Below are 256,420 nucleotides of genomic sequence, written 5' to 3' on the forward strand. Positions count from 1 at the left end.
AGGCTGGTCTTAAATTCCTGACCTCGTGATCCACCTGTCTCAGCCTTCCAAAGTGCTGGGATTACAGGCTTAAGCCACTGCGTCAGGCGTGTGTGTGTGTGTGTGTGTGTGTGTGTGTGTGTGTGTGTGTGTGATGGAGTTTTGCTCTTGTTGCCCAAGCTGGAGTGCCATGGCACAATCTCAGCTCACCCGCTGCCGCCTCCACCTCCCAATTTCAAGCGATTCTCCTGCCTCAGCCTCCCGAGTAGCTGGGATTACAGGCATGCGCCACCATGCCCAGCTAATTTTTATATTTTTAGGAGAGACTGGGTTTCACCATGTTGGCCAAGATGGCCTTGACTTCCTGACCTCGTGATCTGCCCACCTTGGCCTCCCAAAGTGCTGAGCCACTTTTACAGGTGTGAGCCACTGCGCCAGGCATATTTTTACACTTTTTTTTAAAGTCCTTTTTTCCCTCTTTTTTGTAGAGAACAGGGTCTTGCTATATTGCCCATGCAGATCTCAAACTCCTGGGCTCAAGCTATCCTCCCACCTCTGCCTCCCTAAGCTGGGATTACAGGTGTGAGCCACTGCGCCTGGCCAGACATTTTTTTTCTTCCACTTTATTTCATATTCCCACCACAATAATGACTCCTTTAATTAATTAATTAATTAATTTTATTTATTTATTTTTTGAGACGGCGTTTTGCTCTTGTTACCCAGGCTGGAGTGCAATGGTGCGATCTCGGCTCACCGCAACCTCCGCCTCTTGGGTTCAGGCAATTCTCCTGCCTCAGCCTCCTGAGTAGCTGGGATTACAGGCATGTGCTACCATGCCCAGCTAATTTTTTGTATTTTTAGTAGAGACGGGGTTTCACCGTGTTGACCAGGATGGTCTTGATCTCTCGACCTCGTGATCCACCTGCCTCGGCCTCCCAGAGTGCTGGGATTACAGGCGTGAGCCACCGCACCCGGCCGACTCCTTTAATTTAAACTAAAAACCATACAGCGTTCCTGAAACGGTGGTAAAAAGGAAAGGAAGTGTCAAACAAAGACTGCAGGACAGGTGGGGTGGGGAATCGGCGAATTGTCTTGACTGGGCTCTTGAAGTTGCAGGCAGCTTGGAGGTGCAGCTGGTAGGCCATTGGATGGATCTTGAAACCGTAGAGCCTGGGCACAAACCGGCTGGCAGGTCGTTTGGGCCGGTACTCGGGATGCACCATGAAGAGCATGTGAGGGAAACCAGTGCCAAAATAGGCGCCATCCGTGTGATGGTGCCGCAATGACTCGGGTGTGTATACATCCATGCACTTGGGACAGTACAGCTTCACCATGGCTTCACCTGGAATGTCTGAAAGGCCAACGGGAAGCATTGGCTGGTTCTCACAGTACACATGGGGACAGTAGCCAAAGTCTGCCTGCTGGTACTTTTCCAACATCTGGGCGATGCCACGGTTGGGAAGGATGTAGCGGGCTTGGATCAATCCATAAAGCATCTCGGCTGCCTGCTCAATCAAGTCACTCTGGTTGGGGTTGTCTTCCCGTTCTTCATCAGGCTCCACATCCAAGATCATATCTAGAGTTTGTCAATAGTGAGGGACCTGCACATTGAGCCCAGTAAGATTAAATTTGACCTGGATGTAGTCTTCATCCACTTCACAGAAAAATTCATAGCCACGGAGCCCACAGAACCAGGAAATCCAGGACACCTCCTCTGAGCTGCTCATCTTCATGTGAGCTGAGGTGGCGCCAGCCATTCTGCTAGGCCCTTTGCACTTCTCCATTTTCTGTTACGCTCTAAGTGTGACCTTAGAACCCTGGTCAGAGTAATGGTGAGGGGCAGGCGTGATGTTACTTCATTTCACAGCTTCTTGGCATTCCATAGGTTTCCCTCCACCTCCTGAGGGCCTTTCCTAACCCGGAGAGTGGATTCTCAGCTCCAAAAAATGGGATTGGAGAGGGGGACCACGTTGAGGAAGGCAAAGGGCATTGTGGGGACATTAGATAAAAGTAGGACCCCAACCGACAGATCCTGGTGCTCCCGCCACCTGGGCCCAGGCATTTTTTTTTAAGGCATATTCTCAGTCTGTTGGAGTGCAGAGGACTGATGTAGGCTCTCTGCAACCTCTGGCTCCCGGCCTCAAGTGATTCTCCTGTCCCAGCCTTCAGAGTAGCTGGGATTACAGGTGCACACCTCCACACCTGACTAATTCTTTGTATTTTTTGTAGAGATTAGGGGGTCTCACCATGTTGCCCAGGCTGGTCTCAAAGCCCTGAGCTCAAGATATCCTCCTGCCTCAGCCTCCCAAAGTGCTGGGATTATAGGAAGAGCCACTGCACCTGGCTTTGCTTATTTATTTTTCGTTTTTTTTTGGGGGGGACAAAGTTTTGCTCTCTCACCCAAGCCTCCTGGGTTCAAGCAATTCTCCTGCTTCAGCGTCCTGAGTAGCTGGGATTATAGGCGCCTGTCACTACATCCGACTAATTTTTGTATTTTTAGTAGAGATGGGGTTTTGCCATGCTGGCCAGGTTGGTCTCAAACTCCTAACCTCGTGATCTGCCAGCCTTGGCCTCTCACAGTGCGGGGATTACATGCATGAGTCACCGCAACTGGCTGGCCTTGCTTATTTTTAAATAAGCAACCACTGGTGATTTTCTCAAGCTGTTGGCAAAAATGCAGAACACAATTTGCCCATTCCTTAGTTTGGAGATTTTGTCTTAGCAACTTTCCTAGTTTCCCAGTTTCTTCCTGTTCGGAGTTCTTCCCTTATGCCTGACCTGTCTTCACTCCTGCTGCAGACAAACCAGTCCTAAGTCCTAGCAAAAGTCACTTTTTTTTTTGAAATGGAGTCTCACTCTGTTGCCCAGGCTGGAGTGCAGTGGCAGGATCTTAGCTCACTGCAACTTCTGCTTCCTGGGTTCAAGTGATTCTCCTGCCTGAGCTTCCTGAGTAGCTGAGATTACAGGTATGTGCCATCGTGCTTGGCTTAATTTTGTTTTTTTTTTTTTGAGAGAGAGTCTTGCTCTGTCTCCCGGGCTGGGGTACAGTGGCACCATCTCGGCTCATTGAAACCTCTGCCTCCCAGGTTGAAACGATTCTCCTGCCTCAGCCTCCTGAGTAGCTGAGACTATAGGTGCACGTCACCACGCCTGGCTAATTTTTGTATATATTTTTTTAAATTTGAGATGGAGTCTCACTCTGTTGTCCAAGTTGGAGTGCAGTGGCGCCATCTCGGCTCACTGAACCTCTGCCTCCCCGGTTCAAGCGATTCTCCTGCCTCAACCTCCTGAGTAGCTGGGATTACAGGCGCCCACCATCACAGCCGGCTAATTTTTTGTATTTTTAGTAGAGACGGAGTTTCATCATGTTGGATCAGGCTGGTCTTGAACTCCGGACCTCAGGTGATCCTCTCACCTCGGACTCCCAAAGTGCTGAGATTACAGACGTGAGCCAGAGATTACACCTCGCCTGGCCAGGTAATTTTTGTATTTTCAGTAGGAACAGGGTTTCACCATCTTGGCCAGGGTGGCCTTGAATTCCTCACCTCAGGTGATCCTCTCGCCTTGGCCTCCCAAAGTTCTGGGGTTACAGGCGTGAGCCACGGCGCCCGGCCAACACTGCTAATATATTTTATGAACATGGACCCGATCTAATAATTTGAAATAGTCTCGGTTCCCCCCTTACTTTGTATAGTTTTTGGCTCTATAAAACTTCCATACTTTATTTATTTATTATGTATCCTGTCTCTCCCCCACTGCAAAATGTAAATTCGGTAAGGAATTTTTGGTTTGTTATTTGTTGTATCCCCAGCGACGGAAAACAATGAGCACACATTAGGAGCCCATTAAATTAATTTCACTTCTTGAAGGAATGCGTGAGCGGCGCACTCACGGACTGACCATCAGGGGGCGTCAGAGAAACTGAACAGAGGCGGAAATGAAGAAAAAGAATTACCCCTCAACCTCAGGTACGGTTCCGCGAGGTTTGAACTCGCTCGGCCACCGTAGTGCTTAGAGGCCGAAAAAGTGCAGCCCCTTCCGGCCTCCGCGGTAAGGGAAGATGGGTTTGGGATGTTGGAAACTCATCCTAGGCGTCCCGCGTTAGCTGCCTTGCGAAGCTGAGGCTCCAGTCGAGGGTTCCAGACCTCCGACCGGCCTAGCCGTCAGCGAGCCTGCCGGAGGCTTCAGGGCCGAGAGCAGTGAGCGTGGGTCACCATGGCGACGCCGGCGGGGCTGGAGCGTTGGGTTCAGGACGAGCTGCACTCGGTGCTGGGGCTGAGTGAGCGGCACGTCGCCCAGTTCCTGATCGGTACCGCGCAGCGCTGCACCTCGGCTGAGGAGTTCCTGCAGCGCCTACGAGACACTGATACCTTGGACCTCAGTGGTCCGGCCCGGGACTTCGCCCTGAGACTCTGGAACAAGGTGCCGTCATGGGTGGGGAGTGGAGCAGGGGAGGGGCCCTGTGATTTGTTCCGTTGAGGCTGGCCTAACGGTCCATCGAGAAGTGAAGTAAGCTCAGTTCACAAGCATGTATTCCTTTTCCGAGAAATTAAGTAAGCTCAGTTCCCAAGCATTTATTCCCTTCCGTTGAGCTGCTGGACGCCCAGCTTAGTGGAGAAGATTGAAAGAAGTGTGTCGGGTTAAGCGCAATAGAAAGGTGTTTCTCGAATTCTAACATGCATCTAGGGCCCTTGTTAAAACGCAGATTGCGATTCAGCAGGGATCTTAATTTCTGGATTTCTTTCTGTCTTTCATTTTTAAAGACAAGGCCTCGCTCGCCCCGTCGCCCAGGCTGAAGTGCAGTCGTACCATCCAGAGAGTCCACGGCTCACTACAGCGTCGACCTCCCTGGCTGAAGTGACCCTCCCACCTCATCCTCCCCAGTAGCTGGGACTCTGAGCGCGAGCCACCACCCCCGGCTAATATCTTTCATTTTTATTTTTTTAAAGAAACAAGGTCTTGCTTTGTTGCACAGACTGGTCTCTAACTCCTCAGCTCAAGCAATCCTCTCTCCTCAGCTCCCAAAAGTGCTGGGATTACAGGCCTGCGTGCACCACCGTGCTTGGCCCCCCTCAACTTCTGAACTTCCTTTCAGTCAATTAAGAGAGGGGGCCAGGTGCAGTGGCTCACACCTGTAATCCCAGCACTCCGAGAGGCTGAGGCAGGAGGATCACTTGAGTGCAGGAGTTGGAGACCAGCCTGGGCAACATGGTGAAATCTTGTTCTTACTAAAAATTTTAAAATTAGCTTGGCATAGTAGTGTGCACCTGTGTTTCCAGCTACTTAGGAGGCTGAGGTGGGAGGATCGCTTGAGCCCAAGAGGAGCAGAGTGAAACCCTGTCTCAAAAAAAAAAAAAAAAAAAGCTGTGGGCCCCATTCAGGTTGATGAACATGGGTTGAAGCCATGAGGAAGAAAGAGAATGAAGACTGGTTAGCTGGTTTAAGACTAAGTAATTGCTTAAATTAGGAACAGAGCTAAGTAGGAGGGCAGAGATCAGGAGTTGCTCAGACCTCCTTATCTTCCCCTCTACTGATAGGTACCACGAAAGGCAGTGGTAGAAAAGCCAGCTAGGGCAGCAGAGCGGGAGGCCCGAGCCCTGCTGGAGAAGAACCGATCTTATAGGTTGCTGGAAGACAGTGAAGAGAGCAGTGAGGAGACTGTGAGTAGGGCTGGGAGCAGCCTCCAGAAGAAGCGTAAAAAGAGGAAACATCTCAGGAAGAAGCGTGAGGAAGAGGAGGAAGAAGAGGAGGAAGAGACTTCTGAGAAGGGGAATAAGAAAACAGGGTAAGTCAGAAGCCGGTCGAGAGAGGATGGGGTGGGTGGAAGTGTTCTCGATGCCCTTATTGAATCCCCTGGGCTGGGCTGCAGGGGGAGTAAACAGCAGACAGAGAAGCCGGAGTCGGAGGATGAGTGGGAACGGACAGAGCGGGAGCGCCTTCAGGACCTGGAGGAGCGTGACGCCTTTGCTGAGCGGGTTCGACAGCGGGACAAGGATCGGACTCGAAATGTCCTGGAGCGGTCAGACAAGAAGGTGAATAGGAACAGCACGTTCTTTCAGTCCTCAGGATTTGTGGGTGAAATCTGAGGTTGGTTGTGATTGCAGAGATAGTGATCTCTGGGAAGACAAGGAGCTGTCTCTAGAGAGATGTTCACTCTGGTGAGAGAAGCCCGGTGCATCCTGTGGCTTCCTCAGGCAACTCTCTGCTCTACCTGCAATCATAGAGATTCCTCACTGAGAGGTGACTTTTTTTGTGTTACAGTACTGAATGATCCTTGTGATTCTAGAGGGGAGTGGCTGTCAGTGTTGGGGGCTCTTTGGCCTCACATCCCTCCATTCTTGGTTTCTTCTTCTAGGCTTATGAAGAGGCTCAGAAGCGTCTCAAGATGGCCGAGGAAGACCGGAAGGCCATGGTGAGTCCCAGGGCCCGGGGAGCCAAGATCAGAAGATGAAAGGAAAGACTTTCTGATAGAGTGGTCAGGTATAAGGAGAGAGGATACGGAGCAAGCATGCGGTGGAGGCTGATGGGGTGGTCGGGTCTCTAGAGGAGGGGCTTGGCTGGCAGGAACCAGCTGAGGACAGAATTAGGTTGTTGAGGGAAGGAAGCTTCTTAAGTTGTAGGGGAAAGGAGGCTACCATAAATTCTCCTTGACTCTTTAGGATGAAATATACTGTGTATTAATGAATGAAATTGTGAGCTTTCCCTATTCCTGAGTCCTAATGGGATGTGAGGCAGCTGGAATGTTGTCGAGAAGGTTGCTGGAGGGTGAGGCAGCAGTCCTGCTGTACGGGGATGTGCTGACCATTCAGCTTAGGCACACCGTCTTCAAATACCCTCCCACCACCTAATTTCTTCACCCCTTATGTGGTTTTGTCTTCTCACTGGACAAGGAAAGAGCCCTTGTAATTCATGAACTGGACTTTATACGATGTGAGCCTAGGTAAGGTAGGCTGTTTTCCAAAGGCCTGGTCTTGTCAAGTAAAGTCATACTTAGATTCCCTAGTAGAATTTTGGGACTCTCCGAGTTCTTTATTTTATTTTATTTTGAGATGAATTCTTGCTCTGTCGCCAGGCTGGAATGCAGCAGTGCGATCTCGGTTCACTGCCACCTCTACCTCCAGGGTTCAAGTGATTCTCCTGCCTCAGCCTCCTGAATAGCTGGGATTACAGGTGCATGCCACCACGCCCAGCTAATTTTTGTATTTTTAGTAGAGATGGGGTTTCACCATGTTGGCCTGGATGGCTTGATCTCTTGACCTTGTGATCGTCTGTCTTGGCCTCCCAAAGTGCTGGGATTACAGGGGAGAGCCACTGCTCCCAGCCCTTTTCTTTTTATTTTTTAAAATTTATTTATTTATTTATTTTTTTGAGATGGAGTTTCACTGTTGCTGCCCAGGCTGGAGTGCAGTGTTGTGCTCTCAGCTCACTGAACCTCTGCCTCCCGTGTTCAAGTGATTCTCCTACCTCTGCCTCCCGAGTAGCTGGGATTACAGGCATGAGCCACCTCACCTGGCTAATTTTGTATTTTTAGTAGAGACAGGATTTCACCATTTTGGCCAGGCTGGTCTCAAACTCCTGACCTCAGGTGATCCACCTGCCTCAGCCTCCCAAAGTGGTGGGATTATAAGTGTGAGCCACTGCGCCCGGCCTTAATTTTTCTTTTTCAATTACAAAAATTTTTAAGCACATAGGAAAGTTGAAAGAGTAGAACAGGCTGGGCATGGTGGCTCATGCCTGTAATCCCAGCAGTTTTGGGAGGCAGAGGCAGGTGTATCACAAGTTAAGAGATCCAGACCATTCTGGCCAACATGGTGAAACCCCTTGTCTACTAAAAAATACAAAAATTAGCTGGGCATGGTAGCATGTGCCTGTAGTCCTGGCCACTCGGGAGACTGAAGCAGGAGAATCACTTGAACCCAGAATGCAGAGATTGCAGTGAGCCAAGCACTCCAGTGCCACTCACGCCGTGACACTCCAGCTTGTCTACAGAGTGTGACTCCGTCTCCAAAAAAAAAAAAAAAAAAGGGCCGGGCGCGGTGGCTCAAGCCTGTAATCCCAGCACTTTGGGAGGCCGAGGCGGGCGGATCACGAGGTCAAGAGATCGAGACCATCCTGGTCAACATGGTGAAACCCCGTCTCTACTAAAAATACAAAAAATTAGCTGGGCATGGTGGCGCGTGCCTGTAATCCCAGCTACTCAGGAGGCTGAGGCAGGAGAATTGCCTGAACCCAGGGGGCGGAGGTTGCGGTGAGCCGAGATCGCGCTATTGCACTCTAGCCTGGGTAACAAGAGTGAAACTCTGTCTCACAAAAAAAAAAAAAAAAAAAAAAAAAAAAAAAAGAATAGAATGAAGAATACTGATACACACTATTCAGATAGAAAAATAACTAGTACAATGTGTAGTGTTTGCATTGTCTATGAAAATGTGGTATGTTTTTCTTTTCAGATCATTTAAAAGAATCTTAGACCTTATGGCACTTTAAGTACATTAGTGTATACCTCCTAAGGATAAAAACAATGTCCTCTAGAACCAAAATGTTTTTGTCACAGCCAGGAAGTTGACAGTAATTCTTTTTTTTTTTTTTTTTTGAGACGGAGTTTCACTCATTACCCAGGCTGGAGTGCAATGGTGCGATCTCGGCTCACTGCAACCTCCGCCTCCTGGGTTCAGGCAATTCTCCTGCCTCAGCCTCCTGAGTAGCTGGGACTACAGGCACGCGCCACCATGCCCAGCTAATTTTTTGTATTTTTAGTTGAGACGGGGTTTCACCATGTTGACCAGGATGGTCTCGATCTCTTGACCGCGTGATCCACCCGCCTCAGCCTCCCAAAGTGCTGGGATTACAGGCTTGAGCCACCGCACCCGGCTGAACAGCAATTCTTATGTGTCTATTAAGATCTCTCTACGGGGGCTGGGCGCGGTGGCTCAAGCCTGTAATCCCAGCACTTTGGGAGGCCGAGGCGGGTGGATCACAAGGTCAAGAGATGGAGACCAGCCTGGTCAACATGGTGAAACCCCGTCTCTACTAAAAATACAAAACATTAGCTGGGCACGGTGGCGCGTGCCTGTAATCCCAGCTACTCAGGAGGCTGAGGCAGGAGAATTGCCTGAACCCAGGAGACGGAGGTTGCGGTGGGCCAAGACTGCGCCATTGCACTCCAGCCTGGGTAACAAGAGTGAAACTCCGCCTCAAAAAAAAAAAAAAAAAGATCTCTCTACAATAGAAGATTCCCTCATTACTCTCAAAATAACTTTAATAACTGATTTTTCCTAACAAGAATGTAGTGAAGGTTCAAACATTGCATTTGGTTATCAGATTTTAATCTTTCTATCTCACCTTGCAGTGTCCTGAATTTTGAATTTCTCTGATCCTTGTCTTGTGGTGTTAAGTACTTCTCTGCCGTGTGCTTTCTTTAAAGCAGGAATTGGATCTAAAGCTTGTATACGCTCAGATTAAACAGTTGTGGCAGGAATACTTCTTGGGCAGTGATGTGTACTTTATATTATGTCATATCACGGGGACATACTATCCAGTTGTGTATACGTTAGTATTGATATTCTTCCTACCAGCAGCCTTTCATCTAATGGTTTTTTTTTTTTTTTTTTTTGAGACAGAGTTTCGCTCTTGTTGCCCAGGCTGGAGTGCAATGGCGCGATCTCGGCTCACTGCAACCTCTGCCTCCTGGGTTCAGGCAATTCTCCTGCCTCAGCCTCCTGAGTAGCTGGGATTACAGGCACGCGCCACCATGCCCAGCTAATTTTTTGTATTTTTAGTAGAGACAGGGTTTCACCATGTTGATCAGGATGGTCTTGATCTCTTGACCTCGTGATCCACCCGCCTCAGCCTCCCAAAGTGCTGGGATTACAGGCTTGAGCCACCGCGCCCGGCCTTTTTTTTTTTTTTTGAGACAGAGTTTTGCTCTTGTTACCCAGGCTGGAGTGCAATGGCGCGATCTCGGCTCACCGCAACCTCCGCCTCCTGGGTTCAGGCAGTTCTCCTGCCTCAGCCTCCTGAGTAGCTGGGATTACAGGCACGTGCCACCATGCCCAGCTAATTTTTTGTATTTTTAGTAGAGACGGGGTTTCACTATGTTGACCAGGATGGTCTCGATCTTTTGACCTTGTGATCCACCCGCCTCGGCCTCCCAAAGTGCTGGGATTACAGGTTTGAGCCACCGCACCTGGCTCATCTAATGGTTTTACCAGCCACTGCTAATTCGTTGGTGAACATGTCATTTTGTTGGGGGTTTTTGGATTCTGTTATTCCTGTTATATGTGTTGGCTAGAATTTGTATGTAAAGAAGAGCTTTTCCTCAACAACTAGGAACAAGCTACAATTACTCCTGTTTTTTTTTTTGTTTTTTTTTTGAGACGGAGTCTTGCCCAGGCAGGAGTTCAGTGGTGCACTGCAACCTCCACCCTCCACCTCCTGGATTCAAGTGATTCTTCTGCCTCAGCCTCCGAAGTAGCTGGGACTACAAGCGTGTGCTACCATGCCCAGATAATTTTTGTATTTTTAGGAGAGACAGGGTTCACCACATTGGCCAGGCTGTTCTCAAACTTCTGACCTTGTGAAGGTCACCTGCCTCAGCCTCCCAAACTGCATGGATTACAGGTGTGAGCCACCACACCTCGCCTACAATTCCTTCTTAAAAAGCAGGGTAGGCCAAGCGTGGTGGTTCACGCCTGTAATCCCAGCACTTTGGGAGGCTTAGGCAGGCAGATCACAAAGTCAAGAGATCCAGACCATCCTGGCCAACATGGTGAAACCCCATCTCTACTAAATATACATAAATTAGCCGGTATGGTGGTGCATTCCTGTAGTCCCAGCTACTCAGGAGGCTGAGGCAGGAGAATCACTTGAACCTGGGAGGTGGAGGCTGCAATGAGCTGAGATTGCGCCGCTGTGACAGAACAAGGCTGTCTCTAAAAAAAATAAATAAATAAATACAAAGCAGAGTAAATGTTTGTTTTCTTTTAAATGCCAATTTTTAGAGTAAAGAGTTTGGTGTAACAGTCATTTCACTAGTGGCAGATATTTTTTTTCCCCGTTTTTTGTTTGTGTGTGTCACATTGGACTCATGAATTTTTATTTTTCAGTATTTTATAATCTCACATCATTATTCTTTTTGAGGCTTAAATTGCTCTGATTTTTTGCCCATATTAGAAAAAAAATCTGCCTCTTCCATTGAAGGAATATTTGATTGTGGTACTTAGATTAGGTCATGATCATAAACTGCATTTTAAGTCTTTACAGGACAAACAAGAAAAGCCAAGCAACTAAACAGAACCAGGCCCCTTAATGGTAGAGCAGCAGAGGGGCTTATTTTTATTTATTTATTTATTTATTTATTTGGAGATAGAATCTCACTCTGTCACCCAGGCTGGAGTGCACTGGTATGATCTCAGCTCACTGCAACCTTCACCTCCCGGGTTTAAGCAATTTTCTGCCTCAGCCTCTTGAGTTGCTGGGATTACAGGTGTGTGCCACCATGCCTGGCTAATTTTTTGTATTTTTGGTAGAAACGGGGTTTCACCGTCTTGGCCAGGCTGGTCTTGAACTCCTGACTCATGATTCACCCACCTTGGCCTCCCAAAGGCTGGGATTACAGGCGTGCACCACCACGCCTGACCTGAGGGGCTTATTTTTTTTTTTTTTTTTTGAGATGGAGTTTCGCTCTTGTTACCCAGGCTGGAGTGCAATGGCACGATCTTGGCTCACCGCAACCTCCGCCTCCTGGGTTCAGGCAATTCTCCTGCCTCAGCCTCCTGAGTAGCTGGGATTACAGGCACACGCTACCATGCCCAGCTAATTTTTTGTATTTTTAGTAGAGACGGGGTTTCACCATGTTGACCAGGATGGTCTCGATCTCTCGACCTTGTGATCCACCCGCCTCGGCCTCCCAAAGTGCTGGGATTACAGGCTTGAGCCACCGTGCCCGGCCAGGGCTTATTTTTTAAGACAGAGTTTTGTTCTTGTCGCCCAGGTTGGAGCGCAATGGCGTGATCTAAGCTTACTGCAACCTCCACCTCCTGGGTTCAACCAATTCTCCTGCCTCAGCCTCCCGAGTAGCTGGGATTAACAGGTGGCCACTGCCATGCTGGCTAATTTTTGTATTTTTAGTAGAGATAAGTTCACCATGTTGGCCAGGCTGGTCTTGAACTCCTGACCTAAGGTGATCCACCCACCTTGGCCTCTCAAAGTTCTGGAATTACAAGCATGAGTCACCACGCCTGGCCACGAGAGGGGCTTTGACCCTACAATAGAGGAAGTTGTGATCACAGCGAAGATGATGTTAGCATGGTAGGACTCCTGGTTAGAGTGAGAATGGGCCTTAGAGATATTTTGAGTTTTCTGCTGTCATCTATAATGTGTCTTGAAAAGTCTGTATTAAAGGTAAATGTGACATAGAGCTAAGTGACATAGAGCGTGGCAGGGAGAGTACCAGAGAGCCAAACATCCCTGATCACATTTGCCTTACAGCAGCACTGATGCTGTAGTCCTAACTTTTTTTTTTTTTTTTTTTTGAGACGGAGTTTCGCTCTTGTTACCCAGGCTGGAGTGCAATGGTGCGATCTCGGCTCACCGCAACCTCCGCCTCCTGGGTTCAGGCAATTCTCCTGCCTCAGCCTCCTGAGTAGCTGGGATTACAGGCACACGCCACCATGCCCAGCTAATTTTTTTGTATTTTTAGTAGAGACGGGGTTTCACCATGTTGACCAGGATGGTCTCGATCTCTTGACCTCGTGATCCACCCACCTCAGCCTCCCAAAGTGCTGGGATTACAGGCTTGAGCCACCGAGCCCGGCCATCCTAACTTTTTATAATCAGTTTTTCTCCCTTCCCCAAACTACAGTCATTCAGTTTAAAACCAAGGAACGTCGAACTGGGGCTGAAGATTGCCTCCTATTGGCACCCCCACTGGTTTCCATCTTTGTTTAAATGGTTTCAGTTCGAGTCCTGTGCTTCTAAATACTGGATTAGCCTTTTATTTTCCCCCTTTCCACTAATTTGAATAAAATGGTAAGAGTGAAATATAAGATATACAGACTGCCCTAATATTTCTATATTGACAAAGATGGTAATGCTGCCCAAGAGGACTTTCCAGCTGTATTCCATTGCAGGAAGGTAGGGTGTGGGGTCAGCTTGTAGCATCCAGAGAGGCCCAGATTTAGGCCTGTCACTGTTCTGGTGGTATATGGCAGAGGCAAGGTGGAGGGTGCATCCTTAGGTTGTCATGCCTGCCTGTCGGGGAATTTTTCCCTGTTAAGGATTTGACTGTCCTTTCCCAACTCAGGTCCCTGAGCTGCGGAAGAAATCTCGCCGAGAGTACCTGGCTAAGCGGGAACGAGAGAAGCTTGAGGACCTAGAGGCAGAGCTGGCTGATGAGGAGTTCCTTTTTGGGGATGTAGAGCTGAGCCGGCATGAGCGGCGGGAGCTCAAATATAAGCGGCGAGTCCGGGATCTCGCCCGGGAGTACCGGGCAGCTGGGGAGCAGGAGAAGCTGGAGGCCACCAACCGCTACCACATGCCCAAGGAAACCCGAGGACAGGTAAGGCGAAGCAGCGTTTGCTTCAGCCTTCGTTCCCAAGACAAATTGTGGGGAAGCCTTTAGGGGATTGGGCAACGTCTGGGCCAGCCCCTTTCTTGCCTTGCCTTTCCCAGTGGGCAAGGCAAAGCAAGTGGGCAGTGGGCGGGGGTAGTAACGGGAGGAGGGGCTGGGCAAAGAGGACAGCCTGTTTTTGGGGCTTCACATATCCCCTCTCTCCATAGCCAGCTCGAGCTGTGGATCTAGTGGAGGAGGAATCAGGAGCTCCTGGGGAGGAGCAGCGGCGCTGGGAGGAGGCTCGGCTTGGGGCAGCGTCCCTGAAGTTTGGGGCCCGAGATGCTGCTTCTCAGGAGCCCAAGTATCAACTAGTGCTGGAGGAGGAGGAGACCATTGAGTTTGTGCGGGCCACTCAGCTCCAGGGTGATGAGGTAAGAGGGGAGCTGGGAGACATTCTGAGGAGGACCTGAAGCGAGCTATTTAGCTCACGCCTCCTTCTCTTTCCTTAGGATCCATCACCTCCACCTGCTTCAACTCAGGCCCAGCAGAAAGAGTCCATCCAGGCTGTCCGCCGCAGCCTCCCGGTGTTCCCGTTTCGAGAGGAGCTCCTGGCTGCTATTGCCAGTCACCAAGTCCTCATCATTGAAGGCGAGACGGGCTCAGGGAAGACCACCCAGATCCCACAGTATCTCTTTGAGGAGGTATGGTCATCTCACCCTTCAGCTTGCCAGCGCACCAGGCATTGATGTCCTCATTCCTTGTCAGAGCTCCTTTTACTATATTTTTAGTAGACATTTAACCCATCTTTTCCACTAAATTGTGAAATTCTTGAGAATAAAGACTATACCCTTTTCACATTTCTGTTCTTACTTCCTGCATTCAGTTCATTCACGTCGGATGGACAAGTAGGTGGATAAGTGGACTGGGATGTGTGTGTAAATGCTGACCTCCCTGTACTCCAGCCTGGCCAAAAGAAAAGGATTTAACGGACTATTTTCTTGTCTTTTTTGTTTGTTTGTTTGTTTTTGGAGACGGAGTCTTGCTCTGTCACCCAGGCTGGAGTGCAATGGCGCAGTCTCGGAATCTCGGCTTACTGCAACCTCTGACTCCTAGATTCAAGCCATTCTGCCTCAGCCTTCTGAGTAGCTGGGATTACAGGCTTGCACCACCACATCTGGCTAATTTTTTTTTTTTGAGACGGACTTTTGCTCTTGTTACCCAGGCTGGAGTGCAATGGCACGATCTCGGCTCACCGCAACCTCCGCCTCCTGGGTTCAGGCAACTCTCCTGCCTCAGCCTCCTGAGTAGCTGGGATTACAGGCACCCGCCACCATGCCCAGCGAATTTTTTGTATTTTTAGGAGAGACGGGGTTTCACCATGTTGACCAGGATGGTCTCGATCTCTTGACCTCGTGATCCACCCGCCTCAGCCTCCCAAAGTGCTGGGATTACAGGCTTGAGCCACCGCGCCCAGCAACATCTGGTTAATTTTTAGTAGAGACAGGGTTTTGCCATGTTGGCCAGGCTGGTCTCTAACTTGACCTCAAGTGATCTGGCCATCTCAGCATCACAAAGTGCTGGGATTACAGGCGTGAGCCACCATGCCCGCCCCCTGCCTTATTTTGGAGATAAGCTCTTGCTCTGATGGCCAAGCTGGAATGACGTGGTACCATCATGGCTTACTGCAGCCTGAAATTCCTGGGCTCCAGAGATCCTCCCACCTTAGCCTCCTCAGTATCTGGGAAGTGCATACCACCATGCCCATATTAAAAAAATTTTTTTTGAGACGGAGTCTTGCTCTATTGCTCAGACTAGAGTGCGTTGTCATGATCTTGGTTCACTGCAACCTCTGCCTCCTGGGTTCAAGCGATTCTTCTGCCTCAGCCTCCCTAGTAACTGGAATTACCACCAGCACCACCATGCCCAGCTAATTTTTTGTATTTTTAGTAGAGACAGGGTTTCACCATTTTGGCCAGGCTGGTTTTGAACCCCTGACCTCGTGATTCCCCCTCCTTGACCTCCCAAAGTGCTGGGATCACAGGCATGAGCCACCACGCCCAGCCGCCTTCCTGTTTTTTTTTTCACGTTAGCTGGGTCTGCCTCAGCTAATCTGTTCTTTTCCTGCTCAAGTCCAGCAGAGCCATGAGCTTAATTACCCAGAGCTGAGTGAGGACCCTCTCTGAAGGCCCTAGGTCTGTCATCCTATTTATTTGCCCTTCTTTTCTGGTTTTCAGCATCTGTCTTTTTCTCCTTGTCTCCTGCCTGGCTTTTTACAACTTTCTCTGAATTGTACGTGGTCCCAGGGGGCATATTTAGCAAAGGACAAACCTCTTCTTTCTTCCTTGTCATTCAGGGTTATACAAAGAAGGGTATGAAGATTGCCTGCACCCAACCCCGGAGAGTGGCCGCCATGAGTGTGGCTGCCCGAGTGGCCCGGGAGATGGGCGTGAAGCTTGGGAATGAGGTGAGATTTCTAGGGAACTGGGATCTGTGACTGAGTCTACACTGCGCTCAGGTCCCCACAGACGTCTTGGTGCTGTCCCACTTCACCTTTCCCAAGTTCCTTTCCGGGTGCACCAGCCCATGCTTGGTTGCTAATGATTCCCTTGACCAGGTTGGCTACAGCATCCGCTTTGAGGACTGCACATCAGAGCGAACTGTCCTCCGCTACATGACAGATGGGATGCTTCTCCGGGAGTTCCTCTCTGAGCCTGACCTTGCAAGTTACAGGTACGTACAGGGCCCTCATCTCCTGTGAGAGAGCCTACACTCTCTTCCTCATATTCTGCTGTCTCCTTCCTGCTCAGTGCTTTCCTGGATCTCTAATCTCTGGCCTTTCTCTCCTTCTTTCCCAGCTAGCCAATTCAGCCAGTGTCTTCTGATTAATCCACCAGTTCTTGAACCTTTATGGTTCAAATGGTCCTTGAACTGACCTCCAGGTACCATGGAGATGGGGCTGTCGGATAGAAGAGATTGTAGAGAAACCTCTTTTTCCTTCCCTACTCCTCTCCAGGGTTTAGAAAACAATCAGAATAGAAGAACATTGCTTCAGAGACTTAAAATGCTGTGCGAAGAACATTTGAAAACACTTGGGATGCTCAACTCAGAGGGAGAAACAGGGGAAGCATCCTGGTTCCCTCTAAATATGTGAAAGCTGTTACATGGAAGGAAGGATCAGACTTGTTTTATGTGACCCTACAGGACGCAGCTAGGAACCATGGGGAGGTTACAGGGAGACAGATTCCAGCTCAATATCAAAATGGCTGAGTAACCCTCAGAGATTTCAGGGCTTGTCAGAGTGGTTGGACCCTGGGGCTTGGCCCTCCATACAAGTCTTGAGTAGCTTGGTCTGTGAATAATGAGCTTTTAGTGCTGGAAATGGCCAATCAGGGGTTGGTTTAGCATGTGTTGAGGGGGAAAAGGGATTCATGAATGAGATGGGAGTGGGGTCAGGCCAGCTGAACAATATGTGCTTTTTCAGCTCTTCAGAGGCTGTTGTGAATTTCTGGCCCTGGAATATCACAGTGGAGCAATTGGACACATAGAACTTGATACTTCATATCCCTTGCAAAAAATCTCTGAGAACCCATGGAGAGCGAGCCAGTGCAAGAGCGTCTGATGCAGATGTTTTTGCCCATTGAACCAGCCTGCTTTGTGGAATGGCTGGGAACTTCACCATCACAGTTAGGGTTAGGCACAGAGTTGAGGTCAGGGAGGTGGATAAGGGAAGATGGGAATGAGTTCCTGGGATTTGGCTGCCACCCAGAAAAGCCAAAGAATAAAGCAAAGAGAAAGAAGGTGTCATGTACTTAACTGAGTTAGGGGGAAACCAAGGAATGTGCAGAGTCCTCTGAGAGTTGGGGTTGAAAGGCTTAACTTGCCCCTCTTTCCAAAAGAAGAAACAGAGCCAGGAAGGATGCCAGAGGCAGTTGTTCCACAGGACACCAGGAGCTTCTGGGCTGTTTGAATCGCAGCAGCTCTGGTCTATTATCTCCAAGCCAGCCTTGGTGGCCCACTCTTATTGAAAGGGACCCTGCCCTCCACTTTTTTTTTTTTCCTTTAAAACATATCTTTCCACTTTTTCTAGTAAGAGAAGCTGCTGAGTCTAAGCAGACTCTTGACTGAACTAGAGGGCATGTCTGACTTGTCCTGGATCAGTGTGCAGCCTCTAAATCTTGGCTCCTATTGTCTGCTGAGGCTGGGATAGGTTGCAGATCACGGGGCTGTGCCTTCTCTGACTTTCTATTGGGTCTTATGTAACTGGGATGGCCGGCTTCTCCTTAGAGCCCCCTCCCTCAACAGTCATTCTTGAGCTCTTTGTGTCCATTGCTCCCCTCTCATCCAGGGATCCCTGATACCGCATAGCCCAAAGCTCCTCCCTCATTGCTCCCCTATTCCCTCTTCAGCGTGGTGATGGTGGATGAGGCACACGAACGGACCCTGCACACAGACATTCTCTTTGGATTGATCAAGGATGTTGCTCGCTTCCGACCTGAGCTCAAGGTCCTGGTGGCTTCAGCCACATTGGACACTGCCCGTTTCTCCACCTTCTTTGATGACGCCCCTGTGTTTCGAATCCCCGGACGCAGGTTTCCTGTGGACATCTTCTATACCAAGGTGCCCCCTCAGGGAGGATAGGCTTAAGTCTGTGGCAGACAAGCTGGGGCCTTTGGAGGAGGTTATCCCAAGGAGGGAAAGATGGAACGGAAAGTCCAAAGGGGAACTACAATGAAGCGAATGTTGAGTTGGGAGGAGAGGAACGATTTGCCTAAGCAGGTGGCCCTCCTGTGACCCCATCTCTTTCTGCTCTCCAGGCTCCAGAGGCTGACTACTTGGAAGCTTGTGTCGTATCTGTGTTGCAGATCCATGTGACCCAGCCCCCTGGGGATATCCTGGTGTTCCTGACAGGACAGGTGCCTGACATGGTTGGGAGAGGGGGTGATGTATCCCAGGGGAGGACAGGGCTGGCATGTTGGTCTTCTGTGACCCTGAGACCCTTGCTGCTCTCCCCACTCTCTATCCAGGAAGAGATTGAGGCTGCCTGTGAGATGCTCCAGGATCGCTGCCGCCGCCTGGGCTCCAAAATCCGGGAGCTCCTGGTGCTGCCCATTTATGCCAACCTGCCCTCTGACATGCAGGCCCGTATCTTCCAGCCCACACCACCTGGGGCACGAAAGGTCAGTTGGAGAAACCCATACTCTTCACACCTATGCTTCACACAACAGTAGTGAAAAAGGTGTGTACCTGCCCCATGCAAGGGGAGTCCTGGGCACAGCTGCAGACACAGCTGAGGAGCCAGTCTCTCACCCCTGGGGCTGAAGAGAGAGGAGAAATACCATATGAACCAAGAGAGAGCCAAACATGTGATCTGGAAAGTAAGCACAGTAGATTCAGTGGAGATAGGAAGTCCTTGATGGGCCAGGAGGTGGGCTTTGATACAGACCTTTAAGAGAAATGGCTGAGGTTGGGTGCAGTAGCTCACGTCTGTAATCCCAGCACTTTGGGAGGCCAAGGCGGGTGAATCACTTGAGGTCAGTAGTTCTAAACCAGCCTGGCCAACATGGTGAAACCCTGTCTCAACTAAAAATACAAAAATTAGCCAGGCATGGTAGAGGGTGCCTGTAATCCCAGCTACTTGGGAGGCTGAGGCAGGAGAATCACTTGAGCCTGGGAGGCGGAAGTTGCAGTGAGCCGAGATTGTGCCTCTGCATTCCAGCCTGGGCGACAGAGTGAGACTCTGTCTCAAAAAAGAAAAATGGCTGAGAAGTTATCAGTGGAAGGCCCTAGGCGCGTTTGAGGTCAGAATGTGAGCTAGTAGGCTTAGTGGGAGGTTCATGCGGTACCGGAGTAGGAGACAAGGCTAAAAACAATTTGGGGCTAAGATTAGGGAGGGCCTTTGATGACAGGAGAGCTTGGACTTTACTTATTTATTTATTGTTTTGAGACAGAGTCTTGCTCTGTCACCCAGGCTGGAGTGCAGTGGCAAGATCTTGGCTCACTGCAGCCTCTGTCTCCCAGGCTCAAGTGATTCTTGTGCCTCAGCCTCCCAAGTAGCTGGGGTTACTGGTGTGTACCACCACATCCAGCTAATTTTTTTTTTTTTTTTTTTTGAGATGGAGTCTGGCTCTATCGCCCAGGCTGGAGTGCAGTGACATGACCTCAGCTCACTACAACCTCTGTCTCCCAGGTTCAAGCAATTCTCCTGCCTCAGCCTCCCAAGTAGCTGGGATTACAGGTGCGCACCACCATGCCCCACTAATTTTTTGTATTTTCAGTAGAGGTGGGGTTTCACCATGTTGGCCTGGCTGGTCCCAAACTCCTGACCTCAGGCGATCTGCTCACCTTGGCCTCCCAAAGTGCTGGGATTACAGGTGTGAGCCACCATACCCGGCCAACAACCAGCTAATTTTTAGTAGACGTGGGGTTTCACCATGTTGGCCAGGCTGGTCTTGAACTATTGGCCTCAAGTCATCTGGCTGCTTTGGCCTCCCAAAGTGCTGAGATTATAGGCATGAGCCACCATGTCCAGGGAAGTTTGGACTTTAGACAGCTTAGTAGCAATCAAAGGATTTTGAGCAGAGATGTAACTTTCATTCAACAAATATTTAATTGGGTTCTTTCTGTGTGGTGCCAGATACACAGGAGTTGATACAGTGATGCACAAAACAAAGTCCCTAGCCTAACAAACTTGTACTTGCGGTCTATTGGGGAAACAGTGGATGCATAAATACATAATGTCAGTTTCTGGCCAGTGCTGTGAAGAGATACAAGGCAGCATACCAGGATGGAACTTGACTCTGAGAGGTGGGGGTGAGGACTGGCATGAAGATATTTGCCTTGGGGTGTAGGGAAGGCCCTTCAGTAAAGGGAAAGTGGAATAGAGACCAAACCAGGTGAGGGAGTCGCCAGGCTGATATTTGGGAGAAAAGTGCCACAGACAGAGGGAACAGCTGATGCAAATGAAATGATCCAGTGAGGAGTGCATGTATGTGGGCAGAGCAAAGCAGTGTGCAGGAGGAGTGAGGGAGGGGATGGAGTGCTAGCAGATGAGGTCAGAAAGGCAGCCGGGGTAGGTGATCCAGGCCTTTAAGGGGCTTGGATTGAATTCTAGAGTAGGATAGGAAACCACTGAAGGATGGGGAGTGATGTGACATGTTTATATATTAAAAGGACCATCCTGGATGCTATTGACAGGCTGGGAGTAGAAACAGGGAGACGTGTTAGAAGGCTCTTACAGGAAGTGTTGTGTGAAGATGGAAGCGGTGGTGGGGAAGATGGGGCAGGAACTTGAACACTCCCATTCCCCTTCTGAAAAAATTAACACCCTAAATCCTCTTCTCCATTTGCTTTCCTCCTCGTGCCTCTGCTGACTCCCAGCCCCCATTTCCCTCTCCCCTGTCTTCTGCCCTTGTCCCTTGCTCTTGACCTTGGATACAATTCTCTCAGCTCCTGCTTCCCTTACCGCAACTGCTTCACTACTCGTAACTTTCCAAGATGACTTTTTCTGGGTAGCGAGGTGGGCAGGGCCGCTGGGTGACCCCATATCCTCTCCCTCAGGTGGTTGTGGCAACAAACATTGCTGAGACATCACTTACCATTGAGGGCATCATTTATGTGCTGGATCCAGGGTTCTGTAAGCAGAAGAGCTACAACCCCCGCACAGGAATGGAATCGCTCACTGTCACACCCTGCAGCAAGGTCAGCCTGGGGATGCATGGGAGTCAGGGAGGTAGAATTGGTCCATGGGGAAGGTCCAACTCCAGCAGCAGGGTAGGGGCTTCTTAGCGAACGGGGATGAGCAGTTTACATCCATCTAAATTTCTTGCATAAATACTGCCCTTTTTCTTTTCCCCGACCAAATTGTCAGCTAGCCTGCTCTCCTTTCTTTCCAGGCCTCAGCTAATCAGCGAGCTGGCAGGGCAGGTCGGGTGGCTGCAGGGAAGTGCTTCCGCCTGTATACCGCCTGGGCCTATCAGCACGAGCTCGAGGAAACCACAGTGCCTGAGATCCAGAGGACCAGCTTGGGCAATGTCGTGTTGCTACTCAAGAGCTTAGGTGACTGGGCTACCTGAGAGAAGGGGGAGGTGGGCTGGAGTCATGGTCCTTTGAAGGGACTCTGTTCCATCCCACCCACCTCTCTGTAGGGATCCATGACCTAATGCACTTTGATTTCCTGGATGCTCCACCATATGAGACACTGCTGCTGGCTTTGGAGCAGCTGTATGCCCTGGGAGCCCTCAACCACCTTGGGGAGCTCACCACGGTGAGTTGGGGGGCAGCATGGGTGGGGGCAGGATGATAAGGGTCAGGATGGCTCCAGGGACCCCTATAGCAATGGAGGGAATCCTGAGGGAGGACCGAGCTCAACTCTCTCTCTCTCTCTCCTCTCCTTAGTCTGGTCGAAAGATGGCAGAGCTGCCGGTGGACCCCATGCTGTCCAAAATGATCTTGGCCTCTGAGAAGTAAGCCCTCCTCTCCACCCAGGCCCCCAGGCCTCCTCTGTCTCTGGGGTCTTCTTTGTCTCTTTGTCTTTTTCTCTTCATATTATTTAATAAATAATAAATTATTAGATAACTCCGAATGCCCCCTTCTGAGGCCCACAAGGGTAAGACACTTGATCCTGTCCTTGATTATAGTAAATGGGCAAGACTGACTGACAGAAAATTATGGGTCATGAACGAAAGTAGATTTTCCATCTGGGAGGGTTATTGAATGAGGGCTGGTTTTGGAACTTACTCATTCCCAAGGTTTCAAACTAGAACATTTAGATGTAGCTGTTGGAGGGACCACCTTTAAATGCCATTCCTCTGCTGTCGGAGATCTTTTCCGAATGCACATATTGAATGCACACTTTCTGCAGAAGCCTCAGAAGTCCCCAGTGTTTTCTGCTCCTGCCTCCATGGATGTCCCCCCTTGTAACTGTGTTTCATCTATGCTCCTACCTCCTTGACCCCCAAACTGCTGCCAGAATCTATCTATCTGCTGGCTGCTTTGTAACCATTATGCCAACCGGCCTTCCCCACACGAGGAAACATCCATCACACAGCGATCCCTTCCCCCTCCACCGTACCTGTGTTTATGTGTCTTGCTTTGAACTCGTGTTTTCCCCTTCCTGTCCCAGGTACAGCTGTTCAGAGGAGATCCTGACAGTGGCTGCCATGCTGTCTGTCAACAACTCCATCTTCTACCGGCCAAAGGACAAGGTTGTTCATGCGGACAATGCCCGTGTCAACTTCTTCATTCCTGGTGGTGACCACCTGGTTCTGCTAAACGTTTACACACAGGTCACTGGGCGTGGGTGAGTGGGAAAGAGACATGGTGGGACTTTAGTCCCGCTGTATACTTAACGACCTCTCCTTTCTTTTTAACCCTCTTCCCAGTGGGCTGAGAGTGGTTACTCTTCCCAGTGGTGCTATGAGAACTTTGTACAGTTCAGATCAATGCGCCGAGCCCGAGATGTGCGGGAACAGCTGGAAGGGCTCTTGGAACGTGTGGAAGTTGGTCTCAGTTCCTGCCAGGGGGACTATATCCGTGTACGCAAGGTCAGCATTTCTTTTGCCTACTGCCTTCTACCCACAGTACCTTCTAGGGGGCATGCAGCAGCTCCTCCAGCCTGAGGACATGTCCTCCCAGGGCTTTCTTCCCCAGACCACTGAAGGTTCATTCCTGGGGGATTCTTCATGCCTTCCCTACCTCGCTAGTTTTCCCGGTAGTGAGCACTTAGGGTCCCCAGGTATCTGCCTTTTCCATTGATTTTCTTTCCTGCCTTCCCCTTAGGCCATCACTGCTGGTTACTTTTACCACACAGCACGGTTGACTCGGAGCGGCTACCGCACAGTGAAACAGCAGCAGACGGTCTTCATTCATCCCAACTCCTCCCTCTTTGAGCAACAGCCGCGCTGGCTGCTCTACCATGAACTTGTCTTGACCACCAAAGAGTTCATGAGACAGGTGAGGAGAACATCCTGTGCCCATGCAGGTGGAGACTGTAGAGCGGTGTCCTGGCAAGCTAAGAACCCAGGTTCAGGTTGCTTGGCCTGGTACAAAAATAGGGAGGTAGGGTAAAATGAAAGACATCCTTTTGTTTTTTGTTTTGTTTGAGACAGAGTCTCACTGTGTCGCCCAGGCTGGAGTGCAGTGGTGTGATCTTGGCTCACTGCAACCTCTTCCTCCTGGGTTCAAATGATTCTTGTGCCTCAGCCTCCCAGTAGCTGGGATTACAGGCACAAGCCACCATGCCCAGCTAATTTTTTGTATTTTTAGTAGACGTGGGGTTTCACCATGTTGGCTAGGCTGGTCTCAAATGCCCGCCTCGGCCTCCCGAAGTGCTGGGATTACAAGCATGAGCCACGGTGCCTGGCTGACATCCTTCCTTACAGGTGTCAGCATCTTCCAAGATCTGAGAACTATACATTCATTCAATAAATATTTGAATGGCTACTGTATAGGTGCTGGGCTATAATGAACAGAGTTGAGTCTCTGGTTTCACAAGTGTACTTATAGTCTTCATGTTCCATACTTTTCTTAGGAATAGCTTATTTGGTATCTTGAATACATATAGAGGTCTATCTGCCCTTTGGGTATATAATAATAGAGCCAGGCACCTTTACCTCTAGCCCTGTAGTCAAAGGGGAAAGTAACTTTCCACCACACACATAACGATCTAGGCTGGCGCTGGGCATGGTGGCTCATTCTTGTAAGCCATCCCAGCACTTTGGGAGGCCAAGATTAGCCCAGGCAACATAGTGAGACCCCATCTCTACAAAAAAATTAATGGGGCACTGTGATTCGTGCCTGTAGTCTCAGCTACTTGAGAGGCTGAGGCAGGATTGCTTTGAGCCAGGAGGTCAAGGCTGCAGTCAGCCACTGCAGTCCAGCCTGGGCAATAGAACAACACTGTCACCCAGGTTGGAGTGCAATGATGTGATCTAGGCTCACTGCAGCCTCCACCTCCCAGATCCAAGTGATTCTCCTGCTTCAGCCTCCCAAGTAGCTCGGATTACAGGTGCCCACCACCACGCCCAGCTAATTTTTTGTATTTTTTTAAAGACAGGGTTTCACTATGTTGGCCAGGCTGGTCTCAAACTCTTGACCTTGTGATCTGCCTGCCTTGGCCTCCTAAAGTGTTGGGATTATAGGTATGAGCCATTGTGCCTGGCCGACCCTGTTTCAATTTAGAAAAAAAAATTGACAATAAAAAAGGATCTAGGGCCGGGCGCAGTGGCTCAAGCCTGTAATCCCAGCACTTTGGGAGGCCAAGGCGGGTGGATCACGAGGTTGAGAGATCGAGATCATCCTGGTCAACAAGGTGAAACCCCGTCTCTACTAAAAATACAAAAAATTAGCTGGTGGCACGTGCCTGTAATCCCAGCTACTCAGGAGGCTGAGGCAGGAGAATTGCTTGAACCCAGGAGGCGGAGGTTGCGGTTAGCCGAGATGGCGCCATTGCACTCCAGCCTGGGTAACAAGAGCGAAACTCCGTCTCAAAAAAAAAAAAAAAGGATCTAGGGTGGAAAGAAGAGAACTCTATTGCTCTTTTCTCTCTCCTTCTAGGTACTGGAGATTGAGAGCAGTTGGCTTCTGGAGGTGGCTCCCCATTATTATAAGGCCAAGGAGCTAGAAGATCCCCATGCTAAGAAAATGCCCAAAAAAATAGGCAAGACACGAGAAGAGCTAGGGTGAGAGAAGGACATGAACAGAACCTGACACCAGCTCCTTTTCCTACTATACATTATTTAATATCTATTAAATAAAATTATTTTTGGAATAAAGCTTGTGGGAACATTTGGGATTCAGAGAAATTCTCTCTCTCATAGTCAGTTAAACTTTATTATTTACAAGTTAAATTACACAGCAGCTTTACACAGCATGAGATGGAAAGGAAGGAAGGAGAGAGAGGAGAGGAAGCTGGGTCCTGAGATTCTTGGCTGCCTCTATCTCCTCTTAGGCATAGCAGTCTTCAGTGCTGCTCCCATTCCAAGGCCAAAGATCAGGGCTCAGAACACAGGTTTAAGTCAGGTTCTGGCTCTGACAGCCCCAGGGCCACCAGGGCTCCCACTAGCAGCTTCTTCACTGGTGTTGGAGGTGAGTGTGAAGGCATCAGCTGCAGGGAGAAAGGTTAATGCCAGTTGGGGGAAGCACAGAGATGTTCTACCCTTCACCCAGCCCAACTAGAACTCACTTTATCTAGGCGATGGCGACAAATGAGGCCACTGGAGTTCAGGTAGAAAGTGGAGTAGGCATCATAGGTCCTGGGGAACAGAGAGAGAGGCTTACTGAGGGGGAAGGTGACTGGTCCCAAAGCTTAATCCAAGCATTTGTTTAAACGAGTAGTTCCTAAATTCTGCTACATACTAGATCACCCAGGGAACTGACAAACATCTCTGCTTAGGTTGTGCCCTGTCCCAATTAAATCAGAATGTTTGGTGTCAATATATTTTTTAACAATCCTGGAGTATTTCTATTGTGCAGCAGTTTGGGAATTGCTGGTTTAAAAACTTACATCCAATGTTTGTGGCTGAGCCTAACAATTTCTTGGGATTCTACTCCCAGGCAGAAATTTATCAAGCTGTAAGGCTCAACAAATGAAAACAGCACTTTTCATTTGTTCAGTACATTTTCTTTTTTTTTTTTTTTTTTTTTTTCTGAGACGGAGTTTCGCTCTTGTTACCCAGGCTGGAGTGCAATGGCGCGATCTCGGCTCACCGCAACCTCCGCCTCCTGGGTTCAGGCAATTCTCCTGCCTCAGCCTCCTGAGTAGCTGGGATTACAGGCACGCACCACCATGCCCAGCTAATTTTTTGTATTTTTAGTAGAGACGGGGTTTCACCATGTTGACCAGGTTGGTCTCGATCTCTCGACCTCGTGATCCACCCGCCTCGGCCTCCCAAAGTGCTGGGATTACAGGCTTGAGCCACCGCGCCCGGCCCTTCTTTTTTTTTTTTAAAGACAGGGTTTCACTGTGTCACCCAGGCTGGAGTGCAGTAATGTGATCATGGCTCACTGCAACCTCCCCTTTCTGGGTTCAAGGGATTCTCCCATCTCAGCCTCCAAAGTAGCTGGACGTGCAGATGCACACCACCATGCCTGGCTAATTTTTATATGTTTTGGTAGAGACAGGGTTTCACCATGTTGGCCAGAAGGTCCTTTCTCAGCTCTCCTTACCTGAGGTGATCTGCCTGCCTTGGCCTCCCAAAGTGCTGGCATTACAGGCATGAGCCACCACACCTGGCCTGTTCAGTAAGTATTTGAGTACCTACTATGTGCTAAGTACTGTATAGGAAGAAACTGAAGCTCAGAGATTTTTCTAGTATACTCAGTCTCTGTTATTTTTAAAACTAACGTAAACTTCAACAAGTTCCCTGTCCTTGAACAGTCAAGCCAGGATAGGTCAACGGTTGTTTGGGAGACTAAATCGTCTGTAATCCCAGCACTTTGGGAGGCTGAGGTGGGTGGATCACCTGAGGTCTGGAGTTTGAGACCAGCCTGGCCAACATGGTGAAACCCTGTCTCTACTAAATACACAAAAATCAGCTGAGTGTGGTGGTGGGTGCCTGTAATCCCAGCTACCCAGGAGGCTGAGGCAGGAGAATCGCTGGAACCTGAGAGGCAGAGGCTGCAGTGAGCCAAGATGGTGCCACCGTACTCCAGCCTGGGCGACTGAGCAAGGCTCCCGTTGCAAAAAACAAAAGACAAGGGAACTGATTATAGTTTGGGTCCTTTCTCAGCTTTCTTACCGGTAAAGCTCATCTTTGTCACGCTTGTAGAACCGTAGAAAGAGCAAGTGGACAGGCAGCCCTACGAGCCGCCACCGGGCTTGCAGGGTCCAATTCTCAGGGTGGCGGGTCAGCTGCAGAACCTCCAAACGAAGCTGTGCAAAATAATTCCAGGCCAGGAAACGGCAGAGGGTCAGTGAAAGAATATACAATGTCCGGCCCCTGTGAAGAAGGGATAGGAAAGAAATCTAACGATGGCAGAATTAGAAAACCAAACTGGCTTCTGTCCAAGGAAGGGGGAACAGCTGTGAGAAGGTCTAGGAACTTCTCTGGGAAGTGAAAAGAGTCAAGGGTATAGCTTTAGGTCCTTTTCCTCCCCAGGGCCCTACCTGTGCCCCAGTTCTCACTTGGTACGTATGTTGAGGATCTCATTGATGAATTCCACATCCAAGGAATACAGACTGTAGTCGTGGGATTGAAGGAAGAGATTGGGAAGCTAGATGCAAGAAAACAGCATCAACCCAGTGTGAAAGAAAACATAATCTTATTTTTCAGTTTTCTATAAATAAATACATACATACATATATATATATATATATATATATATTTTTTTTTTTTTTTTTGAGATCGAGTCTTGCTCTTTTGCCAAGGCTGGAGTGCAATGGTGTGATCTTGGCTCACTGCAACCTTCGCCTTCCGGGTTCAAGTGATTCTCCTGCCTCAGTCCCCCAGAGTAGCTGGGATTACAGGCGTGTGCCACCATGCCTGGCTAATTTTTCTATTTTTGGTAGAGACGGGGTTTCACCATATTGGCCAGGCTGGTCTCGAACTCCTGACCTCAGATGATCCACCCGCCTCCGTCTCCCAAAGTGCTGGGATTACAGGTGTGAGCCACAAAGCCCGGCCAAGAAAATGTTTATAACACATTTTTATGCCTTCTTCATGGTTCCCAAGAAGAATCTGGTTGACTAACCCCCTACTTCCAAGGATTACCCACATCCCTTCCCACTGTAGATGAAGACCACTTTTGCACTGACTTACCTCTTGTCTCAGTCTCTCATACATGACAGACAGATGTTCCTCCATACTAGGATCTCCGGACGGGTTGGTGGGGGAAGGGTGGGCAGTTCCAGGGGCTTGGAAAGGCATCAAAGCCCCAGGATAGGGGCAGGGAGGTCCCTCAAAAAGGCTTCTAAGCCCATCCAGGCAGCCGCTATGCAATTCAGGTTCTGGTCCCTCCTCCTCATTTCTTGGAGGGAGAGCCACCCATGCTGAGTTGAGGGCCTGGATCTGAAGGAGAGGTAGTGGGGGAGCCTGGGGAAGACGCTGGGTGGGAGGCCATGGGGGCAGGGGAGAACAGAGTAGAGGATAAGATGGGGAAGTGGTTGTTGTGGAAGGGGGCCAAAGGGGTGGGAATGGTAGACTCCCTGGAGAAAGCTGGTCCTAAGGAGACAACAAAAGGTAAAAACATAAGAATCCACTTGCCTAACACCCCTTCATCCCTTGGATGCTCAACAGGCTTCCAATATATTTTCCTGACAGAATGGATGGAATTACTATAGCAAAAAAGGGATGGATTCATCTCCATCTGCACTGAAAACGAGGAAACCATTTTATGTGACACAAGTACAAGTACCAGTACCTCCCCAAAATACTAGCAAACGTCTTTATTTTTTTGAGACGAAGTCTTGGTGTCCCCCAGGCTGGACTGCAGTAGCCTGATCTCAGCTCACTGTAACCTCCACCTCCCGGGTTCAAGCGATTCTCCTGCCCTAGCCTCCCAAGTAGCTGGGATTACAGGCACCCACCACCACGCCCGGTTCATTTTTGTAATTTTAGTAGAGACGGGGTTTCACCATGTTGGCCAGACTGGTCTACAACTCCTGACCTCAGGTGCTCCATCCGCCTCGGCCTCCCAAAGTGCTGGGACTACAGGCGTGAGCCACCGCGCTCGGCCACATTCCTTGAAGATTCCAGCACTGGGGGCAGTTTCACCTCTCTTATTGCAAGAATCACGTAATACATACTTGATGAGTGAACGAATAACAGGTTTTATTGTACTGTGGATGAAATGCTGTGGCCTGTACCTCTCCACGCTTAAATGTGCTAGGCAAATGTACACAGAAAAGAATATCCAACTGAAGCTAGGAATCTAAATTCTAATTCTACCCTGTAACTTTAGGTACTCTCATTCCCTACGTCTCCGCTTCCTACAAATGTCCTATAAATGAGGACAATAAAGACTCACTGGGTTTTGAGGCCTTTATGAGATAATGACAGCCCCTCTAATGACAGCCAAACCTCAGGAGACAGTTATAGGCTGGCCTTCATTCTCCTGGGTTTACCGACGTTGAAACCACGAGGGGAGGTCACCCAAAGTCAGGCCTGTCCCGAGTCCCTCCACTCCCAAGGAACCCCCCGGGGGCCTGTCTCACTCCAGGGAAGGCGGGCCGACCGCTCGGGTACCTCCGTCCCCGACGGTGTCCCAGAGGCGCCGTCTCTGCTGGGGGCGTGGCCATCTTGCCAGCCCCGGCGCACGGGCCCAAACCGGGTGCACAGTGGCCGGCCTTCGTGCCAGGACCGCTCTCCGGGTGCAAGATGTGCGGGCTGCTGTGGGTGCCCCGCGGGTCTGCTCTGGGCCGCGGATTTCCGGGGCGGCACCGCGGCCGGGCTGCAAATCTCTCCGCCCCTGCCCTTCAAATCACCTCCAGGCACAGGTAACCGAGGACAGTCGGGCGCAACGCACCCGCCAGTGAGCCCTCAGCCCTGGGGGCACCGACGTCCCTGCGCTCCAGGCCCGGCAGCGCCGCCTCCCCGCCCCAACGACCCCTAGGCAGTCCACGCGCCGCGGGGCACAGGTGGGAAGGGGCGGTGGGTGTCACTGCGCCTGCGCGGAAACCGGTGCGCGCTCCGCCCCGCGCACCGGTTCTGAGGAGGGTCTCTCCCCGCCCCCTCTTCTCTCTCCCGCTGTTCAGCTCTCACCTGGGGTCTAGCCTGGTAGGCGCGGAGGCAGGGGCCGAGCCGCCGAGCCGCACCCCGGCTGGGCTGGTACATGATCTTCCGGGAGTGGAGGAGCCTCCTGAGTCCGACCTCCGGCCTCCTCACAGGGGTGAGCGCGCCCCGGAGCCGGCTTCGTGAAGGGGAAAGGAGGGGGGGAAGGGGCTGAGGGAGGGAAACGGAGATGTCGCGCGCTTGCGCACCGCGGGCTTAAGCGAAGCGGCTGTAGCGCTCTATCGGCAGTAAGTGCGCTTGCGCTCGCGGGCTCGGAGGCTGCCCGAATGCGCTTGCGCAAATTAGCAGCCCAAGCACCGTATTCACAGCTGAGGCATTTGCGCAGAAAGCTGAGCAAAAGCAGCGCCGAACCGGGGGCAACGACAGTGAGGGGTGAGGCGGCTGAAATAATGAGTTTTTCAACAGCTCTTGTGATAAAAATAAATACTTTTATTGCTCTGGTTAAAAGATACAAATGACTTGAAGCTGATAGGCCCGCTGAATGAATGAATGAATGAATGTATCCATCTGTTATGAGGGTTGGGCTTTAGCTCTTTCCTGTAGTGAGGGAGAAATAATACTGTGAAGATGTGACACGGGGCTGCGGTCACCAAGGCCTGGTGCTGCGTCGTTCCTGCAGGTTTCGAATGAACCTGGCGTTGAATATGTCCCCACCCATTGTCCAGGACTGGGCTGGTGGGGCCGGGGCCGGGGCCTGTGGAGGAGCTGTGTGCACAGGCTGCTCCCCAGACCCATCCTGCGACAAGGCCTGCTCCTCACTGGCAGACCTGGTAGGTGCGAAGATGGAGAGTGGGTTATAGGACTACTAAGGAGGAAAGTAAGATTACAGACTCTTCAAGGTCTCGGGCCAGGTTTTAATGTAGGACACATGATGGGTATGATGCTGGAACCATTAGTGCTATGTCCAAATTCAAAACCTCTCAGAGAACCTTTATTCCAAAGGGAAGTACAGAGTTGAACCTGTAGGGAAAGGAGCTTGGAGGATGTCTAAGGTAGAAGGAATTGTGGGAGGAGCTGGTGTTGAGTTCATACAGTAAGATTTAGGAGTAGGAAGTGGTTGAGAGTGACGTTAGGAAGGGAGTCAGACGGTGGTGGGAGACTGTTAGGGGAAGGGTTTAGACCTCACCTATTCTTTGTTTCCTGTTCTCCCTGCTTGGAGTCTTGGTTGCCTGTGGAAACATCAGGCGTATGAATGGGAAGGCAGGAGTAGATAGTGAATGTGGCCTACTTGATTTGAGGGTAAAGAGAAGTTAATACTTACCTGTATTGGGGGATGCGGAAGTCACCCCCCCATGGCGGCTGTAGCAGCAGCTTTGGGCTACCAGCCCTGGGGGAGTCCCCCTGTAGAAGAAATGGGAGATGATGGGGAGGAGACTATGGATGAAAGATGGGTGGGTATGGAGGAATCAGAGGAGAGGAGTAAAAGGAATGGCACAGGAACAAAGAGAAGGGGGTAATTATCATTCCTAAGGGGTTTTAATCAAAGCTCTGCCCCAGAAAAGGGTGGAGGAAGTTCATTTTATACCCAAGATTTTCTGAAGCACCTCTGATGTATTGCTGTTCTTTCTAGTTGAGGTAATGTGTTAAATCTATGGCTAGATGTGATCCAAATCATGTCATAAGAACAGACTCACATGTAATAAAAAATTTGTTGGATCAGGTACTCTGGTGTTTGGTTTGGAAAACAGGGTTACCTTAAGTATAAGATTCCTTAGACCAGGCCGGGTGTGGTGGCTCATGCCTGCAATGAGCCACCTTTGGGAGGCCAAGGTGGGCAGATCCCATGATTAGGAGATCAAGCCTGGCCAACATGGTGAAACCCCATCTCTACTAAAAATACAAAAATGACTAAAAATACAAAAATGACCCGGGTGCAGTGGTACACTCCTGTAATCCTAGCTACTCGGAGGCTGAGGCAGGAGGATTTCTTGAACTGGGGAGGCAGAGATTGCAGTGAGCCAAGATCATGCCACTGCACTCCAGTTTGGCGACGGAGTGAGACTCTGTCTCACAAACAAACAAACAAAAAAGATTCGTTAGACCAGAGGGAAACAGGAAGTGACAAAGCTGAATTTTTAATTTCGGAGGAAAAGGAAGGGGGCCTCTGTAAATAGGGTGACAGATTGTGTTGGACTCTCCACAGAAGTAAGGGTTTCTCTTGAGGGAGATCCAGGGATTTAGTGGAGCAGACATCAGGTAATCAGTGGGAAGAGGAATACAGGAGGCAGGAGGTTAATTAGTGGATACAGAGGTGATGGTAAGCCTTGACATCTCAGCAATGGCTGGCCCAGAATAAAGGGTAGAAGTCACTGGGGAGAACTGGAGGTTCCTGGAAGGAATGAGGGAGTAGTAGAAGCCCATGCACAAGGATTCAGGACCTACATGAGAGGAGACACAGAATCTGCAGGACTAACAGTCAAGATGAGGATAGGCAGACATCAGATACAGGAGCTTTGAGGCTCCTGGGTAAAAGATATGCAGATCTCAGAAATGAAGAAATGAGAGGGACAGAGGTCCTGAGATCCCAGGATTTAAATAAAGGGTGACGCACAAATGAGGCTGACAAGCTTTTTTTTGTGTGATTCGTTTTTTTCATTGAAAATGTCAATTTAGAAAACACAAAAGAATTCATATTTTATTGAGACGACACTGAGAGGGAGAAGAAAAGGGAAGAGTGAGTAGGGGAGAGGAGGAGATCCGGCTCCCAAGGATTTTAGGAAACACAGTGGGGCACCTGATCTAGCATACATTCAGAGGGTAGGGAGGGGAAAGGATCTAGCTATACCCCAGGCATGGAGCAGGGAAGGTCGTCCTTGCTATGGAGGAAAGGAGAGAGGAAGGACAGAGGAAGAATGGTCCCCTATCTGATCTCGACAATCTCACAAGATGGGAATATATCAGCATCTAGCTACCAGGGAGGGATGGATACAAGAGGGGATTCCAGGATCTAACAGATCCTTGAGACTCTGGATCTATTCTCAAGAAACAAGCTCCCCCAGAGAATGGATCTAGGGGAAAAGGTGGTGTCAGCCAGTCTCCTTAAGAAACCCCAAAGCAACATCAGTTTGGGGTTCCCTGACACCTACACAAAATATGGAAATGAAGAGTTTGGCAATGTTGAGTAGATCCCTTTGGGGAGCTGGTGAGTCCTTGTCCTACCTAACTAGACTGCTCTGAAGCAGAGCTTGCTCACTGGCAGCCGTTCCCAGGCTCAAAGGGCAAGTATTAGAGCCACCAGTAGACACTAGAGGGAATACGGGGTTTATGCCATGGGTAAGACTCCTTAAAAAGTTTCCCTGGCAGAGGACGCCTAGACCTTCCATGGTGTTCTAGGGTTTGACAGCAAGCAAGAATGTGCTTCTCTAAATGTATGAGCCACCCAACCAAGGGTTCTGGCAACAGATCAGGCTGTCTGTGGGGAAGGCATTTAGAGCCTAGGTTAGGAGAGAAGGGGTAAGAAAAGCTACAAAGTGTTAGGCCATTTGAGTCCCTGACAACCCTAATGTCTAAGAAAGTGGAAGAGGGAATCTTAGGGGCTCTGTCAGGTTCCACTGGGTCCTACAGGATGCAATGGAAGAGTGGGTCTGGGGTTCTCAGGGAGGGGGTCTCTGCCCACCCCAGGTCTCCCAGGGAGGGGAGAGGGTAGCTGTCTGTCAGTATCGACTCTCCTCAGAGCGGGGAAGGGAGCTGTGGAAGGATGTTATGGACGGGAGGAAGGGAGAGGGGAGATGGGGGGGGAGAGAAAAACAGGTAAGTCAGAAGTGAAGAGAAAGCTAGGGAGAGAAATAAAGGAAATGCCCACTCCCTGCCTGCTGGGTGGACTCTTGGCACACAGGCCAGTGGCTGCCCCTTCCCCAGCAAGAGTTAAGCCAAGATCTCCCCAATCTTAGAAGGCTCCATTCCCCCAACTCGATGGATCCGTGTTCTTCCTACCGTTCCACAGAACTCTCACATTAAAGCCAGGGTCCCTAGGCTTCATATAAAGTCCTGTTCTGCTCTTTCACTGTATTTTTGTCCCAGATCACTTGCACTTGTATTTTTCTTGTAAGGTTCCAGGACTCCCCAATCCACCCATCTTATTGATCCATCTCTCTGATGGATTCAAATTGCCCTTTGCCATTTCTAACATCCTCTTTGATAGCTGTGAGGCTCCTTAGCCCTTCAACTCCTATTACCTGGTGCGACGACGTTGGGCTGGGCTGCCCCCAGGGTCGGCAGCCAGCAGAAGGCGGGCAGTAGGGTGTGGGGGGCAGAGGCGCAAAGAACGCAGAAGCTCCTGCTCTGGCACAAAGGGGCGGAGGGGACCTCGTTCTGGTGAGTTTCCCAGGCTGCTGGAGCGGGGGGGTGGGTGGGCTGGAGGTGTGGCACGGCGAGGGGCCCTGTTTAGGGGCCAAGGAGGCTCCACAGCCACCTTCAGAACTGGGGACAAGGAGAATGAAGAGCAAGACAGAAAAAGAAGAAAAAAAAAAGAGGGAAGGAAGAGATAAGAGTCATGACAGCAAAGATTTGGGTGGAAAAAAAACCTGAGTCTTTTTTTTTTCTTTTTTGAGACGGAGTCTTGCTCTGTCACCCGAGCTGGAGTGCAGTGGTGTGATCTTGGCTCACTGCAACTTCCATCTCTCGGGTTCAGGCCATCCTCCTGCGTCAACCTCCCGAATAGCTGGGATTACAGACACGTGCCACTGTGTCCAGTTAATTTTTGTATTTTTAGTAGAGACAGGGTTTCACCATGTTGGCCAGACTTGTCTCAAGCTCCTGGACTCAGACGATCCACCCGCCTCAGCCTCCCAAAGTACTGGGATTACAGGCATGAGCCACCATGCCCAGCCCAAGAAATCTGAGTCTTTAGAGAGAACGAATCCTTCCCCTGGGTCCCCTGAGCACTCTCTTCCCTTGTGTTAAGGTCCCCCAGGCCCAGACACCCAACCCTTGCCCCTCTTACATTCTCGGTCACTGGAGGAGTATGGCTTGATGTCTCCCTCTGCTCTCTTGGGTGGCAGCTTCCTTGCTGGAGCTGGTAGTGGAGGGGACACAGGCAGGGTAAGCGTTAGGAGACATACTTTGTATCCCTCCTCCCAGTCACTACCCCACAACCCCAAACCTTTGCTCCCTGACACCGCAGTTCCTCCTGGGAACTTGCAGGAGCAGCACCATGGCAATGCCAGCACACCAAAAGGGAATTTGCGGGGAAGGTGGAACACTTCTGAGGAGAGCCAGAAGGAGTAGGCCAAACACAGAGCTAGGGAGAAAGATCTAAGGGGAGACCTGGGGGCCTGGGAGATGCAGGAGAAGGGCAGCCAAGGGGAGTGAGCTCTTACTGTCAGTGGGTGCTGTCACGGCCCCCTGGGATTCTGGGGCAATGGAATGGTCCCAGCCGGGCCAACGAGGACCCTGGGTTCCTCTGGATGAGATGGACAAAGCCCTTGGTTAATCAGGAATTGCTCTGGAGAGGTCAGGGGAGGTTTGGAAGGAGGGCAGAATCTCTCCTTCCTATACAAAGATGGGAAGAGACTGAAGTTTTATTAGGTTAAAAAAATAGAAAGGATGAGGAGAAAATAAATAGGGGCATCTGAAAGGGAGCTATCAAAGTAAAGGGGAGGCTGATGTGATGTCCACAGTTCAGCCGCCTCCTCTGCGCTTGTCCGCTTGTTCCCCACTTTCCCTCTCTAGATTCTCCATCATGTGTGGCAAATGAGAGACTTCTCAGCGAATTCACTTAGGCTTTATCCACAGCACCTCCCGTGAAGGCCTGAGTTCTCACCATCCTTGTTGGCCCTCACTCCCTCTCACAGCCAGTGGTTCAGCACCAGCTAAGTGGGAGAAGCCTTGGACACCAAAGTGAGTCATGGACATGAGGTGCCTCTCAATGCCTGACACTGCGATGCTCATAGCTGGTTCCAAACTGCTCTTTGGATGGTGGTTACTCCCTTTCCTGGCCACAGGGCCAGCTCAGGAAGGGGGCTCTTCTGTGCAAACAAGCATTGTACAGCCGTTAGAAGTAGATAAGGTGGAGGGGTGAGAAAGAGGAAGGAGTATGGCTCAGACTGGCAGTGAGAGAGAGAGAGAGAGAGTGTGTGTGTATGTGTGTGTGTGTGTTTGTGAGATGGGGAATCTGGACAGCATTTTAGTGCCTCTGAGGTTTGGTTTCTCCAGATCAATTTCATTTCATTATCGGGTTGGAAACATTATAAATTCTGAGTGTTACCTTCTAAAACTAACATTTAAACTTTGGGCCATTTGTGTCACTATTCTGTGACTTCGAATTGAAGGGCTGTTTGCACCAGCCTGTCCCTCACTGGCTGACAGAAGCCTGGGGTTTACAAAGGAGCCTGACTCTGGCCTATGTTGCTGGACCTGAACTAGCAAGAAGGTCCATTGACATCAGTTGTCAAACAGGCTCCCAATGAGCTTGCTTGGTTAAAAAGCTTGCCAAGTACAAAATGCACTGAGCTCCCCTAAGGGCAAAGGCAAACAGGCATGACTGCAGGAGACTTTCCTAAAACTGCCCACAGATAGCACTGTACTCCGTGGCGTCTAGCGTAAGTAGCCAACACTGCACTACAGTTCCACCCCTTCAATACAGGCTTTACCAGCGGGCGTGGGATCAACTGCAGCAGCACGAGAGTGTCGAGTTGCCCTCAGAGAGGGAGCAGGGGGCCCTGTGAGGAAGGAAGCAGCGGTGCCCCTCAGTGAGGGGCCAGCAGGACCAAGAGTCCATCTCTTTCCTTTCCCTCACCCCAACTACATGACCAACACAAGGCGAGAAAACTTACGATGTTGATGGGCAAAGAAGCCTTCAAAGATCACAAAGTTGTTCACCTGGAAGATGAAATAAACAAAACACAATCCTGCATCACTTAATGAGGGAGATACATCTGAGAAATACGTCATTAGGTGATTTCATTGTGTGAACATCACAGAACGTACTTACACAAACCTAGACACTATAGCCTACAACATACCCAGACTCTACTGTACAGCCTGTTGCTCCTAGGCTACAAACCTGTACATCATGTTACTATACTGAATGTTGTAGGTTTTTTGTTTTTTTTTTGAGACGGAGTTTCGCTCTTGTTACCCAGGCTGGAGTGCAATGGCACGATCTCGGCTCACCGCGACCTCCGCCTCCTGGGTTCAGGCAATTCTCCTGCCTCAGCCTCCTGAGTAGCTGGGATTACAGGCATGCGCCACCATGTCCAGCTGATTTTTTGTATTTTTAGTAGAGTCGGGGTTTCACCACGTTGACCAGGATGGTCTCGATCTCTTGACCTCGTGATCCACCCTTCTTGGCCTCCCAAAGTGCTGGGATTACAAGCGTGAGCCACCGCACCCAGCAGGTTTTTTTTTTTTGAGAGGCAGGGTCTCGCCCTGTCACCTAGGCTGGAGTGCAGTGGCACCATCACAGCTCACTGCAGCATTGACCTTATGGACTTAAATGATCCTCCCACATCAGCCTCCTGAGTAGCTAGGTGCACATCACCACATCTGGCTAGTATGTTTTAAATTTTTATTTATTTATTTATTTCGAGACAGAGTCTTGCCCTGTCGCCCAGACTGGAGTGCAATGGAACGATCTTGGCTCACTGCAACCTTTGCCTCCAGGTTCAAGCAATTCTCCTGCCTCAGCCTTCCAAGTAGCTGGGATTACAGGCGTGCACCACCATGCCTGGCTCATGTTTTGTATCTTTAATAAAGACGGGGTTTCACCAAGTTGGCCAGGCTGCTCTCTACCACCTTGGCCTCCCAAAGTGGTAGGATTACAGGCTTGAGCCACCACGCCTGGCCTAATTTTTTTGGTAGAGATGGGGGTCTCACTATGTTGCCCAGGCCAGTCTCAAACTCCTAGACTCATGTGATCCTTGTGCCTCAGCCTCCCAAAGTGCTGGGACTATAGGCATGAACCACATGCTCAGCCAGCTATAGGCAATTCTAACATAATGGTTTGGCTGGGTGCGGTGGCACACACCTGTAATCCCAGCACTTTGGGAGGCCAAGGCAGATGAATCACAAGGTCAAGAGATCCAGACCATCCTGACCAACATGATGAAACTCTGTCTCTACTAAAAATACAAAAATTAGCTGGGCATGGGGTGTGCGCCTGTAGTCCCAGCTACTTGGGAGGCTGAGGCAGGAGAATCACTTGAACCCCGGAGGCAGAGGTTGCAATGACCCGAGTTCCCGTCACTGCACTCCAGCCTGGGCGACAGAGTGAGACTGTCTCAAAAAATAATAATAATGGTTCAGCTGATATATCTAAACATAGAAAAGGTACAGTAAAAATATGGTATAATCTTTATACCATATTTTTATAGCACATGACTCTATAGCTGTCTGCTGGTCACTCAGCACATACTTGGGTACAGAGCCCTGTGTTAAGGAAAATTATAGGAGGAAGAACAAAAGCCAACCTTCTTATCTTTGATAACAGACCTAGTAAAAAAACTCAGACCCCAGGAGGCTGATCCTAAAGTTCACAAGAAATTGCAAAGGATCTCAAATAGCCAAAAACTATCTTGAAAAAGAACAAGCCAGGTGTGGTGGCTCACACCTATTATCCCAGCACTTTGGGAGGCCAAGGCTGGTGGACCACTTGAGGTCAGGAGTTCGAGACCAGTCTGTCCAACATGGTGAAACCCTGTCTCTACTAAAAATATAAAAATTAGCCGGGCATAGTGGCACATACCTGTAATTCCAGCTACTGGAGGCTAAGGCACGATAATCACTTGAGCCCAGGAGGCAGAAGTTGCAGTGAGCCTGAGATCATGCTACTGAACTCTAGCCTGGGTGACAGAGCCAGACTCCATCTCAAAAATAAATAAATAAATAAACGAAACCTAAAGTTAGGCCAGGCGCAGTGGCTCATGCCTGTAATCCCAGCACTTTGGGAGGCCGAGGCAAGCGGATCACAAGGTCAGGAGTTCAAGACCAGCCTGACCAACATAGTGAAACCCTGTCTCTATTAAAAATACAGAATTAGCCGGGCATGGTGGCGCATGCCTGTATTCCCAGCTACTTGGGAGGCTGAGGCAGGAGAATGGCTTGAATCCGGGAGGTGGAGGTTGCGGTGAGCCGAGATTGCACCATTGCACTCCATCCTGGGCAACAAGAGCGAAACTCCGTCTCAAAAAAAAAAAAAGCTAAAATTGTGAATTATGAGAATGAAACACAGGGGTAAGTCTTCATGACCCTGGATTAGGAAGGCTTCTTTTTTTGCTTGAATCCACCTCCTGGGTTCAAGCAATTCTCCTACCTCAGCTTCCCGAGTAGCTGGGACTACAGGCATGTGCTACCATGCCAATTTTTCTATATTTTTAGTAGAGATGGGGTTTCACCATGTTGGCCAGGATAGTCTGGATCTCTTGACCTCGTGATCTGCCCTCCTCAGCCTCCCAAAGTGCTGGGATTACAGGCAGGAGCCACCACAACTAGCTGGCAAGTTTCTTAAATATGATACCAATGCACAAGAAACAAAAGAAAAATCGTACTCCACCAAATTTGTTTTTGTGAGATTTGAGTCTCATTCTGTCATCCAGGCTGGAGTGCCATGGTGTGATTTCAGCTCACTGCAACCTCTGCCTCCCAGGTACAAGTGATTCTCCTGCCTTAGCCTCCCGAGTAGCTGGGATTATAGGCGCCCACCACCACACCCAGCTAATTTTTGTATTTTTAGTAGAAACAGTGTTTTGCCAGGTTGACCAGACTGGTCTTGAACTCCTGACCTCAGGTGATCCACCCATCTCAGCCTCTCAAAGTGCTGGGATTACAGGCATGAGCCACTGCGCCAGGCAGTTTTTTTTTTTTTAATAGATGAGCAGTTTCTATGTTGCCCAGGCTGGCCTTGAATGCCTAGTCTCACTTCCTCATGTGCCAGGACAACAGGCCTGAGCCACCGTGGCTCACCAAGATAAAAATCTTATGCTTCACTTTTCACTAAAAAAGTGAAAAGATGCACCAGGCGTGGTGGCTGGTCTGTAATCCCAGCACTTTGGGAGGCTGAGAAGAATGGATCATCTAAGGTCAGGAGTTCAAGACTGGCCTGACCAATATAGCAAAACCCCGAAACCTGTCTCTACTAAAAAATACAAAAATGTGCTGGGGGCGATGGAGGGCACCTGTAATCCCAGCTACTCAGGAGGCTGTGGCAGAAGAATCGCTTGAACCCGGGAGGTGAAGGTTGCAGTGAGCCGAGATTGCACCACTGCACTACAGCCTGGGAGACAGAGCAAGACTCCGTCTCAAAAAAAAAAAAGCAGCCGGGCGCGGTGGCTCAAGCCTGTAATCCCAGCACTTTGGGAGGCCGAGGCGGGTGGATCACGAGGTCGAGAGATCGAGACCATCCCGGTCAACATGGTGAAACCCCGTCTCTACTAAAAATACAAAAAATTAGCTGGGCATGGTGGTGCGTGCCTGTAATCCCAGCTACTCAGGAGGCTGAGGCAGGAGAATTGCCTGAACCCAGGAGGCGGAGGTTGTGGTGAGCCGAGATCGCGCCATTGCACTCCAGCCTGGGCAACAAGAGCGAAACTCCGTCTCAAAAAAAAAAAGCATCTCACATCTGATAAGGGTGTTATATCTAGAATATATGAAAAACTCTTATAACTCAACAACAAAGAACACAATTTAAGAATGGACTAAAAAATAAATTAAAAAGAATGGACAAAGGACTTGAATAAACTTTTCTCTAAAGAAGATATACAAATGGCCAATAAGCACATAAAAAGGTGTTCAAGCCTGGGCATGATGGCTCACACCTGTAATCCCAGCACTTAGGGAGGCTGAAGCAGGGGGATGACTTGAGGTCAGGAGTTCAAGACCAGCCCGGCTAAGATGTGAAACCCTGTCTTTACTACAAATACAAAAAAATTAGCCAGGCATGGTGGTGTGCACCTGTAATCCTAACTACTCGGGAGGCTGAGGCAGGAGAATTGCTTGAGCCCAGGAGGTGGAGGTTGCAGTGAGCTGAGATTGCACCACTGCACTCCAGCCTGGGCAAGAGAACAAGACTGTATCTCAAAAAGAAAAAAAAAAAAAGAAAAAAAAAAAAAGAATTCAGCAGAATACAAATGGGTGGGGGAATTCAAGGAAAGATATATGCTGGAGGCCAGGCAGGATGCTACTTTGATAACTAGTAACTATTAATTTTATAGTTACTTCATTATATTTTCACATTCAATTTGGCCTTCACAACAATCCTGGAAGTCACTATTTGAAAGAAGAGGTGGGTAAATACAGCCTTGGAGACAGGACTTGGCTTGGCCAATGCCAAGTAGCTACAAGCGGCAGGGCTGGGCCTCAACTTCCAGACTTTTGGTTCCAGCTGCAGTGTTTCAGCCAGGAAAATAGTGTAGTCATTACGAGTTTACTTGAGGTTGGGCTCGTTGGCTCACGCCTGTAATCCCAACATTTTGGGAGGCCAAGGTGGGTGGATCACTTGAGGTCAGAAGTTTGAGACCCTACCTCTACTAAAAATACAAAAATTAGCTGGGCATGGTGGTGTGTGCCTGTAATTCTAGATACTCAGGAGGCAGAGGCAGGAGAATCAATTAGCCCTGGGAGGCAGAGGCTGTAAGTGGGCTGAGATTGTGCCACTGCACTTCAGCCTAGGTGACAGAGCAAGACTCCATCACACACACACACCCCCACACACAAAGAGTTTACTGGGGGCTGGGCATGTTGGCTCACATGGATAGCTTGAGCCCAGGAGTTCAAGACCAGCCTGGGCAACACAGCAAGGCTTCATCTTTACAAAAATATATTTTAAAATTAGCCAGACTATCCTGATATTACTGGGAAAAAAAAAAAAAAAAAAAAAAAGGCCGGGCGCAGTGGCTCACACCTGTAATCCCAGCACTTTGGGAGGCCGAGGTGGGTGGATCACGAGGTCAAGAGATCGAGACCATCCTGGTCAACATGGTGAAACCCCGTCTCTACTAAAAATACGAAAAATTAGCTGAGCATGGTGGCACCTGCCTGTAATCCCAGCTACTCAGGAGGCTGAGGCAGGAGAATTGCCTGAACCCAGGAGGCGGAGGCTGCAGTGAGCCGAGATGGCGCCATTGCACTCCAGCCTGGGTAACAAGAGCGAAACTCCGTCTCAAAAAAAAAAAATTAGCCAGGCATGGTGGCTTACTCCTGTAGTCCCAGTTACTTGGGAGGTTGAGGTGGGAAGATTTCTCTTTTTTTTTTTGAGATGGAGGCTCACTCCGTCACCCATGCAGGAATGCAATGGTGTGATCTTGGCTCACTGCAACCTCTGCCTCCCAGGTTCAAACTATTCTGCCTCAGCCTTTTGAGTAGCTGGGATTACAGGAGTGTGCCGCCACACCCAGCTAATTTTTGTATTTTTAGTAGAGATTGGGTTTTGCCATGTTGGCCAGGCTGGTAGGGAAGATCTCTTGAGCCTAGGAGGTGGAGACTGCAGGAATCCCTGATGGTGCCACTGCACTCCAGCCTAGGCAACAGAGCAAGACCTTGTCTCAAAAAGAAAAAAAAGTTCACTGGGTAAATGGCTATGGGTTCACATGTGAACTCTACTATTTACTGGCTGTGTGAACTTGGTTAAGTCACTAATTTGCATAAACCCAAAATAGTTTTAATAATAGTACCTACTTCGGAAAGACATGCAAGGATCCACTGAGATGATGCATGTAGATACCACATAGAGCCTATGAAATGTGAGTTATTATTTACATGCTACACTGCTCTGGCTTTACATTTTAACTGGGTAATATATTTCCTTTTTTTTTTTCTTTTTCTTTTTGCAGCCCCAGCTGTTGCATGGGTAATACATTTGATGTCAAATACAATACTGTGCTCCAGGGCTGGGTGTGGTGGCTCATACCTGTAATCCTAGCACTTTGGGAGACCAAGGTGGGCAGATCACTTGAGGTCAGGAGTTTGAGATGTCTGGCCAACATGGCGAAACCTCATCAATACAAAAACTAGCTGGGTGTGGTGGTGGGCGCCTGTAATCCCAGCTACTCAGAAGGCTGAGGCAGGAGAATTGCTTGAACCTGCGAGGCCGAAATTACACCACTGCACACCAGCCTGGGCGACAGAGCAAGGCTCTGTCTCAATAATAAAATACTGTGCTCCTTCCACTGCTCTCTGCTGCCTCTCAGTGGAACAATGATGTACTGCAGGAACACAGGAACACCCTACCTGTCCCTTGCCTTGACCTTGCTCTAATGTCCACCAACCCATCCTTACCCCGCCCCCAGGAAGCACATGCCCAGCAATCCAATCACACCACACTACGTGTAGTGCCCTGAAAGGTGGTTTAATACCTCTCTGCCTTTGCTCATGCTAGTTCCTCTATATGAAATGTACTTTAGCCTTTTGTCCACCTGATAAACACTTGCCTTTTAAGATTAGACATGTCGTTGGGAGTGGTGGCTCAGGCCTGCAATCCTAGCACTTTGGGAGGCCGAGGAGGGCGGATCACCTGAGGTCGAGAGTTTGGGACCAGCGTGATCAACATGGTGAAACCCCATCTCTACTAAAAATACAAAATTAGGTGTGGTGGTGCATGCCTGTAATCCCAGGTACCCAGGAGGCTGAGGCAGGAGAATCACTTGAACCTGGGAAGCAGAGGTTGCAGTGAGCTGAGATCGTGCCACAGCACTCCAGCCTGGGCAACAGGAGCAAAACTCTATCTCAAATAAAAAAAAAAAAAAAAAGAAAAAAGATTAGACATGTCTTTCTTTACCCAACCCCCAGCCCAAGACAGCATTCATATCATGTTCTTAGGCCTCCTGTGTAATCATGTCTGTCAAAGCATGTTACAATGGATTAACTGTCCATGTTCCTATCCAAATCAATTTGTCAACCAAATCCCAACCCCAGCTGCCCACTCAATGATACCACTTCAACTGTTCTCTCCACTTTCTCTGACATAATCATATTTTCTCTCTACCAAATCATTCTCATGCTGTTTGTCCTCCCATCTGAAAACGATCAACTCTCTTTTGATCCACTTCACTCCCCAGCTCTTGCTCTATTTCTGTTCCCCTTAAAGCAGCATTTACAAGAGTGGCCTATTCTTGCTGTGTTCCTAGCTTCTCAGTCTCCTAGACTCACTCCATCCAGGCTTCCACACATTGCTGCACCAAAACTGCTCATCGAGATCACCAATGGCCTGAGAGATAAATCCAATGGTAACATCTAAGACCTCTTTGCTCTTTGATCAGCAGCATATGACCCAGTAAACCATTCCTTCCTTTTGGGAACACTTTCTTCAGTGGCCTTTCAGGTCACCTTACTTTCCAGTTTTTTTTTTTTTTTTTTAAATGGAATTTTGCTCTTGTTGCCCAGGCTGGAATGCAATGGCATGATCTCAGCTCACTGCAACCTCTACCTCCTGGGTTCCAGCGATACTCCTGCCTCAGTCTCCCGAGTAGCTGGGATTACAGGCATGAGCCACCTCTCTTGGCTGATTTTTTTGTTTATTTATTTATTTTTGAGGTGGAGTCTTGCTCTGTCACTAGGCTGGAGTGCAGTGGCCCCATCTCGGCTCACTGCAACCTCCACCTCCTGGGTTCAAGTGATTTTCCTGCCTCAGCTTCCTGGGACTACAGGTGCATGCCACCACGCAAAGCTAATTTTTCTGTTTTTAGTAGAGACAGAGTTTCACCATGTTGGCCAGGATGGCCTCCATCTCTTGACCTCATGATCCACCCAACATGGCCTCCAAAAGTGCTGGGATTATAGGCATGAGCTACTGCACGTGGCCTGTTTTGATCTACTTCACTAGTTACTCCTTGGTTGCTTTTGCTGGTCTTCTCTTCCCTCATTTTTTTTTTTTGTTGTTGTTGTTAGAACTCAGCAAAGTAAAATTTGGGTTTGTTATTGGACAATATTGTTTCATACACATCAAATAGGCCTAAATAATAAAATAAGCAGCAATTTCACAGACAAAAAAGGAAAATAAATGAAACCTTTTATCCTTGGCCTTTTTAACCATCTCATGCAAACCAACTAGATATGGTACAGCTAACTACATATACCAAAAAAGCTACTGGAATGCTCAGAATAAGACTTCTTGTTGTCATTTTTGCCTTTTACAAGGATTTTTTTTTCTCCTTTGAGATTATAATGATCAGGGCCGGGCGTGGTGGCTCAAGCCTGTAATCCCAGCACTTTGGGAGGCCGAGGCGGGTGGATCACGAGGTCGAGAGATCGAGACCATCCTGGTCAACATGGTGAAACCCCGTCTCTACTAAAAATACAAAAAAAAAATAGCTGGGCATGGTGGCACGTGCCTGTAATCCCAGCTACTCAGGAGGCTGAGGCAAGAGAATTGCTTGAACCCAGGAGGCGGAGGTTGCGGTGAGCCGAGATCGCGCCATTGCACTCCAGCCTGGGTAACAAGAGCGAAACTCCGTCTCAAAAACAAACAAAAAAAAAGAGATTATAATGATCATGATCACACCGCAAGTAAAGTCAGAAGTAGGACATAGAACCATCCAAAGGCTAGCTTGGTCATCCAAGATCATTAAAAATGACTGGCCGGGCACGGTGGCTCAAGCCTGTAATCCCAGCACTTTGGGAGGCCGAGGCGGGTGGATCACAAGGTCAAGAGATCGAGACCATCCTGGTCAACATGGTGAAACCCCGTCTCTACTAAAAATACAAAAAATTAGCTGGTCATGGTGGCGCGTGCCTGTAATCCCAGCTACTCAGGAGGCTGAGGCAGGAGAATTGCCTGAACCCAGGAGGCGGAGGTTGCGGGTGAGCCGAGATCACGCCATTGCACTCCAGCCTGGGTAACAAGAGCGAAACTCTTGTCTCAAAAAAAAACAAAAAACAAAAAACAAAAAACAAAACAAAACAAAAAAATGACGTGGCCAGGCACGGTGGCTCACGCCTGGAATCGCAGCACTTTGGGAGGCCAAGGCAGGCAGATCACAAGGTCAAGAGACCAAGACCATCCTTGCCAACATAGTGAAACCCCTTCTCTACTAAAAACACAAAAATTTGCTAGGCGTGGTGGCGGGTACCTATAGTCCCAGCTACTCCTGAATCAGGAGGCGAGCAGAAATCATGCACTGAAGTCCAGCCTGGTGCAGAGTGAAATTTCATCTTAAAAAAAAAAAAAACTGACCCTAACAATATGTATTAAAAAAATAAAATGTAAATAAAAAATAAGAACTTCCTTTTTAAAGTACTTTTAAGAAAAGCAAGGCCTTGGAAGTTTTTGTTCTTTTTTCCTCCCATTGCAAATTCTCTGGTTTGGGTTGGGTGGTGGCAAGTGTATGTCACCTGCAGTGGCGCTGCCCACAGTGGGCAAGCAGACCTCTTGAGGACGACCACATTTAGATGCTGAATGGGAAATGGAGGGTGTCTAGGTCACGGTGGCCTTTTATCTTGTTGTTGTTTTGAGACAAAGTTTCGCTCTGTCGCCCAGGCTGGAGTGCAGTGGCATGATCTTGGCTCATTGCAACATCCACCTCCCGGGTTCAAGCAATTCTCCTGCCTCAGCCTTCCAAGTAGCTAGGATTACAGGCGCCTGCCACCACGCCCAGCTAATTTTGTATTTTTAGTAGAGACAGGGTTTCACCATGTTGGCCAGGCTGGTCTCAATCTCCTGACCTTGTGAGCCCACCTCGGCCTCCCAAAGTGTTAGGATTACAGGCGTGAGCCACTGCGCCCAGCCCTGGCCTTTTTCTAAAGTTTAACTTTTCCTTTTTTGTTTTTTTTTTTTTTTTTGAGACGGAGTTTTGCTCTTGTTACCCAGGCTGGAGTGCAATGGCGCGATCTCGGCTCACCACAACCTCCGCCTCCTGGGTTCAGGCAATTCTCCTGCCTCAGCCTCCTGAGTAGCTGGGATTACAGGCATGCGCCACCATGCCCAGCTAATTTTTTTTGTATTTTTAGTAGAGACGGGGTTTCACCATGTTGACCAGGATGGTCTCGATCTCTCGACCTCGTGATCCACCCGCCTCGGCCTCCCAAAGTGCTGGGATTACAGGCTTGAATTTTTATGTATTTTTAGTAGAGACAGGGTTTCACCATGTTGACCGGGATGGTCTCGATCTCTTGACCTTGTGATCCACCCGCCTCGGCCTCCCAAAGTGCTGGGATTACAGGCTTGAGTCACCGCGCCCGGCCTCCTTTTTTGTTTTCTAATCATCCTCATCGGCCTTCTGCTGCTTGGTATCAACATCGTCAGCTTCATCATCTTCAGCTGCCCATTTGTCCATAGTGCCTCAGCTGCCTTGTTTTCAACTCCGTTCTTTTCCTCACCATCACCTTCCTCCTCTTTCTTCCCACCTTGTTCTTCTATCGTCCTGTACCTCAGTCTCCTGCTCCCCATTTTCCTCACTAGCATTTCCATTAGCATGGGCATCTCTTCCACTTTCTTTTTTTTTTTTTTTTTTTTTTTTTTGAGACGGAGTTTCGCTCTTGTTACCCAGGCTGGAGTGCAATGGCGCGATCTCGGCTCACTGCAACCTCCGCCTCCTGGGTTCAGGCAATTCTCCTGCCTCAGCCTCCTGAGTAGCTGAGATTACAGGCATGCGCCACCACGCCCAGCTAATTTTTTTGTATTTTTAGTAGAGACGGGGTTTCACCATGTTGACCAGGATGGTCTCGATCTCTCAACCTCGTGATCCACCCGCCTCGGCCTCCCAAAGTGCTGGGATTACAGGCTTGAGCCACCGCGCCCGGCTCTTCCACTTTCTGCCTCCTCCACAGCTTCTCCTTGAAGTCCTTGGTGATAGCGGAGCTGGTGTCTGCCATGGTGGGGCATGCCAGTGATCCGGTGCAAGGGATTAAGAAGAAAGCAAGAGTTCAGGGACTCTGTCGATTAAGCTGCCAGAGTCTGAGGTGGCAGAGGATATGCATGGCAGAGGTGGTTGTGGTAAGCAGGACATCGAACCAAGAACAATGCAAAGATGGGTTTTTAGAGCAGCCAGCTGGGGGGCCTCACTTAAAGAGGGCCCAAGGAGCAGCTTCTCTATAATCTTTCTATGGCGATACATCCTGTCTCTTTGCTTTAAATAACATATGTCTGCTGAAAACTCTCTTCCCCAAACCTCCTCCCTGATCTCCAGGGAAGTGTCCAACTGTCTACTCAACCTGGACATATCACAGACATCGCCAGTTGACATATTAAAAATGTACTCCTGCTGGGCGCAGTGGCTCATGCCTGTAATCCCAGCACTTTGGGAGGCCGAGGCAGGTGGATCACGAGGTCAAGAGATCGAGACCATCCTGGTCAACATGGTGAAACCCCGTCTCTACTAAAAATACAAAAAATTAGCTGGGCATGGTGGCGCATGCCTGTAATCCCAGCTTCTCAGGAGGCTGAGGCAGGAGAATTGCCTGAACCCAGGAGGCGGAGGTTGCGGTGAGCCGAGATCGTGCCATTGCACTCCAGCCTGGGTAACAAGAGTGAAACTCCGTCTCAAAAAAAAAAAAAAGTACTCCTAATATTTTCCCCCAAAGCTGATCTAACTGCCATCACAGTTAAAGCAACTTCATCCTTCCAGCTGCTCAGGCTTTGGGGTTGTCCTAAAGTCCTCTTTTTCCACATCCAGTCTATCAGGAAATCTTACTTGTTTTACCTTCAAAGTATTTAAAATGTCACCACTCTTTACCATCACTACTGCTACCGCCTTGGTCTGAGCCACCACCATTTTCCAACAAGAATGTTACTGCCTCATTAGTCTACTTGCCTCTACTCTTGCTCCCTGTTTGTAACAGCCAAGGTGATCTTGTTAAAAACAAAACCAAGAAAAAAAAAAAATCACAGCCAAAGTAATCTTGTTTTTTTGTTTTTGTTTTTTCAGACGGAGTCTTGCTCTGTCACCCAGGCTGGAGTGCAGTGATCTCGGCTCACTGCAACCTCTGCCCTCCCAGTTCAAGTGATTCTCTTGCCTCAGCCTCCCAAGTAGCTGGGATTATAGGCACCCACCACCACACCCGGCTAATTTTTGTATTTTTAGTAGAGACCTCAGGTGATCCTGACCTCAGGTGATCCTGACCTCAGGTGATCTGCCCACCTTGGCCTCCCAAAGTGCTGGGATTACAGGTGTGAGCCACCCTACCAGGCCTGATCTTATTTTTTACTTAAAAGATAGTCATTGCTGTAGTCTATAAGACCCTGTCTTCCCCATTACTTTTCTGATCTCATCTCCTACCATACTCACCCCTCACTCATGCTGCTCTAGACACAGGCTATTTGCTCTTTCAGGCAAACTCCCACCTCACGGCCTTCACACTGGTGGTACCCTGTGTCTGGGATGCTCTCTCTGCTCTCTCTCCAGGTATTACTTAGCTTTTTTTGTTTTTTGTTTTTTGAGACAGAGTTTCACTTTGTTACCCAGGCTGGAGTGTGCAGTGGTACCATCTTGGCTCACTGCAGCCTCGACCTCCTGGGCTTAAGCGATCCTTCTGCCTCAGCCTCCCAAGTAGCTGGGACCACAGGTACATGCCACCGCACCTGGCTAATTTTTGTATTTTTTGTAGAGATGGGGTTTCACCATGTTGCCTAGGATAGTCTCAAACTCCTGGACTCAAGTGATCTGCCCACCTAGGCCTCCCGAAGTACTAGGATTGCAGGTGTGAGCCACTGCACCCAGCCTTGGCTTTTCTGACTTCCTTTTAGTTATTGCTCAACTGACACATTCTCAGTGATGATCCTCTTTCAACCTGCAACCCCACATACTCCCATCCCCACCTTACTTGAGTACTCCCAAGCCCTCTTACTTGCTCTCATTTTTCCAGAACACGTATTAACCATAGTATATTCTTGTTGATTATGTTTGTCTCTCCAGTGAGAATATAAACTCCATCACTAAGATAGGCACTTTTGTCAGTTTCTTTTCTTTTCTTCTTTTTTTTTTTTTTTTTGAGACAGAATCTTGCTCTATTCCCTAGACTGGAGTGCAGTGGCTCAATCTCAGCTCATTGTAACCTGTGCCTCCCAGGTTCAAGTGATTCTCCTCCTGAGCAGCTGGGATTACAGGTGCACACCACCACGCCTGGCTAATTTTTATATTTTTAGTAGAGATGGGGTTTCACTATGTTGGCCAGGCTGATCTCAAACTCCTGGCCTCAGGTGATTCGTCAACCTCAGCCTCCTAAAGTGCTGGGATTACAGGTGTGAGCCATTGCGCCCAGCCCTTTCCTTCTTTTTGGGATAAAGTCTGGCTCTGTCACTCCAGCTGGAGTGTAGTGGTGCGGTCTTGGCTCACTGCAACCTCCACCTCCTGAGTTCAAGCAATTCTCCTGCCTCAGCCTCCTGGGTAGCTGGGATTACAAGCACCCACCACCATGCCCCATTACTTTTTGTATTTTTTTTTTTTTTGAGACAGAGTCTCACTCTGTCACCAGGCACCAGGCTGGAGTGCAGTGGTGTGACCTCGGCTCACTGCAACCTCCACCTCCTGGGTTCAAGCAGTTCTCCTGCCTCAGCCTCCCGAGTAGCTGGGACTACAGGCGCACGCCACCACGCCCAGCTACTTTTTTTTATATTTTTAGTAGAGACGGGGTTTCACCGTGTTGGCCAGGATGGTCTTGATCTCTTGACCTCGTGATCCACCCGCCTCGGCCTCCCAAAGTGCTGGGATTACAGGCGTGAGCCACCGCGCATGGCCCCAATTTTTGTATTTTTAATAGAGATGGGGTTTCACCTTGTTGACCAGGCTGGTCTTGAACTCCTCACCTCAAGTGATTCACCCACCACCAGCATCCCAGAGTGCTGGGATTACAGATGTGGGCCACAGCACTTGGCTTTTTTTTTTTTTTCCTCCTGTCTCTCTCTGTGGCCCAGGCTGTAGTTTAGTGGTGCGATCTTGGCTCACTGCAACCTCTGCCTCCCAGGCTCAATGAGTTTCCCACCTCAGCTTCTTGAGTAGCTGGGACTACAGGCTTGTGCTGCCACATCTGGCCAAAATTTTTCTTTTTTTTTAGGATGGAGTTTTACTCTTGTTGCCTAGGCTAGAGTGCAATGGTATGATCTCAGCTCACTGAAACCTCTGCCTCTCAGGTTCAAGTGATTTTTGTGCCTCAGCCTCCAGAGTAGTTGGGATTACATATGTGTGCCACCACGCCTGACTAATTTTGTATTTTTAGTAGACATGGGGTTTCTCCTTGCTGGTCAGGCTGGTCTCGAACTCCCGACCTCCTGTGAACCACCTGCCTTGGCCTCCCAGAGTGCTGGGATTACAGGTGTGAGCTCCCGTGCCCAGCTTTTTTGTATTTTTGGTAGAGACAGGGTTTCGTCATGTTGCCCCAGGCTGTTGTCTGTTTCATTGAGTAAAGTATTCCTAGTGCCCAGAACACTGTCAGGCACTCAATATTTGTTGGATGAATGGATAGCATTAGTAACATTTTGTTGACTTAGTTATAAACAAGACCTCCTTCCCCGTATTAGGCCAAAGCTCCCTGAGGACAGGGAATATATATTATTCTGGATCTTTAATAAATATTGACTGACTAGCTGTGTGAAAACAAGGAGGTGAAAATAAGCTGGCTATGTTTGGTTGGAAATTAGGTGTAAGGGTCAGGTGTGGGGGCTCATGCCTATAGTCCCAGCACTTTGGAAGGCTGAGGCGGGCAGATCACTTGAGGCCATGAATTCAAGACCAGTCTGACTAACATGGTGAAACTCCATCTCTACTAAAAAATACAAAAATTAGCCAGGCATGGTGGCGCATGCCTGTAATCCCAGCTACTTGGGAGGCTGAGGCATGAGAATCACTTGAACCCTGAAGGCAGAGGTTGCAGTGAGCTGCTATTGCGCCACTGCAATCCAGCCTGGGCAACAGCAAGACTCCATCTCACCAAAAGAAGAAAAGAAAAAGAATATTAGGGGTAGGAAACAACTTTTGGTAAAGAATCAAAATAAGTCCGGGCATGGTGGCTCATACCTGTAATCCCAGCACTTTGGGAGGGTAAGGCAGGTGGATCTCTTGAGCACAGGAGTTCAAGACCACCCAGTGTAACATAGTGAGACCTCATCTCTACAAAAAAATAAAAAATTAGCCAGGCATGGTGGTGCATGCCTGTAGTCTCAGCTACTGAGGAGACTAAGGTAGGAGTGTCGCTTGAGGCCCAGAAGGTTGGGCTACAGTGAGCCAAGATCCTGCCACAGCACTCCAGCCTGGGCAACAGTAGGAGATTTTGCCCCCCCCCCCCAAAAAAAAAAGCCAAATGTGGTGGCTCATGCCTGAAATTCCAGCACTTTGGGAAGCCGAGGTGAGCGGATCACAAGGTCAGGAGTTTGAGACCAGCCTAGCCAATATGGTGAAATCCCGTCTCTACTAAAAATAGAAAAATTAGCTGGGTGTGGTGGTGGGCGCCTGTAGTCCCAGCTACTCAGGAGGCTGAGGCAGGAGAATTGCTTGAACCTGGGAGGCGGAGGTTGCAGTGAGCTGAGATCACGCCACTGCACTTCAGCCTGGGCAACAGAGCAAGACTCCATCTCAAGAAAAAAAAAAAAAAAGAAAGAAAAATCAAAATAGATGAGAAAGAAATCACTATGAGAGACTGTACCACAACACAAAGAAAGGGCCTGGTTGTAGAAAATGAAACCTATATGACAAGAAATACGGAACTCTTGGAAGTCACCACTTCTTTGTCATAAATAATAAATAAATTCAATGTGAATGCTCAGTGGGGATCTATTCTCCGAAACCTCTAACCTGTGGGACCGTGGTCTCCAGATTGTAGTGCTTATTCAGGAATTTCAGCAGCTTCGGTGAGGGTCGGTCAATGGCCAGTTGGTGTGGTTCCACTCGCTCCTTCTGCAGGGAACAGGAGACTCAGGGTAGGAGGAAGTATGGGGAAAGCATGCCAACAGGAAGCCAGAAGCCTGGGAAGGGAACAGGACATGGGAACATGGGAGGTGGGAGGCAGGGCTTCTGGAAAGGCTCAGGACAAAGGAGTCCCTAGTTTGGATAAACCAGTGAAGAGGTAAGTGATACCTGCAACATATACTGGAAGAGTTCTCGCCCATGGCCATGGCGTTGCACAGACTCATGGATGTAGAAGTCCAGGATGCAAAGTGGTTCTACCTCATTATGAGCCTCACGATCATCCTAAGAAGGAAAAAATATGTTTTAGGCCCCCCAGCATCTCTGCTGCCTCCTAACCTCCAGCACTTTTGTTCTCAGGAACCAAGGTATACGAACTCCCAAAAACACTCACCAGTACAAAGAGCTTCTTGTATCCAACTTTGATGAAACCAATAATGGCTCCTTTGCCAGCCCTGTAGGACAGGGAAGATAATGAACAAGCTAGTGGTAACCAGCTGGAAGAGATAGTCAAAGATGGGGGAAGGGCCGAGGGAGGAAGGAATTAAGTATGGGATGGAAGAGCATGTGGCCACTCACGGTCGCGCCGAACTGTCTTTGAGAATATAAACAACATGGCGGTTACTCTGCATCCTTGATGCACTAGTGATGGGAGCGGAAAGATTCTGGGCCTGCAGGGAAGATTAAGTCAGACTTTCTGCAAGTCCCTCCAGAGGACCCAGGCCTCCCTTATCTACCATCCCCACAGAGGTCCCCCTTTACTCCATCTAAAAACTCTCCAGTACCTTGGCAGAAGCCTTGCCCAGTTCATCTATAATGGTCATAATTTGCTGCTGCAGATCAACACTGTAAAGAGAGAGGAAATAAACAGTCAGATACTCACTGAATTAGCGGGTCCTGGGCAGTCAGTCCTGGGATCCTGGGAACATGGGCCACAACTCCAACCCAGGTTCAACACTGAAGGCTCCCTGCCTTTGCCTGGGAGTCTTCTAGTCTGATTTCCCATTACACCCTTCTGAAACCCAAACTTCTGTCACACATTTCAAGGTGGCACACTCCCTCCGCCCTTAAGGTTATTGTGAGGAAGCAGAAAGGCCGGGTCAACCACATCCTTTGGTTGGGACATTTTGGGCCCGGGCCGAAAGGTCACAGATCCAAGCGCTGATCAATCCCACTAGGCCCAGGGTCAGAGGTCACCAAAAAGGCAGCCCAGGACACCAAAAGGAGCGGTCACTCGGTAGTGAGAAGGGGGCGTGGTGCCTGGACCAGGTTTGGAGAGGAACCGGGAGAAAAGGGCCATGGGGCGGGTTTGAGCTGTCACCGGGCCGGCGTTGTGGTTCCGGGTCGGCGGGCTGGGGGCCTCAGGTGCTGGTCCAGCACCGTGATCCGCTCCGGGAACAGCGCGTCCACATCGAACGGGAACTCCATGGCCCATTGTGCGCGGCCGGACCCGCCCCACACGACGTCACTTCCGCCCCTCCCCTCGCCGCGCCGCCCCCTCAGAGTCTTTATTTCCAGGAGCCCCGCCTGCAGACCCTGCCCCTAGCTTCCAGGCAACTGCCCAGGGACCCTATTTTTCTTGCCAAACCAGCTGTGTCCCTAGCAATGCCACTCCTTCCCATCCCTGTATCCCATGGCAGTTGAGTGCCGTCGTGACCTATCTTCCCTGGTCCAGTGTCTCACTGTCCAACCTTTTAGCTCCTCAGTGAACAGTGGGCCATGCTGTGAATGTGGAGTGGGGCCCACAACAGGCATCTTGACAGTGACATAACTGCCCATCTCCGGTTTCTGGTCCCAGGCGTTACTGGCAAGCCTAGCTTAAGCTTAACACTCATTCCCCCCCGCATCACCACCCAATTTGTTTATATGAAGAACATCACTCCCCGCCAATGGCATTTATCTGAAACAGCCCAAAGCAAACCAGATAAAGGAGAAAGAGCTTTATTGTGGAAAAGCTGAGTTGACAGAAGTCTGAAGCAGCAACAATGCTTAGCCCAGCCCATCTATTTACAATACATAGGGGTTGGGGTTTCCCATACACATCTGTACTGCCCTCCCTCAGCCTCAGATTTATCCCTACCAGCAACATTCATTTATTTCCTGGATCTGTCATTGGCTACAAAAGACTGTTCCGGGGTGATAGCCCATCATGTAAACCTATGCATATCTCCTAGTCCTTCTGGCTCTCTTCTCTAGTCATTTTTTTTTTTTTTTTTTTTTTGAGACAGGGTCTGACTCTGTCACCCAGGGTGGAGCACAGGGGTGCGATTAAAACCCCCACCTCCGGTTGCAGTGAGCCGAGATCGCGCCATTGCACTCCAGCCTGGGTAACGAGCAAAACTGTCTCAAAAAAAAAAAACCCAAAAAACCTCTACCTCCTGGGCTGAAGCGATCCTCCCACCTTAGCCTCCCCAGTAGCTGGGACTACAGGTGTGCACCACCATACCCAGCTAATTTTTGTATTTTTTGGTAGAGATTGGGTTTCACCATGGTGCCCAGGCTGGTCTTGAACTCCTGGACTCAAGTGATCTGCCCACCTTGGCTTCCCAAAGTGCTGGAATTACAGGCATGAGCCACCATGCCAGGCCTCTCTTCCCAGTCTATGGCTCCTACAGAGCATTCTAGGGGCCTGTCTGCCCAGTGGAAGAGGCTTCTGCTGGTGCTGTAGGGGGCACCTTGGGCATTGACTCAGGTGGGGGGCCACTCTCTTCTTCTGCTGGTGCTGTAGGGGGCACCTTGGGCATTGACTCAGGTGGGGGGCCACTCTCTTCTCGGAGATGACCCTGGTAGAGTCGGCGAAGGCGAGACAGTTCTCTCTCTGGTGGCTGTTTCCAGTCGTACCATGGGTACCAGGGCTCGCCTGAGATTAGGGTGGGGGCTGGCGGAGTAGCACTCACAGCCCCATGAGAGGTACTGAAGTCAAGGTCCCGGGGTTCAACCTGGGGGATGTGGTAACTGAGCAGACCTAAGGGATTAGAAAAGAAAAGAAAGTTAACAGGGGAATGAGGAGGGTGGTTTAGATCAAGAAAGGAAGAAAAAGGATTATAAAGGGAGGGACCGGTCAGAACCACTGGGTACATTTATGCATGTTGTATACTGCAAACAGGTAACTGGCCCAGAGGGCAAGTGTGGGCTGACATACTGCCTGGGCTCTTGCTTACAAAGCTGTACAACCCTGCACCAGGACAATGAAGCTGCATCTGCTCCAGCAGAGGGGTACACCTTTTATTAATTCATGCAACAGTGCCATGTAGTCCAGGGCCAGACATTTATATAAAGATCTTCCTATAATCTTGCTATGGCATTGAGACCAGCAGTTGTAAAACAGAAGGGAAAGGAATGGAAAAACAAAGAACAAGGAGACAGGGAAATGATAAAGAAAGAGACTTGGGAGAAGGGACAGGGGACAATGGAATGTCAGAAGAGACTCAGGAAGACATGTTGGGTGCTACCATCTTGAACAGGTGTGAGCATTTATATCCATCCTCCAGCCCTAAGTCATCTTCCTTATACCTAACAAAACTGCCATGTGCCCCGTCTCATGCTCACCAAGATCCCTGGCTTTCTGGATGGCCTGGGTCAACCTCTTGTGCTGCCTCACACAGACTCCTGTGGGGAGAAAAAGGATAACTTGTTCTTTAAGGCACAGTAATAACAGAACACAACTGCTTCCATATGGTGACAGAGCGCTAGATTTGGAAGGCTTGGCTTTACCCAATGACCCCTTTCACCTGACTCCTCCATGGAACTCAGTTTCCCCATCTGCCCAATGGAAAGAATCTCCCCTATCTTTGGGAGAGCTGGGATAAAGATTTAGGAGAGTCTAGCCACTATAAAGAAGCTATTTAATAGTAAAGCCTCCATGACAGGGAGCAGAACACAATTTTTTTTTTTTTTTGAGACCGAGTTTCGCTCGTTACCCAGGCTGGAGTGCAATGGCGTGATCTCGGCTCACCGCAACCTCCGCCTCCTGGGCCCAGGCAATTCTCCTGCCTCAGCCTCCTAAGTAGCTGGGATTACAGGCACGTGCCACCACGTCCAGCTAGTTTTTTTTTATTTTTAGTAGAGATGGGGTTTCACCATGTTGACCAGGATGGTCTCGATCTCTCGACCTCGTGATCCACCCGCCTTGGCCTCCCAAAGTGCTGGGATTACAGGCTTGAGCCACCGCGCCCGGCCCCAGAACACAATTTAAAGGGCAAATACGGTTAATTAGAGGGTTGAGTTAAACAATCCACAAAGAAAGATTCAATAAAGGGAGAAGAGATTTCAGAGTTGGGGAAAGCAATCTGAGAAAGTAACAGTAATAGTCCCTTCCATCTTTAACAGCTTGACTCTAAGAAACTCTGACAAACTGAACACTGATTGTACTGCTGCCCCCAATAATGGTGGATTAAGGAGATTATTCTCTGCAAGGCCAGGTGCAGTGTCTCGTGCCTATAATCTCATCATTTTGGGGAACTGAGGTAGGAGGATCACTTGAGGTCAGGAGTTCAAGATCAGACTGGCCAAAATGGTGAAAACTTGTCTCTACTAAAGACACACAAAAAATTAGTCAGGCACAGTGGCGCATGCCTGTAATCCCAGCTACTCAGGAAGCTGAGGCAGGAAAGTTGCTTGAACCCGGGAAGTGAAGGCTGTAGTTCTGTCTAGAGTCATATAATAAACATATTAAACTCTGCAGGTCCTGTGGTCTCTGTCTCAGCTACTCAACTCTGTCACTGTAGCCTGGGAGCAACTGCAGACAATAAAAAACAAATGGACATGACAGTGGGCCAGATTTCTCTATGGCTATAGTTAGGGAATAGATACAATTCTGAATTGCTAAATTTATGATTCCAAGTTTGGAAACCTAATTGAATTAACAATGATATAAAATAACTTACGTGACAATTTGTGAAAAATTCCTGCAGAAAGGAATTAATCACCATTCATCATTTAAGAAATAAATTTAGATAGATTGCTTACAGAAGTACTTGTCTTTTTTTTTTCTTTTTCTTTTTTCTGAAACGGAGTTTCACTCTTGTTGCCAAGGCTAGAGTGCAATGGCAAGACCTTGGCTCACCGCACCTCCGCTTCCTGGGTTCAAGCGATTCTCCTGCCTCAGCCTCGTGAGTAGCTGGGATTACAGGCATGTGCTACCACACCTGGCTAATTTTGTATTTTTAGTACAGATGAGGTTTCTCCATGTTGGTCATGCTGGTCTCAAACTTCCAACCTCAGGTGATCCACCCACCTTGGCCTCCCCAAGTGCTGGGATTATAGGCATGAGCCCCCACACCCAGCTGTACTTGTCTTTTTCTTTTGTCCACACTTAATTGCTTTAGCCCCCACTAAGCCAAGATTTCCAAAAGGTTCAGCCAGACCTTTTAGGCTTTAAATAAGAGCCATTGAAGAAATACCTGTTGACCAATTGCATAAATAAGGCATGCCACAAGGAAAAGCACCCTGGTGGTGCAGGGATGATGGGCTAACCTGTGTATGGAGCATGGAAGATGATACCCGTATGGGCGCAGACAAACTGTTCCAAGAGCTTCACGTTCTGTTGGGGAGAGTGGTAGAGAAACATGAGGAAAGAGGCAGGGAGAGCAGAAAAACCTTTGGACGCTGAAAGCACAAAATCCCTACACACCCACATGGACGACCTTCACCCCTCCACAGCTCTCCAGATGCTATCTTCCTTCATGTCCCAGTTTGGCTTCATCAGTTCACTGAATCCATCCTTGAACATCCCATATTGTGTCACTGTGCTTCCAAGAAGTTTCTTACGCAGAGGTTAAGTTATTTTTTTTTTTTTTTTTTTTTTTTTTTTAAGATGGAGTCTTGCTCTGTCGCCAGGCTGGAGTGCAATGGCACGATGTTGGCTGACTGCAACCTCTGCCTCCTGGGTTCAAGCGATTCTCTGCCTCAGCCTCCCGAGTAGCTGGGATTACAAGCACCCGCCACCATGCCCAGCTAATTTTTTGTATTTTTAGTAGAGACAGGGTTTCACCACCTTAGCCAGGCTGTTCTTGAACTCCTGACCTCATGACACACCCACCTCAGCCTCCCAAAGTGTTGGGATTACAGGCATGAGCCACCGTGCCTGGCCTGCAGAGGTTAAGTTCTAAAGTCAGCCTTCAGGTGAAAAACTGGGGCTGGTCATTGGAAGTACCAGAAATCACCCAGAAAATGATATCGTAATGTGTGTGTATAAATAACTAATGTATCTAATAGCATGCTGAGTTGTTTTTTTTTTTTTTTTTTTGAGACAGAGTCTCACTCTATTGCCCAGGCTGGAGTGCAATGGCGTGCTCTTGGATCACTGCAACCTCCATCTCTCAGGTTCCAGCAATTCTCATCCCTTAGCCTCCCTAGAAGCTGGGATTACAGGCACCCACCACCATGTCCAGCTAATTTTTTTGTATTTTTAATAGAGATGGGGTTTTGCCATGTTGGCCAGTCTGGTCTCTACCTCCTAACCTTAGGTGATCTGCCCGCCTCGGCCTCCCAAACTGCTGGGATTACAGGCGTGAGCCACTACGCCCAGCCAATAGAATATTTTCAGTCTTTTTTTTTTTGAGATGGAGTTTCGCTCGTTACCCAGGCTGGAGTGCAATGGCGCGATCTTGACTCACCGCAACCTCCGCCTCCTGGGTTCAGGCAATTCTGTCTCAGCCTCCTGAGTAGCTGGCACCACCACGCCCAGCTAACTTTTTTTATTTTTAGTAGAGACGGGGTTTCACCTTGTTGACCAGGATGGTCTCAATCTCTTGACCTTGTGATCCACCCGCCTCGGCCTCCCAAAGTGCTGGGATTACAGGCTTGAGCCACCACGCCCGGCCTTTCAAAGTCTTTAAGGAGCAAATCCTGTCCTTCTCACATATTGAGGCCTTTTTGAAAAATACTAGACTTGGCTGGGTGCGGTCTAGTATTGAAAACCTCAAGAAGAAAATGGGCCAGGGCTGGGCGCAGTGACTCATACCTGTAATCCCAGCACTGTGGGAGGCCGAGGTGGAATGGCTCATACCTGTAATCCCAGCACTGTGGGAGGCAGACAGATCACGAGGTCAGGAGTTCGAGACCAGCCTGGCCAAAATAGTGAAACCCTGTCTCTACTAAAAATACAAAAAATTAGCCAGGCGTGATAGTGGGTGCCTGTAATTCCAGGAACTTGGGAGGCTAAGGCAGGAGAATCACTTGAACCCGGAAGGCGGAGGTGACAGTGAGCCAAGATCATCCTACTGCACTCCAGCCTGGGCAACCGTGTGAGACTCCGTCTCAAAAAAAAAAAGAAAAATAAAGTGGGCCAATATACTTGCTAATAATTATACTGAATACAAATGAGTATGTTTAAATACTGCTCTCTCATTTGAAACAGCCATTTCTCAAACTGAAAAAGTTAAAAAAAAAAAAAAAAAGAAATAGCCATTTCTCTTAACTGCCAATTTAGACTGTCAATTTCAGAGGCACAGGATAAAACTTTTCAGTACAATCCATAGTAGAAGGTAAAAGGCTGGAGAGAGGGATGTTTTTATAGTGTCAGAAACAGTTACTATAAAGTAAACTGCAGGGGCTCTAGGATATGAAGAAATGTGGGGCACCTACAGTAATCTCTTTGGCACTACAAAGGAGCTTGAAATCTTTATTTTTCTTACCATAAAAACAAAAGATTCTCCTTACCCTAAAGTCAACATGCAACTTGTGATCTCGGCAGATGGGGCACGGATTCCCAGCAACTTTATTCCTACGCTGTACAGAGTAAAAAACTGGTGGTTAAGGATGTTCAAACCTCTGTCAGAAAAAGTGCTGCTGTTACTGTCACTGTGGCCTCTACCCCTACTCCACATTCCACTCTCAGAAACTTACAATACACGTTTTCCGAGTACGCTGTGGGGGTACACCACCTTTGTGGTTGCGGCGGTAGTCAGCCCAGACGGGGCGAGAACCATATCGCTCCTGGTATTCTGAAATGAAAAATCACGCAAGTTATTCCTGGGTGGGAGCGTAGTGGGTGACTCTGTCCACTTATCTCAAATCCTTCCTGACCCTCCCTTTCCCCATTTAGAGGTACCTTCTGATTCCAGATATTTCCAGGGCTCATTCTCATAAGGAGAAACGGGAACCGGGGGCAAAGACTTTTCCTCAGAAGGAGCTTTGGTGCAAAGCGTCTGGAGGGGAACCTATAAACAAGAAGAAAAAAAATAAAAGAATGAGTTCAGGGAAAGTACTCAATTGTTTTGCTTATCACACTTTGGAAAGAGGGGGCATGCACACATATTGCATTAATGGAATATAACAGGAATACATATGTAAGTTGAGTATTTTTGTTAGGCTTAAACTAACATAAACCAACAACCACTCTCCTTTCCTACAACTGGATCCTGAAAGAAAAGCTACGCTGGGGAATGTATGCCTGGAAACAAATCTTATTTCAGGAGATAAAAAATCTGGCACATAAAAGGTATTTGTGCTTTTTGGAAATGAATTGAGTCTGGTGGAAGAACAAAGTAAAAGAAAGGATGGCTAGGCTCTTGGAAGTAAGATGTGTGGTGGGGAGGGGATGCAGAAGGCAGATGAGTCTCCAAATCAATCAAGTCACTGAGTTGCCCAGTTTCATAAAAGCTGAAGGCCAACATTCCACAGGGCAGAAATCCTTGAGTCCTAACGCTAGCTTTAAAACTACCAAGGCTGTTATTAACTCTGTATTGACCTCTGTCACTACTCTTCAGTTCCACTTTAGGGAGTGGCAGCTGGGCAAGCCTTCGTATCTCACCGTGCCCCACCAAGAACCTCAGAGACGTGAGTACATAAGACTGGAGGGAAACTGGTAAGCTCTCCTAATTCCGACAGAAAACTGATTAAAACAAAAAAAAAGCCGAGAAACTGTCCTCAGATAGTAAGAATATATCCTGACCTTATTGGGACATAGCAAGGTTGGTAGAAATTAGGACCCCCAATTTCCCTAAGTACATTCCAGAGCAACACAGATTTAGACACCACCTGCATAGTTAAGACCTGACTGTGGCGCTCTCTTGGGGAGCACATATGTTGTGGTAAAACCGCAACGATACAGAGAAGATTAGCATGACCCCTAAATTATTTAAAAAAAAACCAAAAACGTGCTGGTTATACATTACTGGGGGTGGACGGGGGTCAATTCCATCACTTAGTTATTTTACTGAGATGGTATTTGGGAAAAAGGATAACACCTAGCCCTGGCGTTTAGTCTTCGGCTCGGAATTAGAAAACGCACGGTGTATGGGAGGGGGTTGCAGAAGTACTGCATAGAGACAAGACATCAGCACGTGGGAAGGTCTCCACTCGTGGATTCCTGACAGTGGAGCGACGACCTAGAGAAGGAATAACCAACTTGGGGTTGTGCAAAATGTCCTTCGAGGAGTTACCTGAACTCTGTGGGCACCTCGGAAGAGAGAAAGCATAGGAAGCCGCCTCAGCAGGGTGTATAATACGGACGTCGCCATCTTGACGTACGCCCAGCGCAGGAATGTACGGATAGGCAACTGCGCATGCCTCAGGAAACTGACTAGGGCAGGGCCAAGGACAGGCCCGCAGTGCGGAAGCCGGCCGCACGTTTGCGTCAGGACGGAAGCGTGAAAGCAAGGGCGTTGGGGAGAAGCTAATTTCAACTGCGTCACAATCGAATTAGACCTCAAAATTGGTTTTTTTCGGGACCAGTCATTACGACTGTTAGATCCCATTGTTAGAATTTGCGTTTTAAGCAATTTTGAAAGCAATTTTGACCAGGATCCTCTCAATGCGCATGCGCCGGTACGTTTCTACCAATCATGGGTGAGAAGTGTTTTCCGGGGCGGAAGTGGCGGAGGCAGAGGAAAGGGAGGGGCTAAGCTCCCTGGTCACGCGCACGCTACAGGGGGGCCAGGAAGGAGGCGGAAGAGAGTGCCAGGGAAAGGGCGGAGCCAAGGCGAAGGGATCGTAGCCAATCACCTGGCGAATTGTCATTTAGGTTGACCAATGAGTTTACGCCTCGCGTACAATGTCTCGCGACAAGGGCGTTTCACTAGCACGTTTGAGGGCGTTGGGCGGCGTCCCGGTATAAAACACTCCACCCGAGCGGGTGGCCGCCATTCTGGGGTTCGTTTAGAGGTAAGTTTGGCTGCTTTGTCGTTTGGTGGGCAAAATTTTGCGGAGGTCCTTGGGTCTGGGAAGTGGGGTAGGGATGGGTTCGTTTGACATCCACGTCGTAGATAAAGCGGCTGTGTTTGTGATGGGACGCAGAGATGTGTTTTGGGATAACAAAGATGGCATTTCTGGGTGTTTCTGAAGAAACCCGTACTGATTATATTTTTCTCCCTTGTGTTCCTTTTATCCCAGGTTTGAATTTTCTCGGAGAAAGACAGGCCGGCCACGAGGAAAACAGAAACAAGCCGCAGCAACATCTAAGCCCTTGCAAGGATCCTGAGAGCGGGGGGAAAGGGAAAACAGCAGCCACCAGCCCAACCACTTGTGTCTTCTGCCCCTTCCCACCTATCTTGCCCACCCCACCAGCCCACGCTGCTTGGGACTTGAAATCTGTGGCCGAAGGACCGTCACCACATAACTTCAAAAATAATCAACCACCCTCCCTTCCCAAACAACCCAAATTCACTCATCCAGCGTTTACTTTTTTGAATCCACTCAGAACTTTTTTCTGCGACCCCCCTCCCTAAATGGAGTTGGGTGGGGGGGGAAATGAATACTGAGTTGGCCTTCAATTTTTTTAAAAGACTTTTTGATCCAATGAGGCTCCCTAAATAATTGAGTTTTGGGTCCTGGTTGGTTGTTTTACTTTTTTTCCTCAAAAATTTTACCCCCTCCCCCCCTGAGCCCGAGGTGCTGACGTCGCAAAAAAATTGGATAGTAAGTGTCGAATTTTCAAAAACCAGCCTTGCAACAAGAAATCAACGTTTCCCGTTGTGAAACCAAAAATAATGAGAGGAAGAAATGAGACCATAGAACAAATAGAGAACTGGAGAAGGACCAATCTGGTCACTTAATCTCCGTTAAAAAGAGCCTGTGGGTCTAAACAGTATTGTTCTCTCCCCCTGACCACCTATCTCTTCCCTGCCCTGCTGCAGGCAAGGAGAGGGTGGAGGGAGGGCCAGCAATTGAGGATTTTGATGGTTAACCCTTGGTAATCCAGCCAATTTCCAGACTGCCAAAGCCATACGTGTTATATAAGGAGGAATGGTTACCTTCCTCTGGTTAGCAGCAGTCTTCAAAAGGGTTAATGAGCTCACATACAAGAGATGGTGGATCTTGTGGCCCAGAAGTACCACTTCTTTGTGTGTGAGACAAGCAGGGTGCCTTTCAATTTGCCAGATTAATAAGCAATCTGTACATAAAGATTGCAGGGTAAGGAGATGGGCAGAGAAATAGCTCGCTGTAACTTTTTAAATGACTGTTAAATCCTCTCAATTTTAATGTAATTTGTTTGGGGTATATGTGTGTGGTTTAAAATAGGTGGCAATCTAGGAATAAAGATTGCAAGACACTTAATTTAGGACAAAATATAATTAGTGCCAGTACATAACAAGATAATAGTTGGGGAGGTAAAAAATGTCTTGTAATTGTTGCAGATTGCATAGGTATTTAAAAGCAAAAAAATGATTAACATTTTTACTTGATATTTTTTTGGTGGGAGGTAGAGTTAAATAGAGGGTGGAAAGGTTGGGAAATGTGGAATTTAGGAGTATAATTTTAAAAGCCATTTAGTGCAATTGAATGCTAGCTTTCTAAAAGATTTGTGTCGTTAAAAGGAATTTTTTTCTTCCCTGCTTCAATATGGCGACTTTCCTTGTCCTTTTGTCTTCCAAGCGGCGTTGCAGGTTGTGTCTTGACCCATTTTTTTTTCCTGTCCTCCCACCTCAACCCTATTTGTTGAGAGGGGTCCAAGTCCTTCCTCCCCCTTTTCCCTCTATAGGGAGGATGGGGGTGGTCGATGGTAGCTGGTTGAGCCTCCGTTGCAAATTCTTCCCTGCAGAAAACTGTTCTTTTCGATATTTAATTGCTGTAATTTTCACTACGCTCTTACTGATCAAAATAGGTCAAAGATTATTCAGGATGGGGAAACTGGCTTTTGGTTTTTTACTAAAGGTGTTTTACAATGTAACTGAAGCTACCGGCAGAACCGGGTGGCTTTTTAAAGTTTGAGTCCTCTTTCTCCATTACAAAATGGCGTCCCTCCGTCTTTGTTGTTTTTCTCCCGCTTCTGCCATCCTGAGCTTAGGGCCGCCCTAGAAACTTGGTCAAGGGGGAGGAGCCGCTTTGAAAGGTGATGTAATCAGCTTGCTTCCTCCCTTCTCCACCCTCTTGAAGCTCCACCCCTGAGCAGATGCCTTTGCACTCCCTGTGCTCGTTGCTGCTAGGGAGAAGACATTTTCCTTATTTTCTTTAAATATCTTAAAGGGTAAGAGCTTATAAGAGTTAAGTACGAAGGCTGTCCATTTCCTTGGGTAGCTCTAGTTTTTATAGAACCAGTTTTTATTTTCACTTTCCTTCTCTCATCACAACAGTTTGTAATTTTTCCCCACTTTAGCTGCCAGGGGTGAAAAAACAGGCAAACTTAAGACTGGGAAGCTTTGAGGTTGTGTGTGAGTGTGTGTGTATGTATATATGTGTGTAGGGGGAGATGGGAAAAACACAAGGGCTTGCGAGAGTAACTTGGAGATAAACTGGGGCTTAATGACACTGAAATGTGCCATTTCTGCTCAGGGACCAGTCTGGGCTTCCTGCATTTGGTCGCTTTGTGTAATGGGACTCTGGGGGAAGGTGGGTACTTTAAGGACTTTCTTCTAAATCACCCTCATTCCCACCTCAGTTTGGGGATAAACTCTGTATTCAGTGCTGTATCACGTTCTCCACTTGCTTAGTTCCTGTACATTGGTACTAGGATGAGAAGTGAATCTTTAGGAAAGGAGGCGGCAGTTGTAAACTCAAGGCAGGGGGAATCAAGCTACGGTTTCTGGTAAGCAAAACCTTTCTGGTATTACATTTCACAACTTTCATTTATTTTTTTCCAAAGAGCCACCTTTTTTGAATTTCTTTTTTCCTTCCCTTCTAAAAGAAATTCCTTAAAAGCATTAATGAAAAAATGTCCTCTTCATTTTTCAACTCGTGCAGTGCTGTGGCATTTGGTGCATGCTCAGAAGCCATGCCCTATCCGAGGGTGGTCTTGGGTGTCTGGTTCCTTTCTTTTCTTCCCCCAACTTTTTCAAAGTCAAATCTTTATCAGACTCTCCATATAATTTTCATTTTTAAAAGTCCTGCACTGAAGCGTGGAGGTTCTAGGCAGAAATGGAAAGTATACTGCCCTGTGGTGACTTGGGTGAGACTTAGGGCTAATTTTCTGCTGGATACAGATTCTCAAATTACTACTTAAACTTCTGGATTGGATGGGAGGGACTCTTCCACACGTCTATTGACCACAAGTTTTTTTTTTGTTTTGTTTTTTTCTTTTAAGCAGTTTGCCATGTGCCTCTGCAGCATATCTTCCTTGGGAGCTGAACATTCTACCCAGTGGGGTTCCTGATCTCTAGTGAGCCAGGGGATTAATAAAGGCCTTCCTTAACATGGGAGATGGGAAGCAAGGTCTACTAGGGGAACCAAATCCATCAGAGAATCTTGGAAAAGCTGATCCCTGTAGATTGTGGCCAGAGTTCTAGTCCGGGGTCTTTATGAGTAGGGGCGGTGTATCATTTTGCCTCCTTACTGAGAGGCAGATAAGCTTTTAAGTCATGTATCAGGTTTGCAAAATTACTTTGAAAGGTAGGGGCTTACTACTTGGAAGAAAGCTACAACCTTGTGATGAATCACTTGAGAGACATAATTCAGTCCACTATTGAGTCAAACTAAAAAAATGCCTAAAACATTGAAGGAAAAGGAAGGGGAACATAAGGAGTTAGGTACAAATACATTTTCATTTCCAGAAGTGCCTCTAAAGGTAAATTTGGGACTCCTTTCTTTTGTTAGAAAACAGTTACCATTTTTTAAAGGGCTCTGGCTTGCACAGCATTTTTGTCCTGAACCAATTTAGTCCTGTTTATTGGTGATGGATGTGGAATAACTAGATATGCTGGATATTTTTTCACCCTATTTAATTGAATAACCCTCAAGTAAAATCCATTTTGAAGGCAGGAGTCGGTGTCACAGACGTTTATCTCTGGTAAGAATGGTAGAAAATTCCCCAGTGCCTTGTGCCAGTAGAGCATGGCTCTCCCCAAAACATTCTCCATGAGGAAAAGCATAGCTTAGGATGAGATGGAGTTAGGCCGGGGGTTGCTGCCTCACCCCCCACCTTCTGTATGTTCTGCAGTCAAGGAAATAGCTCATTAAAAGACATGATCATGCCCTGGATTATTTATGGTTCCAAAAAGCTTTCTCAAGCTTTCATTCTAGGCTCCAGATCTTGAGTAGGTAATGTTAGCGACATTCATGGCCCCTGCCTTTGTCAACTCAGTTTGCCTTCTCTGCTGTAGGCCTGTGCCTGGAATGTTGAGCTTTTCATTTCTTTTCACTAGAGTGCCTTGGAACTTGTTTGGTTTTTTCCCAAAATATGCTGACCTCAAAGTAAGGAAACTAGGTTGTAAGGCGTTTGGGGTCCTTAATTTTAAATAAGAACTATTCTGCCTGTAGGAAGGCCATTGTGAGGAAACTCACATTTTATCAGGATTGGTGCTCATCAGACAAAATTTTACTTACATTTCCAGAAAGATTATATAAGTAATGGAAAATGAATATTTAACACTAATTTTGCTTTGTTAGCTTCCCTTTGACTATTAATGTCTTTTATTCCTGTTTATACAAATGGGAATAAAGTCCCTGGATCCCATTTCCAGCAGAGGGCACTGGACAGAGTTTAGCTTTGTACTTACTGGTCCATCTTTCTAAGACTGACTCCTCGTCTCCCATCTTCTTAAGGAACGTTTGAGCTCAGGTGACTTTTTCTTTTTTTAAGTGTTTGAAGGAAATAGGGGTAGCAGGTCTATTGGCTTAGCTTGTAGTTAGATCTACAAAAGGGAATTCTCCAGGGTTACATATATTCAGCTCTGGGTTTGAATCAAGTCAAGAACTGGCTTGAAATGATGTTTAATTCAAGGCCTTTTGTCAAATTGCATATATTTTGCTTTGGGAATCTAATGGTAGATACATGTGTGTATATAGAATTTTTTTTTTTTTTTGTATATAGAGTTTTAAAAATTTCTTAGTCTCCTGGTTGCTTATGATATGTTATTATTGGAACCCATTCATTGCTTTTCCAGTTTCCAGCAGATGTAATATCTGTTGTATATGTCCCTTTATCATATCTCTTTGTAGTTTCTATAGATCACTTTGTAGTATCTCACTACATGGGAAAAATACCTTCATTTCTGTGTGTGTAAGAATTACCACACTTGAGTGGATTTGGCCCACGGACATCTAATCTTTTCCAGTATTCTCCTTGAATGTTTTTTCTCTGACCTCAGGTTCCACTTGTACTTGTGGAGGTTCCAGGGCAGCAGCGACTTCTCAACGTTTCTTGCCTCGTCTCCTCTCCCTGTTCAGCCCACAGGTTATGATCTCCAGAGCCAGGATTGTATTCCTACCCCGTGCCTTCCCGGCTGCCGCCTCTGCTTGCTTGCCCAGATTGTTAGGACCTACACATTTGGAGATTTATTGACCTTTTTCTTGGGAGGTTTAAAAGCCTGAGATAGTTATGCTCATGTTTTTTCTTTTGTTTGAGAACAAATAGAACTAATTTGTATTGTCTTACAAGGAACCTGGGTTGTTTTTTTTTTTTTACACACAAAAATATCTTTGTAAAAAACTAATTTTTCTATCTTTCTGCTGGGATTGTGTCTGTTATCTCTGTGCTAGATACAGGGTGAGGAAGGTTTTGTCCTTGCCTCTTCCTTGCTACCCAGTGTTGGCCTTATTGCCCAAAGGCAGATATCACTGAAATGCTTTTCTTTTTTGGTGGTTTTTGTTTGTTTTTGAGACAGGTTATTACTCTTGTCTCTCAGGCTGTAGTGCAGTGGCACAATCACAGCTCACTATAGCCTCGATATCCCTGGGCTCAAACAATCCTCCCATTTTTCCACCTCAGCCTCCCGGGTAGCTGGGACTACAGGTGCACACCATTATACTTGGCTTATATTTTGTAGAGAGAAGGTTTTGCCATGTTGCCCAGGCTGGTTTCAAACTCCTGTGTTCAAGTAATCTGCCCACCTTGACCTCCCAAAGTGCTTGGGATTACAGGCATGAGTCACCGCACCTGGCTGCTTTTTTGGTTCTTAGAAGGAAGTGTTTAGAGACAGTGTAATAAAAATCCCAATTAGAACCTTGTTGATCCTGAATTACCTTTCTGGAACTTCAGTTGTGGCCTGGAACTTGCTTCACACTTCTGTCCCTTCCATAAAAGAAGCTTAACTTTTAGCTAATTCCTTTCCACTTGGTCTAAAACAGCGGGGCGTTTTCCTAGCCTTTGGCTTTATTTGTTCCATTCTTTAGCTTCCCTGGTTTTCAGTTTTAGGCTTTCCTAGGGGATCTTAGACAGTGTGAATTTTGAGGAGAGGACTAGATTTGCATCTTTGCTTTTGAAAGCACAAACCACTAGCTTCAGTTTAACTTGGAGACAGTAAAAGTGTGCGCAGTGTTTGGTTAATGAGTAACGTTCTATTCAAGAGCCAGAGGACCTGCTTGATTTCCTTGCATCCATTTGTCTCCCTTTCTGGGACCTACCCCCAGATGTCCTTGGGGAGGGATTCTGTTTTCAAGTTTTGTTGTGTTCTCCATTATCTGCCACTTCAGCTGATACATATCTGGCTACTTGTAGTGAATATGATTCTTAATGGGCCAAGATAAAAAGGAATCACCTCTTATAAGACATTTAGCCCAAACACCCAAGATTGGCCCAATTTCTGTCAAGCTTTACAGGCTGTTTTTCAAGCCAAATTTATCAGCAACTAGGGAAGACAGGGCTTAAGTGCCCTGGAGAGTTGAACATCTTGTTATGAGAACTGAGTCTTAGCTCTGGTATGATCTAGTGCAGTTCAGCCATCCTAGGAAGGATGCTGCTGGGAGGGAGGGACAGTGTGCTGCCCCCTCGTCCTGCAGTCGAATCGCTGTCGTGTTCAGTCACATATGCTTCCCATGCTTAACTTGCCAGAGCTATTTTCTTCGTAGTGACAGTGGTCTGTGTTGCTTTTTTGTATCCAAAAAATAGTGTAGTTGAATAATTAGTCACTATACTTTGTCAAATGTAGAGGTGGGGTTTGTTAGAGGGCGTACACAAGTAGTCCTTGCCACCCACTTATTCTGTGTGTTTGTTTTGTCCTCTTAACATAGAAACCACCATCATGGGTTCGGGTCCCATAGACCCCAAGGAACTTCTCAAAGGCCTCGATAGCTTCCTTAACCGAGATGGGGAAGTCAAAAGTGCGGATGGCATTTCCAAGATCTTCAGGTGAGTCTTTAAACTTTTTTGGATTCATTGTGAGTAGAGAATATTGTGTGTTAAAATACGGCTGCAGTTGAGGCAGGCTGAAGTGATTCTGGACTGGAAAGGGAAAGATAATGCAATAGGATTAAAATCCAACAATTTTAGAATAAGGGATAGGAAAAGATGATCGCTTGGATTCTGACCATAATGGAAGCTGGAGATTTGGACATTCACAGTCTCAAGGGAGCCGTGGTTTGGCATGAGAGCAGGGGAGCCTGGTGACAGAATTCCCGATTGTTCTGGTTCGTGTTCCACCTACCTATAATGTTACTTTAATTCAGGGATTATCATCATTATCATCATTATCATTTTTCCAGGGGAGGATAAATAACTAAGCCAGTATTGAACAGTTGTTGAGGGCTAGCCTTATCACCTGAAGGCAGATTGAAATTCATCCTGTGTGTTAGGGAAGAAGTGATGGTTTCCTTCCCAGATCAGAGACTTCAGTGTCTGTTCTCCCATGCGTTTCCATGTTGCACTCCTCTCTGGAGCAAAGTCCCAAGTCATCAGGAATCTCTAGGCAGTTCACAGATTAGAGAGGCACTTTTGCTAAGAGAAAGCATACTGGCCGCTTCATTTCTAACGCTAACTCATCTCCTGCAGTTTGATGAAGGAAGCACGAAAGATGGTGAGTCGATGCACTTACTTGAACATTCTCCTGCAGACCCGTTCACCAGAAATACTGGTCAAGTAAGTGGGGATCTGGATATTTGGAATGGGACGATACAGCTAGAAGATGGGGGCAGTGAGGCGTGGGGTTTCTGGGTCATTAATGGGAGACTGGGATTGTGGGCTGTGGTACTTCGAAAACCCAGAAAGGGCATTACAGAGAGACTCTCCTGACTGCCTGCAGGTTTATTGACGTCGGTGGCTACAAACTTCTCAACAATTGGCTAACATATTCAAAGACAACCAACAACATTCCCCTCCTCCAGCAAATTCTGCTGACCCTGCAGCACCTGCCGCTCACTGTAGACCATCTCAAGCAGGTATGTTTAGTCTTTACACACTGATTCTTCCTTTTTTGGCTTAGTCTAACAGATAAAAAACTCACACTGACTGGTGTGACTGTAATCTTTGGTCTGTGAGGTAGAATGGCAGAAAAAAAAAAAAACAAATTTAGAATAAGAAGACTTGGTTTGAATTTATCTCCTTTAATAGGTGTGGGGCAGGCCAGGTGTGGTGGCTCACGCCTGTAATCCCAGCACTTTGGGAGGCTGAGGCGGGTGGATCATGAGATCAGGAGTTCAAGACCAGCCTGGCCAAGATGGTAAAACTCCATCTCTACTAAATATACAAAAAATTAGCTGAGCATGGTGGTGGGTGCCTGTAATCCCAGCTACTTGGGAGGCTGAGGCAGGGAATTGCCTGAACCTGGGAGGCAGAGGTTGCAGTGAGCCAAGATGGCACCACTGCACTCCAGCCTGGCCACAGAGCAACACTCTGTCTCCAGAAAAAAAAAAAAAAAATGCTGTGTGGCGACCAGGCATGGTGGCTCACGCCTGTAATCCCAACACTTTGGGAGGCCAAGGCAGGCAGATCACGAGATCAGAAAATCGAGACTATCCTGGCTAACACGGTGAAACACCGTCTCTACTAAAAATACAAAAAACTAGATGGGCATGCTGGCACACGGCAGTAGTCCCAGCTACTGGAAAGCTGAGGCAGGAGAATCGCTTGAACCCAGGAGGCGGAGGTTGCAGTGAGCTGAGATTGCGCCACTTCACTCCAGACTGGGCAACAGAGCGAGACTCCGTATCAAAAAAAAAGGGATTGTAACTTGTGTGGTTGTTAGCTCTAAGTAGACTTACTTCTCTCCTGGCATTTACCTTTCTGCTGCTCCCATCTCTTATAGAACAACACAGCTAAACTGGTGAAGCAACTGAGCAAGTCAAGTGAGGATGAAGGTAGGGTGCCAGTCCTTCCTCTCATGGGCTTTTCTCTATTACTTCCACTTAATTACCTTCATATCTCTTCCCATCCTTAGATTGTCCCTTCACTTCTTTCCTTTTTGTATCTCACTTTGCTTTTTTCCTCTTTTAAAGACAAAGTTCCTTTAACTTGTACCCTCTTTCCTGTTCTTAATTCCAAGTGGAAGTTGTTCATTATTTTGTTGTTGAATATTAGATAAGGTGCTGATTACTAGGATTGCTTGATATAAAACACATACACTTAAAATTCACTGTAGGAGATAGTATTATCCTAGAGTATCTCATTGTTATTTACTTCTGCTTTTCTTATTTTCTTTTCTTTTTTTTTTTTTTTTTTTCCCCCCCTTAAAATGCCTTCAGTGGAACTGTTTTTCTAACTATAATATTCTGGGACCTTCAGTATCTGTTTTCCTAACAATAAATTATTAGTTCTAGTTCTACCATTAAACGTATTCTTGTAGGACATGGGCAAAATCTTGACTCTTAAGAGTACATCAAAGCTCTGATCCTTTTCTTTTCTAAAAGAGTTGTGGAGCTTCTGGCAAGGACCATACAGTTCTGGCTTGAAGACAAAACCTGTCTCCTTTAGAAATTAAGAGTTTCCTTTATCTCTACCCAGGGCATGAGCCAGGAGCACAAGATACTAGTTTCCCACCAAGTGAGCAGTAACCTATTTCCAACTGGCTTAATTGTGCTGCCCTCTCTGAATATGGATTTAATTACATCATGCATTGAGATTTGTATATTCCCTGTCGACTGTAGTTAAGTCTCACTGGATCATAGTTATCAGTTGCTCCAGAAAGGTTTTAGGATATTCCTGCATTGAGGTTTGTTCATGTTGGCTTAGGTATAGAAATTGCCAATTGTGTGACTGTTTTGAAAAGTGAAGTTTTAATGTTCTGTGAAAATCTTACTACTAAGTGATAAATTATGAAATGAGGATGTTACTTGCCAAGTACTAAAGGAAAGAGCTACAAAGTATTTTTTCATGTATTTAGAAACAAACTTCACTTCTTATTTTCTCATCTATAAAAGAAAATAAAAGCCTTCATATTGTTGTAACAATTAGGTGAGTTATATGTAAAGCAGCTAGTGAAGCTTTTTAAAAAATGTTAGTTTTTGAGGAACTTTTGGATTTTGGTTATATATATAAGCTCTTTAATGGTGATTTCGGAGATTTTGGCACAAGAGGTGATGGTAGATCCAGGGGCCGGGGGCACCTCAGCAGTGTACACTGAATTCAGTGTGTAGCCTTTCACTAATGTAGATTTTAACCACATATTCTTAAATATTAGTCTTTTTACTCCATAGTGGTGTGATAGCATCAGAGTTGAAAGTTATCTTGAGTAGAGCACAAAGAATTCATTGTTCCATTTTTTAAGGGCCTGGTTTTCAAGCATGTCTCATGTTCTTCTTAAAACATTGGGTTACTTTCTCCATTGCACAGATTTTTACAGTATTTTCTCAAACTTCCCATTTTCTGTTCCTAGAATAATGATATTTTACATTATTTAGGCATTTCCCCTTTCTCTCACCTGCAGAGCTCCGGAAACTGGCCTCAGTCCTTGTCAGCGACTGGATGGCTGTCATCCGCTCTCAGAGCAGTACCCAGCCTGCTGGTGAGCTCCTTAGTCCTTTATTCTTTATATGTATTTGTTTCCTATTGGGATGTGGCCTTTAGGTGCTCCTAATCTGCTTCACCTCTGACGGTGTTTATCTACATAAAATCCTTTTCTGGTTTGTTTTTTCACAACAGAGAAAGATAAGAAGAAACGTAAAGATGAGGGAAAAAGTCGAACTACCCCTCCTGAGCGACCTTTGACTGAGGTGAAGGCTGAGACCCGGGCCGAGGAGGCCCCAGAGAAGAAGAGGGAGAAGCCCAAGTCTCTTCGAACCACAGCACCCAGTCATGCCAAGTTCCGTTCCACTGGTAAGACTGGTGGCTGGCCTCAGGAGCTTTCATGGGCATGTGCACTCCCAGAGCCTTATGGGGGAATCATTTGATGTGTGATATGTTAATCGTAAGAAAGAGGGAAGACTAGTGGAAGAAGTTTTGGTTACAAGGCTAGAAGAACATTTGTGGGTGAGAACAGGGAGGAAAATTCAGCGTCCTGGGGGTTTGAGTTCAACTGTCCACACCATGCTTCTTTCCCCAGGACTAGAGCTGGAGACACCATCCTTGGTGCCTGTGAAGAAGAACGCCAGCACAGTGGTGGTTTCTGACAAGTACAACCTTAAACCCATCCCCCTCAAACGTCAGAGGTATGGTTCATGTTCTCAGGTTCTGAATGGGGTGGATCTGTGGACACAAGGGAGCAAGAGATGGGTGAGTCAGATGTTGATGACAGCTCCTCTTTTGACAGCAACACAGCTGCCCCAGGAGATGCTGTCCCCCCTGCAGAGAAGAAATACAAGCCACTCAACACAACACCTAATGCCACCAAAGAGATCAAAGTGAAGATCATCCCACCACAGCGTGAGTCTAAAGTGGGGAGATGTACTTTGAATTAGCAGACTCTTATCATGGGAACAAATGTCCCCAGAAATGAGAAGTTTTTTTCCCTTCTCTTATTATTTCCCTCCAGTTTCCTTTGATTTCTTGGTATCCCTTACTTTTTGTACCCCTGGAGCTTCGGGGGTCACTTAGGAGTTATTTTAGAGATAAGATGAGGGAATGTGCCATTCTGTGACTGGTCAGGGGCACCTGGTGATCTGTTGTGTTCATTTCATCAGTTACCTGAGCTCTAATTCACATCCAAAACTATGGCTTGCCTGCCAAGGGAAACCTAGAATAACAAGAATGTCCTGTGTGAATCCTGCATGTGCTTCCTAGTCCTCTTGAGCTTACCGTATCCTAAGTTGAGGCACAGTCTTCATTGGCCCATTTTATGCCTGGTCTGTGTTTGCAGGTGTAGGCTTATGAAGGAGATCTGATGATGCTATTTGATGCTCTTTCCTTTTGTAGCTATGGAGGGCCTCGGCTTTCTGGATGCTCTCAATTCAGCCCCTGTTCCAGGCATCAAAATTAAGAAGAAGAAAAAAGTGCTGTCACCTACAGCTGCCAAGGTATGAGCTCTAAGACGTAGGTTTCAGTGACAGTATAAAAGGTAAAGTAGAAGAAAGGGCACAGCAGCCAGGAGTTGTCAGGGAGGAGAACAAGAGGCATTCTGCCTTGGATGTAGACTGGTGCAGGTGAGACCATAGTGGAGACAGAGTCTTCCTTTATAAAACAGGAACTATTGGGGATTGTGCCTGGGACGCTGGACTAACTGCCTTGCCCTTGGCTTTCCAGTCAGTTTATTAACGTCCTTTTCTTTCATAATAGCCAAGCCCCTTTGAAGGGAAAACGAGCACAGAACCAAGCACAGCCAAACCTTCTTCCCCAGAACCTGCACCACCTTCTGAGGCAATGGACACAGACCGTCCAGGCACCCCAGTTCCCCCTGTTGAAGTCCCGGAGCTCATGGATACAGGTAATTTAGAAACTGGTTCAGTTTGTGGCGGGGAGGTTTCGGAAAGGAGAGATCTGGGTCTGAAACCTCTTCTGTGCACAGCCTCTTTGGAGCCCGGAGCTCTGGATGCCAAGCCGGTGGAGAGTCCTGGAGATCCTAACCAGCTGACCCGGAAAGGCAGGAAAAGGAAAACTGTGACGTGGCCTGAGGAGGGCAAGCTGAGGGAATACTTCTATTTTGAATTGGATGAAACTGAACGAGGTAAGAGGTCATTTCCTATGTAATAGGTGTCTGTATAGGGGATTTTATTTATTTATTTATTACTTTTATTTATTTATTTATTTATTTTTAAAGATGGGGTTTCACCATGATGGCCAGGCTGGTTTTGAACTCCTGACCTCAGGTGATCCACCCACCTCAGCCTCCCAAAGTGCTAGGATTACAGCCGTGAGCCATTGCGCCCAGCAGGGGATTTTAAAAGGACTTGGTTGCGCTTACTTTCCTTCTTCCTTTTCTTCCCTTGCCGATAGTAAATGTGAATAAGATCAAGGACTTTGGCGAGGCAGCTAAGCGAGAGATACTGTCAGACCGACATGCATTTGAGACAGCCCGGCGTCTGAGCCATGACAACATGGAGGAGAAGGTGCCCTGGGTGTGCCCCCGGCCCCTGGTTCTGCCATCACCTCTTGTCACCCCTGGAAGCAATAGTCAGGAGCGATATATCCAGGCTGAGCGGGAGAAGGGAATCCTTCAGGAGCTCTTCTTGAACAAGGAGAGGTGAGCAGAGTGGGATTCGTGCTCTGGGATGTTGAGTGCTTGGACACTCCTGAGGGGAGCATGACTTGGGGTAATTAAGCATGGGTGGAGGTTAGAAATAACTTTGAGGGCCCCAATTAATTACTTGACTGTCATTCTTTTTTTCCATCACCTGTGCTGTTCCTGATAGTCCTCATGAACCTGATCCTGAGCCCTATGAGCCCATACCTCCTAAACTCATCCCCCTCGATGAGGTAAGTCAATATTATGTGATGATAGAGGTTGTGGTGATCATTGATTTTGTTGCATCTTTCATGAGAAGGTTTCTCCATTCTTTCTAACTGAAAGCATGATGTTTTTTTCTTCTTTCAGGAGTGTTCCATGGATGAGACTTCATATGTTGAGACCCTGGAACCTGGGGGGTCAGGTGGCTCACCTGATGGGGCAGGAGGCTCCAAGTTGCCTCCAGTTCTGGCCAATCTTATGGGAAGCATGGGTGCTGGAAAGGGCCCCCAAGGCCCTGGAGGAGGAGGCATTAATGTGCAGGAGATCCTTACCTCCATCATGGTATGCACTGCCTTCCCTTGGCCACCTCTGTGGAGCCTCCTTAAGCGCGCTGTCCTCACTCTGTCTCCCATCCTCCTTACCTCGGTTCTCCACATCTACCCACTTACCCCTAATCTTTGACTCTCCCTTTCGCGATGGTTGTTAACCCTTTCTGTCTGTTGACTTTGCCTTCTTATATTCTTACAGGGTAGCCCAAACAGTCATCCTTCAGAGGAACTACTGAAACAACCAGACTATTCAGACAAGATCAAGCAGATGCTGGGTAATCTTCAGGGCCAACCCCAGAGGCCTCGGGGAGGAAGCCTTCGGTGGAGTTTGGGGAGGCTAGACAAGAAATGGGAGGGGAAGACTGGACAGAGGGAGCACTGCTCTGCCAGGTTGATCTGAGAGGGTCATTTGGGCACATCTAAACGGGAGATCATGTCAGTCTTCTCTGGAGTACTCATACTGACTGTTACTCTTGTTTTCATTAACAGTGCCACATGGACTCTTAGGCCCTGGCCCAATAGCCAATGGTTTCCCACCAGGGGGTCCTGGGGGCCCCAAGGGCATGCAGCACTTTCCCCCTGGCCCTGGGGGACCTGTGCCAGGTAGGTGGTGAGTAAGAGGTTGGACTCGGCTAACTGGCCTAATTTCAATGTGATAATAGTATGGGATTGCCTGGATGGCGGGAGGTGGTGGTTTCTGTTGGGAGATGGCAGTTCCTGAGTGTAATAGATAGCTGATGCGCTCTCTTTTCTCCCTTACAGGTCCCCATGGAGGCCCTGGTGGGCCAGTGGGTCCACGTCTCCTGGGTCCTCCACCCCCTCCCCGGGGGGGTGATCCCTTCTGGGATGGCCCAGGTGACCCCATGAGGGGTGGCCCAATGCGGGGAGGTCCAGGACCAGGTCCTGGACCATACCATAGAGGCCGAGGTGGCCGAGGGGGAAATGAACCTCCTCCTCCTCCTCCTCCTCCATTCCGAGGCACCAGAGGGGGTCGCTCTGGAGGAGGTCCCCCAAATGGACGAGGGGGGCCTGGTGGAGGCATGGTTGGAGGTGGTGGGCATCGTCCCCATGAAGGCCCTGGCGGTGGCATGGGCAACAGCAGTGGACATCGTCCCCACGAAGGCCCTGGCGGTGGCATGGGCAGTGGGCATCGCCCCCATGAAGGCCCTGGTGGTAGCATGGGTGGGGGTGGAGGACATCGTCCCCATGAAGGTCCTGGCGGTGGCATCAGTGGTGGCAGTGGCCATCGTCCCCACGAAGGCCCTGGCGGAGGAATGGGTGCCGGTGGTGGACATCGCCCCCACGAAGGCCCTGGACACGGGGGGCCCCATGGCCACCGGCCTCATGATGTCCCTGGTCACAGAGGCCATGACCATCGAGGGCCACCTCCTCATGAGCACCGTGGCCATGATGGCCCTGGCCACGGGGGAGGAGGCCACCGAGGGCACGATGGAGGCCACAGCCACGGAGGAGGTGAGGATGCTCCCTGCCTCCGTATAACTTTTGGTGTCCCGTACAAGATTTTGGGGGGTGGGGGAGAGAGCCCCCACTGTTGGTAGCTAGGCAGAATGTGAGGTCCCCTTATTTCCTTGGTGTCCTAGTACTCATAGCGGTTCCTACTCTCTACCCTTCCCCCAAATCCACAAGGCCATGTGTCTCTGAAAGACAGTTCTCAGGATGCCATGGGCTGGGGTGGTGAGGGTGTTGGCATTGCCCGCAGCCATTTCCTGTCTAACTCTTCGGCTTTTGTTCCCACAGACATGTCGAACCGCCCTGTCTGCCGGCATTTCATGATGAAGGGCAACTGCCGCTATGAGAACAACTGTGCCTTCTACCACCCGGGTGTCAATGGGCCCCCCCTGCCCTAGGGACCATTTGCCTGCCCTGTTCACACAACTCCTGTGGACTGCAGCCTCGCTCCTTCCACCCTGTTATGGCTTCTGTGAGGCCCATTTCCCCCTTTCCCCAGCTGATGAGGAGCCGGCCCCCTCAGTTCCCACTTGCTTGGGTTCCTGGGGGTTTTCTGATCACTGGTGCGCATTGATGTACATACTTTCCTCCGGTCTGGGGAGGAGAGAGACTGGTAACGTTCTGTACCCTGGACTGCTGAAGAGGAGACCCAGTTGGCTTCACTTTTTGAGAAGATTCGCCCTGTACCCCAAACCCCTTTCCAGTATTGCCCATAATGCCTGAGAACCTAAAGCTGGTTATCCTGGAGAAAACCCCTACCCGTCTATTGTGGGTCCCCACATGCACACAGAACTCTGACACAGGATCAGCTGCACTTAAGAAATCATCCCAGCTAAGCTCATTATTCTTCATGGGGTGGGGAGATGGTGAAGGGGTATTGTATATCCCACTGCACTGAGGGGGCTCAATCAGCTGGATTTGAGTTCTGGAACACACATCATCCCCACTCCTCCAGCATGGGCTCCGTTCTGAGTCCTTTCTCAAGTGGGACCTTGAACTTGCTGTGAACAACCATTCTGCATCCTGGGTCTGCTAGGTTCGATGATAGTGAACTCATGTCTGCATCCAGTGGACGTTTGGCTGGCAGCGGTGAGGCCGGTGGTGCGGGTCTGCCCTTGCCAACTACAGCCAGTCTGTAGACTTGATAAAATACTTCAGTGAGACCAGCTTCTCATCAACTTGTGCCCAGCACGCTGGGCCCGAAAGTCACACTACATGCACTGCCTTTGGGAGTTGGCGCACTCCCTGCCCCTACCTGGAACCTTGTCAGCGTGAAGGCGGCTTCCTGCTACTTCACCCTGTCAACCGCCTCTGAATCCCCACCAGGTACCTTCCTGGGTGGATTCAACAAGATGATTTTGCCCTTTCCCAGTCCTCTCCTACACCTTGGCATCAGTTGTTTTCTATGAAAACAGTGGATTGGTTGGGTCTTGTGCAGGGTCTTGGGTTAGAGCCACAATGGATTTGAGGATGAGTATTTTCTTTTTCTTTTGGTTTTGTATATTTTGTACATTAATAATAAACAGTGGAAAGAGAAGCAGCTTATTTAACCCCTGGTGTGTTTGGACTTTTTTTTGAGATGGAGTCTCGCTCTGTTGCTGGAGTGCAGTGGCACAGTCTCAGGTCACTGCAACCTCTGCCTCCCGAGTAGCTGAGATTACAAACGCCTGCCACCACATCTGGCTAATTTTTTGTATTTTTACTGGAGACGGGGTTTCACCATGTTGGCCAGTCAGGATTGTGAACTCCTGACTTCACAATCCACCCACCGCGGCCTCCCAAAGCACTGGGATTACAGGTGTGAGCCACTGCGTAATTTGTTTTTAAAGCCATTATCAGCCAGGCACAGTGGCTCACGCCTGTAATCCCAGCACTTTGGGAGGCTGAGGCAGTTGGATCATCTGAGGTTGGGAGTTTGAGACCAGCCTGACCAACATGGAGAAACCCTGTCTCTACTAAAAATACAAAAAATTAGCCAGGGGTGGTGGCAGGTGCTTGTAATCCCAGCTACTTGTGAGGCTGAGGCAGGAGAATCACTTGAACCCAGGAGGCAGAGAATGCAGGGAGCCAGGTTGTGCCACTGCACTCCAGCCTGGGCAACAAGAGGGAAACTCCATCTCAAATAAAAAAAATAAAAAAAAATTAAAAAAAAAAAAAAAGATTAAAACAGCCATTATCACCTGTGTAAGGTACATTAGTACAAATCTGTGGAATCTGATTTTTACTCTTTTGCAGCTAATGCTAAGGGTTCTATTAAGTACTGGTGAGAAAATATTTTTATTTTTTAAATTTACTTCCACCAAAGTCTTGCAAGAAAAAATACTTTTAAAAGTACATAAAACTGGCCGGGCGCGGTGGCTCACGCCTGTAATCCCAGCACTTTGGGAGGCTGAGGCGGGTGGATCACGAGGTCAAGAGATCGAGACCATCCTGGTCAACATGGTGAAACCCCGTCTCTACTAAAAATACAAAAAAAAAAATTAGCTGGGCATGGTGGTGCGTGCCTGTAATCCCAGCTACTCAGGAGGCTGAGGCAGGAGAATTGCCTGAACCCAGGAGGCGGAGGTTGCGGTGAGCCGAGATCGTGGCATTGCACTCCAGCCTGGGTAACGAGCGAAACTCCGTCTCAAAAAAAAAAAAAAAAAAAAAAAAAAAAAAAAAAAAAGTACATAAAACCCTCTAGGATACAGAGTAGATCTCGGCCACAGGTCTCTTTCTTGGTTTTCTTCTGAGTCTTCCCGAACATGCCTTATGTGTCTTCCTAGAACAGTCCTTTCCTGGCCGTCGTCCCCTCTAGGATGTGTTCTTGGGTCATCTTGTCTACATTCTACAGATAAAGGAGGAAAACTTAGGGATGCTGGAGTCTCAGATAAAGGCCATTGTCCCAGCTCTACCTCTACAGGCTGGGTGACCTTACGCAGGTTAGTGTTGAGTCTCAGTGGCTCATGCCTGTAATTCCAGCATTTTTGGGAGGCCCAGGTGGGAAGACTGCTTGATTCCAGGAGGTTTGAGACCAGCCTGGGCAATATAAGGAAACCTGGAACCTGGTCGCCACACACACACACACACACAGACTTAGCCAGGCATGGTGGCACATGCCTTTAGTTCCAGCTACCTGGGAGGCTGAGGCAAGAGGATCACTTGGGCCCGAAAGTTCAAGGTCACAGCTGTGATTGCACTGCTGTAATCCAGTTTAGCAACAGAGCAAGACCCTGTCTCCAAAAAAGAGGCCAGGCACAGTGGTTCATGCATGTAATCCCAGCACTTTGGGAGGCTGAGGTGGGTGGATTACCTGAGGTCAGCAGTTTGAGACCAGCCTGGCCAACATGGTGAAACCCCATCTCTACTAAAAATATAAAAATTAGCAAGGGTGGTGCTGGGCATGTGTAATCCCAGCTACTTGGGAGGCTGAGGTGGGAGAATCACTTGAACCCAGGAGGTGGAGGTTGCAGTGAGCCAAGATCATACCACTGCATTCCAGCCTGGGCGACAGAGCAAACTCCGTCTCAAAAAAAAACCACAAAAAACAAAACATAACAAAAGGGTAAGTATAGACTGCTCCTCCCAAAATGGCTCTGGCCAGGCATAGTGACACCAGTAATTCCAGTACTTTGGAAGACCAAGGTGGGAGAATGGCTTGAGCCCAGAGTTCAAAACTAGCCTAAGCAACATAGGAAAATTCCCATTTCTTTTCTTTTTTTTTTTTTTTGAGACGTTGTCTTGCTCTGTCACCCAGGCTGGAGTGCTGTGGTGTGATCTCCGCTCCCTGCAACCTCCACCTCCCGGGTTCAAGCAATTCTCCTGCCTCAGCCTCCTAAGTAGCTGGGATTACAGGCATCCACCACCGTGGCCTGCTTATTTTTGTATTTTTAGTAGAGATGGGGTTTCCCCATCTTGGCCGGGCTAGTCTTGAACTCTTGACTTCGTGATCTGCCTGCCTTGGCCTTTCTTTTTTATTGCATTTTAGGTTTTGGGGTACATGTGAAGAACATGCAAGATTGCTGCATAGGTACACACGTGGCAGTGTGATTTGCTGCCTTCTTCCCGATCACCTATATCTAGCATTTCTCCCCATGCTCTCTCTTCCCAACTCCCCACGCCCCGCTGTCTCTCCCCTATTTCTCCACAACAGACCCCAGTGTGTGATGCTTCCCTCCCTGTGTCCATGTGTTCTCATGGAGAGAGAACATGCGGTGTTTGATTTTCTGTTCTTGTGTCAGTTTGCTGAGAATGATGGTTTCCAGGTTCATCCATGTCCCTACAAAGGACCCAAACTCATTGTTTTTGATGGCTGCATAGTATTCCATGGTGTATATGTGCCACATTTTCCCTGTCCAGTCTATCATCGATGGGCATTTGGGTCGGCTCCAGGTCTTTGCTATTGTAAACTGTGCTGCAATGAACATTTGTGTGCATGTGTCCTTATAGTAGAACGATTTATAATCCTTTGGATTTATACCCAGTAATGGGATTGAACAACTTGGCCTTTCAAAATGCTGGGATTACAGGCGTGAGCCACTGCGGCCAGCCAGGGAAACTCCATTTCTTTTTTTCCTTTTTTTTTTTTTTTTTTTTTGAGACAGTCTTCCGTTGCCCAGGCTGGAGTGCAATGGCACCATCTAGGCTCACTGCAACCTCTGCCTCCCCAGTTCAAGCAATTCTCTGAGTAGCTGGGATTACAGGCATGCACCACCACGTGCAGCTAATTTTGTATTTTTAGTAGAGACAGGGTTTCTCCATGCTGGCCAGGCTGGCCTCAAACTCCCAACCTTAGGTGATCCACCCACTTGAGCCTCCCAAAGTGCTAGGATTACAAGTGTGAGCCACCACGCCTGGCCAGGAAACTCCACTTCCAATTAAAAACTAAAAATGAGTTCAAGACCAGCCTGACCAACATGGTATAACCCCGTCTCTACTAAAACTACAAAAATTAGCTGGCTGTGGTGGCAGGCACCTGTAATCCCAGCTACTCGGGAGGTTGAGGCAGGAGAATTGCTTGAACCCAGGAGGCAGAGGATGCAGTGAGCCGAGATCACGCCATTGCACTCCAGCCTGGAAAAAAAGAGTGAAACTCCATATCAGAAAAAACAAAAAACAAACAAACAAAAAAAAAAAAAAAACAGGAAAAACCACACCCAGAAATCCAGAAATTAAGGGTATATCACTGGGATGTGTGTGGCATATGAGGCAGTTGGAAATATTGATATTGGCATGTGGGTTAAGAATGGTGGTTTGGTTTTCAAGTCTGTTGGCATTCATCAGAATCATCTGAAGAGCTTATTAGGAAACAAATTGAGGCTGGGTATGGTGGCATGCGCCTGTAGTCCCAGCTACTCAGGAGACTGAGGCAGGAGAATCCCTTGAACCAGGGAGGTGGAGGTTATGGTGAGCTGAGACTTCACCACTGCACTCCAGCATGGGCGACAGAGCAAAACTCCATCTCAATAAACAACAACAACAAAAGAAACTGGGGCTGGGCAAGGTGGTTCACACCTTAATCCCAGCACTTTGGGAGGCCGAGGCAGGCAGATCATCTGAGGTCAGGAGTTTGTGACCAACCTGGTTAACACGGCGAAATCCCATCTCTACTAAAACTACAAAAAATTAGCTGGAAGGCCGGGCGCGGTGGCTCAAGCCTGTAATCCCAGCACTTTGGGAGACCGAGGCGGTTGGATCACGAGGTCGAGAGATCGAGACCAACCTGGTCAACATGGTGAAACCCCGTCTCTACTAAAAATACAAAAAATTAGCTGGGCATGGTGGCGCGTGCCTGTAATCCCAGCTACTGAGGAGGTTGAGGCAGGAGAATTGCTTGAACCCAGGAGGCGGAGGTTGCGGTGAGCCGAGATCGCGCCATTGCACTCCAGCCTGAGCAACAAGAGCGAAACTCCGTCTCAAAAAAAAAAAATTAGCTGGGCATGGTGGTGGGTGCCTGTACTATGAACTACTGGGGAGGCTGAGGCAGGAGAATTGCTTGAACCCAGGAGGTAGAGGTTGCAGTGAGCCGAGATCACCTACTGCACTCCAGCCTGGGTGAGAGACTAAGACTCCATCTCAAATGAATGAATGAATGAATGAATGAATGAAAATAAATAAATAAATGCAAGCCAAGCATGGTGGCTTGTGCCCATAACATAATCCCAGCTACTCGGGAGGCTGAGGCAGGAGAATCACTTGAACACCTGGAAAGTGGAGGTTGCAGTGAGCCAAGATCATGCCACTGTGACAGAGCGAGATTCCATTTTTTTTTTTTTTTTTTTTTTGAGACGGAGTTTCACCCTTGTTACCCAGGCTGGAGTGCAATGGCGCGATCTCGGCTCACCGCAACCTCCGCCTCCTGGGCTCAGGCAATTCTCCTGCCTCAGCCTCCTGAGTAAGCTGGGATTACAGGCACGTGCCACCATGCCCAGCTAATTTTTTGCACTTTTAGTAGAGACGGGGTTTCACCATGTTGACCAGGATGGTCTCGATCTCTCGACCTCGTGATCCACCCGCCTCGGCCTCCCAAAGTGCTGGGATTACAGGCGTGAGCTACCGCGCCCGGCGATATTTGCATTTCTAACAAATTCCCAGTTGCTGATGCTGCTGCACTGCCCAGAACACGTGTCTCAGCTGTTATTTCCAGCATTGGCCACGTGAGGGCAACAATGTTTCATTGACATATTTTAGGCCGGGCGCGGTGGCTCAAGCCTGTAATCCCAGCACTTTGGGAGGCCAAGGCGGGTGGATCATGAGGTCAACAGATCGAGACCATCCTGGTCAACATGGTGAAACCCCGTCTCTACTAAAAATACAAAAAAAAAAAAAAAAGTAGCTGGGCATGGTGGCATATGCCTGTAATCCAAGCTACTCAGGAGGGTGAGGCAGGAGAATTGCCTGAACCCAGGAGGCGGAGGTTGCGGTGAGCCGAGATCGCGCCATTGCACTCCAGCCTGGGTAACAAGAGCGAAACTCTGTCTCAAAAAAAATAAAATAAAATAAATTAAAAAAAGATATATCTTAAAGGCCTCACTGCATTTAGACCCAAAGTGGGTAGTTTTACCTTCTGCTTGCCCAGGCTTGGTGTGTGTGTGGGCAAGGGTGTTCTCCAGCGTTGCTCTGTGCACTGGAGAAGACCTGAGAAGCCATAATCTAAGGACCAAGTTAAGACGTCAAATACCAAAGAAGTACACAGCTCAAGAGAAAAACAAACATATCACAACCTAGTGGTCACAACTTTGTGTCTTTTTTTTTTTGAGATGGAGTCTTGTTCTGTCATCCAGGCTGGAATGCAGTGGTGTGATCTCAGCTCACTGCAACCTCCACCTCCCGGGTTCAAGCAATTCTCCTGCTTCGGCACCCCCTAGTAGCTGGGATTACAGGTGCATGCACCATACCTCGCTATTTTTTTGTATTTTTTTTTTTTTTTTTGAGACGGAGTTTTGCTCTTGTTACCCAGGCTGGAGTGCAATGGCGCGATCTTGGATCACCGCAACCTCCGCCTCCTGGGTTCAGGCAATTCTCCTGCCTCACCCTCCTGAGTAGCTGGGATTACAGGCACGCACCACCATGCCCAGCTAATTTTTTGTATCTTTCGTAGAGACGGGGTTTCACCATGTTGACCAGGATGGTTTCGATCTCTTGACCTCGTGATCCACCCGCCTCAGCCTCCCAAAGTGCTGGGATTACAGGCTTGAGCCACCGCGCCCAGCTTGTATTTTTATTAAGAGACGGTGGGTGGGGAGGGGGCGGGCGCGGTGGCTCACGCCTGTAATCCCAGCACTTTGGGAGGCCGAGGCGGGTGGATCACGAGGTCAAGAGATCGAGACCATCCTGGTCAACATGGTGAAACCCCGTCTCTACTAAAGATACAAAAAATTAGTTGGGCGTGGTGGCGCGTGCCTGTAATCCCAGCTACTAGGGAGGCTGAGGCAGGAGAATTGCCTGAACCCAGGAGGCGGAGATTGCGGTGAGCCGAGATCGCGCCATTGCACTCCAGCCTGGGTAACAAGAGCGAAACTCCGTCTCAAAAAAAAAAAAAAAGAGATGGGGTTTCACCATGTTGGCTGGCCAGGCTGTTCTCAAATACCTGACCTCAGATATTCGCCCATCTCGGCCTCCCAAAGTGTTGGGATTACAGGTGTGAACCACTGTACCTGGCCTTGTGTCTCTCTCTTTCTTGTTCCATCTACTGCCTTTTTCTCACCCTCTTTCTTCTATCCCCTTCAACAAGCCACAAGAACCTTTAAAGAGAGCTTAATTTTTTTTCTGTATTTTAAGAATGAGCTCAATCATTTTCTTATTTATGTTTTTGAGACAGAGTCTCACTCTGTCACCCAGGCTGGAGTGCAATGGTGCAATCTCAGCTTACTGCAACCTCCGCCCCACCCCCAGATTCAAGCAATTCTGCCTCAGCCTCCCAAGTAGCTGGGATTACAGGTGCCTGCCACCATGCCTAATTTTTGTATTTTCAGTAGATGGATTTCACCATCTTGGCCAGGCTGGTCTTGAACTTCTGACCTTGTGATCCACCCACCTCAACCTCTCAAAGTGCTGGTATTACAGGTGTGAGCCACCGTGCCCAGCTTTTTGTGACAGAGTTTCACTCTTTCACCCAGGCTGCAGTGAAGTGGTGCGATCTTGACTCACTGCAACCTCTGCCCCCCAGGTTCAAGTGATTCTCTTGCCTCAGCCTCCCAAGTAGCTTGGATTACAGGCTCTTGCCACCACATCTAGCTAATTTTTGTATTTTTAGTAGAGATGGGGTTTCATTATGTTGGTCAGGCTGGTCTCGAACTCCTGACTTCAGGTGATCCACCTGCCTCGGACTCCCAAAGTGCTAGGATCACAGGTGTAAGCCACATTGCCTGGCCTACCTGTTCCTTTTTACTGATGCAAAAGCTTTAGATTACATAAAGAGAATATTTTCTTTTTTCTCTCTCTCTCTTTTTTTTTTTTTTTTTGCAAGGGGAGATAGGTTGAACATTTCATCCATTTCACTATGATAATGTTTCTTCACCACCAAGCCTTGCAGGCACTTTTTTCTCTGCTGTTTCAGTCTGTTTTGCCTTTCTGCTTCCATTTTTTTCCCTCTAAAATACCCTAATGAGGGCTGGGCAGAGTGGCTTAAGCTTGTAATCTCAGCACTTTGGGAGGCCAAGGTGGGTGGATCATGTGAGGTTGGGAGTTTATCAGCTTGACCAACATGGAGAAACTCTGTCTCTACTAAAAATACAAAAATTAGCTGGGCGTGGTGGTGGGCCTCTGTAGTCCCAATACTCGGGAGGCTGAGGCAGGAGAATCACTTGAACCCGGGAGGCGGAGGTTGCAGTGAGCTGAGATCACGTCACTGCACTCTAGCCTGGGTGGCAGAACACGACTCTGTCTCAAAACAAACAAACAAACAAACAAAAAAACCCTTGGCTATTCAACGTTCTCTTCCTGTCAATCCCCAGGTGCAATGGGTTCTATCTTCCATTCAGAATAATTATCCTATTTCTTTCATTCTCGCTCCTAGGCAGTGAATCTAATGTTGAAAAATTACAAAATCCTACTATCCTGGCCCAGTACAAATTAATATTAACATTGATTCTACACTTACTGTTGCTTGGCGAACTTCTAACCCTTTTTTTTTTTTTTTAGATGGAGTTTCACTCTTGTTGCCCAGGCTGGAGTGCAATGGCATGATTTCGGCTCACTGCAACCTCCACCTCCCGGGTTCAAGTGATTCTCAGGCCTCAGCCTCCTGAGTGGCTGGGATTACAGGCACGTGCCACCACGCCTGACAAATATTTGTGTTTTTAGTAGAGGTGGGATTTCACCATGTTGGTCTGGCTAGTCTCAAACTCCTGACCTCAGGTGATCCGCCTGCCTCAGCCTCCTAAGGTGCTGGGATTACAGGGTTGAGCCACCTTGCCCGGCCTATTCTTGATTCTCTGGCACCAAAGCTTGGGAGAAAGTGAATCCCATACTCTGTGAGCAACATTTCCCCTTCTCTTCACATGGAAAGATCTGAGTTTACATTATCTCCCTTCCATTCTTAGATGAAGAGAATCTTCAGAGTAATATTGAACTTTTCTCCTGGCGTCTCCTTTACCTGTCTCCTCACATCCACTGTTTGCCACACAGCAGCCAGAGCAATTTTGTAAAAACGAAAACTGCATCAGTTTGCACTCCTGGCTAAACAGCCTCTCCTAGTCACATCCCAACCCGCTGTCAAGGCATGTAAGGCCCCATGTGTACTCGCCCCTGCTCAAGTTCTGAGCTGCAGCCACATTCCTTGACCATGTGCATGCATCTTTCAGACTCAGGGGCTTTGCACATTCTCACATTCTGGTCCCTTCCCTGAAGGCTCTCCTTTCCTACTTTCAAGCTTTGGCTTTAATGTGACCTCAGCCCTTCTCCAATCAACCTGAAGGTGATCCTCCCAGCACCAAGCTCTTATCTTTGGCTCCAAAGGCACCAGAGTCCCTATCTTTGCACTTCTAAGAAACTCACAGATGATGCTGGTCTGAGACACTTTTGATAACCAGTTCAAGGGTCTCAGTGGTTGTATTTGGCTCTGGCTACACAAGGTTAACTTCTTACACTCCCAGTTTCCCTTTAAGTTCCATATGGCCACAAGGCTCTTCCCTAACATGCCTCATGTGTGTTCCTAGAACAGTCCAATCTTGGCTATTGTGCCCTCTAGGATGTGTTCTTCAGTCATCCTATCCACATTCGACAGATAAAGGAGGAAAACCTGAAGATGCTGGAGTCAAATAAAGGCCACTGTCTCAGGTCCATCTCTCTACAGGCTGGGTGACTTTAGGCAGGATAGTGCTCTTTGAGTCTGTTTCCTCATTAGAAAAGTGTAAAGAATGACTACCTTTTAAAATCGTTTCAGCCAGGTGTAGTGGTGCACATCTATAAATAATCCCAGCACTTGGGAGCTGAGGTAGGAGGGTAACTTAAGCCTAAGAGTCTGAGACCAGCCTGGGCAACAGAGCAAGACCTTGTTGTTATAAAAAAATTAAAAAATTAGCTGGGTGTGTTGGTGCACACTTGTAGTCCCAGCTACTTGAGAAGTTGAGGTAGGATTACTTGAGCCCAGATGGTTGAGGCTGCAGTGAGCCGTGATTGTGCTACTGCACTCCAGCCTGGGAAACAAGAGAGAGACCACATCTCAAAACAACAAAACACACATTTCTCCAGTGTTTACTATGTGCACCACATTTGTGCATGCATCATTTGTAGGTCATAAGTTTTTTTTTTTTTTTTGAGACAGAGTTTCGCTTTTGTTACCCAGGCTGGAGTGCATGGCGCGATCTTGGCTCGCCGCAACCTCCACCTCCTGGGTTCAGGCAATTCTCCTGCCTCAGCCTCCTGAGTAGTTCGGATTACAGGCACGCGCCACCATGCCCAGCTAATGTTTTGTATTTTTAGTAGAGACGGGGTTTCACCATATTGACCAGGATGGTCTCGATCTCTTGACCTCGTGATCCACCCGCCTCTGCCTCCCAAAGTGCTGGGATTACAGGCTTGAGCCACCGCACCCGGCCGGTCATAAATTATGAATAAAAAAATTTTTTTTTTTTGAGACAGAGTTTTGCTCGTTAGCCAGGCTGGAGTACACTGGCGTGATCTCGGCTCACCACAACCTCCGCCTCCTGGGTTCAGGCAATTCTCCTGCCTCAGCCTCTCGAGAAGCTGGGATTACAGGCACGCGCCACCATGCCCAGCTAATTTTTTTTTTTTTTTGTATTTTTAGTAGAGATGGGGTTTCACCATGTTGACCAGGACGGTCTCGGTCTCTTGACCTTGTGATCTGCCCACCTTGGCCTCCCAAAATGCTGGGATTACAGGCGTGAGCCACCGAGCCTGGCCCTGAATAAAAAGATTTAATTTGGTTAATGAAATTTCCATCTACTACCATGTAAATGTTTCGCTTTTGTGTTCCATTTCTATGCTGCTTTTTGGAGGGGCCATACTTTTGCCCACATGTAGATGAATTATTAATTCCATTAACAGCGTATGATTGGCTATAGAGGCCATAGAAATTAAAACAACAAAACAATATATACACTGGAGATCAAATTTGTGGCCAGGAGTTTGAGACCAGCCTGGGCAATATAGCAAGACCCCATCTTTACAGGGAAAAAAAAGAGATGAAATTTATGCTGTGGCAGGAGGTGGGAGTTATTTTGGAGCATTTGAAGTACTTTTTTTTTCCCTACCATGTTTGAAGTAGTGAAATTAGTGACCAAATATTTGAAATGCAACCATTGGTATTCACTTTATAGATAACATTCCTATATATTTTAGGTATCATTCATCTACACTAGCGAGTTAAAAATGTAGAAGTAGGTCGGGAAGGTGGCAAGAAGCAGCCCCTGAAACAGCCCAAGAAGCAGGCCGAGGAGATGGATGAGGAAGATAAGACTTTGAAGCGGAAGAAGAGCAGAAGAAACTCGAGGAGCTAAAAGCAAAGGCCACGGGGAAGGGACCCTGGTCACAGGTGGAATTAAGAAATCTGGCAAAAAAGGAAGCTGTTTCTTGTCCCTGAGGAGATGGTGACCCTTTATTTCATCCGTATTTAAACATCTGTATTCCCTGCCATAACATCTTTTGCCACCTACAGCTGGAATTGTGTTGTCTTGGAGCTGTTGTACATTTAAGAATAAACTTTTGTTAAAAAAAACAAAACAAAACAAAACAAAACAAAAAACCTACAGCCTGGGGCCAGGAGCAGTGGCTCACACCCGTAATTCCAGCACTTTAGGAGGCCGAGGCAGGCAGATCGTGAGGTCGGGAGATTGAGACCATCCTGGCCAACATGGTGAAACCCCATCTCTGCTAAAAACACAGAAAAATTTGCTGGGTGTGGTGGTGCATGCCTGTAATCCCAGCTACTCGGGAGGCTGAGGCAGGAGGACTGCTTGAACCCAGAAGATGAAGGTTGCCGTGAGCCAGTATCGTGCCACTCCACTCCAGCCTGAGCAACAGAGTAAGACTCTATCTCCAAAAAAAGAAAAAAAAAGTGTAATATAAAATACATGTAACTGCCGGGCGTGGTGGCTCACGCCTGTAATCCAAGCACTTTGGAGGCCAAGGCGGGCAGATCACCTGAGGTCGGGAGTTGAAGACCAACCTGACCAACATGGTGAAACCCCGTCTTAAAGAATAAAAATTAATAAATAAATAAAATACATATAACAAAAGCAAAAGATTTTTTTTTTTTTTGAGACGGAGTTTTGCTCTTGTTACCCAGGCTGGAGTGCAATGGCGCGATCTCGGCTCAATGCAACCTCCGCCTCCTGGGTTCAGGCAATTCTCCTGCCTCAGCCTCCTGAGTAGCTGGGATTACAGGCACGTGCCACCACGCCCAGCTAATTTTTTGTATTTTTAGTAGAGACGGGGTTTCACCATGTTGACCAGGATGGTCTCGATCTCTCGACCTCGTGATCCACCCACCTCGGCCTCCCAAAGTGCTGGGATTACAGGCTTGAGCCACTGCGCCCGGCCCAGACTTTTTTTTTTTTTTTTTTTTTTTGAGACAGAGTTTCGCTCTTGTCACCCAGGCTGGAGTGCAATAACGCGATCTTGGCTCACCGCAATCTCTGCCTCCTGGGTTCAGGCAGTTCTCTTGCCTCAGCCTCCTAAGTAGCTGGGATTACAGGCACGCGCCACCATGCCCATGCCCAGCTAATTTTTTGTATTTTTAGTAGAGATGGGGTTTCACCATGTTGACCAGGATGGTCTCGATCTCTTCACCTCTTGATCCACCCGCCTCAGCCTCCCAAGCAAAAGATTTTTTTTTTTTTTTTTTTTTTTGAGACGGAGTTTCGCTCTTGTTACCCAGGCTGGAGTGCAATGGCACGATCTCGGCTCACCGCAACCTCCGCCTCCTGAGTTCAAGCAATTCTCTTGCCTCAGCCTCCTGAGTAGCTGGGATTACAGGCACGTGCCAACATGCCCAGCTAATTTTTTGTATTTTTAGTAGAGACGGGGTTTCATCATGTTGACCAGGATGGTCTCGATCTCTCGACCTCGTGATCCACCCGCCTCGGCCTCCCAAAGTGCTGGGATTACAGGCTTGAGCCACCGCGCCCAGCGCAAAAGATTTTTAAGGCACACATAAGTACAATCAAATCCCCTGGTAACCTGGTGAAGTAGGTACTATCCCCTTCATTTTACAGATGTGAAAAGAGGTATCAAGAGGCTAAGTGGCTTGTCCAAGGTCACTACCAAGACACTGAGTATTCCCCCTCAAATTGCATACAAGGCATGTTTCCTCCTTCTTCTTTTTTTTTTAAAGACAGGGTTTCACCATGTTGGCCAGGCTGGTCTTGAACTCCTGACCTCAGATGATCCGCCTGCCTCGGCCTCTCAAATTGTTGAGATTACAGGCGTTAGCCACCACGCCCAACTGTATTGCCTTATTTCTAATTTAGAGTGTTCCTTAACTGCCTATTCAACTGTTTTCATACCAAATCTTCACTCCCTTTATGAAGCTTGCCCTTGAGGTCCAGTATTATTTATTCACTTGGCTGGAAAATAATTTCCCCAAATTAAATGTCCAAACAGTTAAGTCTTAGTCAGCCAGCTCTCCATATTCCCCTGGAACTAGATACATCTCCTATCACTCTCTTCTCCCCAACCTCCACATCTGTTCTTTCCATCTGCCCTTTTCTTTCCATCCCTATCTCCCCTACCTAGTTCAGAATTGAGTTATCCTATTCACATGACCAAAGTTATGGGCTTCACCCTGCAAGTTTCTATAACACACCTTGCACATCACCACCTAATACCACTACCCCGTTTCTATTTTACTTTCCAAACCCATCTCCCCAGCCTAACTCTAAGAAAAATGGCCACACCAGCTATCATCCATTAACTCCCAGAGAGCTTGTTCTTCCTCCCAAGCCTTAGACTACTCTTTTCCTAGTTCTGAAAAACGGCTCCCTGGTCCCCGATTATAAACCTCCTGATCTGCCCACCTCAGCCTCCCAAAGTGCTGGGATTACAGGCCTGAACCACCGTGCCCGGCTTCAAATCATCTTTCAAGGTACACCCTCAAGTGACTGCCAAATAAGCCCTGTACAATCTTTCCCTTTTTTCTGAGTATGTGGCAACTTAGAAGCTAGAGTACTATGTATCAGGCAATTGATTAAATTACATGATCTATTTATGCTTATTTTTAAGTCTTCTCTAACCAGACTATTAATGAAGGCAGATCTTGTCTTTTTCCTTCTTGTGTATACTCCACAGTACCGTACATGTTGGCTGGATGACTTAATAACTTTGAGAGGATCAATACCCTGGTCCCTGACCACAAAGCACCTCCTCATTCATGAGATTAGCCTGGACGAAACCCAAACTCTGGCTAGGTGTGGTGGCTCACACCTAGAATCCTAGCATTTTGAGAGGCTGAGGCAGAAGATTGCTTGAGATTGCCAGGACCAGCATGGGCAACATAGCGAGACACTGTCTCTACTAAAAAAAAAAAAAAAAAAAAAAAAAAAAATTAGCTGGGTGTGGTGGCACATGCCTGTAGTCCCAGCCACTCAGGAGTCTGAGGTAGGAAGATTGCTTGATGCCAGGAGTTTGAAACCAGCCTGGGCAATATAGCAGGACCTTGCCTCTACTAAAAATGAAAAATTAGCTGAGTATGGTAACATGCACCTGTAGTCCCAGCCACTCAGGAGGCTGAGGTGCCTTGAGCTCAGGAGGTTGAGGCTGTAGTGCACTCCAGCCTGGGCAACAGAGCAAGACCCTGTCTCAAACAACAACAACAACAACAACAACAACAACACACACACACACACACACCACACACAAACTTGGGCACACTGGCTCACAGGTGTAATCCCAGCACTTTGGGAGGCCAAGGTGGGTGAATTATTTGAGGTCAGGAGTTTGAGACTAGCCTGACCAACATGATGAAACCCCTTCTCTATTAAAAATACAAAAAATTAGCTGGGCCTGGCAGGAGAATCACTCGAACTCGGTGGATGTGGGGGGTCGGGGGCGGCGAGGAAAGAGACTCAAGTTCCAAGAGGCAGAGTATGAATCACTGTGCTTTTTCCTTGTGTGAAGGGTCGAGGGAAAGGGATCCTATGATCCTCAAACAGCAAACACTGTCTAAAGTTCAGCAAGACTGCAAATAAGATCCATCTGCCTTAGTGGGGAAGAAAAAAACTGTTAAAAGCTGCTAGAAAATTGAATAAAGCAAATCAAGACTGAGAGTAATTCCAACTCCCATCAATCTCCAAACAGTGACATGTGGCAGCAACTCCTTTCCTTTATTTCTTCCCCTTGTAAAGGGAAATTCAAGTTCAGCAGCATTCCTTTCCTGCCCCCAAGTCCTCAACCAGAGAAGAGGCTGCAAATCTTGGGCTGGATAATGGCAAAGGCCTCAGACCCTCACCTCCAGCTCTGAGCTTCTACAGCTGTTTGTACCAATGAGTCAGCATTAAATCCACCAGAAAAGAACAGCACCACCCAAAGACCAGGGGGCAGCTGGGCCTGAAGCTGTAAGGTGAACCAGAGGCAGTCTTCTTCGTGATGAGTCTTCAGACAACTGGCCACATAAACTTGGCTGGATGGAAGCTCGCAATAAGGTGGTCCACCTTTGTTTGTTTAGAGGGATGCCAAGGATAAGGCCAGGTCAGTTATCTGAAGAAAAGCAGAACGAACAAGTCTTTCAGAGAAATGGATGCAATCAGAGTGGTATCCTGGTCACATCAAGGTCACACTCCACCTTCATGTGCCTGAGTGGTTGCCAGGTCAGCTGCAGGTCAGAGGCAGTCTTCAGAGAGAAAGGGAGACAACAGGGGACTTCAAGCCACACAAGCTTCTCTCTTGGAAGACGTCTGGGAAAGCAAGCTCACTCTCGGGGTCGGCTGACCATGACTTCACCCAGGGCCTCCAACACCTCCCGCTTGTAGTCTTCGAAGTCACCGTCAATCTGGCTAACACTCTGCTCCTCCACCACCCACAGCTGGCAGTTGGTTTCTGTGATGAGTCGGGCGTCATGGCTGACAACGATCACAGCTTTGAAGAAAGATGGCAAGAACAGAGGGCAGGAAGAAAGGAAGAGGGGAATCAGAGTATGAAATAAAGTAGTGAAGGCCCTTTTGTAGTGCAGGACACTGCAGCTTAATCCCCATGAGGGAAGGGCACACTCTCAGCTCACTTACCACCCTTGTATTCATTGATGGCCTCCCCCAGAGCATCAATAGACTCTATGTCCAGGTTATTGGTTGGCTCGTCCTACAGAGGAAGAATTCCATGACTGAGCACGGCAACTCCCATCTTCCATTACCGTTACCCTTAACCCCTGTCCCACAGCCCAGCTCACTCACCAAGATGAGGACATCTGGCTCCCGACAGGCCAGCTCGGCAAACACAACTCGCGCTTTCTGACCACCTGCAGCAAAGGAAGGGGAGGGCTGTCATACCTTCTACCACCTCACGTTCTAAAGGCAAACCCTGAAGATGTGCCAGTTTGTGTGTTGCGGCTTCCTCATTCCTGGTTCCTCTAGGTACAGTTTGTAGACATGAATGATAAGGTGAAGGGCACCCTTCCTGGTCCCACAATAGTACCAGAGAGTTTGCAGATCTGGATGGTGTGGGCGTGACTCTCCAGGCCGAAGCGGCCCAGGCACTTGCGGGCATCCTGGTAGGGCAGGTTGAAGCCCCGCTGCAGGTACTCAGTGGGCGTCTCCTCCATGCGCAGCTGCTCTGCATACTGCTGGTTGAAGAAGCCAATTTTCTGCCCAAGAAGAGAGGGAAGTGGTCACTAAAAAGTCACACTTCCTCCATCAGATTTTCATTCCCTAAATCCCAAAGCCAACTTACCAGCCGGTGGTTCTTCCTCATTTCCCCGTAGGTCTGCAAGGGAAGAGAAAGCAGTTAAGGCGAGGGCAAGGGGAAAAGGCACTGCAGCTCCATACACCAACTTTTCTGAAGGGGAGACAGACACCAGAAATGGACCAGGGACAAGTATGCAGAATGAGAAAGAAAGAAAAAAAAGGAACGGGGCCAGGCGAGGTGGCTCACGCCTATAATCCCAACACTTTGGGAGGCCAAGGCAGGCAGGTCAGAAGGCACTTAACGTCAGGAGTTCGAGACCAGCCTGGCCAACATGGTGAAACCCTATCTCTACTAAAAATAAAAAATTAGCTGGGATCGGGTGCGGTGGCTTAAGCCTGTAATCCCAGCACTTTGGGAGGCCGAGACAGGCGGATCACGAGGTCAAGAGATCGAGACCATCCTGGCCAACATGGTGAACCCCCATCTCTACTAAAAATACAAAAATTAGCTGGGCATGGTGGCGTGTGCCTGTAGTCTCAGCTACTCAGGAGGCTGAGGCAGGAGAATTGCCTGAACCTGGGAGGTGGAGGTTGCAGTCAGCCGAAATTGTGCCACTGCACTCCAGCCTGGCGCCTGGTGACAGAATAAGACTCTGACTAAAAAAAAAAAAAAAAAAAAAAAAAAAAATTAGCTGGGCATGGTGGCAAATGCCTATAATCCCAGTCACTCAGGAGGCTGAGGCACAAGAATCGTTTGAGCCCAGGAGGCAGAGGTTGCTGAGATCATGCCACTTGCACTCCATCCTTGGCAAGAGAGCGAGACTGTCTCGGAAAAAAAAAAAAAAAAAAAAAAAGAGAGAGGGAACAGGGATGTTCTCCCTAATATGACAAAGGCACACTGAGCAAAGTAAAGGTGTAAGGGGCCAAAGAGGAGTAAGAGAAGCAGAATGGAGGGAGGACAAAAGGGACATGCAGGAGGGACTAACCACAGCTAAACACTGCTCTCTATACAGCAAAGACTCACAATACATTGTAACGGCCTCGTGCGGTGAGTTTAGAGTTTTGGGGAGGATCTAATAACATCTTTCTAAAGATCTAATTTCTGGATGTGAGAAAATGGCCCCTAAACACTCTGCCTGAGGGAGCAGAAATGACTACAAACTTTCGGAAGCACCGTATTACAAAAGTTCAAATTAAATGGTATAAGTGTTTGTATATTATTAGCATGGAAAAATGCATGATGTATATACTATTTGGAAAAAACTAGCTGCAAAACAATTCATATGGCGGCCCATTTTTGTTAAAAAAATTATATGCACATTTGCAAAGGAAAGAAGGAGAAAGATACCCACTAAAACATTTATACTAGTTATCTCAAGATTTTTCTCTGGACTTAAGCTTTTATTTTTGCGATGGAGTCTTACTCTGTCACCTAGGCTAAGTGTAGTGGCATGACTTTGGCATACTGCAACCTCTACCCATTGGGCTCAAGCAATTCTCCTCCCTTAGCCTCCCGAGTAGCTGGGACTGTAGTCGCTCACCACCTTACTTGGCTAATTTTTGGATTTTTAGTAGAGATGGGATTTCACCATGTTGCTCAGGCTGGTCTTTAATTCCCGAGCTCAAACGATCCATCTGCCTCAGCCTCCCACAAAGTGCTAGAATTACAGGCGTGAGCCACCGTGCGAGGCCAATTTTTTTTTTTTTTTTTTTGAGACAGTCTTGCTCTGTTGCCCAGGCTGGAGTGCAATGGTGCAACCTCAGCTCACTGAAACCTCTGCCTCCTAGGTTCTAGCAATTCTGCCTCAGCCTTCTGAGTAGCTGGGACTACAGGTGTGTGCCACTACACCTGGCTATTTTCTGTATTTTTAGCAGAGAAGGGGTTTACCATGTCGGCCAGGCTGATCTTGAACTTCTGACTTCAGGTGATCTGCCCGCCTCGGCCTCCCAAACCGCTGGGATTATAGGCATGAGCCACTGTGCCTGGCCCATTTATGCAATTTTTAATTGTTCTATAATAGACATATATTTCTCGTATGACCAAAACACATGGATGTGACTGCAATTCTATCCCAGTTCTCTTAGCTCTCCTGAACTGATCTAAGCTCTTCTGCTCCTCTACTGTCCCTCTTAGGGAAATGAATCATCTATGACGAACTCTCCATTATCGAGAAGCTCCCTGATTCCAGCTTCTGGCAAGCACCCGTGTTTCCACATTTCTCAAGCGCTCCCTCCTTGGCTCTAGCACTCACCGGTGTCAGCTTGCCGGTCAGCAGCAGGAGTAGCGTACTCTTCCCCACACCATTAGGGCCCACAATGCAGACTGCGAGACGGAAGACAGGTGGTCAAAGAGGTCCCCAGAGACTCTCCCTGTGGCTCCTGCTGCACATCCCTGAGCCACCCCTGCCAACTCACTCCGTGAATCCATGTCGATGCCAAAATCCAGGTTCTTAAAGAGTGGTTTCTGTCCCTCATAGCCAAATGTCACACCTGAAAGCCAGGAAAAGAAGCAATATTGTTTTCAGTCCCTGCACAGTCCCTCTGATGTGCTGGCCTTGGAGAACACGAGCAATCCCAGCCTTGGTGGAGAATTTGGGGTACACACTGCTTCTGGTGCTTCCTGCAGAGCAGCGGAAGTCCACAGCACTCACCATGCAGACCCAGGATGGGAGGGCTGAGTGGTGGGGGATCCGGAAAAGTGAAGCGCACAGTGTACTCCTTAGGGCGCTTCAGGAGCTCAGGGGCCTCCTGGGATTCCTCATCCTGGTTTTTCCGTCGGCATTTCTGCTGCTTCCGAGTCAGGGCTTCCTTCGTTTGCTTTTCCTAGAGAGGAAGAGGAAAAAAAGAGAAATCTGCACTCTGCACAGCAGTCCTGGAAACGTAGACCAGTGTTCCAGTCTCTTTCCTCCTCTGTCAGGAGAGAAGAGTGCCCCCCGCCCCCCACCCAGAAGTCCCCCAGGTGCTTACTGCCTGCTTGGTGGACTTCCCGCCTGCCTTCAGCTCCTTCAGCTTTTTCTCTTGCTTCTCATACTGCTTCAACAGTTCTTTCTGCTTCTGCTGGTACATCTTTTTGAAGGTCACTGGGGCAGAAGAGGGGACTGGGCATCAGCGGTTGCTCCTCTCCCCAGCAAAGGGACAACCAGGGACTGGTGATGATGGGGTAGGCATCGCTGTCTGGAATTCTGACAGGACTCAGTTTACCTAAATACACCCTCCCATCCAGGCCTCTCTTCAGGTTTTATCTCTTCCCTGTATCCACATACAATCCTACTTACTGTAATTGCCCCTGTAGTAATGGAGCCGCTGGGCATCGAGGTGGATGATATCAGTGCAGACATCATCCAAGAAGCCCTGGTCATGGGAGACGATCAGCAAGGTCTTCCGCCAGCCCTGGAGGTAGCTGAGTTTCAGAGAAAAGGGTGTGTCACAATGGTTAAGTGAGAGATAAGTCAGAGGAAGCAGGCAGACAATGGGAGCTGGGAGGGAAAGGGGGAGGTCTGGATAGAGCTGTCACAGGCGTAGTGGAGAAGGGCTAAAGGAAAAGAGGGTGGGAGGGACAGGGAAGGAAGAGGGACAGGGAGGGACAGGGAAGTGCTGAATGGGAACCAATGATGCAAAGGTCGTCATCACAGGAAACACACTTATTGAGCCAGATGACAGCGTTAAGGTCCAGGTGGTTGGTGGGTTCATCCAGCATCAGCAGTGTGGGTTCCATGAACAGTGCCCTAGAGGGTGGATAGCAGAGGGAAGGGTCAGAGAGAGAAAGATCTTTGCTTGGACAACCCCAGAGAAAACAGGGAGATACAGCCTGAGACCATGAACACTCCTTTCCAAGCTCTCCTCAGAGAAGTTCTTGGGCAGGATGTGGTTTAATTTTTTCCAAGACAGGCTCCCACTCTGTTGCCCAGGCTGGCATGCAGTGGCACAATCATGGCTCACTGCAGCTTCAACCCCCCAGGTCCAAGTGATACTTCTACTTCACCCTCCAGAGTAGCTGTGACCACAAGTGTGTGCTACCACGTCCAGCTAATTAAAAATTTTTTTTTTGTAGAGACAGGGTCTCCCTGTGTTGCCCAGCCTGGTCTCAAACTCCTGGGTTCAAGATAATCCTCCTGTCTCTGCCTTCCAAAGTGCTGGGATTACAGGCATAACCCATTGCACCCAGCTGCAGGATATGTTGATGAGAACACACCACCAGGTAGGGACAGAAATAGACAAAGACCCTACGTTCTCACAATACAGTAAGGAGGGAGAGGTAAGCCTTGAGCCTCACTATTGGCCTTGAAGAATGAGGAGAAGGGAAAGGGCCCTAGTGGTCTGAGATTGGAAGGGAGGGCAGCAAGGTGAATGGTCCACCTGGCCAGAGAGACACGCATGCGCCAGCCTCCTGAGAACTTCTGTGTGGGTCGATTCTGCATTTCAGGGTCAAAGCCCAGGCCAGCCAGGATCCGCCGTGCTTTGGCCTCTGCAGCTGCTGCCCCCGTGGCCCGCAATTCCTCATACACCTGGGAGGAGGGAGAAGAGGACACATGTCTGAGGGCCCCAGGAACCCCCGAGTCGTAGCCCGTGTCCCCTGTGCCATCTCCTCTACCTTCTCTAGCCTCTCGGCAGCTGTGTCATCCCCTTGTTCCAGCTGTCCCTGAAGCTGCCGCTCCTCTTCCAGCAGTTTCAATCGCTTGGTGTCAGCTCGAAGAACAGCCTGCACTGCCGGTGTCTCATCTGCTACCACCTCTGGGAGGTAGCAGAGGGAGAACAGTCAGGCAGCCTCAAGAGCCAAAAGTCTCATCCTTCTTTCCCTCCAGTTGCATTTCTGTGTCGCCCGACCCTGCCCAGCTCTTTGTACTTGTTCCAAATGAAGTATTCTCAAGTTCCTCATTGACTCTCCCCTCCTTTTGTTAGCATCCCTTTCCTGGTCCCCAGTTTCCCTCCACGTCCTTTCCAACTCCATAGCCACAATTTCTTCTATTTTTGGCTGGCTTTTCTACCCAACTGCCCATCACACCAAGCCCTTTTTCTCCCCACTGGCCTCACCCTGCTCACACAGCAACACATCAATGTTGGGAGGGATGCTCAGGGCTCGGTTGGCAATGTGCTTGAGAAGCGTGGTCTTGCCCTTGCTGGGGAATGAAAGCTATTAGGACCAGGCCACCACTGAGAAATCTCTTCTTTTCCCTCCAGGCCCCTCCCCTTTTTTTGCTTCTAGCTCCCTCTTCTTCTCACCCATTGGGCCCCACCAGCCCGTAGCGGCGGCCAGCTACAATGTACAGGTCTGCATTGACGAACAGCTCCTTGCCATGAGCTGAGATGCTGAACTTCTCCAGCTGTAGCCATCAGGAAAGAGGTGGCAGAGGGAAGAGAGGAGCACATGAAAATTCTCCCTTTGGGACAGGAGCAGCCACTTTTTCCCTGCAGGGAACCCTCTGACAAACCATTACCTCCAGCATAATTCCCTTCCTCTCCCCACAGCCGGTCCCCGCCCTGTCCACTGCCTGTAATGGGAGTCCCATGCATCCTCAGCTAGTCTAGTCTGTCCCACACTACTTTCTGCTGAGGGTAGACCCCACTTCTACTGGTTTTTCTATCTTCTTGCTCAAGCTGGCAGAACCCAAGGTGTGGAAAACGTCTCCAATCTTTCTTCCCACTGAACTAACCCATTCACACACCACAGCCACTCAGGAAAGATGAGAGAACTGGCTCTTCCCTAAGTAAGTGGACTAGAATGGGGCCCCCTGAGACCTAACCTTGATATCAGATGCATTTTCTAACATGGCTTGGCGGGAGGACATCTCCGCCTGGGACACGGAGAAGTCATTTTCAGCTGCATTGGCTGCTTTTAATGAAGCCACTTGGCGCTCATACTCCATCTGAGAAGGAAGAAAAACTGTATTTGAAGCCATAATCTACCAGTTTCCCATCACCATAAAACAGCCCATGCTGGTTGGGTGTGGTGGCTTACACCTGTAATCCCAGCACTCTGGGAGGCTCAGGCAGGTGGAGCTCTTGAGTGCAGGAATTTGAGAGCAGCCTGGGCAACATGACAAAACCCCATCTCCACAAAAAATACAAAAATTAGCTGGGCATGGTGATGCTACCCGTGTCTCAGCTATTTAGGAGGCTGAGGTGGGAAGATCACCTGAGCCTGGGAGGTTGAGGCTGCAGTGAGCAGAGATCACATCACTGCACTCCAGCCTGAGCAACAGTGTGAGACCCTGTCTCAACAAACAAACAAAACCCAAAGTGACACAGCCTATGTAACCAGACATTGAGATAAGGCTCACAGAACACAACCATTATCTTACTCTAATGGTTTTACCTGAAGCAGCCCCCAAAGCTTTCCCTCCTGTCCCCAATCACTCGTCCCCTGGTTGAAGTATTTAAAAATCAATCCCCTGGGCCGGGCGCGGTGGCTCACGCCTGTAATCCCAGCACTTTGGGAGGCCGAGGCGGGTGGATCACAAGGTCAAGAGTTTGAGACCATCCTGGTCAACATGGTAAAACCCCGTCTCTACTAAAAAAACTACAAAAAATTAGCTGGGCATGGTGGCGCGTGCCTGTAATCCCAGCTACTCAGGAGGCTGAGGCAGGAGAATTGCCTGAACCCAGGAGGCGGAGGTTGCGGTGAGCCGAGATCGCGCCATTGCACTCCAGCCTGGGTAACAAGAGCGAAACTCTGTCTCAAAAAAATAAATAAATAAAAAATAAATAAATAAATAAATAAAAATCAATCCCCTTACTTTTGACTGCTAAGAACCAAGGTCTTACCTGTTTTTTCAGCTTTTTCTTCTCCTTTTTGCTAAGGTGAGCATAGGGATCATCTGACTTAGACTCTCCTCCTTCTTCCTCCTCTTCTTCCCCTTCTCCTTCTTCTTCTGAACCCTGTGAGAACCCGGGGATGGTCAAAACTAAGGATTCCTTCTAGAACTCAGATTTCATATCATCTGCCCTCCGTCCCTGCTCCAGTTCGACAGCCAGCATCTCCTTCACTACTTGGAGTCCTAAAATATCTTGGGATCCTCTCTCATTCTCATGACCAGCCCCTGGTCTCCCTGCAGTCTTTTATCAATTTTTGCTACCAGGAATGGTACAAGACAAATAGTATGAATACCCATGTATGAAATGTAACAATGTTGCCATGATTGAATAGTGGTTAAAAATTTTAAAAAAACAACAACGTATCAATGTGTGTGTCCCTAGAAATGTAGCTCCCAATACAATGTAACTGAACGTGCAGTAAATGAATTTCAAGAATTTCATTTGTATAAAATGAGTTTCCGTGGTTTCCTTGTTAACATGCAAAGAAAAGATCAGGCAGCCCTAGTGTACAGTCACTGAGGAATCAAGCAGAATCACAGAACTAGGAAGTGCCAGAAGCATGGGAGATCTCAAGACTCCTCCTTATAGTACACAAAGGAGACAAGTGAGACCCAAGAAGATGGGAAGATGTATTCACGGTCACACAGCCAGTGAAGCAGAGTGAGGACCCAGATTACCTGAGAGAAATTCCAGGCCCTTTCTTCACTGGATTATGTGTTGCAAACTACAGCCTGTGGGCCAAAGCTGACCAGACACTTGTTTTCATATGGCTCCTGAACTTTATAAAAATAGTTTTTGTATTGAGTCAAGAAAAAAAAAAAAAAAGAATATGTGACAGAGATTGTATGTGGCCTGCAAGCCAAAAACATTTACTAATGTTTACTAATGGCCCTTTATAGAAAAGTCTGCTGGCTGGGGACACTGGCTCACATCAGTAACCCCAGCACTTTGGGAGGCTGAGGCAGGAGGACTGCTTGAGCCCAGAAGTTCAAGACCAGCCTGGGCAACACAGTGAGACCTCGTCTCTATATTAAAAATAAAAAAATTGGCCAGGCACAGTGGCTGAAGCCTGTAATCCCAGCACTTTGGGAGGCCGAGGTGGGTGGATCACGAGACCATCCTTGGTCAACATAGTGAAACCCCGTCTCTACTAAAAATACAAAAAATTAGCTGGGCATGGAGGCGTGTGCCTGTAATCCCAGCTACTCAGGAGGCTAAGGCAGGAGAACTGCCTGAACCCAGGAGGCGGAGGTAGCGAGGAGGCAGAGGTTGCGGTGAGCCAAGATCACGCCATTGCACTCCAGCCTGGGTAACAAGAGGGAAACTCCGTCTCAAAAAAAAAAAAAATAAAATAAAATAAATGAATAAAATTTAAAAATTAGCCAGGGGTAGTGGTGCATGCTTCTAGTCCCAGTTACTCAGGAGGCTGAGGTGGGAGAATCTGTTGAGCCCAGCAGGCTGAGGCTTTAGCGAGCTGTGTTCACCCAAGTGCACTCCAGTCTGGGTGACAGAGCAAGATCCTGAGTAAAAAATCCCCAAATAACAACCACCCACCACCACTGCCCCCTAACCCCCCAAAACAAAAAACAAAAAAGAGAAAAAGTTTGCTGGGGGCCGGGCGCGGTGGCTCAAGCCTGTAATCCCAGCACTTTGGGAGGCCGAGGCGGGTGGATCACAAGGTCGAGAGATCAAGACCAACCTGGTCAACATGGTGAAACCCCGTCTCTACTAAAAAAATACAAAAAAAAATTAGCTGGGCATGGTGGCGCGTGCCTATAATCCCAGCTACTCAGAAGGCTGAGGCAGGAGAATTGCCTGAACCCAGGAGGCGGAGGTTGCGGTGAGCCGAGATCGCGCCATTGCACTCCAGCCTGGGTAACAAGAGCAAAACTCCATCTCAAAAAAAAAAAAAAAAAAAAAAAAAAAAGTTTGCTGGGATAGTAACTATTTCCCCAGATCCTGACTCTCCCGTAAGGACCACGGAGCCCCAGTCCCTCACTCCACGTTACCCTAACACCAAATACACACCTGCTCTGCCTTCTTGGCCTTCTCCTTCCCTTGTTTGGGAGGTTCCTTTTCCTTTGTTATTTCTTCTTCTTCATCCTCCTCTTCATTGTCCAGAGCAGCAAATTTATTTTGAGGCTAATAGGGAAAAGACAGATCTGATGAAATGCTTTAATTCCTGGGCCCCAATACCTCCTCCTGCTAGTTACTCTCTCACCTTAGCCTTCCCCTTTGACTTCTCTTCCTTTCCCTTCTTGCCCTTGAGCACAGGCTGCTGTTCCTCAGATACAGCCTGGAGGAGACACACATACACATTAAACACATACATATAAATTACTGTGCTACTTTGCTGTATAATAAGCACTTCTAGAGAGTCTACTGTGTTAACCATACGGACGCTCCTCCATTTACGGTAGGGTTGCATCCCGATAAACCTACCATAAACTGAAAATATTGTAGTCGAAAATAATAGTTCCAATTTATGATGGGTTTATCTGACATAATCCCATCATGAGTTGAGGAGTGTATTAAGTGAGTATGACTTTCACACCATCATAAAGTAGAAAAATCATATGACGCATAAGTCAGAGACCATCTGTATTGAGTGTTGCTGCTGAAAAACGAGACCCAGAAAAACCCTACATTACAGCTTGAGACTAGATAGTGAAGAGTTAACTAGGGAACATCAGTAAGCCTAAGGATTGTGAGTCAGGCAAGTGGGCAACCAGAGCGTGTGGCACTAGCACTGGAGGCTTTCTTCAGAGGGCAAATGGACATGGACTAAGATGTACACCCAGAAGAGTCACAAGTAGAAGAGCGAGGACCTGAGGGCTTTTGTTTCAGGTTCTGTGCTTGAAGCAATAGAATCACTACAGATTTCTGAGTGATAAAAAGGGCATGTTTTTTTTTTTTTTTTTTTTTTGACAAGAGTCTTGCTCTGTCACCCAGGTTGAAGAGCAGTGACTCAGTCTCAGCCCACTGCAAATTCCACCTCCCAGGCTTGAGCAATTCTCCTGTCTCAGCCCCCCAAGTAGTTGGGATTACAGGCATGTGCCACCACGCCTGGCTAATTTTTGTATTTTTAGTAGAAACGAGGTTTCACCATGTTGTTCAGGCTGGTCTCAATCCTGACCTCAGGTGACCCACCTGCCTTGGCCTCCCAAAGTGCTGGGATTACAGGTGTGAGCCACTGCACCCACTCCTGGGTGTGTATTTTAAAAAGATGATTTTGATGGGCCGGGCGTGGTGGCTCATGCCTGTAATCCCAGCACTTTGGGAGGCTGAGGCGAGTGGATCATGAGGTCAGGAGATCGAGACCATCCTGGTCAACATGGTGAAACCCCGTATCTACTAAAAATACAAAAAAATTAGCTGGGCATTGTGGCACGTGCCTGTAATCCCAGCTACTTGGGAGGCTGAGGCAGGAGAATTGCCTGAACCCAGGAGGCGGAGGTTGCAGTGAGCTGAGATTGCCACATTGCCCTCCAGCCTGCGTAACAAGAGCGAAACTCCGTCTCAAAAAAAAAAAAAAAAAAAAAAAAAAAAAAAAAAAAGATGATTTTGACAGTATAAGGAAGACAGACCAAGAGGAGCTAGTTTAGAAGCAGGAAATTACTCCACCATGGCCAGAAGGTGCTAAATGGAGTCAGCGTGACTAATAGAGACACCACCATCACCTTATTGATCCGATTCTTCTCTGGCTTGGCAGGCTTAGGATGTTTTTCTTCCTCCTCCTCTTCCTCACTCTGATCTTGAATCAGGGCTGCAAAAACATTACCACCCTAGAGAATGAAAGGGCCACAGAAGTCAGTGGGAGGGTCAAGGCTGCACCTGTGGGGTCTCTGTTTACCACACAGATGGCTTACCTTGGTTTTCTTCCCTCCACGGGGTTTTGGGACAGGTACTGAAATGACAAGGGGAGAACATGAGATAGGAAAGAATTACGATGTCTGGACCCCCAATTTTTTTTTTTTTTTGTGAGACGGAGTTTCACTCTTGTTACCCAGGCTGGAGTGTAATGGCGTGATCTCGGCTCACTGCAACCTCCGCCCCCTGGGTTCAGGCAATTTTCCTGCCTCAGCCTCCTGAGTAGCTGGGATTACAGGCATGCGCCACCATGCCCAGCTAATTTTTTGTATTTTTTAGTAGAGACGGGGTTTCACCATGTTGACCAGGATGGTCTCGATCTCTTGACCTTGTGATCCGCCCGCCTCGGCCTCCCAAAGTGCTGGGATTACAGGCTTGAGCCACCGCACCCGGCCTGGACCCCCAATTTAATCCAACTCGAAGATCAAGATATGAGGCATCACGACTCATGGATTCTGGGTAGCCATTCCCCTTTAGGTCATTTACCCTCATCCTCCTCATCACTGGCTGGCACTGAGAGCTTCTTGAGACGCTCCATGAGCTCTTTCTCTTCTCCATCTTCATCCACATCCTTCTTCCGCCTGCCTTTTCTGGTATCTCGCTTCTTTTTTTGCTGCTGAGAGCAAAACAAAAGAGAGTGAGAAAATGAAGCTGAGGCACCTGCTGTATTTCTGCCTCACAGAGAGGGTTCCCCATCAGCTGAGTGGAGCAACATGGGCTGGAAAGGGGCTGGTGGAGCCCAGGTGCCTCCCAGGATTGGTGGCCCCTGTGGCACTTGTACCTGCTGCTGCTGTTGCTGCTGCTGCTGTTCCTTCTCCTTGAGGACTTTCTCTTCTTCCCCAGCCTGTTTATCTTCTACTGCTAGCTCTTCAAAGAACTATAAAGGGAGTTAAGATACAGGTAAACATGGTTCCAAGATCAATCCAATCAAGCTCTGCTCTGCCATACAAGGGCCCACTGGCCCTCCACTCCACCCTCACCTGACCTCCTGTCTCTCTTTTGTTTTCTTTTTGTGGAGAACAGAATATGCAGGTCTCAAACTCCTGGACTTAAGCTATCCTCCCACCTCTGCCTTCCTAATACTGGGATTACAGGCGTGAGCCATGGTGCCCAGCCTCTCTCTTGACAAGATCTCTTCTCCTCCCTCAGTCCTCCCACCTCTTTCTCCTGGCTATTTATTTAGCTGGGAAACACCCATATTCATTTCTTATCCTCAACCCTCATTTTCTCACCGTTTTTTTGATCTTCTTGTCCTTCTTCCCTTTCTTCACCACTTTGTCTAGAAAGTTAAGCATCATGAATGGTTATCTACAAATTCCAAAGCAGTCTGATCTCTCCTGCAAAGATGTCTGTAGCCTCTCCTATTTTATTATTTTTCTGGCTTAACTATCACTTCCTAGATATTTGCACTGTCTCACAACTCCTGCAGAAACAACAATTCCCATCTCTATTCATCCAGTAAGTATTTATTTACTAAACAGCTACCATGTGTCAGATATTGTGCTAGTGTAGGGGATTATAGCAATGAACAAGACAACTGTGGTCTCCTCTGGAATTTGCAAACTATAGGAAGAGAGTTTTTTTTTTGAGATGGAGTCTCTCGCTGTCACCCAGACTGGACTGCAGCAGCATGATCTTGGCTCACTGCATTCTCCACCTCTCGGGTTCAAGCAATTCTCCTGCCTCAGCCTCCTGAGTAGCTGTGACTACAGCTGTACGCCACAATGCCTGGCTAATATTTTCTATTTTTTTTTAGTAGAGACGGGGTTTCACCATGTTGCCCAGGCTCGTTACAAACTCCTGAGCTCAGGCAATCCACCCGCTTCAGCCTTCCAAAGTGGTGGGATTATAGGCATGAGCCACTGCGCCTTGCCAGGAAGAGATTTTTAAATAGCTAATTACAGGTGTACTGAAGGTTCCAAAAGAAAAGGTAAAGCCTACTTGGTGGTGGGGGAGAGGCTGGCTTCATTTCCGGTGGCCTCTCTAAAAAGATGGCAATTAAGCTAATCACTGAAGTAATGAAGAGTATGAGAAGTCAGACACATAGTGCAATGCCAGTGCTGTACATAGGTCCAGCTGTGAGAAAGCACGCACACTGAGAGACAGGGGAAGGTTTGGTGTGGCTAAGCTTAAAGACTGAAGGGAGAGGCCGGCGTGGTGGCTCACGCCTGTAATCCTGGCACTTTGGGAGGCCAAGGCAGGATCACCTGAGGTCAGGAGTTCAAGACCAGCCTGGCCATCATGGTGAAACCCCATCTTTATTTAAAAAAAAAAAAAAAGGCCGGTCGCAGTGGCTCACGCCTGTAATCCCAGCACTCTGGGAGGCCGAGGCCGGTGGATCATGAGGTCAAGAGATCGAGACCATCCTGCTCAACACGGTGAAATCCTGTCTCTACTAAAAATACAAAAATTAGCTGAGTGTGGTGGCACACGCCTGTAGTCCCAGCTACTTGGGAGTCTGAGGCAGGAGAGTCGCTTGAACCCAGGAGACGGAGGTTGCGGTGAGCCAAGATCGCGCCATTGCACTCCAGCCTGGGTAACAAGAGTGAAACTCCGTCTCAAAAAAACAAAACAAAACAAAAAAAAACAACAAAGACTAAAGGGAGAATAGTGCAAGGTAAGGCTGGAGTGAGGCCCTTGTAATCAGGTTAAGGAATGGGGGCTTTATTGGTATGATCACTTTCACACTTTAAAGTTTCACTCTGGCTTCAGAGCAGAGCAAGAATGGAAGGAATAAACATAGTGGCAAATCTGTTGCGAGGCTGTCGGAGTAGTCTGGAGACAATATTAGTTTGGTCTAGGATGGTGACAAGGGAACAGAAAAATGCAGAATTCACAGGATGGGGCTAGAGGTGGGGAATAAAGTAGAGCACTCAGAGATGACTCCTGTGTTTTTAGCAAAATTAGGTGGACTTGGTGTACCTTTCACCTTCACAACACCTGTACCATTCATGAATTCAGGAGACAGTGGAAGAGAAGATCTTATAGAAAGAAAGAAGATATTACGCATTCGATTTGGGAGAGGTGTGTGTGTGTACTTGGTACTTGGTGGCACACACACATACACCCTCCCAAATTGATGTTATTTATTTTTAAGAGACCAGGGTCTTGCTCTGTCACCCAGGCTGGAATGCAGTGGCATGATCATAGCTCACTGTAACCTTAAATTCCTAGGCTCAGGTGATCCTCCCACTTTTGCCTCTTGAATAGCTAGGACTACAGGCAAGCACCACCATGCCTGGATAATTAAACAAAAGAAATTTTTTATGTTGCTCAGGCTAATCCTGAACCTCTGGCCTCAAGCAATCCTCCTGCCTCAGTCTCCCAAACTGTTGGAATTAGAGGTCTGAGCCACTGTGCCTAGGGACACGGCGGGACACCCAGGGGGACACAGCGTTCGTAAAACCTACCGGCCATGTAAATAGAGTTATCTGGTAAGCAAATGAATATATGGGTCTATGCCTTACTTGCTCTGCTTGAATATTATATCTCAAATCACATTGTGTCATATTTATCTGTCTGTGTGCTATTCTTTCATTCTAGAGAGTAACCTGAGAGATTGTATAGCCTGTGTTCCCAGGAAAGCCAATAAAAATCTACTGACTCAACAGATTCTAGCTCTACCCCTCTGTCCATCCTTGTTTCCCTGAAGGTATGAGACCATATCTAATTCCCTCCTCTTGTGCCCACCCCAATCAGAATGGGAGGCAGCCAGCAGCCTCATGATTTTCCTTCACACCTAGGCCTATTTATTATCTTCCCTTCCAAAACATCCCTTCCATCCACTGCTATCTAATTCTACCCATAAGCATTTCAGTATTTAACATAAAAAAAAAAAATCTCCAGGCACAGCAGCTCATGCCTGCAATCTCAGCACTTTAGGAGGCTGAGGTGGGTGGATCATGAAGTCAGGAGATTGAGATCAGCCCGGCCAACATGGTGAAACCCCGTCACAATTAAAAACATAAAAATCAGCTGGGTGTGGTGGTGCATCCCTGTAGTCCCAGCTACTTGGGAGGCGGAGGCAGAACTTCTTGAACCTGGAAGGCGGAAGTTGCTGTGAGCCAAGATTGCGCCACTGCACTCCAGACTGGGCGACAGACTAAGATTCTGTCTAAATAAAAAAAAAAATGAGGCCGGGCGTGGTGGCTCAAGCCTGTAATCCCAGCACTTTGGGAGGCCAAGGCGGGTGGATCACGAGGTCGAGAGATCGAGACCATCCTGGTCAACATGGTGAAACCCCGTCTCTACTAAAAATACAAAAAATTAGCTGGGCATGGCGGCACGTGCCTGTAATCCCAGCTACTCAGGAGGCTGAGGCAGGAGAATTGCCTGAACCCAGGAGGAGGAGGTTGCGGTGAGCCGAGATCGCGCCATTGCACTCCAGCCTGGGTAACAAGAGCGAAACTCCGTCTCAAAAAAAAAAAAAATGAGGCCGGGCGCGGTGGCTCAAGCCTGTAATCCCAGCACTTTGGGAGGCTGAGGCGGGTGGATCACGAGGTCAAGAGATCGAGACCATTCTGGTCAACATGGTGAAACCCCGTCTCTACTAAAAATACAAAAAAGTAGCTGGGCATGGTGGCGTGTGCCTGTAATCCAAGCTACTCAGGAGGCTGAGGCAGGAGAATTCCCTGAACCCAGGAGGCGGAGGTTGCGGTGAGCCGAGATCGTGCCATTGCACTCCAGCCTGGGTAACAAGAGCGAAACTCCGTCTCAAAAAAAAAAAAAAAAAAAAAAAAAAAAAAAAAAAAAAAACAATTAACGGCATCCACCATCTACTACATTAAAGTATTCTCAGACCAGAATTCCATGTATTCCAAAGTAACCTTTTATTCAGGAAAGTTTTATGCTGCATCTACTTTTATGAGACAATCCCAATAATTTAAGGCCTCACAGACTAAAAGACCCCTACTCTATCTTTTCTGTTTCCCTACCCACACCTACAGTCTCATACTGGCTTCTTTCTGACCCTTTATTAAGTCCCAGGTATGCTTATGTCTGTTTTTGCTTAATCTGCATTCTCCATCCAGAACACATTTGAAAATTTGAGGCCCTCCTTCTCCCCAAAAAACAAACAAAAAAATAAATTAAGAAAAAAAAATCTGAGCCCAGTATTGGGTGACTAGTGTGAGAGTTGAAAAGCTGTGCAGTATTAATAATAGAAGGCTTTATACGTATTCCAAGGAGTTTAACCCTAAAGGCATTAAGAGGAAGGATCTACTGAAGCACCCAAGAAGGGAAAACAGGATCAGCTCACCTCATCAACACACAGGAGTGACTCATTCCAGACACTAATTTCTCCCTAAGGACTAATACAGCCACACCATTTCTCCTTCCTTTAAATCTCTTTTGTGGCCAAGTGCAGTGGCTCACACCTGTAATCCTAATATTTTGGGGACCAAGGTGAAAGGACTGTTTGAGGCCAGAGTTTCGAGATTAGCCTGTGCAACATAGCAAGACCCCATCTCTACAGAAAACAAAACACAAAAATAAAAAAAAATTAGCCATGCATGGTGGTGTGCACCTGTAGTCCCAGCTACATGGGAGGATGGCTTGAACCTGGGATTGAGGCTGTAGTGAGCTGAGATCGTGTCACTGCATTCCAGCCTGGACGACAAATCGAGATATAGTGTCTAAAAACTCACCAGACCGGGCACATAGCTCAAGTCTGTAATCCCAGAACTTTGGGAGGCCGAGGTGGGCGGATCACCTGAGGTTGGGAGTTCGAAACCAGCCTGACCAACATGGAGAAACGCCATCTCTACTAAAAATGCAAAATTAGTAAAGCATGGTGGCATGTAATCCCAGCTACTTGGGAGTCTGAGGCAGGATAATCGCTTGAACTTAGGAGGTGGAGCCTGCAGTGAGCCCAGATGGTGCCACAGCACTTCAGCCTGGGCAGAAAGAGCAAAACTCCATCACAAAAAAACACACAAAAAACAAAAACCAAAAACTCACCCAAACCAAAAAACTCTCTTTTTTTTTTTTTTTTTGAGACAGAGTGTCGCTCTTGTTACCCAGGCTGGAGTGCAAATGGCTCGATCTCGGCTCACCACAACCTCCGCCTCCTGGGTTCAAGCAATTCTCCTGCCTCAGCCTCCTGAGTAGCTGGGACTACAGGCACGCGCCACCATGCCCAGCTAATTTTTTGTATTTTTAGTAGAGACAGGGTTTCACCACGTTGACCAGGATGGTCTCGATCTCTCAACCTCGTGATCCACCCGCCTCGGCCTCCCAAAACGCTGGGATTACAGGCTTGAGCCACCGCGCCCGGCATAAAACTTTTTTTTTTTTTTTTTGAGACAGAGTTTCGCTCTTGTTACCCAGGCTGGAGTGCAATGGCGCGATCTCGGCTCACTGCAACCTCTGCCTCCTGGATTCAGGTAATTCTCCTGCCTCAGCCTCCTGAGTAGCTGGGATTACAGGTACGTACCACCATGCCCAGCTGATTTTTTGTATTTTTAGTAGAGACGGGGTTTCACCATGTTGACCAGGATGGTCTCGAACTCTTGATCTTGTGATCCACCCGCCTCGGCCTCCCAAAGTGTTGGGATTACAGGCGTGAGCCACCGCGCCCAGCCCTCAAAAAACTCTTTTGTACTTTAATTATGCTTATCCACCTGATCATAGGGAGAAGAAAAGCCTCTGCACAGGTTCACTGTGAGAAAGTATAAGCCTCAAGGAACTAAAAAAGATTAAGTGTGGCTAGAGATATACTGTGTCTTCTCTCTTTTACTGTATTGCTTAAGCTGCTCCTTCAAAGCAAAAAAGAAAACCTTCCCTACCCTTATACCCCTCTCCCACATTACTGTTTGGTATCCTTGTCCTCACTGGGTCTCAAAACTGTAATTCACATGAGCTTCACTTTCTCTTCTCCCGTACCTTTTGAAACATACTGCAATCTGGTATCATCCCCAAATAAACATTACTTCTGCCAAAGTTGCCGCTGATCCCTTAGAAGTATATTTTGGTCCTTATTTTGCCTGACTTCTCTGCAGCATTCCATGCTGCCCACCTCCACACCTTTTTTCTCTTCTATGGGATCCCGTTCACTCCTGGTTTGCCTCCAGCTTCTCTGGCTGTTTGCTTTTCTCAGCCTCATCTCTTCAGCCTCCGTCCATATCTACTTCCTGCAATTGCTGAAGTTTTTAGGGTTCCCACCCTTCACATTCTTTTTGCTTCAATCTGCAAACACTCTCTAGGGGACTCCTCTATACTCAATACTTTGTCTTCCCACTTTTTACTCTCCTGCCCATTATTGCTTTCAATTAATAGTCCACTACTCACAGGGTTACTTAAGTGTCATCCTTAATTCTCCTCCCTTCATTTTATCAGTTCTCAGTTCTGCTCAATGCCACCTCCTTAGTAACTATTTATTCTTCAGGCCTTGGCTTATCCAATTACCACTTCTCACCTAGATCATGGCCAAAGCCTCCTAAATGGTCTCCCTGCCTCCGTCTTGACCAATTCAAGGCCATTCTCCATTGCTCAGTGCTGCAGGGTGAACCAGTCATATCATTCATCTTATGCACTTCAATAGGCCTTCCTTCTTTTTTTTTTTTCCACTCTCGTTGCCCAGGCTGGAGTGCAATGGTGCAGTCTTGGCTCACCGCAACCTCCACCTCCCAGGTTCAAGTGATTCTCCTACCTCAGCCTCAATTGCTGGGATTACAGGCACATGCCACCACACCCAGCTAATTTTTTGTATTTTTAATAGAGATGGGGTTTCACTGTGTTAGCCAGGATGGTCTCGATCTCCTGACCTTGTGATCTGCCCACCTCAGCCTCCCAAAATACTGGGATTACAGGTGTGAGCCACCATACCTGGCCAATTTTTTGTATTTTTAAGAGACAGGGTTTCTCCATGTTGGTCAGGCTGGTCTTGAACTCCCGACCTCAGGTGATCCACCCGCCTTGGCCTCCTAAAGTGCTGGGATTACAGGCATGAGCCACCTTTAGATACCATTCCAAGGAGTTTAATCCTAAAGACATTATAATGTGATTATAATTTAATTATAATATAAAATCCTAAAGACATTATAATGTCTTTAGGATTAAACTCCTCTGAATGGTATCTAAAGCCTTTCATTATCTGTCTCCTGCGCATCTTTCTGAGTTCATCACACTAGTTACTAGGCTCTAGTGGGACCAGTCAGGCTCACCTACATCTCTACCTTTCCACAAACTTCCTTGGCTTGGAATGTGCTTCCCCTTGCTAATTCACAGGATCTTTCAAGAATAAACTAAGGTGGCCAGTGAGGTGGCTCATGCTTGTGATTCCAGCACTTTTGGAGGCAGAAGCAGGACAATCACTTGAGCCCGGGAGTTTGAGACCAGCCTGGGCAACATAGCCAGACCTTATCTCCACAAAAAATTTAAAAATTAGCCAGTTGTAGTGGTCTATGCCAATAGTCTCAACCACTCTGGAGGCTGAGGCAGGAAGATCTCTTAAACCCAGGAGGTGAAGGCTGCAGTAAGCCATGTTCATGCCACTGCACTCCAGCCTGGGTGATGGAGCTACACTGTTCCTTAAAAGAAAGAGGAAGAAAGGAAAGAAAGAAAGAGAACTCAGCTATTACATATTCTTCGCAGGCTTTTCTGACACTCCCTTACCTGTCTGAGTAGATGCTCCTCCTCTCTTCTATAGTCCCATAGCATTTTTTTTTTCCCCCTGAGATGGAGTATCACTTTTATTGCCCAGGTTGGAGTGAAATGGCGGGATCTCCCTCACTGCAACCTCTGCCTCTACGTTCAAGCGATTCTTCTCCTGCCTCAGCCTCCTGAGTAGCTAGGATTACAGGAATGCACCACCACACCCACTAATTTTGTGCTTTCAGTAGAGACAGGGTTTCTCTATGTTGGTTGGTCTCAAACTCTGTTGGTTTGTCCAGGCTGGTCTCAAACTCCCGACCTCAGGTGATCTGCCCACCTCAGCCTCCCAAAGTGTTGGGATTATAGGCGTGAGCCACTGCACCTGGCCAAGTCCCATAGCATTCTTAAGCACATTCACCATATTCTGACAACCACTGTCTGGTTAATGCTCTGGCCCCTCACTAAACTGGATTGCCCCTTGAAGGAAAGTCTTACCTTTTATCTCTATATTCCCAGTTCTTCTGCACAGTACCTGGTATACAGTAGGCACCCAATAAGTGCTTTTAAAATTAGTCACTGCCTACCTACTGTAGTTAGTTGTGTCCATTTATCTCCCCCTTAAAAGTGATTTCAACCCTGGGAGGATGTGTTCATGTTTTTTCCTTCCCCTCTTAAAGCACAGTATATGCAGTGCTTAATTAAAAACAGACGCTTAACAAACATTCGCTGCTTTTAAGTAAACCTTAACCCTCATTCCAACATCCAAAATTTACACTCTTGCTCCAGTTGAGTGACAGGGGTGTCTTAAGAAAGAATCCACGAAGGAGTCATTCTCTCTTGAGAAACAATTGGGATCACAGGCTCCCAAAGTTTATGTGTGCACGCGTAGGGACATGGGGAGGTCGCGGCAGGGCTTATATAGTCCTGTGGAATACAGTGTGTGTGTGGCAGATGTCCAAATTTTTTAAGCAAAGCTTTCCCATTTTTCCCCATCTCTCCCTCGGTACCATATGCTCTTTCTTGTCTCTTGCCCAGTCTCACTTATGTCGCGTGCGACATCTGGATCTCTTTACTTTAACCCCGATTCCAAACCCACTCCTGCCCGGCAAACGCCTCCCGGGCCCACGCCACGCATGCGCAGTAATCCAAGCAAAGGCCCAGTCAGTCTCGTGCCCCATGACTCTCTCCTAAAACCCGCGCAGTCTCCTCTCTCTTCTCCCTCTGCTCTTGTGTCTTCCCTGCCTAACAGCCTCACCTGATGGGCTCGTGCTCTCTCCGTCCCCGATCCACTCGGGCTCCGGCGGCTGCTGCTTGGGCCCTTTCGGCATCGCGGTGGCGGTTACAGCTACTGTGGCGGCACCCGGTGCTATTTCCGCTTCCGGCGGTGTGGAACCCGGCGACGGGGTGGGCTCTCTACTCCGGCGCGGCCAACCCCGCCCCCGGGCTGCGCACGTGCGAGTTTTGCAGTCTTAGAGCCAAGGTCCCGGTCTCATGGAGGCGTGGCCTGCAATGACGGGGCGGGGCCGGCCTCCTCCCGCTCCCTTTTTGTCTGCCTGCTCTCGTAGCGTCCGCACGGCGTTTACGACTGTCTGGGACGCCTGACCCCGTGACCTCCTGACGCCGCGAGACTCAAGAAATGAACTTAATAATTTCGGACTACTTTGAAGGAGTTGAGGCTTCCTTTTTTTTTTTTTTTTTTTAAAGCATATTCTAGTTTCTATCTCTAACTCTCGTGTCTAGCTCTGCCACCGCAATGCTCGAAGGCGCCCAAGCAGCAGCCGCCCTAAAGCCCCAGTGGATCGGGGACGGATAGAGCACGAGCCGATCAGGTGAGGCTGGTAGGCAAGGAGGAAACAAGGGAAGAAGGGGGAAAGAGGGGAGATTGCACGTGTTTTGGGAGAGGGTCATGGGGCGCGAGACTGACTGGGTCATGGGCAGAAAAGACGGCGCAGTCCAATGACTAAGGGAGAGGTCTGATTGGTCCGGTGTTGAACTGTGTCACAAAATTTCAAAGTGTACAGTTGTAAACAGGGAACTGGGGCCCAACATGCAGAAGTCGTGGTGGAGTGGAGTTTCGGTTCACTTTTTTTTCGTTAACAGCTTTACTGAGATAAAAGTGACATACAATAAACTGTACACAAATTAAATGGCACACGCAGTAAACTGCGAAGTGTACACTTACGTAAGTTTTGACATGCATAAACCCAGTAAACTATCACCACAATCAAGATTTTGATTCATTTCTAATTATACCATTTATACAGGAGCTTGAGCTAGGTGCTCCCTGAGTTCTGTCAGCTCTCAAATCACTATACTTTTGTTCCTACTCTCTGAATTTACGCTTGCCAAAGTCAACAGATCTGGGGCCATCTACTCACTCCTCCAATAACATGTGACACACTTGGTTTCTCATTCCCTCTTTCCTTTGTTTTCTCCAGGGACACTACTCTCCAAAGGTTTCCTTTATGTCTAATGGGCTTCTCCTCCTGAAGTCTAAATGTTGAAGTGCCTCAGGCCTCAATCTTTGACACTATCTTTAATTTCGACTTATCACCTATTACCTCCTGACTTTAAGTACCATCTATAACCAATAAAGATTCCCGCCGGGCGCGGTGGCTCAAGCCTGTAATCCCAGCACTTTGGGAGGCCGAGGCGGGTGGATCACGAGGTCAAGAGATCAAGACCATCCTGGTCAACATGGCGAAACCCCGTCTCTACTAAAAATACAAAAAAATTAGCTGGGCATGGTGGCACGTGCCTGTAATCCCAGCTACTCAGGAGGCTGAGGCAGGAGAATTGCCTGAACCCAGGAGGCGGAGTTTGCAGTGAGCCGAGATCGCGCCATTGCACTCCATCCTGGGTAACAAGAGCGAAACTCCGTCTCAAAAAAAAAAAAAAAAGATTCCCAAACTTTTCTTACTGGCCCCCAACTTCTGACCCGAGCTCCAGGCTCATTAATTCAACTGTTTACTGGACATCTTCTCTGAGATCTTTCATAAATATCTCTAATATGTACAAAATGGAGCTCTTGTTTTTACTGCTAAAGCCTGTGTCTCTTCCAGGCTTCCCCATCATGAAATTTCACCACGTCATTCAGTTATTTAGGCCAAAACTGAAAGGTCATCCTCTTTCTCTATTCCTTCTCCCCTAATCAGTCCATCAGCAAGCTAAGTGTGCCTCATTGATTCATGCATCTGTTCAACACATAATTTATTGAATATGTAGTATGTGCCCAGCACTCTTCTAGGCTCTTGGGTTACTACTGAATAAAATAAAGATCTATGATTACATTTCTACCAGGGGAGATGATGCTATGGATAAAAGAAAATATAGATCAAGTTTAAAAGTATCAGGAGCACAGATTTTAGTACTAAATGAGGCCTCAGTAAAGTGAAATTCAAGCAAATCACTGAAGAAGATTAGTTTTGGCCACAACCTAGGCAACACAGCAAGACCCCATGTCTCTGTATATAGTAAAAAAAAATTTTTTTTTTTAAAGATGGGGTTTCACCATGATGGCCAGGCTGGTCTTGAACTCCTGACCTCAGGTGATCCACCCACCTCGGCCTCCCAAAGTGCTAGGATTACAGGCGTAAGCCACCGCGCCCGGCCAACATTTTTTAAAATGTTAAAACTAATAAATAAAAAGGATGACTCTGGAGGCTGTGCTGAGAATAACCTGGGCAGGGAGTGGGGGGTGGGGCAGCCGGGAGTGGGCAGATATGACAGAAGCAGGGAGCTCTTAGGAGGTGATGGTGATTCAGACTAGGGTGACAGCAGTGGAGATGTGGAAAGGGCTGGTTTCTGAATATATTTTGGGAAAGAGCCAACAAGTTTTGTTAATGGATTGGGGTCATGTTTGACAAGTAGAATTAAGGATGACTCCAATGTTTCTGGCCTGAGTTAACTGGAAACATGGAATTGCCATCAACTGAGACTAAAACATAATCCACATTTGACCGCTTCCCTCCTGTACCCCAGACCAAGCCATCATCTCTTCTCCCCAGACCACTACACTGGCCTCCTAACTGGTCTGCCTACTGTCATTCTCATTCTCTAGTCTGTCCTTCACATCTACAGTCAGAGATAGTTTTAAAATGTAAATCCGTTTGTTCAAAGTATACTTTTTAATAAAAGTATAAAAAAGTATAAAATCCAAATGCTTTACTGTAGTTTATAGGGCTCTGTACAGTATGACCTCTTTTTTTTTTCTTTTTTTGAGCCAGGATCTTGCTCCGTCATCCAAGCTGGAGTGCAGTGATGTAATCATAGCTCACTGTAATCTCAAAGGATCTTCCCACCTTAGCCTCCAACTAGCTAGGACTACAGGCACACACCACCAGGCCTGGCTACTTTTTAAAAATTTTTGCAGAGACAGGGTCTGACCATGTTGCCCAGGCTGGTCATGAACTCCTGGGCTCAAGTGATGCTCCTGCCTCAGCCTAACAAAGTGCTGGGATTGCAGGCATGAGCCATCATGCCTGGCCTAGCCTTCTACTTTTACTTCAAACACCCAAAAGTCATTCCTGCATCAAGGCCTTTACCCTTGCAGTTCCCCGTGCCTGGAATGCACTTCCTCTGTGCTTTTATATGGTTTGTTCCCTTGTTTAATTAGGTTTCTGTCTGTCACCTCCTCAAAGAAGCCCTCTCTTTGTATCAACCTGTTCTCTTCCACCTGTCACTATTTAACCACTTCTTTCACTTACTATTACTTAAAATTATATTACATATGTATATTGTCTGTCACTCTCAAAACAATGTAAGCTCCTCATGGGCAGGGATTTTGTCCTTTTTATCAATGTATCTCTAGTTCCTAAAACAGTGCTTGCCCTATGGTAGGCACTAAAGTGTTCATTGAAATTATGCGAAGCTTGACTGGGTGCGGTGGCTCACACCTAGAATCCCAGCACTTTGGCCTGTAATACTAGTACTTTGGGAGGCCGAGGCAAGTGGATCACCTGAGGTCAGAAGTTTGAGACTGGCTTGGCCAACACAGTGAAACCCTGTCTCTACTAAAAATACAAAAAATTAGTTGGGTATGGTGGTGAGCACCTGTAATTCCAGCTACTTGGGAGGCTGAGGCAGAAAAATCGCTTGAATCCCCCCAAAAAAGAAAGTATGGGCTGGGCGCGGTGGCTCATGCCTGTAATCCCAGCACTTTGGGAGGCCGATGCGGGTGGATCACCTGAGGTCAGGAGTTCGAGACCAGCTTGACCAACATGGTGAAACCCCATCTCTACTAAAAATACAAAATTAGTTGGGCATGGTGGCACATGCCTGTAATCCCAGCTACTCAGGAGGCTGAGGCAGGAGAATCACTTGAACCTGGGATATGGAGGTTATGGTGAGCCATTGTACTCCAGCCTGGGCAACAGGAGCGAAACTCCATCTCAGGAAAAAAAAAAGAAAAAGAAAAGAAAAAAAAAAAGAAGTATGTGACGCTTAAATAAGATAGTGCCTATGAAGAGCTTAGCAGGGTGCCTGGCACAGAGGAAGCAGCCAGGCAGTGCCCTACTCTGAGATCTCTCCCTGCTTCTCCGTCATCCTTCCTTGGTTTCCTTGTCTGGCTTATCATGTCGTTCTTCACTCAGCCATTCAACATCAGAGTTCCTCAAGGCTAAGTCCTGGGCCTTTCATCTACAGATTCCCAGATTCCTCAGAGAGGTCTATCCTAGCCACGTCTTTTTTTTTTCTTTCTGGAGATGGAGTCTCATTCTGTCGCCCAGGCTGGAGTGAACTGCACGATATTAGCTCACTGCAACTTCTGCCTCCTGGATTCAAGTGATTTTCCTGCCTCAGCCTCCCGAGTGGCTAGGATTATAGCACACCACCATGCCCAGCTAATTTTTTATTTTATAGAGATGGGGTTTCACCATGTTGGCTAGGCTGGTCTTGAACTCCTGACCTCAGGTGATCTGCCCGCCTTGGCCTCCCAGAGTGCTGCGATTACAGGCGTGAGCCACCAAACAGGCATGAGCCACCAAACAGTTCCCTCTCAGCTAAAATGTGTTGGTTTTTTTTGCCTTACATCTTTAGCCATATTTCATTTCTCCCTCCTTCTAGGTAAGATTTAAGAGGTAATCATAGAATTTCTCCTGCTTTCTGACAGCATCTAAGCCAGAACAATTTCCTGCTTCTTTTGAAATCAACGAACACAAACCCTAATCCTGTCATTCCTAGAAGCCCTTTTTTAGGGAGATAACCTCTGTAGAATTAATAAACTCAACTTAAATGCTTGCCTGTAAGTTGAAGAGCTGTAAGTTAACTTTGAAGAAGTTTCTTCCCAGACAACTGGTATTCTCTGCCTTTCTTTCATCCTAAGGGTTTGAACATGGATGAGGAAGCTAGATCTTCACTTTAAACTGTGATTAGAAGTTTGTGATTGTGAATCTAAAACTTGGGGGTTGAGGTTCTGAAAACTCAGGGATCATGTAGTGATGGCATTGTCACACATCTTGGATTGTCTACCTCTTGACCTGTGAGAAAAATAAACTTCTATCTTAAGACTAATTTGGGGTTTCTGTTACAAGTGAACCTAAACCTGATGAATGGGGACATAGCAGATACTTAACACTTAGAGTGAACAAATACATCCATGCTCATGGCCTCAACTGGCACTTATATACAGGTAACTCAGATTTGTCTCTAGTTCTAATCTGAACACCAAAACCTGCATCTCCAAATACCTACTTTATATCTCTGCTTGAATGTCTTAAAAGGCATCTCAGACTCAACCATCCCAAAAGCTCATTAGCGGCATTCTGCCTATTGTCTTCTGGAATATTTGTACAATTTTTATTTATTTATTTGAGACAGGGTCTCAACTCTGTTGCCCAGGCTAGAGTACAGTGGCACGATCATGGCTTACTTCAGCCTTGACCTCCTGGGCTCAAGTGATCCTCCTGCCTCAGCCTCCTGAGTAGTTGGGACTACAGCTGTGTGCCACTACTTCTGGCTAATTTATTTTTAGTAGAGACAAGATCTTCACTTTAAACTGGGAAGATCTTGCTGTTGCCCAGGCAGGTCTTGAACTTATGAGCTCAAGCAATCCTCCTGCCTCAGCCTCCCCAAAGTGCTGGGGTTATAGGCATGAGCCACCGTGCCTAGCCAATATATATATATGTTTTGAGACAGAGTCTTGCTGTGTCGCTCAGGCTGGAGTGCAGTGGTGAGATCTTAGCTCGCTGCAACCTCTGCCTCCTGGGCTCAAGTGATCCTCCTACCTCAGCCTCCTGAGTAGTTGGGACTACAGCTGTGTGCCACTACTTCTGGCTAATTTATTTTTAGTAGAGACAAGATCTTCACTTTAAACTGTGAAAATCTTGCTGTTGCCCAGGCAGGTCTTGAACTCATGAGCTCAAGCAATCCTCCTGCCTCAGCCTCCCAAAAGTGCTGGGATTATAGGCATGAGCCACTGTGCCTAGCCAATATATATATATATTTTGAGACAGAGTCTTGCTGTGTCGCTCAGGCTGTAGTGCAGTGGTGAGATCTTAGCTCGCTGCAATCTCTGCCTCCTGGGTTCAAGCAGCTCTCCTGCCTCAGCCTCCCAAGTAGCTGTGACTACAGGTATGTGCCACCATGCCTGGCTAATTTTTGTATTTCTAGTAGAGACCTGAGGGGTTTCACCATGTTGGTCAGGCTGGTCTTGAACACCTGATCTTGTGACCTGCCCGCCTTGGCCTTTCAAAGTGCTGGCCATGAGCCACTGCTTCTGGCCCAATACTTTCCTTTTTAAATGTCAGTTACATAAGCCAGAACTACCTGGAGAAATCTGATACTTTGTTTTGACCTGTAATTTTCAAATGCCCACTTTTCTCCACCTCTACTACCCAAGTCTGTTTCATCACCATGGCTCAATTGTACTACTGAAGTAGCCAGTAGCTTCTAACTAACTTCCAGGTCCAAGGTTGGCCATCTCCATACAAGCTGATTTTTTTGAAAAGCCAACCTAAGCCATGATACTCACCTGTCTAGAATTCTTCAAAGGCTCCTATTCTAAGAAAAGAGCCACATTTTCATTTTCTCCAAGGCCCTGAGTGGTCTGACTCCTCTTTCTTCTGTGTCACCTCCCACTGTCCCTAGTTTTCTTAGCTCCTCTTCCCCTTGGTCTTTTAGCGAAGACCTTTGCTTTGACTCCCCTCTCCCACCCCACCTCCTGTTTATCCTTCGGAGCATGTCTCAGCTGTATCTCCTTCCCTGACTCCCTTTATCATACACTTCCCTTTCACCCTGTCTTCTTCCCACCACTTTTGACAGGTTTAACTTCACATGCTATTTGTGATTATTTGATAAACTGGTCTTCCCTGTACATTTTAAATAAATTGGATTTGGCTGTCAGTTATCTGTAGTGCTTAGTATATTGCCTGGCCCACAGACACTGCAAATTGTTGCTTAAAGACTCCTTCATCGCCGGGCACGGTGGCTCAAGCCTGTAATCCCAGCACTTTGGGAGGCCGAGGCGGGTGGATCACGAGGTCGAGAGATCGAGACCATCGTGGTCAACATGGTGAAACCCCGTCTCTACTAAAAATACAAAAATTAGCTGGACATGGTGGCGCGTGCCTGTGATCCCAGCTACTCGGGAGGCTGAGGCAGAATTGCCTGAGCCCAGGAGGCGGAGGTTGCGGTGAGCCGAGATAGCGCCATTGCACTCCAGCCTGGGTAACAAGAGCGAAACTCTGTCTCAAAAAAAAAAAAAAAAAAAAAAAAAAAGACTCCTTCATCATTAACCACTTCATAAACACAAACTCCATAAAGTAAAATGTTTAAAAATAACTCCAGGGACACTTGGCCTTTCCTTTTTCCTACAAAACTTTGCCCTTGAACATAAAGCAGCTTGGTCTGATTGATGCCTACAGGCTAATGGAACCCCCATTGGTTCTTTCAGCCTGAAAGAACCTTAGGTTTTGTTATTCCCCATCACTAGTGTGTATGAACTACTGATGGGGAATGTATGAACATTCTAGTCAGCTCATTCAACTAGAATGAGTTCATTCTAGTTGAATGAGCTGACTCCACCAGGTAAGAACAGCTTCATCTGCCTCTCCAGAGATGACTAGAACACAGGGATTAAAGAAAATGCTGGTTTCCACTGTGTTTATTACTAATATAAAAAAAAAATGTTAAAAAGAAAAAGAAAACCTCATTCTCAGTTCTCCAACAGCTCTCATCCCCTCCCTCTTGCCAGTACAGCTCCTGACTCATTTCCTCAGGGTCAGTTCAAAACGGAACCTGTTCACTGCTGTTTTCACAGAAAACAACCAGTACCAGGATGTAGGGAAAGAGGGTTGGAAGAGGGCAACAGTACTGTCCAGTTTCCACCCAAACATAGGCAAGGTGGAGATTCACAGAATTCAAATGAAATGACTGGTGCATTCACAATGACAGTCTAACTAAAATGGGCTAGAAGGGATCTACGTAGGAAAGCCACTGGAGGCTTTACATGACATCTCAAGGGCCTGTGTCAGACCCAGAATAACCAACAGGAGAATGGGGAGGCCCAGGGAGGCAGTTTGATGGAAGGTTCACAATTCTCCCATGTTGGGAGGTGGGAAAGTCTAGAGGGCACCAAGAGCCTAACTCATTTTGGCAGAAAAACTTATTCTAGTGTTGGGAAGTCACAAAAATGCCATGGACACTGAGAAAGGCTACAAGGGGATGCACAGTTCCACAAAGCACGGTGATCACAGACCATAGTGGTGGGGATCATGCTACTGACAGCGAAACTACGAAATCCAAAAGTAGGGAAAGTGGCCTTGTAGGAAGTAGCTCTGCACCAGTCACCCAAACTTGACCCCAGGTTAGACAACCTGGCAGAGTTTCACAAGCAGCTGACAACACTGGGGGTATGAGATGTCACATAAAAATGACTTAAAACAAGCAGCTAGAAGAAGGGAATGGTAGGAAACCACTCCAGGGCTCTCAGGAATCGAGGGCAATTCTGGGGAGCAGGTGGAGAGATGCACAAGAAACAGCACCAAAGAAGTTTCCTGTTCCACAGTCATTTGATGACGGGAAAGAAGATCCAGGAGGCAACTGAAGGGAGCAAAGATGGGTCCCGAAGGCAAGTCTCTACAGGCTGGATCAGAAGAAAGCGCATACACCTCACACCAGTGACACAACACAACTGTGGACCCCAAACTGGGGAGGTGGCGGATGGGGTAGGTGTGTCACTGACTGAGGGTGTTGGAAGAGCCTCACAGTAGCCATCACAGGGCTACAGGGAAATGCATTGCCGCTAAGTCACAGAGAGCTCCTTCCAGCCTGGATGGGAAGGCACAGTCTCACAGGGGAGGTCCATTGACGCCTGGGTGGTAGAAGGCACAGAGGTCCTCATATCGACAGTGGCCCTTTTTGGCAAAATGTCGGCAGACAGGGCGGTCAGATTTGTCTGTGAACAAGTGAAAATTGAACATTTAAAAATTTGAGCAAGAAAGAAAACAAATATAGTGAAAAGCAGAGACAGAAGGAGGACATTTCCTACCCCTACCATTTCCAGGTATTTTGGAATGGTAGTCTTTCTCTTGGGAGAAATAACATTCCGGTCTATTTCTGCTTCAAAAGCAAACAAGGAAAGCCCGGAGATGATCATGAATGTTCCGTCACTCTGGGAGTAATGGGCATAACAAAATGGACCTCACCTTCCATAACCTGGGGGTCATCCTTGGGCGGGCAGGTATTCTTGATAAGAGACCAGCTTTTGAGCCTTCGAGGGTTTCTCTGTTCTTTGTGAAAGCTTCCCCTGGTGGGACCCCCATGGCCTGGCCCCGGAAAAGGCGGTTCCGCATTGACTCCCCACCAACCACGACCATATGGGCTAGACCTGGGGCCAAGGCCTCCCCGAATTGGGCCTCTACCCCATGGAGGAGGTGGGAGACTCAGCAGTGGTGGAATCAATGGTCCCCTTGATCCTGGAGGACCTCTGTGAAAAGCTGAAGAGAGAGAGAAAAAACAAAACAAACAGAAAGGTGACCAATGGGCAGCTTAATCCTAATAAGCCCTGATTTAAAAAAAAAAAAAATTTATTGAAGAACAGCATACATAGACACACCAGTTTTAAGTGCACAACCCAATTACCACAAAGTAGACACACTTGAGTTTCCGCCACCAGGTGATAAAGCCTTATTAGCACCTCAGTAGATCCTCCCCTTGTGCCCCTTTTCCCACTTCCCACCTCCTCCCCAAAGGTAACCACTATCCTGACAACATAGGTTAGTTTTTGCCTGTTTTTGAACTTCACAAAAAATGGAATCATACAGTCTGCATTCTTTTATGTCTGGCTCCTTTCGCCCAACATCATGTTTGTGTGATTCATCCAGGTTGCCTGTAGAAGTAGTTCATTCATTTTCGTTGCATTGTAGTATCCCCTTGCATGCATACACAACAACTTATTTATCCATTCTACTGAAGATAGACATGTGGGTGGTATCCAGTTTGGGGCTATAACGAGAAATTCCACTATAAACATTTTTATACATGTTGTTACATATATGTATGCATTTCTGTTGAGTATATATGCAGTAGAGGTATTGCTGGGTCATAGAGTATATGTTATGCTCAAGTTTCATACATAATGCCAAACTTTTTTTTCTTTTTGGAGATGGAGTCTCGCTGTGTTGCCCAGGCTGGAGTACAGTGGCATGATCTAGGCTCACTGCAACCTCCGCCTCCCGGGTTCAAGCAATTCTCCTGCCTCAGCCTCCTGAGTAGCTGGGACTACAGGTGCACACTGCCACATCCAGCTAACTTTTTGTATTTTAGTAGAGACGGGGTTTCACCATGTTGTTCAGGCTGGTCTCAAACTGCTGAGCTCAGGCAATCCACCCACCTTGGCCTCACAAAGTGCTACGATTACAGGGGTGAGCCCAAACTTTCTTTCGAAGTGGTTGTACCAATTTGCACTCTCACCAGCAGTTGTCCTTTAGCTTTGACAACACTTGGCATTGTTTTTTAATTTTTGCCATTCTGGTGAGTGTGAAAAGTGGTGTTTTTTTTTTTTTTTTTTTAATGAGAGATTGGGTCTTGCCACATTGCCCAGGCTGGTCTTGAACTCCTGGGCTCAAATGAGCCTCCCACCTTGGTCTCCCAAAGTGCTGGGATTATAGGTATGAGTCATCATGTCTCATCTTGTTTGTTTTTTATTGTGGTAAATTTACCATCTTACCTGTCTTTAAGTGTATATATAGTTCAGTAGTGTTACATATATTCATATTGTTGTGAAACAGATCCCCAGAAGTTTTTTATCTTGCAAAACTGAAACTCTGTACCCATTAAACAAAACTCCCCTTCTTCCATCTTCCTTCCCCCAGCCTCTAGTAACCACCATTCTACTGTTTCTTTGAATTTGACTTTATTTATTTTATTTTTTTTTGAGACGGAGTTTCGCTCTTGTTACCCAGGCTGGAGTGCAATGGCGCGATCTCGGCTCACCGCAACCTCCGCCTCCTGAGTTCAGGCAATTCTCCTGCCTCAGCCTCCTGAGTAGCTGGGATTACAGGCACGTGCCACCATGCCCAGCTAATTTTTTGTATTTTTTAGTAGAGACGGGGTTTCACCATGTTGACCAGGATGGTCTCGATCTCTTGACCTCGTGATCCACCTGCCTCGGCCTCTCAAAGTGCTGGGATTACAGGCTTGAGCCACCACGCCAGGCTCCGAATTTGACTTTATTTTATTTTATTTTTTTTGAGACAGAGTTTCGCTCTTGTTACCCAGGCTAGAGTGCAATGGCGCAATCTCGGCTCACGGCAACCTCCGCCTCCTGGGTTCAGGCAATTCTCCTGCCTCAGCCTCCTGAGTAGCTGGGACTACAGGCACACACCACCATGCCCAGCTAATTTTTTGTATTTTTAGTAGAGACGGGGTTTCACCATGTTGACCAGGATGGTCTCGATCTCTTGACCTCGTGATTCACCCACCTTGGCCTCCCAAAGTGCTGGGATTACAGGCTTGAGCCACCACGCCCGGCCGACTTTATTTTTATAATTTTTTTTTGAGACAGAGTCTTGCTCTGACGCCCAGGCTGGAGTGCAGTGGTGTTATCTCGGCTCACTGCAACCTCCGCTTCCCAGGTTCAAGCAATTCTCGTGCCTCAGCCACCTGAGTAGCTGGGATTACAGGCATGCACCACCATGCTGGGCTAATTTTTGTATTTTTAGTAGAGATCGGGTTTCGCCATGTTGGCCAGGTTGCTCTCTAACTCCTGACCTTCAGTGATCCACCTGCCTCGCCCTCCCAAAGTGCCGGGATTACAGATGTGAACCACCATGCCTGGTCCCTGAATTTGACTTCAGACTCCTCAGATAAGTGGAATCATACACTATGTCTTTACTTAACATAAAGTCCTCAAAGCTCATCCATGTTGTAGTATATGACAGCATTTTCTTCCATCATAAGGCTGAATAATATTCCATTGTATGAAAACACCACATTTTTTTTCATCAATGGACATGTGGGTTGCTGCTATGAACATGAGTCTGCAAATCTCAAGACCCTGTTTTCCATTTTTTTTTTTGGACATATACCAGAAGCAGGAGTTCCGAGTAGTTTCTATTTTTAATTTTTTGTCATAGGGTCGTTCTATTTTTAATTGTTTAAGAGGAACATCTTCATACTGTTTTCTATAGTAGTTTTACCATTTTATAATCCCAGCAGCGGTACACAAGAGTTCTAATTTCTTTCTTTCTTTTTTGAGACAGCGTTTCACTCTTGTTGCCCAGGCTGGAGTGCAATGGCATGATCTCCACCTCCTGCAACCTCCACCTCCTGGGTTCAAGTGATTCTCCTACCTCAGTCCCCCAAGTAGCTGGGATTACAGGCATAAATAAAAATATAAAATAAAATAAATAAAAAAAAGTAACCTCTCTCTCCTGGGTTCAAGGCTAATTTTTTTTTGAGATGGAGTTTCGCTCGTTACCCAGGCTGGAGTGCAATAGCACGATGTCGGCTCACCGCAATCTCCGCCTCCTGAGTTGAAGCAATTCTCCTACCTCAGCCTCCCGAGTAGCTAGGACTACAGGCGCGCGCCACCATGCCCAGCTAATTTTTGTATTTTTAGTAGAGATGGGGTTTCACCTTGTTGACCAGGATGGTCTCGATCTCTTGACCTCATGATCCACCCACCTCGGCCTCCCAAAGTGCTGGGATTATAGGCGTGAGCCACCGCGCCCGGCCCCAAGGCTAATTTTTGTATTTCCAGCAGAGACGGGGTTTCACTGTGTTAGCCAGGCTGGTCTTGAACTCCTGACCTCAGATGATCCACCCTCCTTGGCCTCCCAAAGTGCTGGGATTACAGGCATGAGCCACCACACCTGGCCATAAGGTACCTGTTCTGGTCTTTTGTCAGTTTTTCAAATAGCTTGTCTGGAAAAGTTCTTTATGTATTATAGTTATATATATATAGTTTTATATATATATAGTTATATATATATATATAGTTTTATATATATATATATATTTTTTTTTTTTTTTTTTTTGAGACGGAGTTTCGCTCTTGTTACCCAGGCTGGAGTGCGATGGCGCGATCTCGCTCACCGCAACCTCCGCCTCCTGGGTTCAGGCAATTCTCCTGCCTCAGCCTCCTGAGTAGCTGGGATTACAGGCATGCACCACCATGCCCAGCTAATTTTTTGTATTTTTAGTAGAGACGGGGTTTCACCATGTTTACCAGGATGGTCTTGATCTCTCGACCTCGTGATCCACCCACCTTGGCCTCCCAAAGTGCTGGGATTACAGGCTTGAGCCACCGTGCCCGGCATATATATATATATATTTTTTAAAAAGACAGGGTTTCACCATGTTGGTCAGGCTGGTCTTGAACTCCTGACCTCAGGTGATCTGCCCATTTTGGCCTCCAAAGTGCTTGGATTACAAGTGTGAGCCACCACGCCTGGCCTATTGGTTATATTTGTTGCAGATATCTTCTACTGTAAGGCTTCCTGTTGATTTCTTAATGGTGTCATTTAGCAAGTTTATATTTTCTAACGGTTCAATTTATCAATCTTTCCTTTATGGTTAGTATGTATATGTGCATTTCTTGTCTGCATACTCTTAGAGCATGAAAATACATTTACTTTTTTTTTTTTTTTTTTAAAGATGGGGTTTCACCAAGTTGGCTAGGCTGGTGGTCTTGAACTCCTAACCTCAGGTGATCCACTCACTTCAGCCTCCCAAAGTGCTAGGATTACAGGCATGAGCCACTCACCCAGCCCATTTACTTTCTAGAATAACTATTCTCTTACCTTTTATTTATTAATTTTTTTAGAGACGGAGTTTTGCTCTTGTTGCCCAGGCTGGAGTGCAAGTGGTGCAATCTTGGCTCACTGCAACCTCTGCCTCCCGGTTTCAAGCGATTCTCCTGCCTCAGCCTCCTGAGTAGCTGGCAATATGTGCCACCATGCCCAGCTAATTTTGTATTTTTAGTAGAGACAGGGTTTCTCCATGTTGGTCGGGCTGGTCTCAAACTCCCAACCTCAGGTGATCCACCCGCCTCGGCCTGCCAAAGTGCTGGGATTACAGGTGTGAGCCACCGTGCCTGGCCTCTCTTACCTTTTATACTTAAATCTACAGTCCATTTGAAATAGATCTTTGTATATGATTATGAGTGTAAGGTGAAATTCCATTTTTTTTCACATGAATATCCAAGTGATCCAGTATCGTTTATTGAAAAGACCAACTTTTCAGTTCCATCTTCATCATAAAGGAAGTGTCCACACATGTCCGGGTCTGTTACTGGAGTCTTCAGGACATAAGTCCTGTTGACTTATGTGTATAATTGTATCCAAACTGCATCGTTGTAACTACTACAGCTTTATAGTCAGTCTTTTTTCCTTGTTGTTGTTTTTAGAGACAGGATCTCACTATGTAGCTCAGGCTGGCCTCAAATGATCCTCCCACTTCAGCCTCCTGACTAGCTAGGACTATAGGCCTGTGATACCATGCCCAGCTTATAAATCTTGATATTCATAGCAAGCCTTCCCACTTGTCTTGACAGTCTCTCACCTTGATATTTTGCATATCCCTATAAAAATGTGTATTTTTACAAAAACACTGTAGATGTTCTGGCTTGGAATGCATGAAATCTGTACATCAGGTTGGGAAGAAGTGACATTTTTACAACATTGAGTTTTCCAATCAGCAAATATACAACTTCTCTCCATTCATTTTGGTATGGAATCCCTGATCTTTTGATGTTTAAGTCCTTTCTGGGTTTTATCCCCTCCCTTGCTCTCTTCTCCACAACCTAATACAAGGATCAGGGCCCCTTCCTCCTCACCTGACTTAGGGTCACCAGGTTTTCCATTGGCCATGGGGGGAGGGCCCAGAAGGCTGGGTGGTCCTAAGAGCAGACATGAAAATATGGTCATCAGAATGGATTAAGGGACTGATGATTCTGTTCTTAGGTGTTTTTCTTGTATTACTCATTTCTTAATTCAACTAGTAAAGTCAGGTATATTTTTAGCAGTCCTAGGAGTTCTCACCCATCTACCTGCGCTTTTTTCTGCAAAGCTGTTTCAGGGTTTGCAAAAAGTAGATATTCAATCAAAGGGGATAATGCAGGAGAAGATAAAACTTTTTCTTTTCCTCACCGTACCGTTGCTATCCAAAACAACCCAAGTGTCTCCAGACATAAACCGATCCCTCAACTGCTGGCCAGTCAATTCTCTTCTCCTTCCCCTTGGCCAGAGGACTAGTTCAGAGAAAGCTGCACCTGCACCTTTTCAGTCAGTCGGCATACAAGCTGTCATCCCAGTCATCACAATCTGCAACATCTCTACTGCCCCTTTCCCCTACTGTTCTGCGACTGCGCAAAAGAGCTCTTTATTCTCACCACCCCCGCCTTCTCCAGAAAGGTTTGGGGCCAGTTTGAGGTTGATGGTTCCAGTAAGAGAACTCCTCGTTCAAGGCTCCATTTGGGACAGCCCCCTTCCATTCCTCCCCAGCGCGTGCGCCCTTCCTCCTTCCGTTACAGCCCCCTCCTTTGCACCTTAGCAGCCCCTAGCCCCTCGCCCGGACGGGCTGACAGGCATGTGCACATCCCTCCCCGACCCCTCACCGATGGGACTCCCATCCTCCTCATCTCCAGTCTCTTCCCGCTCGGGCAGTGGGGGCTGCTGCTGTGGTGGTGGCTGGTGCGGATTCTGCTTCTTTCGTTTCGGCATCGTGGCTGCGGCAATGGCTGCAGCGGGATTTGGAGGGCAGTGAGGAAGGGGCACGTGGGGGATTCTGTTTCCGCTTCCGGGGGGGCGGTGGGCAGCGAGGATGAGGCTCCCGCCATTCCACTTCCGGAAGGTTGCGGGGAACATCTGCAGCGGCCGCATTCTGGAGTAAACTGCCTCAGTCCGTCTCTGCCAGGCATGGTGGCAACCTCACAGCTTCCCTTTGCTGCATTTCTGTAACTGCTTTGAAAAAAATTCCTCTCTTCTTCCCTCGTTGGAAACCACCACAACCAGCTCCTCAGAGTGTGCCACAGAGTCAAGAGGCTCTCGGGCCAGAAGGCCTGAGAAGAGGACTGTCGCACCGTAAGATCGCCACATCCGGTCCCCGGTTACTATGGTAACAGCTGCAGGCACAACTTCGTGCCCTCTGACCTCCCTCCAAAGTCCTTGTCCCGCTTGGGTTTCCCTTCTTGTCCCCTTTTGCACTTATCTGTAAACCTGCTCCTTATCATCGTTCTCACAAGGAATTTGGGTCCCAGCAGGTCGGCACCCAGGACTCTTCAGACCACCGCCCTCCCCTAAAGACCTCTGACCGTGCCCCTAGTGTAGCCCAGCAACCTGGCTGCCTACCCGAGACGCAGTCTCGGTTTTCCACTAAGGTCAAGCCCGAGGGTTGGTTTTAGTCTCAGTGAGTCCACGCCCCCTCTCCCCTAGGTATAAGCCCCGCCCTCCACTCCACCGCCCCCTCCAGGTGAGTGGTAGCTTCTCCCGGGAGCGCAAGGTAGTGATGACACGCGTTCCCCCTTCTCCGAACGCGAGTTGGTAGCGTCCGTGACGGAGTTAGCCCGGTCCTCCCACGCGCGCCTCCTTCTTCGCCGCCGGGGCGCCCTCTCGGTGCTAGTGGCTCTCACGTGCCAGTAGCCCACCCCGCATCATCCTCTCGCCTAGCTCCTGGAGGGAAGTGACTGTATATCTCCCTCGTTCGCCTTCCATCGCAGCCGCCGCGGCAATTCAGTCGGGCCCGCCCGCTGACGTCATCTGCTAGCCCCGCCTCCCCTAGGGTCCCGGGCCCCTGCGGCGGGGGCTGCCCCGGGGGGCAGTCAGTTGAGGCGGCGGGAGCTCGGTGGAGGGCGGGCCAGGTGACTGGTCCGGGCCATGCCGAGGAAGAAGCCCTTCAGCGTGAAGCAGAAGAAGAAGCAGTTGCAGGACAAGCGGGAGCGGAAGAGAGGTCAGTGCGGGAGCGGGAGGAGGGGGCGGGGCTCAGGCTCCCGCACATCTGGAAGGAGGGGTGTGATCGCTGCACCTCTCGGGGGCGTGGGAGGGGATCGCGGGAGAGCGCCGACCCTCGGGGCCTTTCGCGGAGGGGATTCCCCACCCCACCCCCCTTACATCTGGAAGGGGTGGGGAAAGATGGAGAATTGGGGGAGGGGAATCCCTTCAGCTCGCACAGGGCACGGTCCGCACTGCTCCCTGGAGGAGTAACTACCCCCCACGCACATCCGGGAGGGTCCCGAACTGGGTGGCTGGGAGGACGGAGCCTCCAAAGAAGTTGAGTGGGATGAAGGAGAGTCAGGCCGACGCGGGAGAGGGTCTTAACGGCGGCGCGTGAGAGCTGGCCAGCCCTGGCGTCACCGGCCCCTCCCCGCAGGGCTTCAAGATGGGCTACGCTCCAGTTCCAACAGCCGCAGCGGGAGCCGGGAGCGGCGGGAGGAACAGACCGACACCTCCGACGGGGAGTCTGTGACCCATCATATCCGCAGGCTTAACCAGCAGCCTTCTCAGGGGCTGGGTCCGCGAGGCTACGACCCAAATCGGTGAGGGTGGGAGGGGGCACTGGTTACGACTTTCCCGCCTACCCGGAAATCAGAGCTTTGGGGGAAAGCGGGCTGCTACTGGTGAAGACGGTGGGCCTAGGATGCCGCAGTTCTCCGCTGGCCGCTCGGCTCCCCAGAGCAGGCCACAATCTTCCTTTCCAGAGAGGCTGCAGAGAATTTGCCTTTTAAAAGGAGGAGGCTGAATATTGCCTGAAAGAGGAACTTAGGGGAAGGCTGACTTGAGACAGGAGGCTTCAACAACTCTGGAGAGAATGCTTTGCGAAGTTGATTGTCCAAGAGGGGAGAAAATGGGAGTTTGTGACCACAGGATTGCGCTGGATGTCTCGGTCCCTGTTCCCTTAGATACCGACTGCATTTTGAAAGAGACAGCAGGGAGGAGGTAGAAAGGAGAAAGAGAGCAGCCCGTGAGCAAGTTTTGCAGCCGGTCAGTGCTGAAGTGTTGGAGCTGGACATCCGGGAGGTCTATCAGCCTGGCTCAGGTGAGTGAGAGCAAGACAGGCATGGGCTGGGAAGGAGTTTGGAAAGGTAAGAGCCGACTGTGAGGAAGGAGGGGTCTGGGATGTACTGTTGAATACTGAAAATTTCCTCACACTTGGACTTCTTCCTGATTTCCCAGTTCTGGACTTTCCTCGACGTCCTCCTTGGAGCTATGAGATGTCCAAGGAGCAACTAATGAGCCAAGAGGAACGGAGCTTCCAAGAGTATCTTGGGAAGATTCATGGGGCTTACTCCTCTGAGAAACTCAGCTACTTTGAGCACAATCTGGAGGTGACTCAGAGTAGGGACAGGAGTGGGGCATAGTGACCCATGGTCAAATTGGTTTGGGGTCAGGCAGAGAGAGACTCTGTGTTGAGGTTCTCTTCTGGATCTTGTTTTCTTAGACATGGAGGCAGCTGTGGCGGGTGTTAGAGATGTCTGACATTGTCCTGCTTATCACTGATATCCGACATCCAGTGAGTACTAGTGATAAGGGCGGGCAAGGGGGAGGAGAGAGAAAGGGTTTTGGGGAGAAAAGGTCAGAGGCAAGAGTTGGAAGACAGGTATCCATCTTCCTGTCTTTCCAACCTCTACCTAGTGCTGATGTCTGCAGTTAGGAACTCAGTTTTTTATTCTCTCTTATCATAGCCTGTCACTCCCCCTTTGGCTAGTTCACTCTCTCTTCAAAACACCATGTCCTGTCTTTTAGCCCACAACAGTTAGACCAACAGAAAATCCAAGTGTGGAGCTCAAGGGATTCTATGAATGCAGTTGGGGGCTTCCTCCTGCCCAGCCCAAAGATGCCCTTTCTTCCTTATCTCATTTCTCTAGCACAGCCACATCAGTTGCTACTGAACCTACCTGGAATGCTAGAGTAGTAGTTAAGGCTGTAGACTGCTGCTGGACTGCCCTGTGTGAATCTTGGCTCTGCCACTTCACTCTTGTCCTCTAGTGGGAGAAAGAGAGGTCTGTGAGAATGTTTAGGTTGGGACTCCTTAATGATATGTACACACATGCTCACAAACACATACATGTATTCATGTGCACATCAATATACATAGGCATGTTTGCACACATTTTCACAGTCACATTCTTAACACACAGACATGCACACATGGGCACGTACTTGCATGCATGCATATGTGTGTATGTATACATTTACATAGTTGTATGCACACAAAAACAGACTAATTTCTACCCTAACCCCCATCCCTATTTCCGATCCCAGCCTTTACCTCAGTGTGCTAAGGGATGCTGTTTCCTTGTCTTGTTTTGGTTTTATTTCCATTTCTAATCATGACCTATAGGAAGCCCCCTGAGACTCAGAAATGTTACTAACCCCTGTTTTGTCTTCGTTGTTCAGTTTGGGTAGTTCATAGTTTTCAGCCCAGAATCTGCTACTGCCAGGGTCTTTTCTCTGAGCTATGCCTGCTGAGTGGGCAGCTGGAGGCAGAGAACTCTGGGTTGACCTCTCATTGCTCCATTCTCTTACCAACCCTGTCCTAGGTTGTGAATTTCCCGCCAGCACTTTATGAGTACGTGACTGGAGAACTTGGGCTGGCCCTCGTGCTGGTTTTGAACAAGGTGGATCTGGCCCCGCCAGCTCTTGTGGTTGCCTGGAAACACTATTTCCACCAACACTATCCCCAGCTCCATGTCGTCCTTTTCACCTCTTTCCCTCGGGACCCCCGCACTCCACAGGACCCTAGTAGTGGTGAGTGGGCAATGAGGAGGGAAGCTAGGGAAAGGTGAGTTGGCAGGGGACAAATGGGAGAACAGAGAGGCTTGTCGACAAGGGGGCACCTGGTCTTGGGCATAAGGGTGGTGGGAGAGATGAGAGACCTAAGCCTGTGTGCCAATCCTTTTGTACACTCTGATCTCAGTCTTGAAGAAGAGTCGGAGGCGAGGGAGAGGATGGACTCGGGCGCTGGGGCCAGAGCAGTTGCTGAGAGCCTGTGAAGCCATCACTGTGGGGAAAGGTATGTGGCCCTTAGAGGAGGGCTGTGGGGGACCATGGGGGAGACCCAAGATGCAGAATCATTTTGCTCACCTTTCAACCTCTATGGTGGATGTGTGCGAGAGGCCAGGGAAAGGGAAAGAATAAGGAGCAGATTGACTTGGTGGGATGAGAGGCAGCAGGTAGTAGGGAGCCTCAGTGGCTTGCTGCCTTCAGCCTTCCCAGTACTTTTCAGAAACTCAGACACAGAAATGTGCATGATTTCAGGGAGGGTGGGGTCAAGTGACCACTGGGAGAGTTCTCTGGCCTACTTTTGTTCCGGTTGGCACCGTACAACTCCAGAGGGTGCCATCTTACATCATCTGTGCAGGGCACAGTATGTGCCATCATACATAGCAGCCCTGGGAAGAGCCTCCTTCATCTTCTCTTTCTTTGAGCAGTGGACTTGAGCAGCTGGCGGGAGAAGATTGCTCGGGATGTGGCTGGGGCCACCTGGGGTAATGGCTCCGGGGAGGAGGAGGAAGAAGAGGATGGGCCAGCAGTCCTGGTGGAGCAGCAGACTGATTCAGCGATGGAGCCAACTGGCCCAACCCGGGAACGCTACAAGGATGGGGTGGTGACCATTGGTTGTGTGGGTAAGGAAGTGGCAGCTCATGCATGGTGGCCTCCAAGGAGGAACAGAATTTTCGTATTTGGAAAAGAGGGAGGTTGGTCAGGTCTTATTAGGTCCCAGGGTGTCTGAGGGGTGATCTCTGCCAGTGGTTGTGGGCAAGGCAGAAGAGGCATCTACTGTAGTGGAAAGATCATGACAGCCTGAGTTAAATTCCACCTCTTCTCAGCTGTGAGGTCTTGAGCAAGTGCTTTTGCTACTCTGAGTCTTAGTTACTTTGATTTTTTTTTTTTTTTTTTTGAGACGGAGTTTCGCTCTTGTTACCCAAGCTGGAGTGCAATGGCGTGATCTCGGCTCACCGCAACCTCCGCCTCCTGGGCTCAGGCAATTCTCCTGCCTCAGCCTCCTAAGTAGCTGGGATTACAGGCACGCGCCACCACGCCCAGCTAGTTTTTTGTATTTTTAGTAGAGACGGGGTTTCACCATGTTGACCAGGATGGTCTCGATCTCTTGACCTCGTGATCCACCCGCCTCAGCCTCCCAAAGTGCTGGGATTACAGGCTTGAGCCACCGCGCCCGGCTATTACTTTGATTTTTTAAATGAAGACATTGATACCTGATTAAAAGAATGGATCAGGGCCATGGATGAGGGCTCATGCCTGTAGTCCCAGTGCTTTGGGAGGCTGAGGTGGGAGGATAGCTTGAGACCAGGAGCTCAAGACTAGACTGGGCAACATAGTGAAATCCCATCTTCACAAAAGATTAAAAAAAAAAAAACAAAACAAAAAAACTAGCCAAGTGGGGTGATGTGTGCTTATAGTCCCAACTACTTTGGAGGCAGAGGCAGGAGGATCACTTGAGCTCAGGAGTTCAAGACTGCAGTGAACTATGATTGTGCCACTGTACTCCAGCCTGGCTGACAGAGTGAGACCCTGTTTTTTAAACAACAACAAAAAAAGAATGGATGTGAAGAACGACAGGGACAGTAGTGAGAGAGCCTAAGAATGCCTCACAAATAGTGGTAACAATAATAACAATTATTAATTATTATTGTTAAAACTTAGTATTTATATAGTGTTTACTATGTACCAGGCACTGTTTTAAGTGGTTTATATATATTAACTGTTTGAATTGTAGTAATCAGTCTGTAGCACAGTGATCATCAAATCATAATAGGAGCTCAGCAAGTATTAGTTTCCTTCTAGGTTTTAACCCTTTTAAGTTTGTTGTCAAGGAGAATCTCTCCTTAATTAAGGGCTTTATCTGAGCTCACAGTGGAGGAAAAAGGAATGTATGATTAGGACCCAGGGCCTATTTTCATTTTGGGTAGGAGAGGTGAGGAGAGACCTCGGCCAGGTTGTGGTATCTGAGGTGATACTGGAACCAAAAAGGGCCCAAACCAGAAGAAACTGGGGAATGTAGAGTACGTAGTTGGGCTCCTTGGATGTGCTCTGACTTATCTCTGTATCCTTTTTGTCTTTGGAAAAACCTGCCTTACTGCCGAGTGATTGCTCCTTGTTCCAGTCATTTCACCCAGGCTGTCCCTTCCCTGACTTCTGATCCTAGGCTCCCCCTCACAAGGAGCCTCTGTTCCCTCTCTTGGCAGCCTCTGCTCTAGTTGGTCTCTATTCTGCATGGTATGAGAAGGAGTGTGTTTGCTGTGGCACAGGTACCCCTGAGTTTGTATTTCCCTCCAGCTCTCATTCATTTAGCCATTCAACAAATATGTACTGAACACTTACCAGGTGTCAGATATTCTAGGAATGGGACATACTGCTGTGAAAATGGCAAAAAGGTCTGTACATTTATGGAGCTTATTTTTTTGTGAGTAAATAGATTTTGTGATCTGAAATCATGTAGGGGCAGTGAAGAAAATAAAGCAATGAAAGAGGGGGATAAAGAGTGGCTGAGGGGAGAGGTGATCAGGGAAAACCTCCCTGAGGAGAGAACTGGATAATGGGATGAAGTGAGCCATTCAGAGCTATGGAGAAAGGATTTTGAGGTGGCAGTGAGCTTGGAGATTCTGGCACCAGCAAGAGTGCCCAGGGGATTGGAGTATGGGAGGCAGGATAGAGTATTCGGGATGAGGTCATCAAGATCGCCAGGGCCCACATCATGTAGAGTCCTGAGGCTGTGATAGGCATTTTGGATTTTATTCCAAGACTCATGAGAAGCCAAGGGTAGGTTTTGAAAAGGGGAATGACAGGATCTGATTTTCTTTCTTAGCAGTTTACTTGCTAAGTAGAGAATAAATGGTGGGGAGTGGGCAAGAAAGGGAGCAGAGAGAGCAATCGGAGGCTGTTTCAGTAGTCTAGGGGAGAAATAAGAGTTGCTAAGAGTAGGGTGCTAGAGCTGGAGGTGGTGAGACAGGACCAGAAGCGTGATGTATTTTGAAGGTAGAGAAAATGAGATCACTGATGGCTTGCAATTGGCACATGAAAATGAGGATAAAGAAGGACTTCCAGGTTTTTGTCTTGAGCAACTGCAGATACTGAGATGGGAAGACTAAGGGAGAAGCAGATTTGAAGGCTTTGGGGAAGCAAAGGGAATCAGAAATTAAATTTCAGATTCTTTTTAAATATCCCTAGTGGAGATGTCAAATAGGCAGTGGGCAAGTAGTCAGAAGATTAGGGGAGAGAAGAGGACTGGAAATTTGAATTTGGGAAAGATTTAAATTTGGGGAGCCATTGATGGATATAAGTGGTATTTAAAGCTGTGGGATTAGGCTGAGTGCAGTGGCTTATGCCTATAATCCCAGCCCTTTGGGAAGCCAAGGCAGGTGGATCACTTGAGGCCAGGAGTTCGAGACCAACCTGGCCAACATGGTGAAACTGTCTCTTCCAAAACAAAAACTTAGCTGGGTGTGGTGGTGCATGTCTGTAGTAGTCCCAGCTACTTGGGAGGCTGAGTCACGAGAATTACTTAAACCTGGGAAGTGGAGGTTTCAGTGAGCTGAGATCGTGCCTCTGCACTCCAGCCTGGGCGACAGAGTGAGACTTTGTCTTAAAAAAAAAAAAAAAAAAAAAAAGGCTGGGCGCGGTGGCTCAAGCCTGTAATCCCAGCACTTTGGGAGGCCGAGGCGGGTGGATCACGAGGTCGAGAGATCGAGACCATCCTGGTCAACATGGTGAAACCCCATCTCTACTAAAAATACAAAAAACTAGCTGGGCATGGTGGCGTGTGCCTGTAATCCCAGCTACCTAGGAGGCTGAGGCAGGAGAATTGCCTGAACCCAGGAGGCGGAGGTTGCGGTGAGCCGAGATTGCGCCATTGCACTCCAGCCTGGGCAACAAGAGCGAAACTCCGTCTCAAAAAAAAAAAAAAAAAAAAAAAGCCATGGGATTGGATGAGATGTAGGAGAGAAAGGAAACAGGTAGAGAAGAGGTCAAAGACAGAGCTTCAGGACAGGCTGCATTTAGCTGGGCAAAGGAGAGTGAGAAGGAGGAAAACCAAGGGAGTGTCCCAGAAGTCAAGTGAAGGTGGTGTTTGAAGAGGAAAGGAGGGATCAGCTGTGTCAGCTGTTGCCTACAGGCCAAGTGAGAACAGAGACCTGCTCAGCGGGCTTGGTAATGTGAAGATCAGTGGTTTCAGTGGGGTGGAGAAAGCCAAACTGGAGTAGGCCGATGAGAGGAGGTGCAACAACCTTATATAATGTGTGAAAGGAACCTGACACAATTGCATACATACTGCACAATTTCAGTTGTATAAAGTTTGAAAGCTGCAAAATTAAGCTGCATTGTTGAGAGATACATGGGTCATAAACTAAAGAGAAACATAAGAAGTGGATTCCCTTAAAAGGATGAAGTTCACATGTGTGGAGGGAGAGGATTGTAATCAAGAAGGATGAGTGGAGGTCAGGTGTGGTGGCTCATGTGTGTAATCTCAGTACTTTGGGAGGCTGAGGCAGGTGCATTGCTTGAGGTCAGGAGTTTGAGACCAGCCTGACCAACATGGCAAAACCTCACCTCTACAAAAAAATACAAAAAATTAGCTGGGTATGGAGTTGCATGCCTGTGGTCCCTGCTACTCAGGAGTCTGAGGCATGAGAATCACTTGAACCTGGGAGGCTACAGTTGGAGTGAGCCGACATTGCATCACCGCACTCCAGCCTGGGTGAGGGAGTGAGACTCTGTCTCAAAACAAAAACAAAAACAAAAACAAACAAGGACAAATGGAACGTGTTGTCACACATTGAGTGGTATGGGGTTCATCAAGCTGCACAGGTAAGTTCTGTGCGTTTTTGTATGTGTTACAGTTTACAGTTACAAAGAAGATAGTATGAAGAAGTGGTGAAAAAAGGTAGATAAGTCTTTTAAGGAGTTTTCTTACAAAGTGGACAGAGAAATGGGTCTGGTGATTGTTGTTAAAGGAGAACTGTTTTCTCCCTCATTCCCTCCCTTCTTCCTAGATACTTCCATGTGTTGTAAAGGGGTGCAGTCAGCAAAGTGGTATATCTTTTCTCAGCCACAGTCAGCTGCCCAGGAGCAGGTGCTCAATGGACAGAGTTGGATTTTACAGGGTTGGGACTTTGCCAGATGGGTAAGATAGAGGGGAGAGGTGGGACTAGGGAGCTCCAGTTCTGTGAATGGGCCTGGCTGTGGAGCTGGATCATGAAATCTGAGTCAGTTAAGAAGAAAATTGAGGACATGAGTTGGGTATTGCATAGTGTTTCTCTGCTAAGGTCAGGGGTCAAAGACTTACTGGAATGGAGGAACCAGAATAAGTTTGCTGGAAAATGGGTTGTCAGGGCAGAGAGGGGGCTTGAAGTTGAGGCTTTGGAGCTGTGAAGTGACAGGATGCAGGTATTACCACGGGAGTGGACGGCTGAGGTGGGGTAAAGGAGATGCTCTGTGGAAGTGAGATGAAGGCACTGAAATCAGCCAGAAGGAAGATGGTGGTGGTTGTGAGCAGAGCAGCATTGAGCCCCAAAGCCTTCAGTCTCCTTGGACAAGTCATAATAGGTTTTTTTTTTTTTTTTTTTTTTTGAGGTTCCACCCTTGTTGCCCAGGCTGGAGTATAATGGTATGATTTGATTTTGGCTCATCACAACCTCTGCTTCCCGGGTTCAGGCTATTCTCTTGCCTCAGCCTCTTGAGTAGCTGGGATTACAGGCACCTGCCACCACACCCAGCTAATTTTTGTGTTTTTAGTAGAGATGAGGTTTCACTGTGTTGACCAGGCTGGTCTCGAACTCCTGACCTTGTGATCCGCCTGCTTCAGCCTCCAAAGTGCTGGGATTACAGGCATGAGCCACCACGCTTGGCCTGATAATAATAATTATTATTTTTGAGATGGCGTTTTGCTCTTGTTGCCCAGGCTGGAGTGCAATTGCATGATCTTGGCTCACTACAGCCTCTGCCTCCTGGGTTCAAGCGATTCTCCTGTCTCAGCCTCTCAAGTAGCTGCGATTACAGACGCCTGCCACCACCCCCAGCTAATTTTTGTATTTTTAGTAGAGATGGGGTTTCACCATGTTGGCCAGGCTGGTCTTGAACTCCTGACCTCAGGTAATCCACCCACCTCAGCCTCCCACAGTGCTGAGATTACAGGCGTGAGCCACCGTGCCCAGCCAAGTCATAATTATTATTATGAGATGTGGCTCACTGGTACTGGGTACTACTTACTGTACTGCAGGCACTGACCCACGCAAGTTTTATTGGTTATTTCATTTAATCCTGACCACCCTGAAGTAGGAGGCGTACACACTGTAAAATGAAGAAACAGAGGCTCAGAAAGTTAATTGCCTTGATATCACAAAGCTGGTAAGTGGAGGGGCCAAGATTTAACCCTGGCAGCTCAGAATGTGATTTGTATTCTGCAATACCATTTCCTTAATTTCTGAGTCTTAGTTCCCCTTTTACCTATAGGTATAGCACCCAGTCCCATCATAGAGTTAAAGACCTGTTAAACATTAATTTTCCTTGCCTTCTTCAGGTTTCCCTAATGTGGGAAAGTCCTCGCTGATCAATGGGCTGGTGGGGCGGAAAGTTGTGAGTGTCTCCAGAACCCCGGGCCATACCCGATACTTTCAGACCTACTTTCTTACCCCATCCGTGAAGCTTTGTGACTGCCCGGGCCTCATCTTTCCATCCCTTCTGCCTAGGCAGTTGCAGGTATGACGGGGAGGGTGGGTAAGGGAAAGAGAGAAGGTGGGACATTGAGGAAGGTACTGAGTGCTCATTCCCTTCAGGTTCTGGCAGGGATCTACCCCATTGCCCAGATCCAAGAGCCCTATACCGCTGTGGGCTACCTGGCCTCCCGAATCCCCGTGCAGGCCCTGCTCCACCTGCGCCACCCAGAGGCTGAGGACCCCTCAATGGAACACCCCTGGTGTGCCTGGGACATCTGTGAAGGTGAGTTCCATGTGCCTGGCTTCGCCCCACCTGGTTTCAGCTGCTCTTCCTTACCTGCCAGCCTTCTGGCCTCGCCTTTTACCCTACCCTGTCTCCTTTCCTCTCCTCAGAGATTCTGCCATTGATGAAGCTGCTGTCCACTCACCCCTAGATTTTTGTTGCAAAGCCAGTAAGATCTCTGGCCTGGAATGTTTTGGGGAAAACTTGGAAGGACTGTGTTATGGGAGTGGGAGTATGATAACTGGTACCTGGTTAATGCCTTCCCTTTCCATCCATTCTTTCCTCCCTCCAGCCTGGGCAGAGAAACGTGGTTACAAGACAGCCAAGGCCGCTCGGAATGATGTGTACAGAGCAGCCAATAGTCTCTTGCGGCTGGCAGTGGACGGCCGCCTCAGCCTGTGTTTTCATCCCCCAGGCTACAGTGAACAGAAAGGTCAGAGCCCAGATATTCTTCCCCAGTCCCCTGCTATGGTGTAGGTAAAAGGTGTGGGCTTTGTGGCCAGAGAGAGAGAGGGTGAAACCTGGATTCTGTACCTGTTGGCTAACCCTGTTACTTAACGTCTGAGGCGATTTCCTGATCTGCAAACTGAGGGTAATAATTGACCCTTAGCATGGTGACTGTAAAGATTGAAATTGATGTGCACAAAGCTTCTGTTCAGCAGTCTGCATATAGGGAGTTGAGTGAATGGATGAATGAATGAATGTAAGCAGCTATAAAGATTATTGTTATTCCTACTCTTTGCCTCTTCCCCGTCTTTCTCTGGCTTTAGTTCTTTGCTCAAAACTCTCCTTCATTCTTTTCTTGTTTTGGTTCCCCAGGCACCTGGGAGTCCCATCCAGAGACCACGGAGCTGGTGGTTTTGCAGGGCAGGGTGGGGCCAGCAGGTGACGAGGAGGAGGAGGAAGAGGAAGAGCTGAGCAGCTCCTGTGAGGAGGAGGGAGAGGAGGACCGGGATGCGGATGAGGAGGGAGAAGGGGATGAGGACACCCCAACCTCAGCTCCAGGGTCCAGCCTGGCTGGCCGAAACCCTTATGCCCTGCTGGGTGAGGATGAGTGCTGAGTTCCTTGCCCAGTGCCATCTTTCCACCCAATATCTTTGCTTTTGGACTGACCTGGGGGTAACTCCCCTCTGCTGCCCCACTTGTGAATAAAGATTGTTTGCTTTGTAGCCCCTTCCCCAGATGAACTGAGGTGAGAGCGGCTGTTCCAGGCTAACAGCTGTGGGAGGCTTCTCTCCTCATCTCCCTTCTTTTTTCATGCATTCTCTTTACAAGGGAAAGTTCTTTTAGGAGTTTATTTAGTAGGTTCTCAGTCTCTGAAACCTGCTTCCTCTACCCACTCTCCCACTCTGCACCTTAGGAATCCCATTATCTACATGGGGAGGGGAGATTAACTCCAGTTCCTTTTGGAGTTTGTTCCATTCTCTGATTTGAGCAGCAGCCCTGTGTGCCCCCTCCTGCCAGACCTGGTCATTCCAGGAGCTTCTGTGAGAAGGAACATTAAGAGAGGAGGTGTCCCAAGCTGATGTCTCTAAGTGAGATTTTTACAGGAATCGTTCAAATTCAGCAAATATTTATTGAGGGTCTATTGTGTGTCTTGACCGAGCATATAAGGATGTACCACCAGAGCCTAACCTAAATTTGCAGCCTGGCCATGATCAAAACCCCATCTTCAGGCACCAAGGTTTTTGGTTAAGAAGGGTGAATGATGTTCTCCAAATCCTGGGGGTTTATGCAGTATAATTCTAGGACTTCGTGTTAATATAAATTCTTAGTTAGGGCAAAACACTTGTGAATATCTTGATTAAATGTGTACGAGTAGAGTTTTAATTACTGGAGAACACTAGCGTGCACATTTATGATTTGATCAGAACAGGCCTTTAAGTACAGTGTTAAGTTTCATTATTTAAGAGCCTGGCTACTATGAGTATGTGAGGTACATAGAGGCGGTCACAGAACCAGCCTTCTGAATTCCATTTACTCTGATTTGGGGGTGGAACAAAGATGACCCAGTGCAGGGTTTGCGCTAGAAGCTAGCTCAATGGCCAGAATCATTTTAGGATTTCATCTCAGCATTGTAGCAGAAATCAATTCTCTCATGCGTCGGGGCACCTTAGGCCTTGCTGTACATTCCTTTGTTAAGCCAGCAGCTTGACTCCTAGATTTAATTCTTTTGAGAGATGGGAGAACGAGCTAGCTTTGTTTTACTGACTGCCAGTGTTGTCTGGGTTGGATGATAGCAAAAATCGTAGTTTGATAGCTTGACCACTAGATGGAGGAGTGAGAAGTATCAGACTCCGCTTTGCTTCAGCTAAGCATCCCTTTCAGGATCGGAGTCACTGGGCAGTTTCTCTAACGCGGGCAGAGGTCCTGTTAACCAAGGAGCAAAGGAAAGTATGTTTAAAGAAGCTTCGAAAAAGAAAAAAAAGGCTGAGGTGTTTGCCCATATATTCCTTTAGGCTTATCTCCGTTGGTTCCAGTGAGGACATAACCCCTGGAATTCACTCCAGTGCAAAGTTTAAATACTAGCAGCATGTGAATGTTTGAAGGTTTCCCAAAATGTGATAGAAAAGAGAAGTGGTCCCAGCTGAGAGGAAAATCCACCTGTCTTCCTTCTGGGGCTCTTTAGCCTCACTGATAGAAAAGGAAAAGGGGCCCAAGTTAAGCTTACTTTGAGGGTTCATGATGTCCACAGATGCTCAGGGGACTTCTCTGCTGCAGGAGGTGGGGGGAGAACATTGGAATCATTTCCTTAAAATGTGGAGAGAAAGGAGAAAAATCAGAATTCTGTTTGGACCTCTGTTTCTTGCACTGCTTCTCTTCGCTTGCTTTTATCTTTTTCCACCTGAAGAGTTTCATTGGGCATTTGGGAGAGTCTAGGGTTGGGGATGAAGAGTTAACTGGGAGCCGAGCCGGACAGGCAGCTGAGGAGGGGGGATTTTTATGCTGAAGACTTGGCAGGAGGCAACTCTGACATCCCCACTGGGCTAGACTGTAAAACCTCTTCCCAGGCCTCTTCTCACGTGCTGACTCCATAGTGTAATAGCAACAGGAAAATAACTGAGGGACCTGCAGATCAGGATGAATAGGGCCCCAACACCAGTGCCTGAGGCTGAGGTTAGAACTGACTGCAAAGACACAGGAAACCAAGGGCCCAGTCTCCCATTCTGAAATACCCTTGTCTTCACACCCTCTTGTCTGGGTCACGTCTCTATTATGTGAACGCTTGATCTTGGAGGTCTGGGGCTTTGGCAGCTTCCATAGCTGATGAGTCTCTTGATGGAGAAAAACCAGAGCTGCTCTCATCCATGCTGGAATTTCATTTAGAAGTCAACTTCCAAGCTTCCCTTTTTCCAGACCAGATTCTAGTCCTGGTTCTGGAACAAGGTAACTGTGTGGTCTAGGATGGTTCAATTATCTGGGTCTTGTTCATTTATTATAATCATTGATGCAGTCAACAAAAATTGGTTGAAAACATATGCCATGGCCGGGCATGTTGGCTTACGCCTGTAATCCCAGCACTTTGGGAGGCCCAGGTCAGCAGATCGCTTGAGGTTGGGAGTTCGAGACCAGCCAGGCCAGCATGGTGAAACCCCATTTTTACTTAAAAAAAAAAAAATACAAGTATTAACTGGGTTTGGTGGCACATTCCTGTAATCTCAGTTACTTGGGAAGCTGAGGCAGGAGAATTGCTTGAACCCCGGAGGCAGAGGTTGCAGTGAGCAGAGATTGTGCCATTGCACTCCAGCCTGGGTGTAACGGAGCAGGACTCCCTCTCAAACAAACAAAAAAACAACATGCCAGACATGTCTCCCTGAGTTCTGCAACAATAACCAAAATTTAATGGCAAGATCTTACCCTCAAGGAATAGAGGGTAGGAATAGAATAATATAATAGTTCTATAGCAGTGTGTAAACTATAAAAGCATTATTTTATGTATATCTATTCAACTGTCAAAACTAAATAAGGTGGTTAGTACCATAATTATCCCAAGGATTCATTCACTCATAGAACATTTGTTGAGCAATTACTATCTGCCATTACTTCCAAGTGGTAAGTGAGATAGAAATGGTTCTTTGTGGAACTCACAGTTTATTGGAGAATAGAAACAATTATAAAAATAAGTGTGATAAGTTCTGGGAGAAGGTTGGTACAGGATCCTGTGGGGTAGTGGTGGCTCCATATAGGAGGGATCTTGGGATTCTGATCAGGGAGAAGTGGGGAACAGGGCTAGAAGCTGCATTAGTAAATCAAGTTATGTCAGACTGCCAAAAAAAAAAAAAAAACAAACAAAAAACTAATAATAATCAGTAGTCTATGGTGAAGAATTGCTACAGGAACAGCCAGTAGGCACAGTTAAGCTGGTCTTGGTGAATCAGGGGAATCTTCCTAGAGGAACAGATGTCCATGCTGAGGCCTAAAGACTGGGCAGGAGGCCAGACGCGGTGGCTCACGCCTGTAATCCCAGCACTTTGGGAGGCAGAGGTAGGTGGATCACCTGAGGTCGGGAGTTCGAGACCAGCCTGACCAACATGGAGAAACCCCACTTAAAAAAAAAAAAAAAAAAGACTGGGCAGGAGTTAGCCAGACAGAGAGGGGAATAGCATTCCAGGCAGAGGAGACAGCAAAGGTCAAGGAATATGACAACTTGGAAGATTGTAACTTGTTCAGGGGCAGTGGGTGCGAAGGAGAAATGAGGAAAGGTGAAGCTGGAGAGGTGGGCTTGGTCCAGCTCTTGCTGGGCCTTGTCAGCTGTGTTAAAGATTAGACTTTATCCAGAGGGACACCGAAGTTTAAGCCTAAGACTGAAAAGGTGAGAATTGTGCCTTAGAAAGATCTGTAGTTGCAGTTTGGAGACTGGTTTGGAAAAGGGAGAAATCAGAGGCTTTTGCAGCCATCACAGGGAGAGAGAATGGACACCAGAATTAGAGTAATGGAAGATGGAAAGAAGAGAAATCGTTTTATGGGTTGCTTAGGAGTTAGAATTGGGATTCTATCTTGGGATTGTTTCGCTGTGTAGGGGAGAGGGACAAGTCAAGAGTATACATCCTGTTTCTCACTTGGCAACCGGGTGGGTCATGGGTTTGTTTCCTGAGACAGTTGTCTATAGCCATACCACCGTGAGCACCCTAGATCTCATCTGAGACAGTTTATGCAAATAGAGTTTGGGGAAAGAGAGGTCGTGGCTGGAGACAGAGATTTGGGCATCATCAACATATAGGTGTGGGGAGCAGAGAAGGCTGAGGAAGAAAGCAGGAAACAAAGGGGAGAGCAGGGAAAGGAGCCAGTGAGACAGGAAAAACCTAGTAACAGGCCGGGCGCGGTGGCTCAAGCCTGTAATCCCAGCACTTTGGGAGGCCGAGGCGGGTGGATCACGAGGTCGAGAGATCGAGACCATCCTGGTCAACATGGTGAAACCCCGTCTCTACTAAAAATATAAAAAAATTAGCTGGGCATGGTGGCACGTGCCTGTAATTCCAGCTACTCAGGAGGCTGAGGCAGGAGAATTGCCTGAACCCAGGAGGTTGCGGTGAGCCGAGATCGCGCCATTGCACTCCAGCCTGGGTAACAAGAGTGAAACTCCGTCTCAAAAAAACAAAACAAAACAAAACAAAACAAAAACCTAGTAACATGGTGGGATGAAGCTAGAGGAGGAAGGAAGGAAGGGCCGTGTGGCATACTGCTGATGTAAGGTGGTGGCGTGCAGAATGAAGACTATCCACCAGCAACGAGAGGGGCCTCCATGCTGTTGGTGGGAGCAGTTTCTTTGGAGAGGTAGAATCAGAGGCCCCAGATGTCAGAGGGCTAAGGAATAATTTGGAGGAAAAGGGTAAAGCCAGTGGAGTCGAGGAGAGAATTTTCAAGTTGTTTGGCCGTGATTGCAATCAAAGAAAAAAGTGGAAGGAGCAGAGTATAGGCAATTGAGGAACTTTTTGAGTTTGGAGCCTGTTAACATGATGTCAAGAAGAAAGAGCAAGTGGAGGGGAAGGGTGAGAATGCAGGAAGGTGGGGCTTAGTGCCGGAACAAGCCTTGGGGACCTGTGGGCGCAGTACTGAGAATCCCGGTGAGGGGAGTGCCCTCAGGCGGGCGCCGGTGGCGTCTGTCATTATAGGAGGGAACAGCGCTGACATTCAGCTGGCTCGCACTGGTACGGCTCAACCAGTTGTTAAAACACATCTGTTCCAGTGTCCGTAGTATACGAGTAACTGCAAAAAGCAGTAAAAATTATGAATTCTAATACAAACTCAGTTCAAGCTAATTAAGAGATGGCAACAGCCATTGGTAAATGGACTTCTCGCGGCATTTGGAAACTTTGCAGCGCCATCTGCCGGTGTCGCCTCATCACTGCAGGCTGAGAGGCTGCTTTGCCCCTTCATCATGAAGCACTCTGAAATTGTCTGTTTAAATTCCCTTGGAATCATGGAGTTGCTACTGCTTTTAAATAGTTTAGCTTCTACTTTGATTTCATTGTTAGTGCATTGTCGTTCTTGTAGCAAGTTTCAATGTTTTAATATTTACAAATTCTATAATTTTTAATATTAAAGCCAAACTTGAATGAAGAGTCAATAGTTTGGAGTTACGTTTCTTTACGTGCCTTTGAAATACCACAAATGAGAATCTTTCGATTCCTCAGGAGAACGAAGAAGAAATATTGGCTGGGCCCAGTGGCTCATGCCTGTAATCCCAGTACTTTGGGAGGCCGAGGTGGGTGGATCACGAGATCAAGAGATGGAGACCATCCTGGCTAGCACGGTGAAACCCCATCTCTACTAAAAATTCAAAAAATTAGCCGGGCATGGTAGAACGTGCCTGTTGTCCCAGCTACTTGGGAGGCTGAGGCAGGAGAATCACTTGAACCCAGGAGTTGGAGGTTGCAGTGAGCTGAGATCAGGCCACTGCACTCCAGCCTGGAGGACAGAGCGAGACTCTGTCTCAAAAAAAGAAGAAGAAATTTTTTTTTTTTTTTTTTTTTTTTTGAGACAGAGTTTCGCTCTTGTTACCCAGGCTGGAGTGCAATGGCGCGATCTCGGCTCACCGCAACCTCCGCCTCCTGGGTTCAGGCAATTCTCCTGCCTCAGCCTCCTGAGTAGCTGGGATTACAGGCATGTGCCACCATGCCCAGCTAATTTTTTGTATTTTTAGTAGAGACGGGGTTTCACCATGTTGACCGGGATGGTCTCGATCTCTCGACCTCGTGATCCACCCGCCTCGGCCTCCCAAAGTGCTGGGATTACAGGCTTGAGCCACCGCGCGCCCGGCCGAAGAAGAAATATTAATGAGCTGCAGTGCAGCCTGGAATGTTAGATTCTGTTACTGTGTAAATATCAGAATTATATGGAAATTGTTTCCAACTTTTTGTTTTGAAAAATTTCTAACATAGAAAAAACAATAAACACCCAGATACTCAATGATTCAACAAATTCTACATTTTGCCATATTTGCTTTACCAGTTTTCATCAGCTTCTGTATTCATCAATTTTTCTATCTATCCACTTTTTTGTTGTTATCTTTTGTTTTTTTAAAGTTTAATCTTTAATTGTAAATTGGCAGAATATAGTTGTATATATGTATGGGGTACAAAGTAATGTTATGATTCATGAATACACCACAGGATGATTAAATCAAGCTAATTAAAATCTATCACTTTTAAATACTTTTTTTGTGGTGAGAATGTTTGAAATTTACTCTCTACATTCAGATAGTGGAGGGAAAACATTTAAAAGTGTAAAAAAGAAAATTACTCTCAACACTTTTGAAATGTACAGGGTTTACTATATTCACTTTGCTGTACAATATATCTCAAAGAAAAGCTTATTGTTCAAGTCTAATGAAGCTTGGTACCCTTAACCATCATATCTCCATTTCCTCCAGGCCAGTCTCTGGTAACCACTATTCTACTCTCTCCTTCTTTGAGTTTTGCGATAACACACAGTATTTGTCTTTCCATGCCTGGCTTATTTCACTTAGTGTAATGTTCTCCAATTCCATTAACACTGTCTTAAGTGACAAAATTTTTTTTAAAGGCTGAACAGCATCCCACAGTATATATATGCCATATTTTCTTTATCCATTCACCTGCTGATGAACACTCGGTTTGACTATATAACTTGACTGTTGTTGTTGTTGTTTTTTCCAAATGAATAGGTCTTTTATTGCATCATTGAAGTATCACAAGTAGGTCTTAGCTATCATAGGCATCTTGTTTCTGTAGCTGGACAACTTTAAGGTCTTACTCATCAGCCTGCTGAACAGTTCCTTTTTCAGAGACATAGATACCATCCAAAAATTTCCGGATATCCTTGTTTTTAACTGTTGTAGCTTGCTGAATCAAAGCCGCTGAATTTGAAACAAGCTCAATGTCATTTCCTTCAAGGATTAATTCATCTTTCTGGGCTTGAGATACTGAACAAGCAACACCTGGTCTCATTTGAACCCTGCGGATGTATTTTTCACCCAAGAAATTTCGGATTTCAACAAGAGACCCATTCTCCTGGATAACGACATTGATGGGGAAGTGAGCATACACAGACCTCATCTTGTAACGGAAGCCCAGCGTAACACCCTTCATCATGTTCTGTACATGACTACAAATAGTCAGAACGGTAGCCAGTTCCTTTTGGTTACCCCACCATTTGTCAACCCGGAGCCTCTTTTTTTTCTTTCCAAGAAGACTGAGTTCTACATTGATGTGATTGAAGTCCCTCCGCAGGGTTCCTCTGGGGCCCTTCACGATTACTGTGCGTCCTTTCAGAGTAATGTCGACATTTTCTGGAATGTTGACAGTCTGATTGCTGAGAATGGTCTTCAGTCTCGCAGTAAACGCAGCAAAGAAGCGACTGTTGTTAATAGTGCTGCAGTGAACATGGGAGTGCAGGTATCTCTTCAACATACTGATTTTAAATCTCTTTAGTAAATACCCAGAAGTCAGAATGCTGGATCATATGGTAATTCTTTTTTTAGTTTTTTTTTTTTTTTTTTTTTTTTTTTTTTTTTTTTTTTAGACGGAGTTTCACTCTTGTTACCCAGGCTGGAGTGCAATGGAGCAATCTTGGCTCACCGCAACCTCCACCTCCTGGGTTCAGGCAATTCTCCTGCCTCAACCTCCTGAGTAGCTGGGATTACAGGCACACGCCACCATGCACAGCGAATGTTTTGTATTTTTAGTAGAGACGGGGTTTCACCATGTTGGCCAGGTTGGTCTTGATCTCTTGACCTTGTGATCCACCTGCCTCGGCCTCCCAAAGTGCTGGGATTACAGGCTTGAGCTACCGCGCCCGGCCTTTTTTAGTTTTTTGAGGAACCTCCATACAGTTTCCCATAATAGCTGTACTAATGTACATTTCTGCAAATAGTATACAAGGGTTCTCTTTTCTCAACCATTTAAACTTTTTTTTTTTTTTTTTTTTTTTTTTTTTTTTTTTAAGATGAGTCTTGTTCTGTCACCCAGACTGGAGTGCAGTGGTGCAATCTCCACCTCCGCCTCCTGGGTTCCAGTGATTCTCCTGCCTCAGCCTTCTGAGTAGCTGGGACTACAGGTGTGTGCCACCATGCCTAGCTAATTTTTGTATATTTAGTAGAGATGGGGTCTCACCATGTTGGCCAGGCTGGTCTCAAACCCCTGACCTCAGGTGACCTGCCTGCCTTGGCCTCCCAAAGTGCTGGGATTACAGGCGTGAACCACTGCACCCGGCCCTGAACTATTTGAAAGTTACATACATCAGCCACACATGGTGGCTCATGCCTGTAATTCCAGTACTTTGGGAGGCAAAGGTGGGCATATCACTTGAGGCCAGGAGTTTGAGACCATTATGGCTAATGTGGCGAAACCCCATCACTACTAAAAACACAAAAATTAGCCAGGCATGGTGGTACATGCCTGTGATCCCAGTTACTCAGAAGACTAAGGTGGGAGAATTGCTTGAACCTGAAAGGCAGAGGTTGCAGTGAGCTGTGATTGTGCCGTTGCACTCTGGCCTGGGTGACAAAGCGAGACTCCATCTAAAAAAAAAAAAAACCACAAAAAACAAAAGAAAGTTGCAAACATCATGACCATTCACCCCTAAATACTTCACATACATCTCTTACACAATCACAATAGAATTATCATGTTTAATGAGTTAATAATTTTGAATATCATCTAGCATTAAACTCCTCCATTTTGAATGCCTTTTATAGCATTTAATTTTTCCTAGCTTTATTTAAGTATAATTACCAAATAAAAATTGTATATATTTATGGTGTATAGCATGTTTTAATATATAGCTTTTAAAAAACTCCCTGCCGGGCACGGTGGCTCAAGCCTGTAATCCCAGCACTTTGGGAGGCCGAGGCGGGTGGATCACGAGGTCGAGAGATCGAGACCATCCCGGTCAACATGGTGAAACCCCGTCTCTACTAAAAATACAAAAAACTAGCTGGGCGTGGTGGCGCGTGCCTGTAATCCCAGCTACTTAGGAGGCTGAGGCAGGAGAATTGCCTGAACCCAGGAGGCGGAGGTTGTGGTGAGCCGAGATCGAGCCATTGCACTCCAGCCTGGGTAACAAGAGCGAAACTCCGTCTCAAAAAAAAATAAAAAATAAAAATAAATAAATAAATAAAAAACTCCCAAAACAGGAATGAATCAAGTTTCAACATTGTATTTTTTGTGTCCTTTCTCGACTCTTTTTAATGTACAATCATCCAGTTTCTTTCTTCTTGGCAATGGATCGTTAAGGAGACTAGGGCAGTTGTCTTTTAGACTGTTCAACGTTCTAGATTTGTCTTACTGTTTCTTTGATGTCACTTAATGTGTTCATCTATCTCCCTGTATTTTGTGGGGTTTTCCCCCCAATTTCTTGGTTAGATTTCAGGTTACCCAATCTTGGGACTAATTCTTCAAACATGCTATATATGTCACATTGCCTCCCATCAGAAGGTGTATAGTATGAAGTCATCTCACAAGCAGTGATGCTAAGTATGATTGCTTGGTTAAGGTGGACGCTGTCAGATCTTTTTTATAAAGGTTATGTTTTCCTCTTTGCAATTAGCAAGTCATCTGCATGGTTCTTTGACACTGTGTGTATATGCTAAATAATTTATCTTCATTATCACCATCTATAGTGATTTTTGCTTAAATTGGTTATTTCATCAGAAGTTACAAAGGGTGCTTTTCCAATTCTCCCACTTGTACATTTATAAGGGCATAATTACCTAAGAAGGAGTTTTCCCTCACCAACTTGGAAAAGTAGGGCCCTTCTTGAATTCCTGACCTCAGGTGATCCGCCCACCTTGGCCTCCCAAAGTGCTGGGATTATTACAGGTGTGAGCCACAGTGCCCAGCCCAAGTAGGGTCCTTCTAAAAGGCAAGGTAAATGCTTATTTCCCTTTACCAATTTTCAGAATAAGGTGTTGGTATGATATTAATCTACAAAAGTAGGAAATTTATTTTTTCTTTTCTTTTTTTTTTTTTTTTGAGACGGAGATTCGCTCTTGTTACCCAGGCTGGAGTGCAATGGCGCGATCTTGGCTCACCGCAACCTCCGCCTCCTGGGCTCAGGCAATTCTCCTGCCTCAGCCTCCTAAGTAGCTGGGATTACAGGCATGCGCCACCACGCCCAGCTAGTTTTTTTTTTTTTTTTTTTTTGTATTTTTAGTAGAGACAGGGTTTCACTATGTTGACCAGGATGGTCTCGATCTCTTGACCTCGTGATCCACCCGCCTCGGCCTCCCAAAGTGCTGGGATTACAGGCTTGGGCCACCGCGCCCGGCCTATTTTTTCTTTTTTTTTAAACTATAGATTCAGAGTTTTTATCCATTCAATATTTCTTTCATTTTTTGAGACAGGATCACATTCTGTTGCCCAGGCTGGAGTGCAGTGGCACAATTACCACTCACTGTAGCCACAACATGCTGGGCTCAAGTGATCCACCTCAGTCTCCTGAGTAGCTGGGAACACAGGTGCATGCCACCACACCCAGATAATTATTTTTTTTGAGACAGAGTCTCGCCCTGTCACCCAGGCTGGAGTGAAATGGTGCAATCTCGGCTCACTGCAACCTCCGCCTCCCAGGTTCAAGTGATTTTCCTGCCTCAGCCTCCCAAGTAGCTGTGATTATAGGCGCCTGCCCTCACACCTGGCTAATTTTTTTTTATCTTTAGTAGAGATAGAGTTTCACCATGTTGGCAAGGCTAGCCTTGAACTCCTGACCTCAGGTGATCCACCCACCTCGGTCTTTCAAATTGCTGGGATTACAGGTGTGAGCCACCGTGCCTAGCCAGGTAAGTTTTGTGTTTTATATAGAGATGGGGTTTTGCCAAGTTGCCTGGGCTCAAGCGATCTGCCTGCCTTGGCCTCCCAAAGTGCTAGGACTACAGGTATGAGCCACTATGCCTGGCCTCCATGTAATATTTCACAATTGATTGTAGTTATTATTCTTTTTGTGCTCGAACTGGACCTTACGTGTTCAGTGGGAGCCCTTTTAAGCTAACACCTACATCCTTTCTGACATGTCCCAAAAGTTCTGTGAGCACTTGCTTGCTTTTGACACAAGTTGCCCCAGGCTCAATTTTTACTTTCCCAGCTCCAGATGTGGACTCAGCCATTTTCCTTTTCTTTTTTTGAGACAGAGTCTTTGCTCTGTCACCCAGGTCGAAGTGCAGTGATGTCATCTCAGCTCACTGCAACCTCTGCTTCTTAGGTTCAAGCAATCAGGCCCACCTCAGCCTCCCGAGTAACTGGGACTACAGGCATTGCCACTATGCCTGGCTAATTTTTGTATTTTTAGTAGAGATGGGGTTTCACTATGTCGGCCAGGCTGGTTTTGAACTCTTGGCCTCAAGTGATCTGTCTGCCTTGGCCTCCAAAATTGCTGGGATTACAGGCATGAACCACTACACCTGGCCATCAGCCATCTTAATAAAGAACATTGATTTGTTTTAGTCTTTAGTAATTACTTTTGGGCTGAAGCAGTCCTCCCAGCTCAGCCTCCCAGAGTGCGGGGATTACAGACGTGAGCCACCGCACCTGGACCGTCCTACTGGGCCCAGCCAGACCCATTCTTTTGTTGGGCTGATGACTTCAGTGCCGGGAGAGCTCATTGCTACAGAGGTATCATTGCTTTAAGTCACATTTAGGGTTTAAAAAAATCATGGCTCTTTCCCTGCCGCTGATGGGTCGTGTGAAGGCTGAGGCTTGGGTGCGTTCAAGATTCGGCTTCACCTGTAACCCACCGCCATGGTCGAGGAAGGTATTGCTGCTGGAGATGTCATGGACGTTAATACTGCTTTACAAGAGGCGCTGAAGATGGCCCTCATCCACAATGGCCAGCACGTGGAATTTGAGAAGCTGCCAAAGCCTTAGAAAAGCGCCAAGCCCATCTTTGTGTGCTTGCATCCAACTGTGACGAGCCTATAAATATCAAGTTGGTGGAGGCCCTTTGTGCTGAACACCAAATCAACCTAATTAAGGGTGATGACAACAAGAAACTCGGGGAGTGGGTCAGCCTCTGTAAAACTGACAGAGCGGGAAACCCATACAGTGGCTGGTTGCAGGTGTGTAGCAGTTAAGGGCTACAGCAAGGAGTCTCAGGCCAAGGACGTCATCGAAGAGTATTTCAAACACAAGAAATGAAGAGATCAATCTTTGGCTCACAAAAAAAAATATATGAATACCAATTCATATTGGTACTTCCAATTTAAATTGTACATTATAGATTTTTTTCTTCTTCCTTGATTTTGTATTTGTATATCTTTTATCAGGGCAACTGAAAGTCTTGGTTCTTCTTTTTACTTTTATTTTTATATTTTTTTAATTTAATAAGACAGGGTTTCACCATGTTGGTCAGGCTGGTCTTGAACTCCCAACCTCAGGTGATCCACCCGCCTTGGCCTCCAAAGTGCTTGGATTACAGGCATGAGCCACCACGCCCAGCCAAGTCTTGGTTCTTCACACTCTTAATATATTTACTTATTTGTCTATCCTACAATATACATAAAATCTTTCCAAAATTGTAATGGGCTGGGCGCGGTGGCTCACACCTGTAACCCAGTAGTTCCAGACCAGCCTGGCCAACATGGTGAAACCCTGTCTCTAATCAAAATACAAAAATTAGCCAGGTGTGGTGGTGGGCATCTCTAATCCCAGCTACTAGGGAGGCTGAAGTGGGTGGATTGCTTGAGCCCAGGAGATCCAATAGGTTGAAGTCCTGAATAGAACAAAAGGCTATTCTCCCTTTTGTTCTAGTCAGAACTTTTCAGTGCACCATCTTTGGACTTGAACTTCAATTCTTTCCTATGTCTCCAGCCTGTCGGGCTCTCTTATCAGACTTTGGACTCAACAATCCTCCAAAATTTTGTGAGCCAATTTCTAAAAATAAATCACACACTCTCTCTCTCTGCAAGTATGTATGTATATTACATTTCTCTGGAGAACCCTCATTCACAAAGCAAAAATGCCCTCTATGGCGGAGTACAGTGGCTCACACCTGTAATCCCAGCACTTTGGGAGGCTGAGGTGGGTGGATCACCTGAGGTCAGGAGTTCAAGACCAGCCAGGTCAACATGGTGAAATCCTGTCTCTACTGAAAAACGAAACAAAAAAAACCCACAAAAATTGGCTGGGTGTGGTGGTGGATGCCTATAATCCCAGCTACTCGGGAGGCTGAGACAGGAGAACCGCTTGAACCCAGGGGGCTGGAGGGTGCAGTGAGTCAAAATTGTGCCACTTCACTTCAGCCTGGGTGAAAGAGTGAAACTCTATCTTAAAAAGAAAACCAAAAACAAAAATGCCCCCAATCACATCCAGAGATAACCATTGTTAAGTGTTTTTTTCCTTATTCCTGTATTCTCTCCCCACTTTTTCTTTTTTATATATCAGTGAAGATGGGTGGAGGGGAAGATTGAAAAAAAAGATTCTTCCAGGGCCGGGCACGGTGGCTCATGCCTATAATTCCGGCACTTTGGGAGGCCGAGGCGGGTGGATCACGAGATCAAGATATCGAGACCATCCTGGTCAACATGGTGAAAACCCGTCTTTACTAAAAATACAAAAATTAGCTGGGCATGGTTGCGCACGCTTGTAGTCCCAGCTACTCGGAAGGCTGAGGCAGGAGAATTGCTTGAATACAGGAGGCGGAAGTTGTGGTGAGCCAAGATCGTGCCATTGCACTCCAGCCTGGGTAACAAGAGTGAAACTCTGTCTCAAAAAAAAAAAAAAAAAAAAGAAAGAAAGAAAGAAAAGAAAAATGGCTGAATCCACATATGGAGCTGGGAAAGTAAAAATGAGCCTGGGGCAACTTGTGTCAAAAGCAAGTGCTCACAGAACAGTTTTGGGCATCTCAGAAAGGATGTAGGCGTTAGCTTACAAGGGCTCCCACTGAACACATAAGGTCCAGTTTATATTGTTCTTTTGTTCTTTTTTCTTTTTGAGATGGAGTCTTGCTCTGTCACCAGGCTGTACAATCTCGGCTCACTACAACCTCTGACTCCTGGAGTGATTCTCCTGCCTCAGCCTCCCGAGTAGCTGGGACTACAGGAATGTGTCACCACACTCAGCTAATTTTTGTAATTTTAGTAGAGATGGGGTTTGACCATGTTGGCCAGGATGGTTTCGATCTCCTGACCTTGTGATCTGCCTGCCTGGGCCTCCCAAAGTGCTGGGATTACAGGCATGAGCCACTGTAATCCTCCAACCTCAGCTTCCCAAATAGCTACCAACTTTTATTATTAATTTATGATGTGCTCATTCTCCCATGTCAATACATATAGATCTTGAAAAAATGATAGTGTGGTATTTCATTGTATATACACAGACTATTTAACTATTCCAGTACTCCCCCCACTGCCTCCCCCATTATTCATTAGTAGACATAATGCCTTAAAAAACATTATTGGATGGGTGCCGTGGCTCACACCTGTAGTTCCAGCACTTTGGGAGGCTGAGGTGGGCAGATCACTTGAGCCCAGGTATTGGAGACCAGCCTGGGCAACATAGCGAAACCCTATCTCTCTCTCTCTTTTTTTTTTTTAGATGGAGTCTTGCTCTGTTGCCCAGGCTGGAGTGCAATGATGTGATGGGTGTGATCTTAGTCCACTGCAACCTCCACCTCCTGGGTTCAAGCGATTCTTCTGCCTCAGCCTCCTGAGTAGCTGGGACTACAGGCGCGTGCCACCACACCTGGCTATTTTGTGTGTTTTTAGTACAGATGGGTTTTCACCATGTTGGTGAGGCTGGTTTTGAACTCCTGTCCTCATGATCCTCCCACCTTGGCCTCCCAAAGCGCTGGGATTACAGGTGTGAGCCACCACACCTGGCCAAGAAACCATATCTCTACAAAAAATACAAAAATCAGATGGGTGTTGTGGCGTATGCCTATAGTGCTAGCTATTTGGGAAGCTGAGGTTGAAGGATTGCTTGAGCCCAGGAAATTGAGGCTCCAATGAGCTGTGATCATGCTACTGAACTCCATCCAGCCAGGGTGACAAAGTGAGACCATGTCTCAGAAAACAAAAACAAAAAAACACTACCACCAAAAAAAACCCCACAAAAAACCCAAAAAGCGGTGTACTTACTTTTCTGCACACTAGAGGGAGTGTTTCCATAACTTCTAGTTGCTACAAATGGAATGCTTGTTTTTCTTAAACTGTATGATGAAGCTCTCCAGTTCTCAATGTGATAGTCTTTGGAGGTGGGGCCCTTGGGAAGTAATGAGGTTTGGATGAAGTCATGGGGGCATAATGGGATTGGAATCCTCAAAAAGAGATAAAGAGAGGCTATTGCTCTCCCTGCCACAGCAAGATGGTAGGACGGGAGAATACAGCAAGATGGTAGGACAGGCCAAGTACAGTGGCTCAGGTTTGCAATCCCAGCACTCTGGGAGGCCAAGGTGGGAGGACTGCTTCAGCCCAGGAATTCAAGACCAGCCTGGGTAACACAGTGAGACCCGTCTCTACAAAATTACAAAAATTTAGCTAGGCATGGCGGTATGCATCTGTAGTCCCAGCTACTCAGGAGGCTGAGGTGGGATGATCACTTGAGCCCAGGAGGTTGAGGCTGCAGTGAGCCAAGCTTGCACCATTGAACTCCAGCTGCCTGGGTGACAGAGAGAGACCCTCTTCTGTTTAAAGAAAAAAAAAAAAAGGATAAGAAGAAAGAATGAAAGAAAGAAAATGAAAATGGGACATCTATGAACTAGGAATAGAAAAAGGCCCTTCATCAAACTCCTTAACTGCCACTGCCTTGATACCTGAATTTCCCAGCTCCATGAACTCAGAAATAAACCTCTGTTGTCTATAAACCATCCAGTCTGTGGTGTTGTTACAGCAGCCCAAACTAAGACACTAATTTAAGTGGAAATGCTGAATCAAAGGTTATGAAAATGTTTAATATTAATAGGTACTAAATTACTTCCCCCAAACATGATCAGTTTACACTCTTATCAACAAGGGGTTAAAACATTGTTTTAGGCTGGGTGAGGTGGCTCAAGCCTGTAATCCCAGCACTCTGGGAGGCTGAGGTGAGTGGATCACCTGAGGTCAGCCTGGCCAACATGGTGAAACCCCGTCTCCACTAAAAATACAAAAATTAGCCACGTGTGGTGTTGGGCACCTGTAATCCCACCTACTCAGGAGGCTGAGGCAGGAGAATTGCTTGAACTCCAGACTGGGTGACAGAGCAAGACTCTGCCTAAAAACAAAACAAAATGAAACAAAACAAAACAAAATGAAACATTGTTTTAATTTACTTTTACTACTGTATATAATTGGAGGGGTTGAAAATAATTTTGGCCAGGCGTGGTGGCTCATGCCTGTAATCCAAGCACTTTGGAGGCCAAGGCCGGTGGATCACCTGAGGTCGGGAGTTCAAGACCAGCCTGACCAACACGGTGAAACCCCATCTTAATAAAAAAAAAAAAAGAAAATAATTTCATAGTTATTGTCCAGTTGAATTTATTATTCTGTATATTACTTATTCATGTCACTTATATGCTTTTAACAATATCATATATCTTTAAAAATTAATTTATAGTTGTTATATGACGGATATTACAACTCTGCTGTAAATGTTGACACTGTCGTAACCGCCCTGTGGGTCCATTTTGCCTGCTGCTCAGATAGTGCCAATTTATGAAGACAGGGCAATTGCAATAGAGAAAGGGCTTTACACACATACAGCCCATTAAACAGAAGACTGCGGCTGGGTGTAGAGGCTCACATCTGTAATCCCATCACTTGGGAGGCTAAGGTAGAGGTCAGGAGTTCGAAACCACCCTGGCCAAGGTGGAGAAACCCCGTCTCTATAAAAAATACAAAAATTGGCCAGTCATGGTGGCTCATGCCTGTAATCCCATCACTTTGGGAGGCCAAGGCAGGTGGATCACGAGGTCAGGTGATCAAGACCATCCAGCCAACATGGTGAAACCCCATCTCTACTAAAAATACAAAAATTAGCTGGGTGTGGTGGTGCATGCCTGTAATCCCAGCTACTTGGGAGGTGGAGGCACGAGAATCACTTGAACCCAAGAGGAGGTCACAGTGAGTCAAGATCGCATCACTGCACTCCAGCCTGGCAACACAGTGAGACTCCTTCTCCAAAAAAAAAAAAAAACCATTAGCCAGGCATGGTGCTGTGTGCCTGTTATCCCAGTACTTGGGAGGCTGAGGCAGGAGAATCACTTGAACCTGGGAGGCGAAGGTTGCAGTGAGCCAAGATTGTGCCACCGTACTCCAGTCTGAGCTACAGAGAGATACTTTGTCTCAAAACCACCACCACAACAAAATAAACTAAAAAACCAGGAGACTGAAGTCTCATTATTACTTAAATTGGCCTCCCCCCAAATTTGAAGGCTAGGGCTTTTCCAAGATAGTTTGGGCTGGGCATGTTGACTTACACCTATAATACCAGCACTTTTTGAGGCTGAGGTGGGAGGACTGCTTGAGTTCTTGAGTTTGAGATCAGCCTGGACAACATAGCAAGACATCATCTCTACAAAAATTTTTAAAATTCGCCAGGTGTAATGGTGTACACCTATAGTCCCAGTGACTTGGGAGGCTGAGGTGAGAGCATCACATGAGCCAGGGAGGTAGAAGCTGCAGTGAGCCATGATCGCACCACTGCATTATAGCCTGGGCGACAGAGTGAAATACTGTCTCAAAGAATAAAAAAAGAAAAAAAGAAAAGAGATAGATTGGTGGGCAGGTGGCTAGGGAATGGGTGGTGCTGATTGATTGGGGGTGCTATCGCAGGGATGTGGAAAATGGTCCTTGTGCACTGAGTCCACTTCTGGGTGGGGCCACAGGACGAGTGAGTCTTGGATCTGGGTGGAGTCATCTGGTTTTCCGAAAAGCAAAAGCCTGAGCTGGGTGCAGAGGCTCTCGCCTGTAACCCTAGCAGTTTGGGAGGCTGAGACAGGAGGATTGCTTGAGTCCAGGAGTTTGCGACCAGCCTGAACAACAGAGCTAAACCTCATGTCTACTAAAAATACAACCGCCCCCCCCAAAACCAAAAATTAAAAGCCAATGAAATTGGCCAGTCATGGTGGCATGCACCTGCAGTCCCAGCTACTTGCAAGGCTGAAGTGGAAGTATCACTTGAGCCTGGGAGATAGAGTGCAGTGAGCTATGACCACTGCACTCCAGCCTGGGTGACAGAGCAAAACCTCATCTCAAAGTAAACAAAACAAAACTGAAAAGACGTCTCAAAAGGCCAAGAGGTCAACTACAATAGTGATGTTATTTATAGGAATAATTGGGGAAGTTACAAGTCTTGTGACCTCTGGAACAATGGCTGGTAATCGTTTAATTATGCCTGCATCTTAGCAGAATTCAGACCCCTCTCATCCTCCCTAACCTGGTGGCCTTTCATTATTTTTTACAAAGACAGTTCATTTAAACGGTAAATGAACTTTCTCCCAAAGTAGCTTGGTCTATTCCCAGGAATCACCAAGTGCCATTTGGAGGTTAAAGGCAAGAAGGAGATGGTTAGATGAGATATTTTTCACTGTCATAATTTTCTCACTGTTACAATTTTTGCAAGGGTGGTTTCACTCTTTTCAATTTTTTTTCCCTTTTTAAAAGCTATTTTGACACCTTCTTTCCATCTCCTCCTTGCATTCCCACAGCACATCCTCCATCGGGAGCCACTGACAACAGAAGAGAGCAGCTTCCCTGAGTGTCCCATACCCACCTCTCCACTTCTGCCACTGGGCGTGGACTCCTCTCCATGAACAAGTTCCTCTCACCAAGAACTCGCTTTCTTCACACCTAGCTCTAGACCCAGGGAAAAAGCCCTGCTGGGTGAAGTCAAGAAGCGCCTGCGCCTCCGCCTCCCCCTCCCCACCCCCGTTCCCCTCCTCCCCTCCCCTCCCCTCCCCCCCTTTTTTTTAATGAGTTTCGCTCTCGTGACCCAGGCTGGAGTGTACTACTGTGATCTCGGTTCACTGCAACCTCTGCCACCCGGGCTCAAGCAATTCTCCTGCCTTGGCCTCCTGAGTAGCTGGGATTACAGGTGCCTGCCACCACGCCCAGCTAATTTTTTATATTTTCAGTAGAGATGGGTTTTCACCGTGTTGGCCAGCCTGGTCTGGAACTCCTGACCTCAGGTGATCCACCCACTTTGGCCTCCCAAGGGCTGGGATTACAGGCGTGAGCCAGGTGATCCACCCACTTTGGCCTCCCAAGGGCTGGGATTACAGGCGTGAGCCACCGCGCCCGGCCAAGAAGTTCTTCTTGAGAACTCAAACCCTAGACACTCAAACCAGAGGTCTATCTCTTCTCCACCCACTCCCACCATTGTACCCTGGACCTCAACAGGGGTTATGCTGGGTGAGAGGCTGCTGGATGTTCAGAGACCCTGGATTCCAGGACATGACTGTGGTGAGGAGAAAAACAAGATCAAGAGACACTAAAGATAAACTTTATTTTTCTCTATTCTTCCTAAGGATGAGTCCAGCAGCCAGGTCCTGGGTGACTTTGTCTGTTTAGGCACATAAACAATGTACCAACATAGAAATGTTCACACACTACTTTTTTATTTTTTTGAGATGGAGTTTTGCTCTTGTTGCCCAGGCTGGGGTGCAATGGCACGACCTCAGCTCACTGCAACCTTCGCCTCCTGGGTTCTAGCAATTCTCCTGCCTCAGCCTCCTGAGCAGCGGGGATTCCAGGTATGCACCACCACATCCAGCTAATTTTTTGTATTTTTAGTAGAGACAGGGTTTCACCATGTTAATCAGGCTGGTCTCGAACTCCTGACCTCGTGATCCGCCCACCTTGGCCTCCCAAAAGGCTGGGATTACAGACATGAGCCACTGGTCCTGGCTTATTTTAATTCTTTTATGGACAGTGTGAAGTAGACATTTTAACTCCATGGTAGAGGTGAGAAAACTGAGGCTTAGAAGCAATGTTTTAATTGGAAACATTTATTCACAAATAGATAAGACTCTAAAAAGAAAAAAGAGTGACTTTTGCAAATAGTCCCCACCTCTCAGGGGAAACACCCGAGCTGCTGGATATGAATGTCATGGGTTTATTTAGTTTTCCACGTGGTTGTTTCTCCCTGGTCAGTGAACATTTCGCTGGCAAGGAAGGCGGATCTGGGCTGCCATCTGTTTTCTACGGTGCCCTTTAGACTCTGGAGTTTGACAACAGCTGTTGCTCAACCACGTTGGCAGACCAGCAGCCTTGGGATCATGTTCACATAAGGGAGAACAGAAATAGAGTAGCTGAAGGAAAACAAAGAGTTTTACATAATTTAGAGAAGGGATTTTCCTGGATGTGTCACATTTCAATGAGTACATCAATGATTCAGATTCAGTTATATATGAATGTATGATGTGTGTGCAAGTTATTTCTGTCAGCTCTAACCATCTTTTTTTTTTTTTTTTTTTTTTTTGAGACAGAGTTTTGCTCTTGTTACCCAGGCTGGAGTGCAATGGCGCGATCTCGGCTCACCGCAACCTCCGCCTCCTGGGCCCAGGCAATTCTCCTGCCTCAACCTCCTGAGTAGCTGGGATTACAGGCACGCGCCACCATGCCCAGCTAATTTTTTGTATTTTTAGTAGAGACGGGGTTTCACCATGTTGACCAGGATGGTCTCGATCTCTTGACCTCGTGATCCACCCGCCTCGGCCTCCCAAAGTGCTGGGATTACAGGCTTGAGCCACCGCGCCCGGCCAGCTCTAACCATCTTTAAGACCAAGCATCAACATGAACTCACCATAGAACCAGACCATCAAATGTCTGCATTATGAATTGTTAAAGCATCATTTTCAAAAATAGTCATAACTAGTCATACTGCTCTCACTTGAAAGTATTATAATTAATAATGTTATAAGGGCAAAATAATCTTTGTATTTTGAATTGAAACTGTCATTTAAATTTAAATCATTTATCTTTATCATACCTTTTAAAACTACTATTTGAAAACACTTTACGCTGGGCGCGGTGGCTCAAGCCTCTAATCCCAGCACTTTGGGAGGCTGAGGCGGGTGGATCACGAGGTCAAGAGATCGAGACCATCCTGGTCAACATGGTGAAACCCCCGTCTCTACTAAAAGTACAAAAAATTAGCTGGGCATGGTGGCGCGTGCCTGTAATCCCAGCTACTCAGGAGGCTGAGGCAGGAGAATTGCCTGAACCCGGGAGGCGGAGGTTGCGGGGAAGATGCTTTTAAACCTTGGAGATAATGGATCCCAGATACCAAGCTTTTGGCTGTGGCTTGGCCTTTCTAACTACTGAACAAGTCTGTCTTTTCTAAGCGTCTTTAAAGACCAGAAATACCTGTTTTCAACACACAGGGGTGCAAAATTCAGAGGAGGTCCATGAGCATCTTGGATGCCCCACACGCTTTTCTTTGCCAGAGACCACCATGGCGAGCAGGGGCCTGTGACAGCCCCGACCAAGATTTTGGAAAGTCACTGGACGCTACCCGAGGTTCCCAGGTTGGAGTCTTTCTCTCCCGCGGGGTTTCTCCTGCAACTCTTCCCAGTCCCCTGGCCCCACTGCCGGAGCACACAGCAGCCTGACTCACTTCTGCTTTCTGCACATGCTGTATGACAGAGTCCTTTGAGAACAGAAACTGGCAGCTGAGCAGGAAGTTTCGAGGAAACCAGGGAGGCAACCCGAGGTCGCATGCAGCCAATCAAGCGTTCCAAAATGCCTTCCGGAAGAGGGCATTTGGAGTTGGTTTCTGGAGAAAATGAAAAATCCCTCCAGAGAAATGAAAAGGCCAACCTGCTCATCCAACAGCCCAAGGCTAGCCCAGACAGACCCATTCTCTTGCTGGGCTTATGACTGCGCGAGTCTCTGACCCTCAGAGTCGTGGTAGTTTCTTCCTTACCCCAAAGCCGGTAATGTCAAATCTATACATGAAAAAGCAAGGAACACTTAAAAGGTTGATCTGGGCGGGGCTCGCGCCTATAATCCCAGCGCTTTGGGAGGCCGAGGCGGGTGGATCACCTGAGGTCAGGAGTTCCAGACCAGCGTGGCCAACATGGAGAAACCCTTTCTCTGCTAAAAATACAAAAATTAGCTCAGCGTGGTGCAGGTGCCTGTAATCCCAGCTACTCAGGAGGCTGAGGCGGGAGACTCGCTTGAACCCAGGAGGTGGAGGTTGCAACTTGGCAAGCTGTAGCCATGTTTGTTAAGTGGAGGAAAAGTATTAAACATATTATGAAAATGGAAATGGTAATCATGTCAAACAAACAAACATTCCATATGTAGGGAAAAAGACAGGTAACATACACAAAATAAGATTGTTTTGATGTTCTGAATTTGAGTGATTCCCCCATCCTTTACAATTTCCAAGTTTTATGAAACCTACTGTCTCATTTAATTAAGGCCACAGTAACCTCTATCCAAGTGATCTCCATCACACTCTAAAACTTCTAATTAGGCAGGCGTGGTGGCTCATGCCTGCAATTCCAGCACTTTGGGAGGCCTAGGGGGAGAGGATTGGTTGAGTCCAGGAGATGGAGATGAGCCTGGGCAACATGGTGATACCCGGTCTTTACAACGAATACGAAAATTAGTGTGGCATGGTGGCATGTGCCTGTAGTTCCAGCTACTTGGAAGCTGAGATGGGAGAATTGCTTGAGGCTGGCAGGTTGTAGTGAGCTGAGATCACGCCACTGCACTGAGCAACAGAGCAGACCTTGTCTCAAAAAATAAAGTAAAAAATAAAGAAAAGAAGGCTGGGTGTGGTGGCTCATGCCTGTAATACCAGCACTTTGGGAGGCCGAGGCAGGCGGAACACGAGGTCAAGAGATCAAGACCATCCTGGCCAACATGGTGAAACCCCGTCTCTGTTAAAAATACAAAAATTAGCTGGGCGTGGTGCCACATGCCTGTAGTCCCAGCTACTCAGGAGGCTGAGGCAGGTCAATTGCTTGGACCCAGAGTGTCCAAAAAAAAAAAAAAAAAAGAATAAAGAAAACCTCCAATAAAAGGTGCGGTGGCTCACCCCTGTAATCCCAGCACTTTGGGAGGGCAAGATGGGTGGATTGCTTGAGGTCAGGAGTTTGCCAGCCTGACCAACATGGTGAAACCCTATCTCTATTAAAAATATAAAAAATTAGTTGGACGTGGAGGTGCGTGCCTATAGACCCAGGAACTCAGGAGGCTGAGGCAGAATTGCTTAAACCTGTGACGCGGAGGTTGCTGTTAGCTGAGATCGCGCTATTGCATTTCAGCTTGGGTGGCAGGAGTGAGACTGCATCGCAAATAAATAAATAAATAAATAAGAAGTTCCACACTCGGGAGGCTGAGGCAGGAGAGTCACTTGAACGCTGGAGGTGGAGGCTGTGGGAAGCCGAGACTGCACCACTGTGCTCCGCCAGGGTGACAGAGCGAGATTCTGTCTCAAAAAAAGAGAGAAATTTATGCTTGAGTAAGACTGAAACTCAGAACCAGGAAACTGAAGCCGGTTAGGCCACATACATGGGGGTGTGGCAATAAGTATGCTGTGGGGGAAGCAAAAGAAGATCTGGGCAGGAAATTTACTAGCCAGTTTGTGCGCAGCTGTCACAGCCAGCAGGAAGAAGGTACCTCCTCTGATATAAAATAGAGGCGTAGTCCCTTATTCAGGAAACAGGGACAGAGACACAGACCCGATAAAGATCCATTTCTCATTAAATGTTCTCAACGGATTATTTACATTTTTTTCTACAAAAGTAAAATTTAGGTCGGGTGCGGTGGTCCCGCCTGTAATCTTAGCTCTTTGGTAGGTCGAGGAGGGCAGATCACGAGGTCAGGAGTTCGAGACCAGCCTGGTCAATACGGTGAAACCCTGTCTCTACTAAAAATACAAAAATTAGCTGGACGTGGTGGCACTAGCCTGGAATCTCATCTGAGGCAGGAGAATGGCTTGAACCCGGGAGGCCGAGGTTGCCCTAGCCGGAATCGTGCCACTGCACTGCAGCCTGGGCTACAGAGTGAGGCTCCGTCTGGGGAGGGGGGAGGGTGGAAAGTAAAATTTACACCTGAATCCATTGGATAATTAGGGAGTTTGAGCATTCACGTTTGCTTGTGACCTGGTTACTCTACCCTCACGCGTTCCCCGCCGCTCCCACATCCTCTGTTTTCACCGGATGGGCGGCCACAGTTCTCCGCCGAGAGGACCTCGGTGGTTGTTTACCTCGAGAACTAGTGAGTAGGCGGGAAAATAAGGACCCACCCCTCAGCTGTTTTGCAATCGGGGGCGGAGTCCGGGGTACACAGCCGGTACTGTAGGGTAACCTGAGCGGGCGAAGTTTCTGCGCCTGATCTCAGACAGCCTTTGGCACGGAAGAGGATTCCTAAAAGTGGGGTTCCTTCTCCAACTGCAGTAGCATCCTGAAAATAGGGGCTCTCCAGTGGGCAAGTGCGGCGCGGGCCACTGAGCCACTGAGAATTCCACCCCGCCCCCACCTCGGACAAGTCTGCGAAGCAGAGCCCCTAGTGGAAAGAGCCTCTCCCAGATTTTAGGGATCAAGGGGACTGGGCTCAGACGCCCGCAGTGGGTTGGTAGGGATAGGGGAGGATGATGAGGTTGGGATGAGGAAGTGCTGCCAAAAGAAAGACAAACAAGGCGGGGCGCGATGGCGCAGGCCTGAGGCCGAAGTGGGCGGATCACAAGGTGGAGAGATCGACGCCATCCTGGCCGACATGGTGAAACCCCGTCTCTACTAAAAATACAAAAATTAGCTGGAGGTGGTGGCTCGCGCCTGTAGTCCCAGCTACTCGGGAGGCTGAGGCAGGAGAATCGCTTGAATACGGGAGGTGGAGGTTGCTGTGAGCTGATTGCTCCACTGCACTTTATTTATTTATTTTTTTTTTGAGACGGAGTTTCGCTCTTGTTACCCAGGCTGGAGTGCAATGGCGCGATCTCGGCTCACCGCAACCTCCGCCTCCTGGGTTCAGGCAATTCTCCTGCCTCAGCCTCCCAAGTAGCTGGGATTACAGGCACGCGCCACCATGCCCAGCTAATTTTTTGTATTTTTAGTAGAGACGGAGTTTCACCATGTTGACCAGGATGGTCTCGATCTCTCGACCTCGTGATCCACCCGCCTCGGCCTCCCAAAGTGCTGGGATTACAGGCTTGAGCCACCGCGCGCAGCCCTTGCACTTTATTTTATTTTTATTTTTTTTTTTTGAGACAGTTTCACTCTGGTTACCCAGGCTGGAGTGCAATGGCGGGATCTCGGCTCACCACAACCTCCGCCTCCTGGGTTCAAACAATTCTCCTGCCTCAGCCTCCTGAGTAGCTGGGATTACAGGCAGGTGCCACCATGCCCAGCTAATTTTTTGTATTTTTATTAGAGACGGGGTTTCACCATGTTGACCAGGATGGTCTCGATCTCTCGACCTCGTGATCCACCCGTCTCAGCCTCCCAAAGTGCTGGGATTACAGGCTTGAGCCACCGCACCCGGCCCCCACTGCACTTTAGACTGGTGATAGACTGGTGACAGAGACTCCATCTCAAAAAAAAAAAAAAAAAAAAAAGGCAAACCAAATCAAACTTTCCTCTTTCCATCCCTGTCCTTCTCTTTGCAATTCCACCAGGGTGGCTAAAGGCAGACCCCAACACCAGAGCCATCCTTGCTGGCTCCTTTCGTCCTGCTCTGTGGGGAAGCAAGAGAAGAAAAAAGCAGAAGGCAAGTGAAACAACCTCTGTGAAGAACCGCTCGGGTCATACACGCAAAATTCCCAGCCTGCCTTTGAGGAGTAGCCCTATTTCCATTTATAAGGGACCTACTTTATGCAAGATTCAGGGCTGGGAAATGGTCCTTCCTGCCTCAAGAATTTCAAAGACTTACCTTGAGGGTGTCCAAAGACAGACAAGAAAGGGACCAGTGCCCTGAAGAAAGTCAGGGAGCCCAGGGGGAGTGCGAACCCTGAATATCTGAGACAGCTCTCAGCTAATTTAGAAAGTTTATGTTGCCAAGGTTCAGGCCATGGGCCGGTGACACAGCGTCAGTGGTCAGAGCACAGCTTAGTTTTATACATTTTAGGGACGCAGGAGACATAAACCAACATATGTAAGATGAGCATTAGTTCCGACTGGAAAGGCGGGACAACTCAAAGCAAAGGCAGAACAAATTGGGGAGGGGCTTCCAGTTCATAGATAAGAGACAAATGATTACGTTCTTTTGAGTTTCTGATTAGCCTCTCCAGAGGACTCAGTCAGATATGTATTCATCTCAGTGAGCAGAGGGGTGACTGAATAGAATGAGAGGTAGGTTTGCCTAAGCAGTTCCCAGCTTGACTTTTCCCGTAGTGATTTTGAGCTTAGTGATTTTGGGGTCCCAAGATTTATTTTCCTTTCACAGGTATCTCCAGTTCAGTTCAGACTGAACGTGAGGGGGTGTAAGGATGTGCTCCAGACTGGAGTGCAGTGGCATGATCTTGGCTCACCGCAACCTCTGCCTCCTAGGCCCAGGAGATCCTCCCACCTCAGCCTCCTGAGTAGCTAGGGTTACAGGTACGAACCACCATGCCCAGCTAATTTTGCATTTTTAGTAGAGATGGAATTTTGCCCTCTTGCCCAGGCTGGTCTGGAACTCCTGAACTCAAGTGATCCACCCACCTCGGCCTCCTAAAGTGCTGGGAATACAGGTGTCAGCCACTGTGCCCAGTCAAATTCTATGTCTTCTAAAAAATTAAGAGAAGAAATGAGTAAAATATGCTAAACAGGCCGAGCGTGGTGGCTCACGCCTGTAATCCAAGCACTTTGGAGGCCAAGGAGGGCGGATCACCTGAGGTGGGGAGTAAGACCAGCCTGACCAACATGGTGAAACCCTGTCTTTAAAAAAAAGAAAAAAAATATGCTTAATAAATGTTTTCTTATTGAACTTATTTAGTGTTCCTGATACTCTTGATTTGTTCTTGTGGATTGGACTCACTATCTGATGTGGTTCCTTTGTTTCAGTGTAACTCCATCTCTTCCCTATCCTTTGTACCGTTATTGTCATATGTGTGTGAGTGCATATATACACACACATCATCTTTAGATGTCACAAGTCCAATGCTGTAATTTTATAATTGTTGTTTTATGTAATTTCTTTTAGAACAGTTAAGAAATGAAAAGGAGCCAGGCATGGTGGTGTGCATTTGTAGCCTCAGCTACTCAGGAGGCTGAGGTGAGAGGATCACGAGTCCGGGATTTGAGGCTGCAGTGAGCTATGGTCACACCACTGCACTCCAACCTGGGTGAGAGAGTGAGAGCTTGTCTCTCAAAAAAGAAAAAGAGCCAGGTGTGGTGGCTCACACCTGTAATCCTAGCACTTTGGGAGGCTGAAGTGGGTGGATAACCTGAGGTCAGGAGTTCAAGACCAGCCTGGCCATCATGGTGAAACCCCATCTTAAAAAAAAAAAAAAAAAAAAAAAAAAAAAAGAGGCCAGGCGCGGTGGCTCAAGCCTGTAATCCTAGCACTTTGGGAGGTCAAGGCGGGTGGATCACAAGGTCAAGAGATCGAGACCATCCTGGTCAACATGGTGAAACCCCGTCTCTACTAAAAATACAAAAAATTAGCTGGGCATGGTGGCGCGTACCTGTAATCCCAGCTACTCAGCAGGCTGAGGCAGGAGAATTGCCTGAACCCAGGAGGCGGAGGTTGCGGTGAGCCGAGATCGCGCCATTGCACTCCAGCTTGGGTAACAGGAGTGAAACTCTGTCTCAAAAAAAAAAAAAGAAAGAAAGAAAAAGGAGGTATTTGTGGGTTTTGGTTTTTAAAAAATAATTACCTACATATTATTTCTTCTGGGTCTCTTTGTTTTTGTACACATTTTATTTTTTTTTTCATTTAATTTTTTTCAGATGAAGTCTTGCTCTGTTGCTCAGGCTGGACTGCAGTGGTGTGACTGCAGGTCCACCTCTTGGGTTCAAGTGATTCTCGTGCCTCAGCCTCCCAAGTAGCTGGATTACGGGTGTGTGCCACTTTGCTCAGCTATAAATTTTATGTTTAATTGACAGATAATAATTGTTTTTTCATTGGATTGGAATTATCTGGTGTCATTTCTTCTCAGTCTGAATAACTTTAAAATTACTTTAGTATTTCTTGTAAGAGATGTCTGCAAGAAATAAATCTCCTCAGTCTTTATGTCAGAATGTGTTCATTTTGCCTTCTTTTTTTTTTCTTTTGAATAATTTTGTTTTTGGAGACAGGGTCTTGCTCTGTTGCCCAGGCCGAAGTGCAGTGGCATGATCATGTTTCACGGCAACCTCCATCTCTCGGGCCTAAGGGATCCTCCTGGGCCGGGCGCCTGCTTCCGGGACTTGATTTGTTTTTTTCCTCTTGTTATTTTAGGAAGTTCTGAGTTGAGGCTTGCGGGATCTTTTCCTGAGAAAGTGCAGGGTAAAGCCGCAGGTGAAGATGTCCAACTATGTGAACGACATGTGGCCCGGCTCGCCGCAGAAGGATTCGCCCTGGACCTCGCGGTCGGGCGGGTCCAGCCGGCTGTCGTCGCGATTCAGGAGCCGCTCTTTTTCCAGAAGCGCTCGGTCCCATTCCCGCGTCTCCAGTCGGTTTTCATCCAGGAGTCGGAGTCGGAGTTGGAGGAGCCGGTCAAGGTCCCGTTCCAGAAGGCGCCACCAGCGGAAGTACAGGCGCTACTCACGGCCATACTCGCGGAGCCGAGAGATGCCCTACGGGCTGCCTAGGAGATACTGCCGGTCTCCTTCGCGGTACCGGTCTCGGTCCCGTTCCCGTAGCAGGTCGCGCTCTCGGGGCAGGTCGTCCTACCGGAGGGCGCACGCGATCGCGCGGGGCGGCGCTACTACGGCTTCGGTCGCACTGTGTACTCGAAGGATTACGGCAGGTGGAGGGACAGATCCAGGACGAGGTCGCGGAGCAGAGCCCCCTTTCACTTAAGTGAAAAAGATCGAATGGAGCTGTTAGAGATAGCAAAAGCCAATGCAGCGAAAGCTTTAGGAACAACCAGCACTGAATTGCCAGCTAGCCTCAGAACCGTTCCTGTAGGCAAAGAAACAAGCTGGAACAGGTTTATCAAGTAATGGTGCAAAGCCGGAACTGTCGGAAAAGGTAACAGAAGATGGAACTGGAAATCCCAGTGAAAAATCTTCCCAGCAAAGAAGCATAGCTTTTAGCTCTAATAATTCTGTAGCAAAGCCAATGCAAAAATCAGCTAAAGCTGCCACAGAAGAGACATCTTCAAGACCACCAAAATTAGATCAGAAAAAAAGTCCGTATAGACTGTGGATACCTGTCTAAAAGGAGAAAACCTAATGGCTAAGTTTGCATGAAAACTGCACTTTACTGCAAGTTAGTGTTTCCAGCATTATGCCAGCCCTTTGAGCCGTTTAAGGGTAATCCTGCATTTAAAAACCAACACAAAAAGATGTAAATACTTAATACTCAAATATTAACCTTTTAGGTTTCTCTTGCAGATATGAGATAGCACAAACGGACCAAAGGTTATGCACAGGTGGGAGTCTTTTGTATATAGTTGTAAACACTATTGCTTATGTAGAAGTGAAATTTTTTAGACACAGTATTGAACTGTATTGCTGTTTTGTATATTTAATAAATTTCCTGTTTTCATACTTAAAAAAAAAAAAAAAGAGATCCTCCTGCTTCAGCCTTCTCAGTAGCTAGGACTAAGGTGTGTACTACCACACATGGCTACTTTTTTTTTTTTTTTTTGAGACGGAGTTTCACTCTTGTTATCCAGGCTGGAGTGCAATGGCGCGATCTCGGCTCACCGCAACCTCCATCTCCTGGGTTCAAGCAATTGTCCTGCCTCAGCCTCCCCAGTAGCTGGGACTATAGGCGTGCACCACCATGCCCAGCTAATTTTTGTATTTTTAGTAGAGATGGGGTTTCACCATGTTGACCAGGATAGTCTCGATCTCTTGACCTCGTGATCCACCTGCCTCGGCCTCCCAAAATGCTGGGATTACAGGCTTGAGCCACCGCGCCTGGCTTTTTTTTTTTTTTTTTTTTTTTGATAGAGACAGGGTCTCACTTTGTTGCCCAGGCTGGCCTTGAACTCCTCGGCTCAAGTGATCCTCCCACCTCCACCTCCCAAGGTGCTGGGATTATAGGTGTGAGCCACTGTGCCTAGACCTGTCTTCAGTTTTGAAGGTAATTTTGCTTGATATAGAATTCTTCGTTGCCAGCTTCTCCCTACTACCCCCAAAATTTGCATATGTTACTGCCTTCTTTTTTTTTCTTCCCCAAGATGGAATCTGGCTCTGTTGCCCAAGCTGGAGTACAGTGGCACAATCTCAGCTCATTGCAACCTTTGCCTCCTGGGTTCAAGCAATTCTCCTGATTCAGCCTCCCGAGTAGCTGGGATTACAGGCACATACCACCATGCTTGGCTCATTTTTGTATTATTAGTAGAGATGGGGTTTCACCATGTTGGCCAGGCTGGTCTTGAACTCTTGGCCTCGTGATTCACCTGCCTCAGCCTCCTGAAGTGCTGGAATTACAGGCATGAGCCATGGCGCCTGGCCCATGTTACTGCCTTCTAACCTCCATTATTACTAATGAGAGGTTAGCTATTAAGATTATTGTGCTATTGTTATATTTTTATTAGAGACAGGGTTTCACCTTGTTGGCCAGGCTGGTCTCGAACTCCTGACCTCAAGTGATCCACCCACTTTGGCCTCCCAAAGTGTAGGGATTACAGGCGTGAGCCACCGTGCCGGGTCAACAATTTCTATTGACTATTTCCCCCTGTAAATGGATTGCATTTTTCTATTTCTTTGCCCTTTCGTAACTTTTTTGGGAAACTCAAAATTTTGGACAATGTATGCTAGCAGCTCTGGATTCCCATTTCTTTTTCTCGCGGGTGAAGGTAGTTGTTGTTTTGTTTGTGTAGTGACTTGCCTGTACTAATTCTGTGGAGTCCCTTTCCTTGCAGTATGAGGCTTTGTATATTTCTGCTCAAGTTCCTTTTAAAATTCTCGTTTTTATATTTAAACCTGAATTCTTAGGGGTTTCCCTCGGATCAGGGAAGTTAAGTTAAACCCCTAACTTAATGGTCAGCCAGTGAACTGAGAGGTTGTGCTTAAATGCCTTGCTGTTGGAGCTGTGTGTGGTTTGGAAGGTGCTTTCAAAGTTCAGAGAGTTTACAATGAGCCATGGCTTTCTCTTTATTTCTGAGACCTCATGTTTAGTTGCAGGGTTGAGTAGCTTCCTATAGCCTTCTCAGGTCTCTTCCAAGCTGTCATAGCCCTGTGCATGCACACAGCCTTCAAAACTACCAGAGTTAAATGGTATTTTACCAAGGCATTCTTTGGCTGTTTTGTTCCTTTGATTTCTCTTTTAAATTTCTGGCTAGGCCAGGCATGGTGGCTCCCGCCTATAATCCCAGCACTTTGGGAGGCTGAGGCGGGTGGATCACCGGAGCTCAGGAGTTTGAGACCATCCTGGCCAACATGGTGACACCTTGTCTCTACTAAAAATACAAAAATTAGCTGGGCATGGTGGCAGGTGTCTGTAGTCCCAGCTACTCAGGAGGCTGAGGCAGGAGAATTGCTTGAACCTGGGAGTTGGAGGTTGCAGTGAATTGAGATTGGGCCACTGCACTTCAGCCTGGCAACCGAGTGAGAGTCCATCTCAAAAAAAAAAAAAAAAAAAAAAAAAAACCTGGGCAACAAGAGCGAAACTCCGTCTCAAAAAAAAAAAAAAAAAATTTCTGGCTAGTCTGTTTTGCTGCTTCTCCTGACCATCATGACGACTTAGGCTAGCCCTTAGGCTTTGCCAATGAATTCTTTTGTGAAAAAGGGCTGCCACATCTTAACATTTATTTAAGAATTTCTTTTATCAATATTAGGTATCTAATAGATACTTATTTTATAATCCAATTCCATTATTATTTATTTTGTTGTTCAAATTGTTTCCCCTTTAACCACTGGAATTCTTTCCAGTTGGATCATGTGTCCATTTGACATGGTTCTCACCTTTTTATTGAGCACCTAAATACTTTCTGACATCACAAGATGCCCCAGCCCTGGAATCAACCATTTCTCCAAGGAGCCAGAATGTTGTTTTGTTTTCAACTTAAATTTTTTTGTGTAGAGATAGTGTCTCATTATGTTGCCCAGGCTGGTCTTGAAATCCTGGCCTCAAGCGATCCTCCTGCCTCAGCCTCCCAAAGTGCTAGTATTACAGGTGTGAGCCACCATACCTGGCCTGTCAGATTCTTCCAAGTTTCAGTTTTTTAACTTTTTATTATGGAAAACTTAAAATTTATAAAATTAGAAAGAATAGCAAAGTATTTCCATCACTCAGCTTCAACAATCCTCCCTCCCTTAGAGAATCCTAGTAATCTGAACAGAAATGTGGATCAGCAAGGCCTGTTTAGATGACTAAGGCAGTGAAAAATCATCTCCATCAATTGTGTGGGACAAGTTATCAACAGCAACACCTACAGCAGAGAAGAGCAACAGCTTCTTTTCCATTCTTAGGACTGAAGGGGACTCCGAGTGTACCCTTTGTCTGTGGGGTGCTGTGGGAAGTAGAAAAGTTCCTTTTTAAAGTTTCCTTTCTTGTTAAAGAATAAGTGTGCTAATAACTTTGTTAAGCCCTATCCTGTGCAGCTGTTAAACATCTCATGCTTACAGGCACATAGTACATTCTGTGTCTTTGTGCTTTAACCAAGATATCTGTGCTGGATGTGGTCACAGGCATGTCCCAGCTCTCTATTGCTTTTACCTGTTTAGAAAAGCTTTAAGTTGTTAGCCAATCGGATTTTAGTTTAGATTGTGAGGTCTGGCTCCAGCCAACGGAGATAAGTCACAGCGGTAAGAACGATCCCAAATGCAAAGGATAAATGTGTCTGTTTTCCTTTGTTCATTGTACTCTTGTGGCAAGATGGCTAGCGAGAGTACCCTTCCTGCAGTACAGGAAGTAGAAATTGCATTGCGGAAAAAGTCTTTGTGTCAGTGCTAATTTCTCTTTGTGGCACCGAGCATCTGTTTCCAACAGGTGCTTGGACATTTCAGGGGAAGCCTCAAGGGCATTAGAATGAATCACTGGAAAAATAAAGTTGTGAATATATTTGCATCTTGGGTTTTTAGTGGAAGTTCACATTAGTTACAGTTATGACAAAACTTATTCTCTGTACACCCAAAGGTCTTTTTTTTGGCACAAGAGAAGATTTTCAAGGGGAATTTAAAAACATAAGAAACCATGTTTAGGCCAGGCACAGTGACTCACGCCTGTAATCCCAGCACTTTGGGAGGCCAAGGCACGCAGATCACTTGAGCTCAGGAGTTTGAGACCAGTCTGGCCAACATGGTGAAACCCCATCTCTACCAAAAATACAAAAAAAAAAAAAAAAAAAAAAAAAAAAAAAATCGCAGAGCATGGTGGTGTGTACCTGTAGTCCCAGCTGCTGAGGAAGCTGAGATTGGAGAATTGCTTGAACCTGGGAGGCGGAGGTTGCAGTGAGCTGAGTTGTGCCACTGCACTCCAGCCTGGGTGAAAGAGACCCTGTCTAAAACACAAACAAACAAACAGACCCAAAACACCACGTTTAGTTTGAGCAACCGTACTTCATGGTACATTGCCATAATCAGCTCCCAAGAAAGACTTAGTGCCAGGCCTTGCAGAGGCCTGGAGCACTAATCAGGAAACCAAGGCTGGGGAGGGTGGGGGAAGGCCCAGGCTGACCTTTCTTTCCTGACCTTTCTCAGACGCTGCTGGGGATTCTGAAATGGGGGTTTCTGCTCTCCTTGTCTGTTTCTCCCTTCTCCCTCCCTGTGACTGAGCCTTCCTCCTGCAAGGATGCTCTTCTCAGCACACGGCTGTGAAAATGTCAATAGGGTCCAAGAGGAGTGAAACTGTCCAATCAGGTGGGCAAATTACATCTCCGAGGCCCTCAGCAGAGTTTTCCCTCATCTCGGTAGACCTCCTCACCAAACCCCTCAGAAATGATCCCATCATGTTTCTTTACAGAGCTTGCCCCTGGAAGAAGGCGTGTGATTTTCAAGGATCTTGGCTTTCAGCATCTTTTTTTTTGAAAAACATTATTATTGAGACTTCAAGTATGACACAAGTAAATAGTACAATGAACCATCATATATGTATCACTTGTGGATTGCTTTCAATAATCATCAACTCATAGCTAATCTTGCATCATTTATACCCTTATCTAGTTCCTACCCTCAATACATGCTGGATATTTTCAAAAACATTTCAGACATACTTCATCAGTAAACATTTTTAAATGTGGCTTTGAGATAACTTCATGAACTTCATAATTACAATGAATGATCATTTCTAAAAATGGATGTGTTTATATTACGGTCCAAAGAGATGCACTTATTAATTTTTATTATGTCTCTTAAGTATCTTTAAATTAATTGGCTCTCTCGTTTTTCTTTTTTTAGCCTTAACTTCTGCTACAGTTTACCACATCCTCCTGTTTCCTCCCCTTCGTGGTTACGGAAACATTTCTTAGTTGAGACACAGACATTTTTTCGACTCAAGTCTTCCTCTGTCTAGTTCATTTGGTGCCTTTATCAACTCTATGCATAGTGAGGTTTCAAGTCTCTATGAAGATCATTGGTACACGAGGGGGTCTGCAGCCTGCTATCCTATTTACTCAGTTTGCTGTTATTCTGCTACAATTGTGGTATCAGGAGCAGCACTGTCTGGAAATGATGCTGCGAGTTCATTCTGGGTTGCCTGAAAAATGAACTCATTAGAACGTGGGACTCCTTCTTCTTCTAGTGAGTGGGGTTTCCAAAAGTTAGAATCCAGCGGAACCAGTGGTGTTTTTCTCACTCCTGGCAGAGGGGCATGCGACTAGCCATGGGCACCTAGGTCTCCAGTTCCTGGGTAGCTGGCATTTCCGAACATCCCCAGTGCACTAGTTATCATTATAGCATACGAATTACCCTAAAATAAGTGGCTTAAAACAACACACCTTTATTATCTCACAATATTTGCAGGTCAGCAATTCAATACAGCATAGCTGGGTCCTCTCTTCAGGGCCTCTCCTGCAATCATAGTTGGGGTCTTCTCTGAAGACTTGACTAGGAAAGGAGGCGCTTCCAAGCTCACTGGCTTAGTTGCTGGTAGGAAGCAGGAAGGGTAGTAGGTGAAGGCTCTGGTTCCTCTTGGATGTTGGGTGGAGAGCACTCTCAGTTCCGCAGCACATGGACCTCTCTAACATGGCAGCTTGCTTCCCTGAGTCAGTAAATGAGAGTCAGCTAGCAAGATAAAAGCCACAAACTCTTATTGCCTAATCATGGATATGACAGACTCTCACCTTTGTCATATTCCATTGGTTAGAATTAAATGACTAGATCCATACCAAACTCACGGTGGGAAGGATCCCACAAAGGCTTGAATACCAGAATGGGGGAACCACCAGGGACCACCTTAGAAGTCAGCTTACCACACCCTGTCAATAACTGACACTCTAATCAAGAGTGCCAGGTGCCCGTGCTGTTTGTGTGTCTCTTCATTGATAAGGCTGCTCTCGTGCTTGACTTACAGTGGAGAGCAATAACACACGGCCGCGTACCTCCCCTCCGCCTGCATGTCAAGTAGCGTGCCCAGTTTGCTCTTCTATGGAAAAATAGAAGGAATGGGACTCACACTTTCTCTTTACTTACTGACACTGAATTGAAAGTTCCTTCAAAAGCCTGTTTCTTAATCCATAGCGTGTGATATTCTGGCTTTTATCCTGAGCCCTGGTGAACAGCATGTGATGACCCCAAGAGACCTGCTTTGCATGACAACCTCGCACCTGGTTTTCCTCTCCCAGCCCTCTCCCAGTCTCTCCTCTTTGCCTTGTAAGTTCAGTTTCACCCAAACACTGCCTTTTGGCTGTATTATGGCTCTTGTCTGCAGCTTGAGGGACTGATTCTTCCTGCCCTTTGCCCACCATCTGCTCCTGGGACCCTGATTGGAAGAGGTCCTGGAGAATGTGGAGAATGTCTTGGACATTATTGATCAGGTTTTCTCCACACCAGCACACATACACACCCATGTGCACACACACACGCACACACACACACACACACAGACACGTGCATGCCAACACACACACATGCACTTTGTTGCGGAATCTGGTGGCTGTGCTCTTATGTGTACTCACATGAATTTGTGCTTAATGGATATATCAAGCAGTCTTCATTGGTTACCCACACTCACTGTTACACTTTATGAACAAACTCATGCATTCTTTCCTAAATAGACTGCATATTTCCTTTGCTTTTCTAAGAGTGGATAAAACGTCCAACTTTGGAGTCAGGCTGTCTGGGTCCAAATCCCAGCTTAGCTTCTTAGTAATTGTGTACCCTTGAGGAAATTCCTTAACCTTTTCTAGCCATCAGTTTGCTCACCTGTCGAGTGGGGTGATAACTGTTCCTATTCACGGGAAGAATGTGAGGATTAAATGCATACAAAGTATTTCGTATAGCATCTGATACCCAGAGAACGAGGAATAGACGTTTACAGGTCTCAGTCCTCACAGCAATCCTGTGAGTAGGTTCAATTTCTCTCCCATTTTAAGGTGAGAAAAGTGAGACTAATTTGGCTAGAGCAAGGGAGGAACTCAATAGAAAATGCACGCCAAGTTTCAAAGATTTAGTATAAAAATATGTAAAAAATCTAATTGATATTTTTAATATTGAGTACATGTGGTAATGGTAATATATTAGCTATACTGGGTTCAATAAAATATATTATTAAATTATTTTCCGGCCGGGCGCGGTGGCTCAAGCCTGTAACCCCAGCACTTTGGGAGGCCGAGGCGGGTGGATCACGAGGTCGAGAGATCGAGACCATCCTGGTCAACATGGTGAAACCCCGTCTCTACTAAAAATACAAAAAACTAATTGGGCGTGGTGGCGCGTGCCTGTAATCCCAGCTACTCAGGAAGCTGAGGCAGGAGAATTGCCTGAGCCCAGGAGGCGGAGGTTGTGGTGAGCCGAGATCGCGCCATTGCACTCCAGCCTGGGTAACAAGAGCGAAACTCCATCTCAAAAAAAAAAAAAAAAATTATTTTCCCTTTTAATTTATTAATGTGGCTACAGGAAACATTTAAATTACACGTGTGACTTACATTCTATTTTTATCGGACAGCTGATTTAGATAATGAAAACAAATCCACTCACATACTGTCTTCAGAGTATGAAATAACCAGCCCAGAGAGTGCTGGTAAACCCCTTCCTTGCACTAAGCACTTTGTAACAGCTAGCTGCAGGTGGTAGGTAGCCTGTCAGTACTGAACCTATCAATAGCAGGACCAATACCACCAATATGCAGCGTAACTACCGACGTGGAGACAATTTCTCTTTTTCATTCAAACTCAATTCCTTATCTCTGTTCATTTAACTGAAGGGAATCAGGAAAAGATAGACCACTACCTTTGTCCCCCAATTCCACAAGAACCATGCATTAGGAGCAGGAATCCTACCTACTGGCTGGGCACAATGGCTCATGCCTGTAACCTCAGCACTTTGGGAAGTTAAGATAGGCAGATTGCTTAAAGCCGGGAGTTTGAGACCAGCCTGGGCAACATAGTGAGATCTCATTTCTATAAAAAAATTTTAAAAATTAGCTGGATGTGGTGGCACTTGCCTGTAGTCCCAGTACTGGAGGCTGCGGTGTGAGGATCACCTGAGTCTGGGGTTCCAGGCTGCAGTGAGCCATAATCATGACAGTGTACTCCAGCCTGGGTGACAGAGTGAGACCCTGTCTCTTAAAAAAAAAAAAAAAAAAGGCCCAATTCAGTGGCTCACACCTGTAATCCCAGCACTTTGGGAGGCCGAGGCAGGTGGATCACTTGAGGTCAGGAGTTCAAGAGCAGCCTGGCCAACATGGTGAAACTCTACTAAAAATACAAAAATTAGCCGGGCATGGTGGCAGTTGCCTGTAATCCTAGCTACTCAGGAGGCTGAGGTGGGAGGATTGCTTGAACTCGGGGGCCAAGGTTGCATTGAGCGAAGATCCTGCAATTGCATTCCAGCCTAGATGACAAAATAAGACTCTGTCTCCAAAAAAAAAAAAAAAAAAAAAAAAAAAAAAAAAAAAAAAATCCTACCTCCTGAGGGCCTCTATTACTGTAATTTCTAAAAGTGCCCCACCTGACCCTTGCGCCGAATCAACTCAATACTTAATGTTAAAAGTCACAGCATAGTAGTGAGTGCTCATACAGCCCTTTATGGCACTGTCTCACACACTGGCATCCAGCCAGTGTCAACTAGCACAGCCATACTGACTGTTACAGAAAATAGAATGGTAAGCATGAAATTAAGAAGTACTATAAATTCTTTTTTTTTTTTTTTTTTTTTTTTTTTTGAGATGGAGTTTCGCTCTTGTTACCCAGGCTGGAGTGCAATGGCGCGATCTCGGCTCACTGCAACCTCCGCCTCCTGGGTTCAGGCAATTCTCCTGCCTCAGCCTCCTGAGTAGCTGGGATTACAGGCATGCGCCACCACGCCCAGCTAGTTTTTTGTATTTTTAGTAGAGACAGGGTTTCACCATGTTGACCAGGATGGTCTCGATCTCTTGACCTCGTGATCCACCCGCCTCAGCCTCCCAAAGTGCTGGGATTACAGGCTTGAGCCACCGCGCCCGGCTGAATTACTATAAATTCTAATGTCTCATTAACTCTTTGTCTTAGACTCTCACGGTGGTCACCACTGGATGGCCTCCTGCACTGCAACATCTGAGAATCATTCATGGCACCACCTGCCAGTGCAGCCATGTCACCAGTGTACATCCACTGTTTGGTGCATTAGGAAAATCATCAGTTAATTATTATCCTCATACTGCTGTAACTTCTAAATAGCATATTTGTTTGGCTTTTCCTTGTTTCTATTGTTAATGTGTTGTTATTCATCTGGAAATAATTGTGCAGTGTTTTGATATCTATAAATTCAAGAACTTAGAATAGTAAACAGTAAGAGTGAAGTGACAAAGCTTAAATACATTTTATCTATCTATCTATCTGTCTATCTATCTATCTATCTATTTATTTATTTATTTTTTGAGATGGAGTCTTACTCTGTTGCCCAGGCTGGAGTGCAGTGGTTCAATCTCGGCTCCATGCAACTCCTGCCTCCTGGGTTCAAGCGATCCTTCTTCCACAGCCTCCCGAGTAGCTGGGACTACAGGCATGTGCCACTGTGCCCGGCTAATTTTTGTATTTTTATTTGTTTATTTATTTTTGAGATAGAGTTGTTTTTTTTTTTGACAGAGTTTCTGTCCTATCGTCCAGGCTGGAGTGCAATGGCACGATCTCAGCTCACTGCAACATCTGCCTCCAGGGTTCAAGTGATTCTCCTGCTTCAGCCTCCCAAGTAGCTGGGACTACAGGGATGCACCACCATGCCCAGCTAATAGTTTGTATTTTAGTAGAGATGGGGTTCCACCATGTTGGTCAGGCTGGTCTCAACCTCCTGACCTCAGGTGGTCCACCTGCCTCGGCCTCTCAAAGTGCTGGGATTGCAGATGTGAGCCACTGTGCCTAGCCAATTTTTGTGTTTTTAGTAGAGACCGAGTTTTGTCATGTTGGCTAGGCTGGTCTTAAACTCCTGACCTCAGGTGATCCATCCACCTTGGCCTCCCAAAGTGCTGGGATTATAGGAATGAACCTCTGTGCTCAGCCCATTTTATTTATTTCTTAAAATGTTTGAGAGCCGGGCTTGGTGGCTCACACCTGTAATCCCAGAACTTTGGGAGGCCGAGGTGGTTGGATCACCTGAGGCCCGGAGTTCACCTGAGGCCTGACCACCATGACAAAACCCTGTGTCTACTAATAACACAAAATTAGCTGGGCGTGGTGGTGCATACCTGTAATCCCAGCTGCTTGGGAGGCTGAGGCAGAAGAATTGCTTGAATCTTGGAGGCAGAGGTTGCAGTGAGCTGAGATCTTGCCATTACACTCCAGCCTCAGCAACAAGAGTGAAACTTTTTCTCAAAACAAACAAGCAAAATGTTAACAGTATTTTTTTTTTTTTTTTTTGGAGATAGGGTCTCACCCTGTTGCCTTCATCAGAGTGCAGTGGGTCCATCATGGTTCATTGCAGCCTCAACCTCCTGGGCTCATGAGATCCTCCCACTTCAGCCTTTCAAGTAGCTCGGACTACAGGTGCATTCCACGTGCCCAACTAATTATTATTATTATTATCATTATTTTGGTAGAGACAAGGTTTCACCATGTTGCTCAAGCTGGTCTCAAACTCCTGGACTCAAGTGATCTGCCCATCACAACCTCCAAAATGCTGGGATTACAGGCATGAGCAACCGCACCAGGCCTTTATACATTTTAAACATTGCTTTCAGATACTACAAACATGACTCTTCTGAATCGGAGCAAGAACACAAAACCAGGGATGTTAATGTCGAATCACAGCCTGGAACAACTGATATATAAAAATTATAACAGGTGGGAATGCTTCCAATAATGCATAATATTCAGTTCAAAGGAGACAGTAATTCACATTTATAAAATTTAATTAGAAACCAGAGAATTTTGACAAATCTCACAAGTAACTGATTATTGCTTGCAATGTAAATATTGAATGAAAATGATATACAAAGCACACATCTTATGAATGTGTGGAAAGCTGAATGTTCTAAGCATATTGCCGGTGCTCAGAATCCAATAAAAATCTAGTAACAATCAAGAAGAATTTGAAGAATGTTATGAATGAGCTTCACATAATGAAGTCTTTGAAATAATAAATCCCCTGAAATATTTTTTATCATAAAACGAACAAAACGTTGAAAAAGTGCCATTAGAATACTATCTATCGCTTCATTAGTCTTAAAAAAGGTTGTAAATACTGCATATCATTGCAGTCTATGTTAATGGTTCTGAGAGGGGAGACCCCCCTCTCCACCTTCTGTTTCCTGATCTCCACCTCCTCCCTCCTTTCCCCCTTCAAATGGGAAGGAGGGTGAAGAAGGAAAAAAAAAAATACTAAAGAGCTGGGAAGATGACACCCTGTTCAGTTCCCAGCATCTCTGCTATCTGAAAGCCTTGAAAAAGTTGCAAGTAAATGTTGTCCCTACTAGCTGGAGCCCGGCACTGGGTCACACCCCCACGTCCACACAGCCCAGGCTCCCTCCTGGAAACACCTCTGCCAACAAACAGCTTACTGCCTTTGTTTTGTGTCTGTAAGCCCCTCCCCTGCCGGTACCCACTCACGTTGAATATGAATTAGCAAATCAATGAAGCCAAAAGATTGTAAGGTCGGACGTCCAGCAAATGGACAAGGACATAGTTCCACCTCAGTTTCTCCTTTAGCGTTGTAAACCTGTAAAAGGGAGAAAAGCTGCTTCTGGGGAGCTCGGTGAATGAGGCTGTTGCCCCTGCAGCTCCTGGCAGAATAAAAAGACACTTCTTTCCTCAGTTCTGTGTTTGAGAGGTTTGTGTCTCGCCTTTCCTGTTTCAGTTATAATGGTTGCAAAACATATATCTACCATGACGAGACACCTTTTCAGTAAATTTATAAATCTAGGCAGTCAATCATTACCAAGAAAGCTTCCACTATGTCACAAAAATGTGTTTTTATCAGTGACTTACTTTTTAAATTGCAGACTTATAAAACTGATGATTTTTGGGGCCGGGCGCAGTGGCTCATGCCTGTAATCCCAGCACTTTGGGAGGCCGAGGCGGGCGGATCACCAGGTCAAGACATCAAGACCATCCTGACCAATACGGTGAAACCCCGTCTCTACTAAAAGTACAAAAAAATTAGCCCGGCGTGGTAGCATGCGCCTGTGGTCCCAGGTACTCGGGAGCCTGAGGTGGAAGAATTGCTTGAACCCATGAGGTGGAGGTTGCAGTGAGCCGAGATTGTGCCACTGCACTCCAGGCCGGTGACAGAGCAAGACTCCGTCTAAAAAAAAAAAAAAAAAAAAAAACCACGCACACACACAAAAACTAACAACAACAAAAAACCCCACAATTGGTGATTTTTGTTCATCCGAGGAACTCAAATGATTTATCAAGCTTACTCATCAATTCTCAAAAAAAAAATGGTTTTGATGGGAAATGGTTACAGGATGCTACAGATGGTTCTAATATATGTCACAGATAAATTTCAGGGTGCCAGTCAAAGTTTCAGAAAAGTCTCTGTGTATTTTAAATTGGTACTATATAAGTTACTATATTCAGTGATGTCAGGATGATGCAATAAAATGTTTAAATGAAAATTAACTATTTGCTTCACAAAACTCTATATTCACAACTACACATGAAATAAACATTTAGGAAAATTAAAAATATTTCTAAAGATACTGGAATTGAAGTCATGAAACTCGAAAGAATATTTGGGCACTCTGTAATAGCGGGATGCCAAGAGCATTTGGAAATTGTACCAAACCTTTTATCTTCACTGTACTAGAAGTTGTGAAATGGGAGTGGTAAGTATTTGACACAAAAGTTTTTCCCAGAAATTTGACACTAATTACTTATGTTTTAACAGAGATGTCAATCCTTTCCAGAGGGAAATATTAATGATTGCAGAAGCTGGATTCATTGCAGAAAAATCAGAATCAGTTAATATATCAAATTAAATAAACAAATCAAAGGGGAAAAGTAGACAATATTGTTTAAAAATATGATACACCATTTGAAAGAAAAATGTCAACTTTATGAGAAAAAGTCAATTAGATTATCTGATAACTTATGTGACTGCAATTATAGTTTGTTGACAAAAGTAAAATATATTGAGAACTTAAAAATTTTAAATTTAGTCAACCATGAAGGATGTTTACAAAGCTTCATAGATGTAACCAATTAAACCAACACAATTTTTAATTTAATAAATAAAATTATGTCTGCTCATTAAAGATGGCTTATATTAATTGATTTTTGTATCGGAGTGAACAGAGATATTTAGTAAGAATTTCTAGGCTGAGTGTGGTGGCTCACGTCTGTAATCCCAGGACTTCAGGAGGCTGAGGTGGGTGGATCATTTTAGGTCAGGATTTCCAGACTAGCCTGGCCAACATGTTGAAACCCTGTCTCTACTGAAAATACAAAAATTAGCCGGGCATGGTGGTGTGTGCCTGTAATCCCAGCTACTTGGGAGGCTGAGGCAGGAGAATCGCTTGAACCCAGGAGATGGAGGTTGCAGTGAGCCAAGATCACGCCACTTCACTCCAGCCTGGGAAACAGAGTGGGACTGTCTCAAAAAGAAAAAAAAGAATTTCAGACATGTCAAGGGCTAAAAAAATCTTTAATGTAACTGCTAAAGTGAGAGAGAATTTGGCCCTATAAACAATGTAGTTGACATTACATACGTCATAATATACAAACAATTTGACGGGGAAATTATTGGAAGCTTATACAAGGCTCTTTTGTCAAATCATGGCTAACATAGGCATATATCAATTAACCAATAATTACTACCTAAGAAATGCAAAAAGTTTAAATCAATAAATAATTTGGAACTTGTTATAATTGATTTAAGAAATTATTTATACTACAACTGTGTCATGTGGCAAGTAGTTTTATAAGTGTTTAGTTAGAAAAGAAAAATAGTATACTTGGGAAATTTTTATTTATATGTTAATTTACATTATCATACTAGTTGCCAACTATTTTGAATACTACTCTTGATCTCACTTACAGTTTGTTTGTTGTAAGTATTGATTGAATGATGTTTGACATAAATGAATAAAGATGACAGCCAGGACACCCAGGACAAATGAAAGCATAGCTGAAGGATTCTCAGGGTTGCAGTATTTATTATCTTATGGCTGAAACTTTTTTTTTTAATTATTATTTTATGAGACGGAGTCTCGCTGTCTCACCCGGCTAGATTCCAGTGGTATGATTTCAGCGCACTGCAACGTCTGCCTCCCGGTTCAAGCAATTCCTCTGCCTCAGCCTCCTGAATTGCTGAGACTACAGGCACGCGCCACCATGCCTGGCTAATTTTTTGTATTTTAATAGAAACAGGGTTTCACCATGTTGCCCGGATGGTCTCGCTCTCCTAGCCTCGTGATTCGCCCGCCTCCACCTCCCAAAGTGCTGGGATTACAGGTGTGAATCACTGCGCCCGGCAGCTGGAACACTTATAAACGGAAAGGACAAGCGCACAGAGGAATAGCAGAGCAGAAATCATGTGACTTTCTCTTGTTAACCTTTCCCCTTGTCCAGACCCTGCTGATTTGTCTATACGGGCATCTTCATATAGGAGCAAGACTCAGAAAGTTACATAGCTATACTTCTTTGCCTTTGTTTTCCTGAAGCCGAGTCCTCTGCTCGCTTTGGTTGCCACCGCCAGCTCTGCGGTTGGGCTGCCCATATGTAGGCAGATGTCATGAAAAGATCAAGTTCCCTAAGCAGCTGGAACTGCGGGAGGCTCAGAAAGAGGTTTCCTGAGCTGAAGACTTCCTGCGGGACTGACTCAGTAAGATTGCAGGAACTAGGCGGAGCTATTCAGGAAAGGAAACATTTCCTGTTTGCCTCTGAGAAGAAGAAGAAACCACTCTTTGCACAGAGTCACTTGACTCTAACTCCAGAAAGTAAAGCAAGGCGGTGCATCCTCCAGAAGAGCAGCAGGCAGGGCCAGCGAGCAGCCCAGGGCCACCAGTGAGGCTGTCCTTCGGTCTTTGCAGAAGCACCCTGTCTCCCGGCATCTCCTCCTGCTTGCTATCCCCACCCTGCCTGAAAGAAGTGAGGGGGATGATGGGGAGAGAGTCAGACAGGCTGGGGAACGGGAGGAGTGAGGGCCCTTGCATTTTTCTCTTATCCAAATTCAACATTTTCCCTCCAACTCTCTTCAAGCATCACTACTCTTACTTTCTCATATGGAACTACTTAGGGGTGGCAAAAGCCTCATGGGACTGATGCGGCTTCCCGTGCTTTTAATTGAAATGGTTTTTTTGTGGGTTCCCAAAGCTAAACAGTTCTTGGTCACACCAGAAGGAAATAAAGTATGATTATTGTACCAAGTAGTGGAATTGCAAGTGAGGTTTTTCTTGTTTATTAGAAAATTCTTTTCTTGTTGTTTTTATAGTGATATGCAATAAAAACAATTGGGAGAAGGAAGAAAAGTTGACCTGGATTTTCATAATGCAAAGAAAAAAACCACCCAAATTCCAGCTTACACAGATTTACATGTATTATCCAATTTAATTCATTTAGAATTCTGTGAAATCAGTCAGATAATTATCCCAGCTTAACTGACAGATATTAGGAATGAGACTTGAAAGTACTCAGCCAGGCCAGGCACAGTGGCTCCCGCCTGTAATTCCAGCATTTTAGGAGGCCAAGGCAGGCAGATCACCTGAGGTCGGGAGTTCGAGACCAGCCTGACCAACATTGAGAAACCCTGTCTCTACCAAATATACAAAACCAGCTGGGCATGGCAGCACATGCCTATAATCCCAGCTACTCAGGAGGCTGAGGCAGGAGCATTGCTTGAACTCGGGAGCCGGAGGTTGGATGAGCCGAGGTCATGCCACGGCACTCCAGCCTGGGCAACAAGGGTGAAACTCCGTCTCAAAAAAAAAAAAAAAGGGGCTCAGCCAGGATCTCATACCAGGTCTGTGGTGCAGTGCCAAGATGTCCTCTTCGGAAAGAATCACATGTACTGGTTGAAACAACACCAATAAACACCTTAGGCTGTGAGTTGGACACAGTGAGGTCAATACATGTGCTGCAGCATTCCGTAGTCTTTCAGTGTCCCATGGGCTATTTGTTCCCACAGGTACAGGTCCTTTACATACCCTGCAGGGACAGTGATTTGCATGGGGAGGGCTGGTGCACAGCTCTGCTGGCTGTGAGCAGTGCAGGCCTCTGGGGGCTGTGACTCTTCAGAACTTGGAGCCGGTTGGGGGCCTCCAATGCCCTGTGCTGACGAGCTGGCCTGGGGGCTTCTCCTTACTAGGGTCTTCTCTCAGTCTCTAAAGGTGTGCACAGTCTCTCCTGGGCACGCAGACAATGGGCTGGACAAGCATCTCTCCCCTCTAAGGCCCAGTCACCAAGCATTCCCTCCAGGGGGTGGGCTTTGGAAATTCTCACTACATATAAACAGCTCTTCTGTCACCTAGTATTTTCTAATTCTGGAGTGGTGGCTCCCAGTCTCTTCACCACTAAGGAAGCTTAGGGGATTTCTTCCCTCCTTCTGTTTCAATATGGTTTTAGCTACCAAACAGAATCCTCTAAGTGATCTTTTTTTTTTTTTTTTTTTTTTTTTTTTTGAGACACAGTTTCACTGATGTTGCCCAGGCTGGAGTGCAATGGTGCGATCTCGGCTCACCACAACCTCTGCTGTTGGGTTCAAGTGATACTTCTGCCTCAGCCTCTGGAGTAGCTGGGTTGACAGGCATGTGCCACCATGCCCAGCTAATTTTGTATTTTTAGTAGAGATGGCATTTCTCCATGGTGGTCAAGCTGGTCTAAACTCCCGACCTCAGGTGATTTGCCTGCCTCGGCCTCCCAAAGTTCTGGGATTACAGGTGTGAGCCACTGCACCCTGTCTTCATTTGCTTTCTTGCACTGTTCATCAAAGATGTATTTAAGATCAGCATGAATACAAGGTTACATCATTTACAATATTTGAAAGTAAGTCCCAGCCCCAGTTGAGATTCCAGTCTGGGCTAGCTGACCTAGAGGGGTTGTTAAATGTCTAGTAATAGGAACAGCTGTCTCCCTTTCCTTCTCCTGCTGTGGCAGATGCTTTTTTCCTCTAGGACCACTGACTTCTGGAGATCTATGATTCATAACCTTGTGGCTATAAATGCGATGTCAAAGAGGACATGAGGCCAGGTGTGGTGGCTCACACCGTAATTCCAGCACTTTGGGAGGCCGAGGTGGATAGATTACGAGGTCAGGAGTTTAAGACCATCCTGGCCAAGATGGTGAAACGCTGTCTCTACTAAAAATAGAAAAAATTAGCCAGGCATGGTGGCAGGTGCCTGTAATTCCAGCTACTGTAGAGACTGAGGCAGAGAATTGCTTGAACCTAGGAGATGGAGGTTGGAGTGAGCTGAGATCGTGCCACTGCACTCCAGCCTGGGTGACAAACCTAGTGTCTGTCTCAAAAAAAAAAAAAAAAAAGAAGACAAAATAATTCAGGTTCCTCTTTCCCTTGGGTTACCTCTCCTGGGCAAATTAAGAACAGGCACTTGGAGAAAGGAACCAGGGTTATGCCATAATCAAAGGTCTGTCCACCTACGATGGCCCAAGGAGGTGGGACCTGACCATGACTCACCATTATCTACGTAATGCAGCCTAACTATCCTGTTCTGCTTTTAGCTATTCAAGACTAACTAATCACGGAAAAGTCACGTTTTCCCAACAGTATATTGACTGAATCACTGGGTGTAATGCCAGAGGAGTGGGACCTGCTTGACCTCTCTTCCCTCGTGTCCAGGTGCCCAGAAGCCCCTATGTGGCAGTGGGATCCAGAGGTAAGAAAGCACAGTTCCTGTGTAGCCTCACGGGGAGTAGGTGCCTCACTGGGCTGGTTCTCAATTGTTCCAGGGTCAAGCCAGGAGGCACAAGCAACCTGCTCTTCATCCTTCCAACATTTTTTTTAGTAATAACCCTAGTCCTTTGATTAAAACACCTATAGTGGTGTCTTACATTTTTTTCTTCCTTTTTTTTTTTTTTTTTTTGACAGAGTGTCTCTTTGTTGCCCAGGCTGAGTGCAGTGGTGCAATCTTGGTTCACTGCAACCTCTGCCTCCCAGGTTCAAGAGATTTCCCTGCCTCAGCCTCCTGAGTAGGTAGGAGTACAGGTGCATGCCACCATGCCCAGCTAAGTTTTTGTATTTTTAATAGAGGCGGGTTTTCACCATGTTAGCCAGGATGAGCTCGATCTCCTGACCTTGTGATCTGCCCACATCGGCCTCCCTAAGTGCTGGGATTACAGGCGTGAGCTACTGCGCCCAGCAAGTCTTACATTTTTCAAAGCATAACTCAAACATTGCTTCCTTATAAACCTTCCTGGGTCTCCAAAAAGGGATCCCCAACCCCTGGGCCGTGGACTGTTACCAGTCTGTGGCCTGTTAGGAACTGGGCCGCACAGCAGGAGGTGAGTGGCAGGTGACCAAGCATGACCGCCTGAGCTCTGCCTCCTGTCAGACTGGCAGTGGCATTAGATTCTCATAAGAGTGTGAACCTTATTGTGAAGTGTGCATGTGAGGGATCTAGGTTACTCACTCCTATGAGAATCCAATGCCTGATGACCTCTCAGTGTATCCCATCACCACTAGATGGGATTGTCTAGTTGCAGGAAAACAAGTTCAGGATTCCTACTGATTCTACATTATGGTGAATTATATAAATATTTCATTATACATTACAATGTAATAATAGAAATAAAGTCCACAATAAATATAATACGCTTGATTCATCCCGAAAACATCCCTCCCTCCCAACTTGTCCGTGGAAAATTTGTCTTCTATGAAATCGGTCCATGGTGCCAAAAACGTTGGGAACCACCATCTTAGAAAACAGTTTCCTCTCTGACTTTTAGCATTTTGTACCTTTCTTTCAGTACTAACCACAATAGTTATCTGTCTGTTTTTTCACTGTCATTAAATCTTAGGTTCCGTCAGCACAGGAAACATTCTTGGCCCCTAGTCCCACTCTGAACCTCACAATATTCTTTGAACACAGGAAGGGTTCAGTAAATATTTGTTAAAATCTGTTGGAGTTTTGGCTTAGAAAGGTTTCAGATTTAAAACTGAGGAAAGCCGACCTATGAGGTAAGGCAAACATAGAACGCCAATATGGTGGAAGTAGAAATGGGCAGAGCAAGCAGAGAAGGAAAACAGTTCACTTTTCTGGGACACTAATAAGGAGCAGCAGTTCCCCTTTAATTTTTTAAATGCTAGGATGAGTTCAAATTTCCATCACATCTATACTTCGATTTTCTTTGCATTAATTAAGACTTCTTTGTTGCTAAAATGCAAAGATTCCGGGCTTACACAGAAACTAATACTCTAGGAGGAATGTCTGAGATAAAAATATCTACCACTAACCGAGACCTAACTATCAGGTTGCTCATTTTGTGTTCTGTAATAGAATAGCACAGATTGAGTAATCTTTAAAGCAAAGCAATGTGTTTCATGGTTCTGCAGTGTAAAACGTCTAATATCAAGATCCTGGCACGTGGTGAGGGTGTTTTGTGATCACCTCTTGGTGGAGGCAAGTGGGTGAGTGAGGGCAAGAGGTGGAACCTGCTCAACCTCAAGCCCTTTTGTGATCAGTATGAATCCATTCGTAAGGTTGGAACCCCATGGCCGACCATTAGCCTTCACTTACCGATACGGCTGCATTGAGGATTCAGTTCCCAACACATGCTTTTTGGAGGACACATTCAAACCACAGCATAGGTACTTTATATTAGCTTTGCAATAACCCTCCCAGGAAAAGGGTGTCACATACAAATTGAGGAACCGGAGCCCAGACAGGTGAAGCCCCACCACGTAGGTCACACAGGAGGAAATGGCAAAGTAAAAATTCACGCCCAGATCTTCCTGGGCTTTCTCACCACGCATGTTGTTGTCTCACTGTGGATATCCCCTGAGAGAATGAGACTCAGGTGATTAGACAGATCGACCAGGGAGAAGGGGAAAGTCAGCATGACCAGGACTAGAACACAGGCCAGGGGGCCCAGTTGTAGGCGGACCATGGCATTGAGGCCTAAGGATGGCTTGAATGAGGTCTAAAAATAAGAACAAAATAAGAACAAAGTACAAAATGCACAAATGAAATGCAAATGATGCTTGATTACAAATTTAATTGTATTTCCAAGTGAGCTGCAGCTTATCTTGGGAGGGTGAGGGAAATGAAGGTACTGTTAAAGGGCCATGGGAGAGAAAAGTATCTGTGAGAATAATCTCCTGTGGCTCTGCTGCCTCATGGATACACTGGAGCAGGGATTTGGCCCCCAAAGCCTCAGGTAGCCCCAGGCCTGTGGCTTTGCTGGGGGCAGCCCATGTGGCTGCTCGTGTGGGTTGGAGGCCGGAGCCTGAAGCTTTCCTAAGTGGGCACTGCATGTTGCTACTGACTCCGTAGTTCTGGGGTCCTGCTCCCACTACTCCACAAGGCACTCTCTCCAGTGGCCTGGCTTCCACGGATACACTAGACATTTCCCTGGTGGGGGCTCTCTGTGGCAGCTGCACCTCACATTTCCACTTGGCATCACTCATGTGGAAGCAACACATGTCAGTGTGAGGAAGGGGTCATGATGGGCACCGGGGTGGGCTGTGTCTCCACCTCCTCATATTATACTAAAAGGAACACAGGTACATGCAGATGCCTTTGCAGAAAGAGAAGGCAGAGTCTCTTGAGCTCATAAAGCGAGGCGTGGAGGAATCCCCGATCTTTGTCTCTCACAAGGTAGCTGTCTCAGACTGCAGAAAAAAACAGTCATGAACAAATTCAGATCCGTCACAGTAAGTGATGACCCTGAACAGCTCATCACACACTCAAAAGTTCCCAATCAAAAAATCCCCATAACCCAGTCCTGTCCCCTCTGCCCCACCCCCCACCCAATTCAGACCCCCAGGGTCTCTCCTTTACAAGCTGTGAGAGACAGATCAGAGCCCTGGGCACTGTCGCTGGCTGGGGTAGAACAAAAACAGGACCTGGTCAGAGCCTGAGGGAGATGTGGGCCAGGAGGAATTATGGGGTGGGTGACTCCTCCACACTCCTGCCCCCTACTTACATGAAGCCTGAGAGTAGCTCCCTCCTTTTCCACCTGTGGGAAGAAAATGTCCTGTGAGGGGACAAGGAGAAGGCAGAGCCACAAGGTCCTAGAGGAATCCCCTAGTCTTGGACCCCAGAGAAATTTCCAGAACTGTGACTGCAGACCCAGGGCAGGATCAGGAAACATGAGGAAAGCAGAAGTGGGTCCTGGACCAGCTGTCCTCCTGAGGTCTGTCCTCAGCAGGGACCTTCCCTTGTGACCCGTGACTGCTGGGATCAGGTCCCCATCACCACAATCATCAAGGTGATACATCTGTCCTTCAATGTCACAGGTCCTTTATAAAAGAGTAAGCGCTGGCACACAGGGCCCAGGCTGAGTAGGCCTGTGTGTGTGGATGCTGCTTCCCAGTAACTAAGCAGGGCACACTTCTACCCGGGGCTTGAAATCCCCAGTGGGACAAAAAAACTGAGACCCCACCCCTAACGCCTTCCTCACCTGAGCTCTTCTTCCTCCACATCACAGCAGCGACCACAGCTCCAGTGACCACAGCTCCAAGGACAACCAGGGGAGCAACGATGCCCACGATGGGGATGGTGGGCTGGGAAGACGGCTCTGGGAAAGGAGGAGGTGAGGGGCCCTGACCCCCAGGCCTCAGCCCCGACCCTGATAAAGGGCTCAAGAAGGGCTCCAGCTTTCCCTGAGAAGAGATGTGACCCCCCTCCCCCATCCCCTCCTTACCCCATCTCAGGGTGAGGGGCTCCGGCAGCCCCTCGTGCTGCACATGGCACGTGTATCTCTGCTCCTCTCCAGAAGGCACCACCACAGCCGCCCACTTCTGGAAGTTTCCGTCCCCTGCCGGCCTGGTCTCCACAAGCTCCATGTCCTGGATCAGGTCCTCCCCATCCCGCTGCCAGGTCAGTGTGATCTCCGCAGGGTAGAAGCCCAGGGCCCAGCACCTCAGGGTGGCCTCATGGTCAGAGGCGCGGTGGTGGGTCACATGTGTCTTTGGGGGATCTGAGGGGAAGAGTCAGAAACTTCAGGCACTTTGCATCTCTCATGGGACACTCCAGCAGTGCCTGTGTGACCATCTTGAGAACAAAGAGGACATTTAGAGTAGGAGAGCACAAAACCTAGACACCAGCCTGGACTTAGGGGTCTGGGATAGCCTCTTATTCCTTGGAAAGTTCTAGAACTGGGGTGAGATAGCCCAGGATAGAAGGAGAAAAGGAATTTCTGGTTCTGGCCTGAGTGGATGCTGAGTGACTGAGAAAAGCTGAAGTCAGACCTCCAAAGACGCTTGGTGTGGGGCTGAGAACCAGGCAGGAGAGAAAGTCCCCCATGATCCCTAACACTGGGAGTCAAGGAGAACTGCTGATCAGTTCACAGTTCATTTGAAGGATGGACTCTCCAGCGAGACTGGATTCCTTAATTGCCCCTGAGAAGGGCTGGCTCTTTAAGAGTCACTCTTTGGTATAGGATCTCCTGTTCCCAGGGTGACAGCTCCGTCTCCTGATCCAAGGAGCAAGGGGTATTCTGGCCTCCATCCCTGTTTCTTCTACTTTTTTGAGTTGTCAGCTGTGGGCACAGTCCCAGCCCAAGAAGGAGATGGGAGAGTTGCCCTGTGTCCCCTCTTACCCGCACGCTGCAGCGTCTCCTTCCCTTTCTCCAGGTATGTGTGGAGCCACTCCACGCACGTGTCCTCCAGGTAGGCTCTTTGGTGGTCCGCCTCACCGGTCTCCTCTGACTTGCGCTGGGAGATCTGAGCCGCGGTGTCCGCCGCGGTCCAGGAGCGCAGGTCCTCGTTCAAGGTGAGGTAATCGCTGCCGTCGTAGGCGAACTGTTCATACCCACGGAGGAAGCGCCCGTCGGGCCCCAGGTCGCATCCATGCATCCACTGGAGGGTGTGAGACCCTGGCCCCGCCCCTGATGTCAGCCCCGCCCACCGAGCCCCGCCCGCACTCTCGCCCGAGCCCCGCCCCCACTCTCGCCCCGCCCCGCCCCACCCGCGGGGATTTTCTCCTAAACTGAAAATGAAACCTGGTAAAGCGTCCCGGGCTCGCCCAGGTCGAGGGTCTGGGCGGGTCCCACAGACTCGGGGTGGATCTCGGACCGGGAGACTCGGGGTGACCCGGGCTGTCCGCGGGTGATGGGAGGGAGTCGTGACCTTGTGCCCCGGGCAGAGTCACTCACCGGCCTCGCTCTGGTTGTAGTAGCGGAGCAGGGTCCGCAGGTTCACTCGGAAACTCTGTGCGGTGTCCCTGGCTCTCTGTGTCTCCTTCTCCCAATACTCCGGCCCCTGCTGCTCCATCCACGGCGCCCGCGGCTCCATCCTCGGAATCGCGGCGTCGCTGTCGAACCGCACGAACTGCGTGTCGTCCACGTAGCCCACGGAGATGAATCGGGGCTCCCCGCGGCCGGGCCGGGACACGGAGGTGTGGAAATACCTCATGGAGTGGGAGCCTGGGGGCGAGGACGGGCTGAGACCCGCCGACCCTCCTCCGGGTCCAGCTCCTCGGGCCCTGCGCCCGGGTCTGGGGGGCCCCCTGGCTCCTCCCCGCAGAGGCTGTTTGACTCCCCACCCCGCACTCACCTGCCCAGATCTCGGTCAGGGCCAGGGCCCCCGAGAGCAGCAGGAGGAGGCTTCGGGGAGGCATGACTCCATTCTCTGCGTCTGTGGAGAACTAGTCTAGGGTGTGTGGGGACTTCATAGTCGAGAATTGTGGCCGTTCATTCATTGGCTTCTCTAGAAATCCGACACCCAATGGGAACGAAAACTGAGTCTGTGTCATGAGTGTCCAGGAAGAAGGACCCGACCAGGTTCGGAGAAGAAATGAAACTGCCGAGTGAGGAAGTCCTAAGGCTACACCTCCCCTGTTTCCAGGCTCTGCCCTTGGGGCCTGAGACCGTGAGAGCTACGCCCGGGGACCTGGAACACTGTCCTGCTCCCTCTGTTCCTGACCCAAGCGCGCTCTTTGTCACGCTATCAGTGCTTTTCTTCGTCGTCGTTGTGTGTGTGTGTGTGTCTGGGTGTGTGTGTGTGTTTGGAGTTGGATGTGTGTGTTAGGAGGTGTCTCGCTCTGTTGACCAGGCTGGTCTCGAACTTCAGTCCTCAAGCGATCCTCCCATCTCGTCCTCTCAAACTACTAGATTATGGGCATGAGCCACCCCGCCTCGCCTTGGTTCTCTCTCTCTCTCTCTCTCTCTCTCTGTGTGTGTCTGTGTGTGTGTGTGTGTGTGTGTGTGTGTGTGTTCGTGTTTTGAGACAGAGTTTCGCTCTTGTCGCCCAGGCTGTAGTGCAATGGCGCAATCTCGGCTCACGGCAGCCTATGCCTCCTGGGTTCACGATTCTCCTGCCTCAGCCTCCCCAGTAGCTGGGATTACAGACATGTGCCACCATGCTCCGCTAATTTTTTAATTTATAGTAGAGACGGGGTTTCTCCATGTGTGACATGGTAAAAGCCCCATAAAACTGCATACCTCAGCCATACCTCGGCTTTCTGTTGAAACTGCTCTCTGTAACCCAAATGTGAATAAGTAATTAAGGACTGTAATTTCCACTGTACCCAGAAATGTGTAAACAAATGCTAATCTTGACTTTTGTGAACCACTTAAGTAACAATCAGAATGTCAAAAGTCCCCTGGCCCTCGGAGTGCCTGGAGTCCCTCACCCTCATCTCTGCCCAGGAGGTGATTTACAGAATCCGCTAGCCCTCAGAACGTCTGAAGCCCCTCACTCCCACCTCTGCCCTTCACCCTCACGCCGAAGCTGGTTTCATTCATATAAAATGTCTTGACACCCTCCTTTCGGGGCCACGGGTTGGAGAGACGCGAGTCCTCCGTGGCTGCTGGCAATAAATACCCTGCAATTTGGCATACTTTTGTCTTGGTGTTGACTTTCTATGCTCGGTTCGGTACAACACAAGTTGGTCAGGCTGGTCTCAAACTCTTGACCTCAGATGATCCGCCTGCCTCTGCCTCCCTGTGGGTAACACCCCATATAGGGACCGAGGAATGAGAGCTAAGCAGAGCCCTGGCACAGTTAGGGCTTGAGGAATATCTCACTTTATAGTGTTACTACTCAGCTATTTCCTTTTATATATCCTTTACATAATCATATATTAGTTTATAGAAATAGGGCTTGAAGCCTCCCTTTATATCTATATATAATCATTAATAGTTGATAGTATGGGCACCTGAAGAATATTTCCCTACATATATACCTATAATTATATCTTAGTTCATAATTGGAGGAATGCCTTGAGTGGACACAGTACAGAGCATGAATTAAGAAATAAGCAGCTTACAATTGGAGGAATGTCTAGAGCAGACACAGTGCAGAGCATGATTTAAGGGAAAACAGTTATACCAGGACAAGAATCCATGGCCCAGGCGGCAGCGTTCAGTATTGTAAAGATACCCGCTGTGTGGCAGGCTTGGGTTGAGAGCCGCTCCTCCTGATAAAGGAGTTGTAGGACCTTGCTCCAGTTCTTGTGGAAGGCTGCCCTCAGAACGGTCATCCACCTTGGGGACTGTGAACTTTATCAGCTCTTGCTACTGTGCTGCTTGAAAAGCATCTTCCCATAGAATCCATTGGAAGCTGCCAGAAGGTGGCGGTAACCCTGACAGCTCTGTCACTGCTATGTGACTTAAAGCATCCTCCTATATATCTTCTTAGAAGTAGTTTTCCCACAGATAGAAGTATCGCACAGGGCACCCTCTTCACTGTGCACGGCCCACCTCCATGCTTCGGTGACCTAATGGGGTGGACCCCTTACTGCACACGGCCCTTGCCTTTGTGGGAACCGGGCCCTTGCCTTCATGGGGACAGGCCCCTTGCTGCGCGCTGTCCACCTCCTGGTCTAGGTGACCTAATGGGGGTGGACTCTATGTTTTATTGCTCACGACCCTATCACTATCCTTAAAGATGATGTCACTCACTGCCCTACCCCCTAATCTATGCACAATACTCATGCTTCTGGACATTCGGGGCCTCGCCGGCCTCACCAGCCACTCACCAGCCTTGCCTCGCCAGCCTTGCTGGCCTTGTCTGACTCCGCTTATAGGTGGCGTGGCCCCCTGAGCCCAGCTGCATTTTCTTTGTACTTCTGTGTCTTGTCTCGTTATTTCTCGGATCCTGCACCTCAGCACAGCATAAGGCTCACCCCACGACCCTGTGGGGCAATCAGCCTTACATCTGGCTCCCAACATGCCCTACACCTCCCAAAGTGGTGGGATTACAGGCATGAGCCACAGCACCCGGCCTTTTTTTTGGAGACAGGCTCCCACTCTGTCACCCAGGCTGGAGTGCAGTGGCGCTATTACGGCTCACTGCAGCCTCGATCTCTGAGGCTCAAAGGATCCTTCCATCTCAGACTCCCGAGTAGCTGGGACTACAGATGTGCGCACCACACCAGGCAATTTTTTTTTTTTGCATTTTGTAGATATGGGTTTTGCCGTATTGCCCAGGCTGGTCTTAAACTCCTGGGCTCAAGCGATCCCCCTGCCTCGGCCTCCCAAAGTGCTGTGTTTCCAGGCGTGAGACTGCATTGTTATATACTGTGTTTTAAATCCCAAAGTGCTGGAATTACAGATGTGTGCAGCAATCAGCGGTTACGTTTTTAGGTGTCAGTATCTCTGTACACTGTTAGAAAATTAGTAAGGACTCAAGTAAATTTTGTTTCTGTGGATTATATCAATATTTATCATATATAAATAAAAACAGAATGTTAAAAATATTAATTCATTTAAGATAACATTAATACCCATTACATGCTAATAGAAATAATATTTTTTAAAATGAAAACAAATCATTTTTAATTTTTCCAAAATAAACAATATATAGGCTGGGCATGGTGGCTGGCCTGTAATGGCAGCAGTTTGGGAGGGCAAGGGGGGCGGATCATGAGGTCAGGAATTCAAGACCAGCCTGGACAACAGGGTGAAATCCCGTGTCCACTAACAATACAAAAATTAGCCCGGCGTGGTTCCACATGCCTGTAATCCCAGCTACTCCGGAGGCTGAGGCAGGAGAATTGCTTAAACCCAGGAGGTGGTGGTTGCAGTGAGCCGAGATGGTGCCACTACCCTCTCGCCTGGGCGACCCAGTGAGACTCCGCTGCGGGGCGGTGGGGAACAGACAAAAAAAACAAACAGAATCTGCTTCAAGAAGTTGTCTTTGTTACAGCCAAGACAGCCGGCCAAATGACTTCAGAAAGACCTCACACTTCATTATAATCCCGTTTCCAGGCTAAACGGCACTCCCATCAGTGCTAGGACAGTTGACAATCTCCATGACAATGACTAGAAGTCCAAAAAGGACTGAAAGCAAAGCGGTATTACCGATTTGAAGAAGTTCACCGCCTTTTTCCTGTAAACTTAGGAATATTCCTCCCCTCACTTCTAGTGCCCAACCCCTCCCTTGGAGCCGTCCTACATTTTAGCCCCTCACCCCTCACTAGCCGAGAAGTTGGTTTGGGAGAGCAGTTCCCGCCTTTCCAAGTCCTGTGAAGGAATAAAGCTTGCTCTGCCTGAGGCTCACTTTCGGTTTCGTGTATTGGCTCTGCGACTCCCAATGAGGAAAGATCCCACCTTCTGCAGCTACCAAGATTTTTGGTAACAAGAGGAGTAATTATTTTACATTTTTGTAAGTGTCATTCTTGTCTCACAGCATACATTCTCTTATTTACTTATTTTTAAAATTTCAACTTTTATTTTAGATACGGGGATACATGTGCAGGTTTGCTGCGTGGGCATGTTGTCCGATCCTGAGGTTTGGGGCATGGATCCTGTCACTCAGGTAGTGAGCACAGTACACGTAGGTAGTTTTTCAACCGACGTCCCCACACTCTTCACTCTGTTGTTGCCATGTTTATGTCCATGTGTGCTCAGTGTTTTGCTTCTAAACATCAGTGAGAAGATGCAGTATTTGGTTTTCTGTTCCTGCATTAATTCACTTAGGATTACGGCCTCCAGCAGCATTCCAGCAATTCTCTTACTTTGATTGAAGTGTATGTTAAAAAAAAAAAAAATCTAGCCTTACAGAAATATTGAGTTGAAAAGGGAAGGATTATTATTATTGCTGTTGTTTAGAGACAGGGTCTCACTGTCATCCAGGCTCACTGCAGCCTCGAACCGAACTCCTGGGCTCAAGAGATTCTCTCACCTCAGACTTCCCAGTAGCTGGAACGACTCGTATGAGCTTCCATGCTTGGACAGGATGGATTATTTTTAACAGCTTTACATGTAATTATGGATATTCATCTTTCACATTACACAGAAACTGTACAAGTGGTGATTTCTTTTTTAAAAGCAAATAATTCATTTTTTATTAATTAAAATTATATTTAAAACATTTTAAAATTTCAATAGTTTTTAGGGAACAGGTGATGTGTGGTTACATGAATAAGTTCTTTATTGGTGATTTCTGAGATTCTGGTGCACACAGCCCCCAATTAGTGTACACAGTACACAATGTGTGGTCTTTTCTCCCTCACCTCCCTCTCACCCTTCCCCTGGGAGCTCCCAAAGTCCATTGTATCATTCTCATGCCTTTGTGGTCTCATAGCTTAGCTCCCACTTATAAGTCAGAACATACAACGGCTGATTTTCCATTCCTGGTTAATTGACATAAAATAATGGTCTCCAACTCTATTCAGGTTGCTTCAAATGCCATTCTTTCATTTTTCTTTTTATGGCTGAGTAGTATTCCATTTGTGTGTGTGTGTGTGTGTGTGTGTGTGTGTGTGTGTGTGTGTAGCACATATATCTTGCATATATATATATAAAACGTATATATTTTGCACATATATACGTTTTACATATATTGCATCACATTTTCTTTATCCACTCATTGATTGATGGGTATTTGGGCTGGTTTCATATTTTTGAATTTGCCAATTGTGCTGCTATAAACATGCATGTTCAAGTATCATTTTCGTGTAATGTTTCCTTTTCCTCTCCAGTAGTGGGATTGCTGGATCCAATGGTAGATCTAGCTTTAGTTCTTTAAGGAATCACCATACTGTTTTCTGTAGTGGTTGTACTAGTTTAGATTCCTACCAGCAGAGTAAAAGTGCTCCATTTTCACCACATTCTTGCCGACATCTATTTTCTTTTCTTTTCTTTTTTTAATGGCCATTCTTGTAAGAGTAAGGTAGTATGACATTGGGGCTTTGACTTACATTTCCCTGATAATTAGTGATATTGAGCATTTTAAAATGTTTTTTGGCCATTTGTATATATTTTTTGAGGATTATCTATTCATGTCCTTAGTGTACTTTTTGATGGGATTATTTGTTTTTTCTTGCTGATTTGTTTGTATTCCTTGTAGATGCCGGATATTAGTTCTTTGTCAGATTCATAGTTTGTTAATATATTCCCCTTCTCTGTAGAGTGTCTGTTTACTCTGCTAATAATTTCTTTTGCATGCAAATGCTTTTTAGTTTAATTAAGTCTCATCTATTTATCTTTCTTTTTTTGCATTTGCTTTTGGGTTGTTGATCACGAACTCTTTGCCTAAGCCAATGTCTAGCAGAGTTTTTTCTGATGTTATATTCTAGAATTTTTATGGTGTCAGCTCTTAGATTTAAGTCTGATCCATCTTGAGTTGATTTCTACATAAGGTGAGAGATAAGGATCCAGTTTCATTCTTCTACATGTGGCCTGCCAATTCTCACAGCACCATTTGTTGAATAGAGTGCCCTTTCCTTACTTTATGTTTTTGTTTGTTTTGTCAATGATCAGTTGGCTGCAAGTATTTGACTTCATTTTTGGGTTCTCCATTCTATTCCATTCATCTATGTGCCTATTTTTATTACAGTACCATGCTGTTTTGGTGACTATAACCTGATAGTATAGTTTGAAGTCAGATAATGTGATGCCTCTAGATTTCTTTATTGGTTAATCTTGTTTTGGCTATGCAGGCTCTTTTTTGGTTCCATTTGCATTTTAGGATGGTTTTTTCTAGTTCTGTGAAGAATGATGATGTTATTTTGATGGGAATTGCATTGAATTTGTAGACTACTTTTGGCAGTGTGGTCATTTTCACAATATTGATTCTACCCATCCATGACAACGAGATGTGTTTTCATTTGTTTGTTGTCATCTATGATTTCTTTCAGCAGTGTTTTGTAATTTTTCTTGTAGAGGCCTTTCATCTCCTTGGCTAGGTATATTCTACGTATTTTGTTTTTGCAGCTGCTGTAAAAGGGATTGAGTTCTTGATTTGATTCTCAGCTTGGTCGCTGTTGGTGTTACTGATTTTTCTACATTGTTTTTTGTACCCTGAAACTTTACTGAATCCATTTGTCAGATCTAGGAGCTTTTTGGATGAGTCTTTAGGGTTTTCTAGGTACATAATCATAGCGTCAGCAAACAGTGACAATTTGACTTCCTCTTTCCCTATTTGGATGCCCTTTATTTCTTTCTCTTGTCTGATTGCTCTGTCTAGACCAATATCCCTGATGAACATAGATGCAAAAATCTGCAACAAAATATTAGCTAACTGAATCCAACAGTATATTTAAAAGATAATCTACCATGATTAAGTGGGTTTCAAACCAGGGATGCAGGGATGGTTTAACATACACAAGTCAGCCTGGTCATGGTGGCTCACACCTGTAATCGCAGCACTTTGTGAGGCTGAGACGGGTGGATGACTTGAGGTCAGGAGTTCAAGGCCAGCGTGGTCCACATGGTGAAAGCCCAACTCTACTACTAAAAAAAAAAAAAAAAAACCCACAAGTCAATAAATGTGATACACCACATAAGCAGATTAAAAAAAATCATATAATCATTTCAATAGATGCAGAAAAATCATTTGACAAAATCCAGCATCCCTCTATGATTAAAACTCTCAGCAAAATCGACATAGAAAGCCACCTATGACAAAACTACAGCCAACATTATACTGAATGGGGAAAAGATGAAAACATTCCCCTGAGAACTGGAACAACACAAGGATGCCCACTTTCACCACTTCTATTCGACATAATACTAGAAGTCCTGGCAAGTGGTAATTTCTTAGAGGTTAGATACAACCTGAATCCCTATCATTGAATATTTGTATTCTGTTACATTAAAATAGATTGGTCTGTCTCGCCCATTGAATGGATCTTGTACTAATGACTAATGCAGTGGTGCGATTATAGCTCACTGGGGCCTCAACCTACGACCTCAGCCTGCCAAGTAGTTGAGACCAAAGGCAGATGACACCATACTCAGCTAATTAAAAAATTTTTTGGGGCCGGGCGCGGTGGCTCAAGCCTGTAATCCCAGCACTTTGGGAGGCCAAGGCAGGTGGATCACGAGGTCGAGAGATCGAGACCATCCTGGTCAACATGGTGAAACCCCGTGTCTACTAAAAATACAAAAAACTAGCTGGGCGTGGTGGCGCGTGCCTGTAATCCCAGCTACTTAGGAGGCTGAGGCAGGAGAATTGCCTGAGCCCAGGAGGTGGAGGTTGCGGTGAGCCGAGATCGCGCCATTGCACTCCAGCCTGGGTAACAAGAGCGAAACTCCGTCTCAAAAAAGAAAAAAAAAAAAGAAAAAATAATTTTTTTAGACAGATGGGGTTCTCCCTGTGTTGCTTAGGCTGGTCTCGAACTCTTAGACTCAAGTGATCCTCCTGCCTTGGTCTCCTAAAGTGCCAAGTTTACTGGCATGAGCCACCGCGCCTGGCTGCTACTAATTATTATTTTTTGAGACAGAGTTTCACTGTGTCACCCAGGCTGAAATGCAGGCACATGACCTCAGTTCACTGCAACGTCTGCCTCCCATGTTCAAGCAATTCTTGTGCCTCAGCCTCCCAAGTGTCTGGGATTAGAGGGCTCCACAGCCAGGCCTGGCTAATTTTTTGTATTTTTAGCAGAGACAGGGTTTTACCACATTGGCTAGGCTGGTCCTGAACTCCTGGCCTCAAGTGACCTGCCTGCCTTGGTCTCCCAAAGTGCTGGGATTACAGGTATGAGCCACAATGCCCGGCCCTATACTAATTATTTTTTTATTTTTATTTTTATTTTATTTTATTTTTTTTTTGAGACAGAGTTTCTCTCTTGTTACCCAGGCTGGAGTGCAATGGTGCGATCTCGGCTCACTGCATCCTCCGCCTCCTGAGTTCAGGCAATTCTCCTGCCTCAGCCTGCTGAGTAGCTGGGATTACAGGTACGCGCCACCATGCCCAGCTATTTTTTGTATTTTTAGTAGAGACGGGGTTTCACTATGTTGACCAGGATGGTCTCGATCTCTCGACCTTGTGATCCACCCGCCTCAGCCTCCCAAAGTGTTGGAATTACAGGCGTGAGCCACCGCGCCCAGCATGTTGCTCTACTAATTTTTAATGTTGATTTGTATCCTCCAACTTTACTGAATTTGTTTATTAGTTCTAACAGTTTTTTGGTGGAGTCTTTAGATATTTTGAAATAAAAGATTACATCATCTGCAAACAAGGATAATTTGACTTTTATTTCTTTCTCTTGTCTGATTGCTCTAGCTAGGACTTTCAATACTACGATGAATAACAGTTGTGAAAGAAGGCAACCTTGGTGTGTTCCTGATCTTAGAGGAAAGGCGTGATACTACCTGTGGGTCTGTGGTCTTGAAATCTACTTTGTTTGATATAGGAGTAGTTACGCCTTCTCTTTTTGGTTTCCAATGGCATGGAATATCTTTTCCATTCCTTTATTTTCAGTCTATGTGTTTCTTTTTTTCTTTCTTTCTTTTTTTTGGGATATGACCTTTATTGAGCTGATCCACTAGAGTGTAAATAATGTCTGTACAAAACCAAATGATTGTTACTATAACTTCTGCATCACAATTAAAATCCAAATCGTTTTTTAAAAAAGTCAACTCAATCAAAACCCACTACTTCAGAATCAATAGCTTCTTTGTAACACTTAAGTATGGTTAAGACTCGAAGGCAGAAATTTGGTTGGTTGGAAAGCTAATTAAATTTCCAACTTGCTCAAATAAAATTACGAAGTATTTAGAGTCCTGAGATAACAAGGAATCCAGGCATCATTTCTTCCCAATCAGAGATGTGTGGGTGTGTGGAATGATACCATCACCAGCAACTGTAGCCTTGATGAGAGAATCCAACTCTTCATCTCCACAGATAGCAAGTTGCAAGTGACGAGGGGTAACACGCTTTACCTTTAAGTCTTTGATGCATTTCCTGCCAGTTCCAGCATCTCTGCGGTGAGGTGCTCCAGGATGGCTGCGCGGTACACAGCGGCAGTCGCGCCCACACGTCCGTGACTGTCGTCCTAGGTTTCAGGTGTCCATGAAAACAGCCCAGTGGGAACCGCAAGCCGGCTGTCTGCGAGTGGGAAACCGCCTTTCGTCTTGGCCTTTCCGGACTCCTTCCCAGCCTTGCCGCCAGCCATTTCGAATTCTGCTGAAGGTCAAGCAAGCAACGCAGAGAAGGAGCTAATTAGACCCACGGCGAGATCCCGCCACCCACTCCTCTGTCGCCCCGCGATTCAAACTGCCCTATGTGTTTCTTTATAGACAACATGTGTTTCTTATAGGCAACAGATCATTGGGTCCTGTTTATCTATTCAGTCATAATCTGATCGGAGAGTTTAGTCCGTGAACATTCAATGTTATTATTGATAAGCGAGGACATTTTATTATTTGTTTTCTAGTTGTTTTGTTCTTTTCTTCCTTCTTTCTTGCCTTCACGTCTTCTTTTTAGTGAAGGTGATTTTCTCTAGTGATACGATTTAAATTCTTGCTTTTTGTTTTTGGGTATGCATTGTATGTTTTTTGATTTAAGGTTACCATTAAGCTCGCAAATAATATCTTGTAACCCATTATTTTGTTAATAACAACGTAACACTGTTTGCCTAAACAAACAAGCAAAAAGAAAACTAATTTAAAAACCCTATACCTTAAGGTCATCTGCAGCTTTTTAGCTTTTGTTGTTTCTATTTATATCTTATTGCAAAATCTGTCTTAAAAAGTTGTTGCAGTTAGTTTTTATCGGTTCATCTTTCAGTCTTTTTTTTTTTTTGAGACAGAGTTTCGCTCTTGTTACCCAGGCTGGAGTGCAATGGCGCGATCTCGGCTCACCGCAACCTCCGCCTCCTGGGTTCAAGCAATTCTCCTGCCTCAGCTTTCCGAGTAGCTGGGACTACAGGCGTGCGCCACTATGCCCAGCTAATTTTTGTATTTTTAGTAGAGACGGGGTTTCACCATGTTGACCAGGATGGTCTTGATTTCTTGACCTCGTGATCCACCCGCCTCGGCCTCCCAAAGTGCTGGGATTACAGGCGTGAGCCACTGCGCCCGGCATCTTTCACTCTTTCTACTTAAAATTTATACACCACAGTTCCCATGTTATAATATTGTTTTTTTTCTGTGTACTTACTATTACTAGTGAGTTTTGTACTTCTGGTGATTTCTTCTAGCTTATTAACATCTTTTTCTTTTTGATTGAATACTCCCTTTAGCATCTCTCCTAAGGCAGGTCTGGCGTTGATGAAATCCTTCAGCTTTTGTTTGTGTAGAAAAGTCTTTTTTTCTTTCTGTTTGAAGGATATTTTCACTGGATATACTACTCTAGGGTAAACGTTTTCTTCCTTCGGAACTTTACATATGCCACGCTACTCTCTCCTGATCTATAGTTTCCACTGAAAAGTCTGTTGCCAGATGTATTTGAGCTCTATGGTATGCTATGTGTTGTTTTTCTCTTGCTGCTTTTAGGATCTTGTATTTATCTTTGACCTTTGGAAGTTTGATTATTAAATGCCTTGAAGTAGTCTTCCTTGGGTTAAATTGACTTGGTGTTATGCAACATTTTACTTGGATATTTACTTCTTTCTCTAGGTTTGGGAAGTTCTCTCTTATTATCCCTTCGAATAAACTTTCTACCCCATCTCTTTCTCTACCTCCCCTCTAAGGCCAGTAATTCTTAGATTTTCCCTTTTGAGGCTATTTTCTAGATCTTGTAGACCTGCTTCATTCTTTTTTGTGTTCTCTGTATTTTCAAACATCCTGTCTTCAAGCTCACTATTATTAAAAAATTTCCTCTTTTTAAAATCAATTCTGCTATTAAAAGACTGATTCATCTTTCAGTATATCAGTTACATTTTTCAACTGCAGAATATCTGATTGATTTGTTTCAATTATTTAAATCTCTTTATTCAATTTATCTGATAAACTACTGAACTCCTCTGTGTTATCTTGAATTTTCTTGAGTTTCCTCAAAGCAGCTATTTTGAATTATTTGTCTGAAAGGTCACATGTCTTTGTTTCTCCAGGAATGGTCCCTGGTGCCTTATTTAGATTGTTTGGTGAGGTCATGTTTTTCTGGATGGTGTTGACGATTGTAGATGTTCATCAGTATCTGGGCATTAAAGAGTTAGCTATTTATTGTAGTATTTGCAGTTTGAGTTTATATGTATCTGTCCTCTTGGGAAGGGTTTCCAGGTATGCAAAATGACTTGGGTGTTATGATCTAAGCCATATCTGCATTAGGTGTTATGATCTAAGCCCTGTAGGGCTTGAGATGTGGTTCTTCCTAACTTGCAAAGGCACTGTGGTTCTTCCAAACTTGTAGAGGTATTGCCTTGGTGGTCTTGGATAAAATCTGGAAGAATTCTCTGGATTACTCTAGCTTTCTTTCCTTATTTTCTCCCAAACAATTGGAGTCTCCTTTTCTGTGCTGAGCCAACTGAATCTAGTGATGGGGTGACACAAGTACCCTTGTGTCCACCACCACTGAGACAGTGCTGGATGAGACTTGAAGCCAGCATAGTAGTGATTCTCACCCAAGGGTGGCTATGACCACTATCTGGGTACTGCCTGTGTTCACTGAAGGCCCTAGGGGCTCTACAATCAGCAGGTGGTGAAGCCAGACAGGCTGTGTCCTTCCCTTTGGGATAGTAGCAGGCCCAGACCCAGGCAGGCCCAGAGGTGCTGTCTGGAAGCCAAGGACTGGAGTAAAAAACCTTAGAATGCCACCTGGGATTACAAGCGTGAGCTGCAGCAGTTGGCCTCAAGTTTATTTTTAGCTCTAGAGCCCTGGAGCCCTTTAGCCCATGGTGGTGAGGCTTGCCAAAACTCAAGCTTTTTTTTTTTTTTTTTGAGACTGAGTCTTGCTCTGTTGCCCAGGCTGGAATGCAGTGGCATGATCTCAACTCACTGCAACCTCCACCTCATGGGTACAAGCAATTATCCTGTCTCAGCCTCCAGAGTAGTTGGGAGCTGTGTATTCTGCATCCATTAGATGAAATGTTCTGTAAATATCTATTAGGTCCATTTAGCATATAGTGTGGATTAAGACCAATGTTTCTTTGTTGATTTTCTGCCTAAATGATCTGTCCATTGCTGAAAGTGCATGGTGCTAAAGTCTCCAGCTATTATTGTATTGAGATCTCTCTCTCTCTTTAGCTCTAACAGTAATTGCTTTATGTAGCTGGGTGCTTCCGTGTTGGGTGCATATTATTATTCTTATTATTTTTGAAATGACAGGTCTCACATTTATTACTGAACCCAGTCAACCAATGAGTTCATAAGAGATCAAGGAGAAAACGCTGTCCAACTCTCCAGATAGTGGTGGCATTTTCAGCTTGATATGGTAACGTGATTGTGACCTTCAGCCAGCATAAAAATGTGTGTCATCTCACGTGCAATTCCTTATCAACCCAGCTTGGGTCTTCTCCAACGTCTCCTTTAGAAGTGGTACCTGATTTTATTACCAGTTTCATCCAACTCCAAATAGGGAATGGGACAATGTTGCTTTTGTTTCTTGGCCAGGAATCACTTAATCCTGAAAGTCTTGTGAGAAGACATGGAGAGAAGTGGAGTCAAGCACACACCACGATGGCGGAGAAAGGAAGAGACGGGTGCATAGTATTTACAATTGTTGTATTCTCTTGCTGAATTAACCCTTTTATTATTATATCGTGACCTTCTTTGTCTCTTCATATAGTTTTTCTCTTGAAATCTATTTGGATTGATATAGGTGTAGCTACTCCTGCTTGGTTTTGGTTTCCATTGGCATGGAAGATCTTCCTCCATTCCTTTCTTTTCAGTCCATGTGTGTCTTTATAGGTGAAATGTATTTCTTGTAGGCAACAGATCACTGGGTCTTGTTTATTTTATCCATTCAGTCATGTTGTCTTTTGACTGGAGAGTTTAGACCATTTACATTCAATGTTATTATTGGTAAAGAAGAACATTTTGTTATTTGTTTTCTAGTATCTTTTTCTTCTTTCTTTCCTTCATGTCTTCCTTTTAGTGTAGGTGATTTTCTCTGGTGTTATGATTTAATTGTTGCTTTTAATTCTTTTGTATACCTGTTGTATGTTTTTTATAATTTGGGATGATCATGCTGCTTGCAAATAATATGTTTAACCATTATTTTAAGCTGTTAAAAACTGAACACTGATTGCATAAACAAAGAACTGAAAAGATAATAAAAATTCCACACTTTATTTTTATTTATTTATTTTTTGAGATGGACTTTTGCTCTTGTTGCCCAGACTGGAGTAGAGTGGCACAGTCTTGACTCACTACAATCTCCACCTCCCAGGTTCAGGCGATTCTTTTGTCTCAGCCTCCCAAGTAGCTGGGATTACAGGTGTATGCCACCACATCCTGCTAACTTTTGTATTTTTCGTAGAGATGGGATTTCACCATGTTAACCAGGCTGGTCTTAAACCTCAGGTGATCCACCTGCCTTGGCCGCCCAAAGTGCTGGTATTACAGGCATGAACCACTGCACCTGGCCTCAATTTCACACTTTAACTTCATCCCCCTGCATTTATTTTTTTGAGATTGAATTTTGTTCTTGTTGTGCAGGCTGTAGTTCAGTGACATGATCTCAGGTGCCTCTCGGTTTCAAGTGATTCTCCTGCCTCAGCCTCCCGAATAGCTGGGACAACAGGCAAGCACCACCATGCCCAGCTAATTTTTATATTTTTAGTAGAGATGAGGTTTCTCTATGTTGGTCAGGGTGATCTCGAACTCCCAACCTCAGGGATCTGCCCGCCCCAGCCTCCCAAAGTGCTGGGATTATGGGTGTGAGCCACTGTGTCTGGCCTGCTTTTTAACTTTTTGTTGTTTCTATTCATATATTATTGTACTGTGTCTTAAAAGGCCATTGTAGTAGTTATTTTTTATTAGTTCATTTTTTAGTCTTTCTAGTTAATATGTAAGTAGTTTACACACCGCAAGTGCAACATTACAATATTCTGTGTTTTTCTGTGGCATTTGGTTCTTGCGTGAAGGAATTGCAAAACACCTGTCTGGGTCTAAATGCAATTGATTTTATGAAGTTAAATGTCCCAAGTACTTCCCCTGAGTTTTTACAAGCTGCATCTTTTCCTTACAGATTTATGGTGTTTTGCAGTCAGTTGCTTTAACAGATGTACAGTGCCTTTTTTTGTAGGCCCTCTGTGAAGCAGAGCAAAGAAGAAATTCATCTATATATTGTAGTAAGGTGGAACCTTAAGGAGAATGTATATCCTCCAAGTCCTCCCTTAAGATTTGAAAAACTCAGAAAAGGCTGTCGTGAAAGCATGGGGGCAATTACTGTCTAGGTAAATTGTTGGCTTTCCCAGGTAAAAGCAAAAAGGAATCCTGATCCACTGGATTGCTAAAGAATGCATGACATAGATTAGTGACAGTGAAAAACCTGCCATCAATAAGTAATGAGTTTAATAAAATACGGGGATTTGGAACCACTGGATGCCTTAGAATCACTATGTAGTTTACGGCTGAGAAGTCCTGAACAAAACTCCACCTACAGGTGTTTTTTTGTTTTTTTTAAATAGGTCGATTGGGACATTGCAAGGATGAGTATGTGGTATAACAAGGCTGTTGAGATTCTGACGTGTGTGAGAAATCGTACTGTTTGCTGTGAGAGCAGCAGCGAGGAAAACCTAGTCACCCCCAAAGCGGAAAACTGCTCAAAGCATTATAAAACAGTAACCAATATGAATATGCCTCACACCAGATGAATTAGTTCTCTGAACACAGGATAGGTGACTCTTTCCTTTGTTTTCTCTGAAGAGTGCTTTCTAGTTTGCCTTTAACCTGTAGTAAATATACACAAGCTGCTTGGTTAGTTTACCTGTAACCAATGAAAGAACACAGAGCATCCACTTGTAAAACTTGTCACTGGAAAGTAAAGAATAAATATGTAAGTCAGAGTCTGCTCTGCACTCTCAGCTGGAAATGCTGGGGGACCCCTGATCCCCACTCTGAACTCAACTTTTACTTTCTATCTCTGTGTCTGTTTCTTAATTCTTCAGTGCCGCCTGGGTCAGAGTCTCTATGGCTGAGCTTGGCTTGGCATGAGGCTCTCTTGTTCTTCTATAATCGGTTTAATAACTTATAATGCCATCTGGTTTAGTGGATATTATTTGATATTAGGCAATGGTCTTGATGGATGAAGTTGGATTTTAATAGGAGGTGTACTGTAAATTTTGCCAGTATCAATAGATGGTTTTGCCTGTATAAAAACAGGGATGTGATTCAGCAGTGACGGGGTGGGATGAGTTTGTATATTTGTCCCCACTCAAATCTCATGTTGAATTGTAATCCACAGTGTTGGTGGTAGGCCTTGGCAGGAGGTGATTGGATCATGGAGACATGTTTCTCAGGAATGGTTTATCATCGTCACTTTGGTATTGTCCTTGAGATAGTGAGTAAGCCTCATGAGATCTGGTTGATTAAAAGTGTGTGGCCCCCACCTGCTCCTTGTTCCTGCTTTCACTAGGTGACATGCCTGCTCTTCTTTGCCTCCACTGTGCTTGTAAGCCTCCGGCAACCACATCAGAAGCTGAGCAGATGCCGAGCTTCCCGGTCAAGCACGCAGAACCGTTAGCCAATTAAACCTCTTTATAAATTACCCCATCTCAGGTAATCGTTTTTTGTGAAAAAGTTAAGATTTGAGACAGAGTCTCACTTTGTCACCCAGGTATAGGGCTGATGGCCCACAGGGTTGTGGGGTGTCCCTTATGCTGTGCTGAGGTGCAGGATCTGAGAAATAAAGAGACAGAACACAGAAGTACAAGGAAAATGCAGCTGGTCTTGGGGGACACACCACCTATGGGTGGAGTCAGGCGAGGCCCCGAACATCCAGAAGTGTGAGTATTTATTGTGTGTAGATTAGGGGGCAGGGCAGTGAGTGAAGTCATCTTTAAGAATAGTGATAGGGTCCTGAGCAATAAAACAAGGTGTCATTAGGTCACCTAGGCTAGGAGGTGGACAGTGCACAGCAATGGGCTCATTCACATTAGGCCATTGAGTCAAGGGCTGTGGGCAGTAAAGGGTCCACCCCCATTAGTTCACCGAGGCATGGAGGTAGGCCTTGTGCCACTGCACAAATGAAGAGGGTGTAGTGTGCAATACCTCTATCTATGGGCAAGCTACTAAGATTTATAGGGGATGCTTTAAGTCACACAGCAGTGACAGAGCTGTCAAAGTCTACCCCACCTGCTGGCAGCTTCAAGTGAGTTTTGTTAGGCGAATGCTTTTTGAGCAGCACAGTAGCAAGAGCTGATAAAGTTCACAGTCAGCAAGGTGTGATTGCCATTCTGAGGGCAGGTTTTCACAAGAACTGGAGCACGGTCCTACAACTTCTTTATCAGGAGGAGTGGCTCTTGCCCCAAGCCTGCCATACAGCGGGTATCTTTACGATACTGAACGCTGCTGCCTGGGCCATGGGTTCTTGTCCTGGTATAAGTGTTTTTCCCTTGCTCTGCCCTGTGTCTGTCCTAGGCATTCCTCCAATTGTAAGCTGCTTATTCCTCAATTCATGCTCTGTACTGTATCTACTCTAGGCATTCCTCCGAATATAAACTAAGATATAGTTTTACATATATATGGAAATAACTGAGTGGTAAGATATTCTTTAGGTACTCATTCTATGAACTAATATATGATTATATATAGAGGATTGTATAAAGGGAAATAACTGAGTAGTAACACTATAAACTGAGATATTCTTCAGGCCTTAATTGTGCCAGGATTCTGCTTGGCTCTCCTTCCTCGGTACCTGTATGGGGGTTACCCACACCCAGGCTGGAGTACACTGGCGCTGTCTTAGCTCACTGCAAACTCCCCCTCCGGGTTCAAGTAATTCTCACGCCTCTATCTCCCAAGTAGCTGGGATTCCCAGCTAATTTTTGAGTTTTTAAGTAGAGACAGGGTTCACCATGTTGTTCAGGCTGGTCTCTAACTCCTGGCTTCACACAATCCTCCTGCTTTGGCCACCCAGAGTGCTGGGATTACAAGCATGAGCCACTGTGCCTGGCCAGGTACTTCTTTATAGCAACGCAAGAACAACCTAACACAGGGCAGCATTGTGTTTGTTTTCTCAGTGGGAATGACATTACAAGTGGGGGAATTTGGAGAGTCCTCAGGGGACTCCAAGGTCGAATCAGCACAGTTTGGTTTGTCATATTCTAACATTACCTTTTCCTTTTTGGAAAACGAAATTCCAGCATGGTATTTTTCTTTCTTTCTTTTTTTTTTTTTGAGACAGAGTCTCACTCTTTTGCCAGGCGCCAGGCTGGAGGGCAGTGGCACAATCTCGGCTCACTGCAACTTCCGCCTCCTGGGTTCAAGCAATTCTGCCTCAGCCTCCTGACCAGCTGGGACTACAGGCGCATGCCACCACGCCCCGCTAATTTTTGTATTTTTTAGTAGAGATGGGGTTTCACCACGTTGGCCAGAATGGTCTCATCTCTTGACCTTGTGATCCGCCCGCCTCGGCCTCCCAAAGTGCTGGGTTTACAGGCTTCAGCCACCGCACCCGGCCCTTTTTCTAGCAAATCATGTCCATGGAGGTGGATGTGGGGGAAGAATTAAGTAGCAAAAAGGGGTGAGTATCTTGCAGAGGGCCAGGGCAGAAGGAAATGGGCTGTGAGACCAAAGTTGTTCAAGGCTTGCTGGAAGCTTTCACCAGTTGTATCTTTTTTATTACTCTGAGGTGAGTGTGGTGGGGTTAAACACTGACAGTGTTGCTCAGGTGTGTCTACAAGTACAGTTAAGACTCCATCCCTCATTCATGCTCGTTTCACTCAGAAGATTAAGTGGGAGAACTGGGAAGAGCCTCTGTATGTCCTCAGAGCCCCTTTATTGAGACTGGTCTCCAGGTTAGGGAGGAGGAGAGTTGAGAAAGACGCTGTTTCTTTTTCAGCAATCTCCTTTCCAGTGGCCTGGCTTCTTAGAGTAGTGGCACAGCCAGGGGACTGTCTGTCTAGTGTTGTTTCTGAGTGTCGCCATCTCCTGTCATTGGAGATGAAGAATTTTACAAGTTTTCTTGGTAGTGTCCTCAAGGGGGAAGGCAGCTGATCGCCAAATGGATGAGATTAGAAATGGACAGTTTCCCGCCTCATGCTGGCTCTTTTACCAAGCTCAGAATGTTTTGAAGAAAAGCCTTTCACAAATTCAGAATTAAAGGCTACTCAGGTAGATTTAATATCCATAGGTGATGCAGTGTTTTCTTTAAACACACCTGGATCCAAATGTAATGATTGTAAACCAGCTCATTAGGTTCTTGGGTATAGGTTTGGATGTTATTCCATCTAAGGTTTTAGAAAAAGCATCAAATATTGCCTCATGAGTATTTTTCCCCTATGCTCTGGCTCTATTATAGTCTTTGAAGGTGGTTTTGCCTAAACATCCCCTCCTCCCCCAGTGTCACACCAACCAGCACTGGCCATGCAGTATGGAGCCTGCCCTTCACCAGCCGGTATGTGAACCAACTGGTATGTGTTAGAAAAATCTGGCCGGGAAGCCTGAAGTGCTGTGCTGAATTAATCAGCAAATGGGTAAGGGTCCTCAGTCACCCTTGGGAATTACTTGGTAATGGCTAAAAGTTCAGCCTGGCTTCAAAAAAAGAAAGAAATCAGTAAGTTTAAGGGGATAAGTTCTGAGAGCCCAGGTTCAGGGGTGTTGGAAGCTGAGGAATTGGAGGGAAAGGTAATTCAGCCAAAGGTCGCTAGAGAAGGCCAGAAGAAAGAGAACAGGAAATCTTGTCTGGAGAGGAAAGAATCTGGGGCCCTAAAGCCGTGGTGTCCTTCCTCACCTGTTTGTGGGTCTCAGTTAATTTTGACATAGAATTTTAGAGGGAGGCAACTTTCCAATCCCAAATGTACTTCGAAGCTTTGAGGTACCAAGCAAAGTAAGCCTCCCATTCACATTGTTTAATTGTAGGACTGTGGTCTTCTAGTTTTGTTTTAAGAAAGACAAGTTTGGGGAACTGAAAAGACCCCAAGGATGGCCATTGAAGATCTAAATTTACTTTGATGTACTCTATCTATTGGTTTAAAATGTATGCAAGAGAAGACCTTAATTTTTTTCTTTTCTTACTGATTTTATTTTATTTTATTTTTTTGAGACAGAGTTTGGCTCTTGTTACCCAGGCTGGAGTGCAATGGGCGATCTTGGCTCACTACAACCTCCGCCTCCTGGGTTCAGGCAATTCTCTTGCCTCAGCCTCCTGAGTCGCTGGGATTACAGGCACTCACCACCATGCCCAGCTAATTTTTTGTATTTTTAGTAGAGACGGGGTTTCACCATGTTGACCAGGATGGTCTCGATCTCTTGACCTCGTGATCCACCCTTCTCGGCCTCCCAAAGTGCTGGGATTACAGGCTTGAGGCAGCGCGCCTGGCCGATTTTAATTTTTTAAAAATAGAGATGAGTTCCTGCTATGTGGCCCAGGATGGTTCCAAGCTCATGAGCTCAAGCAATCCTTCCACCTCGGCCTCCCAAGGTGCTGGGATTACAGGCATGAGGCAACGACTGCAATTTTTGAACATTTACCTGACAGGAGTCCTAGAAGATGGTCTAGGTTGCATGTTTTGGGAATTTTGGCATCCTGTTCTGCCTCTTATTAATTTCTCAAAAGAAAAAAAATAACTCTATAATCCCCGTGAGGTAACTGTAGTGGTTGGAGAGAGTTGTTTTTTAACAATGTCCCTAGCATAGGATTTTTGTTTTTGCTCAGTGGGCAGTCTGTGCTCTAACTGTCCATCCTGTTACCATTTTCTCCAGATTTTTCTTGAGACTGGCATGCCGTCTAATGATATTCATATTTATTTATGTACAAGTTTCCCTGACAACAGAAAATTTCTCTTTTGGGGGATTGAAGTCTCATAGAATTGTGACAACAGCCCAAACAGCTTTTCAAGGGTCGACCCATCCCCACCTCTTTAAAAGTAAATTTTTCTCTCAAAAGATGCTCAGAAATAGAGGGAAAAAAATCAAGCAACAAACACAGTATTAGTCTCCTCCAAAGAAAATCTTTCTTCAGGAGCACTTCTGACACCAGAGTATTCAACCTGAAAAAAAAAAAAAAATTAGCTAAATGTCCAAAACATGCTGAGTTTATTTGGGAATGAGAAAGAGGATTAAAAGCTGTGGTGCACTGGTGGGTTGCCACTGTGGGACAGATGTAGTGGGTTGAATGGTGGTCCCCCAAAAAATATGTTTATGTCCTAGTCCCCCGAAGCTGTGATGTCATGTTGTTTGGAAAAAGGATCTTTGCAGATGTAATGAAGCTGAGGATACTGAAATGAGGAGATCCTCCTGGATGAGCCAGGTGGGCTCTAAGTCCAATGACAAGTGTCTTCCTAACAGGTGCACAGAAAAGAGAATCAGAAAAGGAGAAGGCACGTGAAGAAGGAGGCAGAGATCGGAGCAATGGGGCTACAAGCCAAGGAACGCTGACGAAGGCCCTGCAACTGCCAGAGCTGGAAGATGAAAGGAATAGATCCGCTCCTAGAGCCTTCCCAGGGGTGTGGCTCTGCATGCTGACTTTGAAGTTGGCACCTCCAGAACCGTGAAAGAATAATTTTCTGTTGTTGTAAGTTGCCAGCCTTGTGGGAATTTGTTGTGGCAGCTACAGGAAGCTGTAATACCGGTTGATCAACTTTAACATCAACAGTGGCACATCAAATTGATATTATAGAACCTTGATAAGGTGTTTGGAGAAAAGCACTTCACCTCATCTAAAAAATCATAACTGTAGTCTAATCATGATCTAAACCTCAACTAAATTCAATTTGAGGGACATTTCAGAATGTATGTGGTCAATACTTCCCCAAATTGTGAAGGACATCAAAAATTAGGAAAACCTCGGAGACGGCCACACACCGGAGGAGGCATGAAGGAGACTAAATGTGACGTGATGTTCTCGATGGAATCCCGGAACACAGAAAGGACATTAGGGGAACGCTGATGAACTCCAAATAGAGTCTGCAGTTTAGTCAATAATAAGGTATCAAAATGGCTTAAGTAGCTGTGACAAATGGGCCATAGTAATGCGAGATGTCAGCACCAGGGGAAGCTGAGTGTGGGGAGGATGGCAACTCTGTACTACCTTGGCAACTTTTACGTAATTTTAAAACTCTTCTAAAATAAAATTATTTAAAAGCAGCACCGAGTAAAGGATTAAGGAGTGTAAGAAAAAGAAGATCAGTTTTCCATCTTCCTGGAGTGTTGCCATCAAAAGGCTGGAGAGAGGGTTTGAAAGGAGGAGCGGGAAACCTCAGAGACAGGCAGCTCCAGAGCGCTCCTCCCCTCTGCAGAGCCGGAACCCCCGCAGTCCAGGGTTTCTCAGAAGGCCTCCCCCACCCCGCCCCGCCCTTTGTCACCCCAGCCCCACCTCACTGATGCATCCTTTCTGGATCAACAGTCTCTGCTCTGCGTAGACCAATGCTCCGTCCTCTTCCGAGCGGCTCCCGAGTACCCGAGCGCAGAGCGGCAGCGCCCCCGCGTGGCCGAGGGACTGAGGACAGACACGCAGCTCCCCTTTCGCTTCCCCACCGGGGACCTCCCCACGGTCCCCTTCGGTTCCCAGCTGCAGAACAGGCCTCTGGGCACATGGGGCGACCCCGTCCCGCGACAGATTTTTCCTCCCAGTTAGAGACGGTGTACTGCGACCTCAAGGCAGAGGGAGGTCTGCAGCCCTAAGATCTGGTTCCCAGGTCGGGGTTGACCCCACAGACATTCTGTGCTCCCAGTACGCAATCTCTCAGTGGTTTTGGAATAAGGCCGTGGACTCCCGAGTCCCTGAAATTTGTTGTGCTGCTTCCCGGGAGGAAGGTCTCTCCTCCCCGGAATCCACTAGTTGAGTCTGCAACCCTAGTGTGCAGGGACCCGGGAAGCACGTGGCGTCGGAGCTGGAGACTATCTTGGGTTACAAGGATGTCTGTGACCAGACGGGGCTGAGCATTTGCTCCTGAAGGCGGTTCCTCCGCACGCCCCGGTCCTGCAGGACCTCGGAACTCGCACCCTCTCGGATCCTGGAGGGCGGCCCCGCCCCAGGCCCATTCCAGGACTCTGGGGTTCCCCCTCCTCTTCCCCTTTGCGACCTAAGCAGACAGGACCTGCCGTCTACATCCCTTAGGCCTCGTCCCCTGCCGTCTCCAGTCCCCGGTTAAAGGTCCTTGATCTTGGACCCAAATCTAGTTTCTGGTTCCGTTGATTGTTCGCGACGGTCGCCCGCCAGGAGAGGCTCCCCAGCGCCAAACAGGCTGCGGCTGAGCCGCAGTGGCGGATTTTGGCGCTTTGGCCCGGACTCCCTCGCTGAAGCGGCTCGCGGCTCCGCCCTGGAGGCTGCTCCCCGGAGGCTGCGCAGGGGTCTGTCTTGCTCTGCGGCGGGAGGGGGCGAGGGGGATGTCCGCCACTGAGGCTGCACTCGCTGTCCTGGGTAAGCCTCCCCGCTGGGGACCTAAAAAAAAATATCACATATTGGGGAAAATACCGACCTGTCAGCCCCAGACTCTAAGAGGTCCTGGTCTGTAGATTTATTCAGCACCTTTTTGTCAGGCGCTATTCTAGGCGCGTGGGTAAAAATCAAGCAGGAAAAATCACGGCCCTCAAGGAATTTATCTTCAGTTGAAAGATACGGCCAATAAAAAGTCACTGACGTCAACTACAGGGGTGTCCCAAAGTGAAGAATGACTAAGAGAAAAGCAAGGCGCGGAAGATGAAGGAGCCAGGGGCGATTTTAAGTTATTATCGGTGTGAGATTTCCCGAGAGGCGCCCTGGGAGCTGAGTCCTGATGCAGATGAAGGAGTGAGCCCTGGGTTACTGGGAGGAGCGGTGTTCTACAATCACCCTCTGAAGACGTGGGGCTCCACCAGGGAAAGCACCCAGGCTGCGGCAGGAGTGGGGCTGGGTAGATTTCAGAAGGACTTCCTGAGGCGGGTTGCGGAGGTCTGGGTTTGTGTATCTCCTGCTTTCCACCTGTGCCTGGCACTTCAAGAAACCCTGAGTTTGTGGGGAGGGTGTGTGGAGGATGGCTGGGAGAGGAGGAGGCTGAGGTGGGTCCCAGACCCCCCTCCCGTGTCTCTGTACTTTTTCTTTCCTGCACCCGGAATTGGAAATGTAAACGGTACTGATGTCTTCCGCAAATCCTAGAATCCGTGGAACTGAAGGAAATCTTGACATGGCTGGATGCAAAATTAAGGAAATCCTAAGCCCTGGAGGCGCAAAGGAATAATTTAAAGAAAGACTAAGTATGAGAAAAAATGTTAACTATGCCAATAATCGTTTACATTGATTACATTTTAAAGTTGTATTTTGGATGAATTGGGTTAAATAAACATATTGCTAAAAATAATTTCAGTGATTACTTTTTAGTTTTTAAAATGTGGCTACTAGAAAATTAAAGATTACCGATGTGGTTCACATTTGTGACTCAGTTTATTATCTGTTGGGTACCACTGTTTTAGAAGGCTAGCAACTTTAGCTCTTATGTTTACATCTATGATTTATATCAAGTTAGTTTTTGGATATGGTGTTCCTTCTTTTTCTTGTCATTTTTTTCCCAGCACCATTTGCTGAAAACACGATCTTTCCCCTTGAAGCATTTTTCAGAGACATTTATGTGTGGTTTAATTTGTGTACTCTTTATTCTATTCCACTGATTCATGGCTATCTTTAAGCCAATAACACAGCTTTGATTCCTGGAGCTTTATAGTAAGTCTTATAACCAGGTAGTGTGTATTTTCCAAGTTTCTATTTTTTTTTGTCTTTAGACTGAGTTTCACTTTTGTTGCCCAGGCTGGAGTGCAATGGCGTGATCTTGGCTCACCACAACCTCTGCCTCCCAGGTTCATGCAATTCTCCTGGCTCAGCTTCTTTAATAGCTGGAATTATAGGCATGTGCCACCATGCCCAGCTAATTTTGTATTTTTAGTAGAGACGGGGTTTTTCCATGTTTGTAAGGCTGGTCTCAAACTTCCGACCTCGGGTGATCTGCCTGCCTCGGCCTCCCAAAGCGCTGGAATTACAGGCGTGAACCACCGGGCCTAGTCAAGTTTCTTCTTTTTAAAAACTACTGTGGCTATTCAGTCTTTCAGATTTCCATATAAATTGAAAAATCAGCTTGGTAATTTCTTTTATAAAAAGCCTGCCAGGATTTATTTGTATTTTTTTACAATTTTAGGTTCAGGCCTGCCATGATTTTGATTGGAATTGCATTTAAGCTACAGATCAATTTTGGGAGACTTGGTACCTCAACAATACTGAGTATTCCAATCCTTGAACATGGTAATTCTCCCCACTTATTTAGCTCTTCTGTATTTCTTTTTTTGCAGTGGGGTTGTTTTGTTTTTTTTTGATTTTTTTATTTCAATAGTTTTTTTGGGAACAGGTGGTGTTTGGTTACGTGAATAAGGTCTTTAGCGTTGATTTCTGAGATTTTGGTGCACCCATCACTGTAGCAGCATACACACCGTACCCAGTGTGTAGTCTTTTATCCCTCACCTCCCTACTCCCCTTCCCCTGAGTGGCCAAAGTTCATTTTATCAGTCTAATGCCTTTGCTTCCTCATAGCTTAGCTCCCATTTATGAATGAGGACATACCATGTTTGGTTTTCCATTCCTGAGTTACTTCACTTAGAATGATGGTCTCCATTTCCATCCAGGTTGCTGTGAATCCCATTATTTCATTCCTTTTTATGGCTGAGTAGTATTCCTTGGTCTCTATATCTATATCTATATTTCATTTTCTTTATCCACTCGTCGATTGATGGGCATTTGGGCTGGTTCCATAGTTTTGCAATTGCCAATTGTGCTGTTATCAACATGCATATTTGGGTTTCTTTTTCATATAATCACTTATTTTCCTCTGGGTAGATACATGATAACAGGATTGCTGGATCAATAGTAGACCTACTTTTAGTTATTTAAGGAATCTCCAAGCTGTTTTCCATAGTTATTGTACTAGTTTACATGCCCACCAGCAGTGTAAAAGTGTTCCCTTCTCACCACATCCACGCCAACATGTATTATTTTTTGATATTTTGACTATGGTCATTCTTGCAGGAATGAGTTGTTATTGCACTGTGGTTTTGAATTGCATTTCCCTGATCATTAGTGAGGTTGGGCATTTTTTTCATATGTTTGTTAGCCATTTGTATATTTCTTCTGAGGATTTTCTATTTAAGTCCTTAGCACATTTTTTTTAAAAGTTTTTAGTTTATTAAGCATCTTGTGAAAAATCCACAATGCCCACAGATGACGTCATTGCAGCACCTTGACTCCTTCGGCTTTTTCCAGCACCGACATTGGCCTTTGCAGTCCCCCTGGCTTCCTTCATTCTGTTCTTGCGTTCCTTTCATTGCTTTCTTGAGGTCTTTTTCTTCTCATACAGGCCATGTCTGGCAAGTCTATGTTTGGATTCATTTTTCTTGCATAATCCAGGGAATCATAAATCATGGCAAAGCCGGTTGTCTTGCCACCACCAAAATGAGTTCTGAATCTAAATACAAGGATGGCATCCGGTGTGGCCTTGTACATTTTGGCAGGTTTTTCCCGAATTTCTGTCTTAGGCACTGTTGCCTTCCTGGGGTGAAGGACTTCAATGACCATTTGTTTCCTCTGAAGTAGTTGGCTGGTCATGAACTTTCTGGTGTGGATAGTTACTGTGTCGTTCATGATGGCAGCCTCCTTAGCCCAGTTTTTGATGGGATTTTTTGTTTTGTTTTTGCTGATTTCTTTGAATTCTTTGTAGGTTCTCAATATTAGTCCTTTGTCAGATGTATAGATCGTGAGGATTTTCTTTCACTTTGTGGGTTGTCTGTTACTCTGCTGATTACTTCTTTGCTGTGCAGAGGATTTTAGTTGAATTAAGTTCCATCTATTTATCTTTGTTTTTGTTGCATTTGCTTTTGGGTTCTTGGTTATGAAGTCTTTGCCTAAGCCAATGTCTAGAAGGGTTTTTTAAAAATGCTGTCTTTTAAAATTTTTATGTTTTCATGCCTTAGCTTTGTCTTTGATCCATCTTGAGTTGATTTTTGCATAGGGTGAGAGATGAGGGACCATTTTCTTTTTCTTTTTCTTTTTCTTCTTTTTTAAAGACAAGGTTTCACCATGTTGGCCAGGCTGGTCTTAAACTCCTGACCTCAGGTGATATGCAACCCCCCCCGGCCTCCCAAAGTGCTGAGATTACAGGCATGAGCCACCATGCCCAGCCCTAGTTTTATTCTTCTATATGTAGCTTGCCAATCAACCCAGCATCATTTGTTGAATTGAGTGTCCTTTCTCCAGTTTATGTTTTTGTTTGCTTTGTTGAAAATCAGTTGACCATAAGTACTTGGCTTTATTTCTGGGTTTGCTATTCTGTTCCATTGGTCTCTATGCCTATTTTTTTTTTTTTTTTTTTTTTTTTTAGACCTAGTCTTGCTCTGTTGAGTGCAGTTTTGTGGTCTCAGCTCACTGCCATCACTGCCTCCTGGGTTCAAGTGATTCTCCTGCCTCAGCCTCCTGAGTAGCTGGGACTACAGGTGTGCACGACCACACCTGGGTAATTTTTCCATTTTTAGTAGAGACAGGGTTTTGCCATGTTGGCCAAGATGATCTCCATCACCTGATCCTGTGATCCACCGACCGCAGCCTCCCAAAGTGCTGGGATTACAGGTGTGAGCCACCACATCCAGCCTGTATGCCTATTTATAAAAATACCAGTGCCTTGCAGTTTTGGTGACTGTGGCCTTATAGTACAGTTTGTAGTCGGGTAATGTAATGGCTCCAGATTTCTTCTTTTTGGTTAGTCTCACTTTGGCTATGCAGTGTCTTTTTTGGTTCCATATGAATTTTAGAATTGGTTTTTCTAGTTCTGTGAAGAATGATGGTGGTATTTTGATGAAAATTGCACTGAACTTGTAGATTGCTTTTGGCAGTATGGTCATTTTCACAATATTGATTCTACCCATCCATGAGGATGCGCTGTGTTTCCATTTGTCTATGTCATCTATGATTACTTTCGGCAGTGTTTTGTAGTTTTCCTTGCAGAGGTCTTTTACCTACTTGGCTAGGTAAATTCTTAAGTCTTTTAATTTTGTTGCAGCTAAAGTAAAAGTGGTTGAGTTCTTGATTTGATTCTCAGCTTGGTGGCTGTTGGTGTATATCAGAGCTACTGATTTGTGTATATTAATTTTGTATCCTCAAACTTGGCTGAATTCATTTACCAGTTCTAGGAGCTTTTTGGAGGAGTCCTAAGGGTTTTCTAGGCATACAATCACCTTAGCAGCAAACAACGACAGCGTGACTCCCTCATTACCAATTAAGATGCCCTTTATTTCTTTCTCTTGTCTGATTGCTCTGGCTAGGGCTGCCAGTACTACGTTGAATAGAAGTGGTGAAAGTAGGAATCCTTGACTTTCCCAGTTCTCAGTGGGAATGATTTCAACTTTTCCTTATTCAGTATAATGTTGGCCATAGATGCCTTTTATTTCCTTAAGGTATGTTGCTTCTATGCTGATTTTGCTCAGAGTTTTAATCATAAGGGTAAGCTGGATTTTATGAAATGATTTTTTTGCATGTATTGAGATGATCATGTGATTTTTGTTTTAAATTTTGTTTTCATTTATTGACTTGCTTATGTAAAACCATCTCTGCATCTCTGGTAGGAAACCCACTTGATCATGGTGGATTATTGTTTTAATATGCTGTTGGATTCTGGTAGCCAGTATTTTTTGAGGATCTTTGCATGTATGTTCATTTGGGATATTGGCATGTAGTTTTGTTTCTTTGTTATGTTCTTTTCTGGTTTTGGTGTTAGGGTGATACTGGCTTCATAGAATGATTTAGAGAGGATTCCCTTTCTCTGCCTTTTAGAATAGTGTCAGTGGGATTGGTACTGTTTATTTGAATGTCTGATAGAATTCCGCTGTGAATCCATCTAGCCCTTAGCTTTCGTTGTTGGTAACTTTTAATATTACCATTTCAATCTGACTGCTTGTTATTGGTCAGTTCAGGATTTCCATTTCTTCCTAGTTTAATCTAGGAGGGTTGCATATTTCTAGGAATTTATCCATATTCTCTAGGTTTTCTAGTTTATGTGTATAAAGGTGTTCACAGTAGCCTTGAATGATCTTTTGTATTTCTCTGGTATTGGTTTAATATCTCCCATTTTGTTTCTTTTTTGTTTGTTTGAGATGGAGTCTTGCTCTGTCATCCAGGCAGCAGTGCAGTGGCACAATATTGGCTCACTGAAACCTCTGCCTCCTGGGTTCCACAGTTTCTCCTGTCCCAACCTCCCTAGTAGCTGAGTTCACAGGTGTGCACAACTACATCTGGCTAATTTTTTGTATTTTCTGTAGAGACAGCGTTTTACTATATTTGCCAGGCTGGTCTTGAGCTCCTGACCTCAGGTGATTTCACCTGTCTCGTCCTTTCAAAGTGCTGGGATTACCGACATGAATCACCAGGCTTGGCCTTCCCGTTTTGTTTCTAACTCAGCTTATTTGGATCTTCTCTCTTCTTTTCTTGGTTAATCTTGCTAATTGTCTACCAATTTGGTTTAACTTTTCAAACAACGTGCTTTTTGTTTCATTTACCTTTTGTAATATTTTGTTTCAATTTCAGTGACTCTGATTTTGGTTATTTTTTTTTTTCCTGTTGGGTATGGTATGGCTTTTGTTTTTTCTTGTTTCTCTGGTTTCTGGAGGTATGAACCTAAATTGTTTATTTGTGCTCTTTCAGACTTTTTGATGTAGGCATTTAATACTATGAATTTTCCTCTTAGCACTGCTTTTTCTGTATCACAGAGGTTTTGATAGCTTGTGTCATTATTATCCTTCAGTTCAAGGAATTTTCTTTTTTTTTTTTTTTTTTTTTTTTTTTAACATGGAATCATGCTCTGTTGCCTCAGGCTAGAGTGCAGTGGCACAGTCTCGACTCACTGCAATCTCCACTTCCTGGGTTTAAGCAAAGTAATTCTCCTTTCTCAGCCTCCCCAGTAGCTGGGACTATGGGTACCCACCACCATGCCTAGCTGATTTTTGTATTGTTAGTAGAGATGGGGTTTCCTCATATTGGTCAGGCTGGTCTTGAACTCCTGACCTCAGATGATCCACTTACCTCAGCCTCCCAAAATGCTGGGATTACAGGTGTGAGCCACCAGGCCTGACAGTTCAAGGAATTTTTCTATTTCTTTTTTTTTTTAATTGAATTTTTGTATTTCTATCTTGATCGCATTGTTGAGCCAATGATCATTCAGGATGAGGTTATTTAATTTCTATGTATGTGCATGGTTGTGTGGGCTCATTTTGGAGTTAATTTCCAATTTTATTCCACTGTGATCTGAAAGAATACCTTACATAATTTCAGTTTTCTCATATTTGTTGAGACTTGTTTTGTGTCCTATTATATGGTCTATCTTGGACAATGTTCCCGGTGCTAATGAACAGACTGTATATTGTGCAGTTGTTGGGTGTTCTATAACTATTTATTAAGTTCATTTGTTCTAGGGTATAGTTTAAGTCCATTGTTTCTTTGTTGACTTCCTATCTTGATAATTTGTCTAGTCCCATCAGTAATTAACATCCCTCAGTATTATTCTGTTGCTATCTATCTCAATTCTTTTTTTTTTTTTTTTGAGACGGAGTTTCGCTCTTGTTACCCAGGCTGGAGTGCAATGGCGCGATCTCGGCTCACCGCGACCTCCGCCTCCCGGGTTCAAGCAATTCTCCTGCCTCAGCCTCCTGAGTAGCTGGGATTACAGGCACGCCCCAACATGTCCAGCTCATTTTTTGTATTTTTAGTAGAGACGGGGTTTCACCATGTTGACCAGGATGGTCTCGATCTCTTGACCTCGTAATCCACCCGCCTTGGCCTCCCAAAGTGCTGGGATTACAGGCTTGAGCCACCGCGCCCGGCCATCTATCTCAATTCTTAAGTCCAATCATAATAGCTTTATAAATTTGGGATCTTCAGTATTAGTTGTGTCTATATTTAAGATTGTGATATTTTCCTGTTGAACTAGTCCTTTTGTCATTATATAATGTCCCTCTTTGCCTTTTTTAACTGTTGTTGCTTTAAAGTCTGTTTTATCTGATATAATATTAGCTACTCCTGTTTGCTTTTGGTGTCCATTTGCATGGAATATCTTTTCCTATCACTTTATCTTGAGTTTACATGTGTCCTTGTGTGTTAGGCGAGTCTCTCAAGACAGCAGATAGTTAGTTGGTGAATTTTTATCCATTTTGCAATTCTGTATCTTTTAAGTGGAGCATTGAGTCCATTTACATTCAGTGTTAGTATTGCCATGTGAGGGTCTATTCTACTCATTGTGCTAGTTGCCTAAATATGTTTTTCTGTAACATGATTGTTTTATAAGCCCTGTGAGATTTATCCTTTAAGGAGGTCATATTTTGGTGTATTTCAAGGTTTTGTTTCAAGATTTCGAATGTCTTTTAGTGGTTCTTGTAGTGCTGGCTTGACAGTGGCAAGTCCTCTCAGCATTTGTTTGTCTGAAAAATACTTTATCTTTCTTTCATGTATAAAGCTTACTTTTACTGGATACAAAATTGTTGGTTGATAATTATTTTGTTTAAGGTGTGTAAAGATTGGACCCCAATCCCTTCTTGGTTGTAGGGTTTCTGCTGATAAATCTGCGGTTAATCTGATTGGTTTTCCTTTATAGTTTGCTTGATGCTTTTGCCTCACAGCTTGTAAGATTCTTCTCTTCATCTTGACTTTAGATAACCTGATGACTATGTGCCTGGGTGATGATCTTTTTGAGATGAATTTCCCAGGTGTTTTTCCAGCTTCTTGTATCTGGATGTCTAGATTAAGGCCAGGAAAGTTTTCCTCAATTCTCTTCTCAAATAAAATTTTCAAACTTTCAGATTTCTCTTATTCCTCAGGAAGACCAATTATTCTTAAGTTTGGTCACTTAAAGTAATCCCAAGCTTCTTGGAGGCTTTGTTCATTTTTGGATTTCATTTTCTTTGTTTTTGTCAGAGTTAATTTGAAAGCCTGGTCTTGGAGCACCGAAGTTCTTTCTTCTAGTTGTTTGATTCTATTGTTGAAATTTGCCAGTGTGATTTGCATGTCTCTAAGTGTGTCCTTCATTTCCAGAAGTTGTGATTGTTTTTTATTTATGATATCTATTTCTCTGAAGATTTTCATCTATATTCGTATTATTAAAAATATTTCTTTTAGTTGTTTTTCACCTTTCTGTGGGGCTTCCTTAAATGGCTTGATAATTGGCCTTCTGAATTTTTTTTTCTGGCAATTCAGCCATGTCCTCTTGGTTTGAGTCAATTGTTGGTGAACTAACATGATCCTTTCAGGGTGTTAAAAAAACTTGCTTTGTCACATTACCAGATTTGTCTTTGTGGTTCCTTCTCATCTGGGTAGAGTATGTCGGAGGAATGATCTGGGACTCAAAGGCTCCTGTTGAGATTTTTTTGTCCCATTGGGTGATCCCTTGATGTGATGCTCTGCTGCTTCCCCTCAGGATGGGGCTTCCTGAGAGTTGGACTGCAATGATTGCTATTGTTCTTCTGGGTCTAACCACCCAGTGAAGCTACAGGGCTCCAGGATGATAATGGAGAGTATCTGCAGAGTCCTGTGATGTGATCCATCTTCAGGTCTCTCAGCCATGGATGCCAACACCTGCTGTGGTGGAGGTAGCAGGGGAGTGCAGTGGAGTCTGTGAGAATCCTTGGTTTTAGTTTTGTTTAGGATACTTATTTTCTCAAATGCTAGTTATGCTCAGACTCTCTTTGGGTGGGGCTTGCTGTGGCCACTGTGTGGGGTGGTGGGGCTGGTTCTCAGGCCAATGGAGTTATGTTCCGAGGGATTATGGCTGCCTCTGCTACTTCATACAGCTCACAAGGGAAGTGGGTGAAAATCTGCAGTGATGGGCCTCACCCAGCTCCTATCTTCATAGTCAGAGTTTAGAACTTTAATATACAACTTTAATTATTATTATTGTGATCACTATCATGATTATTATTTGAGACCAGGTCTCACTCTATCACCCAGGCTGCAGTACAGCTGCTGTGGCATGGTCAAGGCTCACTGCAGCCTTGACCTCTTGGGCTTAGGTGATCCTCCTGTCTCAGCCTCCTGCGTAGCTGGGACTACAGGCATGTTCCATCAAGCCTGGCTAATTTTCTTGTATTTTGGTAGAGAAGAGTCCTGTTAGATACTCAGAATTCGTGTGGGAACTCCTGGGCTGAGTGACCCACCCGCCTTGGCTTCTCAAAGTGCTGGGAATATAGGTGTGAGCCACCGCCCCTGGCCATCTTTAAGTATTAACAGCTGCTTAAAATGAAATTTAAAAGCAAATCCTGGTTGGGCGTGGGAGCTTATGCTTGTAATCTCAGCAGTTTGGGAGGCTGAGGTGGGTGGATCATCTGAGGTCAGGAGTTGAAGACCAGCCTGACAAACTTGGCGAAACCCTGTCTCTACTAAATACAAAAAATTAGCCGGGCGTGGTGGTGCATGCCTGTGGTCCCAGCTACTTGGGAAGCTGAGGCAGGAGAATTGCTTTAACCTGGGAGGCAGAGGTTGCAGTAAGCCGAGATTGAGCCATTGCACTCCAGCCTGGGCAAAACGAGGTAAACTCTGTCACAAAAAGGAAAAAAAAAAGTGAATACTTTTTGTACTTTTTAGTCAAATTGTGCTGGGCAGTAAAAGGCAAAAGAAAAGTGCAAAATTTGTTTTTGTTGACAGAAGATGATGCAATAAGGAATCTAAATGAAACATAAGACCAGTGTTTACAATTCCTAATAAAAATGTAATTTTCAGCTATAGCCTCCTAGCTAGCTAACAGCTTTTAAAAACATGTACAGCCAGCCAGCAGTTCTCTAAAACATATATGTACTGCACTAAAAGATCCCTACTAAACACCAACCGTATTTAAATGGGTCTTTCTGAAGCAGGACTGTCATACTTTTAAAAGCAAGTCTCATTTCAAAGTGAATATGATAGGGCTGCAATAATCATATTACTATTAAGATAAGTTACAGAAGAGATTATTGCTGTACTTTCCTCATAAACACCATCAAATTTTGTTGCAGTTACAAAAAGTACAACCATGTTACTTTTTCTCTTACCAAATTTTATTGTCTTCCATGTCTGTAAAGTTTTTATTCAGCAGAGGATAATACTTAAACTCTTTTCTGTGAGAATTCAAAGTATTTAAATGTGTAACTTCATATTTGTTGTCATGTTTTGCCCTTCTTGTTGCCATTAAACATTATAGATATCTGTATCTATATCTATCTATATACATATATTTAAAGGAAATCAGATGTCTACATTTTAAAAAATCCTGCATCAGTTTGGACAATGAGAAGAAAAAAATTTTTAAAAAAGTTCCAGAGCTAAAAAAGATTTTCACCAGCTAGCCAGGTGGGGTGCCTAATGCCTGTAATCCTAGCACTTTGAGGGGACAAGGTGGGCAGATCATTAGGTCAGGAATTCGAGACCAGCCTGACCAACATGGTAAAATCCTGTTTCTACTAAAAATACAAAAATTAGCTAGGCGTGGCGGCACGTACCTGTAATCCTATCTACCTGGGAGACTGAGGCAGGAGAATTGCTTAAACCTGGGAGTTGGAGGTTGCTCTGAGCTGAGATTGTTCCTGTGCACTCTAGCCTGGGCAACAGAAGAAGACTGTATTAAAAAAAAAAAAAAAAAAAAAAGATTTTCATACTGAACGAAGTGATCTACTGCTAGTCAGAATCCAAAAACGCTTTAATATATTAAAATTTATTTATATATATTTGTTTACTTTACATGGAATATTACATTTATTGAGGTGAAATCACGCCCCCCCCTTTTTTTAGTATTTTAAGTCAACAAATGTACGCAAGTGTTTTTCAATACAGTAATTAAAGATAGGAGAGCAGTCTGGGCATCATGGCTGACTCCTGTAATCCCAGCACTTTGAGAGAAGCAAAGGCAGGTGGATCACAAGGTCAGGAGATTGAGACCATCCTGGCCAACCTGGTGAAACCCTGTATCTACTAAAATACAAAAAATTAGCCAAGTGTGGCAGCACTCACCTGTAGTCCCAGCTACTCAGGATGCTGAGGCAGGGAAATTGCTTGAACTCAGGAGGCTGAGATTGTGCCATTGCACTCCAGCCTGTCAACAGAGCAAAACTCTATCTCAAATAAATAGATAGATAGATAAATAAATAAATAAATAAATAAATAAATAAATAAAAAGAGACCCAACTGACCAAGTTGAAGGTGCCGAATGAATTCCATTCAGTTGGGTTTCTAGAGTCATCAGGAAGAACATTAGAGAAAGGATTTCCTTGGTTGGTTTCCTTGGTTGGTTTCCTTGACAGACCAACCAACCAACCAACAAGCAAAAGCTACCACAACAAACAGCAAAATGTTTGTCCATACAGAAACGGGTCATTCTTTTTCTTTGTCTTTTTTGACTTCACATCTGCCAAGAAACACACTTAGGAACATATTTAGAGGAAAAAGATTCCTCCATCCTGAACTGAGTTCTAATGGCCCACCTGTAGCCCCTTTGACTGGTCTGCACTAATTCCTGTTCGTGTAGATGTTTCAAAGGACAACATTTCCTTAAGAATATCCCTTTCTACTCTTCTTTCCTGTTTGTTTTTGTTTGTTTGTTTTTGTCAGTGGTTTCTTTGGAGTTTTGGATATGTCGGAGAATTTAATGAGTTGCAGAATAGGAGCTGCATGCTTGCAATTTGCAGTCACCCTACTCACAACGAAGGTTTTGCGTCCTGGAGTCAATAGAGTTTCAGCTGTGGGAGCTGCACCATCTCTGGGAAAATGTTCTGGTTTCCACCCTCTTCCTTGGCCTCCTGGGCCCTCTGGTAGACTCCCAATTCCACGCCTGCAGAGCTCCGCCTTCTGAAAGCCCACTTGTGTGTTCAGCCTGAGGTACTCCAGCGTGAGAATAGCTCTATCTCAAGTCTTCTTTGCTTGAGTGTTACTGGTCTTTGCTCTGCCGTTTAGTGGTTCTCTCTCGTCAAGCTTGAGCTCCACTTCAGTTTTCTTCATTGTGACGTTATCTATTAGAACCTTGATTTCCATTCTGCCTTGCGTTTTCTGCTAAAGATTAAATTGTTAATCCGCGGAGGTGGGCGGATCCCTTGAGCTCAGGAGTTGGAGACAAGCCTAGACAACGCGAAACCCTGTCCCTAACCAAAGTTAAAAAAAAAAAAAAAAAAAAAAAAAAAAAAAAAAAAAAGGCGAGGTAGTGGGTGGGTGCCTGTGGCTCCAGTCACCCGTGAGGCTGAGGCACCAGAATCCCTTGAACCCGGGAGGCGCAGGCTGAGTGAGCCGAGATGGCACCACTGCACACCAGCCTGGGCGACAGATCGTCCTCGTTCCTTTGGTTTCAAAGGTTTTTTTCTCACATCGCTTCCTGGATGTTCCCCAGTAGGACTAGGTTTCTCTTCATACTTCCCAAGCGGGTCGAGGAGACCCTTGGTGAGCGCGGTGACCTCGAGATCAGCTTTATTTTCCGGTGTGGGTTGATCGTTTTCTTCGTGGCTTTCCTGCTGCGGGCGGCCGGGCTCCGGAGCCTGGACCGGGGTGAGCTGGAGCTCCGCGCAGCTGACGGAGGCGTGGCCCTTCGTGTGGCCGCTGCGAACCGCAGCGGCAGCTCCGAGTGCTGCAGGCGGAGCTGTGCGTACTCGTCTCTTCGCTGCTCCTGGAGCCTCACTTTAAGGGCCACCAACGCGCTCTTCAACTTGTCTTTCGTCAGGACCCAGGCGTCTTCTTGGAACGCCGGCATCTCCGCGATCTGTGAGTCCTCCTCCCTGCCGCCTTCACAGCCGCCGCTCCCGCCCGAGCTCGCCCGGGTCTCGCCGCTTCCGCCCCGGAGCAGCGCCACGGAGCAGGGCAAAAACTCGCGGACGCAAAGCCAAGCCAGACCCCACCCAAAAGCCTCGGCGCTGAACAACGGACACCTGCGGCCAAGCCGGAAGCCCGCACTAACCCCAACCCACACACTGCAGGCCACTTATTTTACTTTATTCTTTTTAAAATGTGGGTTCCTGGTTCCAGTGACTCAGAAAGGACACTGGAATTCCGCTGATCTGGTCAGGACAGAACCACGTATGTGTTTAGGAAAAGTGGTCTTGTGTTCTCCAATCCTAGGGGCTCGCGGGTTGCCTTTAGAACAGACTAGCTACAGCAATTCCCAGTTAAGGCAGAAGACTGGCATGAGGTTAGTGTTTTAGGATTAAGTTCTCAGGAAGGACAGAAAACTGGGAAGTCCAGCTTTTCTGTGTTAAACAACTGGCTGCAGAAACATCATTCCATTTAAGTTTTGTCTTTTTATATGAATAATTCCTTTGAGCTGCACGGGGAGAGATGCGTATGACTGTAGAGCTCAGTTTTGTGAAGCCTGAGGTAGTTAAGAAAGGGAAGTAACTGGCCCCAGAATCTCACAATCACCTAGTGACCTTCAGCACAAGAATCTGATGGCCACCGTTGCACTCCAGGGGAAAGGAGGCCATCTGGAGAGCAGAGAATTACAAGGGCAAGATGCAGAGAGTCCCAAACACAGTCCTGAGGCTCGTGCAGAAGCACAGGAGGAAGCACGTGTCCGAGTATCCAGAGTCCTAGGAGGTAGGGATTTCAGTCCTCAAAGCCACCCTCTCCCATCTGCCAAGTCTTCTGTGGATGTCAGTGGCTGTGGTTCCCTTCCCCTTTGGGCAGTGCACTCTAGGTTTCCGTGTGAGGGCCAGTACTCCTTGCTTCTCAAGTCCCTCTCCAGTTTGCTGCAAAGTGCAAGCGACCCCATACCTGCCTTTGCCTCACCCCCTGCCTCTACTGGAGGCATCCATCCTGCTCTGAGATGGGCTGTGTGAGGACCTGGAGGACCGCCTGAGTGAGAGCGACCCCAAGGGTCCAAGCAGTTCCTGGAACCGGTCTGCACTCACTCACCTCCCCACCAAGCTCCCCTGCGTTCCTCCTGCACTGTGCTCCAGGTGTTAACAGCTCCTGGGCAGGGGAGCCGGTTCCAGGTCACCCAGGCTGAATTCGATCTTGGGAGCTGAGGTCCTCTGCTGGGGACTCACTGTTTCAGGAGGACAGGTTTCTGACTTTATGGGGGAAGGGCTGCATAGGAAGCAGGAGACCAGTTATAGGCCTATTGCCATCACTCCAATTAACACCAGTTAATTTATCTGGGTTCAGCACAGGATAGCAAAAATGAACCTGACCTTTTCTCTGTGTAACTTTTTTCGACACCATCACGCTCAGCCTTCCTTCCCTGGGCACAGAGGAGATCTGTCTCAGGGGAAGTTCCTCTGTAGAATGAAAAAGTCCCTTGGGCCCAGCTCTCCCGAGGGGCCTTCAGAACTCACCCAGGAGAGAGCTGCAGACCTCTGGCGGTCAAGTAGGGACCAAAACCGATCGGGGCTACAAGTCAATTGCAAATCAATCTTTCTTCCTCTTGCCGTAGTGCCCCTCGCTTAACCACCTTTCTTGGAAGTTGACTTCCAGGGAAGCTTCTGGGCCCCACCTGGGCCCCAACCCTGCGGCCCTAGGTTTCCCGTTATTCACGTCTAATCTCAATTGACCCTCACCCACATGCCATTTTTGACCACCCAGTCCGCAAAACGCCCGGGGCTTCCTGATGTGCCAGGTCCTCCTGAGGGAGGCAGGGAGGTGGAGAGGAAGCCTGAACCCGGAGCAGCAGCTGGGCAAACCCGAATCTACGGCCTGATGTCGCCGGAAGACGGTGACGGTTCCCCAGGGCCTGTGGTGGCTTGGCGGCTCCTCTCCAGTCCTCTGCTCTCGGCCCCAGCCCCGCGCTCACAGCCACTCACTAAAGACACCAGCACTGCGCCCTCTTGGCCACGCAGAGGAAGGAGCGGACTGGACAGAAGCTGCAGACTCTGGACAGAAGTGCGGTCAAGGTCACAGTTGTGAAAAGCCGGAGGGCTAGTTGTGGATACACGGAGGCCAGGGCCGGAGGCGCGGCTGGCCAGAGGCGCGCGGCTGGCCAGAGGCCCGAGTCTGCCCCTTTTCCTTCACAGCCTCCTCCTCCCAGGGAAGTTCCGCGGGTGTCCTCAAAGCAGAGAGTGGTTTCCAAATAGACCCCCACAGCGCCCGATTGGGCCATCCCGCCCTGAGCTGGAGGATGGGGGCTCCTGGGGTCGCCAGGCACCAAGGGCCGCACCCGCGCGGACCCGGTCTCTCCTCCAGGCTCGGCTGGGCCTCGAGGGCGGCGAACACTCGGCTCTGAGGGAGGCCCCGGCCGGCGCTGCCCAACTGGGACAGCCTTCCTGGCCCACCCGGAGCTGAGTTTCAAGGCTTCCCGGAGAGGCCAGCGCGGATTCGGAGCGGAGGGTTCCTCAGGCCGAGAGCCCCGGAGAGAAGCAGCCCCGGTTCCCGGAGCCCGGGGCCACCGCTGGGCGGGAGCGCGCTCGGATCTCGCAGCCGCTACAGCATCGCCAGCTCCTGCTCGGCTACAAGCCGCGGATATCTAGTGGCAACTTGTGCACTATTTAAGCTGAGGTTTCTCTGCCATGGCTGCGGTTTGCGGTTTCAGCTTAGTGTACCGAGAGGCTTTTTTCTTACTCTTCTGGAGGAGTCAGTGGTTAGAGTTGAATTCCGGGGTTAGAGCCCACTCGGTGGTTAGAAGACGACTCCGGTGTCCAACCCCAAACCCTTCGGAGATCGCAGCCCTTTTCCCCGTCCGTCCCAGCTCATCAGAAAGGGCTCTGTGGTTCCCTCCAGTGGAGACTGGACGAGGTTGTCAAAGCGTCTGAATCAAAAGTGTTGCCATGTCGGATGGAGCGGCTTCCAGCATGAACCTGAGCCTGGTACCAGGATCTGGGTTGTGGAGATGGGAAGTAAAGCCGGGGCCCCACAGTGGAAGGAAGGAGGCTCATTGTCCAACCAGACTGGGCAGAGCCCTCAGTGTTTAGGAATCTCTAAATACTAAACACTAAATCTATAGTATTTAGTATTCTATCCCAACTAATACTGAGTTGGGATGGAATCACTGTGCTGGAGGCTGGCGGTGCAAACTCTTTTTCTGCAGAAGGTCCTGCAGGCACAGGTGGCTGACTGCCCTTCAGCATGGGCCCATCTGTCCATCACTTCTCCCGACCCCAGTCTCATCACAGGAGAGGGAACAGGGTGCTGGAGGGTTGATAATGTAGGAAATCAGAGGTCTGGCACCTGGATAAAAGATTTTGAAAACACAAGTCCCAGGGCTGACTATTGATGTTACCACCTGCAGCATGTTTTTGGTTATGAAATTTCCTTTCCTTTCCCTTAACTTCCAATGATAAACCATAACGTACATCAATGTTCTTAAAACGTATGTAATCCTCTTCACTCAGTAACTGTGCAGACCCTCAAGTATCCATTCTCTAGATAAGGGTTATACTTCTTTCTCCTACCTCCTCTCACTAGTGCTGGGGTCTGGTCTACCCTCGCCCCATGTGACCTCCCCCTACCCAAGCACCTTTCCCTATAATTTCTTCCTTTTCCTCTGTGCCTGCTCATCATGTTTGCACTCACTGTGAAGCAAGGAAACGCTTCTCAAGTCTGTTTTTCCTTCCCACCTTAGGAGATTTCTCCCTCTGCACTGAAGATCTCACTGCACGTCTCGAGCCCTGGGCCGTGGTGGGCTGTGGGGGCCGCTGGTGTCCTTGGAGCTGCCTCTCTTTGGCTCTGCTGGGTGAGTGCCCTTCTATCCTTTCTCCACCAATAAAAACAAAGCAGATAACATGTTCAGAATAACGCTTCCACAAAGGATGGTGTTGAGGGGATTAGGGCATAGGGGAAGGAGCTCCACTCCCTTGGACAAACTTAGAGACAATCTGTTACATTAATCTCTGGACAGGAGCCAAGACAGAGCCTAGAGGAAGCCAGGCTGCTCAGGCCAAAGGTCCGAAGGCCTCCTCCTATCCCTCCCCACATTTCAGTAGACTCAGTGCCAGGGGCTTGTTTGGGGGCAGGTGGCCTCAGCCACAGTAAGTCCCTGAGATCCTGGAGCACCGCTTGGAACCCTGTTCTCTGCATGAGGCAGGTTCCAGGTGCTACCTGCTTCCCTTTCATTTCTCCTGTTGCAAAACATGGTTACCCCTCTACTGCCTGGGAATCCTTCTAGCCACCAGCTTCCTGGCAAACAAGCACATAGAAGCCTTTAGTTCATATTTTGTTCTTTACTGTTCTGTCTCTTAACAATATACATTTACGCTACTTCAATTTTTTTCATTTTAGATATTAGTTATTGAATTTTCAATATCCCTTCAGTCCATAATAGCTTCCCCAGCACGCACATTTTCATCCTCCTAGTGTAGGCAGGTGGAGATTTTGAGTGCACTGAGAGCCAGGGTTGAAATTACAGATTTGATGTGAATGCTACTCAGACCAGGGCCACATGATAAACTCTCCTAGTTTTTCTTTCCATCCATGTTGATGTGTTCAGAGATTTGACAATTACCTGGTATTTTTGTTTTCTTCCTTTCCATGAACCTTAATAAATGAATTCACCCAACTGTCCCTTAGTTGAGTAAAGGTCTTCTCAGTACCTTTAAACTCATGGGGGCTGTTGTCAAGGTCATCTCTTTGGAGATGGCTTCCCTTCTGCCTTCCACCCACCGAGGCCACCCTGTTCCTTTCTGGTGCTGTTGTTCTTTCACCTCTTCATGGCTTGATGCCGGATTCTATACATGCTGGGTCTTGGTCTGGTTTTTGATTTGTTTTGTTTTGTTTGTTTGTTTTTTGTTTGGTGTATTCTTTCCTCCTCTGCTTGGTGTGTTCCCTTTTCTTTGAGTACATCCCTCAACTTTGGTATTTGGAGAAAGCTTTTCAGGCCTTGCAATATCTGAATTTCTTTCTATTTTACAGGATTGGATTCGGGATTGGAGGTCACCCTCAACGGGAACAACTGCGGCCACTGGAGGACCCCCAAGGACACAGGTGGCCCTTCTGATGCAGGAAGAGTCTGAATCATTCCCACCCAGTTTCCCCAGCAGGCAGCAGAATACAACATTATGGGCTGCGGTCTTCTCTGATTCGTAGGGCCTTTGCAAGATCCTGTTCCTAGTGATTTGGCTGAACGTCACGGTGATTTGGGCGCGGTGATTTGGGCAGGTATCCTCAGGGCTCGGGGCCATAGTTTCCTTGCCTGGGTGATGCGATGATCATATGGATGGCCTTCCTCACGTAGCTGAAAACTAGATATGGGGAAAGTGCATTGAGACCAGAAACGATGTTATTGTCTTCAAATACATGCCCAGAGAGCACTGAATAAATTCTTCAAACACCTGACCTCAGCTGGCATTTCTGTTCCTTTCTGAACTGTGGGACTGATCAAAAGAGAGAGGTGAGGTGGGGTGGGTGTGGGTCCTGGCCAGGAGAGTGGAGGAGGGGCTGGGGAAAGGCGGTGAAAAGAAGCGGAAGGAGGGCTACAGAGGATGCAGGATGGTGTCACTAAGGGAAGAGCCCGAGATTCCTCGTAAGTATGGAGGAGAGGTGGCACCTGGGCTTAGCTTTGGAAGCCCGCATGTGGCTGATCCCACAGCTTGCCCCTTCTCCTGCCTGGACATCTACACCAATGTGACTAGACACACAGTAGAATGGAACTGGGACCTGATTCTGACTGGCACCCTCCAGTGTTTTTTTCATTTCCTTCCTCCCTGTTTCGCCACCCCAACTGCCAAACCTATTGTTCTGTTCTTTTCATATAACTCTCCCAGGTACCCACCTCTTGGATTCTAGTGATGTCCAACTAAGTCTTTTATTAATTTATTTCTTGTACAGATAGGGCCTTGCATTGTTGTTGACGTTGGTGTTGAACTCCCGGCCTCCGAGTTCAGCCTCTGAAAGTGCTAATATTATACGTGTGAGCCACTGCTCCCAGTCTGTGTCTGACAAAGTCTAGAGTGACTAAAAGGGGTATTTTTCTCTCACTCTGTAGTCTTGGACTTCCTTCAGTCTGCCTCTCTCCTCTTGTATATTCAGCAGTTGTTGGGTGGAGTGTTCTATAAATATCTATTAATTCCATTTGTTCTGGGGTATAGTTTAATCTGTTGTTTCTTTGCTGACTTTCTATCTTGATGACTTGTGTAGTGCTGTCACTAGAGTATCAATGTCCCCCATTATGATTGTATTGCCATCTGTCTCATTTCTCAAATCTAGTCGTAATTGTTTTATAAATTTGGGAGCTTCAGTCTTAGATGCATATATATTTAAGATTGTGATATTTTCCTGTTGGACTAGTCCTTTTGTCATTATATAATGTTCCTCTTGGTCTTTTTTAACTGTTGTTGCTTTAAAGTCTGTTTTGTCTGATATAATAACAGCTACTCCTATTTGCTTTTGGTGTCCATTTGCATGGAATATCTTTTCCTATCACTTTATCTTGAGTTTATATGTGTCCTTGTGTGTTAGGCAAGTCTCTCAAGACAGCAGATAGTTAGTTGGTGAATTCTTATCCATTTTGCAATTCTGTATCTTTTAAGTGGAGCATTGAGTCCATTTACATTCAGTGTTAGTACTGCCATGTGAGGGGCTATTCTACTCATTGTGCTAGTTGCCCAGATATCTTTCTGTTTTGTTGTGTTTTTGCAGCATGATTGTTTTATAAGCCCTGTGAGATTTATACTTTAAAGGAGGTCATATTTTGATGTATTTCAAGGTTTTGTTTCAAGATTTTGAATGTCTTTCAGCAGTTCTTGTAGTGCTGGCTTGACAGTGGCAAGTCCTCTCAGCATGTTTGTCTGAAAAATACTTTATCTAGGCCGGGTGTGGTGGCTCAAGCCTGTAATCCCAGCACTTTGGGAGGCCGAGGCAGGTGGATCACAAGGTCAAGAGATCGAGACCATCCTGGTCTACATGGTGAAACCCCGTCTCTACTAAAAAAAATGCAAAACATTCGCTGGGTATAGTGGTGTGTGCCTGTAATCCCAGCTACCTGGGAGGCTGAGGCAGGAGAATTGCCTGAACCCGGGAGGTGGAGGTTGCGGTGAGCCGACATCGCGCCATTGCACTCCAGCCTGGGTAACAAGAGTGAAACTCTGTCTCAAAAAAAAAAAGTACTTTATCTTTCCGTCATGTAAAAACTTACTTTTAATGGATACAAAATTGTTGGTTGATAATTATTTTGTTTAATGTCTCTAAAGATTGGACGCCAATCCCTTGTTTTTTTTTTTTTGAGAAGGAGTTTTGCTCTTGTAACCTAGGCTGGAGTGCAATGGCGCGATCTCGGCTCACCACAACCTCCGCCTCCTGGGTTCAGGCAATTCTCCTGCCTCAGCCTCCTGAGTAGCTGGGATTACAGGCACGCACCACCATGCCCAGCTAATTTTTTGTATTTCTAGTAGAGACGGGGTTTCACCATGTTGACCAGGTTGGTCTCGATCTCTCGACCTCGTGATCCACCCACCTCAGTCTCCAAAGTGCTGGGATTACAGATGTGAGCCACCGTGCCCGGCCACCAATCCCTTCGTGATCATAGGGTTTCTGCTGATAAATCTGCTGTCAATCTGATAGGTTTTCCTTTATAGGTTACTAGATGCCTCACAGCTTGTAACATTCTTTCCTTCATCTTGACTTTAGATATCCTGATGACTATATGCCTAGGCGATGATCTTTTTCAGATGAATTTCCAGGGTGTCCTTTGAGCTTCTTGTATTTGGATGTCTAGATCTCTAGCAAGGCCAGGGAAGTTTCACTCAATTATTTCCGCCAATAAATAAAAATTTCAAACTTTCAGATTTCTCTTCTTCCTCAGGAAGACCAATTATTCTTGTTTCATCACTTAATGTAATCCCAGACTTCTTGTTTCCACAAAACATACATATATCTATATCTGTTTTTTTTTTTCAAAAATGAAACCAGATGTCCACATTTAAAAAAACCCTTCACGGGTTTGGACGAGAAGAAAAAAAATTTTTTTTTAAGCCTGCAAAAAGGTTCCAGAGCTAAAGATTTTCATGTGGCTCAAAGTGATCTCCTGCTAGTCCAGAGTTCAAAAACACTTCAATAAAGTTTATTTATATATATTTTGTTTGTTTTTTATAGAATACTACATTTATTGAGGTGAAATCTCTCTCTCTCTCTCTTTTTTTTTTAGTTCTTTAAGTCAAGAAATGTACACAAGTGTTTTTCACTACAGCTATTAAAAATTGGAGACCAGACCAGGCATGATGGCTCATGCCTGTAATCTCAGCACTTTGGCAGGCCAAGGCGAGTAGATTACGGGATCAGGAGATGGAGACCATCCTGGCTAACATGATGAAAGCCTGTCTCTACTACAATACAAAAAATGAGCTGGGTGTGGTGGCAGGTGCCTGTAGGGCCAGCTACTCGGGAGGCTGAGGCAGGGGAATCACTTGAACCCGAGGGTCAGAGATCACACCACTGCACTCCAGCCTGGTGACACAAGAAGACTCCATCTCAAAAAACAACAACAACAAAAACAAAAGCTAAACAAAAAGAACAATAAGAGAACAAGTTAAATGTGCCAGAAGAGGGTCCTTTATGTTCCTTGTTAGTTGTATTCCTAGATATTTTATTCTCTTTGTAGCAATTGTGAATGGCAGTTTGTTCTTGATTTGGCTCTCTTTAAGTCTGTTATTGGTGTATAGGAATGCTCGTGATTTTCGAACATTGATTTTTTTATCCTGAGACTTTGCTGAAGTTGCTTATCACTTCCAGGAGATTTTTGGGCTGAGATGATGGGGTTTTCTAGATATATAATCATGTCATCTGCAAATAGAGAAAATTTGATTTCCTCCTTTCCTAATTGAATAGCCTTTATTTCTTTTTCTTGCCTGATTGCTCTGGCTAGAACTTCCAATACTATATTGAATAGGAGTGGTGAGAGAGGATATCCTTGTCTAGTGCCAGATTTCAAAGGGAATACTTCCAGTTTTTGCCCATTCAGTATGATATTGGCCTTTGGTTTGTTGTAAATAGCTTGTATTATTTTGAGATACGTTCCATCAATACCTAGTTTATTGAGGGTTTTTAGCATAAAGGGTTGTTGAATTTTGTCAAAGGCCTTCTCTGCATCAATTGAGATAATCATGTGGTTTTTGTCTTTGGTTCTGGTTATGTGGTGAATTACGTTTATAGACTTGAGTATGTTGAACCAGCCTTGCTTCCCCGAGATGAAGCCTACTTGATCATGGTGGATAAGCTTTTTGATGTGCTATTGCAATTGGTTTGCCAGTATTTTATTGAAGATTTTTGCATCTGTGTTCATCATGGATATTGGCCTGAAGTTTTCTTTTCTTGCTTAGTCTCTGCTGGGTTTTGGTACCAGGATGATGTTGGTCTCATAAAATGATTTGGGAAGGATTCCCTCTGTTTGTATTGTTTGGAATAGTTTCAGAAGGAATGGTACCAGCTCCTCTTTGTATGTCTGGTAGAATTCGGCTGTGAACCCATCTGGGTCTGAGCTTTTTTTGGGTGGTAGGCTATAATTGCTGCCTCAACTTCAGACCTTGTTCTTGGTCTATTCAGGGTTTTGACTTCTTCCTGGTTTAGGCTTGGGTGGATGCAAGCATCCAGGAATTTATCAATTTCTTCCAGGTTTACTAGTTTATGTGCATAGAGTTGTTTGTAATAATCTCTGATGATGGTTTGTATTTCTGTAGAACCTGTGGTGATATCCCCTTTATTGTTTTTTTATTGCATCTATTTGATTATTCTCTTTTTTCTTTTTTATTAATCTGGCTAGTGGTCTGTCTATTTTGCTGATCTTTTCGAAAAACCAGCTCCTGGATTTATTGATTTTTTTTTTTTTTTTTTTTTAAGACGGAGTTTCGCTCTTGTTACCCAGGCTGGAGTGCAATGGCGCGATCTCGGCTCACCACAACCTCCGCTTCCTGGGTTCAGGCAATTCGCCTGCCTCAGCCTCCTGAGTAGCTGGGATTACAGGCACGCGCCACCATGCCCAGCCAGTTTTTGGTATTTTTAGTAGAGACGGGGTTTCACCATGTTGACCAGGATGGTCTCAATCTCTCGACCTCGTGATCCACCCACCTCGGCCTCCCAAAGTGCTGGGATTACTGGCTTGAGCCACCGCGCCCAGCCTGATTTTTTTTAAAGGGTTTTTTTGTATCTCTGTCTCCTTCAGTTCTGCTCTAATCTTAGCTAAAACTTGTCTTCTTCAAGTTTTGAGTTTTTTTGATCTTGCTTTTCTAGCTCTTTCAATGTTGATGATAGGGTGTCGATTTTAGATCTTTCCTTACTTCTTATGTGGGCATTTATTGCTATGTTTTCCTCTAGACACTGCTTTAAATGTGTCCCAGAAATTCTGGTATGTTGTGCTTTCATTATTGTTCATTTCGAAGAACATCTTTATTTCTACCTTCATTTCGTTGTTTATCCAGTAAACATTCAAGAGTGTTTGTTCAGTTTCCATGAAGCTGTGCGGTTCTGAGTTGGTTTCTGAATACTGAGTTGTAACTTGATTGCACTGTGGTCTTAGAGACTGTTTGTTATGATTTCCATTCTTTTGCATTTGCTGAGGAGTGATTTACTTCCAATTATGTGGTCAATTTTAGAGTAGGTATGATGTGGTCCTGAGAAGAATGTATATTCTGTGGATTTGGGGTGGACAGTTCTGTAAATGTCTATTAGATTTGCTTGGTCCAGGTCTGAGTTCAAGTCCTGGATATCCTTATTAATTTTTTGTCTGGTTGATCTGTCTAATATTGACAATGGGGTGTTCAAGTCTCCCACTATTATTGTGTAGGAGTCTAAGTCTCTTTGTAAGTCATTAAGAACTTGCTTTATGTATCTGGGTGCTCCTGTATTGGGTGCGTACATATTTAGGATCATTAGCTCTTCTTGTTGCATTGATCCTTTTACCATTATTTAATGTCTTTCTTTGTCTCTTTTGATCTTTGTTGGTTTAAAGTCTATTTTATCAGAGATGAGAATTGCAACTCCTGCTTTTTTTTGCTCTCCATTTGCTTGGTAAATCTTCCTCCATCCCTTGATATTGAGCCTTTGTGTATCCTTGCATGTGAGATGGGTTTCCTGGATACAGCACACCGATGGGTTTTGGCTTTTTATCCAATTTGCCAGTCTGTGTCTTTTGATTGGGGTATTTAGCCCATTTACATTTAGGATTAATATTGTTATGTGTGAATTCGATCATGCCATTTTGATGCTAGCTGGCTGTTTTACCCATTAGTTGATGCAGTTTTTTCTTTGTGTCGATGCTCTTTACCATTTGGTATGTTATTAGAGTGGCTGATACTGGTTGTTCCTTTCTATGCGTAGTGATCCTTTCAGGAGCTCTTGTAAAGCAAGCCTGGTGATGATGAAATATCTGAGTGATTACTTGTTCATAAAGGATTTTATTTCTCCTTCATTTATGAAGCTTAGTTTGACTGGATATGAAATTTCGGGTTGAAATTTCTTTTCTTTAAGGATGTTTAATATTGGCCTCAACTCTCTTCTGCCTTGTAGGGTTTCTGTTGAGAGATCTGCTGTCAGTCTGATGGGCTTTCCTTTGTGGGTAACCCGACCTTTCTCTCTGGCTACTCTTAGCATTTTCTCTTTCATTTTAACCCTGGTGAATGTGACGAGTATGTGCCTTGGGGTTGCTCTTCTTGAGAAATATTTTTGTGGTGTTCTCTGTATTTCCTGGACTCAAATATTGGCCTGCCTTGCTAGGTTGGGGAAGTTTTCCTTGATAATATCCTGAAGAGTATTTTCCAGCTTGGATTCATTCTCTCCGTCACATTCAGGTACACCTATCAAATGTAGATTAGGTCTTTTCACATAGTCCCATATTTCTTGGAGACTTTGTTCATTCCTTTTTACTCTTTCTTCTCTAATCTTGCCTTCTCATTTTATTTCATTGAGTTGATCTTTGACCTCTGATATCCTTTCTTCTGCTTGGTCAATTCGGCTGTTGAAACTTGTGTATGCTTCACAAAGCTTTCGTGTTGTGTTTTTTCAGCTCCATCAGTTCACTTATATACCTCTCTGAGCCGTATATTCTTGTTAGTGTTCTGTCAAACTTTTCAAGGTTCTTAGTTTCTTTGCATTGGGTTAGAACATGTTCTTTTAGCTCAGCAAACTTTCATATTACCCACCTTCTGAAGCCTGTTTCTGTCAACTCATCACACTCATTCTCCATTCAGCCTTGTTCCCTTGCTGGTGAGGAATTGTGATCCCTTGTAGGAGAAGAGGAGCTTGGTTTTGGGTGTTTTAATCCTTTTTGCATTAGTTTCTTCCTGTCTTTGTGGATTTATCCACCTGTCATCTTTGTAGTTGTTGACTTTCAGATTGGATTTCTGAGTGGATGTCCAGTTTGTTGCTGATGAAGTTATTTCTTTCTGTTTCTTAGTTTTCCTTCTAACAGTCAGGCCCCTCTGCTGTAGGACTGCTGATGTCCACTCCAGGCCCTGGTTGCCTAGGGATCACTTACAGTGGCTGCAGAATGGTAAGGGTTGCTGCGAGTTTCTTCTCCTGCTATCTTTGTCTCAGAAGGATACCCGCCAAGTGTCAGTCTGAGCTCTCCATTATGAGGTGATTCTTTGGATATACAATGGTCATGAAGCTGCTTGAGGAGACAGTCTGTCCTTTATAGGATCTCAAGTGCTGAGCTGTGAGCTTTGTTGTTCATTCAGAGCTGCTGGGCAGGTACGTTTAAGTCTGCTGCAGCAGAACTCATAAACACCTTTTGTTTTTTCCCCAGGTGCTCTGTTCCAGGGAGTTAGGGCTTTATTTATAAATTTCTGTCATGCTGCTGCCTTTTATCAGGGCTGCCCTGCCCAGCTAGGAGGCAGCCTAGTCAGAGTCTGCCTGCAGAGGCTTTGCTGAGCTGCTGTGGGCTCTGCCCAGTTGCTGTGTGAACTTCCCTGCAGTCCTGCTTATACGGGTATAGTTAGAGCTGCCTCGGCAATGGTGGCCCATCTCTGTAATAGGGGACTCTCTCTGTAAGGGTAGGCTGCCTCAGCAATGGCGGACTACCTCTGTAGTGGTGGACTGCCTCGGTAATGGCAGACATCCCCCCCTCACAGAGCTGGATCGTCCCAGGTTCAGCTGTGATTGTTGTGAAGCTCTTAATCCAGAGCATTTCAGATTGCTGTTTTTTTTTGTGTGGGTTGGACCGGCTGAGCCTGATCACCTGGCTCCCTGCCTCAGACCCTCCCCCCCTTTTTTTTTTCAGTTGAACAGGCAACTCTGTCTCCCAGGTGCTCCAGTCGCTTATTGAAAAGGCACTGGGATCTGTGTGACTTCCCTTGCGGTGACCCACTGCACTGGCTGAAACAACCATGCTGATTTGTGGCACTTTTTTGCCCAGGAATCTCCTGGCCTGTCTCCTTGTTTCAGTTCCCTTTTTTATCAGTAGAATGGGCTACTCTGCCTCCCAGGAGCTCCAATCGCCAGCTGAAATGGCGCCTGGACCCATGTATTTTGTGCGGAGACCAGCCACACCAGCCAAAACAGTCACGCCGGTGAACAGTGAGGCTCCTCTGCCCAGGAATCTCCTGGTCTGTGGGCAATAAAAATCCATCTGGAAATGTGGTGTCCACTCACCCTCTGTGCTTTCGCTGGGAACTGCAATTCTGAGCTGCTGCTAATTGGCCATCCTGTATCCACCCATGAGACCTCATTTCTGTAAAAAAAAATTTAAAAATTAGCTGAGTGTGGCGGCACTTGCCTGTAGTCCCAGTACTGGAGGCTGAGGTGTGAGGATCACCTGAGTCTGGGGTTCCAGGCTGCAGTGAGCCGTGATCATGTCGGTGTACTCCAGCCTGGGTGACAGAGTGAGACCCTATCTCTTAAAAAAAAGGCCTGGAGGGTGGGGAGTTGGGGAGAGATAACTTGGGGAGAAATGCCAGATATAGGTGATGGGGAGGAAGGCAGCAAATCACACTGCCATGTGTGTACCTATGCAACAATCTTGCATGTTCTTCACATGTACCCCAAAACCTAAAATGCAATACAATAAATAAATAAATAAATAAATAAATAAAAAGAAACTCCAACTTTCCCTATCTATTGGCTTTCTCTGGGAGGTCTAAACTGCCTTTAGGATATCCACCTATCCCTGCTAGAACAAATGCATGAAGAGTCCCTGTATTAGTCTGTTCTCATGCTGCTAATAAAGATACACCTGAGACTGCACAATTTATACATGAAAGAGGTTTAATGGACTCACAGTTCCACGTGGCTGGAGAGGCCTCACAATCATGGCGGAAAGCAGAAGAGAAGCAAAGGCACATCTTACATGGCAGCAGGCAAGACAGTTTTTGTGTGGGAACTTCCATTTATAAAACCATCATACCTCCTGAGACATTTCACCACCATAAGAATAGATGGGAGAAACTGATCCCATGATTCAATTACCTCCACCTGGCCCCACCCTTGACATGTGGGGATTATTACAATTCAAGGTGAGATTTGGGTAGGGACATGACCAAATCATATCAGGCTCTGAGATTACATAGAGAGGAAGTGGGACCCAGCTGAGCCCCACCTGCAACTGTCCCCACCAAGGTGTCATGCTTGTGAGTGAAGCCACTGTAACCCACAAGACCAGACAGGCCACCAACTGAACATCATTGAAGTGACCCTTTACAAAGCAAAATAAATAAATTAATTAATTTAAAAAATGCCCAGGTGATACCTGCTCAAATTCCTGACACACAAAAGTGTGAGGAAATACAATAAAATGGTGGTTATTCTAAAAAATAAATAAACAAATAAAAGCCTCAGTGCGGTGGCTCACACCTGTAATCCCATCACTTTGGGAGGCCGAGGCAGGTGGATCACTTGAGGTCAGGAGTTTGAGACCAGCCTAGCCAACATGGTGAAACTCTACTAAAAATACAAAAATTAGCTGGGCATGGTGGCATGTGCCTGTAATCTCAGCTACTCAGGAGGCTAAGGTGGGAGGATTGCTTGAACTCAGGGGTGAAGATTGCATTGAACCAAGATCCTGCAATTGTATTCCAGCCTGGATGACAAGGTAAGACCCTGTCTTCAAAAAAAAAAAAAAAAAAAAAAAAAAAAAAAAAGAAAGAAAGAAAGAAAGAAAGAAAGAAAGAAAGAAAAAGAATCCTACCTCCTGAGGGCCTCTATGACTGTAATTTCTGAAAGTGCCCCACCTGACCCTTGTGCCGAATCAACTCAATACTTTTTTTTTTTTTTGAGACGGAGTTTCGCTCTTGTTACCCAGGCTGGAGTGCAATGGCATGATCTCCACTCACCGCAACCTCCGTCTCTTGGGTTGAAGCAATTCTTCTGCCTCAGCCTCCCAAGTAGCTGGGACTACAGGCGTCTGCCACCATGCCCAGCTAACTTTTGTATTTTTTTTTTTTTTGAGACGGAGTTTCACTCTTGTTACCCAAGCTGGAGTGCAATGGCGCGATCTCGGCTCACCGCAACCTCCGCCTCCTGGGTTCAGGCAATTCTCCTGCCTCAGCCTCCTGAGTAGCTGGGATTACAGGCACGCGCCACCACGCCCAGCTAATTTTTTGTATTTTTAGTAGAGACGGGGTTTCACCATGTTGACCAGGATGGTCTCGATCTCTTGACCTCGTGATCCACCCGCCTCGGCCTCCCAAAGTACTGGGATTACAGGCTTGAGCCACCGCGCCCGGCTTAACTTTTGTATTTTTAGTAGAGACGGGGTTTCACCATGTTGACCAGGATGGTCTCGATCTCTTGACCCTGTGATCCACCCGTCTCGGCCTCCCAAAGTGCTGGGATTATAGGCGTGAGCCACCGTGCCCGGCCTCAACTCAATACTTAATGTTAAAAGTCACAGCATATATTAGTGAATGCTCATATAGCCCTTTATGGCACTGTCTCACACACTGGCATCCAGCCAGTGTGCACTAGCACAGCCATACTGACTGTTACAGAAAATAGAATGGTAAATGTGATAGGTGGTAAAATTAAGAAGTACTATAAATTCTAAAGTCTCATTAACTCTTTGTCTTAGACTCTCACAGTGATCACCAATGGATGGCCTCCTGCACTGCAACATCTGAGAATCATTCATGGCACCACCTGCCGGTGCAGCCATGTCACCAGTGTACATTCACTGTTTTGTGCTTTAGGAAAATCGCCAGTTAATTATTATCCTCATACTGCTGTAACTTCTAAATAGTATACTTGTTTGGCTTTTCCTTGTCTCTATTGTTAATGTGTTATTCGTCTGAAAATAATGATTTTCAGTGTTTTGCTATCTATAAATTCAAGAACTTAGAATAGTAAACAGTAAGAGTAAAGTGACAAAGTTTAAATACATTTTGTTTATGCATTTATCTGTTTATTTTTTGAGATGAGTCTTACTCTGTTGCCCAGGCTGGAGTGCAGTGGTGCAATCTCACCTCCCTGCAACTTCTGCCTCCTGGGTTCAAGCGATCCTCCTGCCTCAGCCTCCCAAGTAGCTGGGACTACAGGGATGCACCACCTCGCCCGGCTAATTGTTTGTATTTTAGTAGAGATGGGGTTTCACCATGTTGGTCAGGCTGGTCTCGAACTCCTGACCTCAGATGATCCACCCGCCTCAGCCTCCGAAAGTGCTGAGCCACTGCACCCAGTCAATTTTTGTATTTTCGGTAGAGACCAGGTTTTGTCACCTTGGCCAGGCTGGTCTCAAACTCCTGACTTCAGGTGATCCGTTCGCCTCAGCCTCCCAAAGTACTGGATTACAGGCATGAGCCTCCGTGCCCAGCCCATTTCATTTATTTTTTAAAATGTTTGAGGGCCGGGCTTGGTGGCTCATGCCTTTAATCCCAGAACTTTGGGCGGCTGAGATGGATGGAGCACCTGAGGCTGGGAGTTTGAGCTCAGCCTGAGCAACATGACAAAACCCTGTCTGTACTAAAAATACAAAATTAGCTGGGCGTGATGGCACATACCTGTAATCCCAGCTGCTCGGGAGGCTGAGACAGAAGAATTGCTTGAATCTGGGAGGTGGAGGTTGCAGTGAGCCATTGCATTCCAGCCTGAGCAACAAGAGTGAAACTCTTTCCCAAAACAAACAAACAAAATGTTAACAGTATTTTTTTTTTTTTTTTTTGAGATAAGGTCTCACCCTGTCGCCCTCATCAGAGTGCAGTGGGTCCATCATGGCTCACTGCAGCCTCAACCTCCTGGGCTCAGGAGATCGTCCCACCTCAGCCTCTCAAGTAGCGGGGACTACAGGTGCATTCCACCCTGCCCAACTAATTATTTTTTGTTTGTTTGTTTGTTTGGTTGCTTGAGACAAAGTTTCACCATGTTGCCCAGGCTGATTTCAAACTCCTGGACTCAAGTGATCTGCCCATCACAGCCTCCCAAAATCCTGGGATTACAGGCATGAGCCACCTCACCAGGCCTCTATACATTTTAAACATTGCTTTTAGATACTACAAATATGACTCTTCTGAATCTGAGGGAGATCACGAAACCAATGATGTTAATGTTGAATCACAGCCGGGAACAACTGATATATAAAAATTATGACAGGTGGGAATGCTTCCAATATTGCATAAAATTCAGTTCAAAGGAAACAATAATTCACATTTATAAAATTTAATTAGAAATCCGATAATTTTGACACAACTCACAGGTAGCTGATTATTGCTTGCAATGTAAATATTGAATGAAAATGATATACAAAGCACATATCTTATGAATGTGTGAAAAGCTGAATGTTCTAAGCATATTGTCAGTGCTCAGAATTCGATAAAAAATTAGTAATAATCAAGAAGAATTTGAAAAATGTCATGAAAGAGCTTTGAAATAATAAATCCCCTGAAATATTCTTTATCATAAAAAAACGGAAACGTTGAAAAAGTGCCATTAGAATGCTAATATTATCTACTGTGTCATTAGAGTAGTCTTAAAAACGGTTGTAAATAGTGCATATCATTGCAGTCTACCTTAATGTTTCTGAGAGGGGAGATCCCCTCCCCTCCTTCTGTTTCCTGATCTCCACCTCCTCCCTCCCTTCCCCTTCAGATGGGAAGGAGGGTGAAGAAGGAAAAAAAAATACTAAAGAGCTGGGAAGATGACTCCCTTTTCAGTTCCCAGCATCTCTGCTATCTGAAAGTCTGGAAAAAGTTGCAAGTGAATGTTATCCCTACCAGCTGGAGCCCCGCACTGGGTCACACCCCCATGTCTGCACAGCCCAGGCTCCCTCCTGGAAACACCTCTGCCAACAGATAGCTTACTGCCTTTGTTTTGTGTCTGTAAGCCCCTCCCCTGCCGGTCCCCACTCACGCTACATATGAATTAGCAAATCAATGAAGCCAAAAGATTGTAAGGTCGGATGTCCAGCAAATTGACAAGACATAGTTCCACCTCAGTTTCCTCTTTAGCGTTGTAAATCTGTAAAAGGGGAGAGAAGCTGCTTCTGGGGAGTTCGGTGAATGCGGCTGTTGCCCCTGCAGCTCCTGGCAGAATAAAAAGCCACTTCTTGTCCTCTCTTAGCCCACCCTCCCAGCCCTGCAAGTTGCTAGGTACTTGTGAGGCAATGTACCAGAGAGGGAAGAGCATGGATCCTGGGGTCAAAGGGCCTGTGTCCCACCCTTACTCAGCCCTCTACCTGCAGGCGACCACTGGCACATTCTCCAGCTCATCTCGGCTTCAGGTTCTTCACCTATAAGATGGGGATGATGAAAACAGTACCTGTCATGCAGAATTGTTAGGAGGATTGATAATTTAGATGTTCATACTTGTAATGTACTTAGAGCAGTCTGCCTCTTTTCACTTGATACCCAGTACTGTGTAAGATAGAAGATGCATGTCTTCTATATTCTGTATTTCCCATTTCTTTTGTGTATACTCTTTGATTCTTACAATAGAAGGAACACGTAGAATGTATATTTGTATATTCATGTCAACACAGTATTTAAAATTTCTACCAACCTCATTTAATTTGGCATAAGACCAACAGATGAAGTCTCTCGTTTGCTTGAAGATACTTTACAAAATATCAACTGCTCTGTATTTCTTTAGAGAAAGATTATAGTTAATAATATTGATACTTCTGATAATATTTTATTCTTAAGTCTTTAGTGAGTCCTTTTACTATAGATTTCATGACAACTAATGAGTACTAACTGATTTAGAGGTTTCCTTTCCCATCATACAGAATGATGTAAAGAAATCAGATGCAAACTATTGCAATTAGAAAATAAAATATGAAACAACTTCCAAAAAAAAAAAAAGCCACTTCTTTCCTCAGTTCTGTGTTTGAGAGGTTTGTGTCTCGCCTTTCCTGTTTCTGTTATAATGTTTGCAAAACGTATATCTACCAAAACGAGGCAACTTTTTAGTAAATTTATAAATCTAGGCAGTCAGTCATTACCAAGAAAGCTTCCACCATGTCACAAAAGTGTGTTTTTATCAGCGACTTAAATATTAAATTGCAGACTTATAAAACTGATGATTTTTGTTCATCTGAGGAACTCAAATGATTTATCAAGCTTACTCATTAATTCTCAAGAAAAATGGTTTAGAGGTGAAATGGTTACATGATGCTACAGATGGTTCTAGTATATGTTACAGAGAAAGTTCAGGGTGCCAAAGTTTCAGAAAAGTCTCTGTATATTTTAAATTGGTACTATATAAGTTACTATATTCAGTGATGTCAGGATGATGCCATAAAATGTTTAGATGAAAAATTACTTTAAATATTTGCTTCACTAAACTCTATATTCACAATTACACATGAAATAAACATTTGGGAAAATTAAAAATATTTTTAAAGATACTGGAATTGAAGTCATGAAACTAGAAAGAATATTTGGGCACTCTGTAATAGTGGGGTGCCAAGAGCATTTGGAAATTGTACCAAACCTTTAATATTCATCGTAATAGAAGTTGTGAAATGGGAGTAGTAAGTAGTTGAGACACAAACTTTTTCCCAGAAATTTGACATTAATTACTTGTATTTTAACAGAGATGTCACCATTATCTTTATCCTTTCCAGAAGGAAATATTAATGATTGCAGAAGCTGGATTCATTGTAGAAAAATCAGAATCAGTTAATAGATAAAATTAAGTAAACAAAGCAAAGGAGTAAAGTACACAATATTATTTAAAAATGCGATACAGCATTTCAAAGAAAAATGTCAACTTTAAGAAAAAAAAGGGCCAGGTGCGCTGGCTCAAGCCTGTAATCCCAGCACTTTGGGAGGCAGAGGCGGGTGGATCACGAGGTCAAGAGATCGAGACCATCCTGGTCAACACGGTGAAACCCCGTCTCTACTAAGAATACAAAAAAACTAGCTGAGCATGGTGGCGCGTGCCTGTAATCCCAGCTACTCAGGAGGCTGAGGCAGGAGAATTGCCTGAACCCAGGAGGCGGAGGTTGCGGTGAGCCGAGATCGCGCCATTGCACTCCAGCCTGGGTAACAAGAGCGAAACTCTGTCTCAGAAAAAAAAAAAAAAAAAAAAAAGAGAAAAAGTCAGTTAGATTCTCTGATAATTTATGTGATTGCAATTATAGTTTGTTGACAAAAGTAAAATACATTAAGAACTTAAACAGTTTTAATTTAGTCACCCATGAATGATGTTTACAAAGCTTCATAGATGTAACCAGTTAAACCAACACAATTTTTAATTTAATCAATAAAATTAAGCCTACTTATTAAAGATGGCTTATATTAATTGATTTTTGTAGCAGAGTGCACGATGATATTTAGTAAGAATTTCTAGGCTGGGTGTGGTGGCTCACGCCTGTAATCCCAGGACTTCAGGAGGCTGAGGTGGGTGGATCATTTTAGGTCAGGATTTGGAGACTAGCCTGGCCAACATGGTGAGACTCTGCCTCTACTAAAAATACAAAAATAAGCCAGGCATGGTGGTGTGTGCCTGTAATCCCCTCAGCTACTTGGGAGGCTGAGGCAGGAGAATCACTTGAACCCAGGAGGTGGAGGTTGCAGTGAGCCAAGATCATGCCACTTCACCCCAGCCTGAGAAACAGAGTGAGAGTCTGTCTCAAAAAGAAATTTCAGACATGTCAAGGGCTAAAAAACTCTTTAATGTAACTGTAAAGTGAGAGAGAATTTGGTCCTATAAACAATGTAGTTG

General features: G+C 46.6%; 9 protein-coding genes and 6 pseudogenes across 21 annotated transcripts; 6 read left to right on the forward strand and 9 right to left on the reverse strand.

Moving 5' to 3' along the window:
* Positions 1–968: 968 nt before the first annotated feature.
* LOC101036081 (casein kinase II subunit beta pseudogene) lies at positions 969–1,722 on the reverse strand (annotated as a pseudogene).
* Positions 1,723–3,963: 2,241 nt separating this feature from the next.
* On the forward strand, positions 3,964–25,317 carry DHX16 (DEAH-box helicase 16). Of its 2 annotated transcripts, XM_003944646.4 has the most exons (20): positions 3,964–4,401; positions 5,517–5,764; positions 5,849–6,011; positions 6,335–6,391; positions 13,280–13,534; positions 13,756–13,959; positions 14,038–14,229; positions 15,882–15,992; positions 16,143–16,258; positions 17,935–18,145; positions 18,343–18,441; positions 18,553–18,705; positions 21,086–21,226; positions 21,421–21,583; positions 21,673–21,791; positions 21,923–21,990; positions 22,650–22,812; positions 22,909–23,070; positions 23,306–23,479; positions 25,082–25,317. In XM_003944646.4, the coding sequence occupies exons 1-20, from the start codon at positions 4,195–4,197 to the stop codon at positions 25,208–25,210; spliced, it is 3,135 nt and encodes a 1,044-aa protein (XP_003944695.1). In that variant the 5' UTR covers positions 3,964–4,194; the 3' UTR covers positions 25,211–25,317. The 2 variants fall into 2 exon arrangements, with proteins under 2 accessions (XP_003944695.1, XP_039323866.1); XM_039467932.2 differs by lacking the exons at positions 3,964–4,401; positions 5,517–5,764; positions 5,849–6,011; ... (4 more) ...; positions 15,882–15,992; positions 16,143–16,258 and adding an exon at positions 16,265–17,217.
* Positions 25,318–25,329: 12 nt separating this feature from the next.
* Positions 25,330–30,499, reverse strand: C4H6orf136 (chromosome 4 C6orf136 homolog). The gene is given in 8 exon segments (XM_010332632.3): positions 25,330–25,631; positions 25,710–25,779; positions 27,265–27,465; positions 27,651–27,739; positions 28,285–28,686; positions 29,710–29,989; positions 29,991–30,210; positions 30,213–30,499. Coding segments are annotated over 8 exon segments (1,461 nt in total). The 5' UTR covers positions 30,298–30,499; the 3' UTR covers positions 25,330–25,517.
* Positions 30,500–30,663: 164 nt separating this feature from the next.
* Positions 30,664–54,470, reverse strand: ATAT1 (alpha tubulin acetyltransferase 1). 7 transcript variants are annotated; one of them, XM_003944650.3, is made up of 13 exons: positions 54,337–54,470; positions 53,801–53,861; positions 53,595–53,686; positions 53,410–53,470; positions 53,187–53,300; positions 52,905–53,006; positions 37,029–37,074; positions 36,846–36,914; positions 35,198–35,269; positions 34,431–34,674; positions 31,517–31,596; positions 31,382–31,424; positions 30,664–31,022 (listed from the first exon to the last, which is right to left on the reverse strand). In XM_003944650.3, the coding sequence occupies exons 1-13, from the start codon at positions 54,441–54,443 to the stop codon at positions 30,842–30,844; spliced, it is 1,272 nt and encodes a 423-aa protein (XP_003944699.1). In that variant the 5' UTR covers positions 54,444–54,470; the 3' UTR covers positions 30,664–30,841. The 7 variants fall into 7 exon arrangements, with proteins under 7 accessions (XP_003944699.1, XP_003944700.1, XP_010330935.1 ...); XM_003944651.4 differs by lacking the exon at positions 54,337–54,470 and adding an exon at positions 54,055–54,330; XM_010332633.2 differs by lacking the exon at positions 36,846–36,914.
* Positions 54,471–54,940: 470 nt separating this feature from the next.
* Positions 54,941–62,525, reverse strand: MRPS18B (mitochondrial ribosomal protein S18B). Of its 2 annotated transcripts, XM_003944662.4 has the most exons (7): positions 62,402–62,524; positions 61,069–61,177; positions 60,864–60,961; positions 60,678–60,746; positions 58,491–58,557; positions 56,565–56,624; positions 54,941–55,980 (listed from the first exon to the last, which is right to left on the reverse strand). In XM_003944662.4, exons 1-7 carry the CDS (start codon positions 62,477–62,479, stop codon positions 55,637–55,639), a joined length of 825 nt encoding a protein of 274 aa, XP_003944711.2. In that variant the 5' UTR covers positions 62,480–62,524; the 3' UTR covers positions 54,941–55,636. The 2 variants fall into 2 exon arrangements, with proteins under 2 accessions (XP_003944711.2, XP_074254420.1); XM_074398319.1 differs by lacking the exon at positions 60,678–60,746 and having other exon boundaries at positions 62,402–62,525.
* A 579-nt stretch (positions 62,526–63,104) lies between these two features.
* Positions 63,105–80,207, forward strand: PPP1R10 (protein phosphatase 1 regulatory subunit 10). The gene is made up of 19 exons (XM_074398320.1): positions 63,105–63,875; positions 70,341–70,458; positions 71,098–71,184; positions 71,348–71,483; positions 72,350–72,401; positions 73,967–74,044; positions 74,182–74,355; positions 74,582–74,687; positions 74,789–74,901; positions 75,391–75,491; positions 75,751–75,898; positions 75,980–76,138; positions 76,408–76,654; positions 76,824–76,887; positions 77,006–77,200; positions 77,387–77,462; positions 77,677–77,790; positions 77,950–78,660; positions 78,946–80,207. Exons 2-19 carry the CDS (start codon positions 70,352–70,354, stop codon positions 79,053–79,055), a joined length of 2,778 nt encoding a protein of 925 aa, XP_074254421.1. The 5' UTR covers positions 63,105–63,875; positions 70,341–70,351; the 3' UTR covers positions 79,056–80,207.
* On the forward strand, positions 79,699–91,191 carry LOC120363295 (translation machinery-associated protein 7-like; annotated as a pseudogene).
* A 3,485-nt stretch (positions 91,192–94,676) lies between these two features.
* On the reverse strand, positions 94,677–117,110 carry ABCF1 (ATP binding cassette subfamily F member 1). Of its 2 annotated transcripts, none has more exons than XM_039467687.2 (25): positions 116,962–117,110; positions 108,347–108,393; positions 107,896–107,991; positions 107,601–107,727; positions 107,114–107,151; positions 106,925–107,029; positions 105,466–105,540; positions 105,273–105,386; positions 103,194–103,307; positions 102,173–102,295; positions 101,652–101,752; positions 101,463–101,548; positions 101,023–101,162; positions 100,788–100,936; positions 100,073–100,156; positions 99,707–99,831; positions 99,399–99,511; positions 99,083–99,254; positions 98,847–98,921; positions 98,684–98,754; positions 96,478–96,510; positions 96,223–96,391; positions 95,982–96,046; positions 95,817–95,889; positions 94,677–95,670 (listed from the first exon to the last, which is right to left on the reverse strand). In XM_039467687.2, exons 1-25 carry the CDS (start codon positions 117,032–117,034, stop codon positions 95,504–95,506), a joined length of 2,535 nt encoding a protein of 844 aa, XP_039323621.1. In that variant the 5' UTR covers positions 117,035–117,110; the 3' UTR covers positions 94,677–95,503. The 2 variants fall into 2 exon arrangements, with proteins under 2 accessions (XP_039323621.1, XP_039323620.1); XM_039467686.2 differs by having other exon boundaries at positions 107,601–107,730.
* Positions 117,111–125,371: 8,261 nt separating this feature from the next.
* PRR3 (proline rich 3) lies at positions 125,372–133,875 on the reverse strand. 2 transcript variants are annotated; one of them, XM_003944656.3, is made up of 4 exons: positions 132,763–133,875; positions 131,983–132,045; positions 126,350–126,640; positions 125,372–126,099 (listed from the first exon to the last, which is right to left on the reverse strand). In XM_003944656.3, exons 1-4 carry the CDS (start codon positions 133,025–133,027, stop codon positions 125,993–125,995), a joined length of 726 nt encoding a protein of 241 aa, XP_003944705.1. In that variant the 5' UTR covers positions 133,028–133,875; the 3' UTR covers positions 125,372–125,992. The 2 variants fall into 2 exon arrangements, with proteins under 2 accessions (XP_003944705.1, XP_003944704.3); XM_003944655.4 differs by lacking the exon at positions 131,983–132,045.
* GNL1 (G protein nucleolar 1 (putative)) lies at positions 133,831–145,266 on the forward strand. 2 transcript variants are annotated; one of them, XM_003944653.4, is made up of 12 exons: positions 133,933–134,093; positions 134,514–134,679; positions 135,043–135,179; positions 135,317–135,468; positions 135,582–135,653; positions 136,684–136,891; positions 137,061–137,156; positions 137,575–137,769; positions 143,679–143,857; positions 143,935–144,097; positions 144,390–144,530; positions 144,917–145,266. In XM_003944653.4, the coding sequence occupies exons 1-12, from the start codon at positions 134,021–134,023 to the stop codon at positions 145,156–145,158; spliced, it is 1,824 nt and encodes a 607-aa protein (XP_003944702.1). In that variant the 5' UTR covers positions 133,933–134,020; the 3' UTR covers positions 145,159–145,266. The 2 variants fall into 2 exon arrangements, with proteins under 2 accessions (XP_074254422.1, XP_003944702.1); XM_074398321.1 differs by lacking the exon at positions 134,514–134,679 and having other exon boundaries at positions 133,831–134,093.
* Positions 145,267–152,313: 7,047 nt separating this feature from the next.
* Positions 152,314–152,988, reverse strand: LOC101044610 (large ribosomal subunit protein uL6 pseudogene; annotated as a pseudogene).
* Positions 152,989–157,225: 4,237 nt separating this feature from the next.
* LOC120363251 (small ribosomal subunit protein eS12-like) lies at positions 157,226–157,707 on the forward strand (annotated as a pseudogene).
* Positions 157,708–173,851: 16,144 nt separating this feature from the next.
* Positions 173,852–175,501, forward strand: LOC101039911 (arginine/serine-rich protein 1-like; annotated as a pseudogene).
* Positions 175,502–195,238: 19,737 nt separating this feature from the next.
* On the reverse strand, positions 195,239–198,886 carry LOC101044935 (popy class I histocompatibility antigen, alpha chain E). Of its 2 annotated transcripts, none has more exons than XM_074398323.1 (7): positions 198,761–198,883; positions 198,361–198,630; positions 197,806–198,081; positions 196,909–197,184; positions 196,666–196,782; positions 196,189–196,221; positions 195,239–195,874 (listed from the first exon to the last, which is right to left on the reverse strand). In XM_074398323.1, the coding sequence occupies exons 1-7, from the start codon at positions 198,822–198,824 to the stop codon at positions 195,870–195,872; spliced, it is 1,041 nt and encodes a 346-aa protein (XP_074254424.1). In that variant the 5' UTR covers positions 198,825–198,883; the 3' UTR covers positions 195,239–195,869. The 2 variants fall into 2 exon arrangements, with proteins under 2 accessions (XP_074254424.1, XP_074254423.1); XM_074398322.1 differs by lacking the exon at positions 195,239–195,874 and adding an exon at positions 195,882–196,085 and having other exon boundaries at positions 198,761–198,886.
* A 9,296-nt stretch (positions 198,887–208,182) lies between these two features.
* Positions 208,183–208,557, reverse strand: LOC101040243 (histone H2A.Z pseudogene; annotated as a pseudogene).
* Positions 208,558–256,420: the final 47,863 nt, after the last annotated feature.

The sequence above is a fragment of the Saimiri boliviensis genome, chromosome 4 (assembly GCF_048565385.1).
Source record: "Saimiri boliviensis isolate mSaiBol1 chromosome 4, mSaiBol1.pri, whole genome shotgun sequence".
NCBI lineage: Eukaryota > Metazoa > Chordata > Mammalia > Primates > Cebidae > Saimiri > Saimiri boliviensis.

Bases quoted from the DNA above. Each gene is read 5' to 3' on its own strand.
- DHX16 (XM_003944646.4), top strand. From the start codon at position 4,195: ATGGCGACGCCGGCGGGGCTGGAGCGTTGGGTTCAGGACGAGCTGCAC. The intron at 18,706-21,085 runs GTCAGTTGGAGA...CCTCTCCCTCAG, and splicing joins CACCACCTGGGGCACGAAAG to GTGGTTGTGGCAACAAACAT. The intron at 21,584-21,672 runs GTGACTGGGCTA...ACCTCTCTGTAG, and splicing joins GTTGCTACTCAAGAGCTTAG to GGATCCATGACCTAATGCAC.
- ATAT1 (XM_003944650.3), bottom strand. From the start codon at position 54,443: ATGGAGTTCCCGTTCGATGTGGACGCGCTGTTCCCGGAGCGGATCACG. The intron at 53,471-53,594 runs GTGAGTGGCCAC...CCTGTCCTACAG, and splicing joins AAAGACAGTTCGGCGCGACC to GGCTGGCAAAGGAGCCATTA. The intron at 37,075-52,904 runs GTTAGAGGTTTC...TTCATCTTCCAG, and splicing joins TGGAGACCACGGTCCCACAG to GTGAACAACTTTGTGATCTT.
- MRPS18B (XM_003944662.4), bottom strand. From the start codon at position 62,479: ATGGCGACGTCCGTATTATACACCCTGCTGAGGCGGCTTCCTATGCTT. The intron at 60,747-60,863 runs GTAAGTTTCTGA...TACTCTGTACAG, and splicing joins GTACTCGGAAAACGTGTATT to CGTAGGAATAAAGTTGCTGG. The intron at 55,981-56,564 runs GTGAGCATGAGA...CTAATCCCTTAG, and splicing joins CCAGAAAGCCAGGGATCTTG to GTCTGCTCAGTTACCACATC.
- PPP1R10 (XM_074398320.1), top strand. From the start codon at position 70,352: ATGGGTTCGGGTCCCATAGACCCCAAGGAACTTCTCAAAGGCCTCGAT. The intron at 71,185-71,347 runs GTAAGTGGGGAT...GACTGCCTGCAG, and splicing joins TCACCAGAAATACTGGTCAA to GTTTATTGACGTCGGTGGCT. The intron at 71,484-72,349 runs GTATGTTTAGTC...CATCTCTTATAG, and splicing joins CTGTAGACCATCTCAAGCAG to AACAACACAGCTAAACTGGT.
- ABCF1 (XM_039467686.2), bottom strand. From the start codon at position 117,034: ATGCCGAAAGGGCCCAAGCAGCAGCCGCCGGAGCCCGAGTGGATCGGG. The intron at 101,753-102,172 runs GTTAGGTCTCAG...TGATGGCTACAG, and splicing joins AAAATGCATCTGATATCAAG to CTGGAGAAGTTCAGCATCTC. The intron at 96,392-96,477 runs GTAAGTTGGCTT...CTTCTTGGGCAG, and splicing joins TGAGGAAGAACCACCGGCTG to AAAATTGGCTTCTTCAACCA.
- PRR3 (XM_003944656.3), bottom strand. From the start codon at position 133,027: ATGCGGCCGCTGCAGATGTTCCCCGCAACCTTCCGGAAGTGGAATGGC. The intron at 132,046-132,762 runs GTGAGGGGTCGG...GTCTGCTCTTAG, and splicing joins GGAGGATGGGAGTCCCATCG to GACCACCCAGCCTTCTGGGC. The intron at 126,641-131,982 runs GTGAGGAGGAAG...CTCTCTCTTCAG, and splicing joins ACCTGGTGACCCTAAGTCAG to CTTTTCACAGAGGTCCTCCA.
- GNL1 (XM_003944653.4), top strand. From the start codon at position 134,021: ATGCCGAGGAAGAAGCCCTTCAGCGTGAAGCAGAAGAAGAAGCAGTTG. The intron at 134,094-134,513 runs GTCAGTGCGGGA...CCCTCCCCGCAG, and splicing joins CAAGCGGGAGCGGAAGAGAG to GGCTTCAAGATGGGCTACGC. The intron at 136,892-137,060 runs GTGAGTGGGCAA...CTCTGATCTCAG, and splicing joins TCCACAGGACCCTAGTAGTG to TCTTGAAGAAGAGTCGGAGG.
- LOC101044935 (XM_074398322.1), bottom strand. From the start codon at position 198,824: ATGCCTCCCCGAAGCCTCCTCCTGCTGCTCTCGGGGGCCCTGGCCCTG. The intron at 196,783-196,908 runs GTAAGGAGGGGA...CTCCTTTCCCAG, and splicing joins GCCCCTCACCCTGAGATGGG to AGCCGTCTTCCCAGCCCACC. The intron at 196,086-196,188 runs GTAAGTAGGGGG...GTTCTACCCCAG, and splicing joins GAGCTACTCTCAGGCTTCAT to CCAGCGACAGTGCCCAGGGC.